This window comes from Scyliorhinus canicula, chromosome 4, assembly GCF_902713615.1.
Source record: "Scyliorhinus canicula chromosome 4, sScyCan1.1, whole genome shotgun sequence".
NCBI classification, from domain to species: Eukaryota; Metazoa; Chordata; class Chondrichthyes; order Carcharhiniformes; family Scyliorhinidae; genus Scyliorhinus; species Scyliorhinus canicula.
In genome coordinates this window covers 143,765,287-144,053,644 of record NC_052149.1, presented here as the reverse complement: position 1 = coordinate 144,053,644, position 288,358 = coordinate 143,765,287, and the positions used below count along the sequence as shown (strand labels likewise).

Below are 288,358 nucleotides of genomic sequence, written 5' to 3'. Positions count from 1 at the left end.
TTTTTAAAGCAAAACACTGTTTATTCCATGAACTCGTTAACTTTTTAAAACATAGTGAACATCTTAGCAACCATTAATTCAAATACAACCCCCAAGAAATACATCACTAAGTAATCCTTAATAAATTCCCAAACAACATCCAGAAGACAAAAGAAACACCTTTTAACAGAAGCACATCAGGTTTAAATTCACTACTGAGAACATTTATAATTCCTTTCATGGCAGACAGAGAAATAGTACACCTACTTTGTCTGGCTTCAGCTCCAACATTGAAACGAAACCAAAAAAACACAGACACACCCAAGCTTTTCTCAAAGTGAAACTAAAAAGCAGAGCCAGAGCTCAGCTCCACCCACACTCTGACATCACTGCAGTAACATGAACAGCCAAACATTGCTTAAAGTGACATTCTCATGACAGCCGTCATTTGAGGACCTTCCGGACCGGGCTTGCCATCAAGGTCTCCGGCTGAGCAGGGGAACAATGCAACATATCCGCCCTTTCCAGAAGCCCGAAATCCACATGGAGGGTAGCTAGGCACTGGGGTCGAGCCACCCTCCGACTATTCACCTCCTCGCAGGTTCCTGTGTGTGGGGTGCACCAGATAGTGCCCCATGAGCCTCTTCATTAACATGCCCAACCAAGGTGAGTGTCTCTGGGATGATGGAGGGTGTTGGAGACAGATCTGTGATGGGAAGTCTGCTGCAGCGAGGGGACGCCTCCTCTCTTTCCCTTCTCCCAGCGATTGTGGGCTGACATATTTGGGGGGGACGGGGAGGGGGGGTGGGGGTGTGTGTGAAGAGACAGAAAACACAGTGTTAGACAGTTGGACGCATGCAGCACATAGGGTGGGTAGCTGATGGCCTTCGTGGCCAGGGCACCCAGGTGGGGTTATGGATGTGTGGGTCAAGGGTTATTGCCTACTCACCCTGAGGAGGTTGTGCAGTTTGTTACGCCTCTACTGGCCTGTCTTGGCAGTGTTGCCTATGGCATCTCCCACCTGCGCACAGGCCTGGTACATGGTAGCGGGTGACAACCTCCTCCCCACCCCCGTGTACAGGGTAGCCCACCTCCTCCATGGGATCCAGCAGTGTCTCCAGTTCCGAGTCGGTGAAACGGGGTGCTGCTCTTCTTGCTGCCATTTTGTTGGCTGGGATGAGTGTTTGGGGGTAGTGGAGTGCTCATACACGGCTGCAGCTTGTCAGCCTCTCGGGGTCAATCCCGACTCCAGCGAATTAGACAGTTTTTCATTGTAATCGGTCGTGTCCCAATTGGCGCCAATGCTAGTCGATGAATTGCTCTGGGAACGCCGACAAGTTTCCTGTCATAGAACACCACCGATTCAGTCCCAGTGTCAACACTTAGTTTCTGAAATGGAGAATCCCAGGATCTCACTGATGCTGTTTACTTGTTCAATTGTTGTCAGATGAATTTGTTTGGTTGATGATCAAACCCTAAATACAAAACAGGATCCAGCACTGTGCCATTCAACCACTTACTGAAGATGCAAGAAGCATCTTGTGGAGACATGCGGTAGCACCAAAAGCCAAATCTAAAGACAGAGTCCATGTTCCTTATAATTTGACAGTGATCAATCCAGGAGGAGAAAGAGGCAGACGTTCTGGCTTTTGCTTCCCTGGTAGCCCGGAGACGGATACTATCAGCATGGAGGGTCACAAAGCCTCCGAAGTTGGAGACCTGACTATCGGATATGGCTAGCTTTCTCTGTATGGAGAAAATCAAGTTCGCCTTGAGAGGGTCACTATTAAGGTTCACCGGAGGTGGCAACCGTTCGTCGACTTCTTTGCGGGAACATTAATCGTCAGCACACTGGGGTGGGGGAGTAGTTTAGATTAGAGTAGGGGGTCAATAAGGGTGGGACCTGTATGAGAGGTAAATGGCTTTTGCACTATGTTTATGACTTCATGTATATTGTTTATTTTGTAGTTGTTACTATACCAAAAATGCCTCAATAAAATGTTTATTAAAGAAAAATAATTTGACAGTGATCAAGACTCGAAACGTTAACTCTATTCTCTCTCCACAGATGCTGTCAGACCTGCTGAGATTGTCCAGTATTTTCTGTTTCTGTTCTTGTTCCTTATCTTGGGCATGCCCTAAAGGTTATCTAAAACATGTAAACACTCCAGGATGTACAGGAATAATCACTTGAATAAGTCTGAGACACAAGCCAAATATGCACCTTGGATATGAAGAAAACTCACCTCATCCACTGTCATTTTCTTATTGAAACTGGGTTCAAATTCACATCCCCAGAATTATCTTGGACATCATACAAGTCTCTGCCTTTGTTCTTTCACTGCTCCTTTCTCTCTGGACTGTATCTCTGATGATGGGCACTTTACAGGCCTCTCTATGTTCTTTCCTTATCCTTTCCCTCAGCTCCAAACTTGTGTAGCTGTTTCGATGAATATTTATCAAGCCAAGAGGGAACTTGCTCTTTCTCTATTCCCAGCACTCTCCAATGCCGCCTGATCTGCTAAGTGCTCCCAGCATTTCTTTCAATTCACTTAACGAGTCCACTGCCCAAATCTGCTTTCTGTCCCTCTTTCCCCCTGCGGTGGCAGTAGCTGAAAATATGGATCTCTGCCCACCAGTAATTGACAGCACAAATCCATACACAACCAGCTTCACGAATTAAGGTTTGGCACGACTGACCAGTATCATGTTGGTGCTGATCCAGCAGTTCTGTTGCAGCATGGGATTGACTCAATGCCATCACTTTGAATGAAAGCAAAGTCAGTTTTATTGTTTTCATCTTCCTCTCCTGCTGCCGAGGTGCAGTCCCATACAAAAAGCATTCTTGACCCACATGTCGTATGCAAGCCTGAATTGAGTGCTTTATCACCATGGAAAGCATTGTCATCAAGCTCAACCGTGCCTGTACCAGGTCATCCATGCATTTGCACATTTCAGACAGATGAAAGGAATCTTGGCTGAGTTTTTTACAAAATCAGACATAGAGAAATGAGAGTAAATTGTTTAAAATTAACTTAGGAAGGGGAGTAGTTCTGTTCCACTGCTCAGTTAGGTTACAGCTCATCTGTACCACAACTCCATTCACCTGTTTTTGCTCCATAATTCCTCGATACCCGATCCAACAAAAGTCTTTCAATCTCAGTCTCAAAAGCTCCAAATGTCCACCAGCATCTGTATCCTTTTGAGGGAGGCCAAGATTTCAACCACAGTTGGAGAAATGTTTATTTTGCTAATCGAGGGCAGCACGGTGGCCTGGTGGTTAGCACAGTTGCCTCACGGCGCTGAGGTCCCAGGTTCGATCCCGGCTCTGGGTCACTGTCCGTGTGGAGTTTGCACATTCTCCCCGTGTCTGCGTGGGTTTTGCCCCTACAACCCAAACAATGTGCAGAGTAGGTGGATTGGCCATGCTAAATTGCCCCTTAATTGGAAAAAATGATTGGGTAATCTAAATTTAAAAATATATATATATTGCTAATCGCATGTTACGCCTCTTTAAATATTAAACATTTCAGGTGGTGTAATCCATACAAGTTACAGAAACACAATGTTTATGTATACACATTTATTTGTGTGGAGTCACATATAGGTCAGGCTAGGTAAGGGCAGCAAGTTTCCTTAACCGAGTCATTAGGGTTTTAAAAAAACAGTAACTTTTACTAATATCAGCATTGTTATCATTGATATTTTTCTACTCAATTCAAATTTCCCAGTCATGGTGGGACCACGGTAAAACTTCCAGTCCAAAGGTGTGCAGGTTAGGTGGATTGGCCTTGCTAAATTGCCCTCAGCATCCAAAAAGGTTAGGTGGGGTTTCAGGTGTGGGCTTAAGTGGGGTGCTATTTCCAAGGGCCGGTGCAGACTCGATGGGCTGAATGACCTCCTTCTGCACTGTAAACTCTATGATTCCATGAATATTAATTTTTAAAGGCAGATAAATCCTAAACACTGACTGACAATACATAAATAACATCTTTGTTTAGGTTTATTTTTCCAATCAGTGTTCTGAAATATTTTCTCCCTCAATAGGCTGCTGGGCTATGGTTCCAGGCATCATTCATCCTCCAGCGCCTTACCCAAGTGGTCACTTTTCTTCTGTGAACCTAAATTTTGTGTGCTAGTAGGCTATTAAATTGCATGGGGCAACATACCCAACACTGCTCCTATTCTCATTGATGCGATAACATACAAAGACAAGCCAACATGACTTACTGGAATAATCAGGAGCGGGCAACTTTACTTGATTTGCCCCTCTCTATCCCACCCACACACAGCACAAACAGGGGATAGAACCTGAGAGTCTTCTAGACCAGTATGGTCCAGCATTGTATGTGTGGTGGTGAAACATGCCTAAAAGCCACTGTACAGATATTTACGAACTGACTGCCAGATTGTTTCAAGGTATATTGAATCCAGAATTCCAGTCTTCAGCTTACACAAAGATTGACGAGTTGCCTAAGATTGTTTTCTGCACACAGCAAATCCACACTCCATATTCTCAGAATAAATGAAAATTGCTGGGCAGCACGGTGGCGCAGTGAGTAGCACTGCTGCCTCACGGTGCCGAGGTCCCAGTTATATCCCGGCTCTAGGTCACTGTCCGTGTGGAGTTTGCACATTCTCCCCGTGTTTGAGTGGGTTTCGCCCCCACAACCCAAAGATGTGCAGGGTAGGTGGATTGACCACGCTAAATTGCCCCTTAATTAGAAAAATGAATTGGGTACTCAAAATTTATTTTAAAAAATGACAATTGCCACCCAGCTTCAAATAACAAGCGATTAAATTGTCACTTTGGACCAAAAAACCTCAGCAGGTATTTTATTTAATATTTACACCTTTGATATTGCTCCACTGAGAATTACTTTATTTTTAAATACAGAATTCAACCTGGAATGTCTGTTTTTTGTTATTTAAAAGAACGAAAATAAGCACACAGCAGTAATGAATGAAAACTCACAACATGAAGAAACCAAGACAAAAATTCCATGACTTTTCTGGCCCTTTCAGCCAGGCTGAACTGTAAACAGATTATTTTGACCTTTTTTTAAACTCCCAGATCTATTTATCTGCAGAACACACATTTTGTTATTAGCATGCTCTATGCTGCATGAGGAGAAGAGGTGTAACTGCACAAGCTGCTGCTTCTATATTCAGCGCCAGAGTGTTGGGAGAGTATAAGCACAGAACAAAGAGCTCTAAGTATGGCTCACACCCCGTTTAATCTTTCAGGGTGTTCCCAACAATTGCCATGTACGCTTGCTGGAGTGCCGGTGGAAATTAGATGAGCTTCTTTGCACATCTCCAAAAGTGCCTGAAACACTCTGAGCAGGCCGCTTCCTTCATAATATTGGGCACAGCCAATGGTGGGAGTCACATATCCATATGAATAGTTAATCAGGAAAAAGAAAACGCTACTAAACTTTGGAACAGCTGGCATTGCTCACCCTGGCATACTTCTAATCTATACTTTTTAGATCTCTTGCTGCAAAAAAGAAAGGTCGCATCCCTGTATTTGGCAAATTTGGTTAGCATTTGCGATTCTGTGTATAGAGGAATTCTCATCTTGGCCCCATTCCTGTCGCTGACCTTTTGCTGTGGAGAGTAAACCATTGCCAGCATTCCACTGTAGGTGGCTTGGTAGAAAATTAAGGCCATGCCAATTTTTCATTAAGTTGGATCTCACCAGACACAAAAATAAAATAAATAGTGCTCTGAAAATGCACTAATTTGCTACAGTACAGTCGGTTTTGAATAACATCTGGGAAGAGATGTGTGGCACCTGATGGCAAGCGACATAGTCAAGGTAATGAGTGACTTGTGGTGTGACAGCACAGGAAGGAACAAGCAACAAAGGTGAAACAAGAGACAACAAACTCTCCAGGTATGGATCACAAGATGACACAGTGGCATCTAACCCACGTCCGGTCTGAATCACAGGACAATTGCCGTGCTGAGAACCTGGAAATATTCATACAGTTCAGCACTAGCTGAAAATAGGGCTGAGAAATGGCGAGCCTACAGGGGGATATAGACCACAGGTTTGCAGTACATCTGCCATTAGACTGCTTGTTCACAGGAGCTCAAGGGGGCAAGTTTAAAATATTCCCTCTTAAAACCTGGGTCAAACTGAATTCAATGTTTTATCATGTATTTGATCCAAACTCAGCACACAAGAGCAGCTGGTCAAAATAAATAACTTACTCCTGCATGAAGTCCTGCAATAATATACTTCTGGTTTTAACCAGCCTCATGACAAAGCAAGGAAGCTACACTTAGAGATAAATGACGATGCAACAGGAACATGTTCCGATGTATGCACATGGTGTGACAGTATTTTACTGAAGCACATTGTCCTTTATTCTATTCACTTGGCCCCATTTAAGGGCCAGCAGTGTAGAGGACTGAAGGATAAGGAAAGCTGCAGGTAGCACTTCAGTTGCTAAGTCCCTTTGGCGTTCGTTTTTTGTTTTTGAATGTTGCAGTGCTCAGCACTTGTTCTGAGTTCAATCACAGTTAAAGTTTCTCACATACTTCTGAAGAGTGCACAATCCAGGGTAGAGAGACCAACACCAGGTCTCACTGTCCTTGCTTCTTAGAGAGATATCTGCAAGCAGAAGAGATCGAATCAGCAATTTGAAAAGTACAATTGTGCAGTTGACTAGTGAGAAATACCAATGTTATCAATGTCCATAGGCAGGACTAATCTGGATTCTGAGAAGTGCCGAGGGTTTTGGCCAAGGATGGTATGACCGGTACAGGCTTGGAGGGCCGAAAGGCCTGTTCCTGTGCTGTATTGTTCTATGTTCTTTGATAAGTGTGGGTCGATGGATATATTTTAGTATATGCACACAGACACACAGTTGCGGCACTTATAATCCAGCATTTGTAGGTGGAGGATGAAGTCATGCAGAGATGCTCCTTCTGGTGGCAACAGTGCTAACAGTGTAGAGTTACATGCCGTAGACATTACAATCCTCATGGGTAACAGTAAACCATGCTCTGGCAGAGACAGGCACTCAAATCCATTTCCTTCCCACCCATGGTCTGTGTAAGTTTGGAAACACAGTTTAAAATGTTCTACAATTAGCGGAGGTCAATGCTTTTTAACTGCAGGACATCTCATCACTCAGAAAATCTTAATTTCCTGCAGCAGTAAGATAGCAATGGTACACGCATTTGTAATGCTGAGTTTACCATAGTGGAAAATTGCTGTATTGGAGCATTTTTGGCAATTGATCAAGAGTTTAGAACGGAGCAGAATGAGGCTCCTTTTTAAAGTTGACAACATTATAGGATGCAGTAATATCTCTGACATTCCATATGAATTTTTCTCTATAATATGAAATAGCAGCAGAGGAGGTTTACACACAAAGCCAATGCACCTGAAACCTTTTCAAAGGGATGCTACTGCCCTGGAATGATTTCAAAAACACTGTGTCAGGTCTGACTTTTTGTACCCGAATTGGATAGTGCAAATCGGAAAATCTCTCAGCTTGGTGCATCCGCTTTGTAAAAAAATGGCAACTCATGTCAAACCATGCTCCTCCCCTATGACCCCCACAGCCTCCATGACAACTCATGTCCCCTTCCCCATCCTTTGCATTTATACTCTCTGTGCTGATTCACAAAATGTCCCCCATGGGCAAACCACAGGAGCCATGTTGAAATTAAATAAAGATTAATATATCTTTTACAGTTTTCACTATAAGCAAAAACTCCCAATCTTGAAAGCCCATTTAAAGCATTTAAATTTCTTCAAGTACTTAACCCTTTATAAAAGTGGCTATATTCATAACCTAAGATAGACGGCTGATCCTTTAAGGCGGCACCATAGCACAGTGGTTAGCAATGTTGCTTCACCGCGCCAGGGACCCGGGTTCAATTCCCGGCTTGGTGCAGGGTTGAAATAAAAAGATACAATTTCCTTTCAAAAGTTTCTGTTAAATCTGTATTCACAATTCTTTAAGATAATGAATTCCAGATCATAACAATCCGTTGAATAAATACACAGCATCATTAATATCCAGAGGAGCAATAATCTAAGTTTTGGTGGCTAGAACCATATGCAAAGACAGAGGTTTTGAGAAGGCTTTTGAAGGATGGGAAGGAAGTATCTAGGTGGAGGGTTTTAAGGCAAGAAGCTCAATCAGAGAGTAGGAAGAAGAAATTAATACTGAAATAAGAAATAAACACCTTCTTTCCACAGAACCATGATGTGAAGAGGCAGTATGTCTGTCCTAACTGGTGTCTCCCTGCCCATAAAAGTATCTATACTGTTGGCATCATTCAGCAACTGGAACACGGGTGCAGATGCTAACAACTGGAGCACGGCCCTTGTTATCTGACAGCATGTAAGAGTGGGAGGCAGAAGACACCCTTACCTTTCCCAGTGTTTATGATTGAGGTCCGTGAAGTCATCTAGCTTGCCAATCTCCTTTAGATACTGTGACAGTTTCAGCAGCTCCCTGTCTTTATCTCGGTTGAGATGAGCCTTCATGAAAGGTCTAATCTGGAAACAAATGTCAATAAAACACAGGCTGTATTTACATCTTGCCACAGTAGTGCCCCATGTCATGAACCAAATTCTCTCATACTTTTTGACTTAATGTACACTGCACTGTGCAAAGATCAAAAGTCAACCAGTCAGGTTTGATTCCTAGTGTCTGGTTAGTTAGCCACAATCAGAGCAGAGGCTAGGATACTACAGCACCCCTGAGCCAAGGGTTCTCATCTGGATTGCTACCAAATGTCATTCTACATTATGCACACTTACACATGGAATTTGGATGAGAGCTGGGTGGTGTTCGGCATTAACAGCCTTTATAATCAATGAACATGTCTGCACTCATTGACCAGGTTCGTACATGAAGAGTGAACACGTGGACAAGGTATCAAAGAGCTGCACACCCCCCCCAGATGGTGTTGTACCGCCACCACCGCCGTAAAGCATATGAAACCAGAGAGAGATCCTTCACCAAAGAGGACCAATCCTTTTCTGAAATGTTTAGCACACAGGGAAAGAGGAGATATTTAATGTTGCAAAATTACATGTTACTCCCCAAAGAATAAAAGCTTGAATACGGGAAATTTTAATCTGCCTCACAGAAGCATACATTTCCCTATGACTTTTACAGAACCAATTTTCAGCATTATAAATCAAAATATAGAACAAAGAGAACAAAGAAAAAGAACAAAGAAAACTACAGCACAGGAACAGGCCCTTCCGCCCTCCAAGCCTGCGCCGACCATGCTGCCCGTCTAAACTAAAATCTTCTACACTTCCGGGGTCTGTATCCCTCTATTGCCATCCTATTCATATATAAAGAATATCTGTTGGCATCACTGCACAGAGCAGCAAATCAATATTTTAAAACGAGACGAGAAAACTGTAGTCAGATATGGCATTTTGGAAAATGATGCATTTTCTTCTAAAGAAATAAAAGAGCAGTGAACAAAGTCAATTAATTTACTTCTCTATTTGGCACTATTTTGTGAGTATCTGGAGAAATAGATGTTTCTTAAAAAGATACTTTAATTACTCTTGACATATTTTGGAATCCATTTCTTTGGATGCACAACAGTCGATGCACATTGTAAAGAATTAGTTCAGTGTGTTTAATGAATTCAAGGTAAACATAAACACAAGCTACTACTTTTGTGTCTGCAGGTAAGACCGAGAGCAAGCACAGAGGTTGCAGGCCTGAAATGGGGGGCTAGGAATCATAACCGAAAGCGACCCTTCTCCTCAATCACTGTGGTGAAGGACATGCCACATCCCAACAGGAACCCAGCCTCTAAGGAGAGTGACACAGAAGTTGCCCAGCTGTGCAGTGTGTCTGGTTTGTTAAAGGGACAGTTGAGAATCTTTTGGCTGAAGCAAGATGCCCAAATTTCTGGAGGTTAGCTAACATACCTCTTGTTTAAGTTAAATATGAGACAGGTTAAGTAAACCAACTGGTCTTTTTAAAAAAAAAATATTTTTCTTCAAGGCTTTATAATATATATATATATATATATATATATATATATATAAAATCTACACAAAAATATCAGAAGACCAAAACATCAACTTGAACAAACAGCCACAAATACCCAACTTCCCCCGAAACCAACACCCCACGTTCCGCCTTCTCAAATTTTACACCCACCCCCGGGCGAACCCCTCTGCCGACCCTCGCGAAGCAAACTTAACCTTCTCCAGCCTTAGGAATTCTGCCAGGTCACTCATCCGCAACCCCACCGTTGGCAGCTCCAAGTCCCGCCAACGCAACAAAATCCATCTCCGGGCTCTCAGGGAGGCAAAATCCAATACGTCGGCCTCTCCCCTCTCCGGATCCGGAGCCACCCCCACACCCTCGGACATAACATCCGAGAATCCCTGCTAGAACTTCCTCAGTTCTGGACACGCCCAAAACATGTGGAGGTGATACGACCCTCCCCCTCTCACACACACGGCCCACACCTGCCTTCCACTCCATCAAAGAACCTGATCATCCTTGCCACCATCACGTGGTTCCATGTACCATCTTAAACTGGATGAGGCTCAACCTCACACACGATGAGGATGCATTCACCCTCCTCAAGGCCTCTACTCATGTCCATGCCCGCACCTCCCCTCCCAGCTCCTCCTCCCATTTGCGCCTAATCTCCTCCACCTGAGCGCCCTCCCCCTCCATCAATTCCTTGTAAATATCCAGCACCCTCCACATATCGTCCTCCGACAACAACTTGTCCTGCAACTCCGGAGGAGGCAGCCCCGGAAAACATAGCACCTCTCTCCTCATGAAATCCCTCACCTACAGGTACCTAAAGTCGTTCCCCATGAGCAACTCATACAATTCCTCCAGCCCTGCAAACTTGCTCTCTATAAACAAGTCCCCAAAGCACTCTATCCCCACCTGCTGGCACTCCCAGAACCTCACATCCAGCCCGCTGGCACAAACCTATGGTTGTCGCATATCGGCACCACAATGGAAAGCTCTCCAGCCCAAAACGTTGCATGCACTGGCTCCACACCCGTAAAGCCAAAACCACCACTGGGCTCATGCGTACTTGGTCAACCGTGCCCTCACCCCCGTCCCCCAACACGACGCCGCCTCCACCTTCCCCAAACCAATCTCCGCCCATTCCCTTGCCATTGCAATGTACACTACCCCCCCCCCAAACACCATCATTTTCACCATCTGCACGCACCCAGCCAGTGACAGCAGCAACATAAAATCTTAAAATCCACCTTCATTCCCTCTACCAATCGTGCCAAATTCAATTTGTGTAGCTGGCCCCAGCTCCACACCACCTCGATCCCTGGATACCTAAAACTCGCCCCCACCATCCTGAACCACCCCAACCTCCTCTCTTGCCCTCTAGCATTGATTGGGAACACCTCACTCTTCCCCCATGTTCAATTTGTACCCCGAAAAACAAATAAATTCACTCAAAATCTCCACAATTCCTCCAAAGCTGCCCATTGGGTCCAAGATATATAATAACAAATCGTCCGCATATCGCAAAACTCTATGCTCGCCACTCCCCAGCTCAATCCCTTTCCAGTCCCTCGACACTCTAAGCGTCATTGCCAACAGCTGTAGCGGCAAGGCAAACAGCAACGGGGAGAGCAGACATTCCTGTCTCGTCCCCTGATGTCATCCAAAGTACCCAAACTCAGCCAGTTTGACCGAACACTTGCCCCCGCCACCCAGTACAACAGCCGAACCCAATCCACAAACCCTGCCCAAACCCAAACCGACCAGCACCTACAACAAATATGCCCACTCCACTTGATCAAAGACAGGCCTTCTCTGTATCCATTGTCACCACTACTTCTACCTCATGCTCTCCGTGGGCTTCATAGTTACATTAAAAAGCCTGTGCACATTTGCCAACAATGGCTTTCATTTCATAAATCCCGTCTGGTCCTCCCCTATCACCCCCGGCACACAGTCCTCAATTCGCAATGCTGACACCTTCGACAACAACTTAGCATCAAAGGTTCAGCAGCAATATCGGACGGCACGACCCACACTGCTCCGGGTCCTTATCTTTCTTTAAGATCAAGGAAATGGACGCCTGTGACGGTGTGGGAGGGGAGCACCCCCACTATCCCTGGCCTCATTGTACATCCTCACCAACAACGGCCCCAGCTCCGCACCAAACTTCTTAAAACACTCTACTGGGAACCCATCCGGCCCCAGGGCCTTCCTCACCTGCATGCCACCTATGCCGTCCATCTCCTGCCTTAACCCAATCTGGGACCCTGACACTGCACCCACTCCCTTTGCACCTTAGGGAATTCTAACCCATCCAGGAACCACCGCTTCCCCTCCTCCCCAGAAGGGGGCTCCGACTCGTACAACTTCCTATAGAAGGCCTCAAATGCTCTATTCACCCCCCTCCGGATCCATCACCACCTTACTCCTCGTCCCTCACCCTACAAATCTCCATCGCCGCTGCCTGCTTACTCAGCTGATGGCCAGCATCCTGCTCGTCTTTTTTCCGTACTCATACACTGTCCCTCTGGCCCTCCGCAACAGCCCTGCCACCTCCCCGTGGACACTAACCCAAACTTCACCTGAAGCCTGCCTCTTCTTTAACAACCCCTCCCCAGCCTATCAGCCATATCCATTTTTAAGCCATCCCCCAGCTTGCGGCAGGCATCGCTTCAGGCCTGCCCTCAGATGTCCGCTGCCATCTCTCCCTTCCCAACTGCCACGTTACACTAATATACAAGTAGACATAGGGCAGTATCAATGGGCATTACGACAATCTGATGCAGTCACAGCGGTAAATTCTGATACCACTGGAGTCATCTCCAGGAAATATTAACTTTGTAACAAAGACAATGCGGGAGTTTATACTGCAGCGCTACGAGAACAATTCTTACCTTTAGCCCATTTTGCGGATTCATCAGAAAATTTCGACCAATGTCATCAAACATTATTGTATTTTTTCTAGTGTAGAACTCGGGAAATTTATCCCATATGACACCGAGTGGTTTGACCTGTGAAAAAAAGCCTTTGTGAAATAACTTCTTAGCATTGCTTTAAATTGTAGTTCACTGGGGAGGGTAAGCAGGGAGGAGAACACTACTGCACTTGCGCTATCAATACTGATATAAATTTATCGACAAGAGTTTTTCACCTGCATAAGAAATGGGCATCAGCGCAATTTTTTTTAAAAACAATGGCGAAATGAGCCTGCTTCCATCTCAAGCCCTTTCTTACTGGTTGTATGCTCAAATTGCTTCCAGATCAGCACCAATTAATTAGCAATGTCACAGAGAAACTCCAGTGTCGGAAATATTACTATATACCACTACTGGTATGGGGAGGATGCTACGGCATTTGTTGGAGGAACATATATGGCATTCTACTCTTTATCTAGCCATACCGTATTTGAAAATGAAATGAAATAAAAATCACTTATTGTCACAAGTATGCTTCAAATGAAGTTACTGTGAAAAGCCACATTCCGGCACCTGTTCGGGGAGGCCGGAACGGAAATACGTTATTTCATCAGACATGCTTGCTAAGACAGTGTAGAGGGCTCTTTACTCTGCATTTATTTAATGCTGTAACTGACCTGGGAATGTTTATTCAAAAATGCAGAGTTAAACTCTGCACATAACTTGCGTAGTACCTAACCTTCAAGTGTGAATTAGATAAATGGCCTTACTCCAGAAAGCCAAGTGGTGAATTTTTACATACTTTTATAAGTATTGAATTACAGCGATGTGCATAACAAGCATGCACCTCCCAACACATACCCACAGATTCAATCTGTTCCTATATATAGGGGCGCAATGAATCCCCACCACCTCAATATAATTAAATACCATTATCATGTAATTAACATAGCACAGGGGGAATTTTACTCTGTATTAAACCTATGCTGCAACTGAAATGGGTATACATAGTATAAATATGAGGTGCCTGAAACAGGAAGTACCCCTTCACGAGCAAAAACATCTTTCATCTCAACGAATACAAAAATCACAGAAAAAAGTTTTTAAAATGAAATCTCTGATCAAGTATCAATAAAAAAGCTCTTTAAACTGACTGGTGTAATTTCTCATCAGTACTTGTATTTAAAACAAAGCTGCATTGGTAAAGCTTAAAGAGCTACTTTTACACTCACCTCCACTACTCCTCTCTTTGGTGTATGCACTGTGATCATTGCGGCACTGTCCAACATGAAGGTTATCTTGTAATTAGCATGTGTTGTGACTCCAAGTTCCTGAAAGAATAAGAGAAAAAGCAATGCTCAGCAAACAAACAAACCAGAAAAAAAACTAGAAAAATCACACAAAGCACAATGCAAAAAACTTGCATAAAATTCTGAGTATACATCCCTTCCTCTGAAAATGCCCAGATGGGGGGAAAAATGGGTGTTCTGCTCGTGTTGAACAGAACCAACATCTCCCAAAAAGTTCCACTATATTATAGTAGGAAGATAACTCCATTCATATCATGCCATTTATCAAAACATTTTACCAAGTGCTTCATGTCATGGGTTAATGGTGAGATACAATGACTGTTACACTGGCAAACACAAATCTGAAATGTTCTCTATTATGTAAAACTAAATTCCATTCTGACTGTTGTTGATAAATTGCACAGCAATTTTATGTTGTAACTCAAAAGAAAAGGCTAACAAAAGAATAATTTGTTTACTATTTCTTCTCACTGCAGCAAGTTAAATGCACTTCTAAAATACAAATCCGAACAAAGCCAAAAAAGGGAGAGAATTTCAAAATTTGTTAACTTTGACACTATTGTGATAGTCTTTTGTTACTTGGTAGTAAAATTAAAAATATTCTGCAATGTTTGGTTCTTAGATGACAGTGGAAAATAGTCACCTCAGTTTTGAGGAGGAATTTTCATTTTAATCATTCTTAAGTGCACAAGTTTATATATTTTGAATCTTTAAAACGTTTTACAATATAGAACATAGAACAGTACAGCACAGAACAGGCCCTTCGGCCCTCGATGTTGTGCCGAACAATGATCACCCTACTTAAACCCACGTAACCCGTATACCCATAACCCAACAATCCCCCCATTAACCTTACACTACGGGCAATTTAGCATGGCCAATCCACCTAACCCGCACATCTTTGGACTGTGGGAGGAAACCGGAGCACCCGGAGGAAACCCACGCACACACGGGGAGGACGTGCAGACTCCACACAGACAGATATAGCATGCTCTTTTCTGACTTACAAGGTCATGTTTCACTTTGTCCATCATGCCCAAGTATTGACCTCAAGTTCATAAATGTCACATACTTACTTGGTCCTCCTCACCTCCAAACTTGGTGCCTCAAAGGTTTCAAAGCATCAAAGCTCCATGTTGCTTTGAATTATGAGCCATATGAACCACACCACACCTCATAGTGGTGTTAGATGCCATCTCACCATCTGGGTACTTCCAACTTGCTTCGGTTCTTTTAATACTCAATCAGAGTTTACTAGCCAGATGCAAACTACAACTCGCCAGATGCAAATTGCAACCAAGCAAGGTAACTGGCACCTTAACAGTTCGACTCTTCAATACAACTGTCCTTCAAGTCTGACCTGCTGGTTATAAGAATTTTCTTTCCCCTCTCAACTTTTCAGAGATGGTAATATGAAAAAGAACAGCTGGGAGTCATTGTCAGATGATGCCTGATACTTAGGTCTACGATATAAGATTACAAACTGGCAGGCACAAAAAGTCTTGCACTATCCAGTTATTCAAAATTCAACAGGATGGGATATTCACTGGTACTTTCTCCCAATGAATTATCAATATTAAGGGAATTCATAGTTAAACATGATTCAAGGTGGGTAATCTTGATTAAAACAGGCAAGTAACAATTAGACCCAAAAATTAGAGAACTTGAGAAACAATCATTTTCATCAGTGGAATTAACAATGATTTAATTAAGAGTCATGCACCTCTCCCCCTACCATACTCTGGAAAACTGTTAAAATTCAGGCCCATTTCAACATCTCCCACTCAAGTGCAATCTATCATGAACATCAAAATCACATTTTGTTGTTAAATCAAACACAATTGGATTTGATTTGGCCTTTGCTCTCTTTAAACTCGGTAGTAAATGGTTACCTGGTTTCCCAACTTTGAAAGGGTACACTTGCCTTCTTCCAAAAACAGATTGTGAGAAGGATGTGCCCCAGCCGTGGACATGCCCAATAACTCCCAGCAATATCCTGCTACGTTGCTGTAATTCACTGAAGCCATTTACAGGCCTGATAAGGTTAAGGAATTACTTCATCTAGGGACATCCATCACAGAACCATTCCACCAAGTTAACTTGAGAGAAAGATTCTTCAAGATCACGTCATTCCAATTTAAATTTGCATCTCATTATGCTTATAGATTGAGATTCCTGAATGAAGTGTGCACACACAAGCTCAGCCTTTGCAGGTCAATGAAATTATAGCAACAAGTAGTAGGTGGCACAAAATGGATTATCCAAAGCAACTTTGGGAAAGTGAACTATTATTAGAATAGGCTACAGGTTGCTCATTTGGGCAGTAGCAGTATTCAATTCCCAGCAAAAGATCTAGGCACGGACCCATGTATTCAGCATATAATGCATTTGGTGGGAATAGCACTGCTGGATGTAATCGGGGTGGTGACAGGCACTTGTGGGGTGGCACCAAAGCTCTTTGAGGGAAGGGGCAGTTCCTTGGTGTCTCCAAAGTACGCTGCTGCTGGGGCTTTCACCAACATTGATCTGCATGAACCCACCCCACCTAAAAACTGCAAGAGGTTCCAGTTGGAATGCGTAAATCAGAAGCCCAACTCTGCATACCGCACTTACACAGTATTGGCATTGAAGTTGGAGCTGTGAGTCTCTTGAGCTATTGCACATGTTGCTGCACTGCTGCAAAATGCATCCAATTAGCATAAATTAAGCAGCTTTACCATAAGGGTTTAGCCATCATTCTGGAAGCCATGTCACTGTATAATGGGACATCAATCCCAATGTCATATGTCTCACATGCAAGCGCTTGAAAGGAATAACGCAACTGACCTATTCAGGTCCTCTTTCAAAAACTGAATGTAACATAGAAAGAACAAAAACCAACACATCGAAAACTGGGACAGAAACAGCGCCCTCAACACAACATAAAGATACCTACCATCATTACTAGCTTGTACCATATCTGCTCGGAGTGCTTTATAGATTCACTGGATACAAAGCAAACAAAATAGGAAAATTCGAACAGCATCACCTTTAATCGTAATGAGGAACAGAACAAAATCATACTTAGACATAACTTACTTTCATTTTCACTTCAATCCACTTCATGCTGGTAGCAGCTGTGTATAAAATTTGGAGACGTTATGTGAGCCTTGACATATTATAACAACCAGAGTCAAACATGACCAAACAAAAGGACAACAGCTGCAATGTCACTGACCTTTTGACAATTTTAAATAAACTATAGGAATACTCATTAAATTTACTTTGAAACCTTTTGTAAGAACAAAGGGCAGTAATTGTTCCGACAAGTGAATTTCCTATGCTCAGATACCAACATTCTCATTAGCTCGGAAATGTAATGGTGTGGCATTTGAACAATCAAATCACAATGAACGTAGCAGTCTAGAAGCTCATGGGATTCTATGTCACGGTAATATCGTTGTGAGATCACCATGACCACAGAGACTGCAATGGTTTAAAAATAAAGCCCACTGCCATTTCTGCAGGGCAAGAGCAATAATACTCAAATTATCTCACTGTTTAGAGAAGATGATGAGTGCCAGTTTCTGCCGAGATCTGAATTACAAAACAATTGCTTCAAATGACAGATCAAGCCAATGTCTTCATTTTAATTTATAAAAGTTATAATTGCAAGAAAATCAATTTCTGGAACTCAACAATATTTTGAAAATTATACTGTGATGCCTTCAAAAATTTACCAAATAAAATGTTCAGAAAAGAAAAAGGCAGTAAGCATGGCTGACACTAGAGGGCTGTGCAATAGGAAAAGAAATGGACAGTATCTTACACTTCCCTTCAAAATGAAGGAGATGCATTTTGTCAAATGGCACTGGCATTTCATTTTGCTTCTTTTCAGTTATGCAGTGAAGTGAAGCTTGCAGTGAAACTAGGCCAAGTATATTTTAGCTCAGAATAAGCTACCTTATGTTCACGACCTTCAAATCAGATCAATCTACTCCACCTCATTACTTACACCATATAACAATGTCATAATCTTCATACGCGGCTGTAAGGAACTCGTGCAGGTACGGCCTCATTAGTTCAAGTCCGCTCTCAGCACAGGATCTGTGATCTTAAATCAGAGTTAACAAAGTCAGCAGCCCACATGGTGCACTACATTTAAGGAAGAATTTGGATTTATAATCGCACCTTTCATAATTTCAGGACAAGCAAAGCATTTAATAGCCAAATGCTTCACTTTTGATGTAGAGATACTGTTGTGATGTGGGGAATGCAGGTGACAAATTTGTACAGAGCAAACTCACAAAAGCAGCGACAGAATAAACATGGTCTATAGAGTGTGGGTTGAGGGAGAAGTACAGGCCCAGGACACCGAGGAAACTGTATCTACGCTTCTTCAAATACTGCTGTGCGATTTTTATTTGTGTGCACTTCCTCAATGCTATACTGTGGGACTTGTTAAACATAAAGTTCACAGATGTTAGCTGAGGCATAACTTTATAGCCATTATTAAATACTTCTAATGATACTTGATATGAGAGCAGCATTGTGCATTCAACTCTGGGACCGGAGATTAAATCTAGCCCAAAGGAATGAAATGAAGTCCTTTGCTGTCCTGCACTGCATTAATCTCAAACAGGTGATAAAGTGTCTATAACTCAAAACTACCCCAAAGTTAACACTGTGTAAGAAATGCTTCATCTGATCCAGTGAAATGCTGAGTACTGCAAGAGCAAAGCAGATTAAAAATAATCCCTTCCATTGTACTTCAATGAGCAAAGAACATTGACAAAATATGGAAGAATAAATGTTCATAAAATCAAAAACACATATGTAGATGACACAAGCTTCCATTATTACAAAAAGTCTTGCAAATACTGAGCTTTGTCATGCATCTCATATGTTCACGTGTAACATATCTTTGACAAAGGGTCATCTGGACTTGAAACATTGGCTCTTTTCTCTCCCTACAGATGTTGCCAGACCTGTTGAGATTTTCAAGCATTTTCTCTTTGGTTTCAGATTCCAGCATCCACAGTAATTTGCTTTTATTCATTTGTAACATGTTACATTGAAATGCAGTGCCTATTATACAGATAAATACAGTTGCCACATTCTATACAGCAATATCCGACAACACAGCAATGAAAGGAATAGCCTACAAAATGTTTTTATTTTAACTTGAAGGAAATGTTGCCCAGAATGCCCTTGATTCTTCAAATGGCCCCAGTCTTTATTGCCCAACTAAGCCACTGGCAGTAGTTTCATTTAGGAGTGCAGTGGAAAGACATTCACATTATCACGTGTTTAATTGATATAATGGGGCTTCAATCCACGGTCTTGAGTCAGTATTAGCCCTCTGATACATTTGCCTACAAGCGTTTCAGGTAGGCCCCGACTGTGGAGTTCAGCCCATCAGGCTATTTAATTGTACAGTATATTATGATGGGAGACCAATTCTGTCCTCAACCAGCATCCATGCATGCATCTGCTTTCCAGCTGTATGGCAATCAGGAACAGTACTCTCAGCTGGGTTGCTTCCCAGCCGTCAATGACACATCCGATGAGCCCTTCCAAGAAGGAATTTATCCAGCCTATAGTAAATTATCTGACTCAGGCAGGATAGCAATGCAGATGCTGAGCTGTCCAGGTTAAGGGGAGAAATAATAATATATTTTTTAAATTGCCAAAGTTCCTGCTGCTTCACAACACAATACACACGTGGGCATCTGTCGATCACCCTCCATTTCCAAACTGAACCTATATAGGGCTGGCATGAAGAAGAATGGTCACTTGATCAATCAATCTCCTGCCCGGACTTTGATCGTTCAAAGTGATTGGAGAGGAATTTTGCAGTATTTTCTTCCCCTTATTGGCACAGAGCATTTAACCTCTGAGCAAATTACATGACTAGGGTAGAACAGGAGGCGGAAACGTCCAGGCATGATGTTCTGGCCATCATGATGGAACTTTTCTTGCCCGTCATTTCAGTATGTTTGTAGGAGGTGCCAGAGAGCCATTGCTACTCACAGCAAAATGCACGGACATACAGAAGACGGTGATATGAGGATATTGAGACTGGCATGGGGGCAGGTGGAGGAATATCTTGAGGAACCATTTTTATATTTCTGCAACCATAAAAATGGTCACGTCACAAGGAAGAAATGGGACAGCACGCAAGCCAATTATTAAACTTCTCATTACTTTGTGTTAACCCTTTGAGAACCAGAGGTTAGACAATTACAAGTTAAATACAAGAAACCAATCTTCTGTAGAATAGTTTAACTTTACTTTCTGAATATTTCTCATTAAATATTTACATCTACTATAAGAGAAGGTGGGGAGGTCTTCTGAAATGATCAGAGACATCTTAATTTCCAATTCAGGCTACAACAGAATTCATTTCGTCAGTGTACCATTTTTCAAGTGGAAAATTGCACTTACCAAATAATGTGTAGTCGACATCTAAAACGAGCAGCTTTTTCCCTTCCCTAGGTTGGTTTAGCACCTCTACTTTATAGTCTTTTACTCTGCGTGCAACTTTAGCCAAGTTCTCTTCCCTAGATTAAAGAGATAATTAATCACTAACTCTGCAAAAACCAACAGGACACACATAGTTTATAATACATAATACCATACTAAATTGTGATTTATGTAATTAATTTACTCTAATGATAATGCACATAATATTGAAATGATATAATTTGGAAAAGTAGAATCTTTAACTGTATCACTGTGCATTTTGTAATCGTTCAAGTGGATAGTGAACGTACATTGCACAAATCCACTGAAATTCTGGTGAAAATACTATCCAAATTAACTGAAACTAACAAAGATACTGACTATCACAAGAGCACAAGAGATTGAAAGAGTAGACCATACAGCCCAATGAGCCTGCTCCACTATTCAATATGATCAAAGTTGATCTTGGGCTTCAATTCCATTTTCCCCACACACTTCCCATACCCTTTATTCCCTAAGACACTAAAAATCTGACTATCCCAGCCTTGGCAACTGAAGGGGACACTCAGTAGTGGACAGATTCTACAGTTCATTAACTCAACATGACCAATAGTCTGTAACTACAAAGCTGAAAAAAACAAATCTTTTTTAAAAATATTTTTATTCTCCTTTTTCACAATTTCCCCAAAATTTACACCCACCAACAATAAACAATAAGCAGTAACGAATACAATGTCAATCCACATATCAACAACAACAATCCCATCCTCCCACCAAACCCCCAAACATTAGCCCGCATGTTAACATAAACAAATAACAAAAAGGAATCAGGAATCACCCATAGTCTCCATTAACACATCCCACTCCCCTCAACCCACCCAACGCCCCCCCCCCCACCAATGTTCGATGTTATCCAATTCTTGAAAGTGCATATTGAATAACACCCATGAATTGTAGAACCCCTCCATTCTTCCTCTCAGTTCAAACTTAACCTTCTCAAGAGTTAAGAATTCAAACAGGTCCCCCTGCCATGCCAGGGCACAGGATGGAAAGGTTGCTCTCCACCCGCCTTCGGGAGATCAACGAATCGAAGGCTATAACATCTGCCTCCGCATCCATTTCCAACCCTGGCTGATCCGACACCCCAAATATGACTTCCCGAGGACCCGGTCCAGTTTCACGTGCACCACTTTAGAGATTACCCTAAAAACCTCCTTCCAGGGCGGCACGGTGGCACAGTGGTTAGCATTGCTGCCTACGGCGCTGAGGACCTGGGTTCGAATCCCGGCCCTGGGTCACTGTCCGTGTGGAGTTTGCACATTCTCCCCGTGTCTGTGTGGGTTTCACCCCCACAACCCAAAGATGTGCAGGTTAGGTGAATTGGCCACGTTAAATTGCCCCTTAATTGGAAAAAATAATTGGGTACTCTAAATTTAAAAAAAAAACAAAAAACAAAAAAAAAACCTCCTTCCAGTAATCCTCCAGCTTTCGACAGGGCCAAAACATTATGAACGCGATTCGCAGAGCCTCCCCCGCAACGTTCACAATCTTCTACCCCCCCAAAGAGCCGGCTCATCCTCGCCTTTGTGAGGTGTGCACTATATACCACCTTCGGCTGTATCAGCCCCAACCTCGCACACACGATGGAGGCGTTCACACTCCGGAGCAGCTCACACCAGAACCCCCTCCTCCATACCCTCTCCCAACTCTTCCTCCCTCCTTGCTTTGACCCCTTCCAGTGGTGCCTTCTCCTTTTCCAAAAAACCCTGTAAACCGCCGACACTACCCCCTTCTCCAGTCCGCCTGTCGTCAGCATCTCCTCCAGCAATACGGAGGCCAGCTCCACCGGGAAGCTCTGTATCTCCTTCCCGGCAAAATCTCGAACCTGCATGTATCTAAACATTTCCCCCTGCTCCAGCACATACTTCACTCCCAGCTCCTTCAATCCTGCAAACCGATCCCCAAGAAACAACTCTTTTAGTGTCTTAATCCCCTTCTCCTCCCAATTCCGAAAATTTCCGTCCCACTTCCCAGGCTCAAATCCGTGGTTCACAAGAATTGGCATTTTCCTTGTCCCTGCCCCCAACCCAAAGTGTTGGTAAAACTGTCTCCAAATTCTCAATGAAGCTATTACTACCGGACTCCCTGAGTATTTCCCCAGGGCCATCGGAAGCGACCCCCTACACAAACTCTTCTCCATTCTGACCCACTGGGAATCAACCCCTCTGGCGCAGCTCCGCACTTTCTCCACATTCGCCACCCAGTAATAATACATCAGTTTTGGAAGACCCAAACCCCCTGCCTGCCTTCCCCTCTGTAACAGCACCTTTCTAACTCTAGCCATCTTCCCTCCCCATACGAACAAGGTATTCGCTCCTTCAATCTCTCAAAGAAATGCCTTTGGCAGGAAAATCGGCAGGCATTGGAAAATAAACAGTAATTGCAGCAACACGTCCATTTTAACCGCCTGTACCCGAGGGAGACCATCCCACAGTGCTAGATCAGCTTTCACTCTCCCCACCAAACTAGAAATGTTGTACCTACGGAACCCTCCCAATCCCGAGTAACCTGCACCCCTAGGTATCTAAAGTGAGTCCCTGCCCTACGGAATGACAGTCCCCCCACCCCTGCTGAGACACCACAAAATACTCGTCTAGATTTAATTAGTACCTCAAAATGAAATTAAATGAAAATTGCTTATCGTCACGAGTAGGCGTCAAATGAAGTTACTGTGAAAAGCCCCTAGTCGCCACATTCCAGCGCCTGTTCGGGGAGGCTGTTACGGGAATCGAACCGTGCTGCTGGCCTGCTTGGTCTGCTTTCAAAGCCAGCGATTTAGCCCAAACACCTGAAGCAGCTCCAATATTCCCCCTATTGACACGCTTGGTTCCGACAAGTCGGTATACAAGGACACCCTATGCTCTATCCCCCCCTCCCCACACTATCTCTTTCCATACACCCGACCTTCTTAACGTGATAGCCAACGGCTCAATCGCGAGTGCAAACAGAAGGGGGGACATAGGACATCCCTGCCTAGTCCCACGGTGGACAGAAAAGTATCTTGAGCTGATGTTATTTGTGTGGCACTCATAAACAAATCTTTTTAATATGAAGTTCCATCTCACGGAGGAAACTTCTGGCCAATCCACATCCAAAAACCTGATCTGAAAATTCTGCTCAGGTTTGACAGCTCTGCCAAATTGCACCATAGCAACTGAGACAATCTGCAACATTCTAAAACAATCAACAACCACGGCACGGTAGCAAAGTGGTTAGCACCATTGATTCACATCTCCAGGTTCCCAGGTTCGATTCCCGGCTTGGGTCACTGTCTGTGTGGAGTCTGCACATTCTCCCTGTGTCTGCTTGGGTTTCTTCCGGGTGCTCTGGTTTCCTCCCACAAGTCCCGAAAGACATGCTGTTAAGTAATTTGGACATTCTGAATTCTCTCTATGTTTACCCGAACAAGCGCTGTAATGTGGCGACTTGGGCCTTTTCACAGTAACCTCATTGCAATGTTAATGTAAGCCTACTTGTGACAATAAAGATTAGTATCAAAGATTATTATTATTATAACAAGAAGTCATCGGTATATAAGGACAATCACAGCCTTCTAAGAAAAATGTCAAATGGCCTTATCTTCCAATATTAATGAATCCTCTAAAAACATTCCAGGATCAAGATCTGCATCTTTACCAGAAACTAATTAACTTTTCCTTCACTCATAACTGTTTTGTTTAAATCTGACAATTAGTTTTTGAGATATATTGTTTACAAACAGGAGCAAAAACATTACATAGGTCCACCTTCAGTGCGGGGTATTAAAGAATTTTAAATTTGTCATATCTTCCAATATTAATGGATATTTTGAAAGATGTCAGGATCTGTATCTATCTTGCCAAAACCTAATCAGTTTTTTCTTGGGCCATACCCCATCTGTGTCCCAATTTTTGTTGAAATTTGTCAATGAGATTTTGAGACAGATTGTTTACAGACAATCAGACCAATAGGAACAAAAACATTACCTCAGCCCACCTTCAATGGCAGAGGTAAATATATTCAATGATGGAGCATCCACAACCCTCTGGGTCGAGACTTCCCAAGATTTACAACCCTTTGAATGAAGATATGTCTCCTTGTCTCATTCCTAAATAATTGACCCCTTATCTTGTGACTGTGTCCCATGTTTTAGACTCCCCAGCAAGTGGAAAGAACTTCAATGTCTACTCTCTGCCAGCATCTGTATACATAGAAACATATCTAGAAAATAGAAGCAGGAGGCGGCCATTCGGCCCTTCGATCATGGCTAATTGAATTCAATACCCTGATCCTGCTTTCCCCCCATATCCCTTGATCCCTTTAGCACCAAGAGCTATATATAATTCTTTCTTGGACTGCTGTTCAGGTGACAGCTCCGCCTTCAACATCATTATCCTGACAAGACTTATAACCAAGCTCTGCAATCCTGGACTTGACCCCTCCCTGTGCAGCTGGATTCTCGAGGCAGCAGCACCTCCTCCACAATAGTCATCAAAACTGGGGCGCCACAAGGATGTGTGCTCAGTCCTCTACTGTACTCCCTATACACACACGACTGTGTGGCAAGATTTAACTCCAACTCAATCTATAAGTTTGCGAATGATACGACTGTGGTGGGTCGTAGGAGGGAGATAGATCACTTGGTTGCACGGTGTACCAAAAACAACCTCTCCCAAATGTCGGAAAGACCAAGGAACTGATTATCGACTTCACAAGCGTAGCATGACACACACCTCCGTTTGTATCAATGGCTCCGAAGTGGAGATGGTCGATAGCTTTAAGTTCCTGGGGGTCACCATCACCAACAGTCTGTCCTGGTCCACTCACGTTGATGCAATAGTCAAGAAAGCCCAACGTCTCTATTTCCTATGGAAGCGAAATAAATTTGGCGTGTCTGCATCAACTCTCACAAACTTCTACAAATGTGCCACAGAGAGCATCCTATCCGGCTGCATCACAGCCTGGTATGGCAACTGCTTGGCCCAAGAACGCAAGAAACTCAGCCCAACGCATCACACAAGCTTGCCACTCTCACATTGATTCTGTCTACACCTCCTGCTGCCTCAGGAAGGCAGACAGCTTTGTCAGAGACCCCTCCCACCCAGGCTTTACCCTCTTCCAGACCCTTCCATCAGGCAGAAGATACAGAAGTCTGAAGCCCCGCACATCAGACATAGGAACAGCTTCTCCCCCACAGCTACTAGACGCCTCAATGACTCTCCCTCGGACTGATCTGTTCCCTGTAAGAACACTATTCACGACACCCTGCTGCTCTTGCTCATGTATTTGCTTTGTTGGGCCCCTTGTTCCGCACTGTTACCGATCACCGTTTATCGATGTACAATTTGTCAATGTACTCTGTCGATTATTCTTTTTTTCTCTATGTGCGTCCTTTGCACGTTCCCTTGGCCGCACAAAACTACTTTTCACTGTACCTCGGTACATGTGACAATAAATCAAATCAAATTAAATCGAATTACACAATGTTTTCGCCTCAACTCCTTTTTATGGTAGTGAATTTCACTGATTTAACTCTCTCTGGGTGAAGAAATTTCTCCTCAACTCAGTCCTAAAGGTTTACCCCTCATCCTCAAACTATGACCCCTAGTTCCAGACTCCCCCACCATTCGGGAACATTCTTTCTGAATCTACCCTGTCTAATCCTGTTAGAACTTTATACGTTTCTATGAGATGCCCCCTCCCACTCTTCTAAACTCCAATGAATATAATCCTAACCAATTTAGTCTCTCCTCATATGACAGTCCCGCCAACTCAGGAATCAGCCTGGTAAACCTTTGCTGCACTCCCTCCATAGCAAGAACATCCTTCCTCAGATAAGGACACTGAAACTCTCACAATACTCCAGGTGTGACTCACCAATGTCCTGCACAATTGTAGTACAACATTCCTATTCCTATACTCAAATCTTCTTGCTATGAAAGCCAACATACCATTTGCCTTCTTTGCTGCCTGCTGTACCTGTGTGTTTACTTTCAGAGACTGATGCACGAGGACACCAAAGTCTCACTGAATATCCACCTCTCTCAATCTACACCCAAATAATCATCTGTCTTCCTATTTTTGCTACCAAAATGGATAAACACACATTTATCCACGTTATGCTGCACCTGCCACGCAGATGCCCACTCAACTCAGCCTGTAAAAATCCCGCCGAAGAATCTCTGCATCCACCTCACAGTTGATCCTCCCACCCAACTTTATATCATTTGCAAATACTACATTTGTTTCGCTCGTCCAAATCATTAATATATAATGTGAACAGATGGGAGTCTGGCACAGATCCCTGCAGTGTCCCACTGGTCACTATCTGCCAATCAGAAAAAGACCCATTTATTCCAACATTTTGCTTCCTGTCTGCTAACCAGCTTCCTATCCATCTCAAAACGCTACCCGCAATCCCATGCACTTTAATTTTACATGGTAATCTGCTATGCGAGACCTTGTCGAAAGCCTTCTGAAAGTCTAAATAAACCACACCCACCAGGTCTCCCTGATAAATTCTATTAGTTCCATCTGTATGTTTCAACGAAATGGCTGGGACCACTTCCTATACAAATTGACAAAAATGCAGTACCTGTTTTCTACTTCTATAACATCCTCCTCAATATCAAAGTCATTGATGACATCGTCATTGTCAGGGGGCGGTGCCAGTACTTCTTCCTGAGCGAGGGGAAAATAAAAGTGCATTTAAACCAATGCAAACAAATTCCAAGAGGAATACTGCAACCTATACAGTCAAAAACATCAATGTTTCCCTCCACTGGTGCTGCTGGTTGAAGTTTGTCTAGTCCATTTCCACCCGAGTTACTGTCATTGGACATGGGCTCAGGATGTCAAACTCAGAAGGGGCCCAATGACAGAAGTTTCCAATAGTGCCTACATACTCCATGGTAGGAGAACAGCAATGAAGCAGCAACAGTTCACTAGACACCCGTTTACAGCATTCCAACTTTCATGCAATGCCAGCAATATGTACATCTTTTTAAAACACAGTTGCCAGATGATTTTTACAGCAGTAAGCCCTCTATATAGTAAAATTTGTATTAAGTCCAGCTAAACAATTGGACAGAGGGGCGGCATGGTGGCGCAGTGGTTAGAACTGCTTCCTACGGCGCTGAGGACCTGGGTTGGATCCCAGCACCGGGTCACTGTCTTTATGGAGTTTGCACATTCTCCCCGTGTCTGCATGGGTTTCACCCCCACAACCCAAAGATGTGCAGGTTAAGTGGATTGGTCACACTAAATTGGAAAAAAATAATTGGGTACACTAAATTTTTTTTAAAAAAGCAATTGGAAAGATTGGTGGCACGGTGGCACAGTGGTTATCACTGCTGCCTCAGTGCCAGGTTAGGTTACGTTGATAGGGCGAGGGAATGGACCTGGGTGGAGTACTCTTTCAGAGAGATGGTGCAGGCTTTATGGGTTGAGGTTCGTGGCATGGATGCAGTTGCTGTATGAATAGAGGAAGAGGGGTGCCCTATGTCGTCCCTTCTATTTGCAATGGCTATGGAGCTCTTGGCCATTGCGCTGAGGAGCTTGGTGTTGTGGAAGGGAATAGTGGGTGGGGGGGGGGAGCATCGGGTGTCCTTGTATGCTGATGATTTGTTATTATGCATTTCGCTGCCAGGCTCTTCAGCGGGGCACATAATTGGCTTGCTTCAGAGATTTGGGACGTTCTCTGGGTATAAATTGAATTTAGAGGAAAGTGAGTACTTTATAGTTTCCTCTCCAGGGTAGGGAGCTGGGGTGGGGGGGGGGCTGCCATTCCAGTTGGCAGCATCTCACTTTCAGTATCTGGGGGTGCAGGTAACCCGGAATTTGGCAGGTCTCCGGAATTTTAATTCCACTAGCTTGGTGGGGAGGGTGAAGGCTGATTTGTTGAGGTGGGATAATCTTCCTCGGTCATAGGCGGGTCGAGTATAAGCAGCAAAGATGAATATTTAAAGATGAATATGTCGTGGGGTAGCACAGTCGCTAGCACTGCTGCCTCATAGCGCCAGGGACCCGGGTTCAATTCCGACCTCAGGTGACTATGTGGAGTTTGTACGTTCTCAGTGTGTGCGTGTGTTTCATCTGGGTGCTCCGTTAGAACATAACAGCGCAGTACAGGCCCTTCGGCCCTCGATGTTGCGCCGACCTGTGAAACCACTCTGGGGATGGGGGGGTAGGTTTTCCTCCCACAGTCCAAAATGTGCAGATTTGCCATGCTCAATTGCCCATTATGTCCAAATGTTGGGTGGGGTTACAGGGCTAGAGCGGGGATGGGGCCTAGATAGGGTGCTCTTGTAAAGGGTCGGCACAGACTCGTTGGGTCGAATGGCCTTCAATTGCTCTGTAGGGATTTTGCTGCGATATTTGTTCTTGTTTTAGCGCCTGCATTTATTTTGCCTAAAGCATTTTTCAAGGGCATGGACAGGCTGATCACTTTGTTTGTCTGGGCAGGGAAGGTGACCAGAATAAGGTAGGTGATACTTCAGAGGGTACGACAGGCAGGGTGGTGGAGGAGGGGGGGTAGGTTTCCCGAATTTGATGCATTTTTATTGGGCGGTAAATGCAGAGAAAGTTCAGGGATGGAATAGGGAGGTGGGGGCTTTGTGGATGAGGATGGAGGTGGGTTCAGGTAGAGGGCCGGGGTTGCGGCCACTGGCAACTGCACAACTCCCAATGGTGCCAGGGAAGTATTCAGTGAGCCCGGTGGTGGTGGCTACACTGAAGATTTGGACGCAGTTTTGGCAGCATTTTAGGTTGAGAGTGGGGAAATGCCGATCAGGGGAAATCACTGGGTTTGGGCCAGGGAGGATGGATGCGAGGTTCCGGGGATGGGAAGAGAAGGGAATTATGGAGATGATGGATCTGTTTTCGGGAGGGCAGTTCGCGATCTTGGAGGAGCTAAATGAGAAGTTTGGGTGGGTACGGAGTTTCCAGAACATGCAGGTGCGGGATTTTGCAAGGAAGGTCTTTCCAACCTTCCCGATAGCACGTGTCTCCTCGCTGTTGGGGGGCGGTGCTGCCAGTGGGGGGGGGGTGGTGGCTTTAGAGGGGGGCCTTCTCAGCGATTTACAGGAGGATGTTGGAGGATAAGGTGTCCATGGAGAGGGTTAAGGCGAAGTAGCAGGAAGAGCTGGGGCGGCACTGGAGGGATTGTGGTGTGAGGTGCTGAGTACAGTGAATGCTTCAACTTAGTGTGTGAGAGTGGGACTGATACAACAGAAGGTGGTGTACAGGGCGCACTTGACAAAGTCTAGATTGAGTCGGCTGTTCGAGGGGTGGAAGATATCTGTAAGCGATTTGGGAAGGACCCTGTGAACCATGTACATATGTTTTGGTCCTGTCCGAAGTTGGAAAGGTTTTGGAGGGCTGTTTTCAGCACAATTTCTGGGGTTCTGCACGTTGATGTGGAGCCCAGTCCTCTGGAAGCCATATTCGGGGTGTCAGACCAGTCCAAGTTGCAGGCAGGAGCAGACATCCTTGCCTTTGCCTCGCTGATTGTTCGGAGGTGAGGCTTGTTAGGGTGGTCAGTTTCCTCACCCGGTGTCTCAACGTGGCATGGGGAACTGCAGGAGTTTTTGGCCCAGGAGAAAGTGAAATTTGCTTTGGGAGGGTGTGGGGTGTGGGTGGTGGTGTGGGGGGGGGGGGGGGGGGGGGGGGGGGGGGGGGGGGGGGGGGGGGGGGGGTTGAGTGATGGGTTCTACAATAGTTGGGGTTCGTTCATTTTGCACTTTGAAGAGTTGGTTACCATTGACTACTGAGGGAGGAGCGGGTGAGTTTAATATGTTGGATGAATTTTGTGTTTGTTGTAAATTGTAAAAATGTTGAAAATTTGGAATAAAAATACCTGACGGGACGGACCTGGAGCCATTAAGGTCAGTTAGGTTCCAGTCTTAATTTCTGTTATACACGGAGATGGCTTATCTCATTTTAAGCAGCAAATATAGTCCCATAGAATTCCAGTGGTTTGGAAAGGTTAGAAGTCAGCGTTCCCACTCACTGATATTCAGTCACCTCACCTCCACTGGAAAGTATCCGGCAGTTGGGCTTTGGGGGAGAACATTTTCAGTAGTATGTCTGGGGTTTGTGGGCTGAGGGGGGTGGTAGGAAACTGGGTAATCATTTTCAATTGATTGGAAGTTATCCTGGAAGTGTGAAATAAAAACAGATGGAAAACCTCAGCTAGTTAGGCAGCCTCCGTGGGGTGGGAAAGAGATTCAAGTTGATGAAAAAAGGTTCTGAAACTCACCACAGGTGTTTCCCACATTGTCTCCTTTTATTCCAAATGCTACATTTTTGCCACATGCCCCAGCCCTTGTTGACTAGGTTTGTAGGAGGCCCAACACTTGGACAAAGTGCCCAGCACTTTCAATAGAGGAAATGCAACAACAACAAAATTCTACACATCATAGAACATAGAACAGTACAGCACAGAACAGGCCCTTCGGCCCTCAATGTTGTGCCGAGCCATGATCACCCTACTCAAACCCACGTATCCACCCTATACCCGTAACCCAACAACCCCCCCCCCCCCTTAACCTTACTTTTTAATTAGGACACTACGGGCAATTTAGCATGGCCAATCCGCCTAACCCACACATCTTTTGGACCAGGGTGGGCAAACTACGGCCCGCGGGCCGCATGCGGCCCGCCAAGGGTATTTCTGCGGCCCACCAAGTCATTAAAAAAAAAAAAAAAATTTTTCTTTTAATTTTTAAAAAAAAAATTTTTTTTAAGGTTAATGGGGGGGGGGGGGGGGGGGGGGGGGGGGGGGGGGGGGGGGGGGGGGGGGGGGGGGGGGGGGGGGGGGGGGGGGGGGGGGGGGGGGGTGGGGGGGGGGGGGGGGGGGGGGGGGGGGGGGGCTGTTGGGTGTACTACTGGTATAGGGTGGATACGTTGACTTGAGTAGGGTGATCATTGCTCGGCACAACATCGAGGCCGAAGGGCCTGTTTCTGTGCTGTATTGTTCTATGTTCTATATGAGGCGCCCAGAATCATTAACCGGGTGAAGTAATTATTTTACTTAATATACTATGCGGCTCGCCTTTGAATTTGATTTCTGAATATGGCCCTTGCACGAAAAGTTTGCCCACCCCTGTTTTGGACGTGGGAGGAAACCGGAGCACCCGGAGGAAACCCACGCACACAGGGGGAGGACGTGCAGACTCCACACAGACAGTGACCCAGCCGGGAATCGAACCTGGGACCCTGGAGCTGTGTAACAGGAATGTGTAACATGTAACAGGAATGTGCTACTCACAAAGAAAATCCAAACCTGACAGTTGGGGCTGTGCTAGTTAACAAAGCAATCAACCACAATTATATATTAATACAAAAAGCATCCGACAATAATGTGCTATATCACTTTATCAACAGTGTCCCACGTGGAAAGTCCTGAACTCCGCCAGACAGAAGTAGGACTCACCCCCTGCAGGAAGGGGAACAAAAAAAAAAGTCCAGCATCCGATTAATCCTGAACTGCTGTACCCCTGTGGTTAGATCAAAAATGGCACTGGCTGGGATCTGCCACTGATGCCTTCTTACCCAATCAGCCAGGCAACAGTGCAAACAGGGTACCCGGTATCTCAGAATAACCCTTTCTAATCGGGCAGACCTTTATAAAATCACCCATCACCTTCTCAGGTTTATGAAAAGAAACTTGATTTTCGATTTGCTCTCCAAAACCATCATTGGTCACCCCTGGTAATAACCGGTATTCCAGCTGAACTGAGGAATTCAAGATATGTGTTCAACTTTAAGTAGTTAAATAAATAAGAGTAACTAATTACTACTAACAAATGGGTCGAGGTGGGGTAGAGCTGATCATCTGAAGTTGTTGATGATCACATCATGATTCAACAACTTCAGATGATCAGCTCTACCCACCTCGACCCATTTGTTTTCATTTCATTTTAACTGTCTTTTACCATTCTTTCTTTCTTAATATATATTAATCCCCCCCCAATCTTATCCACCTTTCCTTCATCCTTCTCCTCTTTGTCTTCCCCTTCCCCTCCCCCCACATCTACAGTTATCCTCTGATGTTAGTTTCCCTGCTGTTTGGCCTTTCACATCTTTTGTCCTCTCTGGGGACTGCCATTAACACTCTTCCCCTTGGTTTCTGTGGCCATTAGCACCCGGTTTCCTTGGTTTTCTGTGGCTATGACTCATCTTTCATTCTCACTCCACAGTACAAATAGTGTCCACTTTCTCTGTCAGCTTTGACAAAGAGTCTTCGAGACATCGAATGTTAGCTTGTTTCTCTCCCGATAGATGCTGTCAGACTTGCTAAGACTTTGAAGGTAGTAATCGTCACCCAAAACGCTCAAAATTGGCATAGGAATAGATAAATTAACAAAGTAAAAAAAGTGTGGCTGAGAGGAGAAGGTTGTCAACACTGCCAGCCAAAGCATTAAATCGGTCTTCTCTTTAAGAGACCTATTCCTTTAATGCAGAAAATTTATATTTAATTTCTTATTCTAACATACATATCCTTTTCAACAAACATATACTGTTAGTCAGTACACAATTTTTAGTCAATTGTATTTGGAACATCTGATCCCTACCAGGCACGTCTTCCCTACTGCCCATCATCATAATCTTAGTATTTGGTTTCAGTTTAAGTATGCCCAGCTTAACGTCATCTTCTGCAGCTTTACCTGTAAACAGAGTAAAGAGGAATCAGCTCAGGTTAATTACAAAGCTGATGATTAACAAAATGAAGCATTCTCTACTTTTTCTGCACTTCAATGCTTATCGATATTCTGAGCTTTTCTTGGGTGTTCTTCCGGAATGTCAAACATACCACTGTGTGTGGTCGTCCTCTCCCAGCAGACTCCTCATCCAACGCCTACTTCAGTTGACTATTTCCTGTGCCACAATACTATGGGATGGCTCACATCTCGGTGCTCCCATCCTCCTACAATCTGCATACTGCAAAAATGTAAACTTGGTAACATCCAATCGTAGCTTAACTGCAGTTCACCTGTTCTTATCTTTGTGCTTATGCAGATGTTCCGAAAGTCAGCTTCGGGAGAGGATCAATGCCCTTTATGCTACCTTGCTGAGGTGTATTATCCCCAAACTCCTTGTTAATTATCTTCTGGCTTCTTAGAGCAAGACTACGAATTTACTTAAAATGTTATATTAGGTGTGGTTCTCTGTGGTGAGTTCAACCAAATGAGACTGAGAAAACTCCTTCCACATCAAGCCCTTACAATCAGCAGCCAGAGGAGACTTCCACTTCACTAACTTCGGTTGGATTTGAAACTAATAGATAAAAAAAAGTGTTTAACCAACTACGCCACCAATTCCTACAATCAAGCACTTTTCAAATCTTTTATGTTATTAAGCACAATCAGCCCACTCCTTTTGCTGCCTGGTCAATTAAACACAATCTCCGAATAACAACAGGTGCCCAATTATTCGGAAAGAATAGCGCAGAGGGCTGAACGCACTCCCATAATCTTGGAAGATACATTGATTGATTTGCAGTTTCTGTGCTGCACTCTTTAGGAGATATCTTCAGAGATTTAAAAAAATGGAAGAACCACCATACCAAAAGTGATTCAGTCCCATTAGTAGAGGATAGTCGGTTGGTCTGGGGAGGTGGGCGTCTATCAGAAAATATAATAAAAAGTGTTCAAAATGTCATGCCGTTACAGAAGTGTCCAAGTGTCTATAAGCCCTTAGGACCACATACAAGGCATGAAGCCTATTAATTTTATATATAAAAAGCTATAGATATAAACCAATTCAAGGTTTATCCACCAGGGCAACAAAAAGAAAATCCCTTTCCCAACATCCAAACCAATGAAGTTCAAATAAGATAAAGGTGCAAATAATAAACACAAGCACAAGAGTGTGCTGGGGTATTTGTGGCTTGAGAGCCAGATATGCCCCATGAACTAACATTATGTGCACCCCTGTGCTATTGTAATTTCAAATGAACCACTGGTGACATTTTGGATTTTTTTTTGGCCAAATTGATCCACAGTAAGGTTTTTGGGGGGGGGGGGGCAAGGTTCCTTTTAAATGTCGTTTTTAAAGATCTAACGCACCACATGTCAATATGCGAGTGAGCTAACTTTGTTAGGGCCTCACGGTAGCATGGTGGTTAGCATCAATGCTTCACAGCTCCAGTGGTCCCAGGTTCAATTCCCGGCTGGGTCACTGTCTGTGTGGAGTCTGCACGTCCTCCCCGTGTGTGCGTGGGTTTCCTCCGGGTGCTCCAGTTTCCTCCCACAGGCCAAAGATGTGCGGGTTAGGTGGATTGGCCATGCTAAATTGCCCGTAGTGTAAGGTTAATGGGGGGATTGTTCGGTTACGGGTATACGGGTTACGTGGGTTTAAGTAGGGTGATCATTGCTTGGCACAACATCGAGGGCCGAAGGGCCTGTTCTGTGCTGTACTGTTCTGTGTTCTGTGTTGATGTTGAATAATAAGCAATTTGTCAGCTTTTGCCTCCATAATTGCCGAAACCCCAATATGTTGGAACTGCTGGTTCCCAGCTATTGAGCAAGGGATTTTGCAGACTAGTGAGAAATTAGCATAGGCAGTCTCAGCAGGTCTGACAGCATCTGTGGAGAGAGAACGGAGGTAACGTTTCCAATGTGGATGACTCTTTGTCAAAGCTTCGAGAAAGAGTCATCCAGACTCAAAACGTTAACTCCGTTCCCTCTCCACAGTTGCTGTCAGGTCTGTTGAGATTGTCCAGCATTTTCTGTTTTTGTTTCAGATTCCAGCATCCGCAGTAATTTATTTTAATTTAGTGTAAGCAATGTCAGGTTTTAAAACAGAGTGCTACTAGGTAACCAAGCAAAGGTTTCAAGCTTGGAATGTTAGCCAGAGTAATCCAAAATCACTTTAATTCAAGCCAGATGACCTGTTGCCGCTGGGATGTGTAGTGTGCTCGTTATTTATTATGCAAAGGCAAGTTGCAATGACTGAGTGAAATGAATCCAATTGTAGAATTGAGAATTTGATAAGTGCTTGTCATGCTGTGAAATAAAGTAGCTCATTGGTTTGTATCAGACCTCATGTCACCAATTGTTAAGGTAGACCAAGAAGTCAAAGATCTAAGGACAATTAAAGAGTTCAGCTCACAATGGGATCAAAACATCACGAGAGACAATTCTCTAAAAGATGCTCAGACCGTCCATGGGAATAACTCATGCCAGTGAAGCCAAAAAGGATATGCATTGCACATCTTGATTTGTACCACCTCTACTTTACTCTGTAAATCGGACTTCTCAGCACATTAGGGGAAATAGTGAACAGTATTGGGATAAACAGATAATATACTTGATCAAAGGACAATCCCAACACTGACAATTACTTCTCATTTGGAGTCACGGGAGTAGATCTCACTTCAATATCAATGCTCTCTGATTATTATTGTTTAAGTAATTTCACAACACTTCTGAAAATGGAATACTGTCACACTGATCATCTCATATAAAAAAGTTTCTATTCTCTCCTGTGATTTTGTATTACAAGTCCCTGTCTCCCAGTCCCTGCAACTGTTTCCACTTCCACTTGCAGCGTTGCCTCCTACTTATTCCCACCTCGACTTGAATGAACCACCGGGTTAGGCTCAAGGAGCATTTGTTAAAAGCTGGATTCATTCAGCATGGACAATCTTTGAACTTTAGCGAGCTGAATCCTATTACGCTTGTAAACAAAAGCAAATACTACCTTTGATTTTCAGGCCGAGTAACTTCTGGCGCTCGGCAGCACCCCGGTTAGAGTTTTAATTGTCTCCTTCAGGTCCAACACAGTGTCCCTCTTCTGTCAGTTTTGTCACTGGATATTCCTGTCCACTCCACTTTATTATATTGAAATGGCATTTCACCAGTAAGTTTCAGCTTTACTCTAGTTTGAACAGAAAGAAAAATTAAGAAATATGAATTTGAGAGCATCAAAATACTGGATCACATTTAAAGAGCATTATATAGTTAAACAAAACAACCAACTATTCAAAGATAATCGGCAGGAAGCTTTGTGGGGGCGGGATCTGAATTTGCATAAGTCAACCAAATGTAACTGGCATTCCTAATGAGTGTGGATAAGTGGATGTACTACACTTCAAAACAGACACATTACTTGAAAAGTTGATGGTATTAGGCACCCTGACTGACAGGCGGAAGAGCAAAGCTGTGTTTTTTACACTTCATTTCAGAATTGTTATTTGCAGAATTTGTGGTTAAATTGCAAGACTAGTAATTGGCAGAATGGCTTGCAGCACAAAAAGAGGCTAGATTGTCATTTCCATGCTGACTCTCTGCAAGCTCAACTCAGCCAATCCCATTGACCCCCTCCAGCCCAGCCTTTTATTTGTCGCCCTGCCAATTTCAACTCTTAGAGTAATTATCCAATTCCCTCTTGAAAGCCACAATTAAATCTGCCCCCACCACAAGCTCAGGCAGCGCATTCCAGAACTTGAACCACTCTGCCGCCTTTAGTTCATTTGTCTTCCACCTTCGATTGTTCAAAGTTATGAGGTAGGTGAGAAAGGGATTAATAATGTCTTCAGGATCCTGGGCTTTATAAATAGAGACATGAAATATAAATGCAAAGAAAACTATGGTAAATCTATATAAAGTATTGTTTGGCTTCAACTGGAGTAGTGTGTCCAGTTCTGAGCACCATACCTCGAAGGATATGAAGGCACTGGGGAGGGTTCATAAAAAAATATGAAATAGCTTCCAGGGACGAGAGATTTACATTACATAAATAGATTGAAGAGAAGGCAAAAATCATGAGGAGTCTAGATGGGTACAGAGGGATAAACTGTTTCCCATGGTGGGAGGGAGAAGAACCAGAGATCCATTGTTGGAACCATTTCATAATAATAATCTTTATTATTGTCACAAGTAGGCTTACATTAACACTGCAATGAAGTTACTGTGAAAATCCCCTAGTCGCCACACTTCGGCGCCTATTCGAGTACACAGTGGGAGAATTCACAATGTCCAATTCACCTAACAGCACGTCTTTTTGGACTTGTGGGAGGAAACCGGAGCACCCGGAGGAAACCCACGCAGACACAGGGAGAACGTGCAGCCGCCACACAGACAGTGACCCAAGCCGGGAATCGAACCTGGGACCCTGGAGCTGTGAAGCAACAGTGCTACTCACTGTGCCGCCCGTGACATTTTCCTGCATTTTCCCTAATGCCTTCACATCCTTACAAAAATGTATGGCCCAGAATTGAATACAATACTCAGTTGAGGCTGAATAGTGCTTTATAAAAGGTTCAATATAACTTTCTTGTTGCTGGACTCCATGCCTCTAATTATGCTTTATTAGTCTCTTTCTTAACTGCCCCATCACCTTCAACGATTTATGCAGATACCCACAGATCTTTCGACTCCTGCTCGCCCTTTAGAATTGTATTATTTTCATACCGACTCATTCTCCAGACTAAAATGTACCACTTCACACTGCCCTGCATCAAATTTAATTTCCCATGTGTCGACCCATTCCATCAGCCTGTCTACGTCCAACTGAGTCTAGCACTAAGCTTCTCACAGTTCACAATAGTTCAGAGGTTTGAGTCTTTTGCAAAGTTTGAAATTTGCAGACATTGGACAGGCTAAATATGGATAAAGATAAATATTGGAAAGGCTGGCAGCACTTAAAGATCTAAGTCACCAGGATTGAATTAGATGTATCCAGGGATCATGAGGGAAGTAAGGATGGAAATTGTGATGGCATAGGCCATAATCTTTCAAACCTCTGAAGCGGTGATGCCAGAGATGGAGCATCGCAATGGTTACACCCTTGTTCAAATAATTGTGCATGGATAAGCCCAGCAATTACAGTTAGGCCGTCTGAAGTGAGAATGGTTTTATAAATGATGGTTCAGGGCACAATTCACAGTTACTTGGTCAAGTGTGGACTAATTAAGAGAAGCAAGCATGGATTGTTGAATGCAAATTGTCTTTCATTTGATTTTGTTTTGATAATGTGACAGAGAGTGTTAATGAGGCAATCCAGTTGATATGGTGCAAATGGACCTCCAAAAGGTGTTTATAAAGTGCCACATAACAGGCTTGTCAGGAAAGTTGAAGCCCATGGAATAAAGGGAAAGTGGCAGTATGAATATAAAGTTGGCTAGTAACAGGAAACAGAGTAATGGTGAATGGTTGCTTGTCAAATTGGAGGTGGTACTGTATATACTGGGGTTCCCCAGGGGTTGGTATGTGGATCACTTTTCTTAATCCCTGTTAAAGACCTTGACTTGGGTGTACAGGGCACTATTTAAAAATTTTGCAGTATCTTCTTCCTTAGTAAAGAGATGTAAAATTCCTCAGCCATGCACGTGCAAAACATCCTTTTGGTCCCTAATTAGCCCCAGCCCTTTTATTTGCTGCCAGTCTCTTCTCGTACTCTCTCCCTCGCTTATTTCTTTTCACTTTTCCATTCATCTTTCTGGATTCAGCCTGCTTTTCAAGTCGCGCAAAATCTGTTATCTGTTTTGTCATTCAGTGAGATCTGCTTGATTTGTCGTGTCTTTCCCCCTCATGGGACGAGTATACCCAATGGATCACTTCTCAGAGAATGGTTCATTGCTGAAAAGTAGCTTTGCCTGCCAATCCTGGATTCCAATTTACCTGAGCCCAATCAGTTCTCACTCCATTTAAATTGGCCCACCTCCAATTAATTACTTTAATGCTAAATTGCTCATGCTTTATGATCACTGTCTTCTATAAGTTTCCCTATTGTCACTTGATTTATTTTGAGTCCATCGCATCCCCCCAGAGGCACATCCATCAATGTCTCCTTCCATACTGGACCAGCAACATAATGATCTTAAATTCTCCTGAACACACTTCAGAAACTCACTCTTCCTCCCTCCCCCCCCCCCCCCCCCCAAGCCGCTCTTTACACTATAATTTCCCATATAGAGGTGGGATCTTAAATGTCCCCCATTTTTACTACTCTATAGTTTTGCACCTCTAAAATTTCCTTGCAAAATGGGTCCCCTCTATATCCTTCCCACCAGTTGGTGGCCTAAGACTACATCCAGAAATGTAATGTTACATATTTTGCTTCTTAGCTCTAACCATATAGATTTTAGATTTGACCCATCTAGGATATCATCTCTAACAGTAACATTCTCCTTAAGAAAAATTGTTACTCCTCCTTTCCTTCCCTCCTCACCTGCCCTGAATACTCTGTATCCAGAAATATTTAGTCTACTATCCTCTTTTTTGAGCCAGGTTTCCGTTATCAATGCTACACCATATTCCCAATTGGCTATCTAACGCTGCAGTTCACAAACCTTATTCATCACTCTTGGATGTTTGCAAACATGTACTGTAATTTATGCCTTATTACATTTCCTCTTACTCTGGTCCCACCTAATACCTTGCTACTTCTTACTCTGGTGTTTTCTCCCTCTCTCCCAATCATGGTGTTGTTTTTTTCTCTAATTTTACCTCCTGGCTCCCAACCCCTGCTAAGTTAGTTTAGATCCAGCAACCATCATTGGGCTCAGTTCTGTTCAGGCATAACCCATCTGTCCCATGTAAGCCCCATCTCCCCAGAACAAGTCTAATGTCCCACAAATCTAAAGCTCTCCATCTGCACCAGCTATTGAGCCACACATTGAGCTGCTCCATTCTCACTACCCCGTGGCGCTGAGTAATCAGGAGATCACCACCTTGAAGTCCTGCTTGTTATAGTTTCTTCCCTAGCACTCTCAAATCTGCCTACAAGACCTCATCCTTCATTCTAACCAAGTTTTTAGTAGCAATATGAAACCACAATCACTACCCACCAATCTCACCAATGTGATCTACAGTCACTCATTGACATCCTGGACCCTAGCACCAAAAAGGCAACTTATAATTCCGGATAAAAGCAAATTACTGCGGATCCCGGAATCTGAAACGAAAGAGAAAATGCTGGAAAACCTCGGCAGGTCTGGCAGCATCTGTAGGGAGAGAAAAGAGCTAATGTTTCGAGTCCAATTCTCTTTGTTAAAGCTCACTGGACACTCAGCGGACACTCCACAGACACTTACACCATCTATGTGGCAGTCACTCATTCCCTCACTCCCTACACACACTTCAGCTGTGGGGTGACCACATCTGTAAACGTACCAGCCACAAAATGTTCATCTTTTACATATGCACCACAGCTGATGGTCGCTGTTGCTTAATCTGCAAAACCCTGAGCTCATAATCCAGAGGCCTAGACATAATAATAATAATCTTCTATTGTCACATGTATGAAGTTACTGTGAAAAGCCCCTAATAACTAGAGACCGGAAGTTCAAATCTCATTTTGATAGTTTGACAATTCAGTTTAAAACATCTAGAAATAAGAAATAAATTGGGTACTAGTAAAAGTGATATACAAAGCTGTCCAAATGTCATAAAAGCCCAACTGATTCTTTTTGTGGCAGACACCCACCATTATTACATGTCTGGCTTATACAGGACCTCCAGTCCAAACAACATATTACAGGAGCTTACCCTCCATTCTGAAGTGACCTAGCTTGCCATTCTGTTATACTAAGCCATACAACAGCAGCACCTTCACACACTAATTTAGCAGTTCAAGAGGTTTGACAACCACCTTCTCGAGGATAACGAAAGATAGACAATAAATGCTAACCTTACCAGAAGCACCTGGATCTCAAAAGTGCATTACTTAAAAAATACTCCTCAGAAGTCATCCAAGGATTGCCATACACAAACCTTGTGTTCAATGTTTTTCCAATCTAATTGATTGCAGAATTGTGAAATGAATCATTATTTACAATGCAAGTGTGGTGATGAAATTAAGTTAATTAAATTGTCCACAGGAAAACAAGAATTGTAGGCCCAAAAGATGCAGTTATCAGGGAAAGAATTTGTTCCCAATATTGTCACTAGGATCACTTAGCATATCCCAATTGGGATGTTGCTGGTGCCGGGGGAGTGGATGGAAATGAATCTCAATACTCTGCCATATTCAATTTATCGTCTCAAAAGAGGTTCCACCACTACAAGCGACAGTCCAGTAATCATCAAACCTTGTACAAAGCAGACCATTGGTGGATAAAGGAAAACAGCAGATAATTAAGGCCCGATTTGGATCCAACACAGATGGTATGGTAGTATCACAGAATCAATATAGTACAGAAGGGAAGCCATTCAGCCCTTCATGTGTGCTGGAAACTCTTGGTAGTACTCTTGGGACAGAACAAAGCAGAATACAATGCAGTACATGAACTTTGGTAACCTTTCTTGGGCTATGTGGTTCATTCTTGACAGGTAGTACGTTGGCATCAATGAGCTGTCCAATTAACCCACACCTTAAGAATTTGACCATTTCAACAGAAAGCTGGATAATAGGGGGAATTGGCTTTATCTAAACGTTCTCAATGGATCAAGAGCAAGTTAACACTCTTTATCTGTACTGCTCGTTAGATTTTCTTAGTTCAAATATCAAAATAGCATTCACAAACCATCCATACAGTGAATCCCCAGCGATTTCCTGCACACAACGAAGATGAAGAGAAGTTTTTTTTTTAAAAAGAGCTTTAACCATCCCTCGCCATAACTTCCAAAACTATCTAAGCACTGTCCTCCCTGTTTCGTGATGTTCTTGTTTTTTTTTAAACGCACAGGAATTACTCAAAACTTGGTTACTTTTGGAATAAAATGTTCTATTTACATTTGCACAGCACACGATCCACAGTAATGCTATAGTTGTAGCGTAGTTCTAGAATCTGTAACAATGTCAGCCATGGTCCAGTTAAGAGCGCTCTTCCCTGAATCAGAAGACTGTGGGATGCAAGTCCCCCTCCAGAAACTTAAGCACAAAAATCTATGCTCGATGCTCCAGTACAGTACTGAGAGTGCTACAACTGTCAGAGATGCTGCCTTTGAGAGATTAAACCAAGGCACCATTTTCTCTCTGATAAATGTAAGTCCATTGGCACTATTTCAAGAAAGAGTAGGCGAGTTATCCCCAGCACCCTGGCCGATAATAATTGATGTGTGCAAATTGGCTGCTACAATTCCTACATTACAAGTGACCAAAAAAGTATTTAATTGACTGTAAAGCACTTTGGGATGTCATGAAGTTGTGAAAGGCACTGTGCAAAACCGTGTGGTCTTTTTTTAAAAAATCATCTTGTTAGGCTGTCCCTTGATTGAACAATGACATCTACCCATGGTTGCAGGCTTCTGCCAGAGGCCTTCATGCGACTAACAGGACGACTAAACAGATCCGTGGTATATGAGGAAGGAGATCCAATGTCTCAGTGGAATCATGGGTGCAGAATTTGCTTCCTTTTCATTCCTTCTCTCCAGTCACTGCCTCATCATTAGGTGTTTGGACTAAAAAGGCTTCATGTAGTTCAATGGTTGTCATAATGTTGAACGACAGGTAGCAAACTCCTCCCAAAATGAAATGAAAATCGCTTATTGCCACAAGTAGACTTCAAATGAAGTTACTGTGAAAAGCCCCTAGTCGCCACATTCCGACGCCTGTTCGGGAGTCTGGTACGGGAATTGAACCGTGCTGCTGGCCTGCCTCGGTCTGCTTTCAAAGCCAGCGATTTAGCCCTGTTCTAAACCAGCCCCAGTCATCAATGTCAATGTCGCCATGCTTCAAGGAGAGCTTGAGTGCCTTTGAAGTATTTTTTTTGTCCTCCCCTAGAATAGTCATTTGGCAGTTGAGGACCTGGCAAGGGAGGCACTTTTTCCAGCCACCTAGAATGGTGTCCAGTCCATCAAAGTTGATTTTGCTGGGGTTTTGCCTAAATGTTTGTGGATCTGGCTTCAAGGACCTATGGTCCTCCCATTGAATCCAGAGGGGTGTGGCAGAGATATTGCTGATGGAGTGTGTCGCTGATGTAAAGTCCAGGTCACACTGTAGTAGAGCTGATGACAACTGTTCTGTTGGCTTGCAGAAGGTTGTTGTTCTCAAACACTCGTTGCCATAGTTTGTAGAACACGGAGCTGAAACAGCTGATTCATTTTCAAGACAGTTGCAGTCAAATCATTATGGAGCCGTTTCTAGGTTGCAATGATGTTTCTTGGACAACCACAACTTTGGAGCACATATCTTGGTTGTTTCACATTATGAATTATCTCCTTGCTTGTTGCTGAAGTCAGTGGGGGAGCGGGGTAGGTTTGTTTCCTTCCCAAATCCTTAAGATGAGCGCTTGGGAATTTTGATGTGAACAAAGGCCCACCAGCTTTGAAGACCTCAGCTGGAATGCATCAGGATCGCAGGCTTTGTTGTTTTTCATCCGTTTGGTTGCTTCTTGCCACTCTTCCATATATGACAAAATTAAACTCTCTGGACGAGGGCACCTAACGTTACTTTGCATGGAGTCAGAACTGACTAATTTCCCAATACAATCTTAATGTTGATACAATGCTTATATTGTAGCGTAAAATGCAGTTTAAATTTCAATGAGACAATCTTTAGAAAGACAAATGAGAAGCTTGATGCTGCAGTGTGCCCAAATGCACATTGTGCAACTTGTTCCAAAAGCATACACACATATAGAAACATAGCTCAAATTAGTCATGTGAAATTGGATCTGTCAATGCTCCACAATTATGATTGAGCTTGACTTGAATTGTCAGAAGCTATCTTTGTTCTATCATGCACATCCAATTGTAGAAGCTGAAGCTTTGCCACGCAGGGAAAAGGGATTGTATGTCAAAACTAGTTCATAAAAACATGTTTTAACACTTATAATGTGCCAGTGAGCTCCCTGGTCTGTGTTCAGTTAAGCTTGTTCAGTCAACTACTACTAGGTGTTCCAACCACATCCTAGAAACCTGAGGGGATTGGATGGAGAAGAAGGCAGAAAAGAATTAATGATCACTGAACAACAAGATCTCGTTAGGCCAGTGGGTTTGCGTGTTACACCCCCCACAGTTGAAGTCCTGCCAACACACTGCACCAGCTCACATGTGACGAATGGTTAACCAGGAAGGGAGGGAAGAGGCATTTTGGTAGAATCTGCAGTGAACCACAAAACAGCCACTCAAACAGACTGGAACCATTCGTCTCCCAAAGTCAAGCTGCATGTTCGCCTTATGAATCAGAATCTCATTGCCTACCCATACACTCAACGTGTTGGGGGCTTGTTAGTCAACAGAAGCACAACTTTGCTTCACTGCTCTACTCACGAGATTTTACTGAACCAACCAAATTTACAGAACTGAGGAGACCATTCGGCCCAATCGATTAATGCCAGTTTTTTGCTAGATTAATTTCAAAGTAATCCCATTTCTCTCCTCTCTCTCCATTTAGTCCTGCATCATTCTCTGCCCCAAATGTTTAACCAGTTTTCCTTTCAAGAGAGGCAAAGGGATCTGATTCAACCAATCCCTGTGACAGTACAGGCCATGCTCCAAGAACACTCAGCATTGATACACCCATCCTCACTATGGCAGCATCAATTTTAAATTGATGATCCTTCATTACTCACTCCCCAACGGTGGCACGGTAGCACAGTGGTTAGTACTGTTGCTTCACATCACCAGAAACCCGTGTTCGATTCCCAGCTTGAGTCGCTGTCTTGCGGAGTCTGCACGTTCTCCCAGTATCTGTGTTGTTTCCTTCAGGTGCTCCGGTTTCCTCCCACAAGTCCCGAAAGACGTGCTGTTAGGTAATTTGGACATTCTGAATTCCCCCGCAGTGTACATGGATAGGCGCTGTAGTGTGGAGGCTAGGGGATTTTCAGAGTAACTTCATTGCAGTGTTAATGCAAGCCTACTTGAGACACTAAGATTATTAACCAGTTATTCAGGATTCACTAACCAGACCTTTCACCATTTTATAAACCCGTTACATCCCCTCCTAATATTCTTGCCTCAGTGGAAATCCTCCCAGCATCTCAAGTCTCTTTCCATATCTAATGGCTTCTTTTCCTGGTGAGTCTATACTGTACACTCTATGGCTTTTATACCTTTCTACATGGGGTGTCGAACAATTTCCCTGCACAAATTTACCATTACATCTTTATTCTTGGTGTTCTGAATCATTATTACTCAAAAGCTACTGGCTGTTTTTTGTCAACACACATGAAATAGATATTTGAACAACCATGTCTTTCTGTTCTTTATCTTGTGATCACAAAACAAACACAGCTCAATTTGGTAGAACAGATGTACAACTTATTTGTGATTATAATTATTGGCAAAACCGCATATAGGTTTAATCAGCATATGAAACAAAAGATCCATGCTAAAAGACAGGGTTCTTACTTATCGTTTCCCTACAGATGCTGAATTGCCTACAGGTTTCCAGCACTTTCTGATTCTATTTCATTTCCAACATTTCCTTGTTGTAAGGAGCAAAGCCGCAGGAAACATGCATGCAAAGGATACCTGCTCATTTACAGTGACACGTGCAAAATCTTACGACAGAGGCCATTTGACCCTCGTGCCTGTGCTGGCTCTTTGAAAGAGCTGTCCAATTCATCACAACCCTGGAACTCACCCCACCCACAAATTAATGGTGTTTTAAATCTGTGCCCCAAATCCAAGTCCACACATTTAGGCTAATTAAGTACCAAGTCACAAGCCCCTAATGGTTAAAAGCAATCTTTCTGAAATTCAACATGATCTCGGAATTTTAAAAAAATAGAAAATAAGGCGAGAGAACAAAAAACAAAACCTGCTGCTGGGGGTGGCCATTCATCCAGAACCTCAAAACACAAGGTCGGGTTGGATTTTCTGTTTGACCCGGGAACCAAGAGGATCCCAATCCATCGCACCCCACTCACTTAATTTTAGAGTAAAGGGGGGGGGGGGGGGGGGTGTTGTCTGTTCGTAAAGTTGCGCACCTCTAAAAGGAGGGGGAAAATGAAAGTGAAATAAAACTGGGGGGGGAGGAAATTAAATCGACTGAAAGAGGGAATTGTATTACCAACTCTGTCAGTCCACTGAGGGGTTTTTTTGTGTAAAAGTCTCGGTTTAAAGCGTTGAATTATTTGAATTTAACCCGTAGCGAGCGGCGGCGGGTTTTAGTCGGGCCGCTCTCCCCGCCTTTCGGCCAGCGGCCCTGACTCTCCCGTTATTTAGACCATTAAATATTATTATTATTTTATCTCGTTCCCGGGTTTTTTTTACCGTCTGCGTGTCCGCCGGAAGTTCCGTCCGTTCCAGTCGTCCCCCCACTTCCTTCGCGCCCCCAAGCCGCTTCCGTGTCCGTCCCTCTCCCACTTTCCCACAGTCGCCGGCCTGGTTTACGGTTCCGCCCTGTCAAAGATCTTTCCCAGTCTAAACTTTCAACCCCCAAGCAATATCGCCCCCCCCCCCCCCGGTGATATTTCTGTGCGCTGTCCCGAAATGCAAAATATTGAGGATCAGAAATAAAACAGAAAATGCTGGAAATATTCAGCAGGAGTTCAAAACAAACAAATAAGTAATTTCTGACTCAAAATATTAACTGTCTCCCTGCTCAGGTGCTGCCAGACCTGATGAGTTTATCCAAAACCTTCTATTTTTATTTCGGTATCTTATTCAAATGATTTTGTTCCCGGACACCTTGTTCCTCATGTTTTTGCTTTCAGATAGTGCTGACCTTTGTTCTGATACTAGCACACATGCTGGGTGCAATAACAGCTGACCAGGAATTAACAACAATAGAAACAAGAACAAAGAAAATTACAGCACAGGAACAGGCCCTTCGGCCCTCCCAGCCTGCGCCGATCCAGATCCTTTATCTAAACCTGTCGCCACTGAGAAGCTCATTGTGGTGAATTATACTGTATTGTAATTCACACTGTATTGCATTGTATTATGTCCTTGTGGGCTCTGTATGTGTGCCCATTTGGGGGAGAGTGAGGAGCTTGTACAGGGGCTCCACCCTTGGCTCCGCCCATGACCCCGCCCACTACCGAAGTATAAAGTGCTGCAGCCGTAAGCCCTGCTCTCAGTTCCTCTGGACGCAGGCTGGCTCAGTTGTAAGACTATTAAAACCACAGTTTACTTCCAATCGTGTCTCTAGTGAATTGATGGTCACATCAATTTAATAGTCTTAGAAAACTTGAATAAAACTACTATGGAATCAGCCCTCAAACCTGATCGACTAGAACTCGACCCGCAGGCTGCAGAGGCGAGGGAAATCTTCCTACACTGGCTTCGATGTTTCAAGGCCTACCTGGCTGAAGTCAAGCACATCCGAGCCCACAGAGGAGCAGAAACTCAGCCTACTGCACGCATGGGTGAGACCATCGTATCTCTACGCAACTCAATTGTACCACCTGGCTATGCTCGACCGACTGTACGTTAGCCGATGAACGAGGTCTACGCACGGCACATTTTTCACGACTCGCCGCCAGCGCCCCGCAGAGTCGTTAGAAGACTTTCTGCGTGATTTAAAAGCCTTTGCTCGGGACTGTAATTTTCAGGGCTGTAACAGCCTCCCAACATATGGAACTCGCTGTACGTGATGTATACGTTGCAGGGCTTAGGTCTAACTATGTGCGCCAGCGATTGCTTGAAAAAGGGGCCCAGAACTTGGAGGACACGGTAGAGTTAGCTACGACTATGGAGGTTGCGTTCCGCAGTTTGAACTCATTCCCCGTGGACCAAGCAGCCCCATCGTGGGTCCCCGACCAACTGCTGCCCCAGGCCTGCGCTGCACGGCCACCCACCCACTATGAGTGGTTGGCGTGCCATTTTTGTGGCCAGCCCCACACCACGGCAGCACTGCCCGGCCCGCAACGCGACCTGCAGCAGCTACGGTCGCAAAGGACACTATGCCCGAGTATGCCTCGCAAAATCAAAAACTCCAAACTCCCCTGCAGTCCAGAGCACTCGCCTCCCAAACTCGCAGGCCCCGTAATGCTGCAGCGTGTCTGCCGACTCTGCCCCTACCCGACATGTGCGACTCATGGGGCCCGCCATCTTGGCAACCCTCCTCCACGCGGCCGGCCACGTGCGATTCATGGGGGCCGCCATCTTGGACACCATCTTCCCCACCGCCCGCCACGGGCGAGTCCACGGGGGTGGCCCATCTTGGGACACCATCTTCCCCACCACCCGCCACGTGCGATCAACGGGGGCCGCCATCTTGGCCATCAACCGAACCGAACCTCGACGACTACGACCTCAGCGGACAGTCATACAGGGCCAACTCCAGCACAACTGATCGAGCCGCCGACTACCCCGCAACTTAACGCAGTCACGTGGACCAGGTCACGGTCCGAAGCACTCCAGAGCTGCGATGATATCAGTTAAAATCAATGGGTACAGGACACGCGTGCCTCTTCGACTCTGGGAGCTCAGAGAGCGTTGTACATCCTGAACTGGTAAGGACGCTGTTCGCTCCCTTTCCTTCCCTACGCACGGCAAACTTACTCCCTCGGCGTGGCTCGACACTCAGTAAACAGACAAGGGCGCAACCGTCACGACCCTAAACGATTCAGGGCGCCTGGCTACTCTAATTTCCAGCTGTACGGACCTTACCCCCAACCTCTGCGCCCCACTCTTATTTGGACTCGACGTTCCAATGTAATCTCAAGAGCCTCACACTCAGCTTCGGCGGACCTCTACCTCCACTCACTATCTGCAGTCTAGCGACACTAAAAATCGACCCCACTCCACTCTTCGCTAATCTCACTTCGAACTGCAAACCCGTAGCCACTCGCAGCAGGCGGTATAGCCTGCAGGACAGGGTATTTATCAGATCCTAGGTCCAACGGCTCCTACATGAGGGAGTCATAGAGGCCAGTTAACAGCCCCTGGAGAGCTCAGGTGGTGGTCATCAAGACTGGGGAAAAAGTTCCGAATGGTGGTTGATTATAGCCAAACCATTACCGTTCACCGCACCTTGATGCGTAACCACTCCCCAGAATTGCAGATGGCCACCGTCTTCCACTTCCACTCCGTGGTCCCTTTGGCGCTACGAATGGGGTCTCGGTGTTCCAACAACATGGACCGAATGGTGGACCAGTACGGGCTGCGGGCCACGTTTCCCGTACTTCGACAATGTCACCATCTGCGGCCATGATCAGCAGGACCACGACGCCAACCTCCACCGATTTCTCCAAACCGCCCAGAACTCAATCTCACCTATAATACGGAGAAATGCGTTTCTGCACTACCAGACTAGCCATCCTCGGCTATGTCGTGCAAAACGGGATCCTGGCCCTCTCCCTCATTGTGTCCCAGGGCCTCAAGAGGTGCCTGGGATTTTTCTCTTATATTCCCAGTGGGTCCCCCAGCATCGGACAAAGCCCCCCCTATTAAGACCACACTCTCCCACTGTCGCTGAGGCCTCCAGGCCTTCAACTGCACCAAAGAGGACATTGCCAAAGCTGCCATGCGGGCGTGGATGAATCCATCCCCTTTCAGGTGAGAGCGACGCCTCAGAGGTCGCTCTCGCGCCACTCTGAATCAGGCAGGGAGACCAGTCGCCTTCTTCTCCCGAACCCTCTCCGCTTCGGAACTTCGACACTCCTCAGTCGAAAAGGAAGCTCAGCCATTGTGGAAGCCGTATGGCACTGGAGGCACTACCCTCGCAGTGACGGAGAGGTTTACCCCTCATCACCACCAAAGGTCGGTTTTGCCTTCATGTTTTGACAACTCGCAAAGGGGCAAAATTAAAAATGATAAAATCTTGCGGTGGAGGATCGAACACTCCACCTATAATTATGACATCATATATCGACCGGGGAAGCTCAACGAGCCCCCAGATGCCCTGTCCCACGGCACATGCGCCAGCGCGCAAGACGACCGCCTGAAGGCTATCCACAATGACCTCTGCCACCTGGGGGTCACCCGGCTCGCCCACTACGTCAAAGCCCGAAATCTGCCTTTCTCCACCGAGGAGGTCAAAGCCATCACCAGGGATGGCCCGATCTGCGCGGAGTGCAAACCGCACTTCTATAGATCAGACAAGGCCCACCTGGTAAAGGCATTCCAGCCCTTTGAACGCCTGAACATCGATTTCAAAGGGCCACTCCCCTCGACCAATCGAAATGTATACTTTCTGAACGTCATCTATGAGTTCTCCCGCTTCCCCTTTGCCATCCCGTGCCCCGATATGACCTCCCACACAGTCATCAGAGCCCTGCACAGTGTCTTCACCCTGTTCGGTTTCCCTAGCTACGTACACAGCGACAGCGTGCGTCCTTTATGAGCGACGAGCTGACGTCAGTACCTGCTCGACAAGGGCATCGCCTCGAGCAGGACTACCAGCTACAACCCCAGGGGGAACGGGCAGGTGGAGAGGGAGAACGCGACGGTCTGGAAGACCGTCCTAACTGACCCTCCGTCCAGAAATCTCCCGACCTCTCACTGGCAGGAGGTCCTCCCCGACGCGCTCCATGCTATTAGGTCCCTCCTATGCACCGCCACCACCAGACCCCTCATGAACGACTATTTGTTTTCTCTAGGGGCACTACCACGGGAGCTCGCTCCCATCCTGGTTGAGACACCGGGCCCGTTTCTCCTCCGGAATCACGTCCGGGACACACAAAACAGACCCGCTAGTGGAGAGAGGTGCTACTGCTCTTCAAACCCCCAATACGCCTTCATTGAATCCCGACGGCCGTCAGGACACCGTTTCCCTCCGGGTCCTGGCGCCTGCAGATCCAACACTACCACCACCACCGCCGAGGTACCCCTCACACTACACCCCACCCAACCCCCCACGCCCTGCAGCACCCCAGCGCCTATCGTTTCCTGCCCCCCCCCCCGTCGCCCCCTCGTACCGGTCCAGGTACGAAGCTCTGACCGAACACCCCCCGGAGTGCCGCCCTCGTACCCACACCGATCGTCACTACCCAGCCACTCGAAGAGGCTGCAACACTGATGCTTCCGCTGATCCCAAAGGACGACTCGGCCACCGGGACCGGCTCAAACTTGTATAGACCCATCAACCCCCGCCGGACTGGATTTTTACAGGGGGGTGAATGTGGTGAATTATACTGTATTGTAATTCACAGTGTATTGCATTGCATTATATTATGTCCTTGTGGCTCTGTATGTGAGCCGTTGCGCGGCTCTGTCCATAGGGGGAGATGAGGAGCTTGTACAGGGCTCCACCCTCGGCTCCGCCCATGCTCAGCCCATGGCCCTGCCCACTACCCGGAAGTATAAAGTGCTGCAGCCATAAGCCCTGCTCCTCAGTTCCTCTGGTTGCAGGCTGGCTCAGTTGTAAGACTATTAAAACCACAGTTTACTTCCAATCATGTCTCTAGTGAATTGATGGTCACATCACTCATACATGGTATGTGTCTCCCCATGACCCAGGGAACTCCAGTCCTCCTGACACGTGACCCCTTTTGTACCTGCAAAATCCCAGTATCCCGTGACTGCCCGACTACATCTCCCGTTTCTAAGTTGGAACAACCGGTAGTATTAAGATGTAACAGTGTGCAAGAACAGTCACAAGGTGTAAACATTTTCCAACATACAAAGTTGAACTATTTACACTGGGCAAAGCACTGATTGGGCTGTTGCAGCTGGCCCATAGCCTTACCCCCTCACTTTTAAAAAACAAAGTACATTTGGTAGACTATTACATCACATAGTCCTTGAACCTGTATTTTGGTTTACTCGGGAGCCCTGAGCACGATTCTGCCAGTTAGTTGGCTTGAGAGGCCCTCATGTTGATGTCCCCATTGTGGCTGAGCCCACGCATCCTTGCGGATGCAAAGCTTCATGAGTTGGCCTCTGAAGAACCTCCATTTTCATTGGTGTAGCAGGCCTGGAATCGCAGTTCAGATGCGTAGGTATTGTGGTGGGTTGGTGTTGCTGGTTCAGATACCTGCAATACATACATACTACCACCAGTTTGTCCATGGCCATGTGTGGTCTGGATCTTGCCCATTTGACCAGGTTCTTGAGGAAAAAGTGTGCGAGCATTTTGATTGTAATAGCTCTCTTTCATCATCCTCTTCATAATGGCAGCATTAATATTTGTTTTGATTTTGTTAGTAGGGGGCCTTGACAACTGGGATCATGGTCCTAGTGCACCTGGAGAATATTCACTGTGCTGACGAGTGCAGATCCTGCCTCGGCACAGTTTCGCAGGCTGAGTAGTTCAGCATAGAAATCGTGTGGTCTCAGACAGATTTCTCAGTAAGTGCTTGGTTGAGCATACTGCCCATGTCTTTCAGCCGTTGGACTGTGAGTACAGGGGACACTCATATGTGCTCAAAGTTTCATGCAGATGCAAAGTCCCAGAAACATCGTGGAGACGAACTGCCGAGCATTGTCCGTCATAACCCTCTGAGGATGCCAAGTGTATCCAACATCTAAAACACCACATCTAGCCTTGGCTGGTTTAGCTCACTGAGCTAAATCACTGGCTTTTCAAGCAGGCCAGCAGCACGGTTTCGATCCCCGGACAGTCGCCGGAATGTGGCGACTAGGGGCTTTTCACAGTAACTTCATTGAAGCCTACTCGTGACAATAAGCGATTTTCATTTTCATATATAATTATATAATATATAATATTCCAAAATTCCCTGGACAGGGAAAGCTTCCAGTGGATTGGAAAAATGCTAATGTAACAACCTTATTCAAGAAGAGAGGGAGGGAGAATGTCAGAAATTACAGACCAGTTAGTTCAACATCTGTTGTTGGGAAATTTTTTAGAATCCATTATTAAGGAAGTAATGTTAGGACATTTGAAATGTCAAAACCCAATCCAGCATAGACAGCATGGTTTTATGAAGGGTAAATCATGTTTGACTAATTTGCTGGAGTTCTTCGAAGATCTAACAAGCCACGTGGATAATGGGGATCCTGTAGATGTAGCATATCTGGTCTTCCAGAAGGCATTTGGATAAGGTGCTGCATTAGAACATAGAACAGTACAGCACAGAACAGGCCCTTCGGCCCTCGATGTTGTGCCGAGCCATGATCACCCTACTCAACCCACGTATCCACCCTATACCCGTAACCCAACAACTCCCCCTTCCCTCCCCCCTCCCCCCCTACCCCCTCCCCCCCTCCCCCCTCCCTCCCCTCCCTTCCCTTCCCCCCCCTCCCCCTCCCTCCCCTCCCTCCCCTTCCCCCCCTCCCCCCTCTCCCCCCTCCTCCCCCCCTCCCCCCTCCCCCCTTCACCCTCCTCCCTCCCCCTCCCCCCTCCCTCCCCCCTCCCTCTCCCCCTCCCCCCCTCCCTCTCCCCCTCCCCCACTCCCCCCTCCTCCCCCTCCCCCCCCTCCCCCTCCCCCCCTTCCCCCCTCCCTCTCCCCACTCCCCCCCCTCCTCCCTCCCCCCCCCCTCCTGGAGGAGAGTCTAGATGGGGAGAGAGGTCGGGGTGCACTGGTGCAAAGGGATCTGGGTGTCATCGTGCATGAGTTGCAGAAAATTAGCATGCAGGTACAGCAGGCAATAAAGAAAGCAAATGGAATGTTGGCATTTAGAGCTAAAAGAATAGAGTATATAGATAAGGAACTGTTGTTGCAACTGTACAAGGCATTGGTCAGACCACACCTGGAGTATTGCGCACAGTTTTGATCCACTTGTTTGAGGGAAGATGTAGTGGCATTGGAGGCAGTTCAGAGGAGTTTCACTAGATTGATTCCAGAGATATGGGGTGGGATTCTCCATCAGCGGGATCCTCTGCTTCACCGGCAGCGTACTCACACCCGTGGGGTTCCCGACGGCGTAGGGGTGGCCACAATGGCTACCTCATTGGTCAGCTGCCGGTACGGTGGAACCCGCTGCCGGTGGGAGCGTGCATGCCAGAAAATGGGTCTGGCAGGACGGAGAATCCCGCACATGGGGTTTGTTTTATGAAGAAAGATTGAGGCCTGTACTCTCAAGAATTTTGAAGATTGAGGGGAGATCACTTTGAGGTATATAAGATGATAAAAGGTATGGATAAAGCAGATGTGGAGCAGATGCTTCCTCTTATGCGGCATTTTAGAACGAAAGGCCATAGTCTTAGGATAAGGGAGAGCAAGTTTAAAACAGAAATGAGGAAGAACTACGGTCTGGATTCTCAGATTTGGATGCTATGTTCTGACGCCGGTGTGGGAATGGTGATGTTTTACGACTGAAAAATCGGCGCAAAACTGCCACCGATGCTCCGTCTGGTAGCATGCCAGCAGCGTGGGGTACCTGGCTCTAGCTGCCAATACCGGAGGAGAATTGTCGGGTCCGTGGCCGCGCATTCGTACGGTGGTGGCGTGCAGCGGCTGCGCCGTGCAACATGGCACTGGTTGTGCACAGACCCGGTCTGCCAAATAGTGCTTCCCCCCCCCCCCCCCCCCCCCCCCCCCCCCGGCCATCCCAGGACTACCCCCACCAGTGCCCCAGCCCCTGCCAAAGAACCCTCCAACCCCTGCCCGTGGACCCGCTCTCCCCCGACTGTGGCGGCGCCACGTCGAATTCTCGAAAAAAATATATATATAGCATGAGACACCCACGCCGTCAGGGTCTCGTCCGGTCGGGGGTGGAACATCAGGGCCGTCCATACAACGTGGGGCGTACTCCTAGAGTACGCCATTTTGGAGGGGATGGAGCATCGTAAAAGTGGCGCCGTCCCCGATTTCAGCCCCAGTGTGAATTCTCCGGCCGATCGCCGAACCCGATTTTGGCATCGGAGACCGGAGAATCCCGCCCTACTTCTCCCAAAGGGTCGTGAATCTGGAATTCGCTACTCCAGAGTGCAGTGGATGCTGGGACAGTGAGTAAGTTTAATGACGAGTAAGGCGACTTTTTCCTGGGAATAAGTTGAAGGGTGATAGACCTTCAATTCACTGTGAGGCCGAGAGAGCAAGTGAACAGTAGGCTTTATTAGTCATGAACTTGCCTAGCCAGTGTCAGTAGTACAGAATGGATGCTGCCTACAAGAGGCCGGCTTATATATGCCCCGGTGTGGGCGGAGCCAGAGGTGGAGCCGGACCGGGGTTACAATACTGTACCTGGAAGCAGTTCATATCACCACTTCCAGGTCATAGGTCACAGGTTACAGTATTATGCATGCATTATGGTGAATACATTCACCACATTCACCCCCTGTTAAAAGAATCAAGTCCAGCGGGAGTAATGTGGGGTCATTACATATTCAGTCTCTCTGGAGGCCGGATTGTTCTCTTCGACCTCCGCAGCTCTGGCGGTGTGGCGGGTACTGTTGTCGCAGGTGATAACTCCAGGGGCATTGTGTTCGGAGCTTGAGCCTCAGTCCGGGGTGTTGGAGACGGTTGGGGTACGGGGGTAGGGTGTGGGGTGATGGGTGGTGGCAGTGTCGGTGCGGGACAATACAGGAGACCCAGCGGAGCGTACGGGGCACAGTGGGAGAGGGAGATGTAGGCGGAGGGGGGCGTTGGCGGGGGAACCAGCTGGCGCCAGGTCCCGTAGGGAGACCGTATCTTGCCGTCCGTCCTGGTGCACGATGTAAGCCTACTGGGGGTTAGTATGTAGCAGCTGGACCCTCTCGACCAGGGGATCGGTCTTATGGCTCCTCATGTGCCTCCAGAGAAGGACTGGTCCCGGAGTTTTCAGCCAAGATGGAAGCGAGACCCCATAGATGGACTTCCTGGGGAAGATAAACAAACTATCCTGATGGGTCACGTTCGTGGCCGTGCAGAAGAGCGATCTGATGGAGTGGAGGGCGTCGGGGAGGACCTCCTGCCAGCGGGGGATTGGGAGACTTCTGGACCCAAGGGCCAGAAGAACGGCCTTCCATACCGTTGCGTTCTCCCTCTCCACCTGCCCGTTTCCCTGCGGGTTATAGCTCGTAGTCCTGCTCAAGGCGATGCCTTTGTTGAGCAGGTACTGACGCAGCTCATTGCTCATGAACGATGTGCCCCGGTCGCTGTGGACGTAGGCAGGGAAACCGAACAGTGTGAAGATGCTGTGCAGTGCCTTTATTACGGTGGCTGAGGTCATGTCGGGGCAGGGGACGGCGAAGGGGAAGTGGGAGTACTCATCGATGATGGTGAGAAAGTATATATTCTGGTTGGTGGAGGGGAGGGGCCTTTTCAAGTCTATACTTAGGTGCTCAAAGGGCCGGGCGGCCTTTACCAGGTGGGCCTTGTCTGGCCGGTAGAAGTGCAGTTTGCACTCCGCGCAGACTTGGCAATCCCTGGTCATAGCCTTGACCACCTCGGAGGAGAAGGGCAGATTGTGGGCCTTAATGAAATGGGTAAGCCGGGTGACCCCGGGTGGCAGAGGTCATTGTGGATAGCCCGAAGTCGGTCACCTTGCGTGCTGGTGCATGTGCCGCGGGACAGGGTATCTGGGGGCTCGTTGAGCTTCCCAGGACGATACTAGATATCGTAGTTGTAGGTGGAGAGTTCGATCCTCCACCTCAAGTTTTCTAATTTTTTATTTTGGCCCGTTGTGCGTTGTCGAGCATGAAGACTACCGATCGCTGGTCGGTTACGAGGGTGAACCTCCAACGGCTAGTTAGTGCCTCCAGTGCCGCACGGTTCCACTATGGCTTGTGCTTCCTTCTCGACCAAGGAGTGTCGGATTTCGGAAGCGTGGAGGGTTCTAGAGAAGAATGCTACTGGCCTGCCTGCCTGGTTGAGTGTGGTGGCCAGCGCATCGTCTGTCGCGTCGCTCTCTACCTGAAAAGGGATGGACTCATCCACCGCGTGCATTGCGGCCTTGGTGACGTCGGTCTTGATGCGGCTGAAGGACGCGCGGGCCTCATGCGTCAGGGGAAAAGTGGTTGTTTGAATAAGTGGGCGGGTTTGTCCGCATAGTTGGGAACCCACTGGGCATAGTAGGAGAACAGCCCCAGGCATCGTTTTAATCCTTGAAGCTGTGGGGAGGGGGGAGGTCTATGAGGGGGTGCATACGGTCGAGGTCGGGCCCTAGGACTCCGCTCTCTACAACATAGCCGCGAATGGCTAGTCGGGGAGTATGGAAGATGCATTTTTCTTTGTCGTATGTGAGATTGAGGGATTGGGCGGCCTGGAGGAACCTCTGGAGGTTGGTCCTGCTGGTCATGGCTGCAGATGGTCACATTGTCCAAGTACAGGTATGTAGCCTGCAAACCGTACTGGTCCACCATTCGGTCCATCGTTCTCTGAAAGACCGAGACCCCGTTTGTGACGCCGAAGGGGACTCTGAGTAAGTGGAAGAGCTGACCGGCTGCCTTGAAAGCAGTGTAGTGCCGCTCTTCTGGGCGGATTGGCAGCTGGTGGTAAGCCGACTTCAGATCGACCGTGGAGAACACACGGTACTGCGCGATCTGGTTGACCATCTCCGCTATGCAGGGGAGGAGGTACGCATCGAATTGCGTGAATCGGTTAATTGTCCGGCTGTTAATTGACGACCACCACTTGCGCTCTCCAGGGGCTGTTGCTGGCCTCGATAATCTCTTCACTCAACAGTCGCTGGACCTCCGACTTGATAAACGTCATGTCCAGCAAACTGTACCGTCTGCTCCTGGTGGCGATGGGCTTAAAGTTAGGAGGAGGTTCGCAAAGAGTGAAAGGGGGGAGACCTTGAGGGTCACGAGTCTGCACACCGTGAGGAGGGGCAAGGGTCGGCCGAACTGTAGGGTCAGGCTTCGGTGGTTACATTGAAAGTCCAGTCCGAGCAGTAGAGGGGCGCAGAGGTGGGGGAGGATGTAGAGCTTAAAACGCGCGTACTCTGCGCCCTGCATCGTGAGATTGGCGAAACAGTTCCCCCCGGATCTGAACCAAATGGGACCTGGAGGCAAGGGAGATTGTTTGGGAGGCTGGGTAGGTGTGGAGGGAGCAGCGCCTTACCGTGTCGGGCTGGACAAAGCTCTCTGTGCTCCCGGAGTCGAAAAGACAGGGGGTCTCGTGCCCGTTGACCCTGACGACCATCATGGAGTTCTTCAGCTGTTTTGGCTGTGACTGGTCGAGGGTGACTGCGCCCACCTGCGGGTGGTCTGTGTGGTTGGTGGAGTCATAAGATGGCGGCCCCCTTGAGTCGCAAATGTCGGGCTGGGGAGAAGATGACGACAAAGATCGCCGCCCCCATCGGTCGCACATGTTGGTCGGTGTTGGGGCCGGCAGCCAAGATTGCGGCCCCCATGAGTCGCACGTGTCGATCGGTGTTGGGGCCGTTGACCAAGATGGCAGCCCCCACGAGTCGCACGCAGCCGATGACGCATCAGACGGGGGCATTCCGGGCAGCCACGCAGCCGCATTGCGGGGTCTGTGGGGCTGCGAGTCCATGGGTCGGGCCTGGTGTGTTTCGATTTCTGGGCCAGACAGACCCTAGCGAAGTGCCCCTTTTTCCCACAATCGCTACATGTCGCTGTGCAGGCTGGGCAGTGCTGCCGGGGGTGTTGGCCCTGGCCGCAGAAGTACAACTGCGGTTCCCCGGGCTGGGCTGGCAGACGCACGGCACAGGCCTGCGACGTAGTCGGGTCCGACGGGGATCATGATGAGGGCATCCACGAGGGGTTCGGCAGGCCCACGGGGAATGCACTGAGGTTCTGGTAGGCCATCTCTAGCGAGGTCGCTAGCTTTACAGTGTCCCACAGGTCGGAGGTCCCGTTTTCCCAGCAGGCGCTGCCTGATATAGTTCGAGCGGACCCCTGCCACGTAGGTGTCCCGGATCTGTGAGTTCATATGTTCCTCCGCCGTCACATCTGGATAGCTGCAGTTCCTCGTGAGTAGGGTCAGTGTTTTGAGATATTCGTCCAGCGATTCTCCGGCACGTTGACGGCGAGTAGTGAGGAGGTGTCTGGCGAACACCTCATTTACGGGCTTCACGAAATGCGCCTTGAGAGTTGCGATCGCCGCCTGGTACGTGGTCGCCTTTTCGATTATTACCGAGATTCGATGGCTCACCCGGGCGTGGAGGAGTCGCAGCTTGAGAGTCTCTGTGGGAGGCGTTGAGGAGGAGTCGAGGTAGGCCTCGAAGCATCGGAGCCAATGTTCGAATATTTCCTTGGCTTCAGACGCGCGGGCGTCGAGTTCGAGCCTGTCTGGCTTTAGACTGGCTTCCATAGTGCTGTCGATGATTAATAAATTGACATACCTTCAATTCACCGTGAGGCCAAGAGAGCAAGTGAACAGTCAGCTTTATTAGTCATGAACGTGCCTAGCCAGAGTCAGTAGTACAGAATGGATGCCGCCTACAAGAGGCTGGCTTATATATGTCCCGATGTGGGCGGAGCCAGAGACGGAGCCGTACCGGGGTTACAGTACAGTACCTGGAAGCAGTTCATATCACCACTTCCAGGTCATGTATTCACCATAAAGGGTTACAGAGAATGGGCAGGACAGTGGAGGTGAGGCCATGATGAGATCAGCCATGATCGTATTGAATGGTGGAGCAGGTTCGAGAGGCTAAATTGCCTACCCCTGCTCCTAGATCTTAAGTTCTGAGAAATAACTATTCTGTCTAATTCAATCTTCTAGCTCTTGGTCTGTCGCCCTGTAAGTAAAAGCATCTCAACCATAAATCTGGTGCTCTTGATTAATAAGGGAATTTCTTGATTAATAAGGGGATTAGGGGTTATGGGGAAAAGGCAAGAGAATGGGGATGAGGAATACATCAGTCATGATCAAATGACGAAGCAGACTCAATGGGTCTGAATGGTCTAATTCTGCTCCGATGTCTTATGGTCTTAGCATCCAACATGCTGAAGAATTTGGCATTGGGCATGGCAGCTATAACCGTTTTCCTAGAATGATAATGTCTTAGCAGAGCCTTATTCAGCTGAACTGGGACAATACAGATCCTGACCCTGCAAGCACTATTGCAAACGCATTCTGTGACCTCACCTATGGGGGCTATGACACCCAGTGTTGGCTTTCAGTCCAGCTCTTTGACTACTTTCTGCTTTATCACTTGGGGGACCCTTCTCGGAGCACAGACTGCAGGTGGTACCGAATCATCTAATGAAATATTAAAGATAGTTTCCCAATGACGTTATAGTTGGATAGCTATTTGTATTCTAACATTTCTAGGGCCTGGTGCTCCAGAGGTTGGTTTGTTAAGTATGTTCAAGGCTGAGCTAGACAGATTTTTAATCAAGGGAATCAAGGATTATGGGGATAAGATGAGAAATTGGAGTTGTGGATTATCACATCAGATCAGTCATGATCTCATTGAATGGCGGAGCAGACTCGATGGGCCGAATGACCTGGTTCTGCTCCTACGTCTTATTATCTCATAGTGCTGCAGAGTGTATGGCTGAATCAAAGTGGATTTGGCCCTGTGTGATGTCGTTCCGAAGACCCAAGTGCGGCTTTACATTTTGGTCAATGACATGAAACAGGAAGCTGCCCTGTGTGCAATGGAGAGTGGCCACACCTTCCTTGTATATAGTTTGTCTGCCATATGCCATGAGGTCCACCTGTGTGCTAGGATCTGGTGCAGCACATGGGTCGATTTCCCATAACAACTGAATGCAAAGGACATTGCCCTTTGTTCCGGTGTGGATCTTTACTTTCAGTTTTGCATTGCGGCAGGCAGTGTTTAACGTGGTGAAGATCTCACAATTCTCTGTAATGGTGTCGACACTCTCACAGTAAAGTGTTTTTGGAGGTTCAGTTTCTTGGTTACTCTGATTGAGCGCCAGTTCATTTACCCTGTTCGTGCTCCAAACCTTGGAGAACTGACTGGTTGTGGTGTGGCTGGGGGCAGAAGCAAGCTCTGTAACTTGGACCTGCAATATTTTGTAAAATGCTTTGACTTATCACAATTGGTACAGCGCTTGCTAAATGCCAGACATGCAGTGCTATTTTGTGAGTAACAGCCACTGCAGTTGGAGCAGGGCATGCCCTCTGCCGTCAAAACCGCTGTTTCCTACTTTAACATTTTGCTGCTGGCTTCTTTTTTTAAATTTAATGTGCCCAATTCTTTTTTTTTCCAATTAAGAGGCAATTTGGCATGGCCAAATCACTTACCCTGCACATCATTGGGTTGTGGGATAAGACCCATGTAGGCACGGGGAGAATGTGCAAACTCCACACGGACAGTGACACGGCGCTGGGATCAAACCCAGGCAGCAATACTAACCACTGTGCCACCCTGCCGCCCCTTGCTGCTTCTTTCCGACTGCTTGTTCAGCGTACAGATGCGGATGGCAGATTCCAGCATTAAATCTTTCTCGCAAAGAAACTGCTTGTAGACAATATCACTATGGACCCCACACACAAAGCAATCCCTCACAAGCTCATCAGTGAGGGTGTCAAAGGTACATTTCTTTGGTAGAATTTTCAGAGTCCCGATGTAGAAATTAATAGATATCAAAACAAAAGACTCAGGTTTCTTGACCGCCTCGGGGCTCGTTAAATTTAAGAGCGAGTAGGCGTGGACCTTCTTTGATTTGTCATATAGGCTGGCACCACAGTAGATACACCACTGTTTTTTGAATTGTGTCTGCAATGTTTTTGTCAAACATGAGCGGGTCATTGCGACAAAGTACCTGTGCCATTCTGTCATCTCCTGACACCATGTAGAAGCACTGGGTTCCAATAATTGCTGACCAGGAACTAGCAACAATAAAGGTTTATTGGTAACACTGAGCAGCTCTTACACGCTCTGTGTCTGCCCGGGAGGACAAGCATATTCCCGACATGTGGCCCCTTTTGTACCTGTGTCATCCCAGCGTCCATGTGACCATGCGAGGACCATTGTTCCCTGCCTTTAGCACCGTCATTACCACTCCCTTTCCATGATATCTTTCTCATTTAATCTTTCCCGGCTTTAATCCAGTGGTGGACAACCTGCGGCCTGGGAGCCACATACGGCCCATCTGGGTTCTGAGCTGGTCCCACGAGATACTTTGTTGAATATTGCCCATACGCAGGGTTCCACTGATTTCCGTATGGATAGTAACTTTCCTACCAATATGCCTAAGTGAAGTGAGGTGCTTGATTACACACAACATTGACTGTGAGAGCCATGTGCTCCCTCTGTGTCCAAAGTGTAAATATTTATCTTATTTTTACCATTTGAAGATGATAGTTCTTTTAATATGTAAGTCATAAAGCATTTTCTGTAACCCGTTCTGAAATATTCTGCGTGTATTAAATTGATTTAATCTTATTCATGCAGGCACGGGGAGAAAATGAAAACTCCACTCAGTCACCTGAGGCCGGAATTGAACTCGGGTCCATGGAGCTGTGAGGCAGCAGTTCTAAACACTTTGCCATCGTGCCAGCCAAAAGAGAAAAGAAATTGCCATGAATACACATCAAGGCCAGCAGCAACTGAATGTTGAAGGTTATTGTTGGATATTGAAGGTTATTGTTAAACGTTGAAACTTTGAATGAAAACGTTTCATGATAGCCTCCATAAATGAAGCATTGGTTTTTTCCCCCATCCTTTTCAGATTGCATTGTTCGGTGTATTTCTCACATTTTCTGTATGTGTATGCAAAAGCTGTGAGATTTTGAACACAGCAAAGGACAGATTGCAGACCTACGTTGGTAATTAACTGTGAGGAATATTACAAAGGTCAGGTTCACTCCAGGTGCAGTCTTAGACAATCCTGACATTGTAAAATCTTAGTAGATCAAACAGAATCACTTTTCACTCCACCAGCCTCCGCATTCAAAGGATCACCGGCTGTCGCTTCTTCCATCTCCAGCATGATGCCACAACTAAATATATAGAACATACAGTGCAGAAGGAGGCCATTCAGCCCATCAAGTCTGCACCAACCCACTTAAGACCTCACTTCCACCCTATCCCCGTAACCCAATAATCCCTCCTAACCTTTTTGGACACTTAGGGCAATTTAGCTAGGCCAATCCACCTAACCTGCACGTCTTTGGACTGTGGGAGGAAACCAGAGCACCCGGAGGAAATCCACGCAGACATGGGGAGAACGTGCAGACTCCGCACAGACAGTTACCCAGCGGGGAATCGAACCTGGAACCCTGGCGCTGTGAAGCTACAGTGCTATCCACTTGTGCTACCGTGCTGCCCACATCTTCCCCTTAACTGCCCCCCACCCTGCATCAGCCTTCCGAGGGATACTCCCTGCGTGACACCCTGGTGCTCTCCTCCATTGCCCCAAACCCTTCATCCCCTCCCCACAGCACCTTCCCTTACAATTGCAGAAGGTGTACCACCTACCCCTTTAGCTTCACCCCCCACACCCTCACTGTCCAAGGACCCAAACATTCCTTTAAGGTGAACCAGTATTTCGCCTGCACTTTGTGCAGCATGGTCTACTGTATTGGCTACTCCCAATGCGGTTTTCTCTCCATTGGGAGGGAGGAACCAAATGAAGGTTGGGTAACCGCTTTGCAGAACATTTTCGCTCCATCTGCAAGCATGACCCTAACCTTTCGGTGGCTTGCTGTTTCAACTCAACATCTTGCTGTCATGCCCACACACATGTCCCTCATAGACTTGCTGCAAAGCTCCAGTATTGCCCAATGCAGAATTCAGTTCAACACCTTTAGATTGTAATTTCTCCCTCCATCTTAAAGCACCCCCCCCCCCCCCCAGCCAACTTTATTATAGTTTGCCATTAGTTGTTTTTCAGCTCCCTGGCTTGCCCCAACACAGCCCTCCTACCCCGTTCCATCCGGCCACCTATCGCAGGCTCTTCAGTTGCCCCCATGAATCCGTTCTGCTATCTCACCATTTTCCACCATTACCACTCTTCATCCCTTAATGGCACCAATAAGAGTTCCCTTTGTTTCATGCCCAGGACAACCCTGCCCATGTCTCCTTTGCCCCGACCAATACCTGGGGGGGGGTCGGAGAATTGCCCGGGGTTGGCGTCAATCCCGCCCCGCCGTGTCCAGAATTCTCCGCCCCCCAAGTTTCGACGGGGGTGGGAATTGCGCGCGCCGGTCGGCGGGCCTCCCGCGGCGATTCTCCGGCCCGCAATGGGCCGAAGTCCCGCCGCTGACAGGCCTTTCCCGCCGGCGTGGTTTAAACCACCTCTGGTACCAGCGGGATTGGCAGCGCGGGCAGGCTCCGAGGTCCTGGGGGGGGGGGGGGCACGGGGCGATCTGACCCTGGGGGGTGCCCCCATGGTGACCTGGCCTGCGATCGGGGCCCACCGATCAGCGGGCAGACCCTGTGTTGTGGGGACACTCTTTTTCTTTTGCCCTGCCATGGGCTTCACCATGGCGGGGGCGGAAGAGACCCCCCCCCCTGCGCATGCGCCGGTATGACGTCAGCAGCTGCTGACGCACCGGCGCATGCGCAGACTTCCGCCGGCCCACGAAGGCCTTTCAACCCCGGCTGGCGGGGCGCCAAAGGCCGTTCGCGCCAACCGGCAGAGCGGGAGCCACTCCGGCACGGGCCTAGGCCCTAAAGGTGCGGAGAATTTTGCACCTTTGAGGAGGTGAGGCACTCTCAATTACGACACGAAAGTTAGGTCAGTAATCAAAGGCTTTAATAAGCAGTGAACAATGGCAGCCTCCATGAGAAGTGTGCTCGCAAAATGGAGTCTCATCTTAAGTACTGTTTCCCAGGGGGCGTAGCCAGAGGCGGAGTCCCCCAGGGTTCCAAGCCTCTTAAAGGGGCAATGTATTCCGATCATCACAAGCCTCTTAAAGGGGCAAGGTATTCCGATCATCACAGGAGGCCTGACGGCGGAGTGGTTCACGGCACTCTGTCCCGTCGGGTAGGGGAGAATCCCAGCCCTGGTCTTCCATTCTGTCCCACCTCTTCCACCTCCTTTCTTACTATATAATTCTGTACATTTCTACCTTGCCTCAGTTCTGTAGAAGGATTATTTAGACCCTAAACGTACCTCTTGTTTCTCTCTCCAAACATGCTGCCAGACCTGCGGCATTTATCCAGCACTTCCTGTTTTTATTTCAGATTGCCAGCATCTGCAGTACTTTGCTTTTATTTAGACAAACATAATAACTGACTGTCACCTACTTTAAGGTAACTGACCCTTAACTTGACTGTTCGTCTTGCATCCTTTAAGAGATGCCTTTTTTCCTGTATTTCCAAGCTAGCCTGAGGAAAAATGATCCTGGGAGTCTCAGTTGAATCATTTGAACGGGACTTCAAGTAGTTGTAAGATTTGATTGCTTCAAAGCTGGCCATTGTGCTCTGCTCTCACGGTTACCAGAGCCATCTCACTCCCCACCACATTTCTCACGCTCACTAGCAAACACTGGTACCCTCCACCCCCCAGATCCCCCACTCCTGTGGTCATCAGCAACATTCCCTGCCACTCCACTCTCCCCCTGCCATCACCCAATCAGTCTCACGTTCGAAGTGTCCATTATTTTATTTCATAAAAGTTGGTCTTCAGTGGTGGGTTTGGGTGACCAGACAGCCCAGTTTTTCAAGGTCAGCCCCGGGTTGTCATTAAACATCACGGTGACCTGACAATTTTGTCAAAGTTGCTCAAATGTCCTTGTTTTCAGCCTTTTCCTTACATCAGTGTTCTTCAAACTTTTTTTTCCAGGGGCCCATTTTTACCAACTGGCCTACTTTCGCGACCCACGCCGGCCGACCTGCGCGACCCACCATTTCCTCTTACCTTGTTCGCTGCTGCCAAAAATGGAAGAAATGGTTTTGTGTCCCTTTGGCCCTCGTACACGCTCCTCCAATGGAACCTGTTGGATGAAGGTGAAGCCTTCCAGTGTCAGAAAGTATGGAGTCTCCAAAGTGTCCAAAGTTCTGCTTTTTTTCCCTGTAAAATGTTATCAAATAAAACCCACCCCAATTGTAAAAATAAAATAAAATGAATAAATGAAAAAAAAAATTAAATGATTAAACTAAATTAATAAAAGCCCCCCCCGAACTTGTAAAACAAAAAGCTGTGACCGTTTAAAAAAAAAACGGTGGCACTGTGCATGTATGGCCGATCATCAGCACGCATGCGCATCGTTTTGCACATGCGCGCCGATGATCGGGCACACATGCGCAGTGCGGCTGCACTTGTTTTACATGTTCGTGGCCATTTTGAAGGCCGCTTGCAGCCGGCATTATTAACAGCTGGCTGCTGCGGTTGTTGCGTGCAGATTTGTGCGATCGGGAGCGCCGCGACGAACAGCTCCGCAACCCACCTGACACCTGCCTGCGACCCACCCACGGGTCACGCCCCCGGGTTTGACAATGCCTGCGTTACATGAACCGTCCCCTTTCACCCCGCGCTCCCTATTGGTTGGCAAAACCAAAAAACCTCCTTTTGCGCCTTTACGGTACCTGAGCCAGACCCCAATTTAGAGTAGGAAACCGGACGAGACCCCAACAAATTTTCTATTTGTAAAGTGTAAGGAAAGGATACTTTGCTCCAGGAGTGATTCCACCCACAAATAGAGATATTTAATATTAAAACAAACTTTATCATTAACACAGAATTTACTCCATTAACATGCAAGGAAAGAGGTGCTTTTCAATTGACAGTTTAACAGTTCTAAAAAAAAGAAAGGTCCTTGAGTTTACTTTCCCATCCACTTCAAGAATTTCAATGAAGCAAAATCCACACACACAGGTCAAATGCCACTTGTTAATACAGTTAACATTCAATGGCTTACAGATTTATTTACAAAGTCCTTGGGAGAGAAGCTATCAGAAGTCAGTCTGAGAAACACACCTCCTTTCCTCAGAAACTAAAAATAGACACAGGGCAGGGCTGAAAATGAAACTTAAAACAGGCCCAGCCCCTCCCATGAGGGACCTCACAGTTTGCTGAGCTGTTAACCCGTGAATCATAGCTTTGGCAGACATATAATCTGGATACCTTAACCTAAGTTATTTTAATAACATTACTGCAAACAGACACATTATACAATATATAAAAAATTCCTAATTCATCACACACCCTGGACATTTGACGCTGCCCACTCACAAACAGTAAAGCGGCTGCACCAGGACGCTCCTGCATTTGCCAAACTTTTTATCATTAGCATCCAGAGCTAGGAGGGAGTCAGCTTCTGGGTGGATGACAGAAAATTGACATTGGTGTCTGCCAACCACAAGCCCTACTTGAAGACATAGTCAGATGGAACTCATTGGTAAACTACTACCAATCAGCGCTGAGGTAGGTGGCAGACAAGTTGGGTTAAGCCATGGCACATTCAACCGAACGTCTCATTGAAAGATCAAGTGCTTTCCTGCTTGTGGATCTGGGTTCCAACATAATCTCCCGCACTTGAGGTATGTTCACGAGCTTAAAATCCAGTTTCTGGCTGAAAACATCTGGGGCGAAATTCTCCGACTCCCAGCAGGGCCGGAGAATCGCCTGGGGCCGCCTAACATCCCACCCCCGCCGTGACAGAGATTCTCCGCCACCCCGGAAGTGGCGGCGGCAGGAATCTCGCCACTCTGATCGGAGAGGCCCCTGCGGTGATTCTCCGGCACGGATGGGCCGAAGTTCCGCCGCTGGGAGGCCTCTCCCGCCGCCGAGGTTTAAACCACCTCTGGAATGGCGGGATCAGCGGCGCGAGCGGGCCCCGGGGTCCTGGGGGGGCGGGGGGCGATCGAACCCCGGGGGGTGCCCCCCACGGTGGCCTGGCCCGCGATCGGGGCCCCCCGCTCAGACTCCGGGCCAGTACCCTGGCTGCACTATTTTCTTCCAAGTCCGCCATGGCCCCCGCCATAGCGGAAGCGGAAGAGAACCCCACATCGCGCATGCGCCGGCAGTGACGTCAGTGGCCAGCTGCCGCTGACGTCACTGCCGGCGCATATGCGGACCGGCGAAAGCCTTTCGGCCAGCCCCGCTGCCGGGGGCGCCGGTGTTTTGCGCCGGTCTTCTGGTGGCAACCGCTCTGGCGCGGGGCTGGCCCCCAAAGGTGGGGAGAATTCCCCACCTTTGGGGAGGCGCGACCCCTGAGTGGTTGGCGCCACTCTGCTACTCCGGGACCCTCCGTCACGCCGGGTAGGGGAGAATTATTATTTTATTTGAACACGGTGTGCAAATGAAAATCCTCCTCCTTCTTTGGCGACCTCTTGCTAATGAGTATAATTGTCCTAGGAAACTCATTGTTACCGGTCATTGGTTCTGTGGGACACGATGATCCTGATCCTAGAGCCGCATCTTTGTCCGCAAACTTGGCAGAAGTTTCTGGGAGGTGGAATCGGTCCTTGGACTCTAGATTGCTGGTTTCCTTTCTCAGGCACCTTTTCCAGACCTCCTCTTGCCGTTGGTGTCCTCGAAGAATTGTGTCCCTTCAATCAGGAGGTTCCTCTAAGTATGTCTCTTCTAAACAAGGATCTCCCAGGCGTTGGCGTCTTTGTTGCATTTCTTTAGGCAAGCCTTCAGGCTGACTTTGAAGCTTTTCAAAGAAGATTTGATGTAGCAGTCAGGACTCTTGACATCCTAAGCACATGGCTGGCCCAGCGGAGTTGTTTTCGGATGATCATGGCCTCGATGCTGGGACTCTTGGCTCCTTCAATGACACTTGAAAATAAATGAGGTTATTCAATGGAGCTTGGTTTTACGATTGTGCAATGCACAGTCACATTAGAATGGAATAGCGGATTCTGTCTGAGATCTTGTGACAGACAAAACCTTAGTAAGAAGCTTTACAACATCAGGTTAACCAGATGAAACCTTGGTTGAGTTTGCTTTAATGAAAATGAGATAAAGATGTAATTGAAACAAAGGCCCATGGTTCGTAACTGTTTTCAATTATTGGTGTCAATGGAGTTTCCAACTCTGGCTGAATATATTCCAGGTGATATCATCACATGACCTCCTGCCGTGAACTGCCGCTCCCCCAGACTCCTGCCACTGGTTACCAATATGGGCACACAGAGCCCGCCTTTCCAAGGCTTTTCAACATGTCCTGGGTTTGAATTTTCAAAATCTAGTCACCCGATGGAGGGAGCAATTTTAATGTTTTGTGTGTGGAGTTTAGTTGTCATGGTGTGATGTGAGATTCAGTCATTTTTGTTCAAAAGATTAGTTGTGTATTCAGAATTAAGCACAGTTCTATGATTTTCAATGGTTTTGAGATCGCTCTACGATTGAATATAAATCTCAGTATTTGACCAATTTTGACAACTCTCCAGTCCCGTTATTTGCTACCAGAAGGAGAATGTGATAAGAATTGGATGAGGTATATTGAAAGTGGTTTTCTATTGGACACTGGTGTTGATTTGCAATGCAATAACCTTGAGGCTACTGGGTGCTATGAAGATAGCAGGTCCTCCGCAGCTCTATGGCTGTCAGCCATTCTGAGAGGTGAGTGTACTGGACGCACGCACATCCCAACCATGTTCGGAAGGAACATACACCATTGTAGCACCTCAGATTATTATTCTTTATTAATTTTTACGGGATGCGGGCATCACTGGCTAGACTAGCATTTGTTGTCCATCCCTAATTGCCCTTGAAAAGGTGGTGGTGAGCTGCCTTCTTGAACTGCTGCAGTCCATGTGGTATAGGTACACCCACTGTGCTGTTAGGGAGGGAATTGCAGGACTTTGACCCAGCGACAGTGAAGGATCGGCGATATATTCCCAAATCAGGATTGTGAGTGATTTGGAGGGGAACTTTCAGGTAGTGGTATTCCATGTATCTGCTGCTCTTGTCCTTCTAGGTCAGTGCTTCTCAAAGTGTGGTACGCGTACCGGTGCCGGTACTCGAGCCATCATCTGCCGGTACTTGGAGTGTTTCCAGAAAAGAAAGAGACAGTAATCCTGGATTGGCTTGTTTCGCTTACCGGTCCCTGGCACATTGAAAAAAAAAACTGCCGGTACACCACATCAGATAGTTTGAGATGCACTGTTCTAGATGATAGTGGTTGTGGGTTTGGAAGGTGCTGCCTAAGGAGACTTGATGAGTTCCTGCAGTGCATCTTGTAGATGGTACACACTGCTGCTACTGTGCAACGGTGGTGGAGGGAGTGAATGTTTGTGGAGAGGTTCCAATCAAGCTGGCTTATTTATCCTAGATGGTGCCGAGCTTCTTGAGTGCTGTTGGAACTGCACTCATCCAGACAAGTGGAGAGTGTTCCATCACACTCCTAACTTGTGCCTTATTGGTGGTCGACAGACATTGAAGATTCGATAGATGAGTTACTCACTGTAGGATTCCTAGCCTTTGACCTTGTGGTAACCTAACAGGGCCTAGTTTAGAGCCCGATTAAAATTGGATATTCTAAATTAAAGAATTAGATACTTTAAATTAAACTACAGTCAGCTCTAGCAAATGGTCTGCTGAGAATTCAGACTTGGCCAAGTTCGAATATACAAGCTCAGACAGGCTGCCTGGGCATGTCCTGTCAATTGCCCATCAGATCATCGCACCCTATTGATATGCACCAGTCTATTGTCAATAGCCTACATCGAGCCAGACTCTCGGGAACCCATAATTTCTGCTGTTACCTTAGATGGGAACAGGTTATGTGCAGAACACACCACCAGACACGGACACCTGGGGAGGACTCGGGTGTCCTGTGAAACTGTCTTCAGCCGGACCATTGTGTGCTAAGATCCCCTCCTGAGGCATCATTGGCAGAAAGCCAGAGGAAATGATAAAAGGGCGCGAAGGGAGACAAAAACAGGCACCCAAGGCACATTTAGCAGCGAAGACCCCAGCAGAGGCAATCCATACAGCTGAGAAAGAAGGAAGGCAGAAGAAGCCAGTGAGATTCACCTTCTTGATGACAGACTAGAGGGACTCAAGAATCCGACCCACATTTCAATCAACACATCTTGGTGGGTCGTATAATCGAATCTTGGGTGTTTCTCGTATTAGATATTTTGGGTTCATTTATGGGTTAATTGTGTGTTTAATAAAGATTGTTGAATTTATACTTGTGGTCCTTTGTTCTCCTCGCTATTTAAAAGACACCTAGATAAAACTTTGAGTAAGTAAACTAGTCAAAAATACATGAATTACTCTCCTGCCTCACAGCGGCGAGGTCCCAGGTTTGATCCCAGCTCTGGGTCACTGTCTGTGTGGAGTTTGCACATTCTCCCGGTGTTTGCGTGTGTTTCGCTCCCACAACCCAAAGATGTGCAGGGCAGGTCGATTGGCTTCGCTAAATTGCCCCTTAATTGGAAAAAATTAATTGGGTACTCTAAATTATTAAAAAATAAAAATATCTGAATTAGACAGATACATCAACCTGCTCTTGTCACAGTATTATTATGGCTAGTCCAGTTCAGTTTCTGATCAATGGTAACCTTCAGGATGTTGATTGTGGGGGATTGTCAGTGAATATCAATGGGCGATGGTTTGATTACCTCTTTTAGAGAATGTCATCACCTGGCACTTGTGTGGTGCGAATATAATCTGCCACTTGTCAGCCAAGCCTGGATATTGTACAGGTCTTGCTGCATTTGGACATGGACTGTTTCATTCTCTGACGAGTTGCAAATGGTGCTGAACATTGTGCAGTTATCTATGAACAACTTCACTTCTGACATGATGGGAGGTCATTGATGAAGCATGATTGGACCTCGGACACTACCCTGAGGAACTCCTGCAGTAATGTCCTGGAGCTGAGATGATTGACCTCCAACCACCACAACCATCTTCCTTTGTGTCAGGTATGACTCCAACCAGCGGAGAGTTTCCCCCCTGATTCCCATTGACTCCAGTTAAGCTAGGGCTCCTTGATGCCATACTCGGTCAAATGCTGCCTTGATGTCAAGTGCAGTCACTCTCACCTCACTTCTGGCATTCTGCTCTTTTGTTCATATTTGAACCAAGGCTGCAATGAGGTCAGAAGCTGAGTGACCCTGGCGGAACCCAAACTGAGCGTCTGTGAGCAGATTATTGCTGAGCAAGTGCTGCTTGATAGAACTGTTGATGACTCCTTCCATCTCTTTGCTGATCATGGAGGGTAGACTGATAGGGGAGTAATTGGCTGGGTTGGATTTGTCCTGTTTCTTGTGTGCAGGACACACATGGGCAACTTTCCACATTGCTGGGTAGATGGCCATTTCTACCATGGAGTGAATCATATTGGCTGAAGACTGACATCTGTGATGCTGGGGACCTCCAGAGGAGACCGAGATGGATCATCCACTCGGCACTTCTGGATGAAGATTGTTACAAATGCCTCAGCCTTGTCTTTTGCACATATGTGCTGAGTTCCTCTATCTATGAGGATGGGGATATTTGTGGAGCCTCATTCTCTGGAAAGCAAGACAAGAGGACTGTGGAGATGAATGGTTTTCTGAAAAGTAAGAAGCGGCCAGAGACTCAAATAGGCAAAATCTGCTGAAGAGAGCTGTTCAGGAGAGTCCCACAGGACGGAGCAGTGCTAGTGTTAACTTTGTACAAAGCTCCAGGATCTCTGGTTAACAGACTACAAAGAAGAAACTTAATTCAGGAACATAGCAGTAGAAAGATGATTTCTTGAGGTATTGTTTTGTCCATTGTGCCAATGCAATTAAGGATGCAAAGCCCATGTGTGTTATATGCAAGGAAATACTGACAAATGAGAGAAGTTTCAGATTTGAAAGAGAAGAGGTGGGTGAAAAATTCCTTTGAGGTTGAGACCCCAGGGTTGGTTATTAACAGAGCGGACTCCAAATTAAAAGACTACATAAAGCTGAAGACGGCACAAGGAACTGGCTGAAGTCTGCACCTGATATGCGTACTGCCCTCTCCTCCATGAACCTGATTGGAGTGAGAGCATGAGGAACAAGCGGACTTTGCTTTTGTACTAAAGGTAAGTGAATGGTGCCGTGGTTAGTGCTGCTGCCTTACGGCCCCGAGGTCCCAGGTTCAATCCCGGCTCTGGGTCACTGTCTGTGTGGGGTTTGCCTGGGTTTCGCCCCCAAACCCAAAGGATGTGCAGGCTAGGTGGATTGGCCATGCTAAGCTGCCCCTTAATTGGAAAAAATGAATTGGGCACTCTAAATTAATTTTTAAAAAAGTAAGTGAATGTGGCGTGTGTCGTGAAGGTCGGTTTGCGTGGGTCCCGAAGGTCGGCCAGTTGGCAAAGCTGGGTCCCGGGGAAACAAGTTTGAAAAGAACTGTAATAGATGGAACACACTGCAGCTATGGCGTTCGAGTGGTGGAGAAATTAATTGTCGAAAGAGGTGGATGGATTGCCAATTAAGTGGGTTACTTTGTCATGGATGGTGTTAAGCTTCTTGAATGTTTTTGGAACTTGCAAATGGAGAGTATTCGGACAGGCTTTGGGGAGTCAGGAGCTGATTTACTTAGCGCAGGATTCCCAGCCTTTGGCCTGCTCATGTTGCCACAGTATTTGATTTATCTTCAAAATAGTGCCTGAAAAGCACACGCTGCGATGCAACGTGGCTGATAGAAGCTGGGAGGCCCCACTTCCGGGATCTACCAGGCTCGCAACACCTTGGAAGTTCTAATGCGATCTCATGAGATGTTGCGATGTAAGTCCCGCCCATTGTGGGCGGGATCACTTGTTGGCAAGACACTAGCCTCACTCTAATATGCAGTTTCCCAAGACACCCGAGGCATTGGAATCTATCGCCTTTGCCTTGGAGACCTCGGGCGTGCGCCATTCAGTACTGATCTCCACAAATGAGGACCAGATGGAACGCACTTGTGAGAGTCTCCCAGGGGATTGGAGGCCCCCAAGTACTTGCCTTATGGGCAGGGTGACACCCTGGCACTGCCCATACCACCCAGACATTGGCCACCTAGGTGCCAGCCTGACACTTCCAAGGTGCCCAGGTGGCACTGCCAGCTGGCAGGGTACCAGGTTGGCACTGCCAAGGTTTCACATGGCAGCGATCAGGCCGGTGGGTGCCCTGTGCGGGTTTTTGGGACGGCTCGGGGATCCCCTCATAGTGTGTTGGGGCTTGGGGGGAGGGTCGTGGGTCGTCTTGGGGGTTCCTCATGTCAGGGACCCCTCCAGTAAGTGGAGATCCTCAGTGCAGAAAATGAAACTATTTGTGGCCTCTGCCGCGCGGGGGGCTTTAAATAGTGGGGTGTTCCCATTTGGGTAAATTGTGTCCTAAACATCTAATTGAAAACCAAGCTCCATCAACGTTTCCTCTTCAGTAAATGTAAACGATTCCATGGCACTATTTGGAGTATAAGCTAAAGGGTTATCCTCCCTGATTCCTGGGCAATATTTATTCATCACAAAAACAGATTATCTGTACATTTTGACATCGCTGTTTGCTGTGTGTTAAATGGCTGCAATGTCCCCTGCATGACTGTGTGGTCTGGTTTCCTCCCACAGTCCAAAGATGTGCAGGTTAGATGGAATGGCTATGCTAAATTGCCCCTTCGTGTTCAATGGTTAGCTGGCGTTATGAGGATAGGGTGGCGGAGTGGGCATGGGTTGGAGTGCTGTTTCGGAGGGACGGTGCAGACCCAATGGGCTGAATGGCCCACCTCTGCACTGCAGGTATTCTATCAACGTACTATCTATCAAAAGTGATGACTCCATTGGTTGTAAAGTGGTTTGCAACATCTTGAAGTAGTGAAACGCACCATATAAATTCAACTCTTTATTAAAAGTTTTTTTTGTGGTACACAAAGAACGTTAGTATTAATTATAAACTTTGTCTGATTATAACCTACTCAGTATTCTGTAGGTTATCTCTCCCTGGAGACAGCAGGTTGTGGATAAAACCAAAGGTTGTCTCACCTTAGAGTGGACGCAGTCCTCCTTCTGAGAGGCTGAAGTGTGTGTAGATGCTTGGGAACTCAGGCATCATTGCAATGATGCTTTGCTGTTATATTCCTGGGGAGCCTCTATTATCTTAGCATATACTCACTCGGCAGTGGGAGTCAAGTTACAGGAAACAAGCACCTTACAGTGCGGAACCCGGGCAGGCTGTCTGTAGCAGACCCGGCTTTGTAACGTGGTCATTAGGCAACAGGATTCGAATCATATGCAATAGTCAAATAATCCGCCAACACTTCAGACTTTCTATTTTCCTCATGTGGGTGAGGAGTGAAGGAGGTAAACAATGGGACCAAGTCTTCTAAGCAGATCCCTCTTGTGGCCCTATCCCATTTTTCGAGGTTGAAGGTCATTACAGGTTCAGTGCAGGCTTTGGGCACATATAAATTGGGTTGGAGGGGGGGGGGGGGGGGGGGGGGGGGGGTTTGGACAGGGAATAATCCCTGAACCTGAATTGGGGAGGCCTGATGCACTCCTCCCATCGATAGCATCTTACTGTCTGGGCAAGAGATCCTGTGCAGCAATGGTTGTTCACTCAGTCCAGCTGTTTAAAGAGGCAGGCCAGCAATGCAATAGAATGTAGACTTCTTCCGAACATTGCCTCAAACTATCTGGAAAGTAACAAAACACTAAGAGGAACAGACGAAACAGAACCTCATGTTCCTGAAGCCAATAAAGACCCGGAAATGGCTCATCCCAGAGTGTTGTTGGAAGCAGAGCTGGGTGATAGTAAGAAAACTATTCTCTATGGTGAAGGACCACATTCCAATGATCATTAATATATCGGATGGGGTGGGGGAGAGGTACAAGGAGGAAACATTTTGCAGTCATTTTTTGAGCTCATTGGGGGCCGGTTTAGCTCAGTTGGCTGGACATCTAGTTTATGATGCAGAGCAAGGCCAACTGCACAGGTTCAATCCCCATACTAGCTGAGGTTATTTGTGAAGGTCCCATCTTCTCAACCTTGTCCCTCACCTGAGGTGTGGTGATCCTCAGGTTAAATCACCACCAGTCAACTCTGCCCCTCAAAGGGGAAAGCAGCCTATGGTCACCTGGGATTTTGGCGGCATTACTTTATTTACCTTACACCCATTAGGAGTGGGACTAAAAGTGGAAAGAGACCCAGGCCTCACCCTCAAGATCAGCCCATGAACAACAGTCACTCAAGCCAGGAACTGAAGGTCCCATCGACACTTGTGAAACCATATCCCACTCTGTCAGTCAGGAAAAGAGAAATAGAGTTGGGAAAAGAAGTGGAACACACAATGGATCAACCAACTAAAAATTGTCAAGGGATAGGCAACACACAACTACTATTGCAGCATTAAATTTATTCACTTAATAAATAATATGAAGGCACAAGTCATGATGTTCAAGTTTTGTTTTACCCAGATGCACACATTCATAAGTAACAAACGTGGCTTTAAAAAATCCCCATGATCTGTCATGAAACCTTAGCGCACCATCAATAGACTGTTGAAACATGACTGTTGATACATGGTTGAGTGTACTTCCCTGAAATCAAGACCCCTCCCAATTTTCACATAAGCATATTTTTTTCACTTTGGAATTCTAACATCCAAACAATTGGAATAGGTAGAACTGTTAAAATAAATGAATGAAGAAAGGCGGGCTCTCCCCAACTCCTCTGGGGCTTTTCCTGTGAGGTAATGATTGGAGTCAGGCAAACAAATAAATCACTGGTCGAAATACTGCAGATGCTGGAAATCTGAAATAAAGACTGATGAAAGGTCATCGACCTGAAACCTTAACTTAGTTTCTCTCTCGCCAGACGCTGCCTGTTGCTGAATCTTCCACGAATTCTCTTTTTATTTTCATTACAGGACCTTGGGAGGATCTTGAAAGTCTCAGCTATTGTAGTTTATCTCCCTTCCATTCTTGCCTCTTGTTGCGGCACAGCTTCTTGAGTGAGTGTAATGAGCAATGGCAACGTGGGTTGCGGAGGGCTGTCGGAGGCAAGCCGGGTCAGTTTTGTACCAGCGTCCACACAAGCAGGAGCTGCTGGATACTAATGGGGTCCAGTGCCGTCTGCTGGTAACTCCTTCATCTACCGAACGCACCTCAAGGACTGCGGAAACCAATCACAACTTCTCGAACCAGCTGACATCTGCTAACCCGTGTGTCAAACAGGAGTCAAAACCAAAGATGTTTCTGTTCTTATACAGCCTAGTATTTTACTGGCTAAGCAAGGAGTTTGTCCGGTGATCTTTCTGACAGTTTTAACTCGTTGAGGAAGAATCAAGTAAATTAATTGGACTTTAAAAACAACTTGCACTTATATATCATTTTTGCCATAGTAATACATAGAACATAGAAGAACATAGAACGATACAGCGCAGTACAGGCCCTTCGGCCCTCGATGTTGCACCGACATGGAAAAAAACTAAAGGCCATCTAACCTATCATCCATATGCTTGTCCAATAAACTTTTAAATGCCCTCAATGTTGGCGAATTCACTACTTTTGCAGGTAGGGCATTCCACGGTCTCACCACTCTTTGCGTAAAAAACCCACCTCTGACCTCTGTCCTATATCTATTACCCCTCAATTTAAGGCTATGTCCCCTCGTTCTAGCCACCCCCATCCGCGGGAGAAGGCTCTCGCTGTCCACCCTATCTAACCCTCTGATCATTTTGTATGCCTCTATTAAGTCACCTCTTAACCTTCTTCTCTCTAACGAAAACAACCTCAAGTCCATCAGCCTTTCCTCATAAGATTTTCCCTCCATACCAGGCAACATCCTGGTAAATCTCCTCTGCACCCGTTCCAAAGCTTCCACGTCCTTCCTATAATGAGGCGACCAGAACTGTACGCAATACTCCAAATGCGGCCGTACTAGAGTTTTGTACAACTGCAACATGACCTCATGGCTCCGGAACTCAATCCCTCTACCAATAAAGGCCAACACACCATAGGCCTTCTTCACAACCCTATCAACCTGGGTGGCAACTTTCAGGGATCTATGTACATGGACACCAAGATCCCTCTGCTCATCCACACTACCAAGAATTTTACCATTAGCCAAATATTCCGCATTCCTGTTATTCTTTCCAAAGTGAATCACCTCACACTTCTCCACATTAAACTCCATTTGCCACCTCTCAGCCCAGCTCTGCAGCTTATCTATGTCCCTCTGTAACCTGCAACATCCTTCCGCACTGTCTACAACTCCACCGACTTTAGTGTCGTCTGCAAATTTACTCACCCATCCTTCTGCGCCCTCCTCTAGGTCATTTATAAAAATGACAAACAGCAACGGCCCCAGAACAGATCCTTGTGGTACGCCACTCGTAACTGAACTCCATTCTGAACATTTCCCATCAACTACCACTCTCTGTCTTCTTTCAACTAGCCAATTTCTGATCCACATCTCTAATTCACCCTCAATCCCCAGCCTCCGTATTTTCTGCAATAGCCGACCGTGGGGAACCTTATCAAACGCTTTACTGAAATCCATATATAGAACAGTACAGCACAGAACAGGCCCTTCGGCCCTCAATGTTGTGCCGAACAATAATCACCCTACTTAAACCCATGTAACCCGTATACCCATAACCCAACAATCCCCCCATTAACCTTACACTACGGGCAATTTAGCATGGCCAATCCACCTAACCCGCACATCTTTGGACTGTGGGAGGAAACCGGAGCACCCGGAGGAAACCCACGCACACACGGGGAGGACGTGCAGACACCACATCAACTGCTCTACCCTCGTCTACCTGTTCAGTCACCTTCTCAAAGAACTCGATAAGGTTTGTGAGGCATGACCTACCCTTCACAAAACCATGCTGACTATCCCTAATCATATTATTCCTATCTAGATGATTATAAATCGTATCTTTTATAATCCTCTCCAAGACCTTACCCACCACAGACGTTAGGCTCACCGGCCTATAGTTACCGGGGTTATCTCTACTCCCCTTTTTGAACAAAGGGACCACATTTGCTATCCTCCAGTCCTCTGGCACTATTCCTGTAGCCAATGATGACCTAAAAACCAAAGCCAAAGGCTCAGCAATCTCTTCCCTGGCTTCCCAGAGAATCCTAGGATAAATCCTATCCGGCCCCGGGGACTTATCTATTTTCACCTTGTCCAGAATTGCCAACATTTCTTCCCTACGCACCTCAATGCCATCTATTCTATTGTAAGAAGTCTTACAACACCAGGTTAAAGTCCAACAGGTTTGTTTCAAACACGAGCTTTCGGAGCACGGCTCCTTCTTCAGGTGAATGGAAAGGCTTGTTCCAGAAATGTTTATATAGACACAGTCAGAGATGCCCCGGAATGCGAGCACCTGCAGGCAATCAAATCATCAAAGATGCAGAGAGAGAGGTAACTCCAGGTTAAAGAGGTGTGAATTGTCCCAAGCCAGTTCAGTCGGTAGGCCTCTGCAAGTCCAGGCTTGTTGGTGGGGGCCGTATGTAATGCGACATGAATCCCAGATCCCGGTTGAGTCCGCATTCATGCGTGCGGAACTTAGCTATAAGTTTTTGCTCAGCAATTTTGCGTTGTCGCGTCTCCTGAAGGCCTCCTTGTAGAATGCTGACCCGGAGATCAGAGGCTGAATGTCCTTGACTGCTGAAGTGTTCCCCAACTGGAAGGGAACAGTCCTGCCTGTTGATAGTCGCACGATGCCCGTTTATTCGTTGTCGCAGTGTCTGCATGGTCTCGCCAATGTACCACGCTTCGGGACATCCTTTCCTGCAGCGTATGAGGTAGACTACATTGGTCGAGTCGCACGAGTATGCGCCGCGTACCTGGTGGGTGGTGTTTCCACGTGTAATGGTGGTGTCCATGTCGATGATCTGGCATGTCTTGCAGAGATTACCCTGGCAGGGTTTTGTGGTGTTGTGGTTGCTGTTCTGAAGGCTGGGTAATTTGCTGCAAACAATGGTTTGTTTGAGGTTGCGCGGTTGTTTGAAGGCCAGTAGTGGGGGTGTGGGGATGACCTTGGCAAGATGTCCATCCTCGCTGATGATGTGTTGGAGGCTGCGAAGAAGATGTCGTAGTTTCTCCGCCCCAGGAAAGTACTGGACGACGAAGGGTACTCTGTCAGTGGTGTCCCGTGTTTGTCTTCTGAGGAGGTCGGTGCGGTTTTTTGCTGTGGCGCGGTGGAACTGTCGATCAATGAGTCGAGCGCCATATCCCGTTCGTACGAGGGCATCTTTCAGCATCTGTAGGTGTCTGTTGCACTCCTCCTTGTCTGAGCAGATCCTGTGTATACGGAGGGCTTGTCCATAGGGGATGGCTTCTTTAATGTGTTTCGGTGAAAGCTGGAGAAGTGGAGCATCGTGAGATTATCTGTGGGCTTGCGGTAAAGCGAGGTGCTGAGGTGACCGTCCTTGATGGAGACGAGTGTGTCCAAGAATGGAACTGAATTTGGAGAATAGTCCATGGTGAGTTTGATGGTGGGATGGAACTTATTGATGTCATCGTGTAGTCGTTTCAGTGATGTCTCGCCGTGGGTCCAAAGGAAAAAAATGTCATCGATGTATCTGGTGTATAGCATCGGTTGAAAGTCCTGTGTGGTGAGGAAGTCCTGTTCAAACTTGTGCATGAAGATGTTGGCATATTGAGGTGCAAATTTGGTCCCCATGGCTGTTCCGTGCGTCTGGATGAAGAATTGTTGTCGAAGGTGAAGACGTTGTGGTCTAGAATGAAACGGATGAGTTGCAGAATTGCGTCTGGAGATTGGCAGTTGTCGGTGTTGAGGACTGAGGCTGTTGCAGCAATGCCGTCGTCATGGGGGATGCTGGTGTAGAGTGCCGAGACATCCATTGTGACGAGGAATGTTCCTGGTTCAACTGGTCCATGGGTGCTGAGTTTCTGTAGGAAGTCCGTCGTGTCGCGACAGAAGCTGGGTGTACCTTGTACGATGGGTTTCAAGATGCCCTCGATGTGGCCAGAGAGGTTCTCACACAGGGTCCCATTGCCTGAAACGATAGGACGGCCTGGTTGGTTGGCCTTGTGTATTTTCGGGAGGCAGTAGAGATCTCCAATGCGGGGATTACGTGGATGAGAGCACGTAGGGTGTTCTGAAGGTCTGGATCTAAGGTCTTGATCAGTCTGCTGAGTTGGCGGATGTGTTCCTTGGTTGGATCTGCGGGTAACTGCCTGTAGTGTTCCTGGTTGTCGAGTTGTCGGTATACTTCTTTGCAGTAGTCTGTTCTGTTCAGTATGACGGTGGCCCCCTCCTTTGTCTGCTGGTTTGATGACGATGTTGCGGTTGGTCTTGAGAGTGCGGATGGCGTTGCGTTGTGCTTGGGTGACGTTTGAGGCTGCCTTGTGATTGCGAGTGATGAATCTGGCATTGACACGACTTCTGACGGCTTGAGCATACATGTCGAGTCTAGGGCAGCGGCCTTCCGGAGGGGTCCAATTTGACTCTTTCCTTTTCGGTTGCTGCACTGCAGATCTCGCGGTCTGCTGTTCCGGTTCATTGGTCGTGTCCCTGGGTTCGCTGTCGGCCTCTTGGGGTCTGTGGAAGAATTCCCGGAGCCTCATTCGCCTGATGAATTCCTCCGTATCTGCCGCGAGACTGATGGGGTCCATTTTGGTGGTGGTGCAGAAATTGAGCCCTCTGCTGAGGACTTCGATTTCGTCAGAAGTCGTGTCAATGCCAGATTCATCACTCGCAATCACAAGGCAGCCTCAAACGTCACCCAAGCACAACGCAACGCCATCCGCACTCTCAAGACCAACCGCAACATCGTCATCAAACCAGCAGACAAAGGAGGGGCCACCGTCATACTGAACAGAACAGACTACTGCAAAGAAGTATACCGACAACTCGACAACCAGGAACACTACAGGCAGTTACCCGCAGATCCAACCAAGGAACACATCCGCCAACTCAGCAGACTGATCAAGACCTTAGATCCAGACCTTCAGAACACCCTACGTGCTCTCATCCCACGTAATCCCCGCATTGGAGATCTCTACTGCCTCCCGAAAATACACAAGGCCAACACACCAGGCCGTCCTATCGTTTCAGGCAATGGGACCCTGTGTGAGAACCTCTCTGGCCACATCGAGGGCATCTTGAAACCCATCGTACAAGGTACACCCAGCTTCTGTCGCGACACGACGGACTTCCTACAGAAACTCAGCACCCATGGACCAGTTGAACCAGGAACATTCCTCGTCACAATGGATGTCTCGGCACTCTACACCAGCATCCCCCATGACGACGGCATTGCTGCAACAGCCTCAGTCCTCAACACCGACAACTGCCAATCTCCAGACGCAATTCTGCAACTCATCCGTTTCATTCTAGACCACAACGTCTTCACCTTCGACAACAAATTCTTCATCCAGACGCATGGAACAGTCATGGGGACCAAATTTGCACCTCAATATGCCAACATCTTCATGCACAAGTTTGAACAGGACTTCCTCACCACACAGGACTTTCAACCGATGCTATACACCAGATACATCGATGACATTTTTTTCCTTTGGACCCACGGCGAGACATCACTGAAACGACTACACGATGACATCAATAAGTTCCATCCCACCATCAAACTCACCATGGACTATTCTCCAAATTCAGTTCCATTCTTGGACACACTCGTCTCCATCAAGGACGGTCACCTCAGCACCTCGCTTTACCGCAAGCCCACAGATAATCTCACGATGCTCCACTTCTCCAGCTTTCACCCGAACACATTAAAGAAGCCATCCCCTATGGACAAGCCCTCCGTATACACAGGATCTGCTCAGACAAGGAGGAGTGCAACAGACACCTACAGATGCTGAAAGATGCCCTCGTACGAACGGGATATGGCGCTCGACTCATTGATCGACAGTTCCACCGCGCCACAGCAAAAAACCGCACCGACCTCCTCAGAAGACAAACACGGGACACCACTGACAGAGTACCCTTCGTCGTCCAGTACTTTCCTGGGGCGGAGAAACTACGACATCTTCTTCGCAGCCTCCAACACATCATCAGCGAGGATGGACATCTTGCCAAGGTCATCCCCACACCCCCACTACTGGCCTTCAAACAACCGCGCAACCTCAAACAAACCATTGTTTGCAGCAAATTACCCAGCCTTCAGAACAGCAACCACAACACCACAAAACCCTGCCAGGGTAATCTCTGCAAGACATGCCAGATCATCGACATGGACACCACCATTACACGTGGAAACACCACCCACCAGGTACGCGGCGCATACTCGTGCGACTCGACCAATGTAGTCTACCTCATACGCTGCAGGAAAGGATGTCCCGAAGCGTGGTACATTGGCGAGACCATGCAGACACTGCGACAACGAATAAACGGGCATCGTGCGACTATCAACAGGCAGGACTGTTCCCTTCCAGTTGGGGAACACTTCAGCAGTCAAGGACATTCAGCCTCTGATCTCCGGGTCAGCATTCTACAAGGAGGCCTTCAGGAGACGCGACAACGCAAAATTGCTGAGCAAAAACTTATAGCTAAGTTCCGCACGCATGAATGCGGACTCAACCGGGATCTGGGATTCATGTCGCATTACATACGGCCCCCACCAACAAGCCTGGACTTGCAGAGGCCTACCGACTGAACTGGCTTGGGACAATTCACACCTCTTTAACCTGGAGTTACCTCTCTCTCTGCATCTTTGATGATTTGATTGCCTGCAGGTGCTCGCATTCCGGGGCATCTCTGACTGTGTCTATATAAACATTTCTGGAACAAGCCTTTCCATTCACCTGAAGAAGGAGCCGTGCTCCGAAAGCTCGTGTTTGAAACAAACCTGTTGGACTTTAACCTGGTGTTGTAAGACTTCTTACTGTGCTCACCCCAGTCCAACGCCGGCATCTCCACATCACATCTATTCTATTAGCCTGGGTCTCAGCATTCTCCTCCACAATATTATCTTTTTCTTGAGTGAATACTGACGAAAAGTATTCATTTAGTATCTCGCTTATCTCCTCAGCCTCCACACACAACTTCCCACCACTGTCCTTGACTGGCCCTACTCTTATCCTAGTCATTCTTTTATTCCTGACATACCTATAGAAAGCTTTTGGGTTTTCCTTGATCCTACCTGCCAAAGACTTCTCATGTCCCCTCCTTGCTCGTCTCAGCTCTCTCTTTAGATCCTTCCTCGCTTCCTTGTAACTATCAAGCGCCCCAACTGAAACTTCACGCCTCATCTTCACATAGGCCTCCTTCTTCCTCTTAACAAGAGATTCCACTTCTTTGGTAAACCACGGTTCCCTCGCTCGACCCAGAGTTTCAAGAAGCAGCTTAATGGAGGATTGGTGGAGGTTTGAAAAGCTTTAGGGAGGGACTTAGAGGCCTGAGAAAACAGGATGGAGAACGCTCGGCAACCGTTGTCCAGGGAACGCATCCCCGCTGACTCCGACAGGCCGCTGCCATTTTACACTCAATTGAGCTCTAATTAACAGCAGGCGGGACGTCTGTCCGCACTTGGAAGGAAGTTCCACCTTGGACAGCCGTTGGCCAAACAACTCTCCAACCCCACTCAGGCATGATGTTGTAGTGGGCAGGAGAGGTACTGTAGCGCATGCCTGAAACCAAATTCTGGGAACCGTAGTGCTGGTAAGTACCAGAGGTGTCAGGGATGGGAGGGTAGGAGATTACCTGGGAGGTCACAAGGGTGAGGGGATTGGGGGGGGGGGGGGGGGGGGGGTAATCTCACTGTTGGGAGGTATGTCAGAGAGGGTGGGACAGCAGGAGATCTCTTCAGTCAATGAGCAACCCCCCTGGCCCCCCAGGGCTTCCGATGGAGGAGCTCCCCCACATCCCCATCCATCCCTTCTCCCCCACTTCCTGCTGGAGATCAAGGATGAGAGCCTTTTCTTCTCCAAAATGTGACATGGGCCCGTCTGATGGAGCAACTGAAACTTAGATTGAGGTCTGATCTGAGGAACAGCGCTTTTGACAGTGCAGCCCTCCTTTCACTTTGCACTTGAGTGTCAGTCTGGATTATGAACTCAGGTCTCTGGGGGTGGAACCTAAAAGCACAATCTTCAGATTCCCAGACAAGAGTGGTTCCACTGAACCATGATGCAATTAACAGCAGTTAGCAACTACTGGCGAGGACAGAAAACTGGGAGGGAGAAATCACTGAAAAACAAGCCATATTGGTGTAAATTTTAACATCTAAAAAAAGGGTGTGTTGGGTCAGGTCAGATGTTAAAATTTTAAAACCGAAACCTGAAGAACCCACCCAATTCCTGATTTCATGGAGGTGACACACATGTGTTACCATTGCCTTCGAAAGGAAACTCTTCCACTTTTACCACTGTTTTGGAAGGATGTGCAGGTTGATAATCAGTCTGCTTGACCACATTATGAACGCACCTTCCTTGGCCATCCAATCCTGAAGCAGGACTTGAACCATGGGCTTCTGGCACAGAGGGAGGGGCACTACCCACTGTGCCACAAGACCTGCTTTTAGGGGAACAGATAGAGTAGACAGTCAGAGACTTTTTCCCCGGGTGGAACACACCATTACAAGGGGACATAAATTTAAGATAAATGGTGGAAGATATAGAGGGGATGTCAGAGGTAGGTTCTTTACCCAGAGAGTAGTGGGGGCATGGAATGCAGTGCCTGTGGAAGTAGTTGAGTCGGAAACGTTAGGGACCTTCAAGCGGCTATTGGATAGGTACATGGATTAGGGTAGAATAATGGAGTGTAGGTAACTTCTTAAGGGCAGCACGGTAGCATTGTGGATAGCACAACTGCTTCACAGCTCCAGGGTCCCAAGTTCGATTTCGACTTGGGTCACTGTCTGTGTGGAGTCTGCACATCCTCCCCGTGACTGCGTGGGTTTCCTCCGGGTACTCCGGTTTCCTCCCACAGTCCAAAGATGTGCAGGTTGGGTGGATTGGCCATGAAAAATTGTCCAAAATTCTATGATTAACCTAGGACAAAAGTTCGGCGCAACATCGTGGGCCGAAGCGCCTGTTCTGTGCTGTATTTCTCTAGCTATCTCTCCTCCTCACAGCATTGGCATTTCTTTCCTGCAAGTATTTATCCAATTCCCTTTTAACTTCTATTTGCTGGTTAATTCCTCAGGGCAATCCCTTGACCAGAGTCAAGCTGCTTGATTTAAATTTCAAACAACGTTTGGCAGTTAACTGTCAGTCAACATCAACTGGTACATTCTCCATGGCAATGCCTCTATCAATCAGAGTCCATTTTCCAACCAATCAGCACTCTTTTCACATGCAGTATAAATGTATTGTCTCTGTTGGATTTGTGGGGTGAAATCTTCCGGCTGTTCAAGTTGTTGGGACGTCCGGTCCTGCCGACGGCCCACTCCTGCCACAGGTTTCCTGGCAACATGGGGTGAATTCAATCGAAAATCCCATTGACAGCGGCAGGGCAGGCCAATGGCGTGCTGCCTCCCGCTGCTGGGGCCAGAGAATCCAGCCCATGTTATTGCAAAATGGTCTGATGAGTGCAAGAAGAAAAGCTTTGAAACAGAACATCTCTTTTTTTCAGCAATAGTCAAGCTCTGTACTACTATTTGAAAATAAAATGTTACTCTTCAAAGTACAGCATTGATTTCATTTATAAAACGACAGAAGTGTGGTCGGATGCCACAACTGAGATTTAAATCTATGATTGGCCTCAGTACTGCGGCTGGTGATTAAGGTTCATCCGAAGTTTTTCTTCTCCTGATCGCCCTGTTCTGATCCCTATTGGAAATGGGCCACGGGATATCGGAATTGGAAGTCAAGCAATCAATGTGTGGTTTGCGGTTCTTTAGTATTGAACTGCTGAGCAATTCTCACCACTCTGGTCTCAAGCCTGAAGAATAGCAACTGCGGGAAAGTACCAGAAGATGGATGCCGCTCACTGAGCTCTGTCACTGGAGGGATTAATGATTTTAGCACAGAATGATTGAATGGAAACACAAAATAAATCTTCAAGCGCCTGAGAAATCTGTTCCCACCTCCTGAAAATGCTTAAATCAGAAAAATTATTTGAGACGAGCTGCTTTGGATTGCAAAGTCCGACCGTGCAGGTTGTAAAAAAAATGGCTCCACTATATTTACAGTGTTATTAAACTTGACGTCACATTCATTCTTCAGCTGGCATTGATACTGAGAGATCCTAAGACAACAGAGACCAGGTTAGTGCAAGTGGTTCTTGAGGAGTTCCAGGAGTGTGCCTGAAAGGGGCTTGCCCATAACCGTTATCTCCTCTGTTTCCGTTCCACAGACTGTGGATGGTCCCTTCTGCAAAAAACATAAAAGAAAGGAAGACAGTTGATCGAGGGTGGAATGTTCAAAATTGCTTTACAAAGTCAACTTGCAATTAGGAGCACTGTGGTTGAAATTTCTCAGGGCTCCTGTTTCACCTGGTTAGTGCAGGAGGAGTAACTCCTCCCACACTTCCCCAACTGAACTGTATCCCTTGGCCACAGATTGGTGTTGGGGTCAGCTGCACAGCCGGGATTCCTGCAGGTACTCATCAATTTCTCTTTTTCCACCAGAACTACCATTTTAAGTTGGGGCGGCGTCGTGTTGCTTCAAGTGAGGTCTTTCCCAATTCATTCTCCCATCTACACAAGGTCCAACTTGACTAAGGAGATGAATTCCATACTCCATACATTGTTCTTGAAGCATTTCTCTACCTCATGCTTTAAGAAAATATTGTGGGGGTGGCATGGTGGCGCAGTGGTTAGCACTGCTGCCTCACGGTGCCGAGGACCCGTGTTTAACCCTGGCCCCGGGTCACTGTCTTTGTGCAGTTTGCACATTCTCCCTGTGTCTGTGGGTCTTACCCCTATAACCCAAAAATGTGCAGGGTAGGTGGATTGGCCACGTTAAATTGGCCCTTAATTGGACAAAATAAAAAATTAAAATTAAATAAAAAACTACAATCATAAAAAATAAATTGTGGGTTTTATGCAGGCGTTTGATGGACAGTGAGCATGAAAAGGCTGCATTGGTCTGGATACTGAAGGCAATTTACCATAGGTTGTTGCAGATTCAGAAATCTGGGGTACAGAGATGTATCGAACTGAAGAGCAGGAACAGGATGAAGCCATTCAGTCCATTGAACATTTAGGTCATGGCTGATCTGTACCTCAACTCCATTGTCTGATTCACATTAAAATTAGAGTCAAGCTATTTAGAAGATTATGACCAAAATTACAATGCCAAAATCAGTGCCGATCCCTCACCGATCCTACTACCGGTGAGGGGCTAGAGAATGGCTGGGTCCATGGCCGCGCATGCTCAGGGCAACGAACTGCAACGGTTGCGCCGTAAAAGATGGCGCCGGCCGTGTGCGGATCCGATCTGCCAAATAGTGCCCCCCTGGCCATCCCCCACCAGTCCTCCCAGCCCTTGCCGAAGCCACCCCTGCATGCAGCAAGGCTCCTGGCCGACTGTGGTGGCGCTGTACATAGTCCGCAGCCGCCATGCCGGGTTCCCGATCGCCGAGACCACACGACCTCCACGCGGTAGGGAACTTGGCCCATCGGGGGTGAAGCATCGGGGCGGGGACTTCAGGTGTCGCGCCAATGCCGTTCCAATGGCTTACGGCGCGCGACGCGATGACGCCATTTTGGAGGGGGCGGATGATAGAAAACCGGCTTCAAACCGGCGCCACCCCCGATTTGAGCTTCGGAAGGGATTCTCCACCTGATCGTCGATTACGATGTCGGCGCCCGGGAACGGTGTTCTCCCGCCGGAGGAGATTTGCAACCGATTTACGATCACCCTGGGATTGCAGATCGGGAGCAATTTCATATCGCTTGCCATGCAAATCTATGCAAGGCGAGGAATACGAGGGATTCCTGCTATCAGGCAGACATTTTGAGTGGATGGCTTGACAGCGAAGTCCTGCGGCAGGCCAACCACCCTCCTCCCCCGCACCGCAAATCAGCCCCCCACCCCAGGATTGCCTGGGTCCTCCAAGTATGGGGGTGACCCAACCCCATCCACCCCATGGACCTCTGTAATAGGGAGACTACCCCAGGGACATCTGTAATAGGAAGATACCCCCCCCTTGCTGGGACACCTGAAATAGGGGCGCGATTATCTGATCGCGGGACAGAGTATCTGCGCCGTTGTGAAAGCCGCCGTGTTTCACGACAGCGCAAAACGGGCACGAGCACTAGCAATTCTGGCCCCCACAGGGGCGCACTGGGGGCGTCGCCAACCCGTGCATGCACAGTGGTGACGCGCCAACCTGTGCATGCGCGGTGGTCTTACTGAACACTCCGGCCCCGACGCAACATGGCGTGGGGGTTCTGGGGCCGGACATGCAACAAAGTAGGCCGGGGGGAGAGAAAGAGGCTGGCCCGCCAATTGGTGGGCTCCGATCACGGGCCAGACCCCATCGGAGGCCCCCCTGGGGACGGACCCTCCACCCCCAGGCTGCCCCCCGACCCTTCACGCAGAGTTCCCGCCGGCAGCTACCAGGTGTGGGCGGCGCTGGCAGGACTCTGTTTTATCCGCGTGACCGCTCGGCCCAGCTGGGCTGAAGAATTGGCAGCCCGGACTCATACAGCGGCCTGGGACCGGCGGCGCGCTAAACGCGCCGGCGATTCTCTGCACCTCGCACGCCAGCGTGCGCGGGGCTGGGAGAATCGCACCCAGGGAGAATTCCCCTGGGACCCCTTAACTAAAGGGACCCCCATAGAAATCCCCAAACTGAACGGGGCTCCCACTGGGAGCCCCTAACTAAAGCCATGCCCGAGTGATTGGAATGAACTTAGTGCTTAGAAATTACCTTTCTTTGATGTGGTCAATGTTTGTAAACATTGGGGGTTTCTGAACCATGAAGGGAAATTAATGAATCAAGGCTGCAGCTGGTTTCTGGAAGCTGTCAATCACAGCCCACTACTAGAAAGTTATGAATGGCTTGCAGCTAATAGATCAGAAAGTTTGAGACGTTCCCTTTCGAGGAATGGACACGTGGAGCTTCCAGGTAAGTGTTACAGCTGTAATTTTTTTCATTGTCCTGTCTGGACTTCTCTCTGTCTCCCAGACAGTGATCTCTTTTCTGTGGTGAAGGAGGGAAGGGCGGGGCCCTTTATTCAGGGAGTCTCTGCAGGGGGTCCTTTATTTAGGGGTCCCTTTAGTTAGAGGGTCTATCTATCATAGGGATCCCTGTAAGGGGGCCTCCCTATTGCTGGGGTCCTTGCGGAGGGTGTGGGGAGGCTGTGGTGGGGTTAGATTTAGTCGGGGGTCTCTGTGGGGGGTCCCTTTAGTTAAGGTATCCCGGGTGGGGTCTCCCTGTTATAGGGGCTCCTGAGGGTGGGGTAAAAGAGTCTGCCTATTACAGGGATAGTTCTTCCTATTTCAGCTGACGGGCGGGCAGTCGTAAACCTCAATCCAGGACTAGCGGGGGGAGGTCGGAGCATCACGATAGCACCCATCCCAATATTCCCCCTCTGCCTACTTCTCCATCCCATCATGAAGCACACTTTGGGCATTGCGGGACAGAGAATCCAGCCCGTTATCTTAATTCATGACAAAGTTAAAACTGATTCAAAATAATTATTTCATGCTAAAACACTGTACTAATTGTTCTATTTTGAATTCTGACTTCCCATAATATAAAGTTTGAGCCGTACTAACTTGTATAGGCTGGTTTCAGAATGGATTCTGTTCTGTAATTTCTCTTCAATGGCTCTGTTATTCGTCTGGAGGCCAGGACCACTGCTAGACATTGCTGATCTGTGTGAAACCTTGAACCAAAAAAGTACTCTGTATTATTCTGAACATTTTGTATCTGATAATACATTCAGTATTTTTAATTTTAAACTAGATCCGCTCAGGAGAAAGAAGTATTTCCATGCAAAACTGGAAGACAAATAAGGAAACTTCATCAACAGCTTTAGCACAAGCTATTTTTTAAATCAAACTATCGTCTGTACAAAGATAGTTTAGTTGGAAGTAAGATTTGGATTGAGATTTCTCTGCCACTACACTGAAGAAATTTAGAACCAGAGAATCCCTACTCTGCAAAAGGATCTCAAAAATTTAAATATATAAGCCCCCAAATTCCCCCAAATAAACAGTATGACTCTTCAGAGCAGCTTTATAACACGGTCAAGGGTCAAATTGTTTTTTTGGGGAATTTGTGGGGTCTTGGAAACCATCCAGCTTTTTTTAGAGTGCTTAAATGTTTGTACAAATTCTCTAAAATATTTATAAGCACATGGAACAGCTGGATTGTATCCAAGAGCCCACAACTCCACCAAATAAACAATTTGATCTCAGTACTACAATTCTCAGTAGGTGTCTAAATTGAAAACAAAAAAAAACATTCACATGTGCTTAATATTACTTAACGTTTAAAACTTTTTCCACCTCCATGTAGCTGGTAAAAAATTCAGCGGCCTCGCAGAAAATCCAGAAACATTTTGGAGAGGAGTTCTTAATTAAACCGTCAGACTGTAAGTTGGCTCCTTCATAGGAACAGGGCTGTTTTAGGCCCTGCTCCCTCTCCCATCCTCGGGAAAATGATGGAGAGCAGAAACAGAAGCGGTATTTCCAGACAAGCTACTTGGCAGCCATTATTTTTTCCACCCTGCCCCCATTCCCATCCAATTCAGGACATGAAATTTCTGGTCAGCGTGTTCATCCAGAAATGGTTGGAAATACACAGCTGATCCAGCACAGGGAAACAAGGGTTAATGTTTTGGAGGGAGGTTCTTTTTTGGGTTGGGTAGGTGTTTAGGAAGGTTAATATCATTGATCCCTTACCAAGACGCTCATCCACATCAAAAGGCATGTGGATAGGTGAAACTGGTATCCCACAACTCTCACTTATGACTCAAAGCAGCTGGTTGTGCACACTGGGCGACCATTCCGCAGGATCGTGATTCGGCAGTCAAAACAAAGTGACGGGCACACCAGCTTTGGCTGGTATGGTGTTGGGATGTCACTTCAGGCTTATCATTACTTCGAAGTGCTGAAGACTGGGAGGGACTGCTATGGCAGAAGATCCCAACAAGCTAGTAGGGCAATAGCTTAGAAGGCAGAGGCTTACAAGATGTGTCATTCATCCTCTTTGCTATCCTGACTTGGAAATACCTGTTTAGTTCACCTTCCATCTCCTTATTTTCCATTGTTAATTTCTCAGTCTCACTTTCCATCAGGCCAGTGCTCACTTTGTCAACTCTTTTCTTATTAAACATCGATAGAAGCTCTCTTGCTATCTGTTTTTACATTTCTAGCCAGCTCTCTCGAACTCTAATTTTTCCTTCCTTATTTATTGTTTAGTCATTCTTTTCTGTATTTTGTATTCTGTCCAACCTTCTGACCCACCACTCAAACTTCTGCAATTACACGTTTTTTTCTTTAAGTTTGATACAATCTTTAACTTTTTAAAATTAGGGTGGTTCCTCCCCCTTGGAATGTTTATTTCCTGTTGGAATGTATAAATTCAATAAATTCTGAAATAGCCCTTTAAATGTCTGCCACCACATTTCTAGGAGCAGGAGGAGGCCACTTGACCCTTCACCGCCGTTCATTATGATAATAATAATAACCGTTTATTGTCACAAGTATGAAGTTAATGTGAAAAGCCCCTAGTCGCCACATTCCGGTGCCTGTTTGGATAAGCTGGTACAGGAATTGAACCCGCACTGTTGGCCTTGTTCTGCATCACAAACCAGCTGTCTAGCCCACTGAGCTAAACCTGACTTATCTAGCTGATCATCCAACTCAGTAACCTGTTCCCGCTTCCTCCCCGTCCCCATATCCTCAGATATAGTTGTTGGGGCTAAAGAGGTCAAACTCCTTCTTGAAAACATACAATGTTTTGGCCTCAACCATCTTCTATGGTAGCGCAGACATTTCTGGGTGAAGACATTTCTCCTCATCTCAGTCTACATGCTTTATCCCGTATCCTCAGACTGTGATCCCTGGTAATGGACATGCCCTTCCATCTGGAACATCCTTCTTGCATCTACCCTGTCTAGTCTTGATCGAATTGCATAGGTTTCTATGAGATCCCCTCCTCATTCCTCTGAATTCCAGTGAATACAATCCTCACAAACTCGATCTTTCCTCATACATCAGTCCCGACATCCCAGGAATCAGTTTGGTAAACCTTCATTGCACTCCCTCCAAGGAAGAATACCCTTCCTCAGATAAGGAGACCAAAACTGCACACAATACTCTAGGTACGGTCTCACCAGGTCCCTGTATAATTACAGCAAGACATCCCTGCTCCTGTACTATCTAGCTTTATCCTATGGTCTCATAAATGCCATCATTTATGTTTAAAATACTCAATGTATAATACCCTGGGGCGGCACAGTGGTTAGCACTGCTGTGCCACAGCGTCAGGAACCCAGGTTCGATTCTGACCTTGGGTGAGTGTCTGTGTGGAGTTTGCACCTTCTCTCTCCATGCCCGGATGCTGTGGTTTCCTCCCACAGTCCAAAGATGTGGAAGGTAGGTAGATTGGCCATGTCTCATTGCCCGCTGCGTCCAAAGGTTAGGTGGAGTTATGGGGAGTAGGCTTAAGTAGGGTGCTCTTTCAGAGGGTCGGTGCAGACTCAGGGCAGTATTCTCCCTCCCCCCCCCCCCACGCCGTGTGGGAGAATCGCCGGGGCACCGCGCGAACCGCGCCACTCCGCTCCGACCCCTGCATGCAATTCTCCCCCCCCCCCCCCCCCCCCCCCCCCCCGAAACCAGCGCCGCGCTAATCCCGCCAGGTCGCTCAGAGAATCGCCGCAAACGGCGACCGCCGATTCTCCGGCCCGAATGGGCCGAGCGGCAGCTCCGACACAACAGGGTCCCACCAGCGCCATCACCCCTGGTCATGGCTGGCAGGGACTCTGCAGGAACGCTCGGGGGGGGGGGGGGGGGGGGCCTGTGGGGTGGGGGTAATCGGGGCCCACCAATCGGCGGCCCGGCCTCTCCTCCCCGGGCCTACATTCCGCCGAGGCCGGCCCCTGAACACCCATGCCTTATTACGTCGGGGCCGGCGCAAGTAAGAAGTTCCCCGCGCATGCGCAGGATGGCACGGCCCAAATGCGCATGCGCAGGATTGAGCTGCCCCAACTACGCATGCGCAGGTTGGCGTGGCGGGTACTCTGGAGTGGTGTGAACCACTCCAGCGCCGTGCTGGCCACCTGAGGGGGCCAGAATAGGTCGTGCCCGGGCCATGTTCGCGCCGTCGTGAAACGCGACGGTGTTCACGTGCACGGGCACTTGGTTTGCGGAGCGGAGAATCACCCCCTCAGTTGGCCAAATGGCCTCCCTCAGCACTGTCGGGTTTCTATGATTCTTTCTATGATACCAGTCTCTCCTGCTCTCTGGTGGGCTCAAGAACTGTTCCAAGAAACTATCCTGCAAACATTCTACGAATGCCTCATCTAAGTTTTCTTGCCCATCTCATTTTTCCAGTCTCTTTGAGAATTAAAATCCCCCATGCCTATCATCATAACGTTCTGACAAACTCATTATTTCTCCATTTATATTCCATTCTACCATGTAGGTTCTAAAAGGAGGCCTGTACACCATCCTCACAAGTGACTTCTTGCCATTATCATTCCTCTACTCTACCCAACTGCTTCTACATCCTGTTTCCTGAACTTAGGTCATCCCCTCTCTAATATGCTAATACCATCACTAAATAACTGAGCCACCGCTCCACCCTTTCCTAGCTTCTTGTCCTTCCTAAATATCATGCACCCTTCAATATTCAGGCCCCAGTTATGTCTCTGCAATGACTATCAGATTGTACTTATTTATTTGTATTTTAGCCTGCAGTTCATCTATTTTGTTTTGAATGCTTTCAAAACAGTCTTTGCTCTTTCAGACATACATGTATTTATCTTTCTGATTTCCAACACTTGCAGGTTTTTCTCACTTTATTTCCAGGTGGTAAATACTTTCATTGAGATATGCAATTGGGAAGAAAATAAATAAATTAAGGACATTCCAGACAAAAACTTAATTTGTCTTAATTTATCGTTGGGCAAAGTGATAAAGATAGCTCAGCTCATTCAAAACAGACAAGAACATGAAAATAATGAATTTAGAACTGGTATATTGTTTAGTGTCTCTGATATTTAGGCCCTGATTCCCAACAATGATGTGCCCAGCATGAATATGGCAGGGGATGAATTATCCCATCGCTCATACCATCACAGAAAAAATGAGGCACTGCCCAACCCTGTTACTGAGCCCACTCTCATTTGGGGGTAATAGCCATCTGGTTTTGAACCACGCTGTCCAGGTTTTTCCAGGAGACTGCCCTTTACTTTCTCTAAGCTGTAACCATCTCCAAAAGTTTCCATTTTCCCATCTTGCTTCATATCTTAAGCTTTAAATATGCACCTTTGAATTCCGAGGGACTGGATCCGCTGGCAGGGGTCTGTTCGGAGGCTTATGTTTTAAGGGTGTAATATTAGCATCTTTTGAAGTTGCTGGAGACGGCACCCATAGTGCTGCACGGCTTCGTACGCTACTGTCCTGTTGAATATCATTGGTTGGAGAGGTAGGCCGAAGGCTTGGTAGTATTAAGACAGCCTTCTGAGAACGATCAGAGTGAGGTAATCGTGGCTTCTGAGGCAATGCAGGACTTCGCTGCAGTCCAGTATGAAAAAAAGAAGAGAATCAAATATTACGTAAGATATTTATCTTTGTTTTGCTCTTCGCTATTCCACCCCAACCGCCCTCACCACCACTTTCATCTCCAGTCTCTGTGCTCTCCTGCTCATGTACATCAACCAGCAACAAAGCACTTAAGGTTCTTACTGGGTATTGAAGATCATTCCAGTTCCTTTGGCACCAATTGCCCTTCAATACTTCACCCAAATGTCTATACTCAATGTGGAAGTGAAAACAGTGGGGTGAATTCTCTGCTGGCAGGATGCTCCGTTCCACAGGCAACACACACCCGCCCCTGCATACCCCAGCAGCGTGGAGTGGCCACAATGGAAAATCCTACTGACTGGTGGGGGGAACAGAGAATCCCGCTGCCGGCGATAGTACACTGCCGAGAAACTCTCTGAGGAGGCGGAGAATTCACCCCAGTGTCTCCAAGGAATGGGGTTGCCAAGATATGATGGAGGCAAGCTTGTAGTGCATAGGGAGGTTACGACCGAGATATGAAATATCTCGATTTTCATGAACCACGCAGATTATGAGATTGTACAATCCCAAGAGGTAAATGCAGAATAGTAAGTGAAGGTTATAATTTAAGGAGAGTTGGGCCGAAAGAAAGGGACTTAAATATAAAGTGCCAGGGAGCCAATGGCTTTAGGTTCAAAGAGGCGGAGGGAAGCTGGGGAAGAAATTGCAGAGGTTCTGACTGTAGTTTTGTATCTTATTTTGGAAATGAACATAATGGGCAGAATTCTATTTCTTCCATTATTGGTGTTCCTAGGGTTTCTAATTTTGGATGAAATTATGACATGCCTGAAGAAAACAGGAGTTAATCAGGGCTAATCAGCATGGATTTCCAAAGGACAGACTAAGCTTGACAAAAATGGAAATGCAAAGGTTGTTGTCAAGCTGGATTTTCAAAAAAGCATTTGGTAAGAGACTCTTAGGAAGGAGGCATATGGAGTTAAGAGCATTGTGGCCACAGCAATAGACAGAATTAAAGGGCAGGAAGCAAAAGGTAGAGATAACAGGATGTTATCGGAAGAAAAACAGGCGGAGAATTTATGGACGCAATATAATGGCCACACTGCGCCTGATAAGCAAAAGTCGGGAGACCACACTCCCTGATCTACCCAGCTCATAACGGCTCACGTGACCTAACGCGATCTCGTGAGACGTTGCGATGTGGGCAGGATCACTTTTTCGCAACTCTGCATATTAATGTGAGACAGCTGGTCTCACTTTGATGTGCAGATTCCAGAGGTACCCGAGGTGTGGGATCCATCTCCTTTGCCTCGGAGACCTCGGGTGAGCGCCGTTCAATACCGGTCTCCACAAACGGGGATCAGACGGAACGGCACTCGTGGAGGTCTCCCACAGGATTGGATGCCGCCAGGTGCATGACCTTTGGGCATGGTTGTACCCTGGCATGGCCGGTGCCACCCGTGCATCCTGGCACTGCCAGCATGGCACCCTGGCAGTGCCACCTGCATGCCAATCTGGCACTACGAAGGTGCCCATGCAGCACGGCCAGCTTGAAAGGGCACTGCCAGGTTGGCACTGCAAAGGTGCCAAGCTGGCATTTTTTGTGCGGATGCGATCGGGCCATGGTGTCCTGTGCAGGTGTTTGGGGGGGGTCCGTCCCATAGTGCTTGGGGCGGTGTCGGGGTCACTTTGGGGGACTCTTAATTTCAGTTCAAGGGCAATTAGGGATGGGCAATAAAAGCTGGTCCAGCCATCGATGCCCACGTCCCATGAATGAACAAAAAAGAGTGATTGGGATCTTCAAAACTAAATAAGATTATAAGGTAAGTAGCAATTGATTGGTTTCATCTCTTGGTGAAATAGTAATGTGCACTAATTCAGAAAAAGAATTAAACGCAAGTTTTGAAAAAAATCATCCTCGAGAAGCTTGTAAGAATGAGGAATTATTGTTGAAGTAGCCACTATTACTTATTTTAAAGGAGAGCTGGATAGTTATTTGGAAAAGGGTATGGGGAGTGACCAAGAGAAAACATTAATGCAACATTCTGTGAATTCATTCAAGAGATCACAGCTGAGGCTGATCCCTTCCCAGAGTGATTCTCATTCAATGACAATTGAGTCTGATCAAATTATCCTGACTGATCTGGGGTTTTCTTTGACTGCCTGCCTGGTTCTGATATTGAGTGCACTGCATCCAACCACGTCTTCAATTCACTCACTCCAGACCAGGAACTGAACCAGGGACTGGAGACCTGAAGAGTCTGGACAGTCTGGCCCGGAACCTCACTATCAATTGTCTTTAACCATTGAGCCATCTGGAGAGAAACGGTCCATACTCAATATTCCCTTTCCTTTAAATAGTACACTATTTTCTCCGAGGCTTACCTTTGTATCTTTGTTTCTGATTTGGAAAATTGGGTTGGAGTGGCCATTGTTAATTTTCTGGTCCAAGTTATTAGCACTGGAAAAAGAAACACCACAGTTTAACACACTGTTCGTAAAATGTCTCCTTGACTCCTATACAGTAAAAATAAATAGAATTGTTTTTAAGCCATGGACGTGGACGAACATATTCAGGAGTGTCCTTGTCTCTCTCTGTGTGAATATGGGTATACGCATGCTTCTTCATGATTGTCTGTGTGCGTGCATGTCAATCTCAATGCAAGACTTTCTTTGTCCTCGTTTTTGTGTGTGTGGTGTGAATGTGTGTAGTCATCAAGCTGAGGGTTAACTTTCTGCTTTAGACCCAACAGCAGCATCAAGGAATAAAAACAGAAAGTGTTTGAAATACTCAACAGTTCTGGCAACATATGTGTATATGTGTGGGTTCAAATGCATGTAGGAATGGCAAAGGAAGTATTCTGGATGTGGTAGTGATTGGCATTGTGGGGGGTTCTGTGGGAGGGAACAGCCAGTCCAGGTAAGAAAAAGGAGCTAAAGGGCAGTGTCAGCACTGTCCAGCAGAGTGGCACAGTGATTAGCACTGGTGCCTAACAGTGCCAGGGATCCGTGCGCAATCCTGGTCTTGGATGCCTGTCTATGTGGAGTTTATACGTTCTCCTCATGTCTGCGTGGGTTTCCTCCGGGTGCTCCGGTTTCCTCCCCAGTCCAAAGACGTGGAGGTTAGGTGGATTGGCCATGATCAATGCACGGAGTTACAGGGAGATGGCTGGAGATTAGGTTGAAGTCAAGTGTTCTTTCAGAGGGTCGGTGCAGACTCAATGGGCTGAATGGCCTCCTTCTGCACTGTAGGGATTCAATGGATTCACCTCTGGGTCCATCTCAGCGTGTAGGCTGACAGAGTCCTACAGGATTTTGCCTTTACAACATTTTTTTTTCTTTTTATATTTAGAGTACCCAATTCATTTTTTTCCAATTAAGGGACAATTTAACATGGCCAATTCATATAGCTTGCACATCTTTGGGTTGTGGCAGTGAAACCCACGCAAACATGGGAAGAATGTGCAAACCCCACACGGACAGTGACCCAGAGCCAGGATCGAACCTGGGACCTTGGCGCCGTGAGGCCGCAGTGCTAACCCACTGCGCCACTGTGCTGCCCTGCCTTTACAACATTTTCATTATCTCTGCTGAAAGTGATCTCGAAAAATGCCTTTGCATAGCATAGAAGAGAGGGCTAGCTGAGCCTGAAAGTTCAGCCATGTCTCACAGAGTGTCCAGAAGAACATTTTCTCCTAATGTGTACATCTAATAAAGAGCAAGCAAACAAAAAAATAATTGTTTCTTCCACAATAAAGAAATGTCCTTAACTCCCCTGTAACCATCAAAGTGTGCCAACCATGAGGCTCGCTGTACATTTAGCTCTCTGGCTAAACAAGTCTCAACAAATAACAATGATGCACACGTGAATGAAGTGAAACCAATGTAATGTAAAATATTTACATCAAGGCAGATGGAAGTGTGGTACGGTAGTAATTTCACGAGATCAATCATGCAGAATCTCAGAATAATGATCAAGGGACAAGGGTTCAAATCCAACTATGGCATCTGGCGAAATTTTAAAAGGTTTAATTAATAAACCTGGAACTTTAAAGCTAGTCTCAGTAATGGTGACCATAAAACTATCATTGATTGTCATAAAAACCCATCTGGTTCACTAATGTCCCTTTCGGGAAAGAAATCTGCCATCCTTAACATGTCTGGCCTACATGTGGCTCCATATCGACAGCAATGTGATTGACTCTTAACTATCCTGGGAAATGCTGGGGCAAGCTGCTCAATTCAGGGGCAATCAGGGATGGGCAACAAATGCTGCCCTTTTCCAGTGATGCCCACATCTCATGAAAGAATAAAGGATTTACAAGCGTAAATGTAATTTTGAATAACACCCGATGCCACCTTTTTGCTCTCAGTAAGTCTTATGTTACTGGCAACGGAGTTGGGGAGACAAGTTGTGGCTGTGAAGTGGAGCCTCCCAGTTTGATCAAGAAGCTCTTCTTTTGCCCTGCTGTACATGCTGCATTGTCAGCTGACAGTGGGGTTCACCAATGAGGAGAGTTCCCTACTGCTGAATTGCACGTGGTTCCCATACACGCTGCCAGTACTTTAAATGTTCATTATATTCGTGTGGGAAACAGGAAAGAGTATGAGGGTGAAAGGGGTGCACAGTTCCAGTTCTGCCATCAGAAACATTGACAGAATACTGACCATATGTGAGATAAGTTAAACATAAAGGTCAATTTACCAGAACTGTTTGTCATCGGGCCCAGGGTTCCTGATGTCCTGAGGACAGATGTTGTGTCTTCGTCGGTAGTAGCAATACAGAGTTACCCCAATGCCACACAGCAAGAATAAAATTGGCACCACGATTCCTGCCACAATCAGGGCGTTATCTGCAAATAAACATTGTGTTATAGAAAATTCATTGCCAATTTAGTCTCCATAATATTTCTCAAATTTGAACGTCATGTGGAATAAACTTAATTTGCTGATGCTTTGACGTAATGTTTCGCATTCGGTTGCTATGAAATAAAGCTGAAGTGGGAGAGCTATGTGCCTCACCGTGTTTTGCACCGTGTCTTCATCTATGGGAACTGGTTCAAGTCCAGATCAGTCATTTTCTGCTGGGCTTCAGCATTCTCATCTCTGAGTCAGAAGGTTGTGGATGCACATCCCGCTCCGGAGACTTCAGCACACCATTCAGACTCGCACTCCACTGAGGTATTGGTGGAGCACTGCAATGCTGGAGGTTTCAATTTACAGACGAAACATCTAACTGAGGCACTGTCTGTCCACTCAGATGGATGTAAAACATCTCGTGATCCCATTTGAAGAAGAGCAGGGTACCCTGTGCAATATTTCAATCTATATTTATATTTGGGTGCATGGCGACATAGTGGTCAGCACTGCTGCCACACAGCACCAGGAATCCGGTTCAATTTTGGCCTTGGGAGACTGTCTGTGAGGTGTCTGCGTGAATTTCCTCCAGGCTCTCCAGTTTCCTCCCACAGTCCGAAGGTGTGTAGGTTAGGTGGATCAGCCACGCTAAAATTGTCCATTAGTATCCAAAGATGTGCAGGTTATGTGGAGTTACAGGGTTAGGGTGGGGGAGTGGGCCGAGGTTGGGTCCTCTTTCAGAGGGACGGTGCAGACTCGATGGACCAAATGGCCTCCTTCTCCACTAGAGAGATTCTATGAATTCTCACCAAAAGGCAGATTGACTTGCTTTTATCAATTTGCGGTTCGTGAGATCTTTCTGTGCATAAATCAGCTGCCACATTTCACTGCATTACAACAGTGATTACAAATCAAACATACCCCACTGGCTGAAAAATGTGATGATATGCATAATGTAAGTTTGTGCATAATGTTATGCATGACATCTGACCACTAGGTGCCATTGTAAACTCATCATATCACCATGTGCTCAGGGAGTTGGGAGTTGGCCGTGTTGGGAGATAGGCATATTTGTAGTAGTTCCACAAGAGTTGTTTAGTGTTAGTTGTTTGTTAGTTTGTTTATCCTAGATATCTTATCACGCAGTTTGTTCTATAATAAATTATTTTAAACTACATGTTCTGCAGTTCATCATTCACTTCGGCTAATCTACAGAACATGACATAAAGGGGCAGCACGGTGGCCTAGTGGTTAGCACAACCGCCTCACGGCGCTGAGGTCCCAGGTTCGATCCCTGCTCTGGGTCACTGTCCGTGTGGAGTTTGCCCATTCTCCCCGTGTCTGCGTGGGTTTCGCCCCCACAACCCAAAAATGTGCAGAGTAGGTGGATTGGCCACGCTAAATTGCCCCTTAATAGAAAAAATAATTGGGTAATCTAAATTTATAAAAAAAAAGAACATGACATAAAGTACTTACACACATCCTGAAAAGCGATATATAAATGCTAATTTTTTTCTTTCTAAGCTTCTACCTGCTCATGCTGTATCTGGCTGGCAGTATTTTGAGTTCAGAAAGTGAAAAGTCATCCACTTCAAACCACATTAAATTGAAGCTCAAAGTTTAGCTTTAATGTCTGGTCACAAGCAAATGATGGAGCACTGGTAGTCAGTAACTTCAGATGTCGTTCTGCTGTTTAATTACGGCGCTGCCAGGCTCTCGACCCATGCACTTGAGTCACCTGTCTCCTGGCAGCCACCCGTTCATAAGCAAAGGTGCCTTTTTTCCTTCATAAGATTGAAATTTAAAATCAAATTATTTGTAAAAGTCTATTCAGCTAGTTTGGCAGAGACTGGGAATTGCACAGGGGGAATTCCTGCTCTGCGTGGGCCAAATTGCAGATCCATTCACCAATTCTGAGTGGGATAGCCGGACTGATTCCACCTTCTATTGCTTCAGCTTGGCTTTGCCCTCCCCCATTCTAGAATGGTCCCGCCAAAATTGGAAGGGAGAAAATGCCTGCCTTCTCAGGTAGGGGCAAAAGATCCCGTGGTTCTATTTTGATGAAGAGCGGGTTTGGTTGGGGGGGGGGGGATCCTGGCTGCGCTGGACAATATTTATCTCTTAACCAACATCACATGAACAGCATTTTGGTAGGTAACATTTCGCGGTTTTTACATAGATTACAGTGCAAGAGGCCGCCATTCGGCCCATCGAGTCTGCACCGACCCACTTAAACCCTCACTTCCATCCTATCCCCATAACCCAATAACCCCTCCTAAACGTTTTTGATACTAAGGGCAATTTAGCATGGCCAAACCACCGAACCTGCACGTCTTTGGACTGTGGGAGGAAACCGGAGCACCCGGAGGAAACTCACGCAGACACGGGGAGAACGTGCAGACTCCACACAGACAGTGACCCAGCAGGGAATCGAACCTGGGACCCTGACGCTGTGAAGCCACAATGCTATCCACTGTGCTACCGTGCTGCCCCGTTTGTGGGGGGATTTGCTGTGTGCAAATTGGCCAGAACATTTTCTGCCTTACAACAGTGACTAAAATTCACATAAGTAGTCCATTGGCTGTAAAACACTTCAGAGCATCCTGGGCGGGATTCTCTAGCCTTCCAGCAGTGGGAGACAGTGCACTGTTTGCTAGATTCAATGGGATTTCCCATTGAAGCCACATCATGCTGCTGGGAAACCTGTGGGTGGGAATGCATTGCCAGCGGGACCAGAGAATCCCCCCACCATGAACGGCCAGAGAAATTCAGCCGCTACGATCACAAAAAGGTGCTATTTCACTGAAAGCTTTTCTTTTGACTTCTTTGTGGCATTTCAAGCAAGCAAAAGGCCAATGTCTTTACTGCAGTGTTTCGATTGGACCAGCTCAGTGCAACACCAAGGTAATTGTCCAAGTTGAGAGTCCTCTGGCCATATCTGGAGTGTACACTGCTCACTGGTAAAGTACAACCCCCGCCCCCCCCCCCGTGCTCCCCGACTGAGCCACTAAAAATACATTAACGTCAGCGGGACCTTAAGATCTCATCGCCGGCCAACAGGGGGCCTCCTCCGCCTGGGTGTGGGGAGGCAGAAAATCCCGCCCAGGAAGACTGCGCGTGTTGTTCAATGTACTAGCAAGGTATTTCGAATAAAGGAATAATTAAAAGAAAACTCTTGTCCACTTCTAGATGGCAGCGGTTTTACATTCCTGTCACAAGATCTCTCAGCAGACTTCACTGGCACACAAATTAAACTTTGTTGAGCTGCTCAAAGCCCGGGCTATATGATATGCAATGATTGTAATGGCTCAAACTCAGCCACAATCCAGGTAGATCCTGAAGGACGGCAGCATTGCAAATTGCCTTTTCTTTGTCTGGCTTCTTTTTAAGGTGCAACGCAGATACCTGGCTATGCAAATCATATGTGCCAAGATATATCTGACAAATCTAACAGACTTCCAGAAAAGCAATTTAATTTATTTATATGAACATACAAAATTGAAAATCTGTAAAGTGCCCGAGGATGCATCACACCTGGCCCACACCTCCAGCAAAAGCAGGAGATTTTCCTCTGGGTGCTCCGGTTTCCTCCCACAGTACAAAGTTGTGCAGGGTAGGTAGATTAACTATGCAAAAATTGTTATTTATTGTCCAAAGATCTGCAGGTCAAGTGGGGTTACGGGGGTTGGGGAGGGGCGGGGGGGGGGGGGGGGGGGGGGGTGGACAGTGGGTCCAGGTGAGGTGGATATTTTTTTACAGGATTACAATCCTCATAATTTAAGCACAGTACAGTTTTGGTCTCCTTATTCAAGAAAGATATACTGGCATTGGAGGCAGTTTAGAGAATGTTCACAAAGCTGATTCCTGGGATAAAGGAGATTTATTATGAGGAAAGGTTGAGCTGGATAGGCCTATACTCATTGGAATTTAGAAGACTGAGAGGTGATCTTATTGAAGCATACATGATTCTGAGTAGTCTTGACAGGGTGGATCATGGAATTATAGAATCCCTATAGTGCAGAAAGAGTCTGCACCAACCCTTGGAAAGAGCACCCTACCTAGGCCTACACCGCCACCCTATTCCCGTAACCCAGTAACCCCACCTAACCTATCAGACATTAAGGGGCACTTTAGCATGGCCAGCCCACCTAACCTGCACCTTTGGACTGTGGGAGGAAGCCTGAGCACCCGGAGGAAACCCATCAAGATACAGGGAGAAGGTGCAAACTCCACACAGTCACCCGAGGCCAGAATTGAACCCAGGTCCCTGGCGCTGTGAAGCGGTAGTGCTAAACACTGTGCCACCACGCTGCCCCTGCTGAGAGAGCACATGATTCTTCTTGTGAGGGAATCTAGAAACAGGAGGCACAGTTTAAAAATAATGGGTTGCCCATTTAAGATGGAGATGAGGAGGAATTTCTTCTCTCAGAGAGTCATTAGTCTTTGGAATTTTGTGGTCAATGGGGGCTATGTCATTGAATAAATTTAAGGCTGAGTGAGACAGACTTTTGATCTACAAGGAAGCCAAGGTTTATGGGGAGAGGTCTGACAGGAAAGTACATTAAGGCCACAATCAGATCAGGCATAATCTTAGGAAATAGTAGAATCAGCTTGATGGGTCAAATAGCTTTTTAAAAATCACTTACGGGATGCGGTCGTCACTGGCTAGCCCAGCATTTATTGCCTACCCATCATTGCCCTCGAGAAGGTGGCAGAGAGCTGCTTTCCTGAACCGCTGAAGTCCATGAAATGTAGGTACACACAATGCTATTAGAGAAGGAATTCAAGGAAGGAATTCTACAACTTTTACCCAGTGACACTGAAGGAATATATTTCCAAGTCAGGATGGTGAGTAACTTGAATGGGAACCTCTAAGTGGTGGTGTTCCCATGTAACTGCTCCCCTTGACCTTCTAAATGGTAATGGTCATGGGTTTCGAAGGTGCTGTCTAAGGAGCCTTGGTGAGTTCCTGCAGTGCATCTTGTAGATGGTACACACAGCTGCCACTGTTTGTCAGGAGTGGAGGAACTGATGGTTTGTGGAAGAGACAGCGGTCAAGCAGGCTGCTCTGACCTGAATGGTGTCAAGCTTCTTGAGTGTTGTTGGAGCTGCACTCATCCAGGCAAGTGAAGAGTATTGAATCATACTCCTGACTTGTGCCTTGTAGATGGTGGACAGGCTTTGGGGAGTCAGGTGGTGAGTTATTTGTCACAGGATTTGTAGCCTCTGACCTGTTCTGATAGCGGAAGTATTTATACAGCTTGTCCAGTTCAGTTTCTGGTCAATGGTAACTCCCAGTATGTTGACAGTAAGGATACAATGGTAATACCATTCGATATCAAGGGGCAATGATTAGATCCTCTCTTGCTGGAGATGGTCATTGTGTGGTGCAAATGCTATTTGTCACTTGTCAGCCCAAACCTGAACATTGTATTTGGACATCTTCAGTGTCTGAGTAGTCAGGAAGGATGCTGAACATTGTGCAGTCATCAGCGAACATCCCAGTCATCAGCGAACATCTCCACTTCTAACTTTATGATGGAAGGAAGGTAATTGATGAAGCAGCTGAAGCTGGTTGGGCCTGAGGAACTCCTGCAGTGATATCCTGGAGCTGAGATGATTGACCTCCAACAACCACAACCATTTTCCTTTAACACCAACTAGCAGAGGGTTTCCCCCGATTCCCATTGACTCCAGTTTTGCTTGGGGTCCTTGGTGCCACACTCGGTGAAATGCTGCCTTTATGTCAGTCACTCTCACCTCACCTCTAGCATTCAACTCTTGTGTCCATGTTCCTTATTCCTGCTCATATTTCTTATATTTATATGTTTAAACCCTTTCTGCTATTGTTCTGTTCAATACGCCCTGCTTGTTCCAGGGCCTTAGATACTTCTTGTGGCATCTTGCCCAGATTGAATACAGTGAGATCCAACTTCATTCAGCATGGTGACAAAAAACACTTGTTGCCCACTTACAGTTGGGTGCTCCAATTCCACCATCCACGCTGCCACCGTACCCTGGCTTGTTACAGAATGGAGGCGCCCAGCCTGGCTCACAGTGACAATTATGGTTGTTGTTACAAACCTGGGCCGAAGGAAAAAAGACAGTCAATATCCAACATCATATACAAGATTCCTTGGTCAAGATAGCTCCATCAGCCAAACTGGCAATCCTGTGCTCATTCAAAGTTCTTCATTGACAAATCCCTCCTGAATCTCTCCCAGTCTGACCTCTGTAACCCCTCCATAATCACCGTCCCAGCCCACTGCCTCTATTCTCCTGAGTCTAGACTCGTGCATCTGAAAGGTCCCTCAACTTCTCCATTAGTAATAAAGCCTCATTGGCCTGCACTCTCTCTAAACAGTTTCATCTTACCAATTCTTCCCACCTTCAAAAAGCCTTCTCAAGCCTACTTCTTTGGCTGTAACTTTATTCATCTCACTAACTTGCTGCTAATTCCTATTGTATGTTCATTACTTCTCGCTTCCCTCTTCTGTTCTGTCAATACTCTTACTTGATTTTTGCTTTGTTTGAAGTTGTAGAATCCATTGCTGATTGACAATCCATATTTCATGCTCTGCAGGTGCTATTTAAGTCTTCACGATTAAATTACACAGGTACATGAGTGAAAACAGGGCAAAGAGTGAGAACAGGATGCGTAAATTTGATTCCACCTATTTGTTCATATGGGTCAAAGATTACCAAAGAGAGTGAAAAGATTACCAGAGAGAGTGAAAAGATTAGTAGAGGGAGTAAGTGGTACAGGAGCAGTGAACGAGACTGCTGCTTTCTAACTTTTTCACCCTTAAGAAAAGAGTTGTGTCCTGCTGCAGGAGAAGAGGCTAGTTATTTGGTGATTGGTTGGTACGTGTTCAGTATAAGGGGCAGTGTGTGGAAAACCTAGCATCTGGATGACAGAAAGCTATGACCTATATAATAAGGTAATACAAGCAATCCAAAGTAGAATAGAGTTAATGTAAGAGAAGTAAAGCTAAAACATGGCAGGGCAGCTCAGTCAAATGCAATACGTATCCTGCAATATGTGAAAAGGCACGGATGCCACGAGTGTCGTAGACCAGTGTTTTTCAAACTTTTTTCCCGGGACCGACTTTAACTAACCAGCTGACCTTCGGGATGCACGTCCGCCAACCTTCGCAACACACCACTATTGATCATGTTTAACGTGACAGGTGAACCTGTTTGGTCCTCATAATCTCACTTGCTTTGTCATTCAATGTTATATTTTTGCTAAGGATCTCAGCTGACGATTTAAATTCTCGCTGCATCATTTGATAAAACCAAGGGGTTTGTCTTCGAAGTTTTGAGGGTTTTAAACTTTAATTTGCCAGCACTTCCCTGCATATAACACACATGGGCTTTGCATTCTGATTTGCATTGGTACAATTAACAAAGCCATACCTTAAGAAATCATCTTTATACTGCTTTGTTCTCGATTTCAGTTTATTCTTAATGGGCTGTTCACCAGAGGCCCTGGAGCTCTGGATACAGCTCACACCAGCACTACTTTGTCCTGCCATGGACTCTCCTGTGAATCTCTCCAGCAGATTCAGGAGTGAGATCCTGGCCTGTTTGTGTCTCTGGCCCTCTCTTGCTTATTACAAAATGATCCATCTTCAGTTCTTCACAGTTCTGTTGCTTGCTTGCTGGCAGCTACAAAATGGAGGAATCTCTCCTCCATAATTTCCTGCCGAAAGCATGGTCGTACAGGGTGCGTTACATCAGTGTATGTGCTGGGTGCGTGACCTGCTCTCTGCCGTCAATTCTGGCAAGAAGACTCCATCATTCATATTTAAAGGCAGTCTTTGTGTTTGAAAGTTTGTTCTTTATACACTCTTGACTTTCACTATTTTAAATTGATTCATGAATAACAAAAATACAGAAGTACAAATACTGTACTTTTTTAATGAAAGTTGCATCTGAGATCAAATATGGTCAGGTCCCCAAGTCCGTTTGACATCCATGTCACAGATCTTTGCTCTGGTAATTTAAACTAGCAGAACTGCATTATTGCAGCCATCATTTTCTGGGTCATTTGTTACTTGTGCTTATTTACCCCTGACAACTTTGCTGTCTTGTGTGACTAAACCAAGCTCACTTCAATGATAGTGCTTTAATAATAAACCCTAACGTATATAAAGGTGATGATGGTTCTTCTTAACACCAAGTATAGGTGAACAGAAAGCAGCCTTGGGCTCTGGATGCGTTACATGAGCCTTCTTAAAACCCAAACCCATTGATCTGGTGCAGAGGGGCTGGTCTAGCACAGTGAGCTAAACAGCTGGCTTGGTTCAATTCCCGTAGCGGCCTCCCCGAACATGCGCCGGAATGTGGCGACTACGGGCTTTTCACAGTAACTTCATTGAAGCCTACTTGTGACAATAAGCGATTATTATTATCTTTCATATTTAGGAGGTTTCCGAGTGAATCCATCTCCGACAAATCTGACTTCACTAACCATTCTCTTCCAAGCTTTCTTCTTCCATTTACCTGTGCGGAGAACTTTCAGGACTTCGGTATCTCCTTGGGCACGGACTTTTGGCAAAGGTACTCAGCATTTACCAGCTTTCTCTTTTGTTTGATCATGTTGGACAGGAGTTTAGCATGGGATTGGCCCTCTCTGTTGAGCAGATAGGTTGGTATGGCTCCTTCTGGTGCCTTCTCATAATTTTTCTGTTTTGTGTTTCTCAGTTTCAGCATTTTGAGGGTCTTCACCTATATTTTTTCTGAATGGTACTGTTTGTGGTACAATTGGCCTTCAGACTGATCATCTTGGTTTTGGGAGAGCGCTCATGCGCTTCACGGCTCTCCTTCCTTTTATTCCGATGGTAGTCCAGGCAATAGCCATATCGCCAACAATGTAACTCTACGTATTCGTTCTGTGACATTTCACTGCTCTCAGTCATTCTCTCACACAAGAGCTGAGCTGCCACCGCTGTCGATGATCCCGGAGTTTATCTCTCAATGACTCGGATAATCCTGAAGGTCCGACTCACTCAGCTGCCATCTTGTCAAAAGAGGAAATCAAAGCCCGGCCAGCATTCTTAAAAGCTGGTCGCAGCCGTTGGGCGCTTCTCCCACACTCGAGAATGCTGTGACGATTGCTCTGCCACCTGCCCGATCGCCCGTGACCACCCATGGGTCACGATCCGGAGTTTGAAAAACCCTGTCCTAGACCACCATATGTGCAGGAGATGCTGCCATCTGCCGAAACAAGCTTCAGGTTTCAAAGCTTGAGCAGCGGCTGGAGTCACTGTGACGCATTCGCAAGGCTGAGAGTTATGCTGATGGCACGCTCAGAGAGTTGGTCACACCACAGAATAAGAGCCTGCAGGCTGAGGGAGAATGTGAGACCACCTGACGGTCCAAGAGAACGACAGTGTAGGAGTCCCCTGTAGGTGTGGTTGGGTGGGCCCCTCTGACACCGTTCTCATTTGTCCTCCACCTCCGGGAAGAACCTGCTCATTCGGGTTCTGGTCAGATGCGCTCTGTGCTCCACTTTGAGCTGCATTAGGCTTAGCCTTGCGCAGGAGATGGAGTTAGCCCTGCTCAGCGCTTCGCTGCAGAGACTCCACCCTACCTCTGTCCCCAGTTCATCCTCCCATTTTTGTCTGGTCTCGTCCAGTGGAGTCTGGGCTCTGTCCAGTAGCTGTCCGTATATTTTCCCACATAGCCCCCCTTCTCGTTGCTTGTGCCTATCAGGTCTTCTAGTAGTATGGTTTCTGGGGCCCCGGGGTACCCTACTGTCGCTTTGCGGAGGAAGTGTTTTATTTGGAGGTATCTCATTTCATGTCCTTTTGCTAGTTTCCACTTCCTCGTCAGTTTGTCTAATGTCACCAGTCTGTGCCCTACATAGAAGTCCCCGGCCGTCAGTGTGCCCCCGTTCCACCTCCATCTTTTGAAGGTGGTATTCAGCATGGCTGGGGAGAATCTGTGATTGCCACATATGGGGGCCATGGGGGACATTTTGGTTATCCCGAAGTGTTGCCTCAGCTGGGTCCACATTCTCAGCGTGGCCGCTACCACTGGGCTCATTGTGTATCTTGTTGAGGAGGACGGGAGTGCTGCTGTGGCCAGGGCCCTGAGGGTCATTCCTTTACAGGAGGCCTCCTCCATTTGTACCCAATCTGTGTCGGGTTCTTGTATCCATCCCCTCACTCCTTCTGCCGTTGCTGCCCTGTGGTAGTATTGTAGGTTTGGTAAAGCCAAGCCCCCTTTGATTTTCCTTCTTTGCAGTGTCTGTTTGGGAATTCTCGGGTTCTTAGCCCCCCCATACAAACGCCATGATTAGACTGTTGACGTTTTGGAAAAAGGCCTTGGGGGTGAAGACTGGAATGGATCTAAACAGGAATAGGAACCTTGGCAGTACGTTCATCCTGATCATCTGCACTCTCCCCGCCAGGGAGAGTGGGAGTGAGCACTGGCCATATTCTTTCAGTTTTCTCTGGACTCACGGGATGTGCCAGAAGACTGAAGAATTGTAATCGTTACACCCGTGTTCAAAAAAGGTTGTAAGGTGGCAGAGGCAGAGTCCCTAAACTCTTTTAAAAAGGTACCTGGATCTGCACATTAAGTGCTGTAAGCTACAGGGCTATGGACCAGATACAGGAAGCTGAGATTAGAAAGGGCACCTGGGTGTCCTCGGGCTGGCATGAACAAGATAGGCCAAATGGCTTCCTTCTGTGCTGTAACTTTTCTATGACACTACGATAACCCAACAACTACAGAACTGTCAGTTTAATATCAGTGGTGGGCAAGCTGCGAGACGCAATTATTCAGGTAAGAATTAGTAATCACATGGAAAAACTTGGGTTGATTAGGAAAAGCCAGCATAGATTTCAAAAGTGGAAATAATGTTTAACTAACTTGCTGGAGTTTTTTTGCAGAGGTAACAGAAAGTGCAGATGAGGGTAATGCTGTTGATGTAGTGTACATGGATTTTCAGAAGGCATTGGACATGGTGCCAGACAACAGACTTGTGAGAAAAGTTATACCTCATTGAATAACAGTGACAGTTCGAAATGGATACAAAACTGGCTGAATAAAGGAAGCAGAAAGTAATGGCCAATGGATATCTTTCAGGCTGGAGGAAAGTTTATAGTTGTGCTCCCCAGGTGTTGGTACTGGGACCCTTGCTTTTCCTGATATAATGATCTAGATCTTGCTGTGCAGGGCACAATTTCAAAGTTTGTACATGACACATACCTGGGAAGTATAGTAAGCTGTGAAGTGGACAGTGCAGAACTTCAAAAGGACATAGGCAAGTGGGTGGAGTGGGCAGATAGGTGGCAAATGAAGTTCAATGCGGAGAAGTGGAATGTGGTGCATTTTAGTAGGAAGAACATGAAGAGACAAAATTCTTAAATGGGTTCAAGAACAGAGGGCCCTGGGTGTATATGTGCATGGATCATTGAAGGCAAGTGGCGAGAGCAGTTAATAAAGTATATAGTATTCTGGACTTTATTAATGGGAGCACAAGAACAAGAAGTTTATTCTGAACTTATACTAGTTTGATCTCAGTTGGAGTATTGTATACAGTTCAGGGTGCCACACTATCGGAAAGATGTGAACACTTTGGGAGAGAGTGCAGAAGAGGTTTACAAGAATGATTCCAGGGATGAGAAACTTCAGTTATGAGGATAGATTGGAGAGTTTGGAACTGTTTTCCTTGGACAGAAAAAGTCTAAGAGGAGATTTGACCGTGATGTTCAAATTCACGAGGCGGCTGGACAGAGCAGACAGGAAGAAACTGGACCCGCTCATAAACCGATCAATATCAAGATGGCACAGATTTAAAGTGATTTGCAAAAGAAGCAATTGTAATGTGAGAAAAATGTTTTTTTCACGCAGTGAGTGATTCAGGTCTGATTGCACTGCCTGAAAGCGTGGTGGAAGCAACTTCAATCGAGGCATTCAAGAGGATATTAATTAGATGATTATTTCAATAGAAACAATGTGCAGGGGTATGGGGAAAAGGCAGGAGAATGGCAGTAAATTATAATGGTCATGTGGGGAGCTGCTGCAGACATGATGGGCTGAGTGGCTTTCTTCTGTGCCATAATAATTTTGTGATTCTACAGACTGGTCTTCTCCAACTTCCCGTCTCCATGGTGCAATGTGCCATATAAAAAGAATGACTGAGAGAGGTTAGACTCCTACCCCATGGTTGTGGCATTTTGCGGTACATTCATCTGCTGCCAAAAAAGAAGCATCTTGACACTGTCCTTCAAAGCAAATCTGTGGAAAATAAGAAGCTTGAGTGTCAAGTAAAGGCCAGTTGGTCTCACACACATTCACGGGATCAAAATCCTGCAACTGTCTCCCTTTCAGCTCTCGGAGCACAGTCACCACGCGTTTGCAGCGGTTCAAGATAGTTCATCACCAACCTCTCAGGGACAAATAAGGATGGTCAATAAATACCGGCCATGCCAGCATGCCCTTATCCCCAGAATGTTTTTGTTTTAATATTAAAAAAACTCAACGTAAGTTCTCTCTCTTTCCAACAATGTGCCAAGTTGTCTATGTTTCCATTTATAACTACTTTAACTTGGTACTGGCATTGAAGGGCAGGCAGAAAGGAACAAAGGTGGATAATATCATGTTGGAAGTGGGGTGCCCATGATGCGTACCCACTCCCCTGAAAACTATATGCTCCCTGCCCTCTTTCCTACCTTTTTTTGACAAGCTCAGAAAGCAGACTGCCCCTACTCCCACTCACCTGCCCTCAGCAACAATATTATGGTATGGCAGAGCATAACCCTGGTCAATTGGCTTGGTGACAAACTTAATTGACCATTAATGATTCATTTAAAATTGGTGGTCAGGTTGCCAATTTTTGCACCCAGCCACCTACCATATAATAGGGGACAGCTCAGGGTGGGCATAGAGGTGGTGGACTTGCTGCCCCTTATATTTTACATTCAAGCCCCTGCCGAAAACATTATCACCGGGTTAGGTGGCGGGGTATTTAAAATCCAGCCCCAGAATTCTGTTTATTTGCACAGTGCTGCAGGTTCCTCTGTTTTGGTGGATGAGGACTGAGGAAGAGAATAAGTTTTAGCAGGCCGGGAATGTCAGCCATCCCCATGCCCACCCTGACCAGGGCCAGACATCGGTGGTCATTCCAGCGGACTCCAGCTGTAACTTTGGCAGGACCGTAAATAAAATCAGGACCCAAATGCAGCAAGGACTAACCTTAGGTCACAGGGTCTGGAATGCCCTTCAGAGGGATCCCAAAGTATGAGCAGGGAGCAGTGAAAACATGAAGCAAGAAATGAGAGAGAGACACAGAGAGAGAGAGAGAGAGAGAAAGGAGGGGCGGGAGAGAAAGTGAGAAAAGGAGGGGGGACAGGAGGGAGAAAAATAGAGAGGGAAATGGGAGAAAGACATATCGAGAACAGAATAGGCGAGGGACAAATAGAGAGGGGAACGAGAAAGAGAGAGAGAGGATGAGAGAGAGGGGGAAATGAGAGAGAGAGAGAGAGAGAGAGTGAGGGAAAGAGGGGGAACATGAGAGAGAGAAAGCGAGGAGGGAATAGGAGTGAGAGAAAGAAAGAGAGGGGGACCAGGAGAGAGAAAAATGCAAACAGAAGAAAGACATATAGAGAATGTAATGGGTGAGGGACAAATAGAGGGGGAATGGGAAATAGGCAAATTGCAAAAATTGAGTGGGAGAGAGAAAGAAAAGGGGCGAGAATGGAAGAGATCCCACCAGGGTCCTGCAGGAAAACCCATTAAGGCAGGGCTGGAAAGTCTCGGCATATGGAAAGAGTGTGCATCTCTGTAAGGGCAGGGGTGAGTTCATGTTAGCAGTACCATCAAAAAAAGGTTAGTGAGCAGATCACAGGCCGCACAATCATATCCAAATGCTGCAAGCCACAGAGTAATGATGGCACAACTTGCTGTGCCTCAAACATATCCACCTGGTAACTTGACAGAGCACATAGTAGCCACCTTATTTGCAGTTGTTTTAATGGGATGAGAGTCACACAAAACGTGGACTATTCACTCGCTGAGATTACCGGAAAAATGCTCATGGTCTAAATCTGTTTTAGTCCACAGACCAGTAAAGCCCTGCTCCCACTTGTCAAACTCACTTTCTTTGACAAGCCAAAGGAACTTACATGTTTCTCAGTACATTTTGTTCCAGTCATGACCAGTCCTGGGTCCAGAATATCCCCTTCCAGCTCTGAAGTTGTGTACATATGTGTTCCCCTGCACTGCACCTTCCTCCCATCCAACGTTATTGTGGTGTCTATGGCAACAGCGTTTGTGTCCAGGGGTTTTTGAGCTGCACTTTGACATTGTATTTTCCCACACTTGGCATTCCTTTCATGACAAAAAAAAACACATTAAACAGTTAACAGGGCTGAGAGTACTGATTATTTCTCTGCGGCTGCCAAATAATGCGTAATGCCAAAGATTCAGGGCGGGATTTACCGGCTGTTGATGCTGGCGGGAAATTCCGGACCGATGCCAGCGCATGGGTTTCCTGACGAGGAGGAGTGCAGTCAATGGGAAATCCCGTTGACAATAGCAGGACCAATAGATCCCGCTGGGGGTCACCTCCGCCGCTGAAAAACTGGCCCTCATATATGTTCATGGGGGCAGTTTTGCGTCCCATCCTCAAGAGTGTAAATGGTGGTGCGAGTTCAAAATCCCACTAAGGTCAGGAAACGGGATTCTGTCCGGCAAGATCGCGTTACCTGATTTTCCAATCCTCACACTGGTGATGTAATGGGGAATCTCATTTCTATACATTCGACTGCATTTTAATATCATTAACGAGCCTCCCCACCACAGGTGCTTTCCTCTCTCTCTCTCTCTCTCTCTCTCTCCCCCCCCCCCCCCCCCCCCCCCCACACACACACACACACAATATATTCTTGCTAATGTGTTCCTAATAGATACTTAAAGACGGGGTTCAATTGAAGGGATCTCGATGGGGATGCCAGGTATAGCCCCCGAAGGGAGAGGGGCATGCCTGGGCAGTGTCCTGCCATTGCCCTCTGGCCCAGGCTGGCACCAACCTGTGCTGGGGCAGGGCCTTTTGGGACTCCATTTGGCGGTTCCCTTTCTGTGGAATGGTTTGGGAATGGCTGATGCCTGTGAAGGTGGGAGGAAGGGGGTGTTGGCGGACAACATGGCTGTGAAGGGAAGAATTCCCGCAATATTGCCATGGTGGTGGCGGGTGGAAGGGGGAAAAAAGAGCCCCAATACTTCTGTGGTGGTGGTGGGGGGGTCCTGCGTGTCCGTGGGGGCTGGGAGTGAGTGTATTTTCAGTGCTGACCGGGACACCCTTTAAAGATGATGCCATGATCTCCGTGGAGACGGTCTTGCTAGCCCTATCAAGCCACTCCACCAGGGTGATAGTGTAAACCACACCTACAGATTTCCTTTGCTCAGAGTGGCTGAAATTCTGTTCTGAACTCAACGGTTCATCTGGAGAGGTACATGCCAGTTTTCAGTCAGAGACTGACATTCCCACAAAGTGTGAAAATTCCACCCTGGGCTATGCAGGGAAGATAATACTTCTGGCAAAGTCATTTAATTAATAATGTTAAAGTAAAATCTCTAGAAGGCCATTTTAGACCCACTGGGCCGGATTCTCCATCCTGTCGTGCCAGACCTCTGGTTCAGCACTCCGTCGAGATTCTCCGTTTTGCCGGCAGGTCAATGGGGTTTCCCATTGTGGGGCAGCCCCACGCCGTCGGGAAACCCCCAGGCTGCCGGCAAAACGGAGCATCCAGACAGAGGAGAATTCAGCCCACTATCTTTTTTCCACTCTCTCTCAATTCACTGCTGCCATCTCCTTGATCCCCTCTTCTTCAATCTCTCTCACACTCTCCCCAATTCATGGGCGAAATCTTACCATATTTTTTCAAGGTGTCAGGCTCAGATTGAAAACTGGTGTGTAACTCTCCAGTGAGTATTAAAAAAAAAAGTGGTTGGGGTTTACGCCGTCACTCTGGCGGGACGGGGCCTGATAGAGCCAGCTCCACAGACTCAGCTCAATTACTTCAACATACACCACAGAGATCGGGCTGCCATCTTTAAAGGGCACCCCAATCAGCACCGAAGTCAAACTCCACCACCACTGTGGATGTATTACAGGTATTCTCTTCCCCCACTGCCTACTCCCCACCTCCCCAGTTCCTACAAGCTCCACTCCCCTCACTGCCCACTCTCTCCCTCCCACCATGCACAATTGGAACCCCCCCTCCCCCCATGGGGCTTCCACGAGGGCCTGCCTTGGCACTGCTATTTCTCCTCCCCTTTGGTTGACACTGTAACACACAGTTGCTCCTGCTCTCCTCGCCCACTGCCATTGCCTCTCTATTTACTCTCCTTCCCACTCCCTCTTGCCGCACTCACTTCCATTTCTTCTCCCCCCTCTCCTCTTCCCAGAAAGAGAATCATCTCCAATTGATACATGTTTTTGCCAATGCGGCTGAGATCAGGAATTCACAATGTGGAACCAATCATCGGCCACTTGTTCAGAAGAGGTAGTGACAGTGCCTGTTGTCATGTTCTATTAAGGTCAGTAGCTTGGTCAGGTTCTAACCGTGCATCAGTCAGTAGCACTCTCCCCTCTAAAACCAGAAGATCACAATTTCTAGATACTTGAACACACAAAAATAAATTGAGGCTGACACTCTGGTTCAGTGCTGAGGAAGTGCTGCACTGAGGTTTCCTTTTTAAATCAAATATTTAACGGAGGCTTTGCCTGCTCTCCCAGATAGACATTAAAGATCCAATGGCATTATTTCAAAGCGTAAGGAGGTCCTCCCCTGGTATGTGTTTCAATATTGATCCCTCAAACAATATTGCTGAAAGATAAACAGGTTACCTGGTGAATGATGTTTGTGGGCACTTTGCTGTGCTTAAATTGGCTGTTGGATTTCCCACACTATATCATTGACTACACCTCGAAAGTACTTCAGTAACCGTAAAGCGCTTGGGGACATCTTGATGTTTTGAAAGGTGCGACATAAATCCAAGTTATTTCTTTTAGACAATATGCATGGGTACAGTTGGATATTAACAATTGCACAAAGGAAGAGACTGCAATTCAGAAACTTGGTTATACCTCACTGATCTTCTTTATCCACTTAAAATAAATGGAAAAGAAAATCAGACAGGGGGAGAGGTTGAAAGCTCTGCCCAAATTTCTATTGGTCATTGGTAGTGCTAGCACAGACAATCAACTGCACCACCCAGCCCTCCATTTTGCGGCATGAGGCTAATCAAATACAGGAATTGTCAATTTGTGCGGATAGAAGATTGCACTTGACTAACATTGGCTATCCACTCTCCCAACACAAGCACTGCAGGCTCCCTTCCTCACCAGAACATTAGTGAACTAGTTGGGTATTGTCACCGTGAAGCTTCCATTTTTTACCTGGTCTCACACCTGCGGTAACTTCCCTGCTGGTCTTTGCCACAGTTGCCATACGTGTCGCCAGCATCATTCACCATTTCGAAGCACGCTGCCGGAGCAGCCCGGGCCCCTGTAACCGCGAAGAAGAAAATCGGGGGAGGTGGGTGAAACCTTCAATAAATGTCGAACACAAAGATGCTTTGAGGGGAACGGGAAAAGACAGTCCAACAATGAGGGTCACTGATTAATAAAAACTAGCAGAGGGTCAGGCAACAGCCACGGAGGCAGGCAACTGTCCACAAACAGGCCAACTATTAAAAGACAAAGCTAAATTTAAAAAAGAAGCCACAATTGAACCCAGGACCATTGGGGATTTCTCTTTGTGCTTACCATCACCCCAAAGCAGCACACACTGGTTTTCATAAGTCAGACACATCCCATTGTAGCAATAGGCCTGATCGCCATCACAGCTGACACCATCCATCTGGTAAAAGTTGGCCGGACAAAACTCTGAGTCGCCCGAGCAATACTCAGATAGGTCACATGATCCCAATGATTTCCTGCAAACACTGCCAGGGGCCTTTAACTGTTGTGAAGAAAAAAACATCATCAGGGCATGAGTGTGTAGTTGCTGAAAGGAACACCATGCACCAGCTTGCTGGACCATTCAAAAGTCCCAGTAGGGTCATCTCTGGTCCTTTCATTTTTATTATGAATGTTAGGGTGGCTTTACCTCTGTGAATTTTCCCTTTCTGAAGAGTCAGAGGAGCATCACAGTTCTAGTCCAAGTACTGTGGGGCAGTCACCAATTGTATTTTGGAACGAATAGCTCAGTGCCTGAGCCAGCTATGACAAAATGCTAAAACATGAAGAGGTGAACAAAGGATTTTGTTTCATCTGTTTGCAAGTTTTAGTCCATTCATTAATGTGTTCATGTCAGTGGCCGTGGTAAGCCAGTGCAGACAGACATTTGCACCCATCACAAGCACTCCAGGTTCCTTTCCTCACCAGAATATTTGTGAACCAATTGGGTGTTCATTTGAAATGAAAATCCCTTATCGTCACAAGTAGGCTTCAAATGAAGTTACTGTGAAAAGCCCCTAGTTGCCACATTCCGGCACCTGTTCGGGGAGGCTGGTACGGGAATCTGGAGATGTCCATTAAATATCTAGTGGTTAGGATCTGGAATATACGGCCTGAGAGTGGAGAGGAGTCAGCTCAATCGATGCATACAAGGGGAAATTGGATTATCAGGGGCTGGTTTAGCACAGTGGACTAAACAACTGGCTTGTAATGCAGAACAAGGCCAGCAGCGCGGGTTCAATTCCCGTACCGGCCTCCCCGAACAGGCGCCGGAATGTGGCGACTAGGGGCTTTTCACAGTAACTTCATTGAAGCCTACTTGTGACAATAAGCGATTAGATATATATATATAGAACATAGAAAAATACAGCACAGAACAGGCCCTTTGGCCCACGATGTTGTTCCAAACTTTTGTCCTAGATTAAGAACAAATTAATCTACACCCCATCATTCTACCGTAATCCATGTACCTATCCAATAGCCGCTTGAAGGTCCCTAATGTTTCTGACTCAACTACTTCCACAGGCAGTGCATTCCATGCCCCCACTACTCTCTGGGTAAAGAACCTACCTCTGACATCCCCCCTATATCTTCCACCATGCACCTTAAATTTATGTCCCCTTGCAATGGTTTGTTCCACCTGGGGAATAGGTCTCTGACTGTCTACTCTATCTATTCCCCTGATCATCTTATAAACCTCTATCAAGTCGCCCCTCATCCTTCTCCGTTCTAATGAGAAAAGGCCGAGCACCCTCAACCTTTCCTCGTAAGACCAACTCTCCATTCCAGGCAACATACTGGGAAATTTCCTTTGCACCTTTTCCAAAGCTTCCACATCCTTCCTAAAATGAGGCGACCAGAACTGCACACAATACTCCAAATGTGGCCTTACCAAGGCTTTGTACAGCTGCATCATCACCTCACGGCTCTTAAATTCAATCCCTCTGCTAATGAACGCTAGCACACCATAGGCCTTCTTCACAGCTCTATCCATTTGAGTGGCAACTTTTAAAGATCTATGAACATAGACACCAAGATCTCTTTGCTCCTCCACATTGCCAAGAACCTTATTTTATATAAAAGGGTGAATGTGTAGGGTTAAAGGAATAGGAAGCTGGTACAGATATGATGGATTGATTGGCCTTTTTCTGCACTGTAACTATTCTGCGAAACGGGGTATTAACGGACACTTGCAAATCAATAAATGTTATTGGGTTTAAAACATGATGATATAAAGGATCCTGACCTTGCACTTAGAACAACACATTCCGTGAGCACATTCTGCGTGCATCTTCAGGGTGCAATTATTGGCGTAACAACAGGGGTTGTCACATTCCTGAAAACAAACACAAGAAATCATGAAGAGTAATAAAGTCACACACTTAGAAACACGGGCTTCCTGTGGTAGCAAGCCATATAGATCAGAAGGGTCTCATGTTCAATACTGGTGTAAATTAGGAACCTTGGAACAATCTGTATCTCTCCCCAGCCCTCAAATAGGATCATTTAATCTAAACCCATCAGTTGGGTTTTCCCCATCTTTCAATCAACCCCTTTCCCCAGGAGTTGAAATGTTTTGAGAATTGCCATCAATGGTAGTTTACATTTTGCAGAGCAATGAAGCATTGCAGTAGATATAACATGGGGCAGTATTTTACAGCTTCTCTCGTTTACGGGATTTTCCATTCCTGGCCGGATGTTAAGGCCCCATTTCCGACACGAAAGGGCCATAAAATTCTACCCCATATTGAAGTGCCTTTTCTGGAATGTTACTGGATAGAACTTTTACTTGGTAGATAATTAGGTAGTATTTTCTGGGTGAAATTTGATGGGGGGGAGCATGTGATGGTGAGCAGTGAAATGCGAAACAGCCATTTTTAAAAACTGTGTTGGTGCTGGGTCAGTGCCATTACTGACAACCAGGGGCTATGTTGGAAGAAGCAATGCAGTCTGTTTTTTTGGCTTCAAGCAGGTTTATTGAAAGACACTTCCTTATAACTACTTACCCCATAAGAAGCTCTCACCACAAAGTGGGTCTGTACTTATAGGATAATCAATGTCACATATTTATCTAGCAATTTCCTTTTTTGTCAATAAACATTTTATTGAGGTGTTTATGGTTTTATAACAGTAACAGAAGAAAGTGTACATAGAATTATAAACATAGTGCAAAAACCGTCTTCCTCTCTCACAGGTCCCACCTTTTCTAACCCCCTCCTCTACACTAAACTAACCCCACAGCCCCCCCCCCCCCCCCCCTCCCCTCTGCTGATGGTTACTTTTCCCTAAAGAAGTTGACAAACGGCTCTGCCACCTCCGGGCGAGCCCTAACATTGACCCTCTCATGACCCTCTCACAGCAAACTTGATTTTCTCCAGACAGAGAAAGTTAGCCATGTCAGTTAGCCAGGTCTCCCACGTCAGGGGCTTTGAGTCCCTCCAAGCTAATAATATCCATCTCCGGCTACCAGAGAGGCAAAGGCCAGAACGACTGCCTCTTCTCCTCCTGGAATTCTGGATCTTCCGACACCCCGAAAATCGCCACCTCTGGACTCGGTGCCACCCTTGTTTTCAACACTTTGGACATGACGTCCGCAAACCCCTGCCAGAATTCCCTAAACTTCGGGCATGCCCAGAACATGTGAACATGGTTCGCTGGTCCTCCCGCATACCTTGCGCACCTGCTCATCCAGGCCACTGTCATGTGTGCCCGGTGAACGACCTTAAATTGTATCAGGCTGAGCCTGGCACATGTTGTGGACCCGTTGACTCTACTCAACGCATCTGCCCAGAGACCATCCTCTAACTCTCCTCCTAACTCCTCTTCCCATTTGTGTTTCAGCTCCTCAGTCTGTGTTCCAGGGGTCCAAAACCCTCCCTTCTCCCACGCACACACTGGAAACAACCATATCCTGTATCCCCCTTGGTGGTAGGAGCGGGAAGGTTGAGACCTGCCTGCGTAGGAAGTCCCTCGCCTGCAGGTACCTAAATTCATTCCCTCCCGTAAGTTCAAATTTCACCTCAGTAACCTCAAGCTGGGAAAGCTCCCCTCTGTAAATATCGCCCATCCTCTCGATCCCTGCTCCCTGCCATCTCCATCTAACCTCCCTGGGGCAAACTGGTGATTATTGCAAATTGGGGAGCAGACCGATGCTCCCTCTGCTCCCACATGTCTCCTCCATTGTCCCCAGACTCTCAGGGCCGCGAACACCATGGGGCTGGTAGAGTAGCGTGCCGACGGGAATGGCAGAGGCGCCGTTACCAATGCCCCCAAACTAGTGCCCTCACATGATACCGCCTCTACTCGCTCCCACACCGATCCCCCCCCCCCCCCCCCATGCCCACCACCCACTTCCTAATCATGGCTACATTCGCCGCCCAGTAATAATTACTAAAGTTTGGGAGTGCCAGTCCGCCCTCCCCCGGCTGCGCTCCAACATCTCCTTTTTAAACTCGCTGGGTCTTACCCGCCCATACAAAGCCCAAGCTCACCTTGTTGATCCGTTTTAAAAATGGACCGAGGAATAAAGATTGGGAGACACTGAAACACAAACAGGAATCGCGGGAGAACCGTCATTTTCACTGTCTGTACCCTCCCAGCCAGTGACAGCAGGGGCATGTCCCACCTCCGAAAATTGTCCTTCATTTGGTCTACTAATCGGGCCAGATTAAGCTTGTGCAGTCGTTCCCATTCCCGTGCCACCTGGAAGCCTAAGTACCAAAAGCTTCCCCCTACCACTCTAAACAGCAGCTCCCACAATTGCCTCTCCTGCCCCCTTGCCTGGGTCTCGAACATCTCGCTTTTCCCCATGTTCAATTTGTAGCCACCAGTTCTATGGCCAGTGTGAACAACAGTGGGGAGAGAGGGCATCCCTTCCTCATCCCCCGGTGCAGCCTAAAATAGCCCGATGTCAACCTGTTCATCCGAACACTTCCCACGGGGGCCTGATACAGCAGCCTGACCCAGTCAATGAAGCCCCGCCCAAATCCAAACCGCCCCAGCCCCTCCCACAGATAATCCCATTCCACCCGGTCAAATGCCTTCTCTGCATTCATTGCGACCACTACCTCTACGTCCCTACCCTCTGGGGGCATCATGATAACATTCAACAGCTTATTACATTGGCTGCCATCTGCCTCCCCTTAACAAATCCCATCTGGTCCTCCCCAATCACATCCAGGACGCAGTCCTCAATCCTTGAGGACAAGATCTTAGCTAACAATATGGCATCTACATTTAGTAGGGAGATCAGTCTGTAGGACCAGCAAACTCCGGGTCCTTATCACGCTTCAGGATCAATGAGATAGTGGCCTGTGACATTGTTGGGGGAAGCACCCTCTCTCCCTTGTCTTATTAAATGTCCTCATCAGCAGTGACCCCAGCATCCCAGAGAACCTTTTGCAAAACTCCACAGCTGATGTGCCATCAATTAACACAAAATGAGTAGTGAACGAAACTGTGGCTTTAATAAGCTAAACATAAAGCCTCCTGGCCACTGATCCCAAGCTGGTGCAGGGCCAGAGGTCAGCCACCTTCATACCGAGCCCAAGGGGAGGAGCCACAGGTGGAGCCATCAGGCAGTAGTTTACCACAATACATGTACTACACTAACAGTGGTTTACCACATTCACCCCTTGTTACAAAGAATAGTCCAGCGGGGGTGAAGTGGACTTAAATGTCGAATCTGTCGGGGGCTTTGACCTTCCGCCGTGATCGTCTTAGTCCCGGCTGTGGTGTGTGCACTGGTGTCGAGACCTGTGCCTGCCCGCCTGGTTGAGGGTAGCAGCCAGGGCAAAGTCCAACGCATCGCTCTCCACCTGGAACGGAATGGACTCGTCCACAGCGTTAATCGCGGCTTTGACAATATCTGTCTTGATGTGGTTGAAGGCCAGGCGGGCTTCAGCCTTCAGGAAAAAAAATGGTGGATTTAATGTGGACGGGCCTTGTCCGCATAATTGGGGACCCACTGGGCATAATAAGAGAAGAACCCCAGACATCTCTTCAGGGTCTTGGGGCAGTTCCAAGAGGGGGCGCGTGCGGTCAGGGTCAGGCCCGAGGACTCCGTTTCCACAATGTAGCCAAGGATGGCTAGGCGGGTTGTGCGGAAAACGCATTTCTCCTTATTGTATGTGAGGTTAAGGAGCTTAGCGGTGTGGAGGAAATGCCAGAGGTGTGCATCATGATCTTGCTGGTCATGGCCGCAGATGGTGACATTATCTAGGTACGGGAACGTGGCCCGCAGCCCGTACTGTCAACCCTTCGGTCCATTTCTCGCTGGAAGACCGAGACCCCATTGGTGACGCCGAAGGGAACCCTGAGGAAGTGGTAGAGGCAGCCATCTGCCTCGAAGGCAGTGTATTGCCGGTCCTCCAGGTGGATAGGGAGCTGGTGGTACGCGGACTTCAAGTCAACTGTGGAGAAGACTCAATACTGCGCAATCTGATTGGCCATATCAGATATGCGGGGGTGGGGGTACGCATTGAGCTGCATGTACCTGTTGATCGTCTGACTGTAGTCAATGACCATCCGGTGCTTCTCCCCAGCCTTGACGATCACCACTTGGGCTCTCCAGGGGCTGGTACTAGCCTCAATGATCCCCTCTCGTAGGAGTCACTGGTCTCGTAGGAGTCACCTCCGACCTGCTAAAGGCCTTGTCCCGGAGACTGTATCGTCTGCTCGTAGTGGCAATGGACTTACAGTCCGGGGTGAGATTAGCGAAGAGCGAGGGTGGGACGACCTTAAAGGTCGCGAAGCTACAGACGGTGAGGGGGGCAGGAGTCCACTGAACTTTAAGGTAAGGCTTTGGAGGTGACACTGAAATTCGAGCGCCAGTAATAGGGCAGCGCAGAGATGGGGGAGGACGTAGAGCTTAAAGTTAGTGTACTCTACGCCCTGTACCAAAAGGGTCGCGACACAGAACCCCTGGCTTTCTACGGAATGTGATCCGGAAGCCAGGGAGATTTTCTAGGTCGTGGGTAAAATTGGGAGGGAGCAGCACCTTCCCATATTTGGGTGGATAAAGCTGTCTTTGCTCCCGGAGTCGAAGAGGCAGGCCGTCTCGTGCCCGTTGATCCGGATGGTCATCGTGAATTTCGTGAGATGATGAGGTCGAGACTGGTTGAGTGTGATGGAGGCGGGCTTCAGAAGGTGGTGGGTGGGCCGGTTGGAGGTAGCGGTGGCCAGCGTACGACCGGGTGAGCAGGGGTCCTAGGAGGTGGTGGAGTGGTTTCAAAATGGCAGCCCCCATGGGTCGCGCATGGCGGGTGGAATAAAAGATGGCGGCGAAGATGGCGGCCCCCACTGGTCACACATGGCGAGTGGCGCGGCAGATGGGGGCTGCCCTGACAGGCAACAGGCAGCGCTGCTGGGCCTAGGAACTTTAGGGACAGGTCGGGCCTGGCAGACTTTGGTGAAGTAGCCCTTCCTCCCACACCTGTTGCAAATTGCGTTCCGTGCAGGGCAGCGTTGTCTGGGGTGCTGACCGGACACAAAAGTAGCATTTCGGGCTTCCGGAGTTGGCGGGCTGCTGCGCGGCACAGGCTTGCGCCGCACTTAAGTCGGGTGATGGCGGCGCCCACGACATCCTAGCAAGCACTGGTGGATGTAATTGGATTTAATGCCCGCGACATAGGCATCCCTGATCAGCGGCTCCATGTGTTGGACAGCCGATACTGCCTGGCAAACACAGTTCCGACCGAGTACCCGCAAGGCACGCAGGAATCTGGCTTGTGATTCTCCGAGGCGTTGTCGCCTCGTGACAAGGGGGTGCCTGGCATACACCTCGTTTACTGCCTTTACGTACTGTCCCTTCAGCAGCATTATCGACTCTGTATACGAGGGGATGTCACTGATAAGAAGGAAAACTTGCGAGCTCACCCGTGCGTTAGTATCTGCTGCTTTTGGAGGTCGGTGACGTCGTCGGTGGAGGATCCGAGGTACGCTTCGAAGCAGCTTAGCCAGTGCGCGAATGTCGCAGTGGCGTCGGCTGCTTGTGGGTCCAGCTCCAGGCGACCAGGCTTGAGTGATGAATTCATCTTAAAAGTTTAGCTTATTAAATTGATGTGCCATCAATTAACACAAGACGAGTAGTGAACGAAACTGTGGCTTTAATAAGCTGAACAGAAAGCCACCTGGCCACTGATCCCGAACTGGGACAGGGTCGGAGGTCAGCCACCTTTATACCGAGCCCGAGGGGAGGAGACACAGGCGGAGCCATCAGGCAGTGGTTTACCACAATACATATAATACACTAACAGTGGTTTACCACAACAGGGTACCCATCCAGTCCCAGCCATTCACCCGACTGCAGGGCCTTCAGCCCGTCTACTATCTCTTCCAACCCGATCGGGGCCCCCAGCCCTTCTTTTTATTAAAAAATAATTTTTATTAAAATTTCCAACAAATTTTAACCAACACAACAAAGAAAAACAGTAACACTGCCCCCCCCCCCCCCCAAATACAAAAGCATTAAATTAACAACAACAAAAAATAAGCATAAAACCATGAAACCACACCCCCATAGCAAACACGTAGCCCCCCCCCCCCCCCCCCCGGTTGCTGCTGAAGTTGACCACCCTCTAATGCTCCACCAGGAAGTCTAGAAACGTCTGCCACCGCCGGAAGAACCCTTGCACCAACCCCCTCAGGGCAAACTTGACCCTCTCCAGTTTAATGAACCCAGGCATGTCGCTGATCCAGGATTCTGCGCTCGGGAGCTTCGCATCCCTCCACTGTAAAAGAATCCTGCGCCAGGCTACCAGGGACGCAAAGGCCAGAATACCGGCCTCTTTCGCCTCCTGCACTGCCGGCTCCGATGCGACCCCGAAAATTGCGAGCCCCCAGCCCGACTCCACCCTGGAGCCAACCACCCTTGACAAGGTCCCAGCAACCCCCCTCCAAAAGCCCTCCAATACCGGACAAGCCCAGAACATGTGGGTGTGATTTGCTGGGCTCCCCGAACACCTGCCACACCTGTCCTCTCCCCCAAAGAACCGGCTCAGCCTGGTCCCAGTCATATGCGCCCTATGCAGCACCTTTATTTGGATTAAACTAAGCCGTGCGCAAGAGGAGGAGGAATTCACCCTCCCAAGAGCATCCGCCCACGCCCCCTCATAGATCTCCTCTCCCAGCTCCTCCTCACACTTTGCCCCCAGCCCTTCTACCAAGTCTTCATCAACCTACAGGAACTTCAGCCCCCCTAAGAATTGCCTCACCCCCTCAGGCCCAGCTAGGGGTTCTGACTCATACGGCCTGCTGTAGAATTCCTCGAACGCCTTATTGACCCCAGCTGAATCTCTGACCTGGTCCCCATCTCTGTCCCTTACTTTCTCAATCTCCCTGGCCGCCTCCCACTTTCTAAGCTGCTGCGCAAGCATTCTACTGGCCTTCTCCCCATTTATAGATCGCCCCACTCGCCTTCCTCAGCTGCTCTACCGCCTTCCCTGCCCCCCCCAGGGCCCGACCCCACCCCCAAATGCACAAAATGTAGAGCTTAATCCAAAATCGCTATTGCCGAATAACCCGCCCCCAGCACTCCCGAAGCAGAGACTTACACACCACAAATGAGTGGATTCCTGATGGCCTTACACAGTGCCGTAAATACTCTCCAAAACCTTAACTTTCATTAAAGCTCTTCTGCCCGCATGCAAGGTATCCAGATGAACAGAAAAAGTAGAACTAATGCTAAATGAATGGCTGGGAACGACCGTTTTTCCCAAAATTCTTTTAAGGCTTCAGCCATTTGAACTAGGAGAGATTCTTTCCCGCGGAATTGAACCCCTTTTATTACCAAAAGACTATCAACATGGGAAATGCAGGCACATTTATGTAATTTAAATGCCAATACGGATTCCAGAATTTAAGTGCAAATCTTTGTAGCTCTTGTAACTTTTATCATAATCCATGATATATTGTTCCATGGACTGATCCTCTGATTTCCTAAACCTATTAAAGATTGCCCAAGCCTCATACGCTTCCAATAACATGTCTTTTTTTGTAAAACCTATCCAAAATCATAACAGAATTCCTTTTCTTGATCCAGATCATCCACTTTCCACTCTGAAAACACATTACTCCTGATTTTATTTTGGATGCTAACGAAAATGCTAACGCCATATTTGCTTCTTTCGGGTATGGAAATAACTCGGGTCCACATTTCAACTTCAGCTTTCTATTGCTGATACGGCTCAAAGTCAGAATAAATTAGTGGATAATCAAAACTTGCAATTCTGCACTATCCTTCCGCCATTCCGTCTCAAAATTGTCAGCGACAGTTTTCCCTCAGAGGATTGAGACAAAAGGCTTCATATACAGTAATCAGCAAGTTTAAAGTTCATCCTCTGTTTCCATTTGTTGCTCACAATCATGTACTATGCTGGAAGAATCAATCCAGTTTGGTCTTTTAGGTTCAAGCTAGTTTAATGAAAGACACGTCCTCAAAGCCACGAACCCACAAGAAGCTCTCACTCCAAAGTGTTCCAGCTATCTGTATTTGTAGAATAATCTAAGTCACATGCTTAACTAGCAATTCCCTTAACGAGGTCAATGACATACACAGTGATTAATAGAACATTAACAAGAGCTGTGTCTGTGCTGGGTCCGTGCTGTGTTTGCGCTGGGCCAGCGCCGTGCTTGCGCTGGGTCCGTGCCGTGTTTGCACTGGGCCAGCGCCGTGCTTGCGCTGGGTCCGTGCCGTGTTTGCACTGGGCCAGCGCCGTGCTTGCGCTGGGTCCGTGCTGTGTTTGCACTGGGCCAGCGCTGTGTTTGCACTGGGCCAGCGCCGTGTTTGCGCTGGGTCCGTGCTGTGTTTGCACTGGGCCAGCGCTGTGTTTGCGCTGGGTCAGTGCCGTGCTTGCGCTGGGTCCGTGCCGTGTTTTCACTGGGCCAGCGCCGTGCTTGCGCTGGGTCCGTGCCGTGTTTGCACTGGGCCAGCGCCGTGTTTGCGCTGGGTCCGTGCTGTGTTTGCGCTGGGACAGTGCCGTGCTTGCGCTGCGTCCGTGCTGTGTTTGCACTGGGCCAGCGGCGTGCTTGCGCTGGGTCCGTGCTGTGTTTGCACTGGGCCAGCGCCGTGCTTGCGCTGGGTCCGTGCTGTGTTTGCACTGGGCCAGCGCCGTGTTTGCGCTTGGTCAGTGCCGTGTTTGCGCTGGGTCAGTGCCGTGTTTGCGCTGGGTCAGTGCTGTGTTTGCACTGGGCCAGCGCCGTGCTTGCGCTGGGTCCGTGCTGTGTTTGCACTGGGCCAGCGCCGTGTTTGCGCTTGGTCAGTGCCGTGTTTGCGCTGGGTCAGTGCCGTGTTTGCGCTGGGTCAGTGCCGTGTTTGCGCTGGGCCAGCGCTGTGTTTGCACTGGGCCAGCGCCGTGCTTGCGCTGGGTCAGTGCCATGCTTGCGCTGGGTCAGTGCCGTGTTTGCGCTGGGCCAGCGCTGTGTTTGCACTGGGCCAGCGCCGTGCTTGCGCTGGGTCCGTGCTGTGTTTGCACTGGGCCAGCGCCGTGTTTGCGCTTGGTCAGTGCCGTGTTTGCGCTGGGTCAGTGCCGTGTTTGCGCTGGGTCAGTGCCGTGCTTGCGCTGGGTCCGTGCTGTGTTTGCACTGGGCCAGCGCCGTGCTTGCGCTGGGTCCGTGCTGTGTTTGCACTGGGCCAGCGCCGTGTTTGCGCTTGGTCAGTGCCGTGTTTGCGCTGGGTCAGTGCCGTGTTTGCGCTGGGTCAGTGCCGTGTTTGCGCTGGGCCAGCGCTGTGTTTGCACTGGGCCAGCGCCGTGCTTGCGCTGGGTCAGTGCCGTGCTTGCGCTGGGTCAGTGCCGTGTTTGCGCTGGGCCAGCGCTGTGTTTGCACTGGGCCAGCGCCGTGCTTGCGCTGGGTCCGTGCTGTGTTTGCACTGGGCCAGCGCCGTGTTTGCGCTTGGTCAGTGCCGTGTTTGCGCTGGGTCAGTGCCGTGTTTGCGCTGGGTCAGTGCCGTGCTTGCGCTGGGTCCGTGCTGTGTTTGCACTGGGCCAGCGCCGTGTTTGCGCTGGGTCAGTGCCGTGTTTGCACTGGGTCAGTGCCGTGCTTGCGCTGGGTCCGTGCTGTGTTTGCACTGGGCCAACGCCGTGCTTGCGCTGGGTCCGTGCTGTGTTTGCACTGGGCCATGTGGCGTGCTTGCGCTGGGTCAGTGCCGTGTTTGCACTGGGCCAGCGCCGTGCTTGCGCTGGGTCCGTGCTGTGTTTGCACTGGGTCAGTGCTAAATTCTTCCTGTTGAATTTGAGTGGCCCTGCAGCAGTAGAATTAAGATTCACTGATTGACGGCAACATTTTAGTTTTAGATTTCACAATATTTTAGCTTTCCAATGCAGCAAGAGGTGAAACGGAGGATGCTTGGTATTAGGTGCAGTATGAGGTGGAAAGGGCCATCTGTTAAAGCTGCTGCAGAGGTACTTGTCTAATATTTCAGGCAGCATCAGAAAGCCTAATTTCAACCAGATGTCTGCAGCCTTCGAAATGAGGATCCAGACACAGCACATGGGATAATGGACACTATGTGAATTATGATGCAGTAATCTAATCACAGAGTTAGAAATGATGTCACCAACACTGGCACCAGTACAAGAGGCATAGCACACTGCACAGAGATGAAGAGCAGACAACTTGACTGATCTTCACTCGCAAATCAAGGGGGCAAGATGGACAATTGCGGCGTCCCTGCTCCAGCCCCCCCCCCCCCCCCCCCACCCCCACCCTACACACACAGCTAACTCCCCACAGACCGAGAAGCAGAGTGACAAACATTTGGTAGCTCAGCTACACATTGTCCAAACCATCTCAGTTCACTGGAGCATCACGAGATGCACACTCAACCATTAAAAAATTGAAAATCAATTGTGGTGCAATTTCACAACTAAGAATGAAGTTTCTCTTTACATAATCTTTTTATTAGTGTCACAAGTAGGCTTACATTAACATTGCAATGAAGTTACTGTGAAAAGCCCTGAGTCGACACACTCCGGTATCTGGTCGGGTACACAGAGGGAGAATTCAGAATGTCTAATTCATCTAACATATAAAAATATATTGGCCGGGATTCTCCGACCCCGCGGCGGGTCGGAGAATCCCTGGGGGGACGCGGGAATCGCGCCCTGCTGCCGCGACGCTGGCTTCCCGATTCTCCCCCGCCGATTCTCCGGGCCCCGATGGGCCAAGTGGCCAACGAGCTCGGCCGATTCCCGCCGGCGTGGGTTACTTATGTCCCACACGGCGGGACCTGGAAGCTGAGTCTCCAGGGGCTGTCCTGGAAGGGGGGGGGGGGGGGGGGCCGCCGCCGGGGGGGGGGGGTCCCCTACACTGGCCTGGCCCACGATCAGGGCCTACCGATCGGCGGGCAGGCTGGTTGCGTGGGGGCCTATTTTACTCCTTGCTGGACCCCTGTAGGGCTCCACCATATTTCCCGGGGGACGGCGCAGAGAAGAGAACCCCCGCGCATGCGCGGAATCGCGCCGGCCATTCTGTGCCAGCTGGAGCTGCGGGGACCACTCCGGCGCTGACCTAGCCCCCGAGGAAAGGGGGGGTGGGATTCTTCAATAATGGGGCCACGCCGGCATGAAAAGCGGCGCCAACCACTCCGGCGTCAATGGTCCCCGGTGATGGGGAATGCTCCCCTTCCTTGGGGGCTAGGTCGGCGGCGGAGTGGTCCCCGCAGCTCCAGCCGGCGCAAGTTCGCACATGCGTGCTACGGCCGGCGTATTTCCGCGTATTTCCCTACAGGGGCCCGGCATGGAGTAAAATAGGCCCCCGCGGAACCAGCCGACCAGTCCGCCGATCAGTAAGCCCCCATCGCGGGCCAGGACACCGTGAGGTCAGATCCCCCGCCCCCCTCCAGGACGGCCCCCGCAGACTCATCATCCAGGTCCCGCTGTAGCAACCCCCTACTCTACACTACCCTAAAGCCCCCCTTTCCCCCTCCCCCTGCTGACAATTAATTCTCCGCAAAGAAATCAGCGAATGGCTGCCACCTCCGGGCGAACCCTGCCAGCCATCCTCTCAAGACGAACTTAATTTTCTCCAGCCCGAGAAAGCTCGTCATGTCCGATAGCCATACTTCAGACTTCGGGGGCTTTGAGTCCCTCCACGCCAACAGTATTCGTCACCGGGCTACCAGGGAAGCAAAGGCCAAGACGTCGGCCTCTTTCTCTTCCAGGACTCCCGGATCCTCCAAAACCCAAAAATTTGCCACCTCAGGACTCATTGCTACCCTAGTCTTCAATACCCGGGACATGATGTCCGCGAATCCCTGCCAGTAGCCCCTGAGCTTAGGACACGCCCAGAACATGTGTACATGATTTGCTGGTCCTCCGGCACATCTAGCACATTTGTCCTCCAGCCCAAATAATTTGCTCATCCGGGCCACCGTCATATGGGCCCGATGTACGACCTTGAACTGGATCAGAATGAGCCTGACGCATGTTGCGGTCGTGTTTACTCTACTCAAAGTGTCTGCCCATATGCTGTCCTCTATCTCCCCGCCGAGCTCCTCCTCCCACTTAAGCTTAAGTTCTTCGGTCTGTGCCTCCTCTGCTCCCATTAGTTCTTTATAGATGTCGGAGACTCTCACCTCTCCCACCTCTCCTCTGGAAACTACCCTGTCCTGGATCTCCCTTGGTGGGAGGCGTGGGAAGGATGGTACCAATCTGCGTACGAAATCCTGCACCTGCAAGTACCTGAAATCATTCCCTCTCGCCAGCCCGAACTTCTCCTCCAACGCCCTCATGCTCGGGAAGCTCCCTTCCAGGAACAGCAAATCGGTGGTTGCCGCAGATTGGGGACCAAACCGATGCTCTCACTTCCCCTGTATGCCTCCTCCACTGGCCCCAGATCCGTAGAGCCGCCACCATTATAGGGCTGGTGGAGTATTGTGCCGGCGGGAGCGGCAGAGGCGCCGTAACCAAGGCTGCCAAATTGGTGCCCCTGCACAAAGCAGCCTCCATCCACTCCCAAACTGACCCTGTACCCACCATTTATTTCCTTACCATGGCTATGTTAACTTTTAAAAATGTTTTATTTGTTTATGGGATACGGATCGGCACTGGCTGGACCAGCATTTATTGTCCATCCTGAGGGCATTTCAGAGTCAACCACAATGCTGTGGATCTGGAGTCACATATAGGCCAGGTAAAGTTTGGCAACGCCAGCCCCCCTTCATCTCGGCTCCTCTCGAGCATCACCATTGTTATGGGAGAGGTGTTTTCAGAACCCCAAAATGTATCATGGAGTTCAACCCACACCTACCTTTAATGGATTGTTGCTTTTGAAACACACGGCTTGTTCCCCAGGTGTAGTATTACAATTATGGACACGTGGTTTTTAAAACAAAACAATGTTTATTCTATGAACTCAAATTAACCTATTAAATAAACACTGGATCTCTTAATACCCCTTACTTCAAAGATAACCCCGAAAATAATACAACACTACCCAATCCTGCAAACTGTTCCTTTACACATCCAAAAGACTTAACAAATCTTCAAACAGAAGCACATTAGATTTATATTCAATACTGAGACCTTTTTACAATTCTGATTTCACCAAAGGATTAAGAGATAGTCCTTCATGGCAGAGATGACCAGCAATGCAGCTCACAGCCACACCCAAGCTTTCTTCAAACTGAAACTAAAACTCCCAAAAAGCAGAAATGAGCTCAGCTCCCCCCCGTGACATCACTTCAGTAATATGATCAGCTTAATTTCTTAAAGGTATATTTCTTAAACATCCAATTCTTAAAGGCACTCTCACATGACACCTTCCTCACCCGTGGGGACTTTCACACCCAAACAAATCCCAGGATAATTTCATCTAGCCTATTAAAGAAGAACCGCGGGATGAAAATGAGGAGACACTGAAATATGAACAAGAATCTCAGGAGAAGCGTCATCTTCACCGCCTGCTCTCTCCCCGCTAATGACAGCAGGAACGCATCCCATCTCCGGAACTCGTCCCTCACTTGCTCCACCAACTGGGACAAGTTTAGCTTATGCAACTTACCCCAGTCCCGTGCTACTTGTATCCCTAATTATCTGAAGCTTTCCCCTACCAGCCTGAACGGCAGCCCCCTCAGCCAACTCTCCTGACCCCTCGCCCGCACTATCCACAACTCGCTCTTAGCCATGTTCAATTTATATCCTGAGAACCAACCAAATTCCCTCGGAATTTCCATGATTCCGTCCATCCCCGCCATTGGGTCTGATACGTATAACAGCAGGTCATCCGCGTATAACAAAACTATATGTTCCACTCCCCCCCCCCCCCCCCCCCCCCCCCCCCCCACACCAGCCCTTTCCAATCCCTTGAAGCTCTCAGAACAATAGCCAGTGGCTCTATAGCCGGCACAAACAGCAGAGGGGAGAGGGGGCATCCCTGTCTAGTCCTGCGGTGCAGTCTGAAATAGTCAGATGTCGTCCTGTTCGTCCTCACACTAGCCTCTGGGGCCTGATATAGCAGCCTGACCCAGTCAATGAAACCCACCCCGAACCCAAAGCGTCTCAGCACCTCCCATAAATAGTCCCACTCAACCCGGTCGATAGCCTTTTCGGCATCCATTGCTCCCACTATCTCTGTCTCCCTGCTCTCCGGGGGCATCATAATCACATTGAGCAGCCTCCTTAGATTGGCCACCAGCTGCCTGCCCTTTACAAACCCGGTTTGGTCCTCCGCAATCACGTCCGGTACACAGTCCTCAATTCTAGACACCAAGATCTTGGCCAGTAACTTAGCGTCTGCATTAATCAAAGAGATCGGCCTATAAGACCCACATGCCTCCGTGTCTTTATCCCGTTTCAGTATAAGCGCGAATATGGCCTGCGACATCGTCGTGGGTAAGACCCCTCTGTCTCTTGCCTCATTGAACAACCTGACCAGCACCGGCCCCACTATCTCGGAGAACTTTTTATAAAACTCCACCAGGTATCCATCCGGACCCAGGGCTTTACCCGACTGCATGACCTTCAGGCTCCCCAGTACTTCTCCGGTCCTGATCGGGGCCCCCAGTCCGTCCACCAACCCCCCTACCTACTCTTGGGAAAGTCAGTCCGTCCAAAAAGTGCCTCATCCCTTCCGGACCCGTGGGGGGTTCCGAGGTGTACAGCTTGCTATAGAAGTCCCTAAACACCTTGTTCAGTCCTACCGGGTCCCCCAGCAGGTTTCCCTCCCCGTCGTCTACCTTTCCTATTTCCCTAGCCGCTTCTCTCTTTCTTAGTTGTTGCGCAAGCATTCTGCTGGCCTTCTCCCCATGCTCGTACATTGTGCCCTTTGTCCTTCTAAGCTGCTGTACGGCCTTCCCTGCAGACAACACCCCAAACTCGGTCTGCAGCCTCTGTTGTTTCCGAATTAACTCTGGCCTCAGGGACTCCGTATAGCTCCTGTCCATCCGTAAATCTCCCTTAACCAGTCAGTCTGTTTCTGCCCTGTCAGTCCTGTCCCTATGGGCTCAGATTGAAATCAGCTCCCCTCTCACCACTGCCTTCAGCGCCTCCCAGAGCACTGCTGCTGAGACTTCTCCGGTATTATTTACCTGCAGGTAATTATGCATGCATTTCCTCAGCCTCTCACACACCGTCTCATCCGCCAGCAGTCCAACTTCCAGCCTCCATTGTGGGCGCTGACAGCTATCTTTACAAATCTGCAGACCAACCCAGTGCGGAGCATGGTCCGAGATGATAATTGCCGAATATTCTGCACCCGTCATCCCTGTCAGCAAGTCCCTGCTCATGATAAAGAAATCGATTCGGGAATACACCTTGTGGACTTGAGAATAGAACGAAAGCTCCTTTGCCGACGGCCGACTAAATCTCCATGGGTCAGCTCCCCCCATTTGCTTCATGAACCCTCTTAGTTCCTTTGCCATCGCTGGCACCCTACCCGTTTTTGAACACGACCGGTCCAGGCCAGGATCAGGAACTGTGTTAATGTCCCCACCAATGATCAGTTTGCGTGAGTCCAAGTCAGGGATCTTCCCCAGCAACCTCTTAATAAAATCTACGTCATCCTAATTAGGGGCATATACGTTGACCAGGACTACTCTTCACCCCTCGGGCTTACCCCTAACCATAACAAATCTGCCACCCCCGTCCGCAACTGTGCCCTCCACCTCAAATTTGACCCGCTTGTTGATCAAGATCGCAACCCCCCTGGTCTTAGTGTCGAGCCCCGAATGAAAAACCTGACTAATCCAGCCCTTCCTTAATCTGACCTGGTCAGCCTCTTTCAGATGGGTCTCCTGTGACATGACTACGTCCGCCTTCCAAACCCGCAAATGCGTGAACACGCGCCCTCTTGGCTGGCCCGTTTAACCCTCTGACATTTCAGGTGATCAGCCTGGTCGGGGGGCACCTCGCCCCCCCACCCCCCCCCCCTTTGCCGATCAGCCATCTCCTTTCTTTGGCCAGCCCCCAAGCCATGTGTCGCGCTTCCTTTGGCCCGCCTCCTGGCCACCTTCACCCCTGACCTCCTCACTGTTACCATGCCCAATTTTCATCATCGTCAGCAGACCTACTCCCCCCTCCCCCCATTAGCAACACCACAAATAACCTAACCCCTGCCATAAACTACCTAAATGAACACCCCCCACCTGGCTTCTGTTGACTAGCCTACCGGCTCCCAACTCCGGCGCCAGTGAGTCTCTCACCTATTGTTCCCTGGCTCCCCTCCTCCCGGCCCTTTCACACCACTTCCCCAAATCAGCCCTGCTTGCACAAATACTCTAAACAGGACAGAGACAGCCCTAACAATAGTGCAATTTAAGTCATACAAAACAAAATAGCAGGCACTATCAACCATTCCTATCTGAACGCAGAAAGAGATCGCAAAAATTCCCCGAAAAACACCCACCATTTCCGAACCATTCTAACTATTCTCTTTTTCTAACAAAACTCCAACACAAAAGCGAAAAAGAGAGATGAAGAGAAAAAAAGACAAAGAAGACATAACAACCAAGATACAAAAGCACGAAAAACATGCAGGCATCTCTCAGAAACAGGAGAGAAAGAATTAAAAGTTCCAACATGAGTCCAGGAGTCCTCAGCTCGGGACCAGCCCTTGCCTCTTTGCAAAGTCCATCGCCCCCTTTGGTTCCTTGAAATAATGGTGCTGGCCCTTGTGCGTAACCCACAGTAGCGCCGGATAGAGCAGCCAAATTTCACCCGCTTCTTATATAAAATCTCTTTAACTTGCCTGTACCCTGCCCTCCTTCTGGCCACCTCTGCGCTCAGGTCTTGGAAAACGCGCAGGGTGCTATTGTCCCAGTTGCAGCTCCGCGGGCTCTTGGCCTATTGAAGAACCCGCTCCTTATCCAGGAACCTGTGGAACCGGACCACCATCACTCGTGAGGGACCCCCTCGCCGCAGCTGCCTCACCTGCTCTCCATGTGCCCTGTCCACCTCCGCCGGGCAGAGGGAACACCTCATTCCCCAGCAGCTCCTGGAACATATCTGCCACATACGCAGCAGCATCCAGCCCCTCAGCCCCCTACGGGAGGCCAAAGATTCTTAAATTCTGCCGGCGAGACCTGTTCTCCAGGTCCTCCAGCTTTTCCAGGAGCATTTTTTGTTGGTCTCTCAACCTTCGAATCTCCATGTCCGCCACTGTTTGAAAGTCCGCCTGCATCTCCACCGTCTTCTCCAGCTCCTGGATCTTCTCAGCCTGGGCATCCAGCCTTTTCTCCATTCGGTCAAACGATTTCTGGAGCGGTTCTAAATAATCACGTTTCAATGCCAGGAAGCTCTCCTGCATAACCTGCAACAGGTGCTCCATTGTCAGCTGACCTGGCGGCACCCGGGCCTGGACATCGGCCATATTGGTTTCGCTCGCAGCCTCCCCCTTCCCCTTGCTTGTCCACTTCTTCAGCTGTTTGCGATCCTTCCTATTTCTTAGTTCCATACACCTCTGTATGGATTCAGTGTCTGAGTGCTATTACTTTCCAATCCAGCGCTCAAAAGCGCAAAAAAGTCGGGGGAAAAGGTCCAAAGGAAGTGCAAACTCCACACAGACAGTCACCCGAGACCGGAATTGAACCCGTGAGCCTGGAGCTATGAGACAGCAGTGCTAACCACTGTGCCACCGTGCCGCCACCAGATAACCTGGCTTTGAGTAATGTTGCTGAGGACATTGAGAAAAACTCTCCTGTTCTTCAAATAGTGCCATGCGGTCTTTTACATCAATGTCAGAGGGCAGATAGGGCCTCCATTTGACAGCATAATTCGTAAGAATCATTTAATTTATAGAAACCTGGAATAGTGCAGTACAGCTTTTACGGGCTGTGTCAGTTCCTTTGCAGAAAATCCAGTTATTACCATGTCCCCACATCCTGTGTTTTTTTTCTCCTCCAAATATTTATCAAGTTCCCTTTTGAAGGCAACTGTTGAATCTGAATATACCACCCTGTCAGGCAGTGCGTTCAAAATACTAACCATGCATTGCATAAAAAGGTTTTTCCTCCAGTCTCCCCTGCTCTTTCCTCAATAATTTTAAATCTGTGTCCGCTGACGAGCAACCCATCAGCAATGGGAGAGATTTTCTCTTCATTTACTTATACCATGATTTTAAACACTTCCTCCTGGTCCTTTCAGCTTCAAGGAGAACAAACTCAGTTTCTCCACACCATCAAATACTTCATCAAGTACATATACATCAAAACTGTTCTAATGCCTTTACATCCTTCTGAAAGTATGGTGCCCAGAATTTGAGGGAATACTTCAGCCAGGGCAGAACTGTGGTTTTAAATAGGTTTCTGCTCAACAGTTGCCTTTGCACTCTATTCTCTGTTAATAAAGCCAAGGATCCTACATGTTTTTTTAAAAAAATAAGACAGCACTTCTGATAGTGCAGCTCTCCTTCAGTAATGGGCTGCAATGTCAGCCGAGAACTTTTGCTCAAGTCACTGGAGCACGACTTGAACTGTCTCCAAGTAAGAGTGTTGGACGTCCACGGAAAAATGGTTCATTTCTAGCCACGTTAGTGTGCTTAGTAACGATGGCAATTAGTGTAACTGGCTCCTGCTAGCCGTTCAGAACAGGCAACCAACGATGAGGCATTGTGAGCTTCTGTCTCAGTCATGTTGCCTGGCCCTGTTCCCAGAAAGCAAAGGGAGATGAGGCCCTGTTGAGATTTGCCCGCTCGCCCACTGTAACTTCAGCAGAAGGGTTACAGGATCATCAGGAAAGTAGACATTACTGTCTTTTCTCCAGGTTTGCCAAGGCTCGCACCCACGTCACAGTGAAGTCTCATGGAAATCCAGCCCCCATTAAGGACGTAACGCACAGCTAGGCATTGGGTAATGTGACAGCGCTCAGTATAATCTAGTGAGTTACTAGAAAGCCTGGTATATATCTTACAAAACAAAATCATCAAGCTCATAAACACTGAGCCTGTCCTGCTATATCAGCCCCATCTGCAACACAGACACAGCCTCCGGAACAAGACAGACAGCTGCTCTGCATTAAAGAGCAATTTAAGTTCCTTTGTATAATAAGGAACATAACCCTTTTGGGAACGGTGCCAGGAGTTCTGAATGAAGAGCACAACAAGGACATTTTTTTAAAAACTAAATTTTGTGGACCTCACCTCATACAAGGCTGGCTAAGGTAGTTAGTATCTCATTTATCGTCTTGCTTTTTTGTGGGAACTTGCTGCATTTTGTACATGACAACAGTGACGAGACTTCAAAAGAACTTCATTGGCTGTGAAGCATTTTGAGACATGCTGAGCTTATAAAAGACACTGTATAGAAATGCAAGTTTCCTTTCTCCTCTGCCAGCATACTTAACACTATAGTGGGAGCACTATCCTCAAAAAAGCTTCTCAAGGCTGCTAAGGATGGGCAATAGGTGCCTACTCCTTACAAAGAAATAGGTCTAAAAGCAAGCCATTTACTTCCCGCATTTTCTGTTTGCATTTCAGATTTCCAGAAATCTCAATCTTCGTCCCTTTATCCCCATAAAATAATACGCACAAGATAATACGGGTGAACATTTAATGCAACTTCTGTGGCATTAATGTAATCTAATCTAAAGCGTGGTTAATGTACTGCTAAACTAACACCCAGGTTGTGTGCATGAAAATCAACTCCCATATTTCTTGGATGTTTGGAACTTCCTCATATCACAAACTGCAATTCTTATCCTTTGAAGAATTAGCAACATTTCTTTTATACCTGTGCGTCTTTCACAGCTCTGCTCAGGTGAGTACCAAGGACGTGAAGCCTTGAATCCATCCTGCTCATCCTCAAAATGAGCCATCCAAAATGGAGCCTCCAACAGTGCAGCGTTTTCTCCGGATGGCACATATTTTATGCCCAAATCTCTGGAATGGGACGCTGAATCCACAGCCTTGTGACTCAGAGGTAAGAATGCTACCAACTGACCCATAGCTGACACCATCAATTTATTGTAGAACTAGAATAATTCAGCAAGCAGGAAGTGTGGGAGGGATCAGATTTAACGGTTTCAACAGTTGCACAGTTTTCATTGAAGAAGCTGCCCCACCTGCTGGGCTTAAGGAGCCAACTTACCTCAACTTCCCCACAGTCACACTGCTCGCCCTCTTCCACGTAGCCATTCCCACACCTTCGCCCTCCGTACAGCGTGTTTGTATCGGGCATGTTGAAGAGACACATCCCTCCACCGTTGTGCAGATATTTCTGAAGTTCCTTCTCATTGCACTTGTTGAACACTTTCGGGAACGGATCACTGAAGAATAAAGATCAGATGTAAACATATGGAATGGTTCCCACTGGGGTTTTGAGGCATTGCCCAGGGTAAAGTGGAACAACATACTGTTTTATATCAAGATGACTCTTGCACCATGCAATACATAGTGATGGGGTTGGCTAGCTCAGTTGGCTAGGTGGCTAGGGTGTGGGACAGAATCACTCATTGGCCCAGTAACATGAGTTCAATCTCGATACTGAGCGACCGGACGATGTAGTTCATGGGGCCTGCCTTCTTGCATTGCCACACAGTGATATTATGGCATAGTCTATGATTGGCAACCCTTGGATATGGAGGACACTACATGAAGAGAGAGAGAGAGAGAAAGATGAGAGAATGAGACAACGGGGCTGGTTTAGCACACTGGGCTAAATCGCTGGCTTTTAAAGCAGACCAAGGCAGGCCAGCAGCACGATTCAATTCCCGTACCAGCCTCCCTGAACAGGCGCCGGAATGTGGCAACTAGGGGCTTTTAACAGTGATGCACAATCAATGGACACGAAACGTAGATGAGATCCAAACGATAGGCTTTAATGCACAAGATGTGTGCCCGACAGCAGACGTACAGAAGAAAGGCCGACTGCCAGGAAGCACGGGTTCTTATCTCCTGCCTTGTAGGCGGAGCTACCTACCTCTCAGCCAATCGGCTGAGAGGCATGTGACTTCCTCAGCCAATCGGCTGAGAAGCACATGACTTACCGGGCCAATGGGCAGCGAGTCCTCTGCACCAATAGCAGCTCACTTCCAAGGTACCATAATACCCCTAGTCATACTACCACACCCAGTAACTTAATTGAAGCCTACTCGTGACAATAAGCGATTTTCATTTCATTTCATGAATGATTCTGTTGTTAAAGTAGAGATATGCTAATTTCTGACCTGACCGTTAACGGTTGCTTAGTCTAATTGCTGTAAATAGACCCATGCAGGTTGATTGCTGTTGGCGAGGGCTGTTTGCAGGTTAACAAGGTGTTTGTATAATGATAAACCAAGGTCAAGACATGAAATGACTGTGTTCCTTTCATTTTACCTTGTGCCCTTTGTACACATTGAGATGTTGGCTGTGTGATTCACATACTGAAACTGGCTCACTTCAATTATAATTATACACAAGGACTCTGGCCCTGGCTGTTTTATCAACAAGGACGTCAGCTAATAAAAAACCCACCTCCTTTCTTCGTGACAGCTGTCAATCAAAGATAAAACGCCAGACCCTTTCAGCTGAGTCCAGACAGCTTGGGAACAAAACAAATCAGTGGATGGCTGAATCTCTCAATTATGTTGGAACAAAAAACTATGAATCTGTATTAAGTATAAACAATCCCTGGCATGGATTGTAAGGTTGCCAACCGTCCAGGATTGTACTGGAGCCTCCTGGAATTCAAGAGTTTTGGTAGAGAAGGTGAAAAGAAGACCCGGAGACAGCAACCACCACCGAGACGAGTGGGTGAGACGAGCACCCGGAAAGAGTAACCACTATTTGCAAGAGTGGGTGAATCTAATTCAGTCCAGTCTCTGGTTCCAGAGTCCAGTTTGTGGCTCCAGAGTGGAGCAGCTGCCTTCCACTGACCTGGGTGTGAGAGTGGCAGCACTCAGCTCATCAGAACGGGCCTGTGCTGAGGTCGAACGGAGAACGAAGAAACAAATAGTAACATCACAGGAAAACCAGAACTTCATTGGTTGGTAACAAACTGCTGTTCGGGACTGTTTTTAAATGGTTGTAAATTTTAAAAAGCATATATTTTTGAAAGAAGTTGCTCTACTTGAATTTAAAAAGGATGGATGAAAAAGGAAATAGAAATTAAATTAAACAAGAAAAAGTGTGTTTCTGGCAGATGCCAGGTAGAAAATATAACTGAGAACCAAGATGAATACAGAAAGCTCAGAGGGGAGGTGAAAAAGCACATTAAAGAAGTGAAAAGGATTGTGAGTAAAGACTGGCACCCAACATAAAGGTGAATACCAAAGTCTTCAATCGGCATATAAATAGTAAAAGGGTGGTAAAAGGAGGAGCAGAGCTGATTCGCAACCTAAAAGGGAATTTGCACATGGAGGCTGGGAGCATGGCTTGAGGTACTAAGTTACTGTTTTGCCTCTGTCTTTACCAAGAAGGTAGATACTACCCAAGGATATGGTGACAGAGGAGGAAACTGTCTCTCGTATTATGATCGCAGATCAGATCCCAACAGTGGCTAGGATTCTGGACCAAAACCCCAATATTTTAGTTTATTTGTAAGACTGTAGAAAGAATGATTCGCGCCAGGAGTGATTGCATGAAAAAGGCATCTGATACAGTGATACACAACAAACTTGTGATGAAAAGTTATAGCTCATGGAATAAAAGGGATTGTAGCAATGTGGATAAAAAATTGAGGAATAGGAAATGGAGTCATGATGAAAGGATATTTTTCGGGCTGGAGGAAGGTTTGTAGTTGCGATCCCAGCTATAGAACGAGAGAGAAAGGAGGAGTTGGAGTCCCCGTTGAGCCCGGAAGAGATCAAGAAATGCATGGGTTTGATGTCGTCGGGTAAAGCTCCGGGCCCGGACATATTCCAGATTGAATTTGATCAGAGGTGTTCCTATTGTTGTTAGAGACGTTAGAGATGAACAATTCCACGTCCCGGGGGATATTGCTGCCCACACTGGCGCAGGCGTTCGATTTCCTTGATTTTAAAGAAAGATAAGGATTTGACAAAGTGTGGGTCGTATTGCCCTATTTCATCATTGAATGAAGATGCAAAGTTGTTGACAAAGGTTTTGGCAATGCGTTTGGAGCCCTGCCTTCCAGGGGTTATATTGGAGGAACAGACTGGGTTTGTTAAGGCCAGCCAACTGTTGGCCAACATATGGTGATTGCTTAATGTTATTCTGTCCCCCTTTCCAGTTCCTGAGCCAGAGGTCATTGTTTCAGTTGATGCTGAAAAGGTGTTTGATAGGGTAGAGTAGGGGTATAAGAACATAAGAACATAAGAACATAAGAACTAGGAGCAGGAGTAGGCCATCTGGCCCCTCGAGCCTGCTCCGCCATTCAATTAGATCATGGCTGATCTTTTGTGGACTCAGCTCCACTTTCCGGCCCGAACACCATAACCCTTAATCCCTTTATTCTTCAAAAAACTATCTATCTTTACCTTAAAAACATGTAATGAAGGAGCCTCAACTGCTTCACTGGGCAAGGAATTCCATAGATTCACAACCCTTTGGGTGAAGAAGTTCCTCCTAAACTCAGTCCTAAATCTACTTCCCCTTATTTTGAGGCTATGCCCCCTAGTTCTGCTGTCACCCGCCAGTGGAAACAACCTGCCCGCATCTATCCTATCTATTCCCTTCATAATTTTAAATGTTTCTATATTTCAATTGTGGGCCCAACACGGATCCCTGAGGGACACCACTAGCTACTGATTGCCAACCAGAGAAACACCCATTAATCCCAACTCTTTGCTTTCTATTAATTAACCAATCCTCTATCCATGCTACTACTTTACCCTTAATGCCATGCATCTTTATCTTATGCAGCAACCTTTTGGGTGGGACCTTGTCGAAGGCTTTCTGGAAATCCAGATATACCACATCCATCGGCTCCCCGTTATCTACTGCACTGGTAATGTCCTCAAACAATTCCACTAAATTAGTTAGGCATGACCTGCCTTTTACGAACCCATGCTGCGTCTGCCCAATGGGACAATTTCTATCCAGATGCCTCGCAATTTCTTCCTTGATGATAGATTCCAGCATCTTCCCTATTACCGAAGTTAAACTCACTGGCCTATAATTTCCTGCTTTCTGCCTACCTCCTTTTTTAAACAGTGGCGTCACGTTTGCTAATTTCCAATCCACCGGGACCACCCCAGAGTCTAGTGAATTTCGGTAAATTATCACTAGTGCATCTGCAATTTCCCTAGCCATCTCTTTTAGCACTCTGGGATGCATTCCATCAGGGCCAGGAGACTTGTCTACCTTTAGCCCCATTAGCTTGCCCATCACTACCTCCTTAGTGATATCTGTTTGAGACAGTTGGAAGGTTTGGCTTTGGGCCTAGATTTATATTGTCGGTCCAGCTTTTATATACATCCCCCACCGTGAGCACTCATACGAATACCTTGAGCTGGAAATATTTCCAGCTGAAGAGAGGTATGAGGCAGGGGTGTCCATTGTCCCCACTATTATTTGTCTTGGCAATTCAGCGTCCGGCCATAGCATTGAGGTCATCACAAAGTGGAAGGGAAGAGAGAGGGGAGGGAGGGAGCAGAGGGTGTCTTTATATGCAGATGATCTGATGCTGCACATAACGGGTTTCTCTCTCCAATGAAGCTGCTTAGGGGTTTTAGCTCCTTCTTGGGATATATGAACTTGTATAAAAACAAATGGTTTCTGGTGAATTCCCCAGGGAGGGGAGCCGATCTGGGGAGGTTGCCTTTTTGCCTGGCCAGTTCCAGCTGCCGGTTATCTCGGAATCCAGGTGGCCCATGATTGGGCCTCGCTCCATAAACTAAATTTTGCTGGTCTGGTAAATGGGATTAAGTCTGATTTGAAGAAGTGGGGAAACCTCTCTCAGTCCCTAGTGGGCAGGGTCCAATCTGTAAAGATGAATATCCACCCAAGGTCTCTATTTTTTGATTCAGTATTCCCCAGTTTTCCTTCCCAAATCTTTCTTTGTGGAAGTCAATAAAATGATATCTTATTTTATTTGGGCGGGCAGGACCCCATGGATTTGCAGGGTGTTTTTGCAGAGGGAAAGGCAATCGGGGGCCTAGCGTTGCCCAATCAGTTATTTTATTTGGACATTCTGAGTTCGTCCTCTGTGTACCCAAATAGGCACCGGAATGTGGCGACTAGGGGCTTTTCACAGTAACTTTGTTGCAGTGTTAATGTAAGTCTACTTTTGACACTAATAAAGATTATTATTATTGGGCGGTGAATATTGAAAAGATACGGGGATGGTTTACGGGTACAGAGTTCATATGGGGCGGATGGAGAGGAGTGCCTGCAGAGGTACTAGTTTGAGACCCAGGACCAATATAATTCTCACAAGACCACACTCAGACATTATCCCGATGGCTTTGGATACTCACCCAGTGGCTGCGGCCATGATGCATCCTCCATCCTCAGGGCGGGCCGTACAGCAGCCATCAGCATCGTGGCTCATTCCAAAGTTGTGCCCCATTTCATGTGCCATGGTGGCAGCAACACCAATCGCACTGTCGGAGTGATCCTTGAGAGAGAAAAGATCAGTGGTGTAAGGAAGATTGTTAGCTTCATGAATGGCGTTTTCCTGTGAACATTCATGTCCAGCATTTTTACTCTTGTTAATAATCAAAGAATTTGTCATTTTAATATTAAAGTAACCACAATCTTGGTAAAACAATAACTGAGACAACTGTGAAAGAAAGGATGATTGAAAGAAGGAAGTAAGGAAAGAAAGCATTTGCATTTATATAGCCTCAAGATGCCCCAGTGCACTTTACAGCCAGTTAAGAACTTTTGAAGTGTAGTCATTGTTATATCAGAAATGCAGCAGCTAATTTTCGCAGGAGGCTCCCACAAATAGCAATGGTATAATACTAGATCATCTATTTTTAGTGATGTCGATTGAGGGATAATCTCATCCTAGATATCAATGACAACTTCCTTGTTATTCTTTAAATAGTGCTATGGGATCTTTTATGTCTATGTGATAGAGCAGAGGGGGCCACGGTTTAGCATCTCACTCAAGAAGAATCTTGACAATGCAACACTGGAGTGTTAAACTGGATTTTGCACTCTCGGCTTTGACGTGGAACCTGAACTCACAGCCTTCTGCCTGAGGCAAGAGTGTGACCTATTGAGGCACTGTTGCCATCTGAGCTTTGGCTGACGTCACTAAAATAATAGCCGAAAAACATCTCTTCCCTCTGCATCCCTTCTTTCCTGGTGCCATAGTCATGTTCCATGGGCACTGGCAACCATTCACGGTCACTCTACATGTGATCGATCGGACAGGAAGAAAGGCTATAGGACACTGGGGAGTGTCGTAACTGAGTCTGATCCTGTCCACATTCATATTCTTAAACACCATCTACAGAACCCATCTCTTTACTGGAAATCAAAAGCAGGAGGATTGCTCCATTGATTTAGTGCTAACCCCTTCCCCACATGAGGCCACAAATGCTGCCAGACCCCCTGCTGATTAATCTCAACTGTATGTGACAGTCAATTTTGCAACAGCATGGAAAAGTTTCCAGACATGTCCCTCTCCCCCACAGACTCTACTTACCTTTGTGCCCCTGGTGAGTTCACATTTTAAATACCTGTTGTAAACCTTGCCAATGTGACAGGAATTCTTTATCTGGGGGAAACATACGGCGGGGAAGACCTTTAAGTGTATTAAAATTTATTAAAATGTATTTAAATGAGGTCCCCGCCTCATTACATCACTGGTGAGGGGGGAAAATTGGCGAGTATCTCGTTTTCCGATCCTTGCAAGGTTTTGCAGTTACGTCGCCGATAGCGCTCATGGTGAACGCGGGCGCAAAATCACCACTATTGTGTTCTGACATCTTGCAAACTGCACTGACTGATGGAAAATAGATACATGAACCTTTGTATGAGAACTGTCATCACTTTGAATCACTCACCGCATTGACGCCTCCTGACTGATAATCTGAGCACATGCCCATCAGAGGTGCCAAACCAATTGTGGTCCCATTGAAGGTAATCCCCCTAAATGCAAATTCAAAATTATGAAGAAATAAATTTAACATTATTATCAGAATGTGTTATGCGACAGCAGATGTTAAGTACCAGGCTGCCCAAATCTCAACGGGAAACTTGAATCAGCCACCACAACTATTTTGTAATTTGTGTATTATGAGGAGCTCTCTGAAGTCAAGATGTGTAACTCACAGACCAATTGGGATGATTTTATATTGAAGGAATTTCAGTAACATGACCATACAATGCCCCTGTGCTCTCTGAGGGTGACAGAAAACTAATGCTCCCAGGTCTGGCTTCTTCCACACTGTCTTGATCGCGATCTTATAGTCATCACCCCAACACAATCTTCAATCTTTCCTTAAATCTGTTTCCCCCCCTTGATCTTACACTCTATTGTTACTACAAATCTTTAGAAGTTTCTTTTCCCAGAATTGATCAACTTTTAAAAATAATTATTGCTGCTATATTTTAAGAGTAAACTTACACTGTTTTGCCTCATCTATTTACAATCTTTTAATTATACATGTTCCTTTTTCAAGCTCTCCTGGTTTCTTGTCCGTTACCATTTTAAACCACTTCCCTTCACACCTCCCCTACTGATGTTTTTGACATCTGCAGCCTATCTGTCTTCAGTTTCGTTAAACCAGTCACACCCCTACAAGTTTGTTTCCCAGTATATAACAATAATATATTATTTTAAAAACTCATTAAGACTCACTTTCATCATAAATGTGATACCATTACAAAATGTTTTGATATCCAATATGTTTTTAAAAATAAATTTAGAATACCCAATTAAGGGGCAATTTAGCATGGCCAATCCGCCTACCCTGCACATCTTTGGGTTCTGGGGGTGAAACCCACGCAAACACGGGGAGAATGTGCAAACTCCACACGGACAGTGACCCAGGGCCGGGATTCGAACCCAGGTCCTCAGCGCCGTAGGCAGCAATGCTAACCACTGTGCCACTGTGCTGCCCTCCAATATGTTTTCATGCATGCCTATATCGATAATACTACACCACTCACTACTGCTTTATCGCGTGTGTACCAAATATACATTGTATCATTCCAGCTCACATAAAGCAATGCTAGAAATTACACAAAAGTGTGATTTATTTTGGAGTTCCACAAGACATAACATGGTGGCAGCTGCTTTTTTTGTGAGTGGAGCTGAAACCTTGTGAATGACGTAAATGCTGAACTGTATTGTGAAAATCGACCCAAGCTAGTGCCCAAACGAATTGTGTGAATCATAAGCAAACAAGTTGGCCACAGTAATGAATGCGTAGATCCAACCCATAATGGGAGGCTGATAACATCATGGAGGTATTCGAGAAGTTCAAGCAAAAGTGCAAATTGAATGGTAGCACAGTGGGTAGCACTGTTGCTTCACAGCGCCAGGGTCTCAGGTTCGATTCCCGGCTTGGGTCAACGTCTGTGCGGAGTCTGCACATTCTCCCTGTGTCTGCATGGGTTTCCTCTGGGTGCTCCGGTTTCTTCCCACAAGTCCCGAAAGATGTGGTTGTTCGGTGAATTTGACATTCTAAATTCTCCCTCGTACCCGAATAGGCACCGGAGTGTGGCGATTAGGGGCTTTTCACAGTAACTATTATTGCAGTGTTAATGTAAGCCTACTTGTGGCAATAAATATTATTAAATTGATATTCAACAGTTTTCTGAAAGGCACTATTGATGAGGAAAAGGTTGTTTTGTGGGCAAGAGAGTTACCGGAATTATTTTCTATAGCTGGGAAAAAAGCAAAGATTTTGAAGGAGTTCAGTACACAGTCCCAGTCAAAGTCAAACCATTAGATCCACTGATATGGGGTGGGATTCTCCCCTACCTGGCCGGGGGCGGCGCCCCCCCCCGGCGCCTCTCCCTTGGAGGCCGACCGCAGAGCCAGGTCCCACCGGTAAGTACCAGGTCTAATTTATGGGGGTGGGACCGGCCTAAAACGGGCGGCCGTGAGGCCCATTGCGGGCTGGAGAATCGCCGGGGGGGGCGCTGTCAGCGGCCGCCGACCGGTGCGGCGCGATTCCCGCCCCTGCCAAAACCCTGGCACTGGAGAATTTGGCAGCCGGCGGAGGCGGGATTCACGCAGCCCCCCCCCCCCCCCCCCGGCGATTCTCCGGCCCGGCGAGGGGTCGGAGAATCCCTCCCATGGAGTTCAGAGCCTGAGGCAGAAACCCGGTGTGCCTGTTGAGAATTTTTTAACAAGACTGAGAAATGTAGACAGCCAGTGTAAATTTAAGGGAATGGGTGAAAGGCTGGTAGGCTGGCTCCTATGGGGCTCTGCACATCCTGATATAGAAAAAGTCTTAATTCAAATGGACAAACTCACAATATCACAGAGCACTGACACTGTCAGAGCACATAAAGCCATAAAGTAGACAGGTAAAGATGTTGCCGACCCAAATAGTTATCTTTTGGTTAAGTCAAGGGAAAGGCAGCAGGATTGATGCAGTGAGGGCAGCACGGTGGCGCAGTCGGTTAGCCCTGCTGCTTCACGGCGCTGAGGTCCCAGGTTCGATTCCGGCTCTGGGTCACTGTCCGTGTGGAGTTTGTACATTCTCCCCGTGTTTGTGTGGGTTTCGCCCCCACAATCCAAAGATGTGCAGAGTAGGTGGATTGGCCACACTAAATTGCCCCTTAATTAGAAAAAATTAATTGGGTACTCTAAAATTTATTTTTAAAAAAGGATTGATGCAGTGAAAGATTTTACTGGGTCAAGGAGTGTCTAGCGAGTTGCTGATGTAGAAAACTGACAGAGGCAATGTGCCGAATGTCCTCCTTCTGTGCTGTAACCATTCTATGATTGTAGTATAAATATTGTGCCGATATAATATTGTTAACACACGAGGAAGAAAGGAGCTGAAAGCTACCCTGATAGTGTGATCAACAAAATGACATGAGGCTTGAGCAAAACATAACTGGATTAGCCATGCTAAATTGTGCGGGTTAGCTGGATTGGTCATGATCAATGCGCAGGGATAGGGCAAAGGAGTGAGCCTAGGTATAGCGCATTTTTGGAGGGTTGGTGCAGACTGGATGGGCTAAATGACTTCCTTCTGCACTGTAGGGATTGTATGAATTCTAAGCTTCAGACACATGGACTGATGTTATCTCTGAACTATTACTTGGAGAAGTCTGAACTCAGTTGAGGACTGAAAGTTTATGTTATTTCATGCTGAGCAATATATATGATCCCAAAAAATGTGAAATAATATATTAGAAAGTAAAAAGTTAATGATTTGATATCTTATGCTGATAAAGGCATTACATTTTTAAAAAAAGAGGTATTACTATATAATTCTAAAATGATTTTGGATCTATATTGTCTCATGTTCACGTATAATCCATAAAAAGACATCACTTACTACTGCCCGGACAGTCTATATACCAAACACATTGCTTCATCTGTGGCACAACAATACAATGTGAGAAATTAAATGCAATGGTAAGCTCCAGAATTTGTGTCAAAAGTGTAATTTCTTTTGGAGTTCTGGGTCTCAGAAGACTTAACGTGGAAGAAAAGACAGGCATAAGAAATGTCTGCCTCTCAGCTCAGCTTCCTTGTGTTCTAACTCTCTCAACATTGGCATGCCCACTAAAGTATGGGAGAGGCATTTTGCCCAGGGTGGCTATGTGTGATTTTCCATCTATTGAATGCAATGCTCACAAAAGAGTTTCAACATGAGCAGCCTTGCCAACTAGCCTTTTGTAGTAGAAATTTGTCCATACATACATACAAATAAGGAGCACGAGTAGTCCATTTGACCCCCAAGCCTGCTTTGCCTTTAAATAAGATCATGATTGATCAGACCGTGGCCTCAACTTCACATTCCACCTTCCCCGACAACCTTTTTGTTTATTTTTTTATAAATATAAATTTAGAGTATCCAACTCTTTTTTCCAATTAAGGGGCAATTTAGCGTGGCCAATTCACCCACCCTGCACATCATTGGGTTGTGGGGGCGAAACCCAGGCAAACACGAGGAGAATGTGCAAACTCCACACGGACAGTGACCCAGAGCCAGGATCGAACCTGGGACCTCGGCGCCATGAGGCAGCAGTGCTAACCACTGCGCCACCGTGCTGCCCACATTTGCCAATTTTTTTCCCACTCACTTAACCTATGTCCCTTTGCATACCCCTGATGACCTCTTCACAATTTACTTTCGTATCCACCTTTGTGTCATCAGCAAATCTAGCAATCATAATAATAATAATCTTTATTATTGTCATAAGTAGGCTTATATTAACACTGCAATTAAGTTACTGTGAAAATCCCCTAGTCGTCACACTCCGGTGCCTGTTCGGGTACACTAAGGGAGAATTCAGCATGGCCAAATTATCGAACAGCACATCTTTCGGGATTTGTGGGAGGAAACCGGAGAGTCCGGAGAAAACCCATGAAGACATAGGGAGAACGTGCAGACTCCGCACAGACAGTGACCCAAGCCAGTAATCAAACCTGGAATCCTGGTGCTGTGCAGCAACAGTGCTAACCACTGTGCTATCGTGCCATACATTTGGTCCCTTCATCCATGTCATTGATATAAATTGTAAATAGGTGAGGCCTCAGCGCTGATATTGTGGCACTCCACTTGTCATATCTTGCCAACCCAAAAAAGACCCATTTAACCCTCATCTCTGCTTTCTGTTAGCTAAGCAATCCTCTATCCATACTGATATGTTACCCCCTACACCATGACCTCTTATTTTGCATTAAAACATTTTATGTGATACCTTTTCAAATGCCTTCTGAAAATCTAAATACAGTATATCCACAGGTCCCTCTCTATCGACATCACTTATTACTTCCACAAAGACCTCCAATACGTTAATCAAACATGATTTCCCTGCCATGGCTGGGATTCTCCCCTCCCCGGCGGGATGGAGTGGCGTGAACCACTCCGGCGTTGGGCTGCCCCAAAGGTGCGGATTTCTCCACACCTTTAGGGTCCAAGCCTAACCTTGAGGGGCTAGGCCCGCACCAGAGTGGTTGGCGCCCCGCCGGCCGGCGGGAAAGGCCTTTGGCGCCACACCAGCCGGGGCCGAAGGGACTTCGCCAGCCAGCGGAGGATCGCGCATGCGCCGGAGCGTCAGCGGCTGCTGACGTCATCCCCGCACATGCGCAGGGGAGGAGGTCACTTCCGCGTCCACCATTGTGAAGACTATGGCAAACGCGGAAGGAAAAGAGTGCCCACACGGCACAGGCCCCCCCCGCGGATCGGTGGGCCCCGATCGCGGGCCATGCCACCGTGGGGGCACCCCCCCGGGGCCAGATCGCCCCGAGCCCCCCCCAGGACCCCGGAGCCCGCCCGCGCCGCCAGGTCCTGCCGGTAAGGTAGGTGGCTTGATTCCCGCCGGCGGGACCGGCATGACAGCAGTGGGACTTCGGCCCATCGCGGGCCAGAGAATCGTCGAGGTGGGCCCGCCGATAGGCGCGGTGCGATTCTCGCCCCCGCAGAATCTCTGGTGCCGGAGACTTCGAGAGACGGCAGGGGCGGGATTCACGCCGGCCCCTGGCGATTCTCCGACCCGGCGGGGGGTCGGAGAATCCCGCCCCATAATACTGTTGACTGTGTGTAATTGCACTGAGATTTTCTAGATGCCCCGCTCAATGGCCTTATTCTTTGTTGTAACCATGCTATGATTCTAAGGATAATCTACTTCCCCTTCTGGTATAGAGGGAAGCTAAGATTAATCAGAATGCAGCTATGGAATCAACCCAAAGAAACGGCAACTAGTGCGGTTTAGTAACTCATGGAATAGTGCACCTTCATTGCACCATAACTGAGCATATATTTTCTAAAACACCTTGGGTTGGATTTTCCGGTTACCCAGCCGCGTGTTTCGTGGCAGCGCGTTGTTCACTAGCAGTGGGATTCTCTACTCCCGCTGCTTGTCAATGGAAATTCCCGTTGAAGGAAGTCTACACACACTGACAGGAAACCTGGAGGTGCGGGTGCACTGCCGACAGGAAAAGAGAATCCCAACACCCGGAGAATTCCGCCCCCTTGTCACATTTTAGCACACCCCAAACTCTTTGAGATTATGATAGCCAATGTCTACCTGCTCTGACAATATGTGAGGAGAAGCTCTTTGGCACTCACGTGATGAGCTGTGCATTATCATGCTTCTTTCGGGCCAGTGTCTGCTGCCTCCATTTCAGAAAAGACCAGAGCGTGCTGTAGGGATTCTCTCTCACATCACACTTGTTCTCATGGGTCCACACCTCCAAGTGAACCAAGGCAATTCTGATATTCAGAGACCTGTAATACTGAGAGAAACACTCAGGTTGAGGGACAGATTCTACAGGCACTAAATAATGGGCTGGTCTGCACGACTGTCCAATTACCCAAGAATCAACTCATTGGCCCGCAACATATATCGCTTTGGGTCAAACAGGTATATATTTACACGCCTTTCATGTTTCGCATTTGAAAGTATCTTCCGATCCAGCAAATAATAAGAATGAAAGACTTGCGTTCATTCATGATCCCAGGCCTTCCCAAAGTGTTTTGTAGCCAATGAAATACGTCTCAAGTGAAATCACTGTTGTAGTGTAGGATGCACGGCAGCCAATTTATGCACAGTAAGCACCCACAAACTGCAACATGATAAGGACCAGATAATGTATTTTGGTGATGTGGTTAATGGATTGAGATAATGGGCGGGATTCTCCGACCCAGCGCCAGCTGGGAGAATCGCCGGGGACGTGGGAAATTCCTGGCGACTCGGGGGCCACTGAAATAGGCCCACGCACCAGTTCTCCGCGGACGACGGGCCAAACTCCCGCCGAGTTCCACCAACTCCCGCCAGCGTGGTTCCAACCTGGTACCACCCGGCGGGAGCTCAGACCCGTGGTCCCTGTGGACGACCTGGTGGTGGTGGTGGTGGTGGTGGGGGGGAGGGGGGGGGAACCACTCCGGGGGTGGCCTCAATGGGATCCAGGCCCGCGTTCGGGGGCTTCCGATCAGCGGGCGGCCGCGATCTGGAGGGGGCTTACCACCTTCCACGCGGCCCGCTGTAAAGTCCCCGACATGTTGCTCGGTGCGGAGACGGCAACCATATGCATGCGCGCGCTGGCCGTGCAGGGCCGCCTTTTGGCCCCGGAGCAGCGTGCAGCACTCCGGCGCCGTGCTTGTCCCCTGAACAGCGGTGAATTGCTGGGCCAGGAGGCCTGGTGACGCCGGCTTACACCACTCCGGTGTTTACACCGGCGTCAACACTTGACCAAGATTTTGGAGAATCCAGGCTCCTGACTGGGACACCCAGCAATATATAGCGCAAGTTAACATATACATATATAAACTCATGGTGACATACATTTGGTCTCACCTTATCAACATAGTTTGCAGTTTCTTTCAGTTTCAATTTCGTCTTCTCGAGGTCCCAGTAATGTTTCTGAAACTAAAAGGTGATTGAATTAGATAGAGCAAGAAGCCAACCCTCTATAAAGAGGGGCTGTTTAGCTCATAGGGCTAATCGCTGACTTTGAAAGCAGACCAAGGCAAGCCAGCAGCACGGTTCGATTCCCGTAACAGCCTCCCCGAACAGGCGCCGGAATGTGGCGACTAGGGGCTTTTCACAGTAACTTCATTTGAAGCCTACTCGTGACAATAAGTGATTTTCATGTTTTTTTCAAGAGTTAATCGAAGCTTCACCAGAGCCAGCACTAGCTTCCTAACAGCCTGAGGGAATAGCAAGATGGGTTCAGTGAAGAAGGCTTTGTGGCTCACCCTTTCAGGAGTCAAACCCGTACCCCACCCTCTACTACATCTGCTTACTTCCTAAATTAATCTGGTGACACAGGAACATTGGAGTTGCTCGATGAAGAAAGATCAAAGTCCATCAGTGTTGGTCCTTCTACTGTCCTAGTAGCTGCATGCTCCATGATAAATAGAGTAATCAATCTCTACCTGGAGGTCTTGTGGTGCAGTGGGTAATGCCCCTGCCTCTGGGTCAGAAGCCCTGGGTTCAAGACCAAGTCCAGGACTCAATAGCCAAGAAAGGTGTGTTCATAACGTGGCCAAATATGTTATCAACAGGTTGATCCTTCCACCATATACCAATGGCAGGCCGCAAGAATTGGAGAGATGCCTGGTCAGGAAAGAAAATTAGAGCTTCTACCATCACTGTCCATAGTCCCAGGTCCTACAACATGTATGTTCCCACAGAAACCTGGACTAATGGGAAACGGGGTAACTGGTATGCTCTGTTGGCTGAACGGCCAGTCTGGATCAGATTCATGCCAACAGCATGGGGTTCAATCCCCGTTCTGGCTGGTGTGAATTTGGGGCCAGTTTCCTTGCCCTATCCATGATGGTCTGACCTGCCTGCAAGCAGAGAACTCAAGAAGATGAATCTCTACCAATTAGTAAAAAAGTAAATTACTGCGGATGCTGGAATCTGAAACCAAAGAGAAAATGCTGGAAAATCACAGCAGGTCTGGCAGCATCTGTAGGGAGAGAAATGAGCTAACGTTTTGAGTCCAGGTGATCCTTTCATAGAATTTACAGTGCAGAAGGAGGCCATCCGCCCCATCGAGTCTGCACTGGCTCTTGGAAAGAGCACCCTACCCAAGCCCACACCTCCACCCTATCCCCATTACCCAGTAACCCCACTCAACACAAAGAACAATTTTGGACACGAAGGGCAATTTAGCATGGCCAATCCACCTAGCCTGCACATCTTTGGACTGTGGGAGGAAACCAGAGCACCCGGAGGAAACCCACGCACACACGGGAGAACGTGCAGACTCCACACAGACAGTGATCCAAGTCGGGAATCGAACTTGGGACCCTGGCGCTGTGAAGCAATTGTGCTAACCACTATGCTACCGAGCTGCCCTTTGTCAAAGCTTTGGTCATCTGGGCTCGAAACATTAGCTCTTTTCTCTCCCGACAGATGCTGCCAGCCTTGCTGAGATTTTCCAGCATTTTCTCTTTGGTCTCTACCAATTAGTCTTTGCCTCAACTGTCTTTCCCAGCAACCTGGCCCCCAGCATCTTCAATGTAAAAGAATTTTCAGTGCAGAAGGAGGCCAATCGGCCCATCGAGTCTGCACCGGCTCTTGGAAAGAGCACTCTACCCAAGGTGAACACCTCCACCCTATCCCCATAACCCAGTAACCCCAGCCAACACTAAGGGCAATTTTGGACGCTAAGGGCAATTTATCATGACCAATCCACCTAACCTGCACATCTTTGGACTGTGGGAGGAAACCGGAGCACCCGGAGGAAACCCACGCACACACGGGGAGGATGTGCAGACTCCGTCCAGACAGTGACCCGAGCCGGAATCGAACCTGGGACCCTGGAGCTGTGAAGCATTTGTGCTATCCACAATGCTACCGTATTTGGCAGTGTCCTCAACTTGCCTTGACAATACGTGGCTCTAAAAAACCTGCAACCTTCATTCATGCCTTTGTTTCTTACGACTCCCACATTCTCCACTGCAAAAACCTAAGGTCATCCATGTCTTAATTTGTGCCCTATCACACCTGTGCTCACTGGCCTACATTGGCTCGCAGTCAGGCAATGGTTTGATTTTAAAATTCTCATCCTTGTTTTCAAATCCCTCCAAGGCGTTGCCCCTCCCTATCTCTGTAATCTCCTCCTATCCCGTAACTCTCCAAGATATCCGTGCTCCTCTAATTCTGGATTCTTATGCATCCCTGATATTAATCTCTCCACCAATGGTGGCTGTGCCTTAGCTGCCTAGGTCCTAAGCTCTGGAATCCCTCCCTACTCCGCACTGCTTCTCTACCTCACTTTGCTCCTTTGAGACACTCCTTAAAACTTTACTCTTTGAGCAAGATTTTTAATCTGACCCAACCTTTCCTTAAGTGGCTGTCTGTTTATATTTTACTTTATAATACTCCTGTGAAGTACCTTGGGACATTTTATAAAAGGTATTATACAAATATAAGTTGTTGCTGCTGATACAAGTATTGCCCCATTTACCTCCTCTGTCCTGAAGTATTTTTTAACACGGAAGAGTTCCAAATAAAGTAAGTTTGAGCAGTCGTTGTCCAACTCCCACTGTAAAAGTGCTCATACATAGAGCACAGAATGAATCCATTTTGTCTGTAATGCATATATGCCAGCATTTTGAAGAGCTGTCCAATTTAGACCCATAACGCAGCCTTTAGTTTACAACCCTGCAAATTAGTCCCTTTTCAAGTGGATGTCCAATGATTTACTTGATTGAAGTACATCAGCTCCTGAATGGTCTCGACAAGGTGGACGTGGAAAAGATGTTTTCTCTTGGGGGTGAGTCCAGAACTAAGGGGTATGATTTCAAAATTAGGGGTCGTTCATATCGGGCAGAGATGAGGAGAAAATCTTTCTCTGAGGGTTGTGAAACTGCCTCAGGAAGGGTGGAGGCTGGGACATTGAATATTTTTGAGGCAAAGGATTCTTGTTAGGCAAGGGAATCAAAGTTTATTGGGAAGGGGGCAGGGAGAACACAAAGTAAGCAATCATAATCTTATCAAATGGTGGAGCAGGCTGAAGGGACCAAATGGTCTACTTCTGCACCTACTTTGTATGTTTACATTTTGTATCATTCAAGGTTAAGTGGCAGTAACTAAGTTGTGTCACCAAAGCAGGCCACAAGATGGCAAAAGGATCACGTCAGATAGGTGGAGTAGGGATTAATGCCAGCAGGGAACTTGAAGCTTCATTTTTCATTTGGTTCTGCGATGGCTGAGCTGGGAATAGCTTTTGGGGGCTGAATGACTCGTTCTTTCTCTTGCAGAATATGGGGCTCAAACATTACCCTTTGTGGTCCATAGACTCAGGCTGCACTGATGCTTCAGCAAAGGAAAATATATCAAGAGGTCAAGAATTCAAATGTTCGGGTGATTAACTGAGCTGCTGCACTCCATGGCCGGGATTCTCCATTCCCCACCACTGAGACCAGGAATCCCGGTCAGGTGGAGAATGGCGCGCCAGCTATAACATGGGTTAAATGCCAGGCACCAGAGCTGTTGCCATTCCCCGCTGCCCCATCGCCAGCCGTACAACACTACACACCCCGTGCTGGCGGGAAAATGCAAATTCAGGATAAGCACGCATAAGCGTGCAATTAATGGGCTGGAAGCCCGATTCTGTCCCTCCCCCACCGTGATGCTCTGACCCCCACAGCAGAAAATACATTGGGTGGGCTTTGCTGCAAGCTTGGCCAAGTGCAGCCCTGCCACGGTGGAGCAAGAGGAGGGGTCAAGGCACTGATAATATGCCCCCTTGCTGCTGCCAAGCTGCAGGGGGGGGGGGGGGGCTCACAAAGGTCCTGGGGGCTGGGGCTCTGGGTGAGGACTTGACCCTGGACCCCCAGCCCCCACCATGTCTGATCTGCCCCTTCCAGCCCTGGGAAACGAAGATCACCCTTGGCATGGTGATCTCTGTTCAACAGCATTCTGACAGCGTGGCTTTTTAAATTCTGATATGGCCTTCTCAGCCTGAAGTGCTCTGCCTGACAACTGAAGAGCAGTTCAGGCAGTTCAGTGAAGAATCAGTGGAAGAAAACTTACCCTTTCCTAACATCTGCTCCTTCAAAAAAAAGCCTTTAAAGAGCAACAATTAGAAGTCTCAGAGTCTTCCTCGACAACCTACAACATTTGAAAAGGCTTCATATATTCTGACATCCTTGGAAATGCAAAACTTCTGTTCAATTTTACAGAGAAATACCCTTCATTAGCCTGTGATTAACAGTTTAATGATTCAGACACAGCTACTTGGTGGACTGTTTATTTATCTTTCCCTTCATGCTTGAATGCACCTCAAGTATTCTGCTTTGATCCTGCCACAATGTTTATAAATGCTCTTGCTATGATTGACAGCTCCTCACCACACCAAGGGAGGTAAGTGCTTTCTGTTGTGAGAAAAGAGGGAGTGAAACGATTTTAGCGGGCGGCCCAATACTGAAATTCCGATGGAATCTGGTGAGCTCTGCATGTTTAAAGAGTAAGTCGTACACCTGGGCGCCCCTCCCTGTGGCAGCATGAACGTTTCATGATTCTCCAATAGCAGGAGTATGTAGGGCAGGATTCTCCGCTTGCCAACACCGAAATCGTCATCGGCGATTGGGGGGAGAATCCATTTTTACGCCCGAATCTGGGGCAATGCCACTTTTCGGATGCCCCGCCTTCTCACGTCATGCGCTGCACGTCTTTGCAAGAGCGTTGGCGTGTCATCGGAAGGCCCTGCCCCGATGACATGCCCCTGATGGGCCGAGTTCCGGACGGCGTGGAACACTTATCCTTTTATTTTTCGTGATGCATTTTGGAAGATCCAATTCAAGAGCGGACTATACGGTCAATGGAAGAGTCCTGGGGAAAATTGATGGACAGAGAGATCTGGGAGTTCAGGTCCATTGTACTTTGAAGGTGGCAACGCAGGTCGATAGAGTGGTCAATGAGGCATACTGCATACTTGCCTTCATTGGACAGGGTACTGAGTATAAGAGTCAGCAGGTCATGTTACAGTTGTATAGGATGCTTTAGAGAGGGTGCAGAGGAGGTTCACCAGGATGTTGCCTGGTATGGAGGGTGCTAGCTATGAAGAAAGGTTGAGTAGATTAGGATTGTTTTCGTTGGAAAGACGAAGGTTGAGGGGGGACCCGATTGAGGTCTACAAAATTATGAGAGGTATGGACAGGGTGGATAGCAACAAGCTTTTTCCAAGAGTGGGGGTGTCAATTACAAGGGGTCACGATTTCAAGATGAGAGGGGGAAAGTTTAAGGGAGATGTGCGTGGAAACTTTTTTACGCAGAGGGTGGTGGGTGCCTGGAACGCTTTGCCAGCGGAGGTGGTAGAGGCGGGCACGATAGCATAATTTAAGATGCATATGGACAGATATATGAACGGGTGGGGAACAGAGAGAAGTAGACCTTGGAAAATAGGCAACAGGTTTAGATAAAGGATGTGGATAGGCGCAGGCTGGGAGGTCCAAAGGGCCTGTCCCTGTGCTGTAATTTTCTTTGTTCTTTGACCCGGCGTGGCAGCTGCAGACTGTGTGCAGCACGCTGGGGATTTTACGTGGCGCGGCTTCTAGCCCCATCCCGGGGGGAACATTGGTGATGGGAACACGCTGACCTTTTCATCGTAGAACCAGATGGATCCTCCGGACATACCCCCAAAATCAGAGAATCCAGCCCTTAGACTTCTGAATGGAGAATCTCAGCCTATATGGGGGGATTGATGGGACAGTTATTGTGTGCCAGCACTGTGATGGGGATGCTACAGTTGGGAGTTTGGGGTTTATTGTCTATTCGTTTAACATCAGGCGAGGACAGTTCAAGGTACGGCCATGGTTCCCATTGTGGTTTATTAGACCGCCGACACTTAACTGACCAGGTTGAGGTGTGGAGAATGGCCACGAGGGCAAAATACCGAAGAATCGCCAGTGCCTGCGGACCTGTACCCAGCAAGAGTTCAGGGCAGACTGAAAAGGTGGAAGTGGGGAAACTCCTTACTACCTTGCACAGAATAAAATGATGAGAAGGAAGATCAAGGATACAATAGAGTGAAATATAAGGGCTCATCATGTTTTTCTCTCAGTACAGATACTGCCTGAATGTAGCTGAGTGTTTCCAGCACTTTCTGTCTTTATTTCAGAATTCGTGCATCTGCAGTATTTTGTTTTTGCTTTCAATGGGGCATTAGGTAACCATGGAAAGTGAAAGGTAACTTGCACTGACATGCACAATGGGTTTCCCCTCTGAATGTAGTGTTGCAGAATCACAACAGTGGCATCTACAAAAGTGATGGACAGGCAGCAAACAGTCCCTTTCAGATGGGATGTCTTCAAATGGTGCACCTTTGCTGATGGCTGAAGAGACCAATCCTGGAGGGGCAGGTTCTGCCACAAAGTGTCCCACATGGGGTTATCGGATATCATTGTGGATTGCTCTTTTCGGTGTCTGCATCTGTTGCTAAACCGCTGTAGCCATTGGTCATCTTTAGGGTGCACGGCAGTCCACAGAAGATTGTCCATTTTTCTCTGCTGTCAGCTAGTGCCTCCCAAGTTCATAATCGATGTTTGAGTCCTTCATGTCACATTTGCAAGCATGCTTGAAGCAGAACTTTGGGCTTCCTGCTGGTATTGTGGTTCCATCCATAACACCATACAGAAATGATGTGGAGATGCCGGCGTTGGACTGGGGTGAGCACAGTAAGAAGTCTTACAACACCAGGTTAAAGTCCAACAGGTTTGTTTCAAACACGAGCTTTCGGAGCACGGCTCCTTCTTCAGGTGAATGGAAAGGCTTGTTCCAGAAATGTTTATATAGACACAGTCAGAGATGCCCCGGAATGCGAGCACCTGCAGGCAATCAAATCATCAAAGATGCAGAGAGAGAGGTAACTCCAGGTTAAAGAGGTGTGAATTGTCCCAAGCCAGTTCAGTCGGTAGGCCTCTGCAAGTCCAGGCTTGTTGGTGGGGGCCGAATGTAATGCGACATGAATCCCAGATCCCGGTTGAGTCCGCATTCATGCGTGCGGAACTTAGCTATAAGTGTTTGCTCAGCAATTTTGCGTTGTCGCGTCTCCTGAAGGCCTCCTTGTAGAATGCTGACCCGGAGATCAGAGGCTGAATGTCCTTGACTGCTGAAGTGTTCCCCAACTGGAAGGGAACAGTCCTGCCTGTTGATAGTCGCACGATGCCCGTTTATTCGTTGTCGCAGTGTCTGCATGGTCTCGCCAATGTACCACGCTTCGGGACATCCTTTCCTGCAGCGTATGAGGTAGACTACATTGGTCGAGTCGCACGAGTATGCGCCGCGTACCTGGTGGGTGGTGTTTCCACGTGTAATGGTGGTGTCCATGTCGATGATCTGGCATGTCTTGCAGAGATTACCCTGGCAGGGTTTTGTGGTGTTGTGGTTGCTGTTCTGAAGGCTGGGTAATTTGCTGCAAACAATGGTTTGTTTGAGGTTGCGCGGTTGTTTGAAGGCCAGTAGTGGGGGTGTGGGGATGACCTTGGCAAGATGTCCATCCTCGCTGATGATGTGTTGGAGGCTGCGAAGAAGATGTCGTAGTTTCTCCGCCCCAGGAAAGTACTGGACGACGAAGGGTACTCTGTCAGTGGTGTCCCGTGTTTGTCTTCTGAGGAGGTCGGTGCGGTTTTTTGCTGTGGCGCGGTGGAACTGTCGATCAATGAGTCGAGCGCCATATCCCGTTCGTACGAGGGCATCTTTCAGCATCTGTAGGTGTCTGTTGCGCTCCTCCTTGTCTGAGCAGATCCTGTGTATACGGAGGGCTTGTCCAGAATGTCCAGAATGTGCTGAGAATATGCCCCAGACAGTGAAGATGGAAATTGTTGTTTTGTTTCCTGATCTTTTTAGGCAGTCACTCAGGGTTGAGGATGATTTCTACCACACATGTGCATGACCCATCTCGGCCTCCCTGGAGGTCCCCTGCAACGGATGTCCATCTTCAGCCAATACGATTCACTCCATGTGATATCAAGAAACAATATCCCGACAATAGTGCTGAAGATTGTGCTCCAGAACTGCCAGAAACAGGACAAGTCCAACCCAGCCAATTACCGCCCAATCAGTCAACTCTCCATCATCAGTAAAGTGATGGAAGGAGTCATCAAAAGTGCCATCAAGTGGCACTTATTCAGCAACAATACGCTCAGTTTGGGTTCTACCAGGGTCACTCAGCTCCTGACCTCATTACAGCCTTGGTTCAAACATGGACAAAAGAACTGAATGCCAAAGGTGAGATGAGAGTGACTGCCCTTGACATCAAGACAGAATGTGACCGAGTTTGGCATCAAGGAGCCCTAGCTAAACTGAAGTCAATGGGAATCAGGGTAAATCTGATTGGAGTCATACCTGGCACAAGGAAGATGGTTGTGGTGGTTGGAGGTCAATCATTTCAACTCCAGGATATCACTGCAGGTGTTCCTCACGGTAGTGCCCTCGGCCCAACCGTCTTCAGCTGCGTAATCAATAACCTCCCTTCCATCATAAGGTTAAAAGTGGGGATGTTTGCGGATGACTGCATAATGTTCAGCACCACTCGCGACTCCTCAGATAATGAAGCAGTCCATGTCCAAATGCAGCAAGACCTGGACAATATCCAGGCTTGGGTTGACAAGTGGCAAGTTGTGGGTACCGGAACAATAGGTCAGAAGGTGAAAAAATTGTGAGAGAACGAGGGAATAGGGCCAGTATGGCTCTGAGGAAAGCAAACAGGGAGATGTTGCTGAAAACAGCGGGACTGGTGGCCTGAAGTGCATGTGTTTTAATGCAAGAAGTATAACAGGTAAGGCAGATGAACCTAGAGCTTGGATTAGTACTTGGAACTATGATGTTATTGCCATTACAGAGACCTGGTTGAGGGAAGGACAGGATTGGCAGCTAAACGTTCCAGGATTTAGATGTTTCAGGCGGGATAGAGTGGGAGGCAAAAGGGGTGGAGGAGTTGCGCTATTGGTTAGGGAGAATATCACAGCTGTACTGCGGGTACAGAGGGCAGCGAGGCTATATGGGTAGAGATCAGGAATAAGAAGGGTGCAGTCACAATGTTGGGGGTTTACTACAGGCCTCCCAACAGCCAGTGGGAGATGGAGGAGCAGATAGGTAGACAGAATTTGAGTAAAAGCAACAGGGTTGTTGTGATGGGAGACTTCAATTTCCCCAATATTGACTGGGACTCACTTTGTTCTAGGGGTTGGACGGGCAGAGTTCGTAAGGAGCATCCAGGTGGGCTTCTTAAAACAATATGTAGATAGTCCAACTAGGGAAGGGTCTATACTGGATCTGGTGTTGGGGAATGAGCCCGGCCAGGTGGTAGAAGTATTAATAGGGGAGCTTTTCAGGAACAGTGACCACAATTCAGTAAGTTTTAAAGTGCTGGTGGACAAGGATAAGAGTGGGCCTTGGGTGAATGTGCTAAATTGGGGGATGGCTAATTATAACAATAATTATTGTTGATTATGGAGGCCTTGAGGGCAGACCAGGTGCTGTGAACACTCTGTATCACCAGAATTGTCCTCTTTTAGTCCGCTCTTCTAGGCGGTGGTTACTGCCTCCAGGTCCTGTTTTCACCCTCTCACTGAGCGTTTCCCTTTCTTGAGAGTTTAAGTTGTCCATGTTTCACAGCCAAGGAGCAAGGTTATGCTGTTATGGTCTACATGCTGCTTAAAGTGACCCACACATTGTATAAATAGTAAGCTTTCCTCATTCTTCTTCCTCCACCTTCAATGAGTCAAAATTAAACGGACGGGTTGTGAAGGTCTTTTTTCAACAGGAGAATGGCAGTTAACTAATGATCTGGAAGCAACTTTGTGGGAATCCATGCATTTGAGATAAGTGATTTTTGAATGTGTCACTTTCCTGGCGAGCCAATCATGGCATGCTTAGGTCAATGCCAACCTTCTCACCTCGAGTTCATTGAAAATTCAAGCCCTGATCCATGGGACCGTAGTGTAAAGTCCAAGCTGACACTCGATTGCAGTGTGAGAGAGCGACACAGTGTCAAAGGTATTGCTCCTCAGACAAGATGTTAAACGGAGATCCCCAGTGATTTGATTCTAATGTCTGTGAAGGATCCATTGAAGAAACTGAAGAAGAGAAGGTTTCCTGATGTCCTAACCTTATCACAGAATCATAGAATCCCTACAGTTCAGAAGGATGCAATTCAGCCCATCGAATCTGCACCAACCCTGTGAAAGATCACTCCATCCAAGCCCACACACCCGCCATATCCCAATAAACCCTTAACTAAACCTACACATCTCTGGACATTAAGGGGCAATTTAACATAACCTAATTTGCACATCTTTGGACTGTGGGAGGAAACCAGAGCACCCAGAGGAAACCCATGCAGACAGGGGGAGAATGTGCAAACTGCACCAAGGCCAGAATTGAACCTGGGTCCCTGGCCGCCCCAATCCTCTCTGCTTCAATCCTCTCTGCTCACAGAGGTGAACTGATCATTTCTGATGAGCTTTCCCAAATTGTCCATCATAATCTCTGCAGAAGACCCATCATACCCTGACAAAGTAGCCATGCCTTGTTCTTCAAGGGCTCGTCCGTCAAGTCTTCCTTGAAGCCTATCAACTTCCCCCAAGTCTATCCACCATTTATAAAGGCATAAGTCAGGATGAAATAGTTTGCACTTCCCTGAATGAGTGCAGCTCCGACAACAGTAAAAAAGCTCAACACCATCCAGGAGTAAGCAGCCTGCTTGATTGGCACCCCATCCACCGCCTTCAACATTCACTCTCTCCTCCATTAACACATAATGGCAACAGTGGGTACCAACTACAAGTCACACTATGGCAACTTGCTCAGGCCCATTAAATAGCACAGAGAAAGTTCACTTCACTGAATCCTGGGATGAAGGAGTTATCTTATCAGAAAGGTTGGGTAGGTTAGGCCTGTATTTATCTACTGGACGTTAGAAAAAATAGAGATGATCTTATTGAAATATATAAAGTCATGAGGGAACTTACTGAATTGTGGTCACTGTTCCTGAAAAGCTCCCCTATTAATACTTCTCCCACCTGGCCGGGCTCATTCCCCAACACCAGGTCCAGTATAGACTGAGAAGATGGTTCCCGTTATGATATTATCAGATAACGGACCAGGCACGAGGGGCCGAATGGCCTTCCCCTGCTCCTAAGTCGTAAGCTCCAAACCCAAAATCTCTGCTACTTCAAAGAAAGAGGGTAGCAGAAGAACGGGTACGTCATCACCTAAAAGTTCCCCTCCAGATCACACACCAGCCTGATGTGGAGCACCCTTCCTTCACTGTTGCTGGGTCAAAAGCCTTCAACTCCCTTCCTAACAGCATTGTTGGTGCCCCCGCGCCACATGGACTTTAGCGGTTCAGGAAGGTGGCTCACCACCACCTTCTCAAAGACAATTAGGGATGGGCAACAAATGCTGGTCTTGTCGATTACACTCAGTCTGCGAATGAATGAATAAAACATTACAACAGACGACTAGGAAACCCCCAAGTGTAAATTCACCCCTGAAACTCTTTTTTTTAGAAAATATTTTATTGAGGCATTTATAAATTTAACACTTTTCAACAATAACACACAACAGAACACACAAAAAAATAACCATCATTCCCCCCAAACACAAACCCCAACCAACATGGCTTATAAAAACACACCGCCAGCCCTTCCCGGCCGTCTCGCTCACTCATGAAACGCTTAATGGTGACACCGAATTGGCAGCATGGTTTTAAATCTCTCCCTATTTATTATCATTACTGGGCAATGAGAATAAAAATGGTCTGCTCATTAATGACATCCTACGTGCTACACCCAAAAACCTGGTCCAACCCCAATGAGTGTTCTCCTGCTCCAACTCATTCCCTCTCAAACCCCAAAACTGACAAGCATCGTCCTCCCTCCATCTTCCCACCCAGCCACTCCTTATCCCGATTTATTATTCCTTTCATCCTTTACAATCTCTGTGCTAATATGCTCGGAGCCGCGACCATTCGCCTAGACAAATGAGGGGAGTCTCACATGGAGCATAAAGAGCCTTACCTCAGCATAATCAGCCACTAAATACAGCTCCACATACTTCATATCCTTCACCACATCTCTCTTTTCCTGTGCAGAGCAAATGTAACACTTAGAGCCATTCAGCACAATCCACAATATAATGTCCAGATGTGAATCTGTATAATGTCACTACTGCAGCATGGGCGAACTAAAAAAAAAGCTCAATTCAACGTTCAACCGTGCCTAACAGAACCTGAAAAAACTGAGCCCATGGTTTAATCCTGTGGCCTCTGAACATGTAAACATTTAACACATTCAGTTCACTTCAGTTTTAATGAAAGGTTTTGTCCTGCTTAAAGTGGATGAGTTAACCAATTGGCTGAAATAATAACAGACTTCAGGAGGACTTAGTCTAGTGAAATGGGTGGACATTTGCGTGTTCATTTGCCATCATCCCTTGATGTATCATTTGGCGCCAAGTGTTTTTTTTTAGAATTCAGAATTTTTCTACCTTATCCATTTGAGGTTTCTCTGCATAATGGTGGTTTAAGATTGGAGATTGGTCAATGCTAGTGTGTGAGGTTGGAGTATGTGTACTCCAGGCCACATCTGAGTCTTGAGAATGTTAGTGTTAATTGCCTTAATGAATGTGTAGATGTGAATACTGCTATCCAACTCAACAACCATTGAGGTAAAGGGGGGAAAAAACACACGTTAGACATAAAAACAGAAGGCAACCAACAATTCAATGATTATCCAGAAGAATAGATTTGTAGATGTGGAAAAGAATAGATGTGTGAAAGAATAGATTTACTTCTATCCTTACCCGATGATGTGCTGGATGGAACTGCCTAGTGAAACCTTTGATCCAGTTTTCCTCGTGTTTGCTCGGTTGATGTCCACAGGTCCCTCTTTTAAGTTTCAGGTGCTCAGCCCTGTAGATTAGGTGTTGATCAAGGCTGTCTTCAAGGGGCTGCACCAAGTAACTGAGATTTGCGTTGAGATTGATCAAGCCCCTAGGCAGGAAATATCAGGTAATATACTTTTCATTGTCAGAGAACAATTTATTACCTTTTCACCTTATGGCATTATAACATAAAGGATGGTGAGATAATGAGTTAATTGTGAACCACTGAACTCTAGCAGCCAAGCTCAAATCCAACTTCCATTGTCTACCGGTGTAAGGATTCAATGTGAAGCCAATGAGCTGGTCTCAACCTACCTCCTCGTAGCATGACCTCCCCTACCTCCATCACAATACCATTTGGCATTAAATTGGCCATCACATTCAGTGAGGACACAAGCCTCATAGTGCCAGAGACCCGGGTTCAATTCCGGCCTTCAGTGACGGTGTGGAGTTTACACATTCTCCCCGTGTCTGCGTGGGTTTCCTCTGGGTTCTCCAGTTTCCTCCCATTGTCCCAAAGATTTGCAAGTTAGGTGGACTGGCCGTGCTAAATTGCCCCTTAGAGTCCAAAAGATTAGGTGGTGTGACTGGGTTACGGGTATAGGGTGGAGGCGTGTACATTAGGGTGTACTTTCCAGGGGCCAGTGCAGACTCGATGGGCCAAATGGCCTCCTTTTGCACTGTAAATTCTATGAGAACCAGTTGGAGAAGACTTTGCCTGCCCAAGGAGACAGTGACTCATTTGTGCCACCTTGTTCAGTAGTCAGTGCCACACGGACTTGGGGGGTATCCACTGCCTGTGGCTTTGAAAGTCGCAGCCGCCCTCAACTTCAATACGACTGGATCCTTACAGGACTCCACAGGTGACCCTTGCAGCATTTTGCGCAGAAGTGCACCAAGAAGGGGATGGATACACTCTTCACAAGGGCTCACAACTACATCCATTTCAACCGGAATCAGGCTAGCCAGGACACATGAGACATTAGATTTACCCAGAAAGCAGCCTTTCCACTGACTGCACTTACGTGGCTCTCCAATTCCTATTGCATCTGGGAGTGCAGTTCATCAATTGCAAAGGTTGCCACTTCCCTGAATGTTCAGCTAGTCTGTGACCACACAAATAACATCTTTCAGGTGTGTGCTTTCAGGTTCCCGGGGAATGTTCACAACAGTTACATCCTTAGCTGCTCTCAGATACCTGATGTATGTGATGGAGTGCAGCGGCCACAGGGTTGGCTCCTCAGAAATAAGGGATGCCTGTGAGGTTGTGGCTGATGATGCCTATGCGGAGGCCTCAGAGTGCAGCAGAAACTCAATAAAACAAGGTTCATCCTGCAACTCACACTTTGGTAGAGCAGACCATCAGAATGTTGAAGATACGGTTCTGGTGCCTGGTCTAGTCTGGTGCAGCCCTGCAATATAGACCACAGAGGTGTCGCGCATCATGGTTGGCTGCTTCGCTCTTCACAACCTGATCCTTCAACGGGGTATGGTCTGTTTGAGGTAGCGATGGAAGAGAGGCATAGCTCCTTTGATGAAGAGGAAGAGGAGGTTCTGGAGGGAGCGGAGGAAGGCCAACAGGCAGTGGCGATGGCCAGAAGGGGCGGGAGAGCTCGGGGCACCCTCATAGCCTCCCATTTCATGGATGGTGATGATTAGGGCCAATGATAATGTCCACTCAAGCTGAAGTCCCGTCTGACTGCCAGCACCACACACCCTCACTGATAAGGCTTGGGTCAGGGGCAGGGAGTGATTGCCCACACTCCCAACGTTACCGGAGGATGATGATGACTTGCAGTGGGGACAGTGCATTGTTCCTCAAAGCGATACTGTGAATGTCTGACTCCTGTCTTGTTGAAGGCAGCTCGCGAACTCGCAGTGATCAGCGTCATATCAGGGCGATGTAACGCAGACAATTCCATCTCTCCTGACCTCGACTCCTCGTTAGTTAGCTGTGCCCCTGAGGTTCAGTGTCACCGGAGACAGAGACAGACTTTTCATAAGGCTCTAGGCGCTAGTCCAAAGATGTGCAGGTTAGGTGAATTGGCCATGCTAATGTTGCCCAAATGTTAGGTGGGGTTATGGAAGCGGGGGACTGGGCCTAGGTAGGGTGTTCTATTGGAGAAAGAGCAGGAGCAGACGCGATGGGCTGAATCACCTCCTTCTGCACTGTAGGGATTCTATGATTCACAATGACTGGGTTTAATGACAGTGGCCCTGAACATTATGGGAGACATCCTAATTCCCAAGGAGAAACTGGCAAGTCTGACGTGCTCACTCAGTGTGAGGTGACGGCAACCAATGTGCTGGCAACCTTGCAGAGAGCTGATGGAGGAGCTCTGGAGTGAGCAGCCCGCAGTTCAGTGGGACACGGTTGCAGTAATCTCAGCGGCACTACAGGAAGAAACCTTATGGCAGCTGGGAGCTGCAGAGAGGTTGCAAAAAGTGAGATTTATTCTATTTACAGAGACAATTTACATTGTAGTCGCTATCTATAAGTGCATTACACCCGTGCCATGCCAATGCTATGCAATTCGACCTTCTTTATCCGACTACTATGTCTTGGTGTTCCCCTCAGGATCCACAGCAGAGGTGGAGGCAATCTGCGATCTGCCACGACCTGTTGTCTGTGATGACCTTGGTGGGCATCCTCTGGTGGGCTGGGATCTGGAGGGCCCCAGCCTGTTTCTGGGGTGCTGCTGTGTAGCGAAACCACCCTCTTCGGCCTGTGGGTTGGAAGATGATTTGGTCACAGGAAGAGGAGAGTCGAATGGACTGGACAATACCGGAGTCTCCTGGATGGAAGGCCCTGGGTTACACACCAGCTTTTCTTGTCTATGGGGTGCACAAGAACCCCGGGTTTCCTCCTTGGGAGAGAGGGGCAGCTCAAGAAGCCTCATCGTCCTCTGCCGTTTACACATGGGGATGTCCACAAGTGCCCAAACCATGGAGTGAACATCCTGCATCATGGAGTGCACGTCCTGTGCCATGGGTTACCTGTCCTGCACCATGGAGTACACGTCCTGCATCATGCGGTACACCATGCACCATGGAGTTCATGCCCTCCCTTGGTGCAGGGCAGAAGTTTGACCACGGTCTCCACTGTGTCTGCCCCCTTCACAGTGTTGACCTAGCTGCCTCAGAGTGCCAGCACAATCACCTCAGACATAAGACATTGTGAGTCCTCCTTTGGCCTTTCAATATGAGGAGTGTAGCTGACATCCCTTCCTGATGTTCCCGACTTTGCCTTTGGAGCACCAGCAACTAAAGCATGACCAAGTCCAGAGGCTCGTCATCTGACTGGGCCTCAGCAGATTCCTGGCTTTCAGCAATCCTCCGAATGCTGGCTCCCTGGAACATTCCTGCTTCCACCTGCTGTGGATCAGAGGGAGTGATTTGCTCAGCAGATTGTAACCCAGAGGCCTCTCTAATACCCACTGAGCTGTGTGTCTCTGCGGTGGTGGAAGATGTGGGTGAAAGCTGTGATGCCTCTTTGATCTCCACGTCCACAGATTTATGAGACCTGGTGTCTAGGGTGGGATCCTGTGCCTGGTCTGTGAAAGCATCAGGCTACTACTCCCCTGACGTGCTTGCAAGAGAAGGGAGATGTTCATAGGCAGGGGCATTGTGCAGAAGAAACAGGATTCACATTAGCTTGCCATGATGGATGACAATGTGCTGGGTCCTCACTTGTTTTTTTGGCACTGCTCTGCATCGGTGCAGGAGCAGTCTTCTTCCTTTTCTGGCCAGCTGGGGGGAGGGGGGCTCTCCTCGAATTGCGAAAGAATTTTAAACTCGGGCATCCCTCCACCCGTGTTTGGGATCTCTCTTTTTTTTATTATGTGGCAGCCTGTCCTGCATGAAAAGATGTGGAGAGAGTGCAAGCAGGGTGCATGGCAGGGCAGATGGTGAAGATGCCAGGCATTAGTGAGTGGGAGAAAGGAGGTGATGAGGGGATGAGCTGCAGTGGAGATGTAGAAGTGTTTCGGAGAGCGAACGGTGGTGTCCCTTGAGGTGGCAATGAGTAAGCTCCCTGTGGATGTGTGATGGACGGGTGAGTGGCGAGTGGCTTACCCTGGCTGAACGGAGGAGATCATTCATCATCGTGCGGCACTGGATGCCTGTCCTCCTCTGCAACGAGCTGCCACTTACCAGCACTGCCAACGCCTCACATGTGGGGTTGGTGACCTTGCTGGAGGGTCTCCTCCCCATTTGCAGGTACAGGATGTGCCAATGTTCCTCCTCAGCATCGAACATTCTGGTGAGGGAGCTCTCCAAGAATCTTGGGGCAGGTTTTCTTGCAACCATTCCCTTTGTTGGACCATTAAAAAGTGGCTGGGGAGGGGGGGGGGGTGGTAATGGAACGTCCCGCTGACTGAAACGCTTGGCTGATGGCGGGCGAGCTAATCAGAAGCCACCCACCATGGAGACAGGTGAAGCCCTCGCTGAAAATAGTTTTTCTCTCAGACCCTAAAAACATGCTGAAAAACTGCCAGTGCCACAAGCGGGCTAATCATTGCTTTTCCTGCCCAAAACAACACTTAGCCAAACAAATCAGCAAATTCCTGCCAAAGTGTCAACCTAAATTATTTGCTCAAGCCTCTGGAATGGGCCTTGAACCCGCAATTTTCTAACTCAGATTTTCAACTGCTGCTCGGGTGTAAAACATACTCTAGATCTGTTTCTCGTTATACCAAATGCCCAATTTTTCACTTCCACCAATTATAGCTTGTGTCCTGTGTAGTCAATCACCAGTGTCAGCCGCCCTGGAAGTTGGAAATCCATCTCAGTCTTTATTAACGCTGTTGACTAAAGGGTAAATATTGGCAACGGCCCCAAGAGAACTCCGTAAGCTCTTTTACATCCATTCGAAAGGACCTCAATTTAATATCTCATACAAAAGACAGTGGGCTGGATTCTCCGCCCCGCCGCGCCACTTTCCTGCCTCGACCCGCCGGCGGGATTCTCCATTACGCCGGCCGGTCAATGGGTTTTCCCATTGTGGGGCAGCCCCACGCTGTCGGGAAACCCCTGGCCGCTGGCAAAACGAAGAATCCCGCCCCACACCTCTGACAGTGCAGCACTCCCACATTACTGCACTAAAGTGTCAGCCTGGAGTATGTGCTCAAGGCTCGAAAACAAGGCCATGGACCCACAGTCTTCTGACTCAAGAGGCTCGTGCGATACTGCTGAGCTACAGTGACTTGTCAAAGGACCAGGTGTATTGCATTATTGGCCAAAGATCTTCACAGTAAACATAGATGGGCCGGATTTGAACTACGTGTGACATTAAGAAAAGCATTTTGGCCTTGTGAAGCAGAAAGCCTTTGCAAAAATTCTTGAAGAGTAAAAATCTCCACCTGCACACAATTTGTTCCCTGTTTCCATATAAACATTAGTGAGCTGCTTTGTTTGACCTTGTCAGTAAGTCCATTGCAGGAAGTTCATTGTTTTCATCCTGGGACCTGTTCTGTGGCTTCCTTCAGAGATATAAATAGAAAAATCCTGTTTTAAACTGACCTTAGGCATCAAATCCTGAACATCTGCTTAAAAGATCCCCAGCTGCTACTACACTCCTAAGACCTCATAATTGCTCCATCAACACAGCAATCTTCACTTTGAACATAGCTTTGATTTGCCGCATAAGACATTAATGGCGCCGGTTGCCAGGTAACATGACTCAAGTTTTTAGCTATTTAAATAAGAAACAGATCCCATTCCAAGTCAGCTCCCCAAGGTCAGCCTATTTACCAATAACTAAACATTAAGATTGCAAGTTGTTAGCCTGTGGAGTTAAACATCGAGGTAAGCAATTGCTGTTCGGAGCAACATCTTCCCAACATTCACATGCCAAGTGTAAGGATACCTTACCAGACTACACGATTAATAATTTTCCGTTGACATCTTTTTTCCCTTTTCCTTGGAAGGTATAACCACCCTTATGAAATGTGATTGAAATCAGGAACTCACATTCTGTAGTCGATAGTGTTATAATTATTCAAGACTGACCCTCAACAGAACAATGCTTGGCATTGTGGCTCACAACAAAATATTATTGAATGATTCTACTCAAGGGGAACATGTGAAGAATTGGCCACTCTGGGAATGTACATTGGCGGGATGGTTAAATAGCCCAGGTGGGACTTCCGGTGGCGGCTTTGAGGGAGGAGGTCGCACATTTGGTGGCTCCTTTCTCGGTAGGACTTTTGGATCTTTTCCCCTGACTTTTTTGCCCTTTTGAGAGCAGAACTGGAAAGCAATAGTACTCAGGCACAGGACCCATACAGAATTTTATGGATCTAAGAAGCCGGAGGGACCGTAAACAGCAGAAGATGTAGTCGAGTCAGGGCTGTGAGAGGGACCAGCACGGCTGGTGTTCAGAGCAAGGTGCCAACAGCCCAGCCCACAATGGAGCAGCTGCTGCAGACTATGCAGGAGGACGTTTTGGCTTTGAAGCGTGACAATTTGGAGCCGCTACAGAAGTCCATTGACCGGATGGAAAAAAGGCTGGATGATCAGGCTGAGAAGCTCCAGCAGTTGGAGAAGTCAGTGGAGGAGCAGGCTGACTTTCAAACGGTGGCAGATGTGGAGATTCGGAGGTTGAGGGACCAGCAAAAAGTGCTTCTGGAAAGGCTGGAGGACCTGGACAACAGATCTCGCCGGCAGAATGTGAGAATCGTGGGCCGCCCGGAGGGGGCAGAGGGGCCAGACACTTCCGTGTATGTGGAGGGTATGTTTCACAGGTTGCAGGGGAACGAGGTGTTCCTGCGCCCGCCGGTGGTGGGCAGGACACACAGAGTGCAGGTGAGGCAGCCGCGATAAAGGGGTCCCCCACGAGCGATGGTGGTATACTTTCACAGGTACCTGGACAAGGAACGGGTGCTGCAATGGACAAAGAGCACACAAAGCTGTACTTGGGACAATACCACCCTGCGTGTTTACCAAGATTTGAGCGCTGAGGTGGCCAGGAGGAGGGGAGGCAACAGGCAGGTGAAGGAGATACTGTAGAAAGACAAGGTGAAATTTGGGCTGCTTTTTCCGGTGCGACTGTGGGTTACGTATGAGTGTCAGCACCACTATTTCGAGGAACCCGAAGAGGCGATGAACTTCGTTAAGAAGCAAAGGCTGGCCCTGAGCTGAGGGTGTTTGGACTCATGTTAGAGCTTTTAAGTATATGTGGTGTCTCTCCTGTTTTGAAAATTGCCTGTATGTTTGGGTCCGTTTTTGCGCGACACATGGCTGGGGGGCTGGCCAAGGAAAGGGGATGGCTGATCGGCAAGGGGGGGCCACCACAGCCAACCAGGCTGATCACCTGGAATGTTAGAGGGTTAAACAGGCCAGTGAAGAGGGAGATGCCAGGGTACGTGTGTTTACACATCTGCGGGTTCTGAAGGCGGACATAGTCATGCTGCAGGAGACGCACCTGAAAGTGGCAGACCAGGTTAGGTTAAGGAAGGGCTGGGTCAGTCAGGTCTTTCAATAGGGGCTTGATTCTAAGACGAGGGGGGTTGCGATCCTGATTAATAAAAGGATACAATTTGAGGCGGAGGGCACAGTCGCCGATGGGGGTGGCAGGTTCGTTATGGTGAGGGGTAAGCTCGAAGGGGTGAGAGTAGTCCTGCTCAGTGTGTATGCCCCGAATTGGGACCATGTGGATTTTATTAGGAGGATGCAAGGGAAGATCCCCGACTTGGACTCGCGTAAGCTGATCATGGGTGGGGACTTTAATACAGTTCTGGACCCGAGTCTGGGCCGGTCATGTTCAAGAATGGGCAGGTTGCCAGCGATGGCAAAGGAACTGAGAGGGTTCATGGAGCAAACTGGGGGAGTAGATCCGTGAAAATTTAGCCGGCCGACGGCAAGGGAGTTCTCATACTACTCCCACGTCAACAAGGTGTATTCCCGAATTGACTACTTTGTTGTGAGTAGGGACCTGCTGGCCGGAATGGTGGGGGCAAAATACTCGGCAATTGCCATATCGGACCATGCTCCGCACTGGGTAGACCTGCAGTTTTGTAAGGACAGCTTTCAGCGCCCACAATGGAAGCTGGAAGTTGGATTAATCGCTGACGAGGTGGTGTGTGAGAGGCTGAGGAAATGCGTGCAGAATTACCTGCAGGTGAACGATACTGGAGAAGTCTCGGCAGCGGTGGTCTGGGAGGCACTGAAGGCAGTGGTGAGAGGGGAGCTGATTTCAATCCGGGCATACAGGGACAGGACAGACAGGGCAGAGACGGACCGACTGATTAAGGAAATTCTACGGACGGACAGGAGTTACGCGGAATCCCCAAGGCCAAAGTTACTCAGGAAACAACAGAGGCTGCAGGCCGAATTTGGGATGCTGACTACAGGCAAGGCTGTAGAGAAGCTTAGAAAGGTAAAAGGCGCAATTTTTGAGCATGGGGAGAAGGCCAGTAGAATGCTTGCGCAACAGCTAAGGAAAATGGAAGCGGCTAGGGAAATAAGGAGGGTAGTGGATGGGGAGGGTAATCTAGTGGGTGACCTGGCAGGGCTGAACAAGGTCCTTCGGGACTTTTATAGGAAGCTGTACACTTCGGAATCCCCCGGGGGGGGGGGGGGGGGGGGGGGGGGGGGCGATTCCTGGACGGACTGGGGGCCCTGGTCAGGATCGAAGAGATATTTGGGGGCCTGAAGGTCATGCAGTCGGGTGAAGCCCGGGGGTCGGACGGGTATCCGGTGGAGTTTTACAAAAAATTTGCCGGGATAGTGGGGCTGGTGCTGGTCAAGGTCTTTAATGAGGCAAGAGACAGAGGGAGTTTACCCCCGACAATGTCGCAGGCCACCATCTCGCTTATTCTGAAACGGGATAAGGACCCGGAGGCTTGTGTGTCATACAGGCCGATCTCTTTGATCAACGTAGACGCCAAGTTACTGGCCAAGATCTTGGTGACCAGAATTGAGGACTGTGTACCGGATGTAATTGTGGAGGACCAAACCGGGTTTATAAAGGGGAGGCAGCTGGTGGCCAACCTAAGAAGGCTGCTCAACGTGATTATGATGCCCCTGGAGAGTAGGGAGGTAGAGATAGTGGTAGCCATGGATGCTGAAAAGACTTATGACCGGGTCAAGTGGGATTATCTGTGGGAGGAGTAGAGTAGGGGGATATTGAGGCAGGTCCATGCGTGAACAGAGCCATGGTTTGCACTATGTTTAATTTGTGTCTTGACTTCTTTTTTTTTGTACTGTACAATGTCACTTTTTTTATATGCCTAAAATACCTCAATAAAATTGTTTGTTTAAAAAAAAATAGACCAGGTGGAAACATAACATTAGCAATGACTGCTGGCACATGGCACTGGCATATCTCACCTAATGCACACCAGAATGAATTCAACATTATCTTCTTCTCCCTGTAAGTTCTATGATTGCCAAAGACTGGAGCAGTGCTATAGGAATATCATCATGAGGCCTCCCTCCAGGACATGTACCATTCTGACAAGTACATGTTTCCCCATTCCTTCATCATCACTGGATTGATCACCTGGAATTCCCTAAGCGAGGAATCAGCCTTTCTAAATTGTAACGCTCATTATATTGAGTCATGGGTTCAAACACATGAGCACGAGTCCAACCATCTTCAGCGGCTTCGTCAATGACCTGCCCTCCATCATAAACTCCTCAGAGACTGAAGCAGTCCATGACCAAGTGCAATAAGACCTGGATAACATGCAGGCTTGGGTTGTTAAGTAGCAACTAACATCCACACCACACAAGGGCCAGAAAATGGCCATCTCCAATGAGAGAGAATCAAACTATCTTCCCATGGCATTACCATTGCTGAATCCCCCACTATCCACATTCTGGGGGTCACTGTTGATCAGAAACTGAACTGGAACAGCCATTCAAATACTGTGGCTACAACAGCTGGTCAGAGCCGGACTTTCTGCAGACAGTAACTCACCTGCTGATTTCCTAAAGCCAGCTCACCATCTACGAGGCACAAGTCAGGAGTGTGGTGCAATACTCTCCACTTTCCCGGTGAGTAACATTCAAGACATTGGATACCATGCAGGACAAAGCATTTATTGGCATCCTCATCTGCCACCTTAAACATTCACTCCCTCCACCACTGAGGCACAGTGGCAGCAGTCTGCACCATCTACAGGATTCACTACAGCAACTCACCGAGGCTCCTTTGACAGCACCTTTCAAACCCACGATCTCTAACATTTAGAAGGACAAGGGCAGCAGACACATGGGAACACCACCACCCCCAGGTTCTCCTACAAGCTACTCACCATCCTGACTTGGAACTATATCGCTGTTCCTTCACGGTCGCTGGGTCAAAATCCTTTACAGCAATATGGGCGTAACTACAACATATGCACTGTTCAGAAGGCTGCTCACCACCACCTTCTCAAGGGTAATTCGGGATGGGCAATAAATGTTGGCCTTACCAGCGATGCCCACATCCTGTGACCAGATAAAAATTAATAATGTAAATTGACAGCAGAACTGGAGATGGACTCCTGTGATTCCTGCCCTGTGACTGGGCAGCCGCTTCCTGTGGCGACAGGGCCTGGATGGGCCAGGCTGCACCTCGGGCAATTGGGATGGCGTGGTGTCATCCTGTTCTGCCCGCTGCCCACCAGGTGCACCAAGGGCGGTAGGGGGGGTGGGAGGGGCGAAAGTGGCGTGGGGTTCCGGGACCCCCCTGCAGGGGGACCCGGGACAGGCCCCAGCACCTCCTACTCCCATCTTGGGTGCCCGGTGGCCCCCGGGGCTCTCCATGAGATGGGAGTGCGGGCAGATCCAGCATCTGGGGCACTGGCATCACCTGGCGCTGCCAGTCCTGGAGGCCTGCGCTGGTACCGATCAGCATCTGGACATTCATGGCCATGGTGCTCAGGGAGTGCGCCATCCGTGTCTGGCTCTGTACAACGCCGTTCATCACCCGGCCAATGGCGCTGATGCTGTCAGCGATGGCCTGCAGAGACTGGGCCCTGGCCTGCTGGGACTGGGCCGTGGCCTGCAGAGACTGGGCCATGGCCTGCTGGGACTGGGCCGTGGCCTGCTGGGACTGGGCCGTGGCCTGCTGGGACTGGGCCGTGGCCTGCAGAGACTGGGCCATGGCTTGCTGGGACTGGGCCGTGGCCTGCTGGGACTGGGCCATGGCCTGCTGGGACTGGGCCAGGTTGTTGAGCGCCTCTGCAATTTTCAGCTGGCTCTGGCCCATGGCTTCCTGTGCGACGGCAGCCCTGTCCCAGGCCGCGGAGGCTTTGTGCACAGATAGCCCCAGGCCTTGCAGGCTCAGACCCATGCCCAACACCGTCGCCACCATTGTCTCCACCGCGGACGCCATCCTTGCGGTGTTGGCCTGTGTGGCACTCATGACCAGCACCATTTCCTGCTCCTGGCCGCGGATGCACTCCTGGGTCTATGTAGGCATGGGTGCACAGGGCACAGGGCCAACGCGGCTTGTATGGGTGGCTGCAGCCATGTGCCTCACGGCTGTGGTTGTACCATCCCCCTGGGGAGGAGATGGGTGTCACACATATGGGTGGTAGAGGGGTTGGTGCCATGGGCACATTGCTGGGTACTCACCCTGGCTGCCCTCAGTAGGTTGTGGAGCTTTTTGCGGCACTGCCGGCCGCGCCCACCTCCCTCCACAGACGCCTGGCCACGTTTTCTGGCACCCTCCGGCCGGGTCCGGGGTACAGACGCCCCCTCCTTTCCTCAAGGGCGTCCAGCAGCGTCTCCAGGTCATGGTGTGTGAACCTGGGCGCTGCTCGCCGTGGTGCCATGGTCCCCCATCGGCGGCTGTGCACTCGCAGCACGCACGCCGCGTCATTTACGTGGCGCCGAGTCTCCGAGGTCGCGCCCCAGCACTTCCCGCCATGCCCCTGCTAGCCCCCTTGTAGGCCAGAGAATGCCGTCTTGGAACGGGCGCAGGCAGCGAAGTAAAACGCGTCCGTTTTCCCGCCGGCACCCACACTCTGTCGCCGGAGCGGAGAATCATGGCAAGAATATCCGGTCAGTTATTGGACCTTAATGAGTGCCCGCTGTCTGCTTCATTTCCCGACATTCCCTTGACCATGCTGACTGAAAAGAATGTAGTTGTCTGTGAGCTTGTGAAAGGTGCTATAGGAACGCAAGTTTGTGTTTTTTCCATCATAGGACCTCCATCATCATCAAGACTACAGAGTTTCATGGAGAAGATTCACTGTCACCACCTCAAGGCATCAAGGGATAGTGCTATAATTACCAACCTTACCACTGCTGCCTTATTTCACAAATAAAAATGCAGTGTTTCCCTCTTGCCACATACCAATCTGCATCTCCACTACCCCCTGCCCAAGTCATACGCACATGTTTGCTAACTGAAGGAAAATTTGCTTCTAGAATTCGTGAGGAAATTTGCAAATCAAATGATGATTGTGAAATCATTTTTATGCAAGGTAGTTAAATACATGCATCAGCAATCTTACCGGAGTCCCATGCACGTGCTCAGTACTACACTGGAGTGCTCAAAACCTTTCACAGTACCATGGTAAAAACAGTGTGCCTGAAACAAAAGCAAACAGGTTAATAATGACAAAGCAGTTCCTGGGCATCCTGTGGAATAGTGAATATATTTGTCCAGCTAACAGCAACCCTGGAGTATATGGGATATAATGCTGAATGTTTTGCCTTCAGTGTTTCTGGCCCAGTGGATTTTGGTCATCATGCGGACAATCCACTTGAGTTTCTGTGCGTTCATCCTGAGCGCGGAAACCTGTGTGGGACGCTGACCTCCTCCCAGTCCTGTTACGCAACACTCCCAGGGCTGTGAGCCCCAATTCTTGGGAGCTTAACGCCTCTTGGTGCTCCCTGGCTATCCATGTGACGGGAATACCTTGCTGGGAAAATGTAACTAAGGTCTGCGCCTCATGACTGAAAACCTTGCAACAGGAATTTGTTCCACATGACTGGCATTGATCTGTGCGTGAGGTTGGTTTTAACTTATCCACACCCACGAACTTAAGAGCCAAAGCTGCAAACCAGTAGGACATCTCCGAACTCTACACAGGTGCTGATGACCTGTCTTCCAGCTCAAAAACAGTCTTCAATCTGAACTGTAATGTTTAGAGTAAAAGGTTACCATCAGAGGCACGTGATCCTGGTGTAATGATGGTGTAACATCACATGACTGAGCAACAGAGATCTGGTAACTGGGAGGAAGAGTTGGGGAGGGAGTTGGTGGTTGGGTTGTGGGAGGAGGCTTTGAGGAGGGTGAACGCATCCTCTTCATTTGCTAGGCGAAGCCTTTTTCGGTTCAAGGTGGTTCACAGGGCACATATGACTGTGGCCAGGATGAGCAGGGTTTTTGAAGGAGTGGGGGATAGGTGTGGGCTATGCGCGGGTGGGCCTGCGAATCATGTCCATATGTTTTGGGCCTGTCCGAAGCTTGAGGGATTCTGACAGGGGTTCACCGACGTTATGCTGGAGGTCGTGAGGGTAAAGATGGTCCCGAGTCCAGAAGTGGCAATCTTTGGAGTGTCAGAAGACCTGGCAGTCCAGGGGGGCGAGAGAGGCCAATATTTTGGCCTTTGCCTCCCTGGTAGCCCAGAAACGGATCTTATTAGAATGGCGGGAATCGGAGCCGCTGAAACCGGGGATTTAGGTGAGTGACCTGGCAGAGTACCTCAGACTGGAGAAGATAAAGTTCGCCTTGAGGGGGACTGTGGAGGGGTTTGTTGTGTTATGTTTATTGCTAGTAACATAAGCTGCTACTTGATGTAAGCTCTGCTGAAAGATGCTCCAGACTCGGAGATAAGTTTAACGTATTTATTGAACGATTAACAATGCTCTTAAATGAGTTCGACACTCTACTAATCTGTCTCTAGTAACTCAGTCTACTCTTGCTAACTATACAAGCTTGCTCTCGACCATGTGCTAGGGTGTGATGATGCTGATAGTCAACCCTGTCCTGCTCTCTTGGTTTCTGCCGGTGGAATAGGCAGTGCCTGTGTGCCTTGTCCTTTTTATATGGGTTGTGGAGTGCCCCCTTGTGGTAATGCCACCTCTGGGTGTCCTGATTGCCCATTGGTTGCGTGTCTGCATGTCATGACATCTCTGGTGCTCCCTCTAGTGGTTACTTAGTTGTAGTGTATTTACGTTAACTCCTTGTGTATATACGGTGATGCATATCACTACAGGGTTTGCCTAGAAATGGCAGCCATTCATCGACTTCGAAAATAGTTAAGATGTCAGCAGTGGAGGGGGGGGGGGGGGGTTGCACGGGCAGGGGGGTAAAAAGGAAGTAGCGGAGTTGGGGAGCAGATGGCGGGATGGTGGGGTGTTAGGTTTTTATTTGTTGTGATTATTTGCATTCCTGTTTGCTTGCTTTTTTATGGTTGTTTTTGATGTGTATATATATATATATAAATGCCTCAATAAAATATATATTTTTTAAAAACAGATCTGAAGGGAGGAGAAGTTCCAATCTCATGCAGAGGTCTCAATATGGAAACAGTAGAATTTACAGTGCAGAAGGAGGCCATTTGGCCCATCGAGTCTGCACCGTGCCTTGGAAAGAGCGCCCTACTGAAGCCCAAGCCTCCACTCTATACCTGTAACCCAGTAACCCCACCTAACCTTTTTCTTTGGACACTAAGAGCAATTTTATCATGGCCAGTCCACCTAAACTGAACATCTTTGGACTGTGGGATGAAACCGGAGCACTCGGAGGAAACTCACGCAGACACACGGAGAACATGCAGACTCTGCACAGACAGTGTCCCAAGCCAGGAATCGAATCTGTGAAGCAATTGTGCTAACCACTGTGCTACCATGCTGCCCCACGTACATAGAACATAGAACAGTACAGCACAGAACAGGCCCTTCGGCCCGCGATGTTGTGCCGAGCAATGATCACCCTACTTAAACCCACAGAACCCGTATACCCGTAACCCAACAATCCCCCCATTAACCTTACACTACGGGCAATTTAGCATGGCCAATCCACCTAACCCGCACATCTTTGGACTGTGGGAGGAAACCGGAGCACCCGGGGGAAACCCACGCACACACGGGGAGGACGTGCAGACTCCACACAGACAGTGACCCAGCCGGGAATCGAACCTAGGACCCTGGAGCTGTGAAGCATTGATGCTAACCACCATGCTACCGTGAGGCCCCGTTTAGACCCACGTGTGGCTCTAAACAAAGTGCTATGGTTTTAACGAAGTACAGTCTCGAGCAGCTTACTTTGGGAGAATAGACAAACTCCAAAGAATTCCATCTCGACCCCGAACACATGACGAAACAGAAAGATGACCAGTGATGGAGGCACCCCTTAAGACAACCCCCCCCCCCCCCCCCCCCCCCCCCCCCCTCTCCCCATATCCCAAACCTTTCGAGACCAAGGCCTGAGCAGGGTGACCTGCCAGGCTTCCACCCCATCCATGAATTCCTCCTGCTAGCCTCAAAATTAAGACTAGGATGGAAAGGGGCACTTAAGTGGCCATCAACTAGCCGCTTAATCATAGAATAGAAACCCTACAGGGCAGAAGGAGGTTATTCTGCCCATCAAGACTGCACTGAAGCTCAGAGCCAGCGCCCTACCTAGTGCCACACCCCAAATCTATACCTGTAGCCCCACCTATCTTTTGGACACTATGGGTCAATTTAGCATGGCCAATCCACCTAACCTGGACTGTAGGAGGGCCCATACAATGCTGCCTATATTGTTGCTTGTGGCATTTCGTGCGTTAATTGGTTGCAAACTTCAGTGACTATGTTTCATTGACCATAAAACATTTTGAGGCATCTTCAGGCTATGAAAAATGTTAGAATCATCTGGACTTAGCAGTGGGAATATTAGTGAAGCAATCAGTGCTTACTGTTGTTAAATTGTAGATTGGACTGCAGCTACCTATCTCCCAGGACATACACAGTTAAACACAAAAATCATGAATTGTTGTCCGATTTGCCATCCTCCTCCACAAGCAACACTACTGTTTCCTCACTGAGAGACTCTCCATTCAAATATATGCAACAACATGAATTTGGGGTACTCATAGGCTATATAACACAAAACATTTTTTTTTAAATTTCCAAATTAAGGGGCAATTTAGCGTGGCCAATCCACCTACCTTGCACATCTTTGGGTTGTGGGGATGAGACCCACACAGACACGGGGAGAATGAAAACTCCACACGGGCAGTGACCCGGAGCCAGGGTCAAACCTGGGTCCTCGGCGTTGTGAGGCAGCAGTGCTAACCACTGCACCACCCTGCCACCCCTATAGCATTAAACGTGACAGAAAACCTGAGGCTTGCCCATTCAAGTTGAAGTTAATTTTTAATGGCCTGGCACTGACCAACTGCTCTGGCACTGAAAATATATTTTAATTAATATGGGATCTCATTACATCAGATTAAAAAAAAAATTTTTTTTTAGAGTACCCAATTCTTTTTTTTTCCAATTAAGGGGCAATTAGCGTGGTCAATTCACCTACCCTGCACATCTTTTTGGGTTGTGGAGGTGAGACCCATGGAGATACGGGGAGAATCTGCAAACTCCACACTGAGACCCGGGGCCTGGGTTGAACCCGGGTCTTCAGCGCCGTGAGGCAGCAGTGCTAACCACCGTACCGCCCATTCCATCAGATTTTAACTACCACTGGAGATGCATGACAATGGTAAAATTAATATACTTTTATAACTTCTTTTTGCCTCTTTTATCTCTCTCTCGCTTAATCCCTATTTTCTCTTTGATTTACTTCTGTACGTTATTTGACTTTGACTTAAATATTCCAGCTTAGACTTCCCGATTTAAATTCTGCATGTCTCAATGTGAGAACTTTTCAAGTTGATTGGCTGAGGAGACACACCATTATTTTCCCCGTTCACAGAGTCCTATAGAGAGGGCCACACTGAAATGTATTTATTTCTAATGCTCACAAATCACAATGCAAAAGTACACACAAAATCTGGGAAATGTTAGTGCATTGGGCCAATAACACAAGCTCTTTCTTTTATTTAGAGAGGTGGATTTTTAAAATTAGCCTATCTGGTGAATGTTTCGGATTTATAGCAAGATGCCAGACTTTTGACCAGATACAGAGATATTTGAGTGCAAGCATACGAGTTATTTACACGGCACTGCTCAGCCATGTACTGTCAAAGGCTTAACAGCAGGTACAATTCAGATCAGCTCTAGCAGCTCCTCAACAAGATCACCCATTGTAACCCAGCTGCCCCCAGTCACATACTGCATTTCAGACTCACCTTGTGGTCAGGGTAGCTGGTTCTTTGCTCTCCAGTCTGGCTGTAGTGAGTCTCGGCGTAACCCGATGCCATCAATTGCCTGAAAAGACAGAGGTACTTCCATTTCATACCTCAATAAACTTGACAGGTTTTATAATATCAGAGCTCACTCTCAAATTCCAACCCCTGAACCTGTCTAGATGTAAGTCATGATTTTAATTAAGAACGTTCAGGTTAATATAGAAACTATGTCATTGATGGAGGACATGTCGCTCAATAGCTCTGTCAGTGTTTATAGTCCACTTAGGTTTCGTCCAGTCAAATGATCTATTCTCACACTGCACCCATATCTCTCAATACCTTTATCCCTTATTTAAACATCAAGGGCGGGATTCTGTGATCCTGAGGCTAATTGTTGACGCCGTCATGTTTCTCAACGGCGACAATACGGCCTCAGGATCAGCAATTCTGGCCCCTACAAGGGGCCAGCACGGCACTGGAGCAGTTCACGCCGCTCCAGCTGCTGATCCCGGCATCAACTGGGTGCCGCGGGATCTGCGCATGCGCAGTGGCACCTGTGCCAACGCGTGCATGCGCAGTGGCTTCTTTCAACGCGCCGGCTCCAATGCAACATGGCGCAGGGCTACAGGGGCCAGCGCAGAAGAAAGGAAGACCCCAGCCAGAGAGGCCGGCCCACCAATCGGTGCGCCCCGATCTCGGGGCAAGCCACATCGGAGACCCCCCCGGGCCGGACCATCCCCTCCCCCCACACCCCCACAGGCCGCCCTCCCCGACCCTTCCACGCCGAGTTCCCGCCGGCTGAGTACAGGTGTGGACGGTGCCGGAGGGACTCGGCTTTTGTACGACGGACACTCGGCCCATCCCAGGCCGAGTATCTGCAGGCCGGCTGCGTACAGTGGCCCCCGACCGGCGCCGCACCAACCACGCCGCGCCAATGGCGCCGATTCTCCGCAGAGCGGAGAATCACTTGCCAGCATCGGGGCGGTGTGGCGCGATTCACGCTGGTCGCGGGGATTCTCCGGCCTGGCCCCAGGCTGAGAGAATCCCGCCCCAAATCTCCCCTTAAGTACATCAATGGTATTTACTTCAGCCAGACCATACGACAAGAATTATACATTCTTACTGTTCTGATCATGGTTATTTTATTGTTGTGTCCACTTGTTCTGGGCTCCTCCATTTGTAGAAAGATTTTCTCCAAATTCACCCTCTAAATCCCCTTCTTTATTTCAAAGAGCACCATTAGGTCTCTTCTCATGCTTCTCTTTCCAGAAGGAACAGACCCAGCCTGCTCAAATCCTTCCTGTTAGTTGCATTTTGGTATCATCCTTGTGAATCAGTTCTTCACTGTCTCCAGTGCCTCGATATCCCCTTTTCTCAAATGGAGACCACAAATGGAGGCTGGGTCGTTGAGTGCATTCAAGGCTCAGATAGGCAGATTTCTGAACCCGTTCTCCTGTCAACCCCTGATCTCCACTGGCACCATGTCAAGCAAAATCTTGATTTTAAAATTCTCAACCTTGTTTTCGAATCCAGCCATGGTCCCGCTCTTCCTATTTTTGTATTCTCCTCCGGCCCCACAACCCTCCAAAATATCGGTGATCCTCCAATGCTGGCTCTTGAGAATCTTCTATTACAATCGCTCCATCATTGGTGGCCATACCTTCAGATGTCTCGGCCCCCTTACCTCACCACACATCTCTGCCTCGCTTTCCACCTTCAAGACACTCCTCATTACAATCTCTTTGGCCAAGTTTTTTGGTCAGCTGACCTTTATGGTTCGGTGTCATACTCTGATTTATAATGCCGCTGTTAAGCACCTTGGGATATTCCATTATAGGTAGATATATCGCACCTTGAACAATAGGGGAGTCAAGGGTAGCAGGGTTGAAAAGTGGATCTGAGGCCAAGATTAGCTCAGCCATGATCTTATTTTCTTTAATTCTTTCATGGGATGGGGTGTGGCTAGCAAGGACAGAATTTGTTGCCCATCCCTAATTGCACTTGAACCGAGTAGCTTCTTGGCCATTTCAGGGGGCGGTTTTGAGTCAACTACATAACCGTGGGTGTGAGTCACGTGTAGACCAGACCGGGTAAGGATTGCAGATTTCTGAGTGACCAAATGCGTTGTCGCAACATTACCACTGCGCCACCATCTCCCCTTTGAATGGAAGAGCAGATTCGAGGGGCTAACTCCTGCTTCCTTTTCTTATGTTCTTACGCGATAGACCAGTGTGGTGAATGTATTCACCATAATGCATGCATAATACTGTAACCTGTGACCTATGACCTGGAAGTGGTGATATGAACTGCTTCCAGGCACTGTACTGTAACCCCGGCATGGCTCCGCCTCTGGCTCCGCCCACACTGGGGCATATATAAGCCGGCCTCTTGTAGGCAGCATCCATTCTGTACTACTGACACTGGCTAGGCAAGTTCATGACTAATAAAACCTACGTTCACTTGGTCTCTCTGCCTCACGGTGAATTTAAGGTATATTAATCAGGATTCATGCATGTTACAAAGGCTGCAGTGGCAACTTTCTTTAGATGGTCCGAATTCACGTTTGTGCCCCCGGAAGAACCAGTATTTGAGAAGGAACTGGGCGGCGCGGTGGTGCAGTGGTTAGCACTGCTGCCTCACATTGCTGAGGACCCAGGTTCGATCCTGGCCCCGGGTCACTGTCCATGTGGAATTTGCACAGTCTCCCTGTGTTTGCGTGGATGCCAACCCCACAACCCAAAGATGTACAGCGTAGGTGGATTGGCCACGGTAAATTGGCCAAAAAATAATTGGGTACTTTAAGTTTATTTTTTAGAAGTATTTGTCAAGGAGCAAGGGATGCCTTGTGCTGGTGAAGAGAATGAAGTTCTTCCACTAACTTTTATCACTGAGTCAACCTTCTTCCTCGGATCACAGGATCATGGTGACTGTTACAGACACCACCCCCACTCCCCAAAATCTATCTGGTCAAGTCTGAAACAACAGACCTTTGTTCATCATCCCTGGGCCCTCCTGTCAATAGCCACAGTGTCCACACTCACACACGAAAAATAAAAATCAGTTTGTGTTGTTACAGACAGGGACAGTAAGTCATTCATAAAAATCAAGCTGACTGCTAATACAATGACCAAACTATAGCTGTATGGTTCTGCAGCTGTTAGGCAGTATTACTGCAGAACTGACGTAGGGTCATAATCAAGAGAGGATTAAGGGTTGACATGACTGTCCTTTGAAGTGCTTAAAACAGCCTCGATAAGGTAGACCATGGGCATGAACACCTGGCATTCACTGGCAGATGCCCGTGCCACTAATAGGCACCTAGGGGGTATTCTGCTACATTCAGGGAGCTATATAAATGCAAGTCTGGTTACTGTTCAATGGTGCATTATTGCCAGAAGAAGCAGAAGATCAGGGCAGGACATGGTGTTGGTACAGTTTGAGAGGAGGGACATAGGCCAATTGTTCATGCTTATGCTGGAAGCCCAGACTAAATGTTAAAGCATTTGTATGCCCTCACTTTGTAAAGGGAAGTGATCAGGAATTTCGGAAGGACACTTGGAAGACAGAAGTGATCTGCAATGGTTCAGGTCTAGACCTCTGCGGGAACCTGATTTCTGCCAAGTGGTCAGCTGGAGTGGCCCCCCATTCAGATGCGCAGAGCTAGAAGAGTCACGTTGCATATTAACAGGGTCCAGAGGAATTCCCCTCCATAAGAGCTGTAAGCAATTACAATGTCATTGATTAACCTCCCCCGATCGCATACATTCTGCTCCACCGCAGGATAGACACAGAGACCTGAATTTTCAGTCCAGAATAAGGATCCCGGCATCGGTCCCGGGTCCGACCCCACTCGCGTCCTGGCTCTGGAGAGGGGCAGGATAAGGCTTGCCAGCCAGAGAAGGCAAGCGTGACTGGAGGTGACTCAGGAGGTGAGAAGTGTGATCAGTAGGATATTGATGCAATGCCTACTGAGGCCTGTCAAGATGAGGGCAATGCTGCACAAAGGTGATAATTCCAGTTCTGGGGTCACCTGCAACGGGCAGAGCAGCCTGAGGGCACATAGTGCTCAGGAACAGTGGGGATATGCATGCCCGGCCCGTGCTCTTGGACAGCGTTCAAACCACAAACACTTGTGAAGGAGGGATCGATGAACATCAAATGTGAGTGAGCTGCAGGATGTGGTGAAAGAGAGCACCATTTTCTTAAACCTCTCGCTCTTCAATTCGTCGGAGAAAAAAAGACATGATGCTCAAGAAAAGGGGATCTCACTTTACTGATGACCACAGAGGAGGGAGCCCTTAAAACTGCAAAGTGGCAGCTCCCAGAGGAAAATTGGCATGAACAAGGTGAGTGAGCATCCGAGAGCAGGTGAAAGCATGTTACCCTTTCTGTTTCAAGGGGTGGAGCTCCGTCCTTGTTTCTGTAGTCCACGTCAATGCATAAGCTGCACTGGGTTACTGCAGATGGCACTCCTCTCAATTGCCTCTGCCTCAAACACCCTAGATAACAGCCACTGTGTGCCAACGCATGATTCCTCCCTGCTTCTGGCATGCTGCTCAGCATCACACTTTACCCAAAATTTCCCAGCCGCCAAATTCACCTCTGCCTCGGGATGAAAATTCAGTCCAATGTAAACTTAACTCTACACTGTCCCATCAAGCACTCCCATAGGGGCGGCACGGTGGCATAGTGGTTGGCACCGCTGCCTCCCAGAACCAGAAACCCTGGTTCGATTCCGGAATTGGGTGACTGGGTGGAGTTTGCATTTTCTCCCCATGTCTGCGTGGGTTTCCTCCGGGTGCTCCGGTTTCCTCCCACAGTCCAAAGTTGAGCAGGTTAGGTGGATTGTCCATGCTAAATTGCCCATTAGTGTTCAAAGATGTGCAGGTTAGGTGGGTTAAAAGGGTTACAGGGACAGGGTGGGGGGAGTGGGCCTAGGTAGGGTGCACTTTCAGAGGGTTAGTGCAAACCCGATGGGCTGAATGGCCTCTTTCTGCACTGTAAGGGTTCTATGATCAGCACAGTCAGTTGTAGAATTTTTAAAAAAAAATTTAGAGCACCCAATTCTTTATTCCAATTCCAGACACAGGGAGAATATGTAAACTCAACAGTGAACCAGGCCGGAATCAAACCTGGATCCTTGGTGCCGTGAGGCAGCAATACTATCCACTGCGCCACCATGCCGCCCAGCTGTGGACTTTAAAGAGAAAAGTTATTTTTAAAATAAAGAACTGAATATCCCAGAAAATTCTTTAAGCTGTGCAGATGCAGGGACTGACACGTGTGTTTAATTGATTTAAAATTTGGACATTTCACATCCACCATGACTGGCATTGAAAGAGCCAACACACCGAAATCCCCAAAGCTTAAATCCTCTGAGCTAAGGCGGGTTATATTGACCCAGGCTTTCTCCTCCTGATTTTAGTCCAGTATCCCTCCAACTGACAAATTACATCTGCCAAGTTGATGTGACCATCTCCGGAAGGGAACCGCCATTGTTCTTTATCAAGCCAGTTAGAAAAAGCCATTGAATTATCAACAGGGCATCTTTACCACATCACAATGAATGCAGTGAATGCAGGCTGCAGGCCTTAGGCAATTCGCATTCAGATACATAATGAACTATGAGTTATTAATGCTTCAGAATGCTGAAGGCTCATAACATCTGCCATCAAACAATTTTTCCTCTATCTGATCACTGCCAACCAGATTAACTGAGAGTTTATGGTTGAAATGATGTCATTATGGGTCAAATGGTGAAGAGTAATAACGTATTGGTCCTGCATTGCCAGCGAGCCTATGAGTGCGACGTTTCACAGCACCAACAACCCTTTACTTAGCAAGCTGAAAAAATAAGGTGGGGCCATTCTCCTCAATATAAAAGACAAATAAAGTTTGAAGCCATCATGTGGACTCAGTTAGTTAAACAAGCGTGTTATTGAGTGGTGCAAACCCAAAAGGTCACATCTTTGATTTTGGCCCTCAGATGGTCTTAGCCAAGGAGGTTAGAATTGGCTACAGGGCCCCTGGAATGAGGACAAGGGGGGAAGAAAATTAGAAATGTGCTTGCACATTAAATGACTCTGACTGAAAGTCTGCACATGAGCATCAATTGAGGGCAGTATCACCTCTGGTTTCCCTTCAAGTAGCACACTACCCTGCACCACTCAATAACACGCTTGTTTAACTAACTGAGTCCACATGATGGCTTCAAACTTTATTTGTCTTTTATATTGAGGAGAATGGCCCCACCTTATTTTTTCAGACTTGGCCATATATCACCATTCCTTCACTATCACTGGGTCAGGATTCAGGGAGTCCCCGAGTGGAACAGCACTGTGGGAATATCAACACCATGCGGACTACAGCAGCTCAATAAAGGCCCGTCATCAGCTTTGCAAGGCAATTAGGGATGGACAATAACTGGAGGCTCTGCCAGCAATGCCCAAATCCCAAGAAGAGATGTTGTGAAAAACGTTTGGCTGCGGTGATCTAGATAATGTTCATGGAACAATTGAATATTCATCTCGAGGGGAACAATCAGGAATTGAAGAGAAGAAATACATGCAAAACCCCGTAACGTATTTGGCATCATTATAGGTGTAGCACTTTGTGATTCTTTTTATTGTTATGCGGGATGTGGCTAGGCCAGCATTTACTGCCCAAAAAAAATTGCCATTGAGAAGGTGGCAGTGAGCTGCCTTCTCAATGGCTTCAGTTCATGTGGTGTAGGTGCACCCACAGTGCTGTTAGGGAGATGGTTCAGGATTTTGACCCAGCCTCAGTCAAGGAATGCTATATATTTCCAAGTCAGGATGGTGGGTCACTTGGGGAGGAACGTGGAGGTGTTGGTGTTCCCGTGTGTCTGCTGCCCTCGTCCTTCTAGGTGGTTGCAGTTGTGGGCTTGGAAGGTGCTGCCTATGAAACCTAGGTGAGTTCCTGCATTTCATCTTGTAGATGGTGGGGCATGGAACACACTGCTGCCACAATGCATTGGTGGCAGAGAGAGTGAATGTTTAAGCTGGTGGATGAGGTATCAATCAGCAGGCTGCTTTGTCTCAGATGGTGTCAAACGTCTCGAGTGTAGTCAGGGCTGCACTCACCCAGGCATGGGGATAGACCTCTTTCGCGCCAACGGGCGTGATTACTAATTCTCCAGCTACCCGGAAGTGGTGAAACTGTCGGACCTCACGTCCAAATCCGTCATCAAAGCCTACAAAGAGACGTTTGCCAGGCATGGGATACCACTCACGGTAATGAGTGACAACGGTCCATGTTTCTACAGCCAAGAGTGGTCCGACTTTGCACGATCCTACCACTTTAGTCACATCACATCCGGTCCCCATTACCCGCAATCAAACGGGAAGGCCGAGAAAGGGGGTCCATATTGTCAAGCGGTTGCTGTGCAAGGCTGCAGACTCAGCCTCGGATTTCAACTTGGCGCTATTGGCATACAGGGCAATCCCTCTGTCGCCTGGTTTGTCTCAGGCACAGATGCTCATGAACTGCAACCTGAGAACGACTGTTCCAGCCATCCATGTTTCAGACCTTGACCACCTCACGGTGCTGCAGAAGGTGCAGCGATCCAGGGACCAGCAAAAGATCACGTATGATGCTCATGCAATGGATCTGCCTGTGCTGGCTCTAGACGATGTTGTTCGCGTTCAGCTGCCTGAGGGAGGTTGGTCAGCCCCAGCTGTAGTCGTCAGACAGGCTGCTCCCAGATCTTTCGTTGTCCAAATGGCTGATGGCTCCATTTTACGGCGCAACAGGAGGGCGCTGCGTAAATTTCCCTGCCTATCACCCGACCGCACGTCTCCGCATATCATCATGCCTCCTCCTGACGTCTTGCACCACGAGGCCACCGATCTGGCAGCGATCCCACCTGTCCACAAGGCCACCGAGATGGCAGCCATTCCGCCTGTCCAGGTGCCGGCGTCCCCCCCCCCCCCCCCCCCCCCCCCCCCCCCCCCTCCACCTCTGCGGCGATCGATGAGAATTCGTCACCCACCACAAAGACTGAATCTATAGACTTAAATCTTGTAAATTTTGTTCAATTTGCTCTGTATGTGCACGATAAACACCTTCCTATGTACATATGTTCATTCATTCATTCCCCACTTGTACATAGTTATGCATGCATATACAGCCACATTCCAAATTTTATTTTAAAAGGGGGAGATGTCATAATATCCACTCATGTATATCATGAGATGCAGACAGGCAGTGTTTGACACACAGGATAACCAATGAACACACACAACACAGAACAACCAATCACCAGACAGGACACCACCACTATAAAGCCCACAGGGCATTAAGGCTCTCTCTCTCTCTCTCTCTCATAGGACATGGCTAGGGAGATAGTCACAGTGCACAGGCCAATGAACATCATCACCATGTGATAGTGAGCTAGTCTGGTCAAGCTAGTAGGAGGTTATCAGTTAGGTTAATAGAGTGTCACCTCACAGCAGATTATGTACAGCAATCAACAGGTTCAATAAAACAGTGTTGAACCATCTCATGTGTCGGAAGCCTGTTTCTCGTTTTACTGCATCCAGTTGCAGTCGATGTTGGAGCAGCACAGATAACACATCACTCCTGACTTGTGCCTTGTAGGTGGTGGAGAGGCTTTGGGGAGTCATGAAGGTGAGTTATTCACCTTCGGATTCCCAGCCTATGACCTGCATTTATAGTCAAAATATTTGTACTTTTTTGTCATTTTTACTCAGCTGGACACATGTTAGCTCAGCAATTTTCTATTTTTAACAGCGCAGGAAAAATATGGGATTCTCCATTCCTGAGACTAAGTGTTAACGCCGGGGCAGTATCGTGGACTTCCACAACGGCAAAACTGGCGCCGCACCTGGACCGATTCAGCAACCATTGAGGGGCTAGTACAAGCGCCACATGGAACGCAATCAATTCCAATGAAAAACGGTGCAGGATTTGCCAGGTCCGTGATTGGCACTCGGGAGGCTGACAAGCTGCAGCCACATTTACACATTACACTCCTCACACACACTCATCCCAACAAACAAGATGGTGCTGGTTGCACTGGAGCACAGCCATCCCGTTGATGGGTTGGCTGGGGCCAGAGGGAACCTACACAAACTGTGGCCCTAAGTTCACAGTGGGCAGTCAACAGCATGCGCAGATGCATGGCTGCCTTGCAGGTTGTGGCAATGATGCTCCGTGTCCGTTCACCCCGACCCCACAACCCACCTCCTGGCCACCCCGCTACGCACCCCAGCCCTGGCAGGAGTCCCCCGGCCAGCGATATGATGGTCAGCAAACTATGGCGATGTTAGACACTTTCCGTACCCCCTCTCTCTCCCTCGGCAGCCACAACGCCGGTTTCACAATGTTAAAAAGCACAAGTGAACCTCGCCATTTGGAATTCGCCCCAGTGAGGCAGAGAATCGCAGAGGCCCCAGAGAATACCGGGTCAGGCCCGCTAATGATATACCAACAGTGTTTACTGTACATGCGTTTTGGAATGCATTGACGCCGCTGTCGAGGCAACGGAGAATTACGATTTGATGTGAAACCAATTCTCCGCACTATCGCATTTCCCGATTCCGGCATTAATGGACAGAGAATCCCACCCAAGGCTTTATAATATAGTCCAGCTAATGAATATATATATTCATTAGGGGCAGCAGGGTAGCATGGTGGTTAGCATAAATGCTTCACAGCTCCAGGGTCCCAGGTTCGATTCCCGGCTGGGTCACTGTCTGTGTGGAGTCTGCACGTCCTCCCCCTGTGTGCGTGGGTTTCCTCCGGGTGCTCCGGTTTCCTCCCACAGTCCAAAGATGTGCGGGTTAGGTGGATTGGCCATGCTAAATTGCCCGTAGTGTCCTAATAAAAGTAAGATTAAAGGGGGGGTTGTTGGGTTAGGGGTATAGGGTGGATACGTGGGTTTGAGTAGGGTGATCATGGCTCGGCACAACATTGAGGGCCGAAGGGCCTGTTCTGTGCTGTACTGTTCTATGTTCTATGTTCTATATATATATATATATATATATTTTACCTTTCATGCCTCAACCATGCCATGCATTTTCCTTGTGAAAATGAAATAAATTCTATTTCATTTCATTTATTTTCATTTCTTTTTCTTTCTTCTAAAAATAATTTTTATTAAGATTTTCACAAAATATAAACAACAAAACAATATTAACAAAACAACCATGGTAAAAACCCAAGAACACCCACCCAACTACAAAAGCAACTGAAACCAAAGAGAAAAAAAAAGGAAACAACAAAAGGGAAAGAGATAACACCCGCCACATCCCACAAACCCATGTACACAGTCCTCCCTCCCACCAAACCAAATCACCCCCTCCCTCCTCGTTGCTGCTGCTGCCGGCCTATTTCCCTACCGTTCCGCCAGGAAGTCCAGGAAAGGCTGCCACTGCCTAAAGAACCCTTGTACTGATCCCCTCAGGGCAAATTTCACCTTCTGCAATTTGATGAACCCCGCCATATCATTGATCCAGGCCTCCACGCTTGGTGGCCTCGCATCCTTCCACTGAAGAAGAATCCTCCGCCGAGCTACTAGGGACGCAAAGGCCAGGACACCGGCCTCTTTCGCCTCCTGCACTCCCGGCTCCACTGCAATCCCAAAAAGTGCGAGTCCCCAGCCTGGCTTGACCCTGGATCCCACCACCCTCGACACCGTCCTTGCTACCCCCTTCCAAAACTCCCCCAGCGCTGGTCATGCCCAAAACATATGGGCGTGGTTCGCTGGGCTCCCCGAGCACCTAGCACACCAGTCTTCTCCCCCGAAAAACCTACTCATCCTCGTCCCAGTCATGTGGGCCCTGTGCAGCACCTTGAACTGTATGAGGCTAAGCCTCGCACAGGAAGAGGAGGAATTCACTCTCTCCAGGGCATCCGCCCACGTCCCCTCCTCAATCTCCTCACCCAGCTCCTCTTCCCATTTACCCTTCAGTTCCTCCACCGAGGCCTCGTCTAACTCCTGCATTACCCGGTATATGTCCGAAATCCTCCCTCCTCCAACCCACACTCCCGAGAGCACCCTGTCCGTACCCCACGTGGGGGCAACAAGGGGAACCCCTCCACCTGCCGCCTGGCAAACGCCCTAACCTGCATGTACCGAAACATGTTCCCCGGGGGAGCCCAAACATCCCCTCTAACTCCCCCAAACTCGTGAACCGCCCCTCGTGAATGGGGTTGCAGTGGTGGGTGAATGGGGTTGCAGTGGTGGGTGAAGGGGATTGCAGTGGTGGGTGAAGGAGGTTGCTTTGGTGGGTGAATGGGGTTGCAGTGGTAGGTGGAGTTGGTTGCAATGATGATGGGTGAAGGAGGTTGCAGTGGTGGGTGAAGGGGATTGTGGTGATGGGTGAAGGGGATTGCAGTGATGGGTGAAGGGGATTGCAGTAGTGGGTGAAGGAGGTTGCAGTGATGGGTGAAGGAGGTTGCAGTGATGGGTGAAGGAGGTTGCAGTGGTGGGTGAAGGGGATTGTGGTGATGGGTGAAGGGGATTTCAGTGATGGGTGAAGGGGATTGCAGTAGTGGGTGAAGGAGGTTGCAGTGACGGGTGAAGGGGATTGCAGTGATGGGTGAAGGAGGTTGCAGTGATGGGTGAAGGAGGTTGCAGTGGTGGGTGAAGGGGATTGTAGCGATGGGTGAAGGGGATTGCAGTGATGGGTGAAGGAGGTTGCAGTAGTGGGTGAAGGAGGATGCAGTGGTGGGTGAAGGGGATTGTAGTGATGGGTGAAGGGGATTGTAGTGATGGGTGAAGGGGATTGCAGTGACGGGTGAAGGGGATTGCAGTGATGGGTGAAGGGGATTGCAGTGATGGGTGGATGGGATTGCTGTGATGGGTGGATGGGATTGCTGTGATGGGTGGATGGGATTGCTGTGATGGGTGAAGGGGATTGTAGTGATGGGTGAAGGGGATTGCAGTGATAGGTGAAGGAGGTTGCAGTGGTGGGTGAATGGGGTTGCAGTGGTGGGTGAATGGGGTTGTAGTGGTGGGTGAAGGAGGTTGCAGTGGTGGGTGAATGGGGTTGCAGTGGTGGGTGAAGGAAGTTGCAGTGGTGGGTGAATGGGGTTGCGGTGGTGGGGGAAAGGGATTGCAGTGGTGAGTGAATGGGGTTGCAGTGGTAGGTGGAGTTGGTTGCAGTGGTGGGTGAAGGGGATTGCAGTGGTGGGTGAAGGAGGTTGCTTTGGTGGGTGAATGGGGTTGCAGTGGTAGGTGGAGTTGGTTGCAATGATGATGGATGAGGTTGCAGTGGTGGGCGGTTAAGGACTTGGAAGGGTTTATGACTGAGGTTAATATTGGTGCTCAGGGAGCAGAGAAGCAGAGGAAGAGTGGACTAAAGAGTGGTTATCTAGATGGGGGTTTTGTGTGAGATTTAATATTGGAGAGCTTCAATTGTTCACAGTGAAATTTGGAAAGTGACGGAGAAGTTGACAGAGACATGGGTGAAAATTCAACAACACTGGGAATGAGATGTGGAAGGTGGAGATGACATTATAGGCCTTGGCTGAATTCTTCCCGGGGCTTTGGGAACCCGATGTGAGGATCATTTCCGGGTCTCATCCCCACATGTTTCAGATGCCCACCAGCCGCGTCATTTTACAGGAGGCGATGAATTAACAGGCCGCCTCTAGCTTCACGGCGTCCTGAAGCTAGAAGACCGAATATCGCGGGCCGAATGCCGCCTGCAAAATCTGCACTCTGAAAAAAAAAGAGTTAAATGGCCTTCTAAGTGTTCATTGTTGCAGAGTGGGTCACCACTTCTGCTGGAAGCCCCCCCCCCCCCCCCCCCCCCCCCCCCCCCCCCCCAAGGAAAGGTGTTTGGAAGTGGGAATTCAACTAGGAGCTAATCTGAACAACGCACAACGTTCCAACTTTCCCCACCCATCTCCAAAGGCACCTCTGTGATGCTGGGAAAATTCTGGCACTTGAAACAAGTTTTCTTGGTTAAGTGTAATGTCCTTGTTGAGCTGAGAAAAGATCTGGCACCTCCCTGAAGTGACGCTGATGTCCGTTTGTAACAGAATGGCAGTGATGGAGTCAAACTAGTGACAAAGCGGTTAAAATGGCTATAATTGAATACATATGAAAGATGACTCCATGCTTAGGGGTAATAGCACCATACAGTAGAAAGTATCATAGGAGGAAACCACAATGGAATCATAAAAATATCAATCCGAGCTCTCTTAGGCTTGCTATCCCCTTTCTGGAATCAATCACTTCACCAAATCACTTCACCATAAGGTCAGAAGTGAGGAGGGTAGGTTTACTGTTGATTGCAGTTTGCAGTCCCATTCACAGATACTCAGATACTGTCAGCAAGTAGCAAGACCTGGATAACATTCATGCTTGGACTGATAAGTGACAAGGAACATTTTGTGCCACACAAGTGCCAGGTAATGATTAGCTTCAAGAAAATCTCCCCATCTCCCCTTGACAATCAATGACATTACCAATGCTGAATCCCCCCCCCCACCCCCTCCCAACCATCAAGGTCCTGTGGATCACCAGCGACCATAAATTTAACTGTTCCAGCCACCAAAATACTGTGACACAAGAACAGTCAGAGATCTGGTTCTGTTCCTGATTCCCCAAAGCCTATCAATGGCCTACAAGACACAAGTCGAGTATAATGAAATGCTCACCACTTTTATGAATGAATGCACTTCCAACAAAGTTCAGCACTACCCAGGACAAAGCAATGTGAAACATTCACTCGCTCCACCACTGGCAGTAGCAGCAGTGTGTACCATTTACAAGATGCATTGCAGCAGTTGTGCAGAAGGTTTTGTGGCACAGTGGGTAGCGTCCCGTCCTCTGGACCAGAAGCTCTGGGTTCAAGTCCAGCTCCAGAGCAAGTTGGCCACAGGAGAAGCATTGATAAGGCGGTTCAACGGACTGTTAATCAGCTCGGGAATCCATCCACCACTACCCCAAAGGGAAAATGCAGATGGGAGAATCATCATGGCCAGATTCCCCTCCAAGCCACACACTATCCTGACTTGGAACCATATGGCCGTTCCTTCACTGACACAGGGATAAAATCCTACAACTCCCTCTCCCAACAGGCCTGAGATTGTACCTACGCCAGATGGGTTGCAGTGGTTCAATAAAGCAGCTCACCACCACCATCTTGAGGTTAATTAGGGGTGGGGAACAAATGCTGGTCTAGTCAGTGATAACCCATATTCCCAAAATGAATATTTTTTTAAAAAGATTATCACGTTGCCTGACTCCGCAGATTACTTGAAGTTCTGTTGACTGATCTGCTGCGGAAAGTTGCCTGATGATGAAACCAAGGAGAGGCAGGAAGATGTGCACAGCTCAATCAGCATTTTAAATGGTCACTGCTCTTGAACAAAACAGATTCTCTGAATCCTGTTCATGCACTTGCGCATACCACGAAATACCATGATTTGAAGATAACATAACCAGAACATCGCAGGATGTGGGTACATCCTTCCTCCCACAGTGAGGTTCGTTGCATTCAGCTGGGCTGGGCTGTCAAAACGGTGGTTCTAAGCCAATCTAAGGATAGGCAGTCTGAGCAGGAAATTAATCTGATGAGATTTATTCTCCCCAGTTTAGCTAGCCAACAACTTTGTAGACTGCAACCTTGAAAGTCCCACCTCTGCAATCTTCTGCCTTGAACCTGCTTTCGGATCCTTTATTGAAGAGTGCGGAGTCTGCACGTCCTCCCCGTGTGTGCGTGGGTTTCCTCCGGGTGCTCCGGTTTCCTCCCACAGTCCAAAGATGTGCGGGTTAGGTGGATTGGCCATGCTAAATTGCCCGTAGTGTAAAAAGTAAGGTTAAGGGGGGGGGGGGGGGGGGGGGGGGGGGGGGGGGGGGGGTTGTTGTTGTTGTTGGGTTACGGGTATAGGGTGGATACGTGGGTTTGAGTAGGGTGATCATTGCTCGGCACAACATTGAGAGCCGAAGGGCCTGTTCTGTGCTGTACTGTTAAAAAAAAAAGATCATGGAAACAACCACATTTAATTTCAAGATAGGCAGCAAAATAAGGGGCTGTTTAGCTCACTGGGCTAAATCATTGGCTTTGAAAGCAGACCAAGGCAGGCCAGCAGCATGGTTCGATTCCTATAACAGCCTCCCTGCACAGGTGCTGGAATGTGGCAACTAGGGGCTTTTCACAGTAACTTCATTGAAGCCTACTCGTGACAATAAGTCATTTTCATTTCAAAATTAAACAGATAGCTACTGCCTCCAAGATCCATCTAAGATGGTCAGCTAGGGCAGATCATCATGTTACCCCACTGATATATTGTTAGATACTGATAGAGGAATGTCATATAATTACACTTACTGAAGTCAGGGAACATTTACAAGTATTCGTCATAGGTTGAATTTAAGGATTGCTGTAGTTTCCCCCATGGTTCCCCACTCTCCCCCGTCCCCCACTGCTGGCAATTAAAAGGTCAGTGGGGTGCCCAGCAACAGGAAGAGCAGCTGCACCACTGTCATTAAATGGTCAAATTGGTCTCAACAGGCTGGAGGCGGGATCTCCTCCCTTCATGGACAAGAGGTCCCGCCTCAGAGAGCTGCCAACCGATTGAATGGTCGGTAGCTCTGAAGTCTCAGCAGCGCCAGGCGGGAGCGGTGGCCACCGCCAGGACTACAGGCAGTCGCCAATGGGGATCATCACTGGAGACAGACACTAACTGGTGGAGGGAGGGATTTTGCCAGGGCCAGATTGGCCATGGTAAGGGGGTTGCGGAGCTGGGTTTGAGAGGTTGAGTTTGGGAGGCAGTGGGGAGAGTAAAAGGGGAAGTGTGATTTTGAGGGGGCTTGGGTGTTTCCATTGGTCACAGGGACTTGCAAAATAATTCCCTCCTTGCCCAACACCAGCTTGTGCAGCTGAAACTGCCAGGCTACCAGCTTGACATGGGCGTCACCCTGCTATGGATAGAAAAGCAACAGGACAGATTAAGGCCCTTAAGTGGTCATTAATTAGCCAGTCAATGGCCACAGTAGACCCAAGGATGGGCAAGGTGTCTCCAGGTAAGATGCAGATGGAATAGGCAATGGGAAGGACATCCACTGAATTCTACTAGCCACCCACCTTCAAAACCACCAGTGACTAAGGCTCATCAGTAGAGCGGCACGGTAGCACAGTGGGTAGCACTGTTGCTTTGCAGCTCCAGGGTCCCAGGTTCGGTTCCCGGCTTGGGTCACTGCCTGTGTGGAGTCTGCACATTCTCCCTGTGTCTGCGTGGGTTTCCTCCGGGTGCTCCAGTTTCCTCCCACAAGTCCTGAAAGACGTGCTGTTAGGTGAATTGGACATTCTGAATTCTCCCCCAGTGTACCCGAACAGGTGCAGGAATGTGGTGACTAAGGGGCTTTTCACAGTAACTTCATTGCAATGTTAATGCAAGCCTACTTGTGACAATAAAGATTATTATTATCATTCCAAAAACTGGAATTTCCTCCATTAGTCTCTCCACATCTCTCACCTTCTTTAATCCTACATCTTCCAACAAGCATTTTGGTCCTCTGTCCTACAGTGCGTTACGAGACTCAGTGTCAAATTGTGTTTGATCACCCTCCTCTGAAGTGCCTTATTATTTAAATAAGAGAAACCTTGGAGTGCTTCAGTGCACAGGGCTCTGGATGCCCTCTTGTGCATGAATCTCAGAAAACTATCCATAGAATCCCTACAGTGCAGAAGGAGGCCATTCAGCCTGTCAAGTCTGCACTAACCTTCTGAAGGAGCAGCCCACAGCGGCCCTCTACCCCGCCCTATTCCCTTAACCCCACCTAGCCTGCATATCTTTGGACTGTGGGAGGAAACCAGAGCAGACAGGGGGAGAACGTGCAAACTCCACACAGACAGCCACCCAAGGCTGGAATCGAACCTGGGTCCCTGGTGGGGTGACAGTGCTAACCACTGACGAGTCTGCAGGTACAGCAGATAATAAGGAAGGCAAATAGAATTTTGGCCTTTATAGCGAATGGATTAGAGTACAAAAGTAGGGATGTGTTGCTGCAACTGTACAAGGCATTGGTGAGACCGCACCCAAAATACTGCGTACAATTTTGGTCCCCTTATTTGAGGAGGAAAGCAGTTGCATTAGGAGGAAGTTCAGAGGATTAAATTGATCCAGGGATGAGGGATTTGTTTTATGAAGAGAGATTGGGCAGGCACGAAGGGCTTAATCGCTTACTCTTAGATCTTATGTGCCTAGGGACATGTGATTATGTTAAAGGTGCTAAGTTCTGTTACATTGATTGCTCATGCCATATCAGTAGGCTATTAACTTGTATTCATATAGCACCTTTAGGATTCACTGAGAGATGGATGATGGGAATTCTTGAGAGTAGGGGGTAAATGGGAGAGTGGAATTCAGAGAAAAACGTTGTAGATTACTTTGGGCCCAATCAACCCACCATGTCACATAATTCCTGGGAAAGGCCCTCCCAGGATTCTCGATGGCCATCACGCTTCATGAGATCTAACCAGACCTCACGAGGCATTGCAAAAAGTGCACCGCCCAGTGTAGGCAGACCCAGTCTCACACAGTTAAGTGAGTTTAAGAACCCACTTAGCCGTGCTGACGCCGGATTGCACGGCCACTCGGCATCTATCAGCCTTGCCGAGGAGACACCAGTCAGGTGCCGTAAAGTACTAGTCCTCCCAAATGGGAACCAAACGGAACGGTACCTGGGGGAATCTCACAGGCGATCAAGGCTCCTGGGTGGTCAGCCCCCAGATAGGTTGGTAGCGCTACCCGGTTGGTAGTCTGGCACTGCCAGAGTATTCAAGTGTCACTACCAGCCTGGAAGGGCCAGTACCAGTGTGCCAGGCTGGTAGTGCCAAGCTGGCATTGTGCCTACACTGGAGACTGGGCCCTGGGGTGCCCTGTTGGTATGTGGTGGGGTGCGAGAGGTCTCGAGGACCCCCTAATAGGTGAGTTGCATCGTTGGTGGGGTTGCGTCGAGGGGTTGACAGATTGGGGCGCCATTTAAACATGGCATCACAATCTCTTTCTGCACTGAGGAGCTCCATTCGCCGAAGCTGCGCAGTGCAGGAAATGATGCTAAATGCAGCCTTGGGGAACATTCCCCACCGGAGCATGTAAACAAGACAGAGTGCCATTAAATAGCGGGGTTGTTGCCGGCACTTTCCGCTAATTCCACCCAGGAAAGTATTTTGGTGATCGCGCCCTTTGTGCTTAGACGGTGAAGATCAGCAAGGAGGACAATGGAGAAGACATGTATGGTGATGCCAGAGGCAAGGACAGATAGAGGAGGATTAGGAGGGGATTATAAACCGTAGTCACAGGAAAGAATTGGTACATTTAATGAAGGGCCTTTTGCTGTTGTGAGCATGGTGGAGAACAGCCTAAAGGCACTGGAACAAGGAGTTATGAGACAGTTGAACACAGAGAGGTGTACAGTGACAGCTACGAGGGTCTGAAGACAAAGTTAGAAATGGGCAGTAGTTAAGTCAATGTTTCTCCATTGCAACAAGGAAATATTTATAAACATCAGTCTACTCCAGCACAGCGAGAGGAAGCACTTCCTCTCCAACTTCAGTCAACCACTCACTGTCAAACAGGACAACGATGAGTGTGCCAGTCAATGATCTGAAACAAAAGAGCTTGGCCACTAATATTCTGCCATTTGTCATAATTTAATCATAGTACCAGAGCAAGCAGTGCAGAAGATGAGGCATGGTTTCCAGTAAATGAGCTATCTTTAGATATACACTGCAACCAATAGTTTTAGAACCAGATTAGACAAGTAGCTGAAAGGAAGATAGTGGAACAGATTGGCCAGTGCTAATTTGAAGGAGAACCAGGAACAAAGAAATATTGGTGCAATTTTTACCTCTTCAAATACTTCCCTATCACAACTGTCATTTCCTGACATAAACCAACAAAATATTTCACAACTTTGAAAAACTTAGAATCTTCCGTTAACCAAAGCGGGTAAGGCAAAGGAGATCATAGGGCCCGTCGAGCCTGCTCCACCATTCAATATGATCATGGCTAATGTTCGGCCTCAACTCCACCTTGCTGCTCTCTCCCCATATCTGTCGATTCCCCGAAAAACCAAAAATCTGACTAGATCAGCTGTAAATGCATTCAATGATGGAACATCCAGAGAATTCCAAAGATTCACAAGTGAAGTAATTTCTCCTCATTGATTGTTCCCTTGTCTTGAAACCCTTTTTGGTATGTGAGCATGACTATGTCAGGCTGTTACTTGAATGGTCTGTGGGACAGCACTCCCAGGTTAGGCACAAGTCCCCAGATGTCAAGTAAGGAGGATCCAGAGGGCTGGGTATGCCATTACCGTTTCTGGTGCCTATGTCAATGCTGGGTGATCCGTCCAGTTTCATTCCTTTTTGAAGACATGGTCGTGGTTTTGGTACAACTGAGTAGTTTGCTAGGCCACGCCAAAGGGCATTTCAGAGGTATTCACATTGATGTGGGTCTGAAGTCACATAACATCCATAGAATCTCCAGAGTGCAGAAGGAGGCCATTCAGCCCATTGAGTCTTACCAGGTATCATAGAATTCTTTCAGTGCAGAAGGAGGCCATCCAGCCCATTGAGTCATACCAGGTATCATAGAATTCTTTCAGTGCAGAAGGAGGCCATCCAGCCCATTGAGTCATACCAGGTATCATAGAATTATTTTGGTGTAGAAGGAGGTTATTCAGCCCATCAAGCCATCCAAGGTATCATAGAATTCCTACAGTGCAGAAGGAGGCCATTTGGGCCATCCAGTCTACAACGACCCTCTGAAAGAACACCCTACATATGCCCACTCCCCCACCCTACTCTTAACCCCATAACCCTACCTAACCTTTTGGACACGGAGGGACAATTTCAAATGGCCAACCCAGCTAATCTGCACAGGGAGAACCAGCAAACTAGCTCCACACAGTCATCCAGTTCCGGAATCAAACCCGGGTCCCTGGCGCAGTGCTAACCCAATTTGTAATGATATCAGGTTTCCTTCCCTAGTGAACCAAATAGGGGTTTTACAATAATCAATGGTCACTGTTATCAAGACTACTTTTTCGTTCCAGATTTATAATTGAATTCATATCCCACCAGCTGCCGTGGTGGGATTCAAAGCCATATTCCCAGAGCATTAGCCTGGACCAAACATAATATAAAATTCAATTGTGTTACAATTACCAGTATTATGAGATTACGAATTAAAGTAAAAAGTCACCGTGGTCCCAGATAACCATAGGCGGCTTTCCCTTTTAAGGGAAGAGCTGACTGATGGTGATTTGACCTGAGGGTCACCACATCTTTAGGCAAGGGTCAAGGTTCTTTATGAATTATCTCAACCGGTACGGGAGCTGAACCCACACTGTTGTCCTTACTTTGCATTACAAACCGGCTGTCCAAACAATTGATGTAAACTTGGTCACACCACATCAAGGATGTGCAGCCTTGAGAAGTAGCTCCAACACATTTTACTGAATGACACAACAACTTTTATATAAGTATTCAAGAAAAGAAGCCAGAAACTCTGATCCTTGAGAATTAGAGAATGTACAGGGCACAAACAGGGCATTCATCACAACTAACCTAAGGCCCCTCCTACACTCATATTTCACTTCCTCTCAAGGACGTATCAAGCTTTGCCTTAAATGCGTCAATCCATTTTGATATTCCATATCACAGTGGATTCCATTTGCTCATCACTGAGCAAGCTTATGGCCTTTGGATTATGGATGTCATGCAAGCTAGCTCTCAAGCAGTAGGCTGCTGTTTCAGTCAAGTGAAGGAGAGGGTGCCTCTATTATGAGTTGCCCTCCCTGCAAATCTTTACATTGTTAGATAAGAAGTGCCCTCAGCAGCCGGCGACCATTGTGGAGGGAGGACTGTGGCTGCAGCTGTAGCCAGGCAGGCAGAAGGGGCTCACAGCCTGCTTGGGGTATTGATGCCCCCCCCCCCCCCCCCCCCACTCATCATCACCTTCCTTTCCACTCCGCCCTCACCTTTCCAACTGGTCTGCCACTGGGACGCTGTTTGCAGGCAGCTGGTCTGGTTCAAGTCAGCCAAAGACAGTAGGCCTTACTAGGCCTTTAAAGATACTTAATTTATGACACATTGCAAATGGGCAGGTAGCCCTGATGTCTGCACCCCTCCTCTGGGAAAGATGCCCAAGGGCAGGGCCTACTGGCAAACTGGCATGTCAGCTGCTTCATTTTTTAAAATGTTTTTATTGAAATATTTAATTTATGATGGGCAAATAAAGTAAACATCTAATTCAATTACACAGTTGCACCATTTACAACAAGTTAGAAATAAATTACACTATTTCACTAAACATACCCGAAATGTGATCAAAATTTACACTTGTGTTAAAACATACTAAAAAAACAAGTGGTCTATTTACATCATTGTAACCAGTGTGGTAAAGATATAATCAGAACTGCACCGCTGTAACCTGAGACGGCGGATATTCACTGAGTACCGCACCCTAGCAAGAAGCAAACAAGGAGATGAGATCTGGCAAGGCGGTTACACCCTTTGCACGGCGGTATGGCTGTGTTGCTGTTTGTGGGCACCCGTGCCGCCCAGTGTATTGCGAAGATTTCACTTTCTCCTTGCTGTGGTGTGGGTGTTCCCTTCTCCCCCCTCATCTAACCTCCCCCTATCCCCACTCCTCCCTTCTCTGGCTATTCCTGCCCCCCCCCCCCCCCCCCCCCCCCAGTGGTTCAATTGAACCAACTGAGCGAACAGCAGTGGGGCCAACGGGCATCCTCGCCTCATGCCTCTGTACAGCTGGAAATATTCAGAGCAGGTGGTCTTCATCGGTACACACGCCGCAGAATCACTGTACAGTAGTTTCACCCACGAGGTGAAAGCTGGCCCAAACATAAACCGTTCATGCACCTCCAAGAGCTACCTCCATTCTACTCGATTGAAGGCCTTCTCAGCATCCAGGGAGATGATCACTTCTGGTGTCCGCTCTCTGGGTGGGGTCATAATCAGGTTCAGCAGATATCTGATGTTCGGCGTTAGCTGTCTGTCCTTGATAAACCGGGTTTGATCTTCCGTGATTACTTCTGGCAAGCGGATCTCCAGTCGCCTTGCCAGAGCTTTCACCAAGTCTTTGGTGTCGGTGTTCAAGAGTCAAATGGGTCTGTATGATCCGTACTTTGGCGAGCCATTATCTTTTTTGGGGATCAGTGAGATCGAGGCCTGTGCCAGTGTGGGCGTCAGGGACCCCAACGACAGCGAGTCTTGAATATTTCCCGCAGGTGCGGGACCAGTGCTGCCATAGAACTCTTGTAGAAGGCCACCGGGAACTCATCTGGTCCCGGTTTCTTCCCTTGCTGCATGGAATTAATGCATTCCATTATCTCCTCCAGTCCGAGCAGTGCTTCCAGCCCCTATCTCTTTTCCTCCCCTACAACTAGTACATCCAGCCCGTCGAGGAACTGATTCATCATTGAATCCCTCTCCGAGGGCTCAGAGGTGTACGGTCCCTGGTGAAAGGTTGTGAAGGCCGCCACTCCGAGCTCCCGCCGGGTGGAACCATGAGTGAACTCGGCCAGCTGCTGGCTGAGAACCGCCGCGGGGGTCTCTTTCAATGGCCCCCGGCCGGTGGCGCGTTGACCGCACGCGTGCGACTGGCGGCGATTCTCCCGTCCACGGAGAATCATGGGAATTCGGGTCCGACGCCCCATTCTCTGCCCCCACGCCGAGTGCGATTCTGCCGCGGAGGCATGGAAAATCCCGCCCAGTTGTTTGGTCTGTTAATGTTTATTTTTTATTGATAGCCTATTTCATAGAATTTACAGTGCAGAAGGAGACCATTCGGCCCATCGAGTCTGCGCCAGCTCCTGGAAAGAGGACCCTACCCAAGGTTAACACCTCCACCCTATCCCCATAACCCAGTAACCCCACCCAACACTAAGGGCAATTTTGGACACTAAGGGCAATTTATCATGGCCAATCCACCTAACCTGCACATCTTTGGACTGTGGGAGGAAACCAGAGCACCCAGAGGAAACCCACGTACACACGGGGAGGATGTGCAGACTCCGCACAGACAGTGACCCAAGCCGGAATCGAACCTGGGACCCTGGAGCTGTGAAGCAATTGTGCTATCCACAATGCTACCGTGCTGCCCCAATTTGTTCTGGACTCACTCAGAAGTGAAAACATTTTCATTATTATCCACCCTGATGAAAGTCCATCCTAATGTTTTAGGTCTCTATCAGGTCTCCTTTGTAATCTTTATGTTTTCCAGAGGAAAGAGCTCCATCCTGCTCAAATCTTTCCTGATAGCTATATCCTCTGAATTCTGCCTCCGTCCTTGTAAATCTTTTCTGGACTTTCTCCAATGCCTATATCCTTTCTGTAGGACAGAACTGAGCATAATACTGAATGTGGTCTCACCATAGTTCTGAATAAACTTAGCATTATCTCCCTATTTTTGTACACTGTTCCATTAGAAATAAACCTCAGTCTTTGAGGAACCCAATGCTATTCACTGCTAGGAAACGTGTTCTAGTCCAGAAAAATACTGCTTTACACATTCATGAAGCCAAACCTTGTAAAATGTGTCAGATAGAAACTTGGGAGTATGGCTTTCCTGTTGCTGTGTCTGGTTTATATCCACCAGTGTCACAGTGATATTTTGTTTCACCTCAACAATTCAGGTCTGGGCCTAGAATTGATTCTACAAGGTCAGCATTTTGTCTTTGAGGTTCCCAGCTCTCGTTATGTGCAACAGGCATGCAGCACAATCTTCCCATTTGACAGCTCATTGTGAGTGCCACTTGAATCATCTGCACTGTTTATACTGGTGCTAGACTGAGCTCAGGGGTGTGGAATAGACTTATGATGGCACAAATGTTTAAAAGTGAAGAAAGGCTACTTGGGTGAAGCGTCGCAGCAGTGCAGCCAGTGACCATGGGACACGGCTCTCGAAGCATCTCCATTGCTACATTGACATGCTCAGGCCTTCACTGCACAGTGAAAACTTGAGAAACAGAATAGCCATGTTTTTGTCTTATTCAAAACGTTGTAGCACATATACTGCAGCATGTAGTAATTGGGGTGGCACAGTTGTTAGCACTGCTGCCTCACAGCATCAGGGACACGGGTTCAATTCCGGCCTCGGGTGACTGTCTGTGTGGGGTTTGCATGTTTTCCCTGTGTGTGCGTGGGTTTCCTCCTGGTGCCCCGGTTTCCTCCCACAGTCCAAAGATGTGCAGGTTAGGTGGGTCGGCCAAGCTAAATTGCCCTTAGTGTCCAACGGATTTGCAAGGGAGTGGGCCTAGGTCGGGTGCTCTTTCCGAGGGACGGTGCAGACTCAATTTTCCGAATGGCCTCCTTCTGTACTGTAGGGAATTTGTGATTATTATGTACCTTCCTATAGTTGTGTAGTTTGATCGAGCTATTTCCTTTGCTGCTATGTTTATGCTCAAATATAGCCAGAGATTTAAACCTCGTATTTCATCCCCCACCTCCTCGAACCAAAATAGAGAAAAAATATGTAAAGTTTTTACGGTCAATGTTGGAATAACTTGGTGGTCTCTTTTGAAATGCGTGTCGAATGGTGTTTTAATCATGCCTTTGGTCTGTTGTTGTGTGTGTGTGTGTTCTTTTACCCCTGAATGGGTTTGTCACTTGCAACCAGAGCACAATTTGTTTTTAGATGTCAGCAGCTTCTATCTCTCTGTTTAGCTTGAATATAGAGTGGGGCAGTGCAGTCAAAGGCCAAGTTAGCTTCCACCCCTCTGATTATGTCCGACCCGACCCCTCACTCACTACTTCCCTCCCTCTCACTCCCAGCTCTCCTATGACCCTAGGACCACTTGGGTTTGCCAACTTTCAAATGACAAATTAGGAGTAGTTTTATTCAGCACCATGGGGCCAAGATTCTCTGCAACATAACTTCTAAATATTACAGTTTACAAAGACTCTATTGCAAAGTTGATTTCCCTCATGTGTGGGCACATCTTTGTTGCCATGTTTACACTCAAATATACTATAATCCCAGTGATGTCAGATGCAGTCAGTCAAAGACCAAGCACACTGCTTCCTTGGAGCGGGCCTTCACATTTCCAACTCATTTGTCATTCAAACTTAAGGAAGAAAGGCAAGCATACAAAGTGGCCTTTCAACCCACGAATGCTTATCCACAAAACACTCAGTCCTGTAAATTCACCGCTGTTGCACATGGTCACCCTGATGTGATTTATTTGGCAACAAATCGGTCTCCACTTTTCACCAGCAATCGTCCAGGTTGGGACAAGGCAAAAACCTAAACTGAGGTGGGGTTCCTTAAATCCAGCAAGCGTAATTCATACAATTCACATTGTCACACTAAAGCCTAACTTTGATCAGTTTGATATCTCCAATGTAAATGGAGCAGCAGCCTGTCTGTGTATACATTAGTCTGACAGTCTGTTTATGGAGCTCCCCGCATGAGCCAATAACAGCCAGGATATTGAAACTGAAGCAACCTCATTGTGTGACATTTGTAGGCATAGATAGAAACAAGTACATTAAATTACAGGCTAGTTGAATTCTGTTGGTGTAGAAGCAAACAAGCTATTCAACTTGAACAATGAATACAGGTTTCACAAGCTTCAAGCAGGGTTAGAGATTAGGAAACAGATTTTTCACCCTCGCCAAACAGGGGAATTTGGAATTGACTTCTCAGAAGTTAACTGAGTCAGGGTCAATCTTTTAAGCTGGGGGTGTAAGTTAATGCTAACTATAGCCTTGGCACGATCCCCTCGAGCCTCCTGGGGCTCCAGGAGCTTTGGTCTTTCCTGCAACACATATAATAAAAAAAAACAAATGGATGTTGACCTCTATGCCAAGTGGGCAGGAATAAAAATGACTGCATTATATAAAACTCTGGTCAAATACCAGTGGGAGAAAACGGTACTCAGCTCTGGGCACCGCACCTCAGAAAGTATGGGGAGAATTTTAGTATCAAGTAGAGCAACAAGGCTTCGGGGGAGGGAGGGGGGTGGGGGGGCAGTGTTGTCACACACTAAAATCACGGGAAACAATGGCAGATCAGCTTCCCACTATGTCCTGTCGGAGGGGAATTTTACCTTTGGCAGGAAGTGCTATGGACAAGCTTATCGCCACCAGCAGGCGAGAATCCAATTTAAATGTGTGAAAGCCCGAATAAGCACCACTTCACCAGGCTGTCAGCATTGTGCCAATGGTGTGGGGAGGGCCAAAGCCACACAATGGCGACCTCCCAGTGGCAGTACAGTGGGGAGGGGTGAGTGGGGGAAGGGGAGGGAGTGGGGGAAGGGGAGGGAGTGGGGGAGCAGCATCCTCAAACAGGATGCCAAACCCAGTGGCAGCAACTTAATTAGCTGCTGCCTGTTCAATTGAGGAGGAAGTCTCATCAGCTGGTCACGCCTATTGCCAACACCCACTGCCCTCCGACTTCAGGACCTCTGTGTATTTGGCAGAATCCTGCCCAAAATACTGACAGGTCACACGAATTGAGGGGAAAAACTCTCAGCTGTTTGGCGTCATACCTGGCACAAAGGAAGGTGGCTGTGGTTGTCAGAGGTCAATCATCTTGGCACCAGGACATCACTGCAGGAGTTCCTCAGGGTAGTGTCCTAAGCCCAACCATCTTCAGCTGCTTAATCAATAACCTCCCTTCCATTATAAGTTTAGAAGTGGGTATGTTCGCACAAAGTTTAGCACCATTCACGAATCCTCAGATAATTAAGCAGTTCATGTCCAAATGCAGCAAGATCTAGACAATATCCAGGCTTTTGCTGACAAGCGGCAAGTTGCATTCACGCCACACAAGTGCCAGGCAATGACCATCACCTACAAGAGAGGATCTAATCATCGCCCCTTGACATTCCATGGCATTGACATCACTGAATCCCCCAAAATCAACCTCCTGGGGGTTACCATTGACCAGAAACTGAACTCCACTAGCCACACTAGCCTTTGTCGTGCTCTGGTAGCCACAGTATTAAAGGCTAAGAATCCTACGGCAAGCAACTCACCTCTTGACTCCCCAAAGCCTGTCCATCATCCACAGGGCACAAGTCAGGAGAGTAATGGAATACTCTCCACTTACCTGGATGAGTGCAGCTCCAACAACACTCAGGAAGCTCAACACCATCCAGAAAAAAGCAGCCCACTTGATTGCTACCCTTCCCTGCAGCAGATACTGGGAACCCCACCACCTGACGGTTCCCCTCTAAGTCACTCACCACCCCGACTTGGAAATATATCGCCGTTCCTGCACGGTCGCTGGGTCAAAATCCTGGAACTCCCTCCCTAAGCTCACTACTACCTTCTGAAAGGCAACTAGGGATGGGCAATAAATGCTGGCATAACCAGCGATGCTCACATTCAATAAAAAAAATTTTTTTTAAAGGTGTTTGAACTGATTAAAGGATTTGATACGGTAGATGGAAAGGAATTATTTCCCCTGGCAGGGGAATCTAAAACAAGGGGACAAAATCTTAAAGTTGGAGCCCCGCCATTCGGCCGGTGAGGAAAATTCAAAATAGAACGATGTTAGAAAAACCCTCCGTTTGTCACCTCACTGAAGGATGGCAACTTTGGGCTCAATTTTACAGGCTGCAATGGTACCCTCTCCCCACTAAAATGTCGGGGGGAGCCCAGCATGTTCTTGATGGCTGCCCCTGAAGCACTGTAATACTGCGAGCAGTGTTAACAGCTTCAAGGGACGATTTCTGCAACCCACCCCGCCCCGCCATCTCTGTTGGAAAATCTGTCTTAGGTCGGCAGCTCTGTAGTCCTACCAGTGTTAGCAGGAGCTTTTAACAACTGCGCAGAATACAAGCGGTCCCACCATGCCAGGGAGCACAGATGAGACTGGGGCACGATCTTGTCGAGAAGGGTTGACAGGAGTGGTGGCCTGGATTCAAGAGGCCTGGAAGATGGTTAAACAAGGGGATGACCTTCAGTGGGGGGGGGGGGCGGGCCCACTGATTTGCGGGCGGGCCTGTGCCATGGGGGCACTCTTTCCCTCCACCATGGCCAGTGTGGAGAAGAACCTCCCTGCGCATGCACTGGGATGACGCCAGAACCCGCTGGTGCTCCCGCGCATGCGCCAACTTGCGCCAGCCGGCAGAGGTCCTTCGGCGCCGGTTGGCATGGCGCCAAGCCCTTTGGCGCGGTGCCAAACACTCCGGTGCCAGCCTAGCCCCTGAAGGTGCGGAAGATTCCGCACCTTCGGGGCGGCCCGACACCGGAGTGGTTCACGCCACTCCTCGGTGATGGAGTGGCCCGCCCCACCGGTTCACGGAAAATCCCGTCCTGTTTCTTTTGTCGCAGGGTGCCTTTAAGGAGCTATTGTTTTAAGTTAATGTGTTCAGTTGTTTAATGTTATGCTATAAAGTATATGCACTGTAGGGACACAGGGGGAGCAGGTAGGAAGCAGACACATCTAATTCTGCATTCTGTAAATATCAAGAAAAGGATTTGTAATTAGTTTCATACTTCATCAACTGACTTATAAAATTAACAGGGGTTGCCTTCGATGGGCCCAAGGGATTCGTAGAAGATTCCCCCAAGCCTCATAACTTCTGAACCTAGCAGAAGCATCAAATGTCAGCGCAGCCTCTCCAAGCAAAGGTCACTGTGTGTAAGAAGCGATGGAAGATGGGAGAAGCTGACCTCCATTCCAACAGAACCCACCTACGAGTCATCAGCGAGGTGAAAGCTAATATATCCGCCCCCACACCCGTCTGCAGCTCCTGCAGGTCTGACACCCCAAATATGGCACCCAGCCCCACCCATAGGATGGGACAAAGTACAACCCCCAGTCACCATCAGCAAACTACTGGGCAGCGAACGCTGAGACAGTACTGGGGCGGTGTTGGGATCCTGCGGAGTCTTGGGTGCGGTTGGAGTCAGGATTGTGTAGGGGGTCGGGGGGCTAAGGGCATTAGTGGAGGCCTCGCTGCCATTTTCTCCAGGGGTATATTCTGCGAACCCGGTGGTAGTCTCCATACTGAGGACGTGGGGTCAGTTTTGGCAGCATTTTAAGTGGCGGTGGCCACAAAGCTGGCGCCAATCTGTGAAAACCACATATTTGAGCCGGTGAGGTTGCATGCTAGGTTTAGGGGGTAGGAGGAGAAGGGGGTGGAAGGGATGAGGGACGTGTTTTTGGAGGGGCGATTTGCGAGGTTGGAGGAGTTGTCAGGGAAATTTGGGCTTTCGCAGGTGGAAGCTTTTAGGTACCTACGGGTTAGCAATTTCGTGAAAAAGGTCTATCCGACATTCCCGGTGGTGGAGAGGGTTTTGTCACTGGCAAGCATGTGCCATGGCTGGTTTAACTCAGTGGGCTAAACAGCTGGTTTGTGATGCAGAACAAGGCCAGCAGCACGGGTTCAATTCCTGTACCAGCTGACCCGAACAGGCGGCAGAATGTGGCGACTAGGGGCTTTTCACAGTAACTTCATACTTGTGACAATAAAAGCTTATTATTATTATTATGTAGGAGGGGAGTACGTCAGCGATTTATGGTTGGATTATGGTGGAAGATGCACTGTCTGTGGCGGGATTAAGGTTAAGTGGGAGCAGGAGTTGGGGTTGGAGCTGGAGGATGGTGTGTGGTGCAAGGTTCTGCATATGGTGAATGCAACGTCATCATGTGCGAGGTTAGGATTGATACAGTTGAAGGTTATGCATTCTGCCCATTTCACCAAATCTAGAATGAACAGGTTGTTTGCAGGAATGGAAGCTATGAGTGAGCGATGTGGGAGGGTTCCACCTAACCATGTGCACATGTTCTGGTCATGCCCTACGCTCACAGAGTTTTGAGTCAACTTCTTTGGCACCATGCCGCTGATTCTGCAAATTGAACTGAAGCCCTATCCCTTAGGGGCCATATTTGGGGTGTCAGACCTGCCAGAGCTGCAGTCATGGGCGGGGACTGATGTTCTGGCCTTCGCCTCACTGATTGCTCAGAGGTGAGTGCTGCTGTGGTGGAGGTCAGCTTCTCCATTCAGTGTCTCAGGGTGGCTGTGGGATTTTATGGAGTTATCTCAAGAAAGTTAAGTACACCGTGAGGGGGGCAATTGAGCGGTTCTGTCGGAGATGGCAGCTACTTATTCTATACTTTGAAGAACTGTTCACCATTAGTCGTTAGGTGGGAGGGAGGGAGGAGAGTGTTGGGGAGGGGGTCTTTCTGTTGGGGGTCCTATTAGTGAGGGGGCGGGGGAAGGGGGAGAGTGGGGTCCCGGGGAGTTTTGTTATTGTTTTACTGTTTATGTATAACATTGAAACAGTTGAATAAATGTATATATTTTTCAACAAAATAAAATTTGTTTGAACATAAAAGATACCTATTGATCAGAGCCATCATTCCTGGGGTGAAGTGTCCTTTCCTCACTGTTTTACAAATTGAAAAATTGTTTGTGGTCCTCATTTGGTATCCTCACTAAAGTTGGTGTCTGGTCCGAGGTTCCAAAAGACATGGGCCGCCATCCTCCAAGCCCAATCACGCCCGGCGCGGGGATGGAGAATGGGGCATCAGACCCACAACGCCTTTGTGCGATTCTCCGGTGACCGGAGAATCGCTGCCAGCCACGTGCGCGTGCCGGTTGGGGGCCGTTGAAAGAGGCCCCCGCGGCGATTCTCCGCGGTCGACCGGCCGAGTATGGTTCACATATGGCTCCATTCGGCGGGAGCTCGGCGTCACGGCTGCGGTGGCTGTCCTGGTTGGGGGGGGGGGGGATCTGTCTCGTCCGGACGGGGGGGGGAGGGGGCCTCCACGACGGCCAGGCCCGCGATCGGGGGCCACCGATCAGCGGTGGGGCCGGTGCCACAGACAGCCGCCACGCACATGCACGGCCACGCGGCCGGAAGTGAAGGGCCCCGTATTGGCAGCTGGAGCTGCACGACGCACGCAGGCCTTAAAAACGGAGCATCACCCCAGACTTTTTAGAAAAAAGTCGAGAGTGATTCGCGCCCGTTTTCTGGCGAGCGTGGGGAAATAGCCCCATTGTTGGAAAATCCCGACCAGCTGTTAAGTAATTTGGACATGCAGAATTCTCCCTCCGTGTACCCAAACAGGTGCCAGAATGTGGCGACTAGGGGCTTTTCACAGTAACTTCATTGCAATGTTAATGTAAGCCGACTTGTGACAATAAAGATTATTATTATTATCCTAACTCCACCTAGCCAGCCGCAAAGGAGAATCATCCTCAACATGAGCAACATGAGGGATTGTCAAGAGATGGAGCATCAACAATGAATTCCTTTGAAATACTTGGAGGCGTGTAAATTGGTTAAAGATGCAATTCATCTTGCCTGTGGAGAAGGTCCAGTGAGCCTGGCCAGTTATCCCGTTTTCCAGTAGTGTCAGCGCAGGGAGGAATGTCAGTGATTTATTTGCTCTTCATCGCAGGCCAATTGTTACATTTCTACATCCCCCCCTATAACTCAACACAGACCAGGCCCCAAATGAAGGAACTCCGAACGGTTTCACTCAATATTACAGAGGGCAATGCTTTTACCTACTAGTCCATCGGGGGAGTTGCAGTTAATGTCTTTCAACTCACAACTGGAAACTGGCATGACTTGCAACCAAGATTAGAATTGGAGTCTGAATCTTTCCATGAATTAATCCCAAAAAGCAACAGGTACAACTTTATTCAATTTTCTTTAAATTAGAACTCAAATTCTCCATGTTCACCTGACGGTCTTCCAATTTTTGGTGAATAAGTGTATCAAAGTATTCGAGCAAAAATAGATGGAGTTGACATAAAGATCAGCCATCATCTGACGGGATGGCGGAACAGGCCCAAAGGCCTGAATGGCCATTATACTGTTCTTTATGTAGAGGAGGGACATTCAATAGCAGTAGAGTAAAAAAGCTCAGTGTTTTGGTAACGCGGTTTTCTGGTCAAACTGAGCAAACATGCTACAAATTTTATGTACTGGCAAAATTTCCAAACACCGCTGATTGCCACCTATCCATTTAACCTTCAGTATCTTTCTGGGACAACGGGTATTAAACCTGAGCACGATAATCCACAGAGAGTAACTTGTCCCCCTGCAGTGATGTGCTCCTGTATACCTCAGTATAACTACACACAGCAACTTGGCATTATGCCAAGGAGTGTTTCACTGGTGAAGTGATGTTTCTTATCAATGCAGTTCAAGGGCAGCACGGTGGCCAAGTGGTTAGCATAACCGCCTCACGGCGCTGAGGTCCCAGGTTCGATCCCGACTCTGGGTCACTGTCTGTGTGGAGTTTGCACATTCTCCCCGTGTCTGCGTGGGTTTCGCCCCCACAACCCAAAAAATGTGCAGAGTAGGTGGATTGGCCACACTAAATTGCCCCTTAATTGGAAAAAATAATTGGGTAATCTAAATTTATAAAAAAAAAAAAAAAAATCAATGCAGTTCAACCCTGAGAAATGGAAACCGGAAAAAATGTGGACTAAATTGAAGCTGCTTCTTCCGAATCCTGGAACTATCTTCCAAGACAGACAATCTACTGGCAACTGAGATTTCCTGTGCATCAGTGAGCAGGCGATTCAGAATTCTCAGTGGGAATCCCAGATCAGCTGACATCAATGTATGAGGCAACTGCTGCACAGACTTGTTGCAATAGTGGACAATATTTGACTTTCACCTCACCTTTTAAAATGCATCACTTCCCAACAATGCTCAGGACAATATCCATTACTAACATATCCATAATTTGAGCTTGCAGCTATTCACAACCTCCAGAATCTGTACTGGAAGGTAGGCAAAGTGCTCTTTCATGGATGCTCTAACATAATTAGCCTTTCTCGACAATTCCCGACCAAACGTCATCATGGGAGCACCATCAAAACTGTGGATCCACAGTTCAAGGAATTTCTCAGGGCAACAAGGCTTGGGCAAGCCATGCTGGCCTTGCCAACATCCAGAGGACAAATACGACAATGTTTATTAACTGCAGAGTCAAGATCCGCTTTTGACAAGTTAGCTGATTGCTGTCAGGGTTATGGTTCAGCTTGCAAATGGTCATCGATGCCTATAGACTAGAGGTTGCAAGAATAATAAAGGGATGTGGACTTTACCATCCCTCTGCAGCCGGTCTGCGTGGCGGTGGTCTGTAAAACGGTGAGGGGTGATGTGCCCGCCCATCTTCCAGCGACCACGCCATCTTGCTAGTAGCGGAGAAGGTGGTGTACGGCTCACCTGCCTAGAGGCCAACTGAGCCACTTTAATAGCCAATTCAGAATTTGTTCCTTCCTTAAGAACATACGAATGAGGTGCAGGAGGAGGCCATTCAGCCCCTCAAGCCTGCTCTGCCATTCAATACTATCATGGCTGATCCAGCTGTGGTCTCAACTTCACTTTCATTCTTACACCCGGATACAATTTGACTCCCTTATCAATCAAGAATCTGTATAACTCAGACTTAAAAATATTCAATGACCTAAGCTTCACCGAGAGTAGAGTTCCACAGACTCACGACCCTCTGGGAGAAAAAAACTTCTTTTCATCTCTGTCTTAAATGTGGAACACCGTATTTTAAAACTGTGTCCTCCTGCTCTAGTCTCTCCAACAAGGGGAAACATCCTTTCACCATACACCGTATCAGGTCATTCAGGATCTTAACTGTTTCAACAGGCTCACCTCTCATTCTTCTAAACTCCAGTGGATACATTGGCATTTTACCAGTCATGGGAGATGGGGGCTGACAGGGGGCTCTTTCTCTGCCACATAGAGAGACTGCGATTTTTACAGTTGGCCACTAATGGAAAAGTACATGTAGTGGGCCAGAAGTACGTGTAGTGGGCCAATACTGGATCAGGATCTGTCTACCACAGCCCACCAATACTCGATAGTTCGACTCGCAGATGGTCGTTTGAGTGATGTGCTGCAGAGAAGCTGATGTTAGTGGTGCTGCACCTCAGCAAGAGTCTGCCTTCAGGAGAGGAGCAGGAAGGGCAGCCTGTGGCGCAGTGGTTAGCACTGGGACTGCGGCGCTGAGGGCCTGGGTTCAAATCCCGGGCCTGGGTCACTGTCCGTGGGGAGTTTGCACATTCTCCCCCTGTCTGCACCCCTCAACCCAAAAGATGTGCCAGTTAGATGGATTGGCCACGCTAAATTGCCCCGTAATTGGGAAAAAAAAAATTTGGTACTTTAAATTTATTTTTAAAAAGGAGGAGCGGGAATGGTGTCTAATAGCCAAACCTAACCACGATGAATCAGGATAAATCCACTCGGACAAGCACATCACATGCCTTAAAGTCAAAATGATTTTAAGTACCACATAAAATGCTCTTTAAAGCATTATATGGGGTACTTAAGAGTCAATATTTTCTCTAAAAGCTTGCTCGGTGCTAGTCTGACTATTTTGTGACTCTGCTAATCATCAGCACAAATGACCTCTGACAGGAAGGAAGATGATATCATCAATTGCTTATTTCAAGGGAATTGCCAATCGCTAATTGAAATTTCAAGGAATGAAAGAGTTTGCATTTTTATAGCACCTTTCACAATCTTAAGCTCTCTAAAAGCACTTTACAACCAATGAAATACTTATTCTGAAGCGTAATCATTGGTGTCATTCAGCAAACGTGGAGGCCAATTTGCACACAGCACGTCCCATGAGCCCAAATAAAAGAAAATGAGGCAGTAATCTGTTTTTAATTATGTTGGTTGAGGGACATAATGCAAATAGATACCAGACTGAACTCCGCTGCTCTTCTTTCGTAACGCCGATAAGGTCTCTACCATCCACTGGAGAGGGTCTCCGTTTAACCTCTCATTTGAAAGACAGCACCTCCAACACTGCAGCAGTTCTTGAGTATTGCACAAGAATACTCTCAAAATATCCCACGGGTAGATAAAAATCCCAGTTTTCTGATCATCAGTGTGCCCTCTTGGTCATAAGGCATTAAGTTTCCAGTTTCCAAAGAAGATTCACATTGGACTTGCAACATTAACACTGGGAGAGATTCTCTTGCCTCCCCGCAGCACCTTTCACGGCGGCGTGTGGCAGCCCACCATGGCCAGCGGGACATTCTGATCTCGCTGCTGTCAATGGGATTTCTCACTGAATCCACCTCATGTCGCCAGGAAGCCCAGAGCGGGGATGCGCCATCGGTAGGACCGGATGATCCCCCTGGCTTGAACAGCCAGTAGATTTCGTCCTTTGTTTTTCTCTCTCCACAGATGGTGCCAGACCTGCTGAGTTTTTCCAAGCATTTTCTGCTTTAATTTCTGATTTCCGGCATCCACAGTACTCTGCTTTTAATTAAGCTTCCAGTATTTGGGGGAAGCTGTAAGGCACCTGAACTCTGAGATGTGACACCACTGCTCATGCTCAAGAGACTGAGTAGACACTGTAACTGAATCAAGTGCTTTCCTGTAAGCGGTTTCTAAATAATAAATGCTCTGCTCCATTAGCTGACACATAATATATCTCTGTGGAATTTGGAGGTTTCCCATTGCTTGCAGCTGGATCCACAATACCTGCAATGTGTGGCTAAAAGTGAATGCAAAACAATGTGTAAATCGCGCTCTCTCTCCCAATACAACACCTTGTTCCAGACTAAAGGTCCACAGGCTAGTCCCTCCACTTCAACAAATACCGGTGGCCGCTACCCTAAGCAGAGCCCAAGGACAGTGTGTTAATGGACTGTTCAAACTCCACAAACCTCCAACTTGTCCAAAACGCTACCTTTTCTATAAGCACCAAGTGTCTTTCACCCATCACCCACCCTCCTGCCAATGCCATTTTCGCTGACCTTAACTGGCTCCCCCTCACCCCAATTTCTCAAACTGAAAATCAAATTGCCTGCCGGAACAGTCCAAACTCATGTTTGACAAATGTATACTCGGGTAGTGTACAAGATGGTTGACAGCTGGGGTAGGGTTCCTCAGGATGAATTGATGCCTTCAAGTAGAAGATAGAAATACTTAGAGGGAAACAAATGAGTCTATGGACAGCTAGGGCCTGAGTTTGTCAATCAACAGTTGGGCAAATACTAGAGTTTTAGGCTTGTCAATAAAAAGAACAACAACAACTTGCATTTACTTTACTTTGCATAACATCTCGACCATAGTAAATTATCAGACAAGATTTGACATGGAGGTATTAATACAGGAAGCCCAAGCAAAGCAATAGATTTTGAAGAGTATCTTAAAGGAAGAGAGTGGTGGAGCAGAAGAAACATAAAGCGATGGAATTCCTTTTTAAAATCTTTCTAATTAAGGGGCAGTTTATCGTGGTCAATCCACCTACCCTGCACATCTTTGGGTTGTGGGGTTGAGATTCACACAGACATGGGGAGAATGTGCAAATTTCACATGGACAGTGACCCAGGGCTGGGATCGAACCCAGGTCCTCGGTGCCGTGAGGCAGCAGTGCTATTACTGCCCCACTGTGCTGCCCAGGGATCAAATTCCTGAGCTCAGAGGACAAGCAGCCGTCACCAATGGTGGAGCAAAAGAAGTCATGCCTGCACAAGAAGCCAGAGGTCTCCAACAGCGTAGGCAGTTGTTTTGGCATGGCTTGTCTAACTGTGACAGATTCACAGGAAAGGCTTTTGGAATATCTCCATTTTGCTGCAAGCCATTGATGAGACCATCAATTCACGAGACACATGCTTTAAGATATGAACAGTGGTTTTAATCTACTTACAACAGAGCCAGCCTGTAACACGATGAACCCTGGATGAACTGGTGGGCTGGCTCTGGGCATCGATCTTTATACAGCAGTCCAGGGGGAGGAGCCGTGGGCGGAGTCAAGGGTGGAGCCCTGTACAAACTCCTATGCATTCCCAGTGCTACTCCCCCTAGTGGTCGGGCAACGCTTACAATAATATGGTATCATATATATTACAGTGTGAATTACATTCACCACAGCCATTTGATCAGTTAATTCAATCTCGTGCACGAAAGTCTTGAAATCTGTATATTGTGCGGCTTTCCTTCAAGTTTCTTACCAGGTTAGTAAGGGAAGACAGTGAGGGACTGGTATTGGTACTGGACTAGTAATCTACAGACCAAAGGTCAAATCCCACCATGGCTGATGTAAAAATCTGAACTCAGTAAAAAAGCTGGAATTAAAAAGTTGATTGTCGTTCAAAACCCATCTGGGAAGGAAATCTGCCACTCTTCCTGGCCTAGCCTGCATGTGACTTCAGACCCACAGCTATGTGGTTGACTTGTTCATGAGCAATTAGGAATGGACAATATTGGCCCAGCCAGCCAGCAACGCTCACATCCAATTAATTTTTAAAAATCATTGACAGGTGTACAAGGAGTTGGGTGAACAGCTTACAGTGAAAATTAAATCAGCTGAACCTTAAGTTTGTATTTACTGCACTCCATCAGTCAGTTTTAAGCAGCCATTTGCCTTTATGTAAAGGTCTTCAAAATGGCTGTCATGGTTCCTACATTACAACAATGATTGGTGGGGTATTTTGTTAAGTTGGTTATGTACAGTCATGTTGGTTGGATTTGGGTTGTGTTTATGTGTATTATGTTAATATATAAATGCCTCAATAAAATATTAAAAAGAAATAATGACTATACTTCAAATATAATTCAAGATCTTTTGAACGTTCTGAGATCAAGAAGCATGCTATAGAAATTATAGTTAGAAGTCTTACAACACCAGGTTAAAGTCCAGCATGTTTGTTCAAACACTAGCTTTCGGAGCACTGCTCCTTCCTCAGGTGAATCACTGAGGAAGGAGCAGTGCTCCGAAAGCTAGTGTTTGAAACAAACATGTTGGACTTTAACCTGGTGTTGTAAGACTTCTTACTGTGCCCACCCCAGTCCAATGCCGGCATCTCCACATCATAGAAATTATAGACAGCCTTCTCTTCCTGGTCAAAACCATCTAAGTTGCCATCTGATCCTAGTTTTGTGAATAAATCGTTCAAAATAAAAGTTACAACTTTATTATTTTGGGAGTATTTTCGTGAAAATGTTGTGAAGAAGACAGTAGGAGTTTGCAGATTGATATAGATAGGTTGAGTGAGTGGGCAAAAATCTGGCAGGTGGAGTCGTGTGGGAAAATGTGAAGTTGTTCGTTTTGGCAGGAAGAATAAAAAAAGAGTATTATTTGAACGGAGGACAACTTCAGAATTCCGAGGTGCAGAGAGATCGAGTTATGAGTCACAGCAGATTAATATGTAGGTATAGCATGTATTAAAGAAGGCTAATGGAAGCTATCCTTTATTATGAGAGAAATTGAACATAAAAGTAAGGCTGTTTTGCTCCAGTTGTACAGGGCATTGGTGAGACCACGGGCAGGTTTCTCCACCGTGTTCATCCGGCGACCGAAGAATCCCACCCGAGGTCAACAGAGTTTTCCATTGTCCACCTCTCGCCCGTGGTGTTTTTGGGGTGGGCAGGGAGGAAGACTCCAGCTGCACATTTCGAATACTATGTGCAGTTTTGACCTCTTATTTAACAAAGGATGTAAATACATTGGAGGAGGTTTACCCAGAATGAATGGGCTGTCATATGAGGATAAGTTAGACGACTGGACTTGTTCCCACAGGAGTTTAGAATGAGGGATGTCTTGATTAAAGCGTATAGGTTGCTGAATAATCTTGACATGGTAGATGGGTAGCATGATGGCACAGTGGTTAGCACTTTTGCCTCACAGCGCCAGAGACCCGGGTTCAATGCCGGCCTTGGGTGACTGTGGAGTTTACGCTTTCTCCCCGTGTCTGCATGGGTTTCCTCCGGATGTTCCAGTTTCCTCCCATGGTCCAAAGAATGTGCAAGTTAGGTGGATGGGCCATGTTCAATTTTTTAAAAATATAATCTTTATTGTCACAAATAGGCTTACATTCACACTGCAATGAAGTTAATGTGAAAAGCCTAGTCACCACATTCCGGCGCCTGTTCTGGTACACAGAGGGAGAATTCAGAATTGTCCCTTAGTGTGCAAAGATGAGCAGGTTAGGTGGATTGACCATGCTAAATTGTCCCTTGGTGTCCATTGATGTGCCGGATGGGGTTATGGGGATACAATAGGTGTGATTGGTAAGGTGCTCTTTCAGAGGGTCGGTGCAAACTTGATGGGTTGAATGGCCTCCTGCACTGCAGAAATTCTATGTGGAAAGGATATTTGCTCTTGTGGGTGAGTCCAGAACTAGGGGACATGGTTGTAAAATAAGGGCTCACTGTTATAGGACAGAGATGAGGAGACATTTTTTTTCTCTCAGAGGGTTGTGCGACTTTGGAACTCTCTGCCTCAGAAATGGGTGGGACGGGATGATTGAATATTTTGAAGGCGGAGTTAGATAGATTCTTGTTCTGCAAGGGAACTAAAGGTTATCAGGGGTAGAAAGGAATGTGGAACTCAACACAAACAGATCAGCCATGAACATTCCTGGTCCCAGTCCTATTCAGGGCCGCTCCCACAACTCTTTTTTCTGTTGCATCGATGGCCCTGTTGGTGCTGCTTCATGCTCTCATCTGGACCTGGATGAACTTATCAATTTTGCTCCCAATTTCCACCCCTCTCTCATCTACACATGGTTTGTCTCCAACACTTCACTTCCCTTCCTTGACCTCTCTGTCACCATTTCTGGTGATAGACTGGCCACTAACATTCATTACAAACCCACCGACTCCCATAGCTACCTTGGCTGCAGCTCCTCACACGCTGCTCCCTTTAAGGACTCCATCCCATTCTCCCAGTTTCCCAACCTCCGTCGCATCTGTTCTGATGATGCCACCTCCAAAAATGGTGTCTCTGACATGTCTGCCTTTTTTCTGAACCCAAGTTTCCCTCCCACCCATGATTAACAGGGCACCCAACTGGGTTCAACCCATTTCCCACACCTCTGCCCTCACCCCGTCCCCTCCCTCCCAAAACCATGATATGGTCTCCCTTGTCCTCACTTTTCACCCCACCTGCCTCCGCATGTAAAGGACCATCCTCTGCCAATTCCACCACTCCAGCATGATGCCACCATTAAATACATCTTCCCCTCAACACCCATTCCCCCATCGGCATTCCACAGGGGGGTGGGATTCTCCCAGCCCAGGGCCGGGCCGGAGAATTCCCGCAACTGGGCCACGCTGCCCCGACGCCGGCACACGATTCTCCATGGAGCGGAGAATCAGCGCCATTGGCGCCGGCACGTTTGGCGCAGTGCCGGTCACAGGCCACTGTATGCGGCCGGACCACCGATTCTCCGGCTCGGATGGGCCTAGCGGCCGCTCTAAAAAGGCAGAATCCCGCCGGCACCGTCCACACCTGGTCGCAACCGGCGGGAACTCTGCGCACGGGGACGGGGAGGTGGGCTGTTGGGGGGGGGGGGGGGGGGGGGGGGGGGGGGCTCCGACCCCAGGGTCTGCCTCCAATGGGGCCTGGCCCTCGACTGGGGACCACCGATCGGCAGGCCAGCATCTTGTTCCCCAGGCCTATTTTCTTATGCACCAGCCCCTGAACTCCCGCGCCATGTTGCATCGGGGCCGGCACGTTGAGGGAGGCCACCGCGCATACGTGGGTTGGCGCCGAAGCCACTGCGCATGCACGTGTCCTGCGGCGCACAGTTCACGCTGGGGTGGGAGGCTGGAGCGGCGTGAACCGCTCCAGCACTGTGCTGGCCCACTGTAGGGGCCGAATCGGTACTCCCAGCGGCCCGTTCACGCCGTCGTGAAACGCGACGGTGTTTCCAACAGCGTGGACACTCTGCCGCCGAATGGGAAAATTCCGCCCCCTCATCCACTCCTCCATCACTCCCAACTCCTTATCACCTCATATGGCGCCTTCCCTTGCAATTGTAGAAGGTGTAACACCTGCCCCATTATCTCTTCACCCTCTCTATTCAAGACCCCAAATATTCCTTTCAGGTTAAGCAGCTTTTTACTTGCACCTCCTTCAACTTGGTTTATGATATTTGCTGCTCCTCTACATAGGGGAGACTAAACGCAGACTTGGTGACGGCTTTGCGGAACACCTTTGCTCAGTCCTCAAACAAGATCCCAATATTCCTGTTGCGTGCCATTTTAACTCAGCACCTTGCTCCCATGCCCACATGTCCATTCTTGACCTGCTGGAATGCTCAACTGAGGTACAACGTAAGCTGGAGGAGCAGCATCTCATCTTCCGATCAGGCACGCTGCAGCCCTTAGGATTTAACATTGAGTTCGGCAACTTTAGATAGTGAACTTTCTCCTCCATCTTAAACCCCCTTTTCTTCTCTTCTCTTTTTTTTTAATGTTCCATATATGCATGGCCTCAATGCAAAACACCTCTTCCCCTCTCCCACGGGCTGGATTCTCCGATTTGAAGACTAAGTGCTGATGCCGGTGACGGAACAGTGGCGTTTTACACCAGAAAAAACAGTGCAAAAGCTGCAACGAACCTCCGTCTGGTAGGGAGCTAGTAGCCACACAGCGTAAACCTGCTGGTACGGCCGGAGAAGTGCCGGGTGTGTGGCCGCGCATGCGCACAGCGGGGGACTGCAGTGGCCGCACTGTGCAACATGGTGCCGACCGCACATGGACCTGGCCTGCCACACACTGTCCCCCAGTAACCCCCCTCGCCACCTCCAGACCACCCCCACCAGGGCCCCAGCAACCGCCAAAGCTCTCCCTGCCCGCTGCTTGGCAGTCTTGATTCCATCCCCACCCGCCACCCCCGCTTTCAGGCCTACCCCGAACCCCTCCCCTGACACCCTGGCAGTGCTGTCCACTCACCTTGGCAGTGCCAGTGTGCCAGGTTAGCACAGCCAAGTTGCCCAGGCAGCAGGAGGTGTGCCAAGGTACCACCCTGTCCTGTCCCCGACCACCCGGAGGTCTTCAATGGTCTGCGAGACCCCCAAGGGGTCGTTACTCCTGATTCACCTTTGCATGGACCAGTACTAAATGGAGTCCTGGTGAGGTCTTGCAGGTGAGGCCGTTGACTCCCAGGAGTCGAGTAAATCTGGCACCTTGGTATTTAAATGAGCTAATATGCTCATTTAAATATGCAGATCTGGATCTCGCCCAACGATCTGATTTGGGGCTCTCGCGCCATTCACCTGGCCCCAATGGGGTCGCTGACTCGCACCTTCTGTTTCCCTCCTGATAGATGGTGGCAGACCTGCTGAGTTTTTCCTCCATCCTCTGTTCTTGTTTCAGATTCCAGCTTCTACAGTACTTTGCTTATTTCAGTCAGGGTCTTGCTGAATGTCAGAGCAGGTTAGAGGGGCCGAGTTGCCCACTTCTGCTCCTATTTTGTATGTTTGTATGTCCGTACAACATTTCAGTCTCTTTGTCAGTCGTGCCTTGTAGCTGGTCCTCTTCCAGCCATCACAACCTGCTTACTGGCAACACAAGCATCTTAATATTTCATCACCCCCACCTTCCTCACACACTCCATAGACCGTTTTAACGCTCAACTTGGCTATTTCTAGATTTCTCATTGCAGAATGGTTCAGGTCAGGACTTTGGATTTTCCTATTGCTGTGATAATATGAATTGAAGATGAAGCTATATGGAGTCAAACATTGAGAATTTGGGGTTCACAGGAACACGAGGCAAACTGTGAAGTCGCCGCTAAGTAATATCCGTGCGCCACCGCGGTGTGTTTCATGGCAGTTGAGGTGGCTTGCCATTGGCACTTGGCAGAATCTTCTTTCCACTGTATGCACCCCCTGCCGCGGGAAACCCGTGGCGAGGATTTGCCGCCAGTGGGACGGGACAATCCTGCCCGGCTGGGATGGCCAGAAAATCCTGTCCATTTCAAAAGCTAGTGGTTTAGAACATAGAACAGTACAGCACAGAACAGGCCCTTCGGCCCTCAATGTTGTGCCGAGCCATGATCACCCTACTCAAACCCACGTATCCACCCTATACCCATAACCCAACAACCCCCCTTAACCTTACTTTTTTTTTGTAGGACACTACGGGCAATTTATCATGGCCAATCCACCTAACCCACACATCTTTTGGACTGTGGGAGGAAACCGGAGCACCCGGAGGAAACCCACGCACACAGGGGGAGGACGTGCAGACTCCACACAGACAGTGACCCAGCCGGGAATCGAACTTGGGACCCTGGAGCTGTGAAGCATTTATGCTAACCACCATGCTACCCTGCTGCCCCTAAAGTACAGGAAGTTTCTTAAAGTACAGGAAATTGAGTCAGATATCTGTCATAACCACTTCAATTATTTGTTAACTGTTGCTTCTCTATACTTTTCAATTGCAGTTGCACATACTTTTGATATCCTGAATGCCTTCATGTGCCAAGAAAATGTCAACTTTGCATTCAAACATTTCAGTTGATTCTGTGTCTCACAACCTTTTGTGGGGCATTATTTTCGGCTGAGTTTGATTCTAGCTGGCTTATCTCAGATTCTAAAATTGTGACGTTATGTTCTGAAGGCAGGGATTTAAACTAAAGGCATCACTTCTCAAAAGTATCCTTTGTAAACCCACATGCAGAAAAGTAACGGTAGTGACAGCAAAGTGAGAATTCATGCCAAGAACATCTTGCCAAATGATACTTATTCAAATGCAGCTTTGTTAAAACAAAAGTGAACGGAGTCATCCATTTGACCAATGCCCTCATCTGTGGCTTATACATCCAACCCCTGCACCAATGGCGTACACTAGGTGCAGCACTATCCACAGCATGCACTGCAGCAACTCACCAAGACTTCCTCAACAGCTCCTCTCAAATCTCAGGGGCTAGTTTAGCACAGTGGGATAAACAGCTGACTCGTAACGCAGAACAAGGCCAGCAGCGCGGGTTCAATTCCCGTACCGGTCTCCCCGAACAGGCTCCAGAATGTGGCGGCTAGGGGCTTTTCACAGTAACTTCATTGAAGCCTACTTGTGACAATAAGCTATTATTATCTATGACTTCGATCATAAAGGCAACAAGCCTTTGAAAACACCATCACCGTCAGGATCCACATCCAAAACACACACCGTCCTGCCTTGAGTGCATATGTCCATGCCAGTACTTTATTACATGTAGCTTTAATCACCTCCCAAAAGTAGCGATGTTATAATTCTAACCTACATACAACATAAAGTATTTCAGTTGAAGTCAAAGCCCAAGCTAACAAAAGCTATAGATAAAGCCTTTCTTTAAAATCTCCTTTTATAGTTAATATGAGGATGCTTAGGTTTCCATTGATACACATCATTTTTTACATTAGACAGACTCTTGGACCAATAAAAATGCTCTCAACACTGACTCGGCTGGCTGATGTCCAATTCTAAGGTCAACTTCCCAAAAGAAAAAGTGGAACAATTGCCAAAGATGAAGGCTTGGAAATGAGATCATTGCTGTAAGCATGTAATAATTCTGTTTAAAGCAGTGTGCTCTGCTGGTCAGTGAAACATGCTTTCAACCATGCTTTTCAACAAGGCTTTTGACATTCCCTTGGTACATTTTCAAACTGTTACCAGGAACCCACATACTACTGCCAAATTGGCCTTGAGATACATGGTTATATAGTACGTTTGGAACTTCAGATTGTTTTTTCATTGACAATCCCAGACACAGGGCCAAAGACACCACCAAGATTGAAAAGGAAAATACCAAGAACGAGTATTGCTTGAATGTTTTAGGGAAAGAAAAGGTAGTGGCACCTCCATGAGATATACCATTTTGTTGTCTGTAATTGTGATAAACATTCTATCAGAGATGCAAGGCCAGTCCATAAAACAACACATGGCAACATTTAGGCAATTGGCTTCCACATGTAACCAACAAACTAATTTGAGACCAACTTATTAAAAAAAAACTTAAATTCCAGGTATTAGGGAATGCTGATTCATGAAGGATGGCAATTTAATCCTTGGGGAAAAAACACAACCTTGGCAATCCAATTTGGATCTGCCATGGTTGAAATGAACCCTCAGACACAGGGTCAAGGACACAGCTTGCTCAACCAGTTCATGTGCAAGGGTTACAGACAAAGAGGCAGGCTCATCTACAGCAGCTCCATCTCGATCGATACCTTCAAAAATGTTCCCAAGTTATGGAGATGCCCATCAATTAACAATGTCATGTCCAGCTGAAGGGAAAATCACTTCACAAAGATGTGCAGGTCAAAGAAAAAAACAACTTCCCCAGGCTAACACATGGAGGAATCTACTCCCAAGAGTGAAATACATTAAGGGCGGAATTTACCGGCTGTTCAAGCCGACGGGATATTCCTGTCCCACCGATGGCGCATGGGTTTCCCGGTGACAAGGGGTGAGGTCAACAGGAAATCCTGTTGAAAACATCGAGACCGGAAAATCCAGTTGACGGGCCATCTCCACTGCCAAATAACACGCAGTGGGTTGCTCGGTAAATCCCGTCCAATGTGTTTGGCATCACAGACAGAAAAACGGCAGGTCATTTTAAGGAGTGCGCAGTCAAGATCACGGGCATCTATGTATCGCTCCTCATCGATGTGGGCATGAAAGTACCTACATTGAGTGACAAACTCTAGCATTGTTAACTTTTCACACCTTTCTCTCACTCCTGCGACACTCTTCAAGTTTGCAGTGACTCGATTATTTCGGTTTTGGGAACGATTGCAGTTCCAGTGGGCAACAAAAACATAATCCTATACAGATTCATATTCTACATAGCCAGACGCTGAAGCCTTATGACTTAAACCCATTTGATAAGCTTGGCTTCAAACTTGAAGATGCCACCGAACACAACAAAGGTCATTGATGGCACTGACTTTATATTTAACATATTTCTTGAGGAACTTGGAGGGAATGAGCTATTTTATATCTAGTACTGTGCAATAAGAAAGTTAATTAATAATCTCGATGGAAAGGAGCCTCTGGGGAAAACCATATGATAATAGAATTTTACATTATTTTTCAAGTGATGTAGTTCAATCAGAGACCTGAATCTTAAACCTAGACAAGGGAAATTACAATGGAATGAAGCGCAAGTTGGCTGTGGTAAATTGGGAAATTACGATTAAAGATAGGATGGTATGTGCATGTGCGAGACAGTGGTATAGTGGTATTGTCACTGGACTAATAATCCAGAATTCCAGGTGAATTCTCTGAGGCCATGGGTTCAAACAAGCCAGAAACATAAAAATAACTATAAAAGCATCTAATGATATGTAAAAGAGAAATATTAGCAAAGGCAAATGTGTCTATTACAAGCAGAGATCGGAGAATTTATAATGGGGGAATAAGGAAATGGCAGAGAAGCTAAAAAAATGCTTGTATCTGTCTTTACAGAGGAACAAAACGCCTCCCAATAATACTGGAGAACCAAGGGCCTAGCGAGAATGAGGAACTGAAAGAAATTATTATTCGTAAACAGTAGTATTGGAGAAATTAATGGGACTGGTGATCTACATCTACATCCCAGAGTGTCGAAAGAGGTGGCTGTACAGGTAATTGATAGTCGCCTTCCAAAATTCTATAGATTCTGGAATGGTTCATGTAGATTGGGAGATAGCATTCATAATAAAGCTCCTATTTACATGTAAAACCTGTTGTGTGTGATCTCTGCATATCTCCGAGGCGCAAAACAGTATAGTTATCTGCTGAGAATTATTGCTGTATGATCACCAATGGCTGCATCTCAAATTTACATGGATCATTAGCCCCAATGTTATTTGCAAGAGCCTTTCCTGACTTCACAACTCCTTGCTCACTATTTGCAATTTGTATCAGTGATTTAGGTGAATGGACCGAATATGCGGTAACTAAATTTGCTGTTGGCACAAAGATAGGTAGGAAGCTAAGTTATGAAGAGGACATGAGGAGTCTTACAAGGGATAGATAGGTTAATGAATGGGAAGAAATTTGGCAAATGGAGTATAATGTGTCAAAATGTGAACTTATCCACTTGGTTGGGAAGAATAAAAAAGTGGCATATTATTTAAATGGTGAGAGATTGCAGAACTCTGAAGTATAGGGCGATCTGGGTGCCCTGGTACATGAATCACAAAAGTTTGGTATGCAAGTGTGTAGCCACCTGGGGTGGCCACTGCCCAACACAAAATGGAAGATTGCAAGGAATGCAGGGAAAATGGACATGTTGTAAAGCAAGCAGCTTGCAAAGCGATTGTATATTGGGACGACTGCAGAAACCAGTTTTGACTGTTGCAGAAACCAGACAGCACTGTGAAAAGAAACCAGTTAACATACTAATGAGGCGATACCGGGCGATCCCCAGATACAATGGAAACAAGTTAAACACAGATCGATACATTCAATGGAAGGCCAGACTTTCGGCGCCAGAGAAGCCCAAAACAATGGGCGAAATTCTCCAACCCCCACGACGGGTCGGAGAATAGCGGGAGGGCCTTCCCGACATTTTTGCCGCCCTCCCGCTATTCTCCCACCCCCCCCCGCCGAAGTCCCGACCCGAATCGCTGCCGCCGTTTTTTTACGGCCGGCAGCGATTCTCAGCTGTTAGATGGGCCGAAGTCCCAGCCCTTTCCGCCGTTTTTACGAACGGCAAACACACCTGGTCTTGCCGTTCGTAAAAACGGCGTCACAAACTCGCTATTAATAACCATGGCACCGATTGGCACGGCCGTACCACGGTCGTGCCAAGGGTGCCATGGGCCCGCGATCGGTGGGCACCGATCGCGGGCAGCGGGCCCGATGCCCGCGCACTACTTGTCCTTCCGCCGCCCCGCAGTATCCATTCGCGGGGCGGCTGAGGGGCAATTCGGCCCGCGCATGTGCGGGTTTCGCGCAAAAACGCGATGACGTCACCCGCGCATGCGCGGGTTGGAGTCTTCCAAACTGCGCATGCGCGGCTGACGCCATATGACGCGTCAGCCGGCGCTAACTCCGGCAAGCGGGCTTAACGATTTTCGTTAAGCCCGTCTTGCCGGAGCCTACGGCGTCGGGCTGCTAGCCCTGACCGGGGACCAGAATCGGTCCCCGGTCGGGAAGGGGCGCGCTGCCGTAAAACCCGCCCGGGTTTTACGCCAGCTTTACGATTTCTCCCGTTTTGGGAGAATCTCGCCCAATAAGTCCCAAGAACCGCCCCAGCGACCAAGGAACTGCCCCATGATTGGGGGGTTCAAACATAATCGATTGGGAAGAGACCCAATTGATTCCAAGCAGGTAAGGGAGTCCACCCAAAGGGGCGCGGATCCCCTGGGACCTATAAAAGGCAGGTCCCACACATGGTTCAGTCTCCTGCTCCAGCCTTCGGGCAGCAGCCACCAACAAGTAAGTGCCTCCCAACGACCGCTACCAGTGATAGGCACTCCTGACCACCTTTTTAATTGATACCAACCTGAAGTCTGCAGACCAGAGCAGAGCAAGAGGCCTGGTTCCCTGACCCAGCAGTTCCTTCGAGATAAGTATTAGTTGTTTAGCGGTAGGAATAAGTTTAATCCTTTTAGCTTGTGCATGGGTAGTTATTATAATTGTATTATAATAAACTCAGTTGTTTGGACTTACTAATTGGTGTACGGTTTTATTGCTTTGAACTTCATCTTGAAGCTTGTGGCGGTGTCTTAACGACACCTGGCGACTCCAGAGCTTAGAACAGAAACAGAGCCAAATTGAGTTTTCAGCACACTCACCCAGAACGACCAACAGTGATTATGAAGGCAAATTAAATGTTGTTGTTTACTGTAAGGGGAATGGAATATAAAAGTTGAGATGGAGGTTGTTATCTTGTGAGGAAAAGTTGGACAGGCTGGGCCTGTACCGATTGAACTTTACAAGAATGCAAGGTGATCTTATTGGAACATATAAGATTCTGAGGGGAACTTGGCAGCCTGGATGCTGAAAGGATGTTTCCCTTTGTAGGGGACACTGGAACTAGGTAACACCGTTTAAAAATAACAGGCCATCCATTTAAGATGGAAATGAGGAGAATATTTTCTCTCAGAGTGCTGTGCGTTCTTGTGTCACTGAATGCCCTGACTTCTGGAGACTGATTGTGTGGAAGGGTATTGGAAGAGACAATCAGAAATGAAAAGCTCAGAGGGACGAGAAGAGAGCCCAGAGAAAGAGAGGCCTGCAATTAGTGCACCTTCTCAGCTCAGTCTTCCTTTGCAATAGATGCAGTAGAGTTTGCCATGTCAGAGTGGGGCACGTGAGCCACACCAGGTGATGCTTAACACATATTTGACCACCACAGCAATAGTCAGCACCCTATGAGATGGGAGGCTGACACTAGCATTTATATTCATATTTATATTCTCCTGTATCCTGCATCATACATTTTCATTAGTAATTTTCTATATTCTATATTGAGCTCACATACTATGATGCTTTGTGTCCTGTAACCTATACTGAAGTGCACACTCTAGACTCTACCTTTTATTCTGAAATACAACTTGTAATGCAAGGCCAGCAACACGGGTTCAATTCTCTCGCCTGAGGTGTGGTGATCCTCAGATTAAATCATCACCAGTCAGCTCTCATCCTCAAAGGGAAAAGCAGCCAATGGTCATCTGGGACCATGGCGACTTTACCTTACCTTTAATACAAACTACATTGCATTTCACAAAAATGTACTTACTCGTTTTTCTTGATCTCCAGAATATGATCTCTTCCTTCAGCTGTGACTTGGATCTCTGCCCAGGCTGGGTGCTGAGTATACAGGGAGGGTGGTTGGGAGAAGAAAAAGAGAAAAACTTCATCAGATGCACATTTCTCAGATGTGCAGTCGTCGCTTTTTAAAGATTTGCCAGCTCTGGTGTTTCTTGGCATCGACTTTAGATCGAGAGTTCCTCAGTTGCATCATCCACGAATTATCAATATGCTCACAGGATGAAGTGACAGGGCAATGTGTCAGGGGGGAAGGATGCAAGAATCCCTTTCAAAATCTTTTCGGGGGCAATAAACAAATGCAGCAGCTATTTTCTATGTTCTATCCAATGATAATGGTGCACAACGTCTGGTGCGATGGCAATAGAGTTGGATGGTCACTCTGCTCCTAGTTTTGTACCATAAAATAAAGCAGCCCCATCTCACCCGACCTTTCAACTTAGGCCGAGTGAGATCAGCCCAACACAGCAGATTCCCAAGGCCTCCTGCCAAGTCCAGGAGAATCGAAATTAAGTAAGCCACGCGCCCTTTTTTAATGACACTAGCTGCCGTAAACCAGGTACGTTTAACAGTACAGCCATTTTGACAAAGCAGAGAGAAGGTAAATGTTCTGGCTCTGGGTCACTTGGGAGTTTACACATGCTCCCTGTGTTTGCGTGGGTTTCACCCCCACAACCCAAAGATGTGCAGGGTAGGTGGTTTGGCCACACTAAATTGCCCCTTAATTGGAAAAAATGAATTGGGTGCTCTAAATTTAAAAAGGAATGTTTAAGGTAGGATTTGGAGTGCGGGGGCAGGGTGTGGGAGAGGAGAGAGGAGGGGGGGGGAGGTTGGGCCTTGGGAGTCAGCAAGGGTCATCAGAGGTGGTAGTTGGACTTTGGAGGGACGGAAGGAAGAGTCCCCTGAGTAGTCCAGGGGTGGGGTGAGCACCGTGAGGTTTTGGAGTGGATCAGTGCTATAGTTACGCAGAAGCTAGAAGTGGTTTCAATTCTTCTAATTTTTTCTTGGTAACAATTGCTTTATGACAGTCAGAACCATCAGACGTTTGCGATTCAAATCGCATTATCGAATTGTTCCCTGTGCAGGTCAACTGCCCATCAGTAGTTTGAACTTGCCGGACAATTGCCATGCAAACCTTTACCTGGCAACCTCAAGAGGCTAAGGGAGGTTGCGGGAAAGTCTCCAGTGCATCTTTGGGATGCTCCCACAGATATAATGCCCCAGAGCTCAGAGGTTACGAGCCATTCATTCACACAGTAGTTGAGAGAATTGCTCTTTGAACAGGGCTGTTGCATCCACACCTGGAGCACTTCGAGTTTCAAGTGTCGCTGACATAATATGAACAGGTCTCAATGAACTCTCCTCTATTGTGTGCTGTGATGTATAAACAAATCTGATGAACCTGGGTGTACTGTACGATTTACACAATCCACCTGCTCTGACACTTGTCAATAAAGAGGGTTTGTATTTATATGATGCCTTTCATAACCTCAGATATCTCACAGCACTTCACAAGCTAACCTTTGTGGCTACTGTTATAAGTTAGGTCGATGTAACAACCGATGTGTGCAAATCAAAATCCCACAAACAGGAAAGAAATGAAGGACCAAGTAATTTGTTTTTCCATAGTGCAAGTCGAGGGTTAGCTATCAACCTGGGCACTGGGGAGAACACCACTGCTCATTGTTCAATAGTATGGAACCTTAGGGGCAATTGAGTCTCAATTGAATAGCTCATCCAAAAGTTAGTATCAGCTAAGGTAATGTTCTCAACTCTCTTGAATCCACAAACTCCCAGTTTAGAGGTCAGAATGCCACCATTGAATTACTAAGATAATTAGTCACAGAGTTGGTATGTTCCAATGGTATCTCTGTAATAAGAACTGGAATGGAAGTATTGACTTCTTCGGCTCCAATTTTATTGTGTTCTACAATCCCTGTGCCTCCAAATCCACAGTGCCACCTGTATTCCCTATAGTTAGGGGCTGGTTTAGCACAGGGCTAAATCGCTGGCTTTGAAAGCAGACCAAGGCAGGCCAGCAGCACGGTTCAATTTCCGTACCAGCCTTCCCGAACAGGCGCCGGAATGTGGTAACTAGGGGCTTTTCACAGTAACTTCATTTGAAGCCTACTTGTGACAATAAGCAATTTTCATTTCATTTCATTTCATGTTCAGTCTAGTAAACAATAAGTGTAACTTGTTAAACAATCAATTAAGCGAAAAGTCTAAGGCGGTGCTCAAGGTGATTTAGTTAGTAAGTATATAGCTTAGAACATAGAACATTACAGCGCAGTACAGGCCCTTCGGCCCTCGATGTTGCGCTGTCCTGTGAAACCCCTCTAAAGTCCCTCTACACTATCCCTTTATCGTCCATATGCCTATCCAATGACCATTTGAATGCGAATTCTGTTGGCGAGTCCACTACTGTTGCAGGCAGAGCATTCCACACCCTTATTACTCTCTGAGTAAAGAATCTACCTCTGACATCTGTCCTATATCTATCTCCCCTCAATTTAAAGCTATGTCCCCTCGTACTGGACATCACCATCCGAGGAAAAAGGCTCTCAATGTCCACTCTATCTAATCCTCTGATCATCTTGTATGCCTCAATTAAGTCACCTCTTAACCTTCTTCTCTCTAACGAAAACAGCCTCAAGTCCTTCAGCCTTTCCTCATAAGATCTTCCCTCCATACCAGTCTTCCCTCCATACCAGGCAACATTCTTGTAAATCTCCTCTGTACCCTTTCCAATGCTTCCACATCCTTCCTATAATGTGGCGACCAGAACTGCACACAATACTCCAAATGCGGCCGCACCAGAGTTTTGTACAACTACAACATGACCTCATGGCTCCGAAACTCGATTCCTCTACCAATAAAAGCTAACACACCGTACGCCTTCTTAACAACCCTCTCAACCTGGGTGGCAACTTTCAGGGATCTATGGACATGGACACCGAGATCTCTCTGCTCGTCCACACTACCAAGAATCTTACCATTAGCCCAGTACTCTGTCTTCCTGTTATTCCTTCCAAAATGAATCACCTCCCACTTTTCTGCATTAAACTCCATTGCCACCTGTCAGCCCAGCTCTGCAGCTTATCTATGTCCCTCTGTAACTTGTAACATCCTTCTGCACTGTCCACAACTGCACTGACTTTAGTGTCATCTGCAAATTTACTCACCCACCCTTCTACGCCCTCCTCCATGTCATTTATAAAAATGACAAACAGCAGCGGCCCCAAAACAGATCCTTGTTGTACGCCACTAGTAACCGGACACCAGTCAGAACATTTCCCATCAACCACCACCCTTTGTCTTCTATCAGCTAGCCAATTTCTGATCCAAACTGCTAAATCACCCTGAATCCCATGCCTCTGTATTTTCTGCAATAGCCTACCGTAGGGAACCTTATCAAACGCTTTACTGAAATCCATATACACCACATCAACTGCTTTACCCTCATCCACCTGTTTGGTCACCTTTTCGAAGAACTCAATGCGGTTTGTGAGGCACGGCCTACGCTTCACAAAACTATGTTGACTATCTCTAATCAAATTATTCCTTTCCAGATGATTATACATCCTATCTCTTATAAACCTTTCCAAGACTTTTCCCACAACAGAAGTAAGGCTCACTGGTCTATAGTTACCGGGGTTATCTCTACTCCCCTTCTTGAACAAGGGGACAACATTTGCTATCCTCCAGTCTTCTGGCACTATTCCTGTAGACAAAGATGGCTTAAAGATCAAAGCCAAAGGCTCAGCAATCTCCTCCCTAGCTTCCTAGAGAATCCTAGGATAAATCCCATCCGGCCCAGGGGACTTATCTATTTTCACACTTTCCAGAATCGCTAACACCTCCTCCTTATGAACCTCAAGCCCTTCTAGTCTAGTAGCCTATATCTCAGTATTCTCCTCGACAACTTTGTCTTTTTCCTGTGTGAATACAGACGAAAAATACTCATTTAGCACCTCTCCTATCTCCTCGGACTCCATGCACAAGTTCCCATTACTGTCCTGACTGGCCCTACTCTTACCTTAGTCATTCTTTTATTCCTGACATATCTATAGAAAGCTTTAGGGTTATCCTTGATCCTACCTGCCAAAGACTTCTCATGTCCACCTGGCTCTTCTTTTTTTTTAAATAATTTTTAAAAAATAAATTTAGATTACCCAATTATTTTTTCCAATTAAGGGGCAATTTAGTGTGGCCAATCACCTACTCTGCACATTTTTAGGCTGTGGGGGCGAAACCCACGCAGACATGGGGAGAATGTGAAAACTCCACACGGACAGTGTCCCAGAGCCGGGCTCGAACCTGGGACCTCAGCGCCGTGAGGCAGCTGTGCTAACCACTAGGCCACCGTGCTGCCCCTCACCTGGCTCTTCTCAGCTCTCTCTTTAGAGCCTTCCTAGCTAACTTGTAACTCTCAAGCGCCCTAACTGAACCATCACGTCTCATCTTTACATAAGCCTCCTTCTTCCTCTTGACAAGTGTTTCAACTGCTTTAGTAAACCATGGTTCCCTCGCTCGACCACTTCCTCCCTGCCTAACAGGTACATACTTATCAAGGACACGCAGTAGCTGTTCCTTGAACATGCTCCACATTTCCATTGTGTCCATTGTGGCAGCTTTCCTCTCCAGCCGATGCATCCTAAGCCTTGCCTTGTCGCATCATAATTGCCTTTCCCCCAGATATGACTCTTGCCCTGCGGTACATACCTATCCCTTTCCATCGCTAAAGTAAACGTAATCGAATTGTGGTCATTATCACCAAAGTGTTCACCTACCTCCAAATTTGACACCTGTTTTGGTTCATTACCCAGTACCAAATCCAATACAGACTCGCCTCTCGTTGGCCTATCTACATACTGCATCAGGAAACCCTCCTGCACACATTGGACAAAAACGGACCCATCTAAAGTACTCGAACTATAGCGTTTCCAGTCAATATTTGGAAAGTTAAAGTCCCCCATAACAACTACCCTGTTTCTTTCGCTTCTATCCATAATCACCTTTGCAATCCTTTCCTCTACATCTCTGGAACTTTTCGGAGGCCTATAGAAAACCCTTAACAGGGTGACTTCTCCTTTCCTGTTTCTTAACTCAGCCCATACTACCTCAGTATTCGAGTCCTCATCAAATGTCCTCTTAGCCACCGTAATACTGTCCTTGACTAACAATGCCACCCCTCCCCCTCTCTTACCACCTTCCCTGAGCTTACTGAAATATCTAAACCCCGGCACCTGCAACAACCATTCCTCGCCCTGCTCTATCCATGTCTCCGAAATGGCCACAACATCGAAGCCCCAGGTACCAACCAATGCCGCAAGCTCACCCACCTTATTCAGGATGCTCCTGGCATTGAACTGGACGCACTTTAAACCACCTTCCTTCCTGCCAGTACACTCCTGCAGCTTTGAACAGCTTGGTCTGTGACCATGTGGATCACAAGGACCCTGAGTGTGACTCTTGGCTTGTGCTGCCTACTGCTTAGTCAATCAGTGGATGCGCTACTAATGACCAGGCCTCTCATGTATGATTATTCGCCTAGAAGGTGCATAGAATGATAGAATTTACAGTGCACAAGGAGGCCATTCGGCCCATCGAGTCTGCACCAGTCCTTGGAAAGAGCACCCTACCTAAGCCCATACCTCCACCCTATCCCCATAACCGAGTAACACCACCTAACCGTTTTGGACACTAAGGGCAATTTTAACATGGCCAATCCACCTAACCTGCACACCTTTGGACTGTGGGAGGAAACTGGAGCACCCGAAGGAAACCCACGCAGACACGTGGAGAACGTGCAGACTTCGCACAGACAGTAACCCCAAGCTGGGAATCGCACCTGGGACCCTGGCGCTGTGAAGCAACTGTGCTAACCACTGTGCTACTGTGTGTGGATGCTCTATAGGTGCAGCAGCTGATTAATAAAAATACAATTGGTCAGAGTTAATATGACGTACCTGGACACAAAGTTAGCATTCGCTAACTAGTAATCAGGTTCACTGTGATGTATGTTGGAATTTCAGATGTATCGTATTATAGGTATTTGGAGCAGTAAGGGTTAAAAGCCTGTGTTAGTGTGTGCATGTGTTTGCTGCAATCATGCTTTAAAAGAAATCCTGGTTTAAAAGGCAAGTATATTTTGGGAGCCAGGGATGTAATTAAGCCATCTTAAAAAGCTTGGGCTAAAGGAATTTTGTTTGATTAAGGGTATTCCCTATGGAGCTAATTAGATTTCAGCTTGGTACGGTGATGTCATTTCAGGGTAGAGCTAAGGCATCAGGCACTTTGTAGAAAGCAGGTTAGTTCTGATCTGAATGAAGCTGTGTACAGAAGTCAAACAGTTCTTCTCTCACTGCAGTTCAGTTAAAATCGATTAACAGTCTTTAAAGCAGTGCAGGCTTGTCTGATAACAAGGGGGAGCCGAAACAAGCAGGGAAGCACCTTCTGAAAAAGTACATCACAATTGCTGCATGGGTCTGACAGGAGTCAGATCTTTTTGTTAAAGCATTATCAAGGGATCTCTTTTTCTCAAAGAAAACCTCTGCAAAGCAAGTATTCCTATGTGCCAGTAATAGTTAAAGTGGAGTGAGAGCTGAGATGGGTTTTATTCTTGTTGCTTAAGTGGAAATAAAGATAGCAGTATTCTCTGTATTGGGGAGTGTTGTTTCGGGGGTTAACTGTAAGCTATTTTCTAGTGTGATGTTAAAGATTGTGTTAGTAATAAAGTTTGTTTTAAAATACCACATCCATATTTCTTTGTGAAATCACTCCTAGAGTGAGGTATCCTTTGCTCATAGTCTTAGAAAATTAAAGTAAAATATTGGGGTTTCTGTCCCGTATCTGAACCACAGTTGGCATCTAGCCTGGGATGGTAATATTGTACACTTGTTAGGAAGACGTTGTGGTTCCCCAATGCTTAAGTTAGAATTGGAGCAGAATTTAACAGATCACACTTATTGTTTGTACATATATATGAAGGGGATACAGATGGCATTGTGGATTTGGAAGAGACGTGATTGTAGAACACAATAGGGCAGCACGGTAGCATAGTGGTTAGCGCAATTGCTTCACAGCTCCAGGGTCCCAGGTTCAATTCCGGCTTGGGTCACTGTCTGTGCGGAGTCTGCACATCCTCCCCGTGTGTGCATGGGTTTCCTCTGGGTGCTCCGGTTTCCTCCTACAGTCCAAAGATGTGCAGGTTAGGTGGATTGGCCATGATAAATTGCCCTTAGTGTCCAAAATTGCCCTTAGTGTTGGGTGGGATGACTGGGTTATGGGGATAGGGTGGAGGTGTTGACCTTGGGTAGGGTGCTCTTTCCAAGAGCCGGTGCAGACTCGATGGGCCGAATGGCCTCCTTCTGCACTGTAAATTCTATGATAATAAAATTGGAGTTGAAGAAGTCAAGACTTGCTTTCCAGTTCTTATTACAGAAATACCATTGAGGCTTAAGAACACTGTGACTGATTATCTTAGCAATTCAATGTAGCTGTCTATCTGGTTATGCTGTACCTGGTTTAAAGTTATCCAGCCTCAACTGGTTGACAAGTCAATACATTATGCCTAACAAACCAGGTCGAAGTCAATGTGTTGGTCTTCTCGGCTGTAGTGCCCCCACATTCAAACACTCTTGCTAATGCTTTAATATGACGAATGGCCACTGTGGAAAGCTAAATGCCTCTGACCTCGGGAGTGAGTGACAATTGTGATTCTGACCTTATCCCGGTGACCATTGTCGATTGTCGTAAAAACCCATCTGGTTCACCAGAATCTATCGTCCTTACCTGATCTGGCCTACATGTGACTCCAGATACACAGCAATGTGGTTGATTCATAAATGCCCTCAGGGATGGGCAATAAATGCTGGCCCAGCCAGTGACTCCCATGAACGAATAAAAAAAAATCCACAAGCAGTAACATTTCAGTAGCAGTTGAGGACGGAAATTGGTAGAATCTCACCTTTAAGTTAGAAATTCATGGGTTCTACTCCCACTCTAGAGAGCTGAGTATCTACCGAGGCTGACAATCCCTCAGTGCTGCACCGTAACATGTGCCACGTTGGGATGAGACATTAAACAAGCCTTTGCCTGTCCTCTCAGGTGGTTTCAACAGATCTCCCCAGTTCTATTTTAAAGAAGAGCAAAGGACATATCGGCGTCCCACCCCACAATGCCCTGGCCAATATTTATCCATCAACCAAAATCACTCAAACAAATTATCTGGTCAATATAACACTGGGATTTTGCTGTGCACAAATTGGCTGGTATATTTCTTACATTTCACTAGCATTCAAAAAGTATTTCATTGGCTGTGAAGCACTTTGGGATGATCTGAGATTGTGAATGCTATAGAATGCTATAGAATAACCACCATGCTACCGTGGGGCCTCACGGTAGCATGGTGGTTAGCATCAATGCTTCACAGCTCCAGGGTCCCAGGTTCGATTCCCGGCTGGGTCACTGTCTGTGTGGAGTCTGCACGTCCTCCCCGTGTGTGCGTGGGTTTCCTCCGGGTGCTCCGGTTTCCTCCCACAGTCCAAAGATGTGTGGGTTAGGTGGATTGGCCATGCTAAATTGCCCGTAGTGTAAGGTTAATGGGGGGATTGTTGGGTTATGGGTATACGGGTTACGTGGGTTTAAGTAGGGTGATCATTGTTCGGCACAACATTGAGGGCCGAAGGGCCTGTTCTGTGCTGGACTGTTCTATGTTCTAAATGCAGGTTCTTTCTTTTTTTTCTTTTCCCTCTCTGATTTTTCTCTTCTCTAAAGCACAGGCACTAAGGTCCAATTGTACTCCAGCCATTTGAGACATGCTAAGTCAGCACACAGCAGGGAGGGAACCTCGGACCTTCCTGGATTGTGTGAGAGTCACAAAGCACTACCGCTTTACTTATCCAGGCAGGAGGGCAGCTGGGCCAAATAACCAGCCACGCCCACAATTCAGTCCGAGAGCCCAGGATTAAAAGCAGAATCTTGCTTTCTTCAGGAAGTAATCCATGCTCTTTCACAGCATAGAGTCATTATCTTTATCCTCAGTAGAAATTACAAGTAAGAAAAACATGAAAATGTTAGACGGTTGCTCAGAAATTAGGAAGCACGCTTGGTGACGGAAATTTGGAATATGAGCCCGGAAGATATTAGGACCCTGTAAAAACATGGTGCAGGATCCTGGGCAGGGTGGAGAAGATGAGTTGGTTGGAACATGAGTTTTGGATTGCTGCCCACAGGCCCAACCCTTCCCCTCAGTAGTTAACCTTCACCTTGATGGTCCATCTCCTTTGTCTTTCATTCAGAGTTTATGTAGGGTCATCAGAACATGTGAACAGTTTTCTATATTCGTACCCGGTGCACAAGTTAATACATTGGAATGCCGTAGCCAGTCAGTTCTCAGGTCAACACACTAACCGATTTACAAAATACAACGGGTTATCCAGATAACATAGCACACCTGGTTACAAGGTCAGCATTAATTGACTGGTCACTAGGTTAGCACACGATAACTCATTATCAAAGTAATAACTGGCTTTCTGAATGTCAAGCTTCATCTGGTTATCAGATCAACATACTATCTGATTCACGGCCTAATTAACACAAATGTGTTGGCTATCCAGTTAGTTTCCTGTACCTCGTTATGAGATGGAAAGTATTCCAATGGTCCTGAAGCAATCCACCGGGGTACCATCGTTTCATATTTTATAATGTGATCGTATGCTTGAGGTTCTGGGTTCAACTTGCTACTTCTCCCTAAGAAGAGAAAAAAACCTTGGTCAATTCACAGATAATAGGTTCAGGTTGGCGTGGTTGGCTGTCATATGTTTTCTCTCCAGTTCTTTACCCTGAACTATCCTCGCCTAAAGACAGTGGGCGCGATTCTCCCATGCCGCGCCGTATGGGAGAATCGCTGTTTGCGCCATTTTTCCCCGCGGCGCCATTCGCGCTGGTGCGTTTGGTGTGGCGCCGGTCACGGGTCGCTGTCCGCGGTCGGGCCGCCTATTCTCCAGCCTTGATGGGCCGAGCGGCCGTGCAGAAATAGCAGAGTCCCGCCGGCGCTGTTCACACCTGGTGTCTGCCGGCGGGAACTCTGCGCGTAGGATCGGGGGGTAGCCTGTGGGGTGGGGAAAAGCGCTCCTTCACCGGGGGGGGGGGGGCCTCCGATGGGGTCTGGCCCGCGATCAGGGCCCACCGATTGGCAAGCCAGCCTCTCCAGCCCCGGCCCTATTTTATTATGCAGCGGTCCCTGAATCACCACGCCATGTTGCGCAGGGCCGGTGCGCTGAAGAAGTCCCCCACGCATTTGCAGTTTGGCGCGTCCCAACTGCGCATGCGCGGGTTGGTGTGGCCCAACTGCGCATGCGCGGGTTGGCGCGAAAGGAGGCTAAAGTGGTGTGAACCACTCCAGCGCCGTGCTGGCTCCTTGTGGAGGCCAGAATTGGTAGAGCACGCACCCGTTTTGTGCCATCGTGAAATGCGACGGCGTTCACGATGGAGCGAGCACTCTGTCTCCATTTTGGAGAGTCGCGCCCAGTAACTCTATGCTGGAGTTAATTGCACCAGCTGCAACCAATGTATCCTTCCTTAACGAAGTAACCTGGACTGAATGCCGGCATGCAAACCAGCGTTAGAAACAGGACATTGCCTGCTCACACAGATATGGGCGCAGAGGATTTAGACCCTCGCCCATTTGCCTCCATATTTTCCTTGCAGCTGACTTCAAGGAAAATTGGATAAAGGCTAATTCAGTTCTACCCAAAAATAAAATGATTGCCGCAAAAACACATACTGCTCATTTGAAGGTTGCTAGGTGGTGATTAGGAATCTCTGTCTAGTTATCTTTCATCGCCCAATCCAGGACGACACTGAGACTAATTATAGCCCCTCTGCCCTGAACCCACCCCTCCCCCATCCCAACACAATCACTAGCTGATGAACCCAGCTATACATTGTGAACCGTGTTTGCATTGTAAACTTGCAGTTCAGATATCAACATGTTTAACCTGTGATATGTCCCTCATAAAAGGAATCTGGTGGTGTTACATTGAAGTTCCAAAAACAAAGCTCAGGAGCTCTCTTCCAAAACTTTCTTGGTGCTTTTAAGGCGAAGCTAGAGAAGCCAACAAGGGAACCTCTCCCATCCCGACACTATCCTTGGCTGAATTCAGCAGAGAGCTTGGAATGAATTTGAGGCTCCTGCATGGCTTAGTGCCATCCACATTGAATTTAAGCCATACCGTATGTAATTAAGGCATTTACTGTGTTTGAAACCACAAGGTGGTTTATAGAGGCCATCTAAACAGTAACATTTAATTGTCGCCATATACTGCAATAATAGTACAATAGGACAGCAATACAACTGCAAGAAAGTACACTGATTGATTATCAAGAGAGTGGTTAGAACTTTGCTGCCATAGAAATTATGTTTATTCTTCTTTCATAGAAACTGGGGCATCGCTGGCAAGACCAGCATTTGTTTCCCAAACCTAATTGCCCTTGAGTGGCTTCGGAGGACGGTTAAGAGACAACCACATTTACTGTAGGTCGAGAGTCGCATGTGAGCCAGACCAGGTGAGACTCCCGAAAGGGACATTAGCGAAGCAGATGGGTTTTAATGACAATTGATGGTGAATTTCATGAGGGTGAATTCTCCGCCTCCCCAACCGTGTGTTTCTTGGCGGCACACCGTCACTGGCAGCGGGATTCTCCATTTCCGCCAGTGCTGATGGGATTTCCCATTGTCGCCACCCCACACCGCCGGGAAACTCGCAGGCGGGGAATGCTATCAGAGGAGAATTCACCCCAGGGTCTTTCACCAGCTTTCAATTTTATTAATTGAATGCAAATTCCACCTGTTGCCATGGTGGATTTGAACCCGCGCCCCCAGAGCATTAGCCTGGGCCCTCTTTCTGAATTGCCAGTCCAGTTATAATACCACTACAGCACCATGTTTGAGGTGAATAGCATAGACATATTTAGGGGGAAGCTGAACACACCGGGAATGATTGGAAGGTTAAGCTGACATAGTTAAATGAAGTGTGGTGGGTGGGGGTCATGTGGAGTGCAAACAGTAGAATAGACCTATGGGCTGAATGACCTCAGTCTGTGCATTATCACTCAGTACGCTTACCGTACTAATATCACAGTTATTAGTCTTTTCAGTCTGGATGTCATTCTGCAATCATAAAAAGTGCATTGCCCATCAGTCTAATAAGGTGATCCCAAACAGAACTAAATAAAACCCATGAACATTACTAAATTGACTATCACAGTAATTGGTGTGCTGGAGTCAGTTCAAAGCTGCACTCTCATTGCCGTGACTCAGTGACAGTTATGAACTGCTCGAGTTTAAAAATATCATGTGTTGTCATCACATCCAGGAATCTATTACCCTCAGCCTGCTCATCCTGTCCCATCTACCATTCACTTTACTTTAAATTTTCCGTCTGATTTTCTCACCTTTCTCCTCTCCCGGGGGAGCTGACCAATGCCAGCAAAAGTGGGACAGGACAGGCAGTCTTTCTACAAGACCGTCCCTCATGTGTGAGACCAAGCAGTCAACAAACTCAACTCTGCTTTTTTAATAAATTTAAAGTACCCAATTCATTTTTTTTTTCCAATTAAGAGGCAATTTAGCATGGCCAATCAACCTACCCTGCACACATTTGGGTTATGGGGGTGAGACCCACGCAGACACGGGAGGAATGTGCAAACTCGAAACGGACAGTGACCCGGGGCCGGGTTCAAATCCACCATGGCACCATGACCCCGGGTCTTCGGCGCCGTGAGGCAGCAGTGCTAACCACTGCGCCACCGTGCCACCCCAACAAACTCAACTTTTTTTCTTTTTATTTTAAATACTTTTACTAGGGTATTTACAAGTTTGTATAATAATAACACTAACAGCGACATAAACATGGTAAAATAAACATTTCCATCCCCATTACAATCTTCACACACCCCAACCAAAAAATAACAGTCCAGCCTTTGGAATTCTGCTTCTGCTGGCATTTTAATTTTCCCCGAGAAAGTCGACGAACAGCTGCCACCTCCGGGTCAACCCAACCATTGACCCTCTTAAGGCAAACTTAATTTTCTCGAGGCTGAGAAACCCAGCCGTGTCACTAACCCAGGTCTCTACACTCGGGGGCTTTGTGTCCCTCCACGTTAATAAAATCCGTCTCCGGGCTACCAGGGAGGCAAAGGCCAAGACTTCGGCCTCTTTCGTCCCCTGAATTCCCAGCTCTTCCGACACTCCAAAGATCGCTACCTCCGGACTCAGCACCACCCGTGTTTTGAGTACCGTGGACATTGCCTTAGCGAAACCCTGCCAAAACCCTCTAAGCTCCGGGCATGCCCAAAACATGTGAACATGACCTGCCGGGCTTCCCGCTCACTCGCACACATGTCCTCCACCCAAAAACAACTTGCTCATCTGGGCCACCGTCATATGTGCCCGATGGACTGCCTTGAATTGTAGCAGGCTAAGCCTGGCACATGATGAGGATGTCCGCCCACAGACCCGCCTCTATCTCTCCTCCTAGCTCGTCTTCCCACTTGCCCTTAAGCTCCTCCACCCGAGCTTCATCCGCATCCAAAAGCTCCTGGCAAACATCTGACACCTTCCCCTCTCCTACCCAGGCACCGGAGACCACTCTGTCCTGCATCTCCTGCGGCGGTAGCAGCGGGAAGGCCGGAACCCACCCTCCCAAGAAACCACGCACCCGAAGCACCCAAACCTATTCTCTGCTGGCAACCCAAACCCATCCTCCAAGGCCTCCAAGCTGGGGAAGCTTCCATCCACAAACAGATCCCCCATCCTCCCAACCCCCGCCATCTCCGGAACCCACTACCCAGCCCACCCGGCACAAACCGACGATCACTACAAATCAGAGTCCAAACCGATGCTCCCCCCACCCTACCACATCTCCCCCACTGCCCCCAGACACCCAAACCCGCCACCGGGCCTGCGGAGCACTGGGCCGGTGAGCACGGACGAGGCACCAACACCAACATCCCCAAACCTATATTTTTTTTAAGTTGGCTGTGGAATTACGGCTCTGAGTATAAGACAATGACGCAATTAAAATTAAGCTGAAAGTTCAGAAAATTTTGACGGTGCGGAGAGAAATACATTGCACAGATCTAGAAATGGACCGCTCATCCCAATGGGTCGATGTTGATGTTTATGCGCCATATGAACCTCCTCCCACCCGATTAACATAATCCTCTGTTCCTTTTCCTCCCATTTGCTTAACTGGTTTCCACTTAAACGCGTTAAGAAAGATTTGGAAGAGAGCTTTTGGGACTTAATACAACACTCCCCCCTTCTCCTTCAGGTACCATGCCCTAAAAGGGCCTTGGTGACCATGGACTTCCATGATTATGATTGACAAAGTACTGCAGTGGTTTGAAGAAACTCTTCTGCTCTCTCCCATCTGCAATCAGGTGTACTGAAAGAATTTACAGGCTGATAATCCACCATCCAAGATGGCCATGAAATGCATCTTCCATGGCAATAGGGCTTGAATCCAGATCTTCTCCCACTGCGCCACAAGACCTCCTCAATACAACACTACCAGGTTCAATTTATTTCACTGGGGAATTGTTCCAGGTTAGGCATGTTAATATCTGAGCTGAACACTTTTGTGACACAGACACAATTCACACTGGCTTTGTCATTGCATCTGTCCATATCCCAGATGCCATGGCAGTACAGACTTGCATGGCGTTCCCTGAACAGGGGGGTCTACCGATCTGAATATTTTATGTTCAAGAATTGAGTGGACAAGTAAATTGAATGGACTGGAGGAAGATGCTAAACAACATTCCAGCAGAGAATATGCAGAACACCTTTAAATAATGCTGAGCATACAGACTAAATGAAAGTCGCCAAAGCCCCCGAGGATCATTGGCTGCACTCCCCTTTTGAGAGAGAGTTGGCTGGTGGTGATGTAACCTGAGGGTCACCACACATCAGGCTTGGGCGTGGTTGAGAAGGCAGGGCCTTCATGGAAAACCTTAGCCAGTATGGGAATTGAAACTGCACTGTTGGCATCGCTCCGCATCACGAACCAGCCGTCCAGTTCAGTTAGACTAAGTACATAATTGAGAATGACAAGAAAGAACAAACAAAATGATGGAGGAGCTCAGCACATATATGAAAAAGACAAAAGGCTGAGGCATTCTCAGCCAGAAGTGCCGAGTGGATGATCCAACTCTCCCATTTAGCACAGTGGTAATGTCGCACAACACAACGGACGTTATCCTCAATGTGAAGACGGGACTTTGTCTCCACAAGGACTGTAGGGTGGCCACTTCTACCAATACTGTCAGATGCATCTGCAGCAGGTAGATTGGTAAGGATGAGGTCAAGTATGTTTTTCCTTCTTGTTGGTTCCCTCACCACCTGCTGCAGTCCCAGTTTAGCAGCTTTGTCCTTTAGGGCCTGGTCAGTTCGGTCTGTGGTGGTACTACTGAGTCACTCTTGGTGATGGACATTGAAGTCCCCCACCCACAACACATTCTGTGCCCTTGCCACCCTCAGTGCTTCCACCAAATGGTATTCAACATGGAGGAGTACTGATTCGTCAGCTGATGGTGGCCGGCACATGGTTTCCTTGCCTGTGTTTAACCTGAAGCTATGAGACTTCATGGGGTCCAGAGTCGATGTTGAGAACTCCCAGGCAATTCCTTCCTGACTGTATACCACTGTGCCACCATTTCTGCTACGTCTGTCCTGCCGGACCTCCCATCCATCAAAGATCAGAAGTGGGGATGTTTGCAGATGACTGCACAATGTTCAGCACCATTTGCGACTCCTCAGATAATGAAGCAGTCCATGCCCAAATGCAGCAAGACCTGGACAATATCCAGGTTTGGGCTGACAAGTGGCAAGTTATATTTGTGCCACACAAGTGCCAGGCAATGACCATCTCCTACAAGAGAGGATCGAACAACCACCCCTTGACATCCAATGGCACTATCATTGCTGAACCCCCCGACAATCAACCTTCTGGGGGCTTACCATTGATCAGAAACTGAACTAGACTAGCCATATTACAACTGTGGCTACCAGGGCAAGTCAAAGGCTAGGAATCCTCCACCAAGTAACTGACCTCCTAACCAACCAACCCCCCCCCCCCCCCCCCCCCCATTCGCCACCCTGACTTGAAAATATATCGCCACTCCTCCACAGTCACTGGGACAACATCCTGGAACTCCCTCCCTAACAGCACAGTGGATGTATCTACACCTCAGGGACTGCAACGGTTCAAGAAGGCAGCTCACCACCACCTTCTGAAGGGGAACTAGTAATGGCAATAAATGTTGGCTTAACCAGCGATACCCACATCCTGCAAACAAAGAAAACAAAATGTGACTCTGAATGGATTATCAAACAAAATAAAAGTAAAATGTAAAGATTGGTGATATCTAACTAATTCTGTGAGGAGAAAAGAGACGCAGTTCACTAACTAGGATAAACACAAGGGTTGGCAGAAATAAAAGTTTGATCAGCAGGCTTAGAATTAAGGAAAACCCATTCCTGCAGAGGCAAAGACAAAGGTATAAAATGCTTTCAGCAGGTAAAGGACAGTAAATGAAGAAGTGTGATCCACAAAAAAAGCAAATACTCCCGGCATGAGCATGAAATGGTAAATATTCTGAACAATTACTTATTCAAAAGGGAGGATATAATGGACAGGAACTTCCCAGACCCAAATATAATTGGTGGTTTCAATAGAAATGAGATGACAGCCCTGGAAAGAGCTAAAAAGATTTCAAATGAATAAATTTGCCCCCAAGTGTTGAAACACCAGGACAATTGATGATAATTTTGATGGATACTGGCACCAAAACAATAGCCTGGAAACAGGCTATTCACAGAATGGGTGAAGAAACAAACCCAGACAACTACAGGCCTAGTAAGCTTACTTCCATTTCACCTAAAGTCATGGAATTGAATAATAGAAGAAAACGTGGGAATTATCCAGGTAACATTAAGCTAGAAAACTGCTGGCAACATTGAATTCAGGAAGCAAAGTTCCCACCTTTTCAACTTTGTCGAGGAAGTGATGATTCAAGTGGACATGGGGAAAATGGGACTTCCCAACGAGACCAGTGCCTGCATGCAAAGCTGTTAGTTCAACACAGTGTTGTGAGAGTTTGGGGTAAATGCTGGGGAAGAAATAAGTTGAGGAGAAGAAGAGCATGTACTTGGTAGAGGAGGGATACCACAATTGTGGGGGGTGAAGAGAGGATGGGGTTGAGGATGAGCACTGAGTGCACTACCCCGGATTGATGTTGGGACTACTACAGTTTTCAATTTGCATCAATTGGCGGGATTTTCTAACCCCACGTGGCGTGTTTTCTGGCAGTGGAGATGGCTCACCTTTGGCCACCGGTGGGATCTCCCAGTCCCGCCAAATGTCTACAGTGGTTTGCATGGCTGGCCCACCTGCCACCGGGGACCCGCAGCGGGGGTGGGTCACCTTCAGCCAGATCGGAAGATCAGAAAATTCCATCCAATGTCTTGGATTCAGAAACTGAATGCAAAATGGCCAAATTCCAGCTCTTTCAAGACTAGGAAAAGGCTTGCATTTCTACAGCGTCTTTCATGACCTCAGGATGCCCAAAGCGCTTTACAGCCAATGAAGTACATTTGATGTGCAGTCCCTGTTGCAATGTAGGAAACACAGCAGCTAACTTGAGCACAGCAAATCTTCTACAAGCAACGGCGTGCTAATGGTCAGTTTATCTGCGTTAGTGATGTTGGTTGAGGGGTAAATTTTAGAGAGGGCCTCAGGGAGAACACCAGCGCTCTTCTTCAAAATAGCACCATGGGATCTTTTCAGGAATACCGCACAATCAGACAAGCTGTTCAGAATTCACCAAATGAGTTCAAAGAGTGGCAACAGCACAGAAACAGGCAATTCAGCCCGTTGTGTATATGCTGGTTCTCTGCAATGCATCTAATCCCACTCCAATGTCTTCTCCTGTAGCCCTGAAAATCTTTCTCTTCCGATAATTATCCAATTCTCTTTTGAAGGCCTTAATTTACTCTGCCTCCACCATGCTGTCAGGCAGTGCATTCCGGTTGAACAAGGTACACAAATTGGTCACAGAAAGCGAGAAGATTGAGAGGTGATATGTGTGCTTTTTTGGGGACTCTAAAAGATCTGGGTAAAGTAGGCCTTAACAAGCTATGCCAAGAAGAGTAGGATGAGGGGATACAGTGTGAAAAGGAGTAAATTCAGACGTAATGTGCAGAAACAATGGGCAGGATTTCCCCGCAGGCTTCGGGGCCCTGATGTCAAGATGAAAGGGGGTGTCTTCCATAATTGTCCTTACTCTTTGGGCCATGGATCCAGCAGTCCTACTGGCCCCTTGGGCTGCCAAAGGGAAGATGCCTCCAAGTAGCCGGTTGTCTCCCCCTCCCATGGTGGGAGGCTGTGCTGTCCCTGGTAAAATACCAGCAAAACCGTTAAATGCCTCTTGATAAGGGTTTTTATTATGCAAATCAATTGCTTCCTCAGAGCAGACAGCCAACCCACACCGAAACACACCATTTGGAAACATCCGGGACTGATGTTCCGTTTTGCCAGCGGCCTGTGGGCTTCCCAACGCCGTGGGGCTGCCCCACAATGGGAAACCCCATTGACCAGCTGACGAAACAGAGAATCCCGAAGGCGTGCCGCACCAGAAATTTGGTGTGGCGGGACGGAGAAACCCGCCCGTGTTGTCTCAAAGCAGATCACTCTATATTTTACCATTTCCATTCTCCAACCAACACCCCCACTCCCACCGTCCCTATAACTCATCCTCCCTCCCCCCCAATGCGCACATCCATTCCTGTCACCTAAGGACCGATTCAATGGAGCCTAATAGTTCATTGAGCACGTGGTCAATCTATAAAACAAGCTCCTTCGAGAGAATCATGGAATCCCTACAGAGCAGAAGGAGGTCATTTGGCCCATCAAGTCTGCACTGACCCTCCAAAAGAGCACGCTACCTAGGCCCACTCCTCGGTCCACACTGCCCTATGCCCGTAACTCCATAACCTAACCTGCGCATCCTTGGACGCTAAGGGCCAATTTAGCATGACCAATCCACCTAGCCTGCACGTCTTGGGACTGTGGGAGGACACCAGAGCACCCGGAGGAAACCCACGCAGACACGGTGGAATGTGGAAGCAGTTATTGAAATAGATTTATTTCTGGGATCTATTGTAATAGTAATGATCTTTATTGTCACAAGTCATACATTAACACTGCAACTTCATTGCAGTGAAGCTACTGTGAAAAGCCCCTAGTCCGGCAGAGGGAGAATTCAGAATATTCAAATTACCTAACCTATATGAGTCATTTGAGACATGAGATGAGGTAAGTGAAGAATAGTTGAGATGAAAAGAGTGACTTTGTACCTTAAATCCAGCACTGCGGTTTGCCATGCCTCATGTCTAGGTTTGCTGCAGACTAATTCAACGGGAATGATTGCTGTGATTAGCCAACAACTCCATTATCAATGTATCCCATGGGCATGGTAGAAGGTGAGCTGGATGAACTTTGTTTTTTTTGTCTGACAATTCCTATGTTTCTACCGAAGTAGCCAGAACAATGGCAGAAGAGATTTATAGCCAAGCGTAAAATACTACACAGAATAAGGAAAGATACGGCAATACATGAACTCCATGAATGATGCTAAAACATCTGAGGATGATTTTGAAATAAAAGACTTGGAATAATGTAGACAAAATCCTGGAATCACTTAAAAAACAGATTGTGGGGTTGTTGGAAGGATTTTCTGATTGGGTTAATTAAGATGAGGCAAATGGTCCTCTTATCCATCAAAAATCATATTAACCAAACAGTTTTATTCATATGTATAAAAGTAGGCTGAGGAGATAATGATCAGTCAACGTCAGCCCAAATGAATTCTTAGAAAAGGTCACAACTAAACATGAATCTGTCATTTCTCTTTTCGATGTTACTCAACCTTATACGTATTTAAAAAGCTACAAAACTACAGATTATTGTTTAGAACAATAACAGACACAAACATCATTCACTGATACAATATTCCCCAGTGTGCCATCCTAACAGAGGTGTTAACTCATTAAATAAATGAGTTAATAATCTTTATTATTGTCACAAGGAGGCTTACATTAACACTGCAATGAAGTTACTGTGAAAATCCACTAGTTGCCACACTCTGGCACCTGTTCGGGTAAACAGAGGGAGAATTCAGACTGTCCAATTCACTTAACAAGCACATCTTTCGGGACTTGTGGGAGGAAACCGGAGCACCAGGAGGAAACCCACGCAGACATGGGGAGAACGTGCAGACTCCACACAAACAGTGGCCCAAACCGGGAATCGAATCTGGGCCCTGGTGCTGTGAAGTAACAGTGCTAACCACTGTGCTACCGTGCTGCCTGGGTTTAACACATCCAGCAAAAGAGTAGACAACGGTGAATTAATGAATGAATTAATCTTTCTCGCATTGATCAGCAACATTAATTTCTCACCTCTCTTACTCTTTTGACTGCATCAAAAGGTTTAATTTTCTTGCGCAGGAAATAAAAATCATTTCATACTGAGTTGGAAAAAGCACAAATCCGTGAAAACATTGTACAAAAAGCTCCTGCTCCCATCTCTTAAGTTTGTTCTATTGTCTGATTTGATCATGGCTGATCTGTACCTCAGCTCCATTTCCACCATTGCCGTACAAAGATCCGTCAATCTTGAAAGCTTCAAATGACCCAGCATCCCCAGGCTTTTGGGACAGGGAGTGTCAGATTTCTGCTATCCTCTGTATCCACTTCCTGATTCTCTTCTTAAAATGGTCCAACTGCAATTATAATAGTATAATCCCTTCTTCCGAATTCCCCATTAGAGAAAATTACTCCACTGGATCTACACCCTTGAGTCCTTTAATCATTTCAGGCAACTTGATTAGATCAAGCCTCAATCTTCTAAACTTAAGGGAAATGTAAATCAAATTTATGCAACTTGCCATCATAATTTAATCCTCTAAGTGCAGGAACAGGCATTCGGGATTTGAATCCTGTGCGCTCAGGCAAACCTGAACAGGTCACTTAAGCATCGACCACATCATGAGGTATGGAGGACTGTGTAAGCCAGATCAGACAGGTAGATCCCCTTCCTGAAAGGCATTATTAAATATCCTTGGCCATTTTGTCTGATGCCACACATCTCGAGATTTACTGAGCTAAATTTCAGCACTTGGCATTTTAAGGTATGAACTCATGACCTCGAGGTTGTTAGCCAGGTTCCATTCTATTCTACCCACATATTATAAAAGCATCAATCTCTAACACTAATACTCCAAAGACGTGTTGCTGCCGGCACTGAATTGTATGCGATTCACGTTCCTATGGGGGTTCTATCCATTAAGCGAGTCAGGACATGCAAATGGGCCAACACTCTGCCGGCGTGAATTCAGAGCAATTCCCGACCCTGCGGGCGTTCTAACTGCTCGGGCTAGAGTTAGCGCTAAAGAGCCTGGCAGCTGAAGCTATTTTAAAGCACTCCAGTTACCACACACTCACTGCAGCCATCTAGATGGCTCACAGCAGACTTGCCGGGTGGAGAGGGCAGGAATCCAAGGTGGATCTACAGCTCCATATGACAGTAAGAAACGGGGGGACACCCTTTTCCTCAAGATCACAGACTCAAGTCTGCCCTCCTGAACACTGCTTGGGAGGTGGTGACAGAGGCAGTCGGCGCTGCCAGCCTCAGCAGGAGGAGGCAGCTCGTGATCCAGAGGGATGGGGGCCACTGGTGAGGACTCTGCCCTGAGAGGGTCAGAAAACCAGGGAGGACTCCAAAGGTCATGGTGTAGGTGTCCCCTGGTTGTGGTGAGCACTGCTGATTCCCTGCTTCCTCTGCAGTGGGGCAGCACTTCTGAGGAGTTCCAACCCTGATTGAGCTTGGCCACACCCATCCCCTTGATGAGACAGCTGGGGTCTAAGGGTGTCCAGAGGGGCAGCCTGGGTGGGCTACCAGATGACCAGCGGCTCTTTGAGCATTGGAAGGATACAGACAGTACTCGGCAGTGTGAGCAACCAGGAGCCAGTAGCAGCACCAAAGGGATGTGTTTAAAAGGCAGACGGCAGCAATGGCGTCTGAGCCAGGCCACCTGTCATGTCCCTCATGGGGCTTAAGGGGAGGTAATGATTATCTTGCCTGTGGTTCTCACGGAGGAATTCTATTCAACTCTGTATAAAAGGTTGGCCAGTAAGGCACCAACAGTGGAGAGACCCAGTAGGGATCATAGAAACATAGAAAATAAAAGCAGGAGGTGCCCATTTGGCCCTTTGAGCCTGCTCCACCATTTATTATGATCATAGCTGATCACCAAGTTCAGTACCCTGATCCCGCCTCCCCCTCCATATCCCTTGATCCCGTTAGCCCCAAAAGCTATATCTAATTCTTTCTTAAAATTGCACAACATTTTGGCCTCAACTACTTTGTGATAGTGAATTCCACAGGTTCACCACTCTCTGGCAAATAAATTTCTCCTCACCTCAGTCCTAAAAGGTTTATCCCTTATCCTCAAACTATGACCCCTAGTTCTGGACTCCCCCACCATCGGGAACATACTTTCTGAATCTACCCTGTCTAATCCTGTTAGAATTTTATAAGATTCAATGAGATTTGCTCTCACTCTTCCAAACTCCAAGAATATAATCCTAACCGATTTCCCTACCCCTTAGTGGAGAAAGTCGAGACCGAACTTCGACACCTTGATCCTACTACTCCAATGGCAAACCAGCCTGCTGGGATGCCTCCAGTCTGTGCCGAACCCGCATGCCCGACGTTGTATCTTCAGAATAAGACATGAAGAAGCAGACCTGAGGTCTCGGATGTAGAGTCAATGGTTCAGCCACCTCCTGTCCATCATCCACCTTGGCATTCCTGCCACAGACGTCATTCCCCTTCGAGGTATATGGCGCCTTATCAGGCACATCGGGGAAGGTAATTTCACCGGAGCCGAAGAGGGTCCAATCTCATCCACCTGCTCCTCCTAATCTAGGGGCTGTTTAGCACAGGGCTAATCGCTGGCTTTGCAAGCAGACCAAGGCAAGCCAGCAGCACGGTTCGATTCCCATACCAGCCTCCCCGAACAGGTGCCGGAATGTGGCGACTAGGGGCTTTTCACAGTAACTTCATTTGAAGCCTACTCGTGACAATAAGCGATTTTCATTTTCATTTCATCGGCGGTCAAGGGTGACTTCGGACTTTGGGGAGGGGGAATGTTGTATCCTGTATGGGACTTTTAGGGTGAGAACCGTTATCTTCCCCATGGTTCTCACAGAGTATGAAGGGAAGGGGAACTCCATTCAGCTATGTATAAAAGGTCGGCCAGTAAGGTACTGACAGTGAAGTGACCCAGGAGTTGTATATAACATAACTGGAAATAAACCAAAGTTCTTTATTCTTATTCGTTGTGGACTCTCCATGTCCTCACTAAACCACCCCAATCCCAAAGCGGACACCTTGAGCCCACAGACAAGTTGCTTCCCGCTCATACCCCCCAACCCCCCCCCCCCCCCCCGCCCCGGCAGCCACCCCTCAGCAAGCCCGACAATCTTTGAGGTTTTCTCAGACTTCCAGTGGCGGCCATGGAGCGAGTGGTCGCACACAAGGCAACTCAAGCTCGAAGGCGTAGATCTGAGCTCTTTTTACCCGGGGAATTTACAGAGAAATTTGCCGGGAAAGTGCAATGGAAGGTGTGGACAAGTTACCCCAGGGAGTGGCATGTCTGCTGGTTACCAGACCCGGCAGAAGAAGGTGAAAGACCTGGTCAAGGAACTGGAAGAGACCTATGGCGCAGTAACAGCTGGAAAGATGGTGGAGGGGGAAGGGCTGTCGCAAGTTGGAAAACCCCAGATGGAGCAGTTGATGGCATTTATTAGAGAGGGGTTTTGTCAACAAAGAAAGGAAATGCAGAAAGACTCATCGAAGTCCATCGAAGGAGCGGTTGCACTCCTGAAAGCCTCGATGAAGAGGGTCGAGAAGTGTTTGGAGGCACAACGGTCGCAGATCTGGGAGGTGGAGAGGGTGATGTTGGATCACAGTGATTGGGTGGCGGCATTGGAGGCGAAGGTGGGGCCCCTGGGGGAACCTTTGCAAATCGTTAAGAGCGAAGGTAGAAGAACAGGAGAAGAGGTCTAGAAGGCAGAACCTGTGTACGTCAGCCTGCCTGAAGGTGTGGAAGGCACAATGCCACGAGGTACCTCTTGAGGATGCTGGTTGGGCTGGTGGTGGAGGCGGTGTTGGACAAGGCCCCAGAGGTAGATAGAGAGCACAAGTCTCGAAGGCAGAAGCCAAGAGTGGGGGAGCAGCCAAGGGCCATAATTGTAAGGCTACAAAAGTTTGGGGAGAAGGAAAAGATCCTGCGGTGGGCCAGGAAGAAACGGAACTGTGAATGGGTGGGGACGAAGATCCGAATATACCAGGTCATTGGAATAGAGCTGGCAAAAAGGCGTGCTGGATTCAACAGGGTGAAGGCAGCCCTCTGCCAACGGCAGGTCAGGTTCGGGGTGCTGTACCCGGTGAAATTGTGGGTGACCTTCCAAAGCCAGGAGTATTATTGTGAAACCCCAGAGGAGGCCAATGACTTTATTAAAGAGCATAAATTGGGGGAGAACTGAACTTCAATGGCAGATGGAGGAGTTGGCACAGTGGAGTTCGGAGGACATGGGTAGTGTGGAGGGTGGGGGGGCTTTTCTTTCTTCTCAGGCGAATGTATTTAGTTGGGATGACTATTTATTAAGGGGTAGTAAGTTTGTAAGGGGACAACTGCACCCCCCCCCCCTCCCCCCCCCCCCCCCCCCGCCATCTATGGTGGTGTTTATTTTTTGGAACAGGTGACCTGTGGTTTTGGATGTGTCGTTTGTTTGTGTGCTGGAGGGGTAGATAGGAGGAGCCTTCGGGCAGGGGATGCCATGCTGGCAGGCAATGCTGGTGAATGGAAGTGAGGTGGAGGAGATGGCCGCGAGGGATGGTCGAGACGGGAGGGGGGGTAGGCGACATGGCAGTGTTGTAGGAGAAGCGTGGTCATGGATGGAGAAGGGGGCCAACTTGGATGGGCCCGGTTTAGGGTCAAATTAAAGGAACAGAGTCAGTAGGGGAGGATGCGGACAGCAGAGGGGAGTGGAGGCGTAGGCCTCCGGTAAGGCTCATAATATGGGACACGTATGGGCTAAACAGGCTGGTGAAGGGATCTCGGATCTTTGCGTACTTGAGGAGCTTGAAGGCGGGGGATGGTCTTTCTGCAGGTGACGCACCTCCAGGTGAGGGATCAAGTTAGGCTGAGAAAGGGGAAAGAGATTGGTGGGTCAGGTACTTCACTCGAGGTTTGACTCGAAGTCACAGGGGGTGGCTATTTTGCCGAGTAAAAAGATGGGGTTTGTGAGTGCGAAGGAAGTGTGGGACCCAGGTGAAAGGTATTTGATGGTGAGCGAGGTGTTGGAAGGAACACCGATGGTGCTCTAGAATCAACTTCTTTGTGGTGAGCCATGAGGTGTTGGTCGGGGTGGAGGGGCAAAGTACGCCAGGATAGTAATCTCGATCCACGCGCCTCATTGGCTGGAGGTTCGATTTAGTTCAGGCCAGGAGCAGAGGTCGGGATGGAGGTTAGACTCGGGGCTGTTAGCGGACAGGGGATTTTGCGAAAAGGTGCGGTCGGTGATTAAGGACTATGTGGAGTTAACCAAAATGGGGTGGTATTGGTGACCATATTTTGGGAGGCATTGAAGGCGGTGGTTCGGGAGATTACCTCGTTCAAGGCGCACGTAGTTAGGATAAGGAGAGAGGAGTACAAAGGATTATTGGGCGAGATAGTCGAGGTGGATAGGGAATATTCAAGGGACCCCACTGGGGAGTGATGAACTGAAAGTGGTTACAGGGGAAGTTCCACATGTTGACGACGGGAAGGGCTGTTGGGCAGCTACGGATGGGGGGGGGCTTCAGTATGAGTATGGAGAGAAGGCGAGCTGCATGTTAGTCCATCAGCTACGGATCAGGCCGCATCTCGGAAAATCCTGAGGGTACGGACAGGGAAGGGGGAGATAGCGTCGGAGCCAGGAAAGATAAATGAGGTGTTCAAGGAGTATTATGAGGAATTTCTGACTTGTCTCGCAGCCAGCCATGCCACCTCCTTTTCCAGGGCGACGATCCGGTAGCTCTGGTCCATTACAGTTTTTTCCAGGTCTTTGATCATCACCTCATAGGCCTCCATTCGCTTTTCGGCTTTGTCTAGGGCCAACCGCATGTGCGCCAGAGATTTAGCCACCGCACCCTGGATGTCCAACTTTATCTCGTCTCTATGTTCCCTCAATGCTCCAGGTGAGGGGGGGGGCTTCTTGTGCAGCTGGTCGGACCCTCTTGCTCCGGCGAAGTCCGTGTTTTGCCGCAGCGTGCGCCAGTCGGCTCGTCCATCTGCAGTTTGTCCAGGCTCTTGCCACTCCTGGTCTTCGCTCAACCCCTGGGCTGGCTCTTATTTGGCATTCTTCTCTCCTCCGTTGCTCTGTTTGTGATGTGGGGATGGTTTGCCCAGTTTGCAGGTGTTTTTCAGGTAGAAAGTGCCTGTTTTTCAGGTTCGGGGGAGGAGAGCCACCTGATGTGCAACTTCTCAGCACATCCCCGTCTCCGAAGTCCTCGTTATGAGGAATTGTACAGGGTGGGTCGGGGGGCGGGGGGGTGAAGATGGGGATGTGGGGTGGTTCTTGGATGGGCTGGAATTTACATCACTGGATGAGGAGAGGAGACAGGTGCTAGAGGAGCGTCTATGGCTGAGGGGGATAATGGAAACCATAAGAGGGATGAAGTAGGGGAACACCCCGTGGCCGAACGGTTACCCGGTGGAATTTTACAAGGGGTTTGCGGAGGAACTGGCACCACACCTACTGGGGGCATTTAGCGAGGCACTAGAAAAGGGGGAGCTGCCAGAGACAATGACACGCTCATACCAAAGAAAGGGGAGGACCCGTTAGAATGTGGGTCGTACAGGCCCATATTGCGGTAAAATATGGACGTGAACCACCGCTTTCAATGCCTCCCAAAATATGGTCACCAATACCACCCCATTTTGGACGTGAAAGGAAGGAGAGGATGGAAGGATGCATTCTGGGGTGGCTGCAGGATCAAACAGGCTTAGTGAAGGGCAGGCAACTCTCGAGTAATCTCAGACGACTATTGAATGTGATCATGACCCCGTCGAGACAATGGGCACCAGAGGTAGTGGTGTCTATGGACCCGGAGAAGGCATTTGATCGGGTGGAGTGGGGTATCTGTTCGAGGCCCTGGGAAGGCTTGGGTTTGGGCCAAGTTTTGTGGCAAGGCTACGTCTGCCGTACGTGGCCTCGGTGGTGAGTGTACGGACCAATGAGATGAGCTCACGGAGTTTTGGGTTGCACAGAGGAACAACGCAGGGTGTCCGCCGTCGCCACCGTTGTTTGCACTAGCAATAGAGCCCTTGCCGATGGCCCTTAGGGGGTCAGCAGAGTGGCAAAGGATTAGGAGGGGGAGTATGGAGCACTGGGTGTCACTGTACATGGATGACCTTCTATCATATGTTTCAGACCCACTGGAGATTATGGGGAAGATTATGAGCCTACTGGATCGGTTTGGGGTTTTTTCTGGTTATAAATTGAACATGGGGAAAAATGAGGTGTTCCCAGTGAATGAGTCAGGTCAGGTAGCTAATTTATGGAGGTTATCATTTAGAGTAGCCTGGGATAGGTTTAGGTATCTGGGGATCCAAGTAATGGGGGAGTGGGCGATATTGCATAAGTGGAACTAAACAAGGTTGGTGGAGGAGATAAAGGAGGACTACAGGAGGTGGGATACACTACACCTGACGCTGGTGGGGAGGGTTCAAGTGGTGAAATTGAATGTCCTGCCACGGCACCTATTTATATTCCAGGCATTCCCATTTTCATTCCAAAGGCCTTTTTCCGGAAGCTGGACGCAGTGATTTTGGAATATGTATGGGTGGGGAAGATGCCAAGGGTGAAGAGGGCCCTGCTGCAGAGGCAGAAAGGGGGGATTGATGTACCGACCCCTGCTGCACTAATATTGGGCAGTGAACGTGGAGAAAGTGAGGCGGTGGTGGGAAGGAGAGGGGAAAGAATGGGTTTGGATGGAGGAAGACTCCTGCAGGGGCTCAGCCTGAGGCCCATGGTGATGGCGGCGCTACCACTGGCACCAAGGAGATATACTGAGGGCCCGGTTGTACAGTCCACAATAAAGGTGTGGAACCAGCTGAGGAGACACTTTAGGATCGGGGTGTCAGTGTTAACACTGTTGTGTGAGAACCACGGGTTTAAGCCGGGGGAGATGGATGGTGTGTACAGGAGGTGGAGAGAGGCGGCGCTGGTGAGTGCAAGCGATTTGTATCTGGAAAAAAGGTTCGCAAGTCAGGAGGAGCTGCAGGAGAGGATAGAGCTCCTGAAGGGAAGTGATTTTAGGTATTTACAGGTAAGGAACTTTGCACGGAAGGTGTGGAAAGGGTTTCCCAGGCTGCCAAAGTATGCCCTTTTGGAACGGTTGCTGCTTCCGGACGTGGAAGGGGAGGGTAGGATTGGGGACATAGACAGGTGGCTGGGAGAGCAGGGGGAGTATGCAAGTGGTGAGAATCAAGGAGAAATGGAAGGAAGGGTGGGGGAGGGAGATAGGCTGGGGAGTATGGAGTGAGGCACCACGTGGGGTGAATTCGACCTCCTCATGTGCGAGGATGAGCTTGATACAGTTCAAGGTGGCACACAGGGTGCATATGACTCGGGCAAGGATGAGTGGGTTCTTCCAGGGGGTGGCAGACGAGTGTGAGAAGTGTGGGCAGGGACCAGCAAACCACGCGCATATGTTCCGGTGCTGTGAGAAGTTAGCGGGATGCTGGCTGGGAGTGTTCGGGACGTTAACAAAGGTTGTGGGGGTGGAGGTCAGGCTGGACCCGACAGTGACAATTTTCGGGATATCAGAAAAGCCGGAGCTGATGAAGGGGAGGAGAGTCGAAGTCATGGCCTTCGCCTCTCTGATTGCCCGACGAAGAATTTTGCTGGAATGGCGGCTGTCTACCCCGCCGTGGGTGGCAGCCTATCTAGGGGATCTATATGACTTTCTCCGGCTGGAGAAAATTAAGTTTGAATTGAGGGGTTCAGCGGACGGCTTTGAGGGCCGGTGGAGATTGTTTGCAGCCATGTTCAAGTTGTTCGTCGCAGTGGGAAGGAGGAGGGCGGGGTGAAAAAGGGGAAATACTGGTACAGACTGTAAAACTGACTGTACACATGAGGGGAGGGTGGGGAGAGAGAGAGAGAGAGAGAGAGAGAGAGGTGTCAGGCGATGTTCCAGAGGCAGAAATAGATTGTCTCAATGTCAGTGTGGATATGTGGTCAGAAGCTCACCTCAGAGTCTCGACATAATCTTCTAAACAGACCTGTTCAGTATACGACCGTTGCCAGAGAGCTAGATGGAGTCCATGGCAAGGGGAATGGAGCTTATCATGGAGACGGAAGACAATGGCTTCAGTCCTCCAAATATTTAACTGAAGGAAGTTTCTGCTCATCCAGTACTAGATGCCAGACAAGCAATATGACAATTTGGAGGCAGTGGAAGGACTGAGACAGGTAATAAGGAGGTAGAGCTGGGAGTTCCCACATAGATGTGGATGCTACGTTTTCAAACGATGCTATCAAGGTGTGGCATGGGATATAGGAGGTGATCAAAGCTAGAGTTATAATATCTTGGACCTATACTTAAAGCATAACAAACTGGAGGGCAATGGGGAAAAGAGCAGGGGTGTGAGCCTAAGTGGAGAGCTGTTTTAAAGAGTTGGCACAGGCGTAATGGCCTGAATGGTCTCTCTCTATCCTGCAAGATTCTACAGTTCAATACTGATGGAATTGCACATCCTATGATTCTGTCGTATGATATTGTCACTGGAATATTAGACTCGTGATATTTGTCAGGAAATCCCTCAGGAGTGATATGGCTCCATCGACATTACTTCATTTGCTTACCTTCATATGTGTAAAGGTGGTTTCACCACACTCCCAGCGACATAGCACCAGTGGGGCAGGACAAATTCCAAGCCAAAGTGACTATGTAATTACATGAGTTTCATCTACAGTATAAGTTTTTTTATTTTTCAATGAAGAATGTGTAATGTGTATCGCACTGAACATCATGAGACTGGTAGATTGGATAGTCTGGGAAGTAGTGACTGAGAGATAAGATTTAGATTTATTGTCACATGTATCGAGGTACAGTGAAAAATATTGTTCTGCGTATGGTCCGGGCAGATTGTCCCATCCATGAAAACATAGGACATATTATAAATACACAAAATAAATATATAGACATAGACATCGGGTGAAGCGTATAGAGTGTCGAGCTACTCAGCAGAGAAGATATGTAGAGAGATCAGTTCAGTCCACAAGAGGGTAATTCAGGAATCTGAAAAGTTGGAGATAATGGTCGGAATTCTCTGACCCTCCCGCCGGGTCGGAGAATCCCCAGGGAAAGGCGTGAATCCCGCCCCAACGATGGCTGCCCTATTCTCCGGCGCCGTTTTTCGGGCAGCGGCGGGATTCCTGCTACGCTGCTGGGGGCCGTTGACAGCGCCCCCGCCCCCCCCCGCCGGCGATTCTCCGGGCCCCGATGGGCCGAGCAGCTGTCCATTTTTGGCTAGTCCCGCTGGCGTGAATCACTCACCTCACCTACGGCGGGACCTGGCAGATGAATATGCGAGGGCGGTCTTCGGTGGAAGCGCGAGGGGATCCGACCCCGGAGGGGGGGGTGCCTCAATGGCCCGGCCCGCGATCAGGTCCTACCGATCTGCGGGCAGGCTAGTTCCGTGGGGGCACTTCTTTCTTCCGCGCCGGGACCCTGTAGGACTTCGCCATATTGCCCGGGGGCCGGCGTGGAGAACCCCCCGCGCAAGCGCGAAAATACACCGGCCGGTCTGCACATGCGCGGAATCACACCGGCCATTCTGAACATGTGCGAGATCACGCCGGCCATTCCGCGCATGCGTGAACTCGCGTCAGCCCTTCGGCACCAGTTGGAGCAGTGCCAATCCCTCCGCCATCCACCTAGCCCCCGAAAATGCAGAGATTTCTGCATTTTCAGGGGCTGTTGACACCGGAGTGGTTGGCGCCAGTTTTCCCGCCGGCGTGGGGCTTAGTCCCCAGAAGGGAGAATCCCGCCCAGTGTTAGTGTTAGAATTAAGTTTTACAAGGTTAGTACGGTTTTAAGAGATGTAGGAAGAGGAGCTGTGCGAGAGAGCTCGCAGAGAGCCGCTGTGGTAAACCACTGTTGAAAATATATTAGGTGATGTATGGTAGGACCTGTACTACAGGTACGACGGTAGTCCCTGCCTGCTGGCTCCACCCAGTAGGCGGAGTATAAATATGTGTGTCGTCTGTGCAGCAGCCATTTCGCCAGCTGCTGTGGGAGGCCACACATCCTAGAGCAATAAAGCCTCAGTTGTATTCAACTCTCGTCTTTGTGCAATTGATCGTGCATCAATTTATTGCTCTAAGATTTTCAGAAGATGGACCTCTGTATCAAGCCGGATCGCCTGCAGCTGGATCCGCAATCAAGCGATGCCAAAAAGGACTTTCAGCACTGGCTAGTTTGTTTCGAGGCGTACATCAACTCGGCGCCAAGCCCTGTTCCGGAGGCTCAGAAAATACAGATACTGTACTCGAGGTTGAGCTCCAAAGTCTTTCCGCTGATCCAGGACGCGCCAAACTACGCCAAAGCCATGACGCTACTTAAAGAAAATTTCGTCCAGAAGATGAACAGGCCAGGCACGTGATCGCCACTCGCTCTCAACTCCCTGGTGAGTCCATAGAAGACTTCTGGCGGGCCCTAATCCCACTAGTCCAGACTGTGACTATCAGGCCGTTACAGCCACTGAACATTCTAACCTCCTTGTGCGGGGCGCTTTGGTTATGGGGATTGGGTTGGACCTCATACGGCAGCGACTTTTAGAAGGGGCTCGCTCGATCTCGCACGGCCCACCCCTCGTGGCCCCCACAGATGGCCACCCCAGCAGGGGCCTTACCCAGCCAATACGCCTGCCCCAGCCAGCGAACCCTGGGGGTCCCCGATGTTACTTTTGCGGCCAGCAGAAACACCCCCGCCAACGCTGCCCGGGCCGCGCTGCCCTTTGTAAGGCTTGCAGTAAGAAGGGGCACTTTGCCGCGGTGTGCCAGGTCGCGCTATCGCCCCCACCCCCCTCGTTTACGGACAATGGGCGCCGCCATCTTCACCTCCCCGGACCACATGCGGCCAGTGGGCGCCGCCATCTTCTCCCCCTCAGACCTAGCGCGGCCAGTAGGCGCCGCCATCGTCCCCTCTGCGCAACACGGGCGGCCCATGGGCGCCGCCATCTTTTTCAACCCCCGCCACGTGCGGCCCATGGGCGCCGCCATTTTGTCCTCCCCAAGATCTTCAAGCGCCGCCATCTTGTCTCCCCCATGGCACATGGGCACCACCAGCGTTCCAGGACCCGTGCCCCCCGGGCACCCCATCATCCGACACCAGCGACGACCAACCACGACTCGCCTCAGTGACCATCGACCAATCTCGTCCACACAACCTGGCCACCACATCGGCCAGCGTTAAGATCAACGGACACGTGATCTCTTGCCTGCTGGACTCCGGGAGCACCGAAAGCTTCATCCATCCGGATACGGTAAGGCGCTGCTCCCTCGCGGTACATCCCGCCAATCAAAGAATCTCCCTGGCCTCTGGATCCCATTCGTTGGCAATCCGGGGGTACTGTACGGTCACACTCACGGTCCAGGGCGTAGAATTCGGCGGCTTCCGCCTCTACGTCTTCCCTAATCTCTGCGCTGCCCTACTACTCGGCCTGGACATCCAGTGTAACCTCCAGAGCCTAACCCTGAAATTCGGCAGTCCCCTACCACCCCTTACTGTGTGCAGCCTCATGACCCTAAAGATCGATCCACCTTCCCTCTTTGTAAATCTAACCCCGGATTGTAAACCCGTCGCCACCAGGAGCAGACGGTACAGCACCCAGGACAGCACCTTCATCAGGTGCGAGGTCCAGCGGCTGCTTCGGGAAGGCATCATCAAGGCCAGCAACAGCCCCTGGAGAGCCCAAGTGGTAGTAGTTAAAACTGGGGGGAAACACAGAATGGGCGTGGACTACAGCCATACGATCAATCGGGACACACAGCTCGACGTGTACCCCCTCCCACGCATATCTGATATGGTCAATCAGATTTCCCAGCATCGGGTCTTCTCAACGGTAGACCTCAAATCCGCCTACCACCAGCTCCATCCGTAGAGCGGACCGTCCATACACGACCTTCGAGGCAGACAGTCGCCTCTATCACTTCCTCAGGGTTCCCTTCAGCGTCATCAATGGGGTCCCGGTCTGCCAAAGGGAGATGGAACGAATGGTTGACCGGTATGGTTTGTGGGCCACCTTCCCGTACATAGACAACGTCACCATCTGCGGCCACGATCAGCAGGACCACGATGCCAACCTTGTCAAATTTCTCCGCACCGCCACTCTCCTAAACATCACCTACAACAAGAAGTGCATGTTCAGCATGAACTGCTTAGCCATCCTCAGCTATGTGGTCCAGAACGGAGTTCTGGGGCCCAATCATGACCGCATGCGCTCCCTGGAGCTCACCCTCCCCCACTGCCCCAAGGCCCTCAAACGTGCCCAGGGTTATTTTCATACTACGCCCAGTGGGTCCCAAACTATGAGGACAAGGCCTGCCCACTCATACAATTCACCCATTTTCCCCTGACGGTCGAGGCTCAACAGGCCTTTGCCCGTATCAGAGCTGATATCGCCAAGGCCGGGATGGACGCAGTAGACGAGACGCTGCCCTTTCAAGTGGAAAGCAACGCATCAGACGTTGCCCTAGCCGCCACCCTCAATCAGGCAGGCAGACCCATGGCATTCTTTTCCCGCATCCTTCATGCCTCTGAAATTCGGCACTCATCCGTCGAAAATGTGGCCCAAGCTATTGTAGAAGCTGTGCAGCACTGGAGGCATTACCTGGCCTGCAGGAAATTCACTCTCCTCACTGACCAATGGTCGGTAGCCTTCATGTTCAAAAACACACAGCGGGGCAAGATCAGGAATGATAAGATCTTGAGGTGGAGGATCGAGCTCTCCACCTACAATTACGAGATTTTGCATCGCCCCGGCAAGCTCAACAAGCCCCCAGACGCCCTATCCCAAGATACACGTGCCAGCGCATAAGTAAACCGACTCCGGGCCCTGCACAACAGCCTTTGTCACCCGGGTGTCACACGGTTGTACCATTTTATAAAAGTCCGCAATCTGCCCTACTCTGTCGAGGCAGAACGGACAATCCCCAGGGAATGCCAGGTCTGTGCGGAGTGCAAGCCGCACTTCTACCATCTGGACCGTGCGCACCTGGTGAAGGCCTCCCGCCCCTTTGAGTGCCTCAGTGTGGATTCCAAAGGGCCCCTCCCCTCCACCGACCGTAACACGTATTTTCTCAGTGTGGTTGATGAGTACTCCAGACTCCCCTTCGCCATCCCATGTCCCGACATGACGTCTGCCACCGTCATCAAAGCCCTCAGCACAATTTTCGCTCTGTTCAGTTTCCCCGCCTACATCCACAGTGACAGGATCCTCATTCATGAGTGATGAGCTGCGTCAGTTCCTGCTCGACAGGGGTATTGCCTCCAGCAGGACAACAAGCTATAACCCCCGGGGAAATGGACAGGTAGAGAGGGAGAACGGGACGGTATGGAGGGCCGTCCAACTGGCCCTACGGTCCAGGAACCTCCCGGCCTCCGGCTGGCAGGAGGTCCTCCCTAATGCACTACACTCCATCCGGTCACTACTGTTCACCGCCACTAACAACACACCCCATGAACGTCCCTTTGCCTTCCCCAGGAAGTCCACATCCGGGGTGTCGCTCCCAACTTGGCTCGCAGCTCCATGACCCGTCCTTCTCCGTAGGCACATCCGACTCCACAAGACGGACCCGTTGGTGGAGAGGGTGCAGTTGCTCCATGCAAACCCCGTGTGCCAACGTGGCGTACCCCGATGGCCGTCAAGTTACTGTCTCCCTCAGGGACCTGGCACCAGCAGGTTCCCCACACACACACCCCTCCGGCCCGGCGCCACCCTCCCCTCCCCTGGCGCTCCCAGCAGCACCCCCCCCAGGGCCATCCGTCCTCCCCCTGCCCACGCCCAAGGATGAAGAGGATTTCGGCATGCTCCTGGAGACACCAAAGACCAGACCAGCATCGGCATCGCCGCCACCACTGCGTCACTCCCAGCGGCACATCTAGGCCCCAGACTGGTTAAATCTCTAACTGGTCCACTGGACTTCAAAAGACTTTTTTCTTCTCACAAAAATTGTATATGTAAAATTCAGTTGTTGTATATAATTCTCCACCACCCCCGCCGGACTCAATTTTAACAGGGGGTGAATGTGGTAAACCACTGTTGCACCTATATTAGGTGATGTATGGTAGGACCTGTACTATAGGTACGATGGTAGTTCCTGCCTGCTGGCTCCGCCCATTAGGCAGAGTATAAATATGCGTGTCCTCCATGCAGCAGCCATTTCACCAGCTGCTGTGGGAGGCCACACATCTTAGAGCAATTGAGCCTCAGTTGTATTCAACTCTCATCTTTGTGCAACTGATCGTGCATCAGTCGCCACGCTCTGTCGCCATCTTGAAATCTTGATAACAAAACTGGCTTAAAGTAAGTTTACATGGGCAGCACGGTGGCCTAGTGGTTAGCACAACTGCCTCACGGCGCTGAGGTCCCAGGTTCGATCCCGGCTCTGGGTCACGGTCCGTGTGGAGTTTGCATATTCTCCCCGTGTCTGCATGGGTTTCGCCCCCACAACCCAAAAATGTGCAGAGTAGGTGGATTGGCCACGCTAAATTGCCCCTTAATTGGAAAAAATAATTGGGTAATCTAAATTTATAAAAAAAAGTAAGTTTACATTCAGGAAAATAATTGTAAGGATGAGTCCGAGGTAAGGAAGAGTATGAGATGGATCTGTGCACCAGTGAAGGCTCCCGAGATTTACGTGGCCTGTAGGTACAACAGCTCAAGATCACAATGGATATCTGCACTGTACTCTCCTGTTCTAATGCAGTATTGGATGAGTGATAATTATATAGAATTGACTGCACAGAATAAGGCCATTCAGTCCATCATTTGTACTGGTCTTAATGCTACACACAAGCTCCCTCTCACCCTATCACAGTGAATTTCATATCTTTCTATTACTTTCTCCTTAAGCTTGGCGAAGCTATCTAGCTATGTTATTCTACTCGTGACAATAAGCGATATTCATTCATTCATTCATCTCAGCTACTCCTTGTGACGGCCAGTTTCACATTCTCACATCTCTGAGTGAAATAAATTTCTTCTGAATTCCTATTAGCTTCTAGTTTTGGACTCCGCACCCGTCGTTACGGTGCCAAAGTTATCAAACACCTAATTGCAGGTTGTTTGGTTCGAGTATTCTTTCCAAGTAGCTTAAGATGTACAGACTTGTCTGCCCTGACGTCCGTATGGAACGGTTCCAGGAAAAAGCCCACTGGCCACTAGTATTACACATAAGGTTCAGGGAACACACAGGATAAAATTCATCTGATACTCACACACACACACACGTGCTGACATTGTGTAGGGCTGACAGTTTAATGTGTTTTCCGCCGTTAGTGAGTGGGAAAAGCAGGGATCTTTTTCAAAGGAAATGAAAGTTAAACTATTCCTTAATCCGTGGCTGGGGAACAGAGAGTCCGCTATAGTGCTGACCTGCACCTCCGTATCAACCAAGTTCCAAAGGAAAATTGCTCCTCCCAAGTGTGCAGTGCTCTTCAAACACTTTGGGCTCAATATAACTTGCAGCTGTAGGCAGATACTGCAGTTTTACCAGGGAAATCTGTTCAAAGTGGGATTTCAGCAAACAGCTGAAACTAGTGGCTGCTCCTGGGAGAGGAAGCTTGTTTGTTTCACATGTGTGCGTGTGTGCACATGTGAATATTCACAACAAGCATAATACCTAAAGTATAGATATTTGGTTGCAAAGACATTTTGTCCTTAAACCGCATCAAAGACAAACCTCCTACCTCCAAACTGAATCTCGCTTGTTGAAAATATGCTGCATGTTAGACCCATGAGAGATTAAAGGATAATTGAGTTCTGGAGATATCCGGTACAGATTCATGCTACCCTTTAAAATGAAAGTCGCCATAGTCCCCGAGGACCAGAGGTTGCTTTCCACTTTTGAGAGGGAGCTGACTGGTGGCGATTTCCCGTACCAGCCTCCCCGAACAGGCGGCGGAATGTGGCGACTAGAGGCTTTTCACAGTAACTTAATTGAAGCTTACTTGTGACAATAAGCAATTATTATTATTTAACCTGAGTGTCACCACACCTCAGGCGAGGGGCAAGGTTGAAAAGGCGAAGCCTTCATGGATGTTAGAACTCTGCAGGAGGCCCAGGGATCTGCAACCTCAGAGTCCCTGTGGCCTTACCTGTGTATGATTTACCAAGATGAGGAGGCGGGCTACCCCCCTTTCCAAGACTGCTGGGACTTAATACCCGGGCCGAGGTGTGGGCCGGGCTCGGAAGACCCTTTGGGGAGTACGAGGTGTAAATTGTAAGGAGAATAAATCAAAACTTTTCCACAGTCATCACTTCCGAGTGGTCGCTTGCCTGAGACTTTACACTGGCGATGAGGATTAAGTGGAGGCTGCAAGAAGTGCCATTTCCTCCGGACCAGGCCCACCTCAATTAGGCCTCCACTCAGGCATCAGTAGCCACACATCGGTAAGCTAGAGCCATTTGACACCTAGACGGGGGACTGAACCCAGTACATTTACCGAATGCGCTATTTTTTTCCATCTGAATAGCATAATCTGGAACAGAGAGATGGCGACCCTCCTCGCAGCTTGTGGTGCGGAGACTTACAGCATTAACAGAAGGTTAACTTCTCCCGACTCACCTGACACCCGCCACTGGTCGGCAACCATTTTGCCCCAAAACGACCAAAACGGTCGTTCACCGTTTATGTTTCCACACTGCTTCTCAACACTTTAGTGAACTTGTAACAGAACTTCTGGGCTGAGTTCTGTGAGTTTGGCTCGACATTATCTGAGGCACTCAGACCGTTTGATATGCAGGATAACAGATGGAACTTTTGTTGAGTGAAACTAATCTAGACCTGAAGAAAATGACCGAGATAGCTTTGTGTTAAGAGGGTGCAGAACGCGGTGTCTAGGAGCTCCAAGGGATGGCCGTCCTGAACCTCAGTCACCCAACAGAGCACGTGCTACAGTTGCGGATTCCTGCCATTGGGGTGTACTCCTGGTGACCAGGACTGACGACAACATTTCCTAACAAGGATCGCCGTGCTTCCCGCACGTAAGAGGTCCCTGACCTACAGGATGAACCTGACGGCACCAGAGGGAGTCGACAGGGCAAATGCCAGCGAGAGGTTACAGCCAACCACCACCGCCTCCCCAATAACCGTCCCAGAGGGTTAACAACGAACCTGAACTGCATTTCGGCACCACAGGTGGCACATCTCCAAGTTACGGTCCGGATCAAAAGTTTGTCAAAACGGATGGAGCTTGATACCGGAGCCGCAGTCCGTATGATCAGCTGCCGCACGTATGACCAAATTCGCTCTGGGATACGCGCCTTGGCGTTATGAGATACCGACGCCCGGCTGGCGACGTATAATGGGGAGCCATTGGAGATCGCGGGCACCTCAGAAGTCCCCGTGAAATATGGGTTTCAATTGGCGAACGCACCACTGGCAGTGGTAAAAGGTCAGTCCCAATTTTGCTGGGGCGTGACTGGCTGAAAAGTTTCCAGGTGGACTGTATGCCGGATGTACCCTGACGGGCCAGACGAAGTATTAGCATGTTTCCCAGGGATATTCCAGGACAGCCTAGGTACCATCTGGGAGGCCTCCGCCAAGATCTCAGTAGGCCCAGAGGCCCAATCACACTATTTTCGGGCCCGTCCCATTCCCTACACTTTGAAACCAAAGGTTGATGCAGAACTGGACCGTTGGAAAAGTTGGGAATCAAGATGGATGATGGTGCCGAGCGGCCTTTGTGTTCACATCATTCACTTTGGTGACAGCAGAGCGGAAAAATGCTCAGATAGAAAAAGAAGGTTTGTCACTTGTGTTCGGCGTAGAACAGTTCCATCAGTATGTCTATGGACATGCGTTCACAGCGTATACAGACCATAAACCCCTACTGGTATTATTCAAAGAGGATAAGTCGATTCCCCCAGTGGTGTCCGCCCTCATTCAGCATTGGGCTCTCCTTTTGACAAAAATCCCTCTCGTGGACGCCCTCAGCCATCTCCCACTAGCCACCAGTACGCCAACACCAACGGCACCGGGTGAAATAGTTACTAACTTACATTTTATGGGCTCTTTACCTGTGATGGCAGCCCAAGTAAAGGCATGGACACAGACAGACTCACTGCTGGCCAGGATCCGCCACGTAGCGCTGTACGGGTCTCAGCACCGTGCCCTCCCAGAGGGCCTAAGGGCTTTTACCACATAAGGGCTTTTACCGCGCTGGGCAGCACGGTAGCATGGTGGTTAACATAAATGCTTCACAGCTCCAGGGTCCCAGGTTCGATTCCCGGCTGGGTCACTGTCTGTGCGGAGTCTGCACGTCCTCCCCGTGTGTGCGTGGGTTTCCTCCGGGTGCTCCGGTTTCCTCCCACAGTCCAAAGATGTGCGGGTTAGGTGGATTGGCCATGCTAAATTGCCCATAGTGTTCTAAAAAGTAAGGTTGGGGGGGGGGGGGTTGTTGGGTTACAGGTATAGGGTGGATACGTGGGTTTGAGTGGGGTGATCATGGCTCGGCACAACATCGAGGGCCGAAGGGCCTGTTCTGTGCTGTACTGTTCTATGTTCTAAGTGGCAGAACTCAGCGTGGTGGATGGCATCCTGCTGCAGGATTCCCCAGTGGTCATCCCTGAATGCGGCCAAGGAGCAATTTTACAAAGCCTCCATCGCGGTCTCTAAAATGAAAATATTGGCCCGAAGCTATGTGCGGTGGACTGGCTTAGCACAAATATCGAGACGTTGGCAAAGCAGTGTACAGGGTACCAGTACCACCAAAAGCTCCCCAAGCAGCTCCACACTTCACCCGTGGGAATGACCGGGTTGGCCACGGTCCCTCCTCCATGTAGATTTTGTGGGGAGTTTTCAGGGGGCGATGTACCTAATTATGGTAGATGCACATTCCAAATGGATGGATGTCCACTGGATGACGGCGACGACTACATTGTGCCACCACCAAGCGGCTCAAGCAAACTTTTAGGATTCATGGACTCCCAGAGGTACTTGTATCAGACAATGGAACCGCTTTTACAAGTTCGGAGTTCGTGGATGTTCTGAAACAAATGGGGTAGGTCATGCCCGTACAGCGCCTTATCACCCATCCTCAAATGGGTTGGCGGAATGTGCTGTGTAAACATTCAAACCCGCCTCGCCCGTTTCCTGTTTTACTTTAGATCCACGCCACATGCTGCCACCGGGATGATGCCAGCATAATTTTTGGTGGGACGTTGCTTGCGCACATGATTGAGCCTCGTTTCGCTGTACATCAGGGGTCAGATTCGCGACTGCCAGGAACAGGTTGAAACGAAGCGAGCCAGACCCATTTGGGAACTCATTGCAGGCAATGACGTTTACATCTGGAATTTTACAGACGGGACGTTGGGGATTCCGGGAACAATAACAAAATGGTCCACCTGGGCCGCCAAGTCCAGTGGTGCCACACTCTTCCGGAACAGCTGTCAGTGATGCTCTGTGGGACGACTGAGCTTTGTGATTCCGAAACACAGGAGATCGACCTATCCAACCAGGAGTCGGAAGTGGAGTTTTTTCCCATGGAAGTCAACACCGGTCCAGGAGTGACCACCGAGAAAGAGGCGGAGCAGGAACCACCTGGACGTTCAACCAGAAAGCGACCCTCCCTGGTCCGTTATACTCCTCTAGGCCCGGAACGGTGGAAGCTGGATAAACAACCCCAGGAAAAGAGAACAAAGGAATTCCCCCCGCCCGACGAAATGGACGATGCATCGGGAGGCGGAGAGGGGGGGGGGGGGGGGGGGGGGGGGGGGGGGGGGGATGACCCTACAGGAAGCCCAGGGATCTGCAACCTCAGGGTTCCTGTGGCCTCACCTGAGTGTGATTTACCCAGATGACGGGATAGGGACTGCTATCCCTAGGACTGCTGGGACATAAATACCCCGGCCCATATGTGGGCCGGGCCCTGGACACCCTTCAGGAGTAGCAGGTGCAAATAGTAAGGAGAATAAATCAAAATTTTTCTACAGTCATCGCTCCTGAGTGGTGACTTGCCTGAGACTTAACAATGGATAATTGTAATAAGATGAATAAGATGGTACGGGAATTGGACCCACGTTCTTGGTGTCCCTCCGCATCACAAACCAGCCGTCCAACCACTTGGGCTAACTGAACTCTATTCTTTAAAATACAGAACAGTGAGGAGAAGATCATTTTTAAAATTCATTCATGGAATGTGGGCATCGTGGCTGGGTCGGCATTTATTGCCCATCCCTATGGGCATTTAAGAGTCAATGACACTGCTGTGGATCTAAAGCCGCATGTAGGCCAGATCAGGTAAGGATGGCAATTTCCTTCCCTCAAGGACATTAGTGAACCAGATGGGTTTTTACAACAATTGACAATGGTTTCATGGTGGTTATTAAACTTTTAATTCCAGATTGTTTTTTATTGAATTCAAATTCCACCATCTGCTATGGTGGGATTCAAACCCAGGTCCCCAGAGGTTTACCCTGGGTTTCTGGATTACTAGTCCAGTGTCAATACCACAACGCCATTGCCTCCCCTATTACACCAAATATCCCTGTTACCATCACGTAGATAGGACTGGTTTTGCATGTGGCATTTCCTTTCTCAGTTGTGAATTCTATTAAATCCATAGAATCCCTATAGTTCAGAAGAAGGCCATTCAGCCCATCGAGTCTGCAACAACCCTCTGAGAGAGTACCCTTCCTAGCCCCAGGCCCCCACCCTATTCCCATAATCCAGTAACTCCATCTAACCTTTTGGACACAAAGGGACAATTTAGCGTGGCCAATCCATCTAACCTGCACATCTGTGGACTGTGGTAGGAAACTGGAACACCTGGAGGGAACCAGCGCAGACACGGGGAGAAGGTCCAAACTCCACATGGTCATGCAAAGTCGGAATCGGACCCATGTCCCTGGCGCTGTAAGGCAGCAGTGCTAACCACTGTGAACTGTGACACCTTTCAAAATAAATAAAGTTAGAATTTCTCCCCAAAAAGAGAGAGAATGGCCAAAAAATCAGGAAGAAGCCAGCCCAGGTCAGCTTGAAAGCTGACATTCTGAATGGGAAGAAGCCTTACAACATCAGGTTAAAGTCCAACCTGGTGAATTAAAGTGAATCACCTGAGGAAGGAGCAGTGCTCCGAAAGATAATGATTTAAAACAAACCTGTTGGACTTTAACCTGGTGTTGTAAGACTTCTTACTGTGCTCACCCCTGTCCAACGCCGGCATCTCCACATCATTCTGAATGGGAGTACTTGTATTCTCTGCCATGAGGATGATTGCATAGTTCATAAAGTACGTAAATGAAATTTGGGATTATAATTGCTTGGAGTTCAATGGAGCTTAGGAAATCTAAGTAATATAAAGGAGACAGGTTGGTGACATGCCGAAATTCCCCTAATTCCCCAGATCTGACTCTCAACATGCGGTACATACCACAAAGAAAGAGCTGTAAACTGGTCACCTCACTCACTGTCAACGTGATAAGAGCTCTCACAGCTGAGCCACGTGTTTAAGTCCCACTCCCGAGACTAGCCGGCACTCCACTGCAGTACTAAAATTAGATGTTAAACCCAGCCTACCCTCAAAGGGAGATGGAGAAGATCTAATCAGTCTATTTTGAAGAGCAGAATAGTTCTCTCTGATGACTTGGTCAATATTTTTCTCTCAGCCAACATCTCGAAAACAGATTATCATGTCCTTATCCCATTCCAGTTTGTGGGATCTTGCTATGCTTCCCACATTAGAATGATGATTACTCTTCAAAAGTACTTCATTGACCGGAAAGCACTTTGGGACCTGCTGAGGTCATAAAGGGCACATTATAAATGCAAGCCTGTATTTCCTATTGGTTCAGTTGGGAAGGGTACATGGTGGGAAATGTGGCTCATTACTAAAGAGGGCTAAAGCTTGCCGTCACGAGGCTCAACTAGGTAGATGTAGTAAACACATGCTGATGAAATGAACATCCTATTTTAGTGACTTCTATTCATTTCCATTGAGTTTAAATCTACCAAGGGTTAGGTAAAATGACTGTCATTCGACTGTATGGCAATGCAGGCACCGAGATCTTATGGAACCAGATTTTCATCTCACCCATCCCTATTAACCTTTAGTCCAAATGGGATGCCTTAACAGCTCATTAGGGACTGGGGTGTAGCTAATGCAGATGTCATGCAATTAATTTTTTAATAACTTTTCACATGTACAAATCTATGTTTAGGAAGAGGTCGCACTCCAGATAGCATTAGCCTAGATTTCCGTCGTCACATTTAATAGTATTTTCTTTTTTGCTTCAATTCTAAAATAGCCCCAGGTTTAATTCTTGTACTACGCTGAAATAACTCAAATCTCCCTGCACCAATACAATTGGTGTCAGTTCCCGTCGGACAAAATAGACAAAGGATCTGTCAGGCAATCTTCCTGGTCACAGTCCTGTGATCCCATAGCCCAAGAAGTGAGTGATGTATGAGGGCCAGATCAGTCAGAGTTGTGTTCTCTTTACAATTGCAAATCTGATGGCACTCACTACCTCAGCTCACACACTGTGATCTGCCACTTAGCTGAGCTACAAGGGAACTGTCTCTGGGCCACAGGTTGGAAGTCAATGGATAGTATTACAGGGTTCATGGGGTGGATTGGGGGGTGGGGGGATTAAATATATAAGCCTTCCATCAATTATCGATTGCCTCATATTCATGCCATCATTAATGCCACTTATTTCCACCACCGTAATATTGCCCCACTCTGTCCTACCTCGGCATATAGGTTGCTGAAAACCTAATTTATGCCTTCATTACCGCTAGACTCGATAGTCTTATTGGCAGAGGCAGACTTACAATGAAACACACAGCACAGCAGCACAGGGCCCTGGTCAATGGGGTACCCCATACTGAGAGGTGGCTGTGTGTGCCCCCAAAAGTGTAAGTTCGCCTCTGCCTTTTGCACTCTTGGCTGGTCTCCCACATAATAATCGATATTAATGGCACAAGTAGGCTAACATTAACACTGCAATGCAGTTACTGTGAAAATCCCCTAGTAGTCATACTCTGGTGCCTGTTCGGGTGCTCTGAGGAGAATTCAGAATGTCCTAACAGCATGTCTTTTGGGACTTGTGGAAGGAAACGGGAGCACCCGGAGGAAACCCACGCAGACACGGGGAGAACGTGCAGACTCCACACAGACAGTGACCCAAGTTGGGAATCGATCCCAGTTCCCTGGCACTGTAAAGCAACAGTGCTAACCACTGTGCTACCATGCCGCCCTGTTCCACGCTTGGAATAAACTTGAGCTCACTCAAAACTCTGCTGCTTGTGTCTTGGCTTCCAACGAGTCCCACTTCCCAATTACCACTAAACTTGCTGATCGACATTGGCTCCCAGACCAGCAACATCTTGACTTTATTTGCGTCCTTGCTTTCAAATCCATCCAAAGCCTCACCCCTCTCTATCTCTACAATCTCCTCCAGCTCCACAAACCCCCCAGGATATCTGTGCTCCTCTAATTCTGGTCTCTTGTGCATCTCCAATTATAATCCCCAATTATAATTGTTCCACAACAGGTGGTCGGGCCTTTAGCAGCCAAGGCCCCAAGCTCTGAAATTTCTTCCCTGAGCCTCTCCGCCATATTTTCCTCCTTTGAGACACTTAAAAACATCTCTTTGAGCAAGTTTTTGGTTATCTGCCATAATATCCCCTTCCATCGCTCAGTGTCATACCTGGTTTTATAATGTTCTGTGGCACACCTTCGGACATAGGCCGGGATTCTCCCTTCTGGGGACTAAGTCCCCATGCCGGCGGGAGAACCGGCGCCAACCACTCCGGCATCAACAGCCCCCGAAAGTGCGGAATTCTCCGTACTTTCGAGGGCTAGGTGGACGCTGGAGGGGTTGGCGCCACTGGAGCCGGCGCGTATTCATGCATACACCAAAGGGCAGGCGTGGTTCCGCGCATGCGCAGATCAGCCGGTGTATTTTGGCGCATATGCGGGGGGTTCTCTTCTCCGCGCCGGCCCCTGGGCGGAAGGAAGAAGTGCCCCCATGGAACAGGCCTGCCCACAGATCAGTGGGCCCCGATTGCGGGCCAGGCCACCGTGGGCTCCCTCCCCCCGGGGTTGGATCCCCCCGTGCCCCCCCCCCCCCCCCCGGGAACCACCCCGCCGATTTACCTGCCAGGTCCCACCGGTACGGGAGTTGAGTGATTCATGCCGGCGGGACTGGCCAAAAACGGCCGGCCAAACGGCCTATCGGGGCCCAGAGAATTGCCAGGGGGACCGCTGCCAACAGCCCCCGACTGGCATGACGTGAATCCCAGCCCCGCCCAAAAAATGGCGGCGGAGAATACAGCAGCCAGCGTCGGGGCGGCAGGGCAGGATTCGTGCTGCCCCCCCCCCCCGGGCATTGTCCGAATTATTCAAAAGGTACTATATGAATAAAAGCTATTTTTGTTGTTGTTCACTCTGTCAAACACTTTCTGAATCTTTTTTTTAAATTTAGAGTACCCAATTCATTTTTTCCAATTAAGGGGAAATTTAGCGTGGCCAATCCAACAATCTGCAAATCTTTGGGTTGTGGGGGTGAAACCCAAGCAAACACGGGGAGAATGTGCAAACTCCACACGGATAGTGGCCTAGAGCCGGGATCAAACCTGGGACATCGGCGCCGTGAGTCAACAGGGCTAACCCACTGCGCCACCGTGCTGCCCACTTTCAGAATCTTAACGATCGCCATCAGGTCACAGATCAGACTTCTCTTTGCTGGAGAAAAGAGCCACAGAATTATGTAATCTTTCCTAATAGGCGTAGCTCCTGTCCTGGAACCATCTTTGCTGTTGCTGACAACTCATTTAAACCTTCAGTAAACTCTACTGGTAATGCTTCTATGCTACAGTACACAGATTAAATTTGTGTGTGTTTGCGTGTTGTAGGGTGGATACATAAACTGGCACGAACTCACATCTTTATCAACCTAAAAGTTGGACTGTTTGATTCCAAGATATGGACAGATACCCAGCCTAGAAGAAAACAATATAAAAAGGCGGCCTGGTTTGAAACAGCATACACACGAACAGAAATCAGCTATTAAAAAGATATTAGTGAAGGAACATAGCAGGAGCATTTTCTAGTTATCAAAACTGTGCATAATTGCTCGGCAGATCTGCTGTTCTGATCGGAATGCTGGCCCTTGCAGAGTCTGGAGGGTGAAGATTTATGAATGCATCCATTTAACAGATCTCTGATCAGCTCCATTTAGATGATTACTTGAATACATTACCAGTTGGATGCTGGTGTTGAGGTCATTTCAGTAAAAAAGGCAAGAGGAGGATTGGTGGGGGAGGGTGGAGAAAGCGTGGTGGTGAACTTCAGTCATCATCACCAACTTACCCATTCAGCCTGGCATCTGGGAACTAGCACAGGCATCATGGCAGTGATTGTGGGGCACCATGTGGCAGCAATGCGTGTTCAATGAGCATGAAGTGCATGACTGACAAATACCGGGGCCAATTTTGAGCCCGCTACTTGTGCATGGGATCGGCGATGCGGACTGAAAGTCCCGTGATAATCGGGACTCCTCATTCTCACCGGAGAGATCGTGTTTCTAGACGTTCCCCATCCCTCGCTGACGATGCCACAAGGTTTGCGCCCGCAAAGGGCCTGAACCTCTTTTGAGAATAGATTTCTATTGATTTAAATGTTATTATCAGGGTGCCGGCAACCCCCCCCCCCCCCCCCCCCCCCCCCCACATGATCTCCCTCACTAAATCTTCATACCTTGCCAAAGTGACGTCATGTCAGCGGGATTTACAACAGGTTTGGCCAAGCGAGAAACAGTTGAAGGGATCCTCCGGGGGCGCAGAGATAGGTATAGCCTCCAGGGAGGGGGGCAAGAGGTAATGTCCCCCGGCACAGATTGGCACTGTCAGGTTGGCCAAGTGCCAATCTGGCAGCACCACCCTAGCATCACCAAAGTAATGCCAACCTGTGCCGGGGAAGTGCCGGTGTGGGCCCTAGTGGAAGCCTCATGGGGGGTGCAATCGAAAGTTCAACGTGGAACAGGCTGGCTCTGTTGTAAGTAGATTAAATTGATGGAACCATCAATTCACTAGACACGTTCTTTAAGATATGAACTCTCGATGAACTGAACGACTGGCTCTGAGCATTGCTATTTATACAGCAGTCCAGGGGAAGGAGTCGTGGGCAGAGCCACGGGTGGAGCCCTGTACAAACTCCTAAGCATTCCCAGCACTACTCCTCCTAGTGGTCAGGCAACGCAACTGCGCTTATCAATGCATGGTCTCATGTATATACAATAGTGTGAATTACGGAGTTACATTCACCACAGTGTGGTGGGGGGGGAAGTGGTGAGAGAGCGGACACTGAGGTGGTAGTATGCTGGCAAGGATTGTCGTGGGGAGGGGGGGGGGGCGGCCGGAGAGGAATGCCAGCGACGGGATGGGGCAGTGAGTGGAAGTTGCTGCTGATTGGCAGGGTGGGTGGGAAGGGGGGAATACCAGCGATGATTGTCATTGGTGGGGAGAAGGCCCTGATACCTCTGTAATGGGGGCTGGGGGCGATTATGCTGCAGTTCTGGTCGAGGCGTCCTTTAAACATGGCACCCTGACCTCTGTGGAGCCGGTTGCTGGCTCTATCAGGCCCCGCCCCACCAGAGTGACACCGTATACCATGCCCACACATTTTTTTCTAGTAGGCTAAATATTTGGAGAGTGGAAAGTTACACGCCAGTTTTCAATCTGAGCCTGACACCTCTGATAAGGTTCCACCCATTGAATGGGCAATCAATGGTCCAACTGTAGACTTCGACCCAACAAGGTGCAAGGTTCCAAATCTATTCCATACAGAGATAATCTAATGGTAATGCAGTGTCCCCTCTTGCTTTGGTATAAGTGATCAGTCAGTGTAGAATTAAGTCAACAGGCTTGCAAAGTTAGGCCACATAAGTAAAATATTTTACAATGGAACAAAACATACATGAACCGTAATTTTTATGGTTGCCATTTTTTAATTAATAAAATGCCACGATGGTTAATGTTAAATTTGTCCAGTTTCAAGCAGTTATTTTCCTTAATATTTGCACTGATGTTTTGACTGTACTCTTGGTCTGTTTTTAGCTACATTTTGTTTAGAACTACTTTTCTCCCCTCATCTTCTCCGGCCTGGTTCTACTGAGGTATTTCACCCAAGTCATCAGTCATCTCTATACTCAGAGGGTGCTGCTAGGTTCTTTGGATAGCAGCCCTTGTCCAACCAAAAATGAAAAACAGCCTTGGGCCAGATTCTCCGATTCTGAGGCTAAGTGCAGAGGATCCGGGGCGTTTTATATGGAAACATATCGGTGGCGCCACCTCACCGATGCTGCGACCAGTGAGGGGCTAGCAGCCACACGGCACGCAAAACGCCCGGCCACCATGAAGTAACCGGCCGGAAAATTGCCGGTCCGTAGCCATGCATGCGCATGGCGACGACCTGCAGCAGTCGCGTCATGCAACATGACGCTGGCCATGCGCGGACCCGAACTGCCAGATAGTGCCCCCTCATGGACACCACCTCGCCACCCACTGGCCACCCTCCGCCAGTCCCCCCAGCCCTCGCCGAAGCCCCGCTGGCCAGCAGTACGGTTCCCGCCCGACGGCGACGGCGACGGGCACTGTCTGCAGCCGCCACGCCGGGTTCCTGCACGGCTGGGGCCACACGTCCCCTTTGCCGTCGTTACCTCGGCCCATCGGGGGCGAAACATCGGGGGAGGGCCTTCAGGTGACGTCCTGAGGCCTTCCCAACGGCGTGTCACACACACTGTGATGACGCTGTTTGGAGGGGGCGGAGCATGCAAAACCTGCGTAAAACAGGTGCCGCCCCCAATTCTGTCAGAAAAAGGGATTCTCCGCCTGATCGCCAATTACGAAATCGCCACTGGGAAACGGAGAATCTCACCTCCTTTTTGTGGCACAGAGCAAAGAGACCTTTATTCTGCACCAGGTTGACCCAGACCTGAGAACTCTTCTGTTGGACCCTGGGCATTTTATATTAAAACCAGGTTTTCCAGTCCACAATACCAACATCTCTCATTTTAACGCAGACACATTCATGTAGCAAAAAATGGGTTGACGAGTGGCAAGTGGCATTTGTGCCACAATTACCAGGTAATGACTATCATTGACAAGAGATAGTCATGTCCCAGTGATATTGAATGGCATTACCATCGCCCAACCCACCATCATCATCAACATCTGGAGGGGTATCACCACAGACCAAAATCTCAGTTGTTCTAATTATAAATGCTGGAGATAACTAGAGCATATGGGAGCACCTTGACCTCATCGGCTGCAACAGTTCACGAGGGCAGCTCACCACCCTCTCAAGGGCAATAAATGCTGATGTTCCCAGCAATGCCCACATCTTGAAAATTATTTTTTTTTTAAATTCTAGCATAACTGTACAGGATCTTAGCACCCCTACCTTAGTACCATGCCCCACCTCCACACCCCTACATTAGTACCATGCCCCGCCTCCACACTCCTACCTTAGTACCATGCTCCGACCCCCCACACCCCTACCTTAGTACCATGCTCCAACCCCCCACACCCCTATCTTAGTACCAAGCTCCACCCCCACACCCCTATCTTAGTACCATGCCCCACCTCCACATCCCTACCTTAGTACCATGCACCGACCCCCCACACCTCTACCTTAGTACCATGACCCACCTCCACATCCCTACCTTAGTACAATGCTCCGACCCCCCCCCCACACACCCTACCTTAGTACCATGCCCCGCCTCCACATCCCTACCTTAGTACAATGCTCCGACCCTGCCCCCACACACCCTACCTTAGTACCATGCCCCACCTCCACATGCCTACCTTAGTACAATGCTCCGACCCCCCCCACACACCCTACCTTAGTACCATGCCCCGCCTCCACATCCCTACCTTAGTACAATGCTCCGACCCCCCACACACCCTACCTTAGTACCATGCCCCGCCTTCACATCCCTACCTTAGTACCATGCCCCGCCTCCACATCCCTACCTTAGTACAATGCTCCGACCCTGCCCCCCCCACACCCCTACCTTAGTACCATGCCCCAAACCCCCCACTGTCCTCTACCCCCCACACACCCCTACCTTAGTACTGTCCTCTGCCCCCCCCACACGCTATATTAGTACCATGCCTCGCCCCCACACCCCTACCTTTGTACCATGCCCCCCCCACACCCCTACCTTTGTACCAAGCCCCCCCCCACACCCCTACCTTAGCATCCTGCGCACCCCTCCCCCCACCGTCCCCCAAACACACTCCAGCACATAAACCAATCGTTTTATCTCTTAGCGTCTGATTGATTTATTCAAAACGCACATTGTTAGTTCTAATATCCATACTCAATTTCAAGAGGTTGATTTTCCAGTATGTTGAACTCTGAGTGCCCTTTCCGATTACCAGTACTGTAACTCTATATATAATACACATATTAAAATGCACAAATATGCACAACTAAAGGAATGCACATTTATCAGGCCTTGGGACATCCACAAAATGTGCACACACAATCACATATCCACATAAAATATTTTATGCAAACACATCTACACACTATATATATATGTGTGTGTGTGTATGTATACATGCCATGTATATAAACACATACACATTGGCACATACAGACAAATGCATATCTCATACACACACACTAGACATACATGCATTCACACACCAGGCAGATGTCTGTGATATTACCGAGTGGGAATATTACTCTGCAGCAATGTCACACGAATCGTTTTCACAAAATGTTAACTGGCCAAGTTCTGCGCTCTGATCATGAGCGGAGTTGGAGCTTGGAAGGTGGGGAAATCCTTGCCATTTCCTCATAATCTTTTGCATAATACAGGTCACAAAATATTATCCCCCCCCCCCCCCCCCCCGCAGATCCCGAAATACAAGTCTTATTATGGGATGGAATCCTTCCTTCTTTCCACAGTCTGGTGCTCTCAGCGCCTGTGACTAACGAGTTCAATGCTCTGTTCTCCCAAAGGAGAATTACACAATTGGTATTAATCAGGAGTAGAGGGAAACAAAAGACGTCTAAAGCATTGTTGTCCTCCCGACCTCCTCTCCACTCAGATTTAAAGTAACTTTCTCTCTTTCTTTCTCTCTCTCTCTCGTACACACACACATGCCTGCGCTAACGGTCAGATTCTCCACATTGATGCCGTGTACAGTCACTGAAGGGACACGCCTCACCTCCGCCCGCTGCATCCACACAGCCAGCCAGCACCAGGCAGAACGCCACTTGAGCGAGATGGACTGGGGGTCTCTGGATCGGTCCCAATCTCTGAGCCATCAGCCCTTCCAAATGCCACTGTCCGCAAGTGACTCTCTCCTTCAGCAGCAACCCCTCCCCTCCCCCCCCTCACTAAAATCCAAATTCCCCGTAACCGTTTCTATTGGATTTGTTCAGCCAGACCGTCCTGGGCATCACTGGGAGGGGGGACGAGCTCCCTGGATCCTCCCCCCCTCAAGTGTGAAGCTCTGTCCATTAAGTTAAAAGCACCGTCTGGGGCTAAATGAACACAATACATGTCGATCCGGACGCCTGGATGATCATTCTTCCGTTTTGCAGCCTTGCAAACTTGTGATTGGGCTTTTTATTTCTGTGTGTGGTCTCAGTTCTGTTTCAATGTATTACATTGTAGGACCACCCCCCTCCTTCTGGTTTGTGTGGAGACATTCCGCTCGACCACAATTTTCATGCACGTGGCTGGAAGAGTTTGAGCTTCATTTCTTTGTTTAAATTTGTGTAAGTTCAGCCGTAACTTCATTTTGGCCCGTGTGTCATTTTTTTTTCCTCGCATGTGATCTGCGGCATGCTTTCAAATAAAAACAATTTGCCTTTGCTCTTCTCCGTAAGTTTACTCCCCCGCTGCGTGTGCTGTCAAGGTCTACTCCAGAAACTCTCAGCATATAACCTGGCTTGACACTGGGGGAAGGCAAGCTGCAATGCAGAGGTCACATTGCCAAGAGATGTCCTTTGAAGGCGAGGTGTTCATGCAGTTGCCATCTCTCCAGGATTGTCCTGGGAGTTGTTAGGAATTAAAGCAATTTTTAACGTGCTTGGGATCAAAGATAACGGGCATTTGTTGCGCTTATTTTAGATTTACAAGCATGATTGAACCTTGATGACACAGATAATGGGGACATAGGAACAGGAGAAGGCCATTCAGCCCTTCAAGCCTGCTCCTTCATTCAATGCAATCATGGCTGATTGGATACTTCAATGCCTTTTACATCTACTACCCCATAACCCTTTATGTTATTATTAATCAGAAATCTATCATCGAGTACAATCATAGAATCACTACAGTGCAGAAGGAGGCCATTCGGCCCATCACGGTTGTAACGACCCTCCAAAAGAGCACCCTATCCAGGACCATGCTCCCACCCTATCCCGTAACCCCGTCCAATGTTTTTGGACACTAGGGCAATTTAACATGACCAATCCGCCTAACCTGCACATCTTTGGGCTGTGGGAGGAAACCGGAGCACCCGGAGGAAACCCACGCACAGGGAGGACGTGAAAATTCCACACAGACAGTCACCCGAAGCCAGGATTGAACCCAGGGCCCTAGCACTGTGAGGCAGCAGTGCTAGCCACTGTACTGCCTTATCTACCTTCAATATACACAATGGATTAGCCAATTTTGAGGCTATGTCCGGAGTAAGTTTCTAGTTTTACGATAAAAAAGTCGGCAGCGGCCCCGCACAAATGCTCCGCCCACTTGGGGGCTAGCAGCCGCGCCACGCAAACCCCCCGAAGTTCCTGGCAGAAACGGCCAGAGAATTGCCGGGTCCGTGGCTAAGCATGTGCACGGGGGCGACCCGCAGCTGTTGCCCCGTATCTGCGCAGACCCGACCTGCCAGATAGTGCCCCCCTGTAACCTTCCTCGCAAATTGTGCCCCATGATTCGAGACTCGCCAACCAAGGGAAACATCATACCTGCATCTACCCTGCCTACTGCTTTAAATATTTAAAGTAAGTTGCAGTGAAAAATTCTCTAGAGAATACAGGCCTGGTTTTCCCAATCTGTCTTCATAGGACAGTCCCACCATCTCCAGAACAAGTCTAGTGAACCTTCTATGAACTCCCTCTATGACAATAGTATCCTTTGCAAGATAAGGGAACCAAAACTGCATATAATACTCCAGGTGCGGTCTGACCAAGCTTCTGTATTAGTCATTTTCAAACTCAGGGTTACAACCCGCGAGTGTGGGTCACGGGCGGGTGTCGGGAAGGTCACAGGGCCCATCAGTCGTGGTGTTGCCGATCGTGGGAAGAAGCGCCCAACGGCCGCAACCAGGTTTCAGAATGCCCGCGCATGCATGCCCCCTCAGCTATGCGCAGGCCCAGAGCCTAGCGTGGC

General features: G+C 48.0%; 2 protein-coding genes and 1 pseudogene across 3 annotated transcripts; all 3 read right to left on the bottom strand.

The window, feature by feature from the left end:
* Positions 1–3,547: 3,547 nt before the first annotated feature.
* Positions 3,548–61,994, bottom strand: LOC119964254 (ubiquitin-like domain-containing CTD phosphatase 1). Its single transcript, XM_038793533.1, is given in 15 exon segments — positions 3,548–6,601; positions 8,379–8,506; positions 12,878–12,994; positions 14,131–14,229; positions 17,287–17,324; positions 18,203–18,301; positions 20,635–20,750; positions 27,287–27,372; positions 30,449–30,454; positions 33,274–33,359; positions 36,397–36,429; positions 36,432–36,483; positions 36,485–36,559; positions 61,027–61,245; positions 61,599–61,994. Coding segments are annotated over 15 exon segments (1,578 nt in total). The 3' UTR covers positions 3,548–6,573.
* Positions 61,995–85,977: 23,983 nt separating this feature from the next.
* adam19b (ADAM metallopeptidase domain 19b) lies at positions 85,978–286,556 on the bottom strand. Of its 2 annotated transcripts, XM_038795297.1 has the most exons (23): positions 286,182–286,556; positions 244,155–244,273; positions 234,489–234,559; positions 185,055–185,133; positions 180,270–180,346; positions 167,740–167,929; positions 166,956–167,021; positions 154,771–154,842; positions 153,543–153,709; positions 147,342–147,426; positions 145,800–145,939; positions 140,528–140,705; positions 120,257–120,346; positions 118,318–118,513; positions 117,949–118,057; positions 114,671–114,875; positions 112,707–112,784; positions 106,505–106,613; positions 100,378–100,525; positions 98,058–98,133; positions 95,418–95,666; positions 90,696–90,805; positions 85,978–87,338 (listed from the first exon to the last, which is right to left on the bottom strand). In XM_038795297.1, exons 1-23 carry the CDS (start codon positions 286,279–286,281, stop codon positions 87,296–87,298), a joined length of 2,757 nt encoding a protein of 918 aa, XP_038651225.1. In that variant the 5' UTR covers positions 286,282–286,556; the 3' UTR covers positions 85,978–87,295. The 2 variants fall into 2 exon arrangements, with proteins under 2 accessions (XP_038651225.1, XP_038651226.1); XM_038795298.1 differs by lacking the exons at positions 180,270–180,346; positions 185,055–185,133.
* On the bottom strand, positions 108,943–109,968 carry LOC119965057 (annotated as a pseudogene).
* Positions 286,557–288,358: the final 1,802 nt, after the last annotated feature.

Bases quoted from the DNA above. Each gene is read 5' to 3' on its own strand.
- adam19b (XM_038795297.1), bottom strand. From the start codon at position 286,281: ATGGCTCAGAGATTGGGACCGATCCAGAGACCCCCAGTCCATCTCGCT. The intron at 244,274-286,181 runs GTGAGGCGTGTC...TTCTCTTCTTAG, and splicing joins TGTGGATGCAGCGGGCGGAG to GGAGAAGTAGCAAGTTGAAC. The intron at 185,134-234,488 runs GTAAGTACATTT...CTGTCTTTTCAG, and splicing joins CTGGAGATCAAGAAAAACGA to GCAATTGATGGCATCGGGTT.